Source organism: Pteronotus mesoamericanus, unplaced genomic scaffold, assembly GCF_021234165.1.
Source record: "Pteronotus mesoamericanus isolate MK-2021 breed Mesoamerican mustached bat unplaced genomic scaffold, CSHL_Meso_final contig_169, whole genome shotgun sequence".
Classification (NCBI taxonomy): Eukaryota; Metazoa; Chordata; class Mammalia; order Chiroptera; family Mormoopidae; genus Pteronotus; species Pteronotus mesoamericanus.
The window spans coordinates 5,586,852-5,875,209 of NW_026555068.1; the positions used below are offsets into that span (position 1 = coordinate 5,586,852).

The 288,358-nt window shown below is 39.0% G+C and overlaps 2 protein-coding genes across 3 annotated transcripts; one reads left to right on the forward strand and one right to left on the reverse strand.

The window, feature by feature from the left end:
- Positions 1 to 13,368: 13,368 nt before the first annotated feature.
- ZMAT4 (zinc finger matrin-type 4) lies at positions 13,369 to 230,679 on the forward strand. Its single transcript, XM_054565983.1, has 5 exons — positions 13,369 to 13,470; positions 72,289 to 72,378; positions 135,056 to 135,212; positions 161,211 to 161,438; positions 230,579 to 230,679. The coding sequence occupies exons 1-5, from the start codon at positions 13,369 to 13,371 to the stop codon at positions 230,677 to 230,679; spliced, it is 678 nt and encodes a 225-aa protein (XP_054421958.1).
- LOC129064800 (DNA repair protein RAD51 homolog 1-like) lies at positions 222,462 to 223,408 on the reverse strand. 2 transcript variants are annotated; one of them, XM_054565982.1, is made up of 2 exons: positions 222,629 to 223,408; positions 222,462 to 222,512 (listed from the first exon to the last, which is right to left on the reverse strand). In XM_054565982.1, the coding sequence occupies exons 1-2, from the start codon at positions 223,406 to 223,408 to the stop codon at positions 222,462 to 222,464; spliced, it is 831 nt and encodes a 276-aa protein (XP_054421957.1). The 2 variants fall into 2 exon arrangements, with proteins under 2 accessions (XP_054421957.1, XP_054421956.1); XM_054565981.1 differs by having other exon boundaries at positions 222,488 to 223,408.
- Positions 230,680 to 288,358: the final 57,679 nt, after the last annotated feature.

Below are 288,358 nucleotides of genomic sequence, written 5' to 3' on the forward strand. Positions count from 1 at the left end.
TTTTGTTCCTGTTCTAGTTGTTTGCTTAGTTTTTTTTTTTTTTTAGTTTCAGTTGTTGATAGTTGTGATTTGTTGCCTTTTTAATGATCATAGTTTTGATCTTTTCTTAAATAAGTCCCTAACATTTCCTGAAATAATGGCTTGGTGACGATGAATTCCTTTAGCTTTACCTTATCTGGGAAGCACTTTATCTGTCCTTCCATTCTAAATGATGGCTTTGTTGGATCAAGTAATCTAGGTTGTAGGTCCTTGCTTTTCATCACTTTGAATACTTTTTGCCAGCCCCTTCCTGCCTGCAAAGTTTCTTTTGAGAAATCAGCTGATAGTCTTATGGGAACTCCTTTGTAGGTAACTCTCTGCTTTTCTCTTGCTGCTTTTATTTATTCTTTCTTTTTATTTTTCCCCGTTATTCCCCTCCACCCTGCAGTGCCCCACTCCCCAGCATGCCCCCTGCCCTTAGCTTATGTCCATTGGTTATACATATAAGTGCCTTGGCTTCTCCATTTCCTATACTATTCTTAACCTCCCCCTGCCTATTTTGTACCTACTATTTATGCTGTTTATTCTCTGTACCTTTCCCCCCATTCTTCCCCCTCCCTTCTGTTTTACTCTTCATAGTTTTTGATCTTCTTTTTCTTAGGTAAGTCCCTTTGACATTTCATATAATAAGGGCTTGGTGATGATGAACTCCTTTAACTTTACCTTATCTGGGAAGCACTTTATCTGCCCTTCCATTCTAAGTGATAGCTTTGCTGGATAGATAATCTTGGATGTAGGTCCTTGCTTTCCATGACTTTGAAAACTTCTTGCCAGCCCCTTCTTGCCTGCAAGGTCTCTTTTGAGAAATAAGCTGATTGTCTTATGGGAACTCCTTTGTAGGTAATTCTCTCCTTTTCTCTTGCTCTTTTTAAAATTATCTCCTTATCTTTAACCTTGGGTAACTTAATTATGATGTGCCTTGGTGTGTGCTTCCTTGGGTCCAACTTCTTTGGGACTCTCTGAGCTTCCTGGATCTCCTGGAAGTATATTTCCTTGGCCAGGTTGGGGAAGTTCTCCTTCATTATTTTTTCAACTAGGTTTTCAATTTCTTGCTCTTCCTTTTCTCCTTCTGGCACCCCTATGATTTGGATGTTGGATGGTTTAAAGTTGTCCCAGAGGTTCCTAAGCCTCTCCTCATTTTCTGAATTCCTGTTTCTTTATTCTGTTCTGGTTGAATGTTTATCTCTTCCTTCTGCTCTCAATCGTTGATTTGAGTCTTGGTTTCCTTTCCTTCACTGTTGGTCCCCTGTATATTTTTCTTTATTTCACTTTGCATAGCCTTTGCTTTTTTCTCCATTTTGTGACCATACTCAGCCAATTCAGTGAGCATCCTGATTCCCAGTGTTTTGAACTGTGCATCTGATAGGTTGGCTATCTCTTCATTGCTTAGTTTTATTTTTGGAGCTTTGATCTGTTCTTTCATTTGGGCTGTATTTCTTTGTCTCAGCGGCCTGTTACATTGGAAGGGGCAGAGCTTTAGGTATTCGCCAGGGCGGGGCAACCCAGGTCGTGGTGTTGTGATGTTGTGTGTGGGGGAGGGGTCTGAGAGGAAGCAATGCCACTGGCTCAGGTCTCAGCAGGCTTTCTGTCACTTTCCCTGCTACCCACAAGCAAACTGGGCCCTTCTAGTGCTGATTTTCATGTGGGTGGGTTTGTGTACATTCTAGGATCCTGTGGGTCTCTCCAGTGGACTCTCCTGTGAGGCTGGGAGTTTCTTCTGCTGCCACAACCCCCACAGGTTTTTACCTCCAGAAGTTTTGAGGCTTTCTTTCCCCACACTGGAACCATGGGTTGGATGGTCTGTCTCGTTCCTCAGTTGTTCTTCTGGTTTATCCGCACACAAATGTGGGACCATCCAGTTTGCCAGCTGCCGCCTGCCCAGTCCTCTTGCTGTCGTCTTGCTTTGCAGCACCTCCATCCCACCTGCCCATCTATGCCCCTCCTGCCGGTCTGGATGAATGTTTCTTCTTTAACTCTTTGGTTGTTGAACTTTCATACAGTTCAATTTTCTGGCAGTTCTGGTTAGTTTTTGTTAAATTTGTTGTCGTCCTTCTTTTGGTTGTTTGAGGAGGCAAAATCTATCTACCTATACCTCCATCTTGGCCAGAAGTCCTCTCCTGTCCTCATTTTTTTGGGCCAAACATTTTAAGAGTTGTATTGTATCTACATGTATCCCCAAGATGTATCTATTTCTATTTTAGTTGTTTTTGACTTTATAAAAAGGATCTTGTGTATGTGCTCTTTGACTTACCTTTTTCATGTAAATATTAGACTGCTATGATTCAGCCATAGTCTGGTGTGTTGCCATGCTTCATTTATGTTGTAACTACACCTCGATTTATTCATCCACTCTTCGGTAAATGTACATTTGGGCTGATTGCAGGTGTGGCTATTTGAACAATGCTACTCTCATCATCCTTTACACATCTCATGTTGTGCCTGAGCAAGTGTTGCCTGCGAAGTAGAAGTGCAGTTGTTGGGTTGTTTAGCTTGATGAAATAATGCTTCCAACTTACCTTCCTGTCAAAAATGTATGAGAGACCCCATGTGTCCACATAACTTCATCAACACCTGAGATAGCCAGCTTTTTAAATTTTTACTAATCTCTTCATTATTAAAGAGCAAAATACACATACTTTTATATGTTTAGGTGCCCCTTGTAGCTGAATTCCCTAAGCTATCATTATTTTCATTGCTCTTTGATGCATCCCAAAGCAAGGGGGGGCATCAGATCTCAAACCAATTCTCAGATCAGAAAAGAAGTTCTGATGGAACGATTTCATGCAACAGGCATACCTGCACACAGACCTTTGTCAGTTTGTGGATGGGCAACCCCTAACTTTGTAACATTTTAATTCCTGTGCCTTCCCATCTTGGCCACTCCAGATACTTATCATGGAGTTTACACTTGTGCTGAGTTTTGGAAAAAGTAGTGGACAAATGTAGACCAAACGGGGTTCTGCGGAGAAGCCCAGTCTGGTTAGTGTGCTGTGGTGGAGAATGGAGCTGAACATGTCTGCTGGCTGGCTGGCTGACCCACACAGCAGCCTTGGAGTGTGGATTAAAATAAAAGCCACAGCAGCTCTGTCCATCTCCACTGTGCCCTGCTCTGCAGCTGGGCACAGGTGCGGAGCTGTGCCTCTGAGCTCTGGATGTGATAGCTGCATTTAAATCTGCCCTCAATCTGTCTGGTTTAGTGGGGGCAGTTTTGTGAAGATAAATCATGTAAACAAGTTACAGTAATGGAATACTTATTTATAAACTGTGTGTTCGAAGGCTTGTATCCACGGTTAAGAAGAAAGGTCTTATCTTTTAGCTTGTTGAGCGGGCACAGGGAGCTAGTACCCTGGAAAGTGGGGAGGCCACGTTGGCATTCCTCCTTTGAAAGGTGGGGGAGGTCGGGAGCCTGCTCTTAAAATGTGAGTGGCTTTTCCACCTGGCTGCACAGCCCTTTAGTTTGATGGAAGGAGCAACAGAAAAGCATAAGAAGTATGTTTTACTCCGCCATCTTTCCTCCTTCCAACCCCTCCTCTTTGTGGACTAGTGTTCTTTTTTTGTTTGTTTGTTTGTTTCCTCAGCCTATGGCTTTCCGCCTGTGCTGGGCGCTCTGTGTTAGCTTTGACTTAAGGTGAAAAAGTAGGGGGAATTCAAGCTCTCTGCCCAGCACCCGTGTCACCCCTCTGAAAAGAGGAAAGAGCAAGAAAATGCTTCTGACCCACTGTGACTAGCACAGGCGCTGGAGTTTACCCATTCATAGCTTACAAATGCAGACAGTGTTTTCCCCGACAAGAGCGCTCCATCATGCAGCCCCGACCTGCCAGTCAGCCGGGCGCAGTTGAGCTCGATGCTTTATTATTGCCAGGGCTCTCCCCAAAGCAGCTTCCAAAAGGGCCTTTGGGACCCAGGCAGAACCCAGTGGCTTTCACCTTTTGGAATACCTGCTAGCTCCCTCTGCCTCCATCCCTAGTCTCTACCAGTAGGCAAAGGCAAAGGTTCAACATTAAAATCTTAGCAAGGACCATTGGGCCGTGGGGCAAGTGAAGATTCTAGAATGACATGTGGGAGAGCCAGAGCCACTGTCTATTAGCTGGTGTGAATAGCTTATATATGTGTAGAAGGAGACAGAAATCCTGTTCATGTTTACGGAGAATGGTATAGACTGGTTCCCAGTATGTGAACCTTCTTTGTGAGATCAGTGCCATGCACATAGTAAACGCTCAATAAAAATCCATTTAATGACTAAGGCCGGTGGGGGGGGATCTTACTGAGGCTATATAATGTCCTGGACTTTGGCAGAGGCCGTTTGGTGAATTCCATAAAAATTCTGAGAGGCCGGAGAGTTCTGACGCATTGGGCTCCATTCATGTCCCTGGAGTCTAAAACTCAAACGGGTACAATCGAGAAGGGAGGAGTGGCACGGAACTGGCACCCATGCCTCCTCAGAGATGGCAGGGGCATGGGTGTGTGCCCACAGAGGTTGGCCCAAGCTGGGAGCGGGCTTGCAGCTCTCCTTCTCCGATGTCCTGGGGCTGGCCTGCGCCATATATGAGTGAGACTGACAGATATGCCCCCACAGCCCAGGGCCGTGCGGGAGGCTTGTGTGCCCAGTAGTGGCAGATGCCTCTGAGTCAGGAATCACAGAACTTGATTTTACACGTGAAGAAAATGGTGCCATTAAAAGGCAATTATTCAAGTGGTGTGAGTCAGCTATGCAGCTCCTGGTGATGCCAAGCAAGGGAAGAGAGTGGCGTGCAGAGTCTTTCTCTTGCTCGCTCTCTCTGCATGTCTCTTTAAACAAAGCTCAGAGCTCAGGCTAGAAAAACAGAGCTTGCACCTGCATGTGGATGATGTATGGCGAGGCGCCTGGACTGCCAGATCCCTTTACCTGAGCGACACCGGGAATGGGAAAAGCATCATCTAACCAGAAGGTTAGGGCTCATTCCTAGAAACAGGGAATCGAAAAGATTCTTCAAGCCGGTCATGCATTTGACCTTCACTCTGATTCAGCCACTTCACAGGAGGTTCCAGCTTTCCCGGCCCGACCACCTATGAGGTGTACGGTGAATGAAAGGAAAGTGGGTGCTGGAGTCTTCGGGCCCTGAAAGCCAGGTTTCGGGAAGCGACTTCCTCTCTGCGGCTCTGCGCACCTCCCCGCCCCTTTCTCTCTCTGGCATGATTTCATGGAAGACCAATATGCTTTCATTTCTGGAGTACTTTTCGAGGTTGTTTTTTTTCCCCCCTAAGGTTGCTTGGTCTGCTGCCATGGCAACCAACCCTGCATCACCTACCTCCATGTGGAGGGAGATGTGAAAGGAACAGGATAGTCCCTGCTTCCAGCCCATCGTCTGCAGTTTGTGGGTCTGAGGTTGGGGGACAGGGGGGCGGGGTCACTGTGGAGATGTGTGCTGAAGCCACAGGTTTGTCTCTCAAGGGTTTTCCTTTTTGTTGCTGGAGAGGCTGGAGGAGAAGGAGTTTGAACATGACCCAGTAGGGCAAGGAAAGGGGAATGGAGCAAAGGTCAGGCCACCAAAAGGGAATTGTCGTTCAGGGGCCCTTTTGCAAGTGGAATAAAAACTCAAAAGGATCGCAGAGGAGCAGAACAAGGCTTACTGGTTTTGTGCTGATAATGGGCCAGCTCTGATTGTCATACCTTTCCCCCTTCTGAGCAGAGTTTGATCCTTTCTCATATTGATAAAACAAAATAGAAACATGTCAATAGTCTTTGGGAATTTAACAATTTTTAAATGTGGCTGAAATTTTAACAGCAGCTACATGCCTCAAATCTGCTTCGCATTCATAACCGGGGAATGGTTCCCTTTAACTGGTCGTATTTTTAGCCTACAATTCAGCGTGTCAAAACTGAAGGAGAGAGAAGCACAGTGGACACTGGACACAGAGGACCAGAGCTGCTGAGAGTGGTGGCCTCGGTGAGGTGAGGGTAGACAAAGAGTGGAGGGTCCCAAAATGAGTAAAGAGGAGCCAGCCACGCTGGGCAGAAGGGTGCTGTGGTGTTTGAGGGTCTGAGGCCCAGGGGGAGGGCAGAAGTAGGTGCCTTATCTGAGGGTGAGTGAGTCACAGAGACACAGACTCTGTGGAGGTGCAGGCAGAAGCAGGACTAGACTGTCAGGGAGGATGACAGCGCGGTCCAGCTTGGTTGGTGTAAATATGAGGAAGAACATCTGCGCCCTGAGGTCAGTAAGAGCTTCCGAGGCTCCACCTGGACAGCGGGAGCTCTCCAGGCCACAGCGTACTCATTCTGGGCAGGATGTCTGGCCCATCCCTAGACAGGCAGTAGGGGAACAGGCGGAAGGGCTCGTGAGTGGAGCTCAACCACAGGGAGGCAGCCCGGGATGAGGGCTTGCCTGGGGGGCACAGTCATCCTTGGCTTGCACCTTGACTGCCACAGAGGAGCTGTGTGACCCTTAGCAGTTATGCAACTCCTCAACCTTAGTTTCTCATTTAGAAAATGAGGGTGACTCTGCTAGTCTCTGCGAGGGAATTAAATCAGGTGGGTCATTGGGCTCTTAGCACTAAGGCTGGTTCATTCAAGAGCAGCACTTAAGACGTTTATAATAGAAAAATAAAATCTGTATTCCTTCTGGGTCTAGACCCTTTCATGAGGGTCAAGAACGATTGGGAACATTTTTAGAGGAGGCACAATCCCTGACACTGGTCATATGGTTCACAAAGTCACATGGAATGACAGTCTAGAGATTCAGAAATCTGTGCAGCTCTTCGGTTGAAATTGCCGTGGATCTTAAATCCTATTTTTAAAGGGTTAGTAAGAGGAGAGAATGGATGGAAAGTGGGTTGTTCGATCTTATAGGTGAGTTTTATAGTGGAAACACCCGATTTTACCATAATGACAGGGCACCCACTGGTGGGGATCACTCAGCCCAGGGCTTCTCCTGTGAGGGCCCCAGGTTGAGGAGGTGACGCTCTGGGGAGCACGACAGCTGTGACCGTCTCAGAGTGACCGCACGAGCGGCTGTGGGGCCCGACAGTTTTGGAGCGGTGCGCGCGTCCCTTTGTGTCCTCCAGGGAGCGGGTCACAGAAAGAAGAACGCTAGTGGGCGCGAGAGAAGGTGGGACCTAATTCTCATCCAACTGCCCCATCTGCCAGTATCAACACCCACTGACAACAAAAATAGATTTTAGATGCCCAGGAAGCATGGAGCCTTCACAGGCATAAGGCCCGAGTGTCAGCTGGCAGTAGAATGCGGTGGAAATGAAACATTTTTTGTAGATGGTATTGTTAATACAAAAGAGAAGGCCTATGATGGCAATAAAAGCTGTGATTTCAGCACACCAACTGTGTTATCTTCCCCCTTAGTGTGAATGTGGATCTATTTATTTCTCTGCTTAAATATTTACAGCATCCCTCTTGAAAATGAGAATAATAATACAAAATTAATAATATTCATAATAATGGTGGTAATATCTGTTTTTGAGGGTATCTGTATGCCCCAGTCTTTCTCATACATTTTTTTAAATCTACATTGCCTCTAATCCTCACAATAGCACTGTGAGAACGTTTCCCATTTCACAAATGAGGAAGCAAGGGTTCAGGGAGGGTATGTAACTTGCTCAAAAACCTAGTGGGCGAGAGACCAACTTGGATTTGAACTAATGTCTTTTTCCTCTGAGGAGCCCCGCATGGGTTTTGGGATCTTTGAGTCCGAAGCTATTTTAACAGTTATCAGAAATGAAGTGGAATGAAGAATATGACTTTTTGCCATGAAACTTCTGTCTTCTCTGCGTTTTTAACCTGTGTTCCAGAAATCTGCTCTCGAGACCCAGAAAGAAGCAGAAAGGAAGCCTTCATATCTACATCTGAAGGTCCTGCAAAGGCCATCCCTTGCACCTTGAGAAGAGTTTTGGGACCTGGCTCTCCTCCCCCAGTCTCTTCTCCTTCCATCTGGGTCTCGAGCTTTGTGTACTCTTCTTTCCCTTACGTCTGCTGCCGCCTCACTTCATGTTGCATAATCTTAAATTAGCCCTACTATGCCCCTCATATTTATCTTCCCCTACCTACTGGTGGTAAGATTTTTCTCTGTGCCATGAAAAAGAATTAGCTTTTGAGCTGGAACCCATTTCTCTCTGCTCTAATTCTACTTGTCCTTAAATGTTCAACTCTTGTAGAATCTCTTTGAAGAGTTTCTTGTAATCCTGCTTATCTCTTTAAATCCCATAACACTTTATTCTGGCCAAAGTACACTTGCTATCTGTACTTTAGGTATTTGTATGTGTATATCTCTTCTCACTCAATAGTTCATGATGATTTGGAAGACAGGAGTTGTGCCTTTTGCTATTATCCCTGTGCCTCACACGTTGCAGGTGCTAAGAAGCCCTTGTAAAATAAATAAAGCTCGTCTCCTCTATATTTCCTCTATTTATTATACCTAGCTATACCTCAGAGTCTTATACTGTCACGGCTACACCTGTAAATAGATCTCTATATAGAGACCTGGGGCAGCAAATGAAAATCTGATCAGGCTCCTGTTTTAGTACTATCTCCAACTCTACTCTGGGCTTCTTTTCTAGTATACAGGTAGCACTGTTTTCTATACTGATACTGAAGAGTGATGGAGAGGTTATCAAAATCTTCAGTGTTTGCTTTGGAATGTGCCAGGGTGTGGAACACTGAGGAAGCTCTTATTCAGATCTGTATCAGATCCAGAAAACCAAATTTATCAAACTCCTGCCTTCCCCTGCTCTTGTCTCTCTCCTCACAATGTCCCAAGGACTCAGGGTATAACACAGCCAGTATGTGTCTAGGGTATGTTTTTAGGGCAGAGGTCACCACAAACTGACTCTGATGGGATTGTAGGACTGACCAGTAAGTGATCAGTGGCCCTGCTCTGTCTCTGTTCTAGCTGCTGATTTAGAACCATGGACAAGGCTCAAGAAAAGTAATCAGGTTTGCCTTTTCTTGTCCGCTCAATTGTATTGCCTAATGCCAGAGCAGCCACCTATAGTCCTATTCAGAAGGAGCCAGAGGCAGGGATCAACAGGTAGCCCCTCCCCCACCTCGAGAATTTCACTCTTCAAATTATAAATCAATCCCTCTAGCTTTTTAAAGTGACCTGCACAAAAAGCCCTCATACACCAACCATGCTGACGCTTGTCCACTAATTCTCTCCCACTGGATTTTAACTTCTTCATGTATTCCATTTGGACCTTGTAAATTTCAAAGGCATCTGTATTGTCATTTTACTGTATATGGGCTTGTACCAATCAATATTCTTATATGCAGACATATATATATATATATACATATATATATAAAGCAGTGAAAAAAAAAGCCACTATATTCTCTTCTTCCTTTGAATATTTTTTTAGTACACAAATTTTATATTCTGTCTTTAAAGCTATTTCTGCTGCACAGCTGCTTTACCAAGACTCAGACTCCTACGGGCTCCACTTGGTCCGACACGTACCTTGAATATCCTTTCACAGTGTTTGATTTCTGCAGTCGGTTGTATAATGAGGAAGGAGTATGCAGTGAGTTTGTAGATTCCTGTTAACCAGGTCACCCATGAATCTATTTTTGTGCACTTCTTTATTAAAAATAGCAGGGAACACGGTAATATTTAAACACAACTACTTATAGGAGCCTAGCTTCAAAACTACACATAATAAGTCTTCTCCCATTTGGCATTTCAAAATGTTATACTACATTTCCCCATCATCAAAGCACCTCTTCTCCATTTGCATTTTGGGATGTGAATAGAGACCATTACAAATGGCAATGAATATTTTGGGTAGTCATATGAATTTGTGATTCTCTGCCCCATTTAGACCATTTAGACTAGTGTCTCATTTAGTTCGTGGCACTACCTTTGAATATGGCCCATAAAGAGATAGAAACAGACCAAGAAGGTAAGACAGGTCAAGAAGTGGGAATAAATAGAAGAGAGCTATGTTCAAATACTTGAAGGAGGATATTTCATGAAAAAAGAGAGTAAAGTTGTTCTGTGCTATACCCAAAGATGGAATCAATGGGAGAAATCTATATCGGGAATGATTTTGATTCAACCTAAAAAGTACCTAACCATTAGAGTTGCCAGACTTTCTGGAACAGGTTGTCAAGTGAGCTGATGAGTTTCCAGGGTCTTCAAATGTGGGACTCTAGGTTGACCAGGCTGTCTGCCAAGAATGATGCTTCCATGTTTCCAGAAAAACATGTCCACTTCAGCTGCGAGGGTCAGTGGTCTTCACTGTCTGGCGTTACTGTTGGTACTGGGGACATTGAAAAAGCAGTGGTACTGTTGTTTCTTAGAAACTATAAGTCCTTTTAAATTGCATGACACATATACCCCAATGGGCTGTGGCAGCCAAGGCCCAGGCAGAAAATGAGTGTGGAGTTGTTGAGGCAAGCATTCTTTTATTCCAGGAAGATACTTTACTTATGTGGTCCAGCCGTTTAGATGGTTTCAAAAAATCCCTCAGAATGGATCATAATCTTTCATTTTGTTGCTTTAATCAAGACTTAGTCACCCCTGGTTGAAGGCTGAGGCGTCAAGGGTTTTCTTCCAACATGGCTCAAGACAACTCTCCAAACAAGACCAAAGAAATAAATCATAGATGAAGCTGCATTACATTCACCAAAGATCAATGGAAAATCCTCATCAAAACATTCAACCAAAAACCTCACCCAGGTTACACTACGAGACAAAAGCTTGCTTTAGAAGTCGACACTGAGGAGTCTAGAATCTAGATTTGGTTTCAGAATCGAAGAGCTAGCCAGAGAGTCCAGAAAAGACTGAGAAGCAAGCCAAGACAAAGATCACCCTGTAGAGAAGACTCAAAGCAGAGAAGCTAGACAGTGTCATACCAGCTATACTTCTTCCCAATTACACACCCTCATCATGGTTGCAGATAAATTGTATCCTGGGATTGATTCCAGACGGCAACTTGCTAAAGATACTGGGGTTCCAGAGCCAAGAACCCAAATTTGGTTTCAAAATCAAAGATCTAGATTCATGTTCAGAAAAAATGAGCCTAATTAGGTTCAGAACTTAATGAGCCTTTAGAATGGAAACAAACCAGGAACAAGATCTCCGACATGATAGAGTTCAAGGTACAGAAACTATATGCAAATGCAGAAGTCTCATTGCAACTCTCATTTCTCTGAAGCCAGAACAGGATGGATCGAGAGACAAATCAGTGTATTTGATGCCATCAACCTGGACTCCAAATCTCTCTCATTCTTCCTGGGAACATACCCTTCTAAACATGCCTTCAGCTTCCCCAGAAGCTGAGCCTTCTAAAGATGGTAAACAGGGCTTCAGGAGGCAGACAGATGCAAGGAACCACACCACCCTACCTATGGAACCTGGCTACACAGTTCAGCAGACATCAAGAAACATGAAAATAAACTTGTTCATTGCATTAAAAAGAAGAGGCTTGGCCAGTGCCTTACCAACATCAGGATATTATTAAAAGTGTGATAACAATCCCTTTCAAGTGAAGGGAATTTTACAGATTATATAGTACCTTCTCCTATATTTCTCCTTTTGATATTCACCACAATTCTCTGAGGAGGCATGTAAAATGTGTTCTCAATCTTTACAGGAGGGAAAGTGGGACCTACAGGGCTTAGATTCATCCAGCATCATCACATGGCTGGCAGGTAGCATTAGGCCTGGGATGGGTCTGGAATGTGGAAATTGGAATCATGCAAACTATGCAGTATTTATGGCCATGCCAATTATCAACAATGTGACTTTGGACAGTCTCATGTGTAGAATGAGGGTGTTGGAATAAGGTGAACTCCAAGGTGCTCATTCCACATGCTGTCTGGCACAGTCCTTCCTTTTTGCCTGACAGGCAGGAGGTAAAATGAAGCAAAGTCTGTGGATTGGAGGAAAACATTCTGATGCACTGGTGCATGTTTCTATGGTGGTAACCTTACACTTCAGCTGCTATAAGACACCATTCTGTCAGATCACTTTCACAAGCTTGAGACTCTTGGCTGTATTTTGATTTGAGGTTTGGGATTTGAGAATATGTTGATATGTACCTTTGTGGGATCAATTATAGTATGGAGTGGTGAAGGTGGTCTTTATGAATTTCAATAGCCCTAAATATAGAAGAGTCAGCAGGAATGGTGAGGACTCCATATTTTACAAGGTGTAAGCTTACAAGGAAAATTATAGCTTGGTCTGATTTTATTTTTTAATTTTTAAAGTGTAGCTGTTAAACTCCAAATTAGATTTCATGTTGATTATAAGGCTCTTTACAAAGCTAATTTGTATTACATGTTCATTGTAGGAAATTTAAATATAAAGAAAATTACATAGGCAATTGCCTATAATATCCCAAAGATAACTGCTATTAAAATTTTGTTAAAACTTTCTGGAATGGTTTTTATGTACCTATACATATTTTAAATATTTATTTAAGAGATGGGAAGGGAGGGGGAAAGAGAGGGAGAGAAACATCACTGTGAGAGAAAAACATGATCGCTTGCCTCTCACACTCGCCCTGACCAGGGACCAGGCCTACAACCCAGGGCATGTACCCTGACCAGGAATTGAACTGGTGACTTTTTCCTTGCTGGGTGATGACCAACCAACTGAACCACGCCAGTCAGGACCCTATACAAATTTTAAAACAAATTTAATATAATCCTGTGCATATTGATTTATGAACCTTTTTTGTTGATAATGGTAAAAATTTATTTTATTTTTATTTTTTATTATTGTTCAAGTACAGTTGTCTCCATTTTCCCACCACTACTCTCTCCCACACCACTCACCCTCACCTTCCACCTCCCACCCTCAATCCTTACCCCCTTTGGCTTTGCCCATGAGTCCTTTATACATGTTCCTTGGTAAATTTTTATGACACTAAATATTCTTTTTCAAAATGTATTTGATTTGAATTTAGATTTGGGAGTCACTCAGTGTTCTAGTGTATGGATGCATCAAAATTCATTTAACCTCTTTCCTATTGTTGTGTATATGAAATGCTTACAATATTTTGTTAACATAAAACCTAACATAATGTGAAAATATCCTCTTCTATAATTCCTTGACAGTGAGCGTATTAGATGTAAGCCTGATTTATCTAACAGAGAAAACTAAAGCTGGATTTCCTTTTCTACAGTACCAGCAATGCTATTGGACATTTATGAGAAAATTATAAACTGTACACTTATTATGGTTAATTGAAATGACGACACCAAAGGTTTTGGGAGAGCTTCCCCACTGTTACCATCAAGGGATCTGCTACTGTGCTTTTGGCTTTTTCACAGTTAATGTCTTGCATAAACATCAACACAGTGGACTCATTTTTCTTTTCTGTTGACTCTCCTTTAGCCTGATGAAGTCCTCCGATATCGATCAGGATTTATTTACAGACAGTTACTGCAAGGTGTGCAGTGCACAACTGATATCCGAATCTCAACGCGTGGCCCATTACGAGGTAAGGACTGATTTTCCCACTCAGAGTTTTCAAATGGAAGAAAGAGTAGCATTCGTCTTGGTTGTGGGACTTGAGGCTACCCCCTTCTGGAGTTGGGGCAGATTTTAAGCACCACAGGGCCTGAACCTTTGTAGTCTGAGCTCAGACCAGGAGCTATGTGGATGTGCGGGGTTGTGAGTGAGGGCTGCGGATGTCATTCACAGGCCCTGGCTGCTTCCCAGGTTCTGGCTTTTTCCTTTGCATCTCGGCCCCTCGAGACTCAGTGGGCTTTCTGTGCTTGTTAAATCTGTCATTGCTCATCCCTGAAGCTCTTTTCAGGGACACAAGGCAGGATGCATTAGTGCCAGCTTCTCTTTCCTTCAGTGACCCTGAAGATGAGCTCAGAGGCCCTTTGTTCCTCACTGCAGGGAATCATGGCAGCATCAGTGATTCAGTACCAAATTCCTTCTCCCTGGTGGCCGTTGCTCTAAATGTGTTCCCCCACAGAGTTCTAACAAGTTGTATAGCCTAAACACTCTTGAAGGACGTAATTCAGTGGCTTTGGCTCTTTAGGGTAGAAGACCAAATGGCTGCCTTTAGACCCTTCGCTGGGAAGAAAGGATGCTCTCAGTATCTGAGGAGGGAATGAGGTGCCAGGTATGAAGAAAAGGGGCCCCAGATGCCTAGTGCTGCCCAGGGCATTTGGTGTTCCAGAGATCATATACCAGTGGGAACATGAGGGTTTTTTTCTTTGTTTTTAATTAAATTTATTGGGGTGACATTGGTTAATAAGGTTATTTTTATTTCAAGTGTACATTTCTATGATACATGATCTGTATGTTGCATCGTGTGCCCACCCCCCAAAGTTAAATCACCTTCCATCACCATATGTTTGACCCCCTTCACCCTTTACTATTCCCCACCTCCCTTCCTTCTGGTAACCACCATACTGTTGTCCGTTTCTATGAGTTTTGCTTTATATCCCACAAATGAATGAAATCATACGGTGTTTAGCTGTTTCTGGCTGTCTTATTTCACTTAGCACGATATTCTCAAGGTCAATCCATGTTGTCTCAAATGGCAGTATTTCATTTTTTCTTATGTCTGAATAGTTTTTCATTGTATATATGTACCACATCTTCTTTATTCAATCCTCCATTGAAGGACACTTTGGTTGTTTCCATGTCTTGGCCACTGTGAAAAATGCTGCAATGAACATAAGTGTGCATATGTCTTTGCAAATGAATGTTTTTGAGTTTTTCAGGTAGTTACCCAGAAGAGGGATTGCTGGGTAGCTCTGTTTTTAATTTTTTGAGAAACTTCCATACTTTTTCTATAGTGGTTGTACCAGTTTACATTCCCAGCAGCAGTGAATAAAGGTTTCTTTTTCTCCACAACCTCTCCAACACTTGTTATTACTTATCTTGTTGATAAGTAGCCATTCTAACAGGTGTGAAGTGGTATCTCATTGTAGCTTTGATTTCTATTTCCCTAATAGCTAGTGAAGGTAAGCGTCTTCTCATATATCTCTTGGCCATTTGTATGTCCTCTTGGAAAAAGTGTCTGTTTGGGTCCCCTGTTCATTTTTTAATTGGATTGTCTGTCTGTCATTGAGTTGTATGAGTTCTTTATATATTTTGGATATTAACACCTTTGTCAGAGATGTTGTTTGCAAATATCTTCTCCCATTCAGTTGGTTGCCTTTTTGTTTTGTTGGTGGTTTCTTTTGCTGTGTATAAGCTTTTTAGTTTGATATAGTCCCATTCATTTATTTTTGCCTTTACTTCCCTTGCCTTTGGGGTCAAATTCATGAAGTGTTCTCCACAACCAAAGTCCATAAATTTAATACCTATGTTTTCTTCTCTGTAATTTATTGTTTCAGATATTACATTTAGGTCTTTAATCCATTTTGAATGAATTTTTGTACATGGGGATTAACTGTAATTTATTTTTATTCTTTTGCAAGTGGCTTTCCAAATTTCCCAGCACCATTTAGTTTTCAACTGTAATAATTTGTAAGTAATTTTAGATTGGAGAGCTTAGCCAGCAATTTTCTTTTTGTCTGACGAGGCTGACAAATGACAGTTATCACTGTCACTCAAAAAACTCCTCTGAGCCTCAGAGTCCTGTATGCACAATGAAAAAAGTAATAATAATATGTACACACCCAGAAGCCCAATCAACTGACCCTGTGTACCCCTCAGGATTTTGTGATAGCCCAATGAGACCTATTGAAATAGTATTTGTGCAAATGCTTTGGAAGCTGTAAAGTGTGCCATACATGCAAAATTATATTGTTTTTCATTATTAACTCTGTTTTAGCAATATTTTGTTGAAGGCAAATGAAACTTGCTCTTCAGAGAAAACTAAAAAATCAGTATCTATGAAAAAAGCATATTCTTTTGTCAAGAGGCAACTGAATGTGAGAAGTAAATGTGAATTCTAAAGAATTACCTAATATGGAAGATATCCATCTTTTGAAATTAGAAATTCTCTAATTTCTGTGAATATTGCTTTATAAACACATATGGTTTTATTCACTTGATTTCCCTAATTAAGGAATATCAGGGAATTTGTCTTTGCTTTGAAATTCCATAGCTTCCTATTCCTATTAGTCCTTTATGTTCTCCCTTTACGTGACTTTTTGTGTTCGTTTTCAATCCTTTTACTAGATTCTTGGGGACAGAGAGAGAATTTAATTCATTGATCTCTCCTAATTCCTAGAACAGAGCCTGCATATCATAGGTGCTCAGTTCGTGTTTGTTTAGTGAAGTGTCCTGGTGGCAGCGCCCAGCCCTGCTTTGTTGTTACCTGAGCTAAAAAAGGAATGTCCGAAAACTGAAAACAACAAAATCATTCTTTTAAGAGAAACAAATCTTGGCTGCTCAATGAAGGGTTTAGTTATTTGAACTCAAAGCTCTCTTGTCTTCACACTGTACTCTTGCTGTAGTGCAATTTAATTGTTTGGAGGATTTGTTGCATGTAGCATAGATGAGATAAAGAAAAGAAAGCAATTACAATAGATCTGCAATTAACAATGCTACACATCATTAAAGCAACATCAGATGCATCTCCATTAACCATGGATGGGAGCTCTGAATGATGCTTCACTCTCTGCCTTCAGGCAGAGGTGAGGCACTTCCTTCAGTGAGAAGTGACCCGGGTGGGCAAAGGGCACATTCAGGACCGAAGCCACCTTATGCAATGAAGCTGGTCTTCCAGCTTCAGTCAGGAGACTCCCTCCATACTTCTTCATCTCTAAAAAGATGGCTTCCATTAGATGATTTTGAAGGCCATTTGAGAATTGACACCCTGATTCTATTAATCTCTCCTCTCCCTCCACCACATCTTCTCTGCTGAAATTGGTCTCTATGAGTCCAAAGTCCCACTCAAATCATTGAATGTGTTGTCATACTTATTCTCAACGCTCTGTCACTGATTTATTGCTTTAGTATAATTTTACTCTTCAATTCAACCAGATAATATTCTTAGCTTCCCTATGGAGCAAATCACTGACAAGCTACTGTGTACTTTCTGCGTGTCCAGAAGTATTAATGCTAGTTATTACAGGGGGTTCTGAAGCTATGTGCGAAATAGTCTTTGCCCCCAAAAAGCTTGTAAACTTCATTGGAAGGGAAAGCCATGAATAGTTCAGTGTGGTGTAAATGTGTGTATGATACTGAGAACATAACCTGTAAAATTCTCCTGCCTGCTCCTGAGGAGCTGCTGATCTACTTTGATGTAAACAGAATGTTAGTTCTCCTGCCCATGTGGCTTTCTGATATATTCTACATTGTGCTGTTAACTTTTTAGATATTTGTATATTCCAAATAAAAAAAAATGAGTCATTACCAAGAGCCTTTATGGTCAAGAAAGACTTGTGGGGAATGTCATGAGTTATTTCAGCCTCATCAGATGCGTTAAGTGTAGGGGTTGCTGGAATGAGAAGTCTTGGTATCTCCAGGAAGCACTGAGGAGGCCTGGCTGGCTGGACTGGAGGATTTGTGTGTATAGTGAAGGGAGGGAGCAGGGGCACATTACAGGTAGCGTGGGGTTGGGGTATAGAGAAGGGGTGTTTGGGTTCTTGTGAATTTCTTAGGCATTTGGGAGAGTAACAGTATAATTGAGCATTTCTGAATGACGGTCCATTGGTTGTGGTTTATGTATATTGTGAAAAAAAAAACACCTTTTGATAAGACTTGTGCCATGAAACTAGTGTGCTGGTTCTCTGAAGCAGGAGAGAAAAAAACCTAGCAGATGGGTTACTGCCTAATAGCTGCATGCCCCATTTAAAAGCCTGAACCTTTGTATAGGAGGACAGAAAAACCTAATATATATCTAATGGACCAAACCCTTTCATGCTACGCTTGTAAAATCTCCTTTTGTATGTGAAGTCCTGAGATTGAAAAAAAAGGGAAATGTCAGGACATTATTATTTTTCTTACTTGCTAAGCATTAATAACATGTTAATATTTTGGTGGAAACTATAATTAGATGTTATCTCTGCTCACTGGATGAATAGTCTGAATTAAAAACAAGTAGACACAGACATAGAAGGGAAGAACAAGCTTGCAAATGAGAATGCCTGATTGTTACAGAGGTTAGAAAGAGTTTCCCTGTGAGGCCACTTGAGTAGTTTGCTGAAGTTTCAAGTGGCTAAAGGATAATTTCCTGCAATGGGAAAAAGTTGATTGCATGAGTGAAAGAGTAATTTTTTTTTTTTAGCATGTAGGAAGAAGAGGATTTGTATAGGGAGGACAATTGTATGAGAGATGAAACCAAAAGGACAGAGAGATTTTTATTTTTTTGAGTGAAGCTGAAGGCAGAAGATGAATGAACGGATCTGGAAGGAAAGACCTTGTTAGGCAGGCCCAATGAAGCCAGCCATAGATGTGCCAACTCCTATTGCTTACCCCTTCTTATGAACCCTAATATCCCTTGTGTTGCTGTGCCATATGTGTACTTAATTGTTCCTTCTGAGATTATTAGCTCAGGTGTCCTGGCACCCCAAACAAGATTGTAAGCTTCCTGAGGGCAGACAGAAGTCATGCATTGAGTTTATTCATTTATTTCCACAGCACCCATCACAGAGCTTTGCCCATGGTTGTTGCTCATTGGTGGGCTTGAAGAGGCTGGGAGTGGAACCAGAGGAGGAAAACAGTGGGTCAGGTTTAGTGGGAGCACTGAGGGGTATGCTAGGAGAGCCATTGGTTTACATTGGGAGTCTATCTACTCAGGAGCTGACCTTCAATATACAAGTGATGATTTTGTAGTTATCGGAAAGACAATTCTCTAAACTGATGAGAAACCTTTCCAACATCTCTGGATCCTGAAGTACTGTCGATCCCCATTAGCTCTCCAGAGAGTGACAGCATCCAGCTTTGTTCTCTTGTCAGTGTAGCAGCAGGCCTGTTGAGCTTACTGAAATAGGGTTTTCCTCTTTTGCTTGTTTTGATTGCCTTCCAAAAGACCTTTGACCTTGCCTAGCTTTCTTTTTAATCCAAGGACTAGCCATAGGGCACTCTTCTGGTCCCCTTAATAATAGATGGGGTATGAGTACTTTATGGGTAGAGATAAGGTGAAAACTCAGGCCCCTAATATTTGCTGATTAAAGTGTCATGGCTTTCTGGTACTTTAATGTCTTTCATGTCTTCTTTCCCTTAGTTTCTTATGCCTTCCTCTCTACTTTGCCTTTTTCTTTTTTTCTAACTGCCTGAGTTAACATGCAGGCTGGACAACTCCTTTCCCATGTGTGAGAGTTGTAGGTCAATGCCATCTTGTGTTTCTGCAGCCCATTAGTCCTGCCAGGTACTACATTAAATGGACTTGAGTACTGTCAGGGCTCATTGGGTCCACACTTATCCTGGGTATTGCAGGGGTGTGCGCTCCAGGAGATGCACGTGTTACCTGGGTGCAAACAATAAAGGATCTTTATAGCAGGATTCCTGTGAGGATACCTTCCTTGCACTGTACATTAAGAATTATTGTTTCAGTCTCTTTAAATCTCTTGCAGTCATGACATGCTTAATTTCTTCTAGATGCTATTAATATACTTATTGGTGCATTTGTCCAGAATAAAACAATTTTTGTTACCTTCATGATGTCTGAGTACTTGAATCTATTCTGATTGAAAATCTTGGACCTCTGTTTCTTGACCATTTCATTAAAGAATCTTGAACTTCTATAAAATTTGTAATTAAGTTTTGTGTTTTATTTTAGCAGGTCTAGTCATTTTACCTTTTATCTGTTATTGTTAGTAAAAATATTTTATTGCAACACAAAAATGAATGGTTCATAGAGAGGCTTCAGTGAAGTAAACAACAGTAAGCTGAAGAACGCACTCAATTTGGGACAATATGCACATTGGCTAAGAGCTGTTGTCAGATGGTGTGTGAGCTCAATGCTCATTGGTTAAGAGTAAGTAGAGTATGCTCTGCATCATGAATTCTCATTTGAGGAGAGCACATGATGTTTTTCAATGGGTTTTAGGAGCCAGGATAAATTCTTCCATTGGCTAAATTCAATCACATGAACTGCAGGGAAAGTTAGGAAATGTAATTTAGAAAGCGGTGGTGGGAAAGTGGAGACAGCTGTACTTGAACAACAATACAGAAAAGAAGAAAGAAAATAAATATGTGGGAAAATGAAATGGTTTCAACAAACATATAGGATCATCTCTGCCACCATCTATTCCTCTAGTAACCAAATATCCATTACATTCTTTCTTTAACATGTAGAGCATGCACATCTGCTCTGCAAGGACAGCTTCAAGGTCTACGCACTCACTGATGTGGATGTGATTCCTTTTGGTTCAGCAACTTGTGAGCAAAAGAGAAATGTTACCTCTTCTCTCCCTGCACTTTAGAGTAGTAGTGGTAACATTTCCCATTCAGAAAAAGGGAGAGGACAAAGAATAATCACTGGTTCATAGCAAAGTTGGCATCCTGCAGGGCACACATTGTGAGAATTCTCTTTCCCGGACATGGGGGAATTTCCCCAAATAGACACTGATCTTCCTCTCTGGGAGGGACTTCCTTGTTTATTTTTCTCAGCGAGCCCTGGCTCACCCCTCCAGCCCTTCACATTTATCATGCTTTCTGTTCACTGCCCTCCCTGCCACACCTGAAACAGTTCTGGGGTCCAGGATTGCCAGCATTTGTAGCCCATTTCCTGCCTGAGATTAATTTAAGTCTTTCTGCATATTCAAAGCTTTTCTAGTTCAAGATAATAATTGCTTTAGTAATACAATTCTCTCAATAACACAGAAGGCTTCTGATTAATGTTTTTGTCAGAAAGCACCATGTGTCATAACCATACAGTTCTTTCCTAGAAACAATTTCAAGGCTGTTTGTTTATTTTATTGCTTCCTCACTTCTGTGCCTCCTTCTATGTTTCCGTTTAATGGTGGCCACCTACAGGTTATCAAAAAGCAGGTGGAAGGACCACATCCTTAGTCTAATTTTTGCCAAACTCCTGAGCCACAACATGTAACTGAGAAGTCTCACTGGGTCTTCAACTCACAAAGGCTTTTAAAATGAATCTTACTTTTTGGTGACTGCAAGCAGCTGGCAAATTGACTTTTCCAACTCTCTAAGTCCCAAATTTCCAGAATAACTACTTTGTTATATTGTTCTGTGCTAATGTGCCAGTTACACATTATAGTTCTTTGATTCTTTCATTAAAAAAACTGACCAAACATCAATAACAGACAATAAGTAACAAAAAACATTAATCCATGTGCTGTTTTTTTCTATACTCTTCTAGCTTTTTTAGAACTATAACCATCACCTTGCGAAGAACCATCCAGTTCTAGAACTATAAGCTCAGTAGGCAGGTAGTCTGCCTTCCACAGTACTGTAGGCAATAGTTTGGCCAGTATTTTGCCACTGTATAACCGATGTCTGTACTCTCTCTCCTTATTATCTATCTGTTAAGTGAGTATCAAATATTCAGGTTCTTTGTTATGGGAGAACCCCAATTTATTTTTATTTTTTTAAGAAAGATTTTATTTATTTATTTTTAAAGAGAAGGGAAGGGAGGGAGAAAAACATCAATGTGTGGTTGCCTCTCATGTACCCCTGACCTGGGACCTGGCCCACAACCCAGGTGTGTGCCTTGATTGGAAATCGAACCAGCAACCTTTTGGTTTGCAGGCCAGCACTCAATCTACTGAGCCACACCAGCCAGGGCAGAACCCCAATTTCAAAGACAAAGAAGGCTAACAGGTAAAAAACAGTCTCAGCATTTTAGAAATAAAAATAAAAGAAATAAACATTTATTTCTTGCTCATATTAAAGCTCATTGTGGATTAGCAGAGGGGGATTTTGTGCCACATAATTCTTTAACATGCAAGCTGACAGAGGCTTCACCACCTTTGCTCCAGACATTGCTGCGAGTATTAAAATCCAGCTGACCCCTGGGATACTGATGGGCAGTGTGGGTGATTGTGAAGGACATTTTAGGGGCCAGGCCTGAAAGTGGCAACATCTTATCCATCCACATTCTGCTGACCAGAACGCAATCGTATGTTTCCTTCTTACTGTATGAGCGCCTGGGAAGTGTGGCTTAGCTGGGTGCCCAGGAGGAAAGCGGAACCGGTTTGGTGAGCACATAGCATTGTCTCTGTGCACTGGGTGTGTGACACTGTAGGGTACATCGTGATTAGGACCTGCTTTGGGGATGCTGAGGATGGGGAACTGGGGTGGAGAAGAGAGAGAAAGGAAAGGCTGTGATTGCCAGAGGAAGTGGTGTTGGCAAGTGTACAGTAAAACAACTCTGGAAATCAAGTGTCTGGGGCTGCCATCAAGTTGATGTCTATCTCATTACAGTGTCATGGAGGGAAATTAAAAGACAAGGGATAACATGCTCTCAAATTAGGGTTTTCTTTCTCTTCCTTAGACTTATTTGGTCAAGCACAAAGGTTCCCAGTCGGAACTGGGAACGTGCGTACTGAGTGGTGTGTCTGGCTCATGGGGGTCCCTCTCTGTGTTGTCTTTTGGGGTCAAGTCTTCCTGTCTGTCTCTCAGGCCTTGAGCTCTGCTGCCCTTGGGTGGTGAATGGCCTGTCCACTCCTCACTCAGGTGGTCCAAGAGCAACCTCCGGAGTGCCTCTCCAACCACAAACTGTGGTTGAGGTCATGTCCTTGGTATCAGTGTCTTTGAAAGACAGATGTCTGAGAGAAGTTTCTCTTTGCTCTCTTACAAGAAGGGGTTCCTTTCCTGAGAGGTTGGTTCATTACAGGTACTTGATCCTCTGCTTCTGTTTCTTGTTCTCCTTTATCCACCACATTCATGGCCATGTCCATATACTAGACAGGATTCTGTGTACACATTTATCGTGCACACTTTACCTCTGGATATTACCTTCCCCTGTTTCATTTTAAATCCATAATCTCTCAATTATTTATTTTATCCTTTTGCATTAGATATAGAAACATTTTGATATGTCTTTTTAAAATCTTTGAAGGAAATAGTGGAGTATAAATGTATAAATATTTATATAATCTTTTTATTTTAACACTTTTTTAAGAGGTAGTAAATTTACACAATTTCAAATTCAAAAAGTATAAAACAATGTCGAATGTTAAAAGTCTCCCACCTATCCCTGATTCTCAGCTACCCAGTTCTCCTTCTTAGGTGGAACTCACATGAACAATTTCCTTTGAAATATTCTATGCATATATATAAGCAACTTAATTTTTAAATATCTTTTCCACAAATGTTGACATGCTTATGACCTCCATTTTTATTTAATTGTGGCATAGATTCTCATTACATGAATGTATCATATTTTATAAAGACATATTTATTAAATCGACTCATAACTCTTTGGTAGCCTTGCTAAAACTCTGGTAGAAGAAAGACAAAGAAGGCTAACAGGTAAAAAACAGTCTCAGCATTTTAGAAATAAAAATAAAGGAAATAAACATTTATTTCTTGCTCATATTAAAGCTCATATTAAAGCTCACTTCCTCTCTGTGAATACTAGTTTGGTGAAGCACATACCAGCTGCATTTCGGATCTCGGACTGTACTGACTGGTTATTGACAGTGACAATTTTTTTCCAGCTTTCCATTCCCAGCCTTCACTTGAAAACATATGCATTTCTGGCCTTGCAGTCACTGAGCCATCTGGGCTTGTTGATTTTTAAAGAAGATATTAGCACACAGGGGATTCTTAAAGGCTAATGACCTAAGTAGTAGGCTTGCGTGAATCTAAGCCATGTGTCTTTGCCTACATGTCGTCTGATGCTTGGAGAAGGTGTTGAGGACAGCGTGTTCCCCACTTTTGCGATTTGAAAGTATAATTAGTTTATTTAAGCTTTTACTGAGATATTTAATCTTGAGTAGAATTTTTCTACCTTTGAATTCCATCGGTTTCCCTGAGGGCCACATGAAGAAATAATCGCAGTTAATCAGGAAGTACCCATGCCACTTTCCTATTGTCCTTCTTGTGCCTCTGGCTCCCTGCTCCTTGCACAGTCCTTCCACCCTCTTTGGCCTCTGGGATAGTCTTTGGCACCACTATGCTAGTTGCTGGAAAGGCTCTTATATTCAATCTCTACTAATTCAAATATAGAAAGAGTCCTTCTTTTCTTTACCTTGAAAAACCTATATGCAGTTTGAAAGTTTTATATTTTACTAAGTAAATAGGAAAAGTAGAACAATTCTTTTCTATTCTTGCCACAAATAGTCCTCCTCTTCCTCTGGCTTGGTAGTCACAAACTTTGCCTCTGACTTGGGAAGTTTCCATGCCTTCTGGTCCAAGAAATGAATCCTCCCTATTCTTGTTTTCATTATTTTGTAGCTATTGACTTACTGTTAATAAGTTTATCTTCTGAAAACTAAACTCCAGGTTTGGCCCTATGTAATGCCCCCAGTTTTCTGTAGCCCTAAAGCCAGCTCCCATGTTTATTTATTTTTATTTCTTAAAAAAATTTATTATATTGAATCTAGAGAGAGGGGATAGGAGGAAGAAAGAGAGAGAGGGAAAGATCAATGGGAGAGAGAGACATATATCGGTTGCCTCTTGCATTTTCTCTGACCGGGGACCAAACCTGCAACTCAGGCATGTCCCGGGATTGGGAATCTAACCCAAGGCCTTTTTTTGGTTCGCAGGACGATGCCCAACCAACTGAGCCATCCTGGCTAGGGTTGGCCCCCATTTTTAATGTGGGGAGCCCTACAGGGTATTGTCACTTGCTTTAAAGACTCAAAGCAACATCTTTTTCCACTTCATAGAAAAGTTCATTCTTTCTTTTGGTTCACCTGCTAAATTCCTCATTTCCTTTCCATGAAGTGAATTCACGCTCAGCTTATCCTCAGAGCAGGCAGAGCAGACATGAGCTATGAGAAGAGCTTTTGGTGTATTCAAGGTCAGAAGGTGTATGTTATAAGTACAACCTTAGCTAAGTCACTCAGCCCTTTCAGACTTCAGTTCTTCTGTAACATGAGAAGATTGGGGTCTTCCCTTTTATCCCCTCTCCTCATGCCCATACTCTCTGCATCCCCACAGGAACCATTTATTAGGATTGAAATTTTTTTTTATTTGTATACAGTTCTTTAAAATGTGTACTGCTTTGTTGACATGTATATTTTAAAATAATTTTTATTTTAGTCTAGTTTTAGACTTACAGAAAAGTTACCAAATAATATAATGTTTCTAAATACTTTGACCCAGTTTCCCCTACTGCTAACATCTTGTGCTACTATGGTACATTTGTCAGGGCTAATGGACCAATATCGATACGTTATTATATAACATACATTATAGAGTGTGCAGCCTGTACTTTACTCAGATTGCCTTAGTTTTTTACATAATGTCCTTTTTTTGTTCTAGGATCCCATCCAGGATTCCACGTAACATTTAGCCATTAGATCTCCTTAGGCTCCTCTATCTAGACTGTGACAGTTTCTCAGACTTCCCTTGTTTTTGATGACGTTGGTAGTCTATTTTGAGTATTCCTGGTCAGGCATTTAGTAGAATAACCCCTAAAGGAGAGTTTTTTTTTTATTTTTAAAATCATTAGGCTGGGATTATGCATTCTTAGTGGGGAAGATAAAGTGCCATTTTCATTAGATTGTATCAAGGGTACTGTTATCAACATGACTTACCACTCTTGATGTTGACCTTGATCTTGTAGCTCTAGGTAGTGTTTGCCAGGTTTCTCCACTGCAAATGTGCATTTCCTGCATTTCCATATTGTACTCTTTGGAAGGCAGTCTTTATGCACAGGATAGGCATGTATTTTTAATGTATACAATTGGCATTGTGACGTGACACTTATTCTTATCTTGCTATTTCATACAGCAGTATGTTTCTAAGAACAATTCGATACCTTTATTTATTCTCCTGCTTCTAACTGCTGCAGGGATGGGTACTTAAATTGCTTTCAGTGCCAGATAAACCTAAGCAGTGCTGAGACAAATATCTTTAAATATGTTTCCTAAAGAACCTGCTTGAGGATTTGTATGATATTCGTATACAAACAACAATGGAACTTGTGCATCATAAGCCAAATTAATTTGACTAAGCCTCATTCAGAAGAGGGTTGGCACATGAGTGTTCCCATATCCACGGCTCTACATATAAATGGCTTAGTTCAGTTTTATCAGTTTATAAAATCTAGCTGATATTGATATCTTGCTATTTCTCTAATTATTTTAAAGTTTGAACAACTTTTTGTATACCGATTAACCCTTTTTTTCCCCTTTACCTTTTGGTAACTTGTGTTCATGTCCTTTGTCTCCTTTTCTATTCTCCTATTTTTCTTTTTGATTGCCTTGTATAGTCTTTGTTGGATTTAGACATGGAAATATTTTCTCCCATTCAGTCATCTTCTTATAATCTGTTCATGATGGCCTTTAATAATTTTATTTGTTAAATTTGTTAATTTTTATGTAATAAATTTAATAAACATTTTGCCTTATTGTTTAAGAATTCTTTCCCCTTGATAGATCACAAAAATTAAGTGTACTAGATTTTGTTAATTTGATACTTTTAATTGTCTTTAATTCTTTTTGGAGCCTACCTTTATATATTGTGTAAGGTAGGAAACCACTTAAATTTTTGTCTACACAGTGAATGAGTTTTCCTACCACCATCTATAATCCATTCCCCGCCATAATTTGTGGAATTGTGTTTACCATATGTGAAATTTCTACATGTACTTGACTCTGAATTAGACCTTTATATTCAGTTCTGTGATTCTATTTGTTTTCATCTGGGTCATTCCATGCTTTATTCAATTACTATGCTTTGGCGTTATGTCTTACTATATGATAGTGGCAAGTTACATCTCTTGTCTACTGTGGGGTTGACTTAGCTGTTTGTGCAGTGTATACTTTTGTTGTTGATATAGATGCCTGAAAAAATTAATAAATTTAGTTGGAATTTTATTGGAATTCCATCAAATTTAAGAATTAATTTGAAGAGAATTGTTACCTTTATAGTACCAAGTCATCTTATACTAAAGTGGGGATATCTATCCATTTATTCAATGTTAACCTAACTTATACATTAAAATTTCAGGGAAATGCAATTTAATAAACATAAAACACATGAGCACACGTAATTTTTGTGTAATTTAGTTCTAAATGATATATTTCTTTCTTTCTATTCTTTTACAAAATTTTAATCATTGCTCTTTAACTAAATTGTAATCATTTTGAAGACAAGGGCTTTGATTGTAGTTTTCTTCTTCCACGCTGTACTTGAACCTAGAGGGACATAATGAATAGCAGTTTTTTGACTAATTGATATGAAAGATAAATACTCAATTGGAGAGTTTTTTTCTGACCTTCTCATTTATACTTTAGTCTTTTTTCTCTCTCCTTTCTTACTGATTTGCTTGCCTATTCCATCTGTTTTTCTTATTGCCTCCCCTGGGTGAAAATGCCTAATGTGGCCGTGTAACAGTAGCTCATCCCTACCTCCATTTATCCAGTGAGGGTAAGCACTTTTTTTTTTTTATTTTGCCGTGTGTTGCATTTCCTCTGGGGATGAGCAATGGAACTGAAAACTCAGCTGTGTCAATAAGTCAAGGTGAGTCTCCAGCTTTATACAATTGCATTCTCTGCCATTAAGAGAGATGTTAACATTTATTGCCGAGCCGCCTCTTAAATATCCCATAATAAAAAGCCAAAATATGCTGTCTTTTTTTCAATTTCACCCATAAGCTGCATTTTCATTACCACATTTTCTTTGCAAAGTGCCACAACATTCTTTATTGAAACTTTTATTTTTTCAGGTATTCCCATAGTAGTCTCTTTTGATCTAAAAAAAAGTTTTATTTTCTTAGAAGAAAGGAAAGTATCATGGTGGATCTTTATTTCGCTAGTGACACATCTAACCCCTGCCCAATTGGCTGTTAATGCCTTGCTTCTGCTCTCTAGTCTGCATAATTATGATGCTCCAGAGACATGATTTGACCTCTACTTTATCCAATCCATGTAATAGTAAGCTATATGATAATGAGGCTTTCCTAGCTTAAAAGCTGTTTTAATCTGATATTGTCACTGTGCAAAGAATTAATCAAGCCAGTTTGCTTTGGGACTGTGTGTACGGAGAAGGCAAGACCACGTTTGGAAGAAATAATTAAAGTCTGATGCTGAATAAGCTGAGGGCACTAAAAGAGAATGCTACCCCTTGGCTTTAAGTACTTAAAGAATCTGAATGTCTGGAATGGCTTGGTGTGCCTGAGGTAACCTACTGTGGATGGCATTTATGGACTAATCAATATGCTGATTATGGTGAGGAGGAAACAAAGTTTTAAAGTTAATTTGATATCACTGGGTCTTTATGACATTTAGAATTTTTACTTAAGCATTTTCTGAGTAAGGGAATACAAGGTAGTGTTTACTACATTAGCACCTTAAAGACCAAAATGTGCTCAGAAAAGCAGGCTTGTAGCTAAAATATTACACATGGTATACACATGCTCAGTTTAATAAAAATCAAGAACCACTTTGGGATTGGGGCATAAGGTTCAGGGGTAGTTCTCAAATCTTTGGAAGACATGGAACACATAGAGTATAATTGCTTCGCCCCTACCTGGCATGCTCAGACTTTTGGGATTAACTCCAGAATTCTAGAGGGTCTTATCATGCTCTTTGGGAACATTCATCTGGGAAATGGCAAGTCTCTTCAGTTTAGTTTTGTGATGCTGATGTACAGAGGACATACTCGCTAGAGTTCTTATATTTGGGTCAGCCAAATAGCGCAGGATTCTCAGAGGGGGGTGACTTGCAGCTGCTTCTGAGCATTTTCTCCCAAGTTGGAAGCATGGTGATGAACACCCCTGATGTTTGCCTGCATTTATTATCCCAACATATTTTTGGAACCTCTACACTGTGTAAATGCACCATAATAGATGCATTAGTTTCTTCTGCTATAGGGATCCCTAGATGAAAAAGACAAAGATCTTGTACTCATTTAGGACAGAGAGTTAAGACAGCAGCAGGAAGGACAACCATACAAATGAGAAGGATGTAAACAGCATTAGAGAAGCATAGGTAGGTGCTATTCCTCACAGAGATTTAGGATGGCTTGGTTAGAAAGAAAATCAGTTTGACTTACTCGTCTCAAAGAAAATTTTAAAGCTATGAACACAAAGGCATTTACTTTCTGTCACTGATGAATTTATGCAAGTCACAAAATCATATATCAAACAAATGAAATACTTTAGAATAAAGGTGCAAATAAAGTGCTAAATAGGGTTTTTATAATTGTTAAGAACTCATGTGCTTTTGTGTCACGTACTTTTTTTTGTTTTTTTTCCCCCCTGAATCCCTTCACCCTCTTCGCCCAGCCCCACAGCCCCCTTCCCTCTGTCCGCTGTCAGTCTGTTTTCTATCTATGAGTCTGTTTCTGTTTTGTTCATCAGTTTATTTTGTTCACTAGATTCCACATATGAGTGAAATCACATGGTATTTGTCTTTCTCTGACTGGCTTATTTCACTGAGCATAATGCTCTCCAGGGCCATCCACGCTGTCACAAAGGGTAAGATTTCTTTCTTTGTTACAGCTGAGTAGTATTCCATGGTGTGAATGGACCATAGCTATTTTATCCTCTCATCTACTGACGGGGACTTGGGCTGATTCTAAATCTTGGCTGTTGTTAATAACAACACAATAAACTGAAGAATATTAATAAGCTTAATATTCTTTGGAATTAGTGTTTTGGGTTTCTTTGGATATATTTCCAGAAATGGAGTCTTTGGGTCATAAGGCATTTCCATTTTTAATTTTTTGAGGTAACTCCTTACTGCTTTCCACAGTGGCTGCACCAGTTTGCATTGCCACCAACAGTGCCCCAGGGTTCCCTTTTCTCCACATCCTCACTAACACTGGTTGTTTGTGATTTATTGATGATAGCCATTCTGACAGGTGTGAAGTGATATCTCATTGTGGTTTTAATTTGTGTTTCTTTGATGATCAGTGATGTTGAGTACCTTTTCATATGTCTATTGGCCACCTGTATGTCCTCTTTGGAGAAGTGGCTATTCAGTTCCTTTACTCATTTTAGTGGGTTGTCTTTTCATTTTGTTGACAGTTTCCTTTGCTGTGCAGATATAGTCTCATTTGTTTATCTTTTTCTTTTGCTTCTCTTGCTTTAGGTGATATTTCAGAAAAAAAATATTGCTATAAGAAATGTCTGAGATTTACTGTCTATGTTTTCTTCCAGGATTTTTATGGTTTTGAGTTTAACATTTAAGTCTTCAGTTCATTTTGAATTTAATTTTGTGTATGATGTAAGAAGGTGGTCTAGATTCATTTTTTGCATGTATTTATCCAATATTCCTAACACCATTTATTGAATAGACTATCTTTACCCCATTGTTTGTTCTTACCTCTTTTGTCAAATATTAATTGGCCTTAAAGGTGTGGGTTTATTTCTGGACCCTCTATTCTGTTCCATTGATCTATATATATGTCTGTTTTTATGCCAATACCATGCTGTTTTGATTCAACGGTCTTATAGTATAGTTTGCTATCAGGTAGTGTGATTCTTCCAGCTTTGTTTTTCTCAAGATTGCTGTGGCTATTCTGGGTCTTTTGTGGTTCCATGTACATTTTTGGAATATTTGTTATAGTTCTGTGAAATACTGTATTAATATCTTGGTAGGAGTTGTATTGGATCTATAGATTGCATTGAGTAGTGTGGACATTTTAATGTTAATTCTTTCTATCTATGACTAGGGTATGTGCTTCTACTTACTTGTATCTTCTTCAGTTTTTTATAATTTTCTGAGGACAGGTCTTTTACATCCTTTGTTAAATTTATTCCTTATTCTTCTCAACCTAATAAAATGTGAGAACAATGAAAAAAAAACTGCCTTTGTCTTTTCTGGTGACTAGATATATATTATTATTCATTTAATAATTAAAAAGGAGATAGGTGATTACTTAACATATAGAACAAAGCCCTGATTATGACAACACATCTTCCAAAATTTAGGCTGCTCTTCAAAAAATCTTGCCTTTCTGTATTTGGACACTTGTCACATATGTGATTATGAGGAATACTTATTTGTGTCTTCAGGAAATAAAAAGACAATTTCAATGCCCTGTATTTGAAATGAAAAGAAAAGCAACAATGCAAAAGCTCAACAGTGACGTTCTGTGTTTGGTTCCCTAGAGCTTCAGAAGTTTGTGGCTCTGAGAGCCCAGTGAGTGTTCATGGATGGCCTGTTGAACTGTCATATGCAAGAATCAACATGGTTATGCAAGTTTGGAATGGTGTTTCTCAAACTGGGTACAAGAATGCAATCTTGAGATTCTGCCAAATTTTTTAGGCTTTAAATTTTTTAATGATAATTTTTAATGCACATATTTTTGGTCAGGTATGAAGATCAAACGTTTCCCCTTGCCATGATAACAAAAGCCATTTTTTATAGAATAAGACTTTAGATGATTAAGCCATTGTTTCTCAGACAGGGGTCATCAGATCTTTGGGAATTTTGTTCTTGTGGACACTTGAAAATTTCTTCTTTTATTTGCAGTTGAGAAACATTGGTTTAAACTATATTGTGTATCAGAGCACACTATTCCATCACTCCTTTTGAGACTTCATATTTTCAAATTGCTTTTGTGCCAGTGATCTCTAAAATGGGTTAGGCAATGATTGGATTAAGACTATCACTAGATTGATTTATGTGGTGGTTGACTTGTTTTCTAGGTATATTGCAGGTGTTTTAAAAACATTTCTTATGCCTTTAAATTTTGGAATAGCTTCCTTTCTTTTGTGTCTTCAACTAGAAAACCATTTAGGAGAGCCCTCAGAGCCATGGGACCCGTGGGGAAGGGGACAAATCTGCAAAGCTGGTGTAAAGAAGAAAGATTTGTTTTTCTTCTTGTCTGACTCTGTTTCTCTCTGCCATTTACATTAGAGATATAACATATATCTATCTGTCCATATGTTAGAATAATAGAAAGGGTTTTTGATTCTATCTGTCTATTATCTATCTATCTATCTATCTATCTATCTATCTATCTATCTATCTCTAATAACCTCCCTAGTAATAGAAACAGACATGTAGACCGACACAAGAAGAGATAAGCTAGACTTGGTGCTCAAGGTATGGTGACCTGGGAACATGTCTGAGTTGCAATCAGCTGAGGAGACTTTGATCTTTTAAGAAACCCTCTAAATAGAAACAATGCAGAAACCTGAGGTGGAGAAAGGGGGCTGGAGGGAGGACTGCACTAAAACTGCCTATAATTTTTGCCATTATTTTATTAACTGATAAAACACTGTATTGGCTCGGGATGAAACCCTAGGAAGTAAAGTTGAGAAATAGCAGCAACAGCAGTAAAGGTAAGAGAAAATTAATGTCAGCCAAGTGCTGTTTTGGGAAAGCACATACAAATTATCTACTTTGTCTGTGAAGTTTTCCCCCGTCAGAGCCCTCAGGAGTCGGAGTGAGTGGGGCTGTGAGGAGCAGCAGCAGGGACCTCTGTGTCTCTAAAGCAGGGAGGATTTATGCAGCGTGTGGAAACTCAAGGCAGCTCTTCAAGGCAGCTCTTCAAGGTGGAATCAGTCACGGGGTAGAGATGTTTATTAGTTTCTAAGTGTTCCTTTCTGCTTTTTAGCAACATCTTTTTTCATACAGCTTGCAAACAGGGCTTGACAAATAAGATGTCCTGCCCACTGTGGGGTGTCATATATTAGCAGCCTAGTATTAGGACCTTGGGCCAGAGCCATGCAGGTTGGCAGGAACACATCCCATTTGATAATTCTGCCAGGAGAGGAGGATGAGAACACCAGAAGATTCCTCCTGGGAAGTATGTGAGGCATTAAATTGCAGGTTAGCTCTCTGGGCAAAGCTGACCTGGTTCATGCTTACATTTAAAGTTATGTGAAGAGCTCCACAGACTGAAAGGAGGCAGGGGAAATGAGCAAGGAGCCCACCTCTCAGCATAAGTAGAGGTCTTTCCCAGGTTGCTTGGCATATGCTGTGCCTTCTTATTCGTCTGCTGTGAGGCTGGGGGGTAGTCAAGACCCCAGAGAAGGTGAAAGTCTTGGATCACTGACACTGTTACCCTAGGAGCTCACCTCGGTACAACCTGCCAGCACCTTCACCTATTTCCTACCTAGCTCACCCCTTGGAGGGTTTGGCCTGGACTCCAGAGTCATACCCCACGCCCCATCCTAGTGGATTTCCCAACAAACCAATTTCAAAGTGGAAGATGTTACAGGTGAGGAGTGTGGAACTGATCAACTAACTCTGTGCCTAACATGCTTCTCTATCCTGGATCTTATTTATGGCAACAGCTTCCATTTATTGAGGACCAGGCACTGGGCCAATCTTTGTACGCCTCATCTCACATCATTCTTTTAATGAGTCAGGTGGTAGATATAGTCGTCCCCCTTTGTCTGTGGCGGATATGTTTTAAGACCCCCACTGGGTACCTGAAACCGCAGAGAGCACTAAATCCTAATGAACTTCATCAACCATGCCAGAAATGTGGTAGCAGCTTCTTCATTGCAAGACACCCCTTCTCTGTTAATTTTTATATTTTTCAGTCCAAACCTATTCCTGAATCTGTATAACCATCCCTTACTTGAAGTAAAAGCTTGGTGTCACTTGTTTCAAGGGAGCCCCTGCTGAAGTCTTCCCATAGGCTCAATACTTTCTGGCACAACACATCGCTTCCATTGGAACACGTATTCTGTTCATGTCTTCCACCCACAAATTTAATGTCTTTTCTATCTTAACTGAGCACTCATCAGACACTGTGACCATAACTTTTGCAGTTTGAGATGCGACAGCAAAACTAGCATTAATTTTTTGTTCACAGTTTCATGGATAGAAGACTTATTCTTATTGTACATCTTAGCAATCTCAGCATATGATTTTTTTTCCTTTCACCTCTTTACTTAAAGGATGCCCATTATGACTTCTCTTTGGCGTATCTGAATTACCAGCATCATTACTCTTGTGTATTGGGGCCATTATTAAATAAAATAACAGTTACTTTAACATAAATACTTTGATATCAAAAGTCAATCTGATAACAGAGAGGGTTACTAAGTGACTAACATGTAGAGGGTGTATAAAGCATGGATACACTGGACAGAGATGGTTCACATCCCAGGCAGAATGGAGCAGGACAGCATGAGATTTCACCATGTTACTCAGAAAGGCATGCAATTTAAAACATATGAATTGTTTATTTCTGGAATTTTCCATTTAATATTTTTGGACTTCAGTTGGTCATGGGCAGTTGAACCTGTGGAAAGGATTGTGGGGATCTACTGTGCCGTGGTTTTGCACTTTTCCTTTAAGAAAATTGAGGCTCAGAGAAATGATGTAATTTGCCCAGCTGCAATACTTGGATGCTGTTATTTAGGAAATTCCTCAAATTCCACCTTCTTTGATTCTGTCACACTCTGCCTTTACTTTGAGAAGGGGCAGGTGACAAGACAGTTGAGTTCAGTTATGTCCTCTTCAATTCAACCAGTATGTAGTGTTCCCGTAGAAAGTGCCAGGCACTGAGCCTGGGGCCCGAGAATACAAGGGTGAATGGTGTTGTTTTGGTGCCTGCGTAGGGGCTCTTGGAGGGCTGATATGAGTGTGCGCGCAACTGTTATACACATTGGGTTGCCCTGTGTTAGGCCAGAGCCACCCAGATGCCTAGAGAGCTGCCAGTGCTGTGTTTTGGCAGGGTGGGGCGTGGGGGATCACAAGGCTGGCTCCACAGGGCAGAAGTGAGTGGGCTCTGAAGTGTGGGGACACTTTCAGCGGTTGGACATGGGGAAAAGGAGACTCCAGGCTGATGGTGCAAGACCTTGGAAGTGAGAGTGCCTGGGAACGGCGCGCAGCCTGGCTTTGCTGGAGCACATCTGTCTTTAGAGGGTGAGCCTGGAGGTGGGCCAGACCCAAGTACCTGCTTGAGGTCCCTAGAGGTGGAAGGCAGGCAAACCGGCCAACTCAAGAGGAAAGAGGGTGCTGTGTTGGGCAGGAAGGCTTTGCGCCTAGGCATTGGTCAGTTCTCCGAGGATAGAAGGTGGCTATTTGGCCAAGAACTTCATGCAGCTTCCTGGACACCTAAAAGGAAGAAAGAGAACAATGTTACCTTTGGTTGAAATGGGAAAGAATTCCATATTGTACTTGATTAAGAAGCAAAAGGAAATACTGTGAAAAATGCTTCGAGCTTGCAAATCCAAGCACCCTCACCTCCGGGTCTCTGCCGCAGCTGTGTGGGGTAGGGCCAAGGAGGGAAGGAGATACCAGTCTAATTAGTACATTGAAGGCAGAACTGTAGGTCTGCAGTTTTGAAGTCTTTTTTTTTTTTTTTTTTTTTTTAAATACCACTGAGACAGTGATATAGAGTTGGGTGAAATTCAAGGGTTGTGGTTAGCAGACAACTTGGTGAACTGCTGATTTAAGCACTTGCTCTTCACCTTCCCTTTCTCCTTCTGTGCTCAACAATACAAAAAGAAACATCCTCAGATGGAATATCAATGTTCTTGTTTTCATTGTCAGTGCTGATCTGAGTAAACTGTGCAGGAAGGGGAATAGCGAGGGAGGACTGAGCCCCTGTAATGTTTGGGCAGGACAGACAGCAGCAGGGTCCAACGTTGCCTCTCTCCTCTGTGTGTCCTGGAACCCCTGAGGGACCCCTGTGGAGCCTCTGTAGGTGCAAACTCCACTGCAGATGCGCAGACCACTGTCGATGTGCCTTGTCTGCTCAGACTCGGCTTTCGAGGCAGGTTAAATATGGCCTGGAAGCTTCCGCGTGCCACTGCCCCGGACAGCAAGCCAGAGGCGGAGAGAGTGAGGCGGTTCTAGTGCGGTGGGATCACAGCATAAGCCTCTCCATGTCCTCACACAGCGAGCTGCTCTTTAAGACTAAGTGAAAAAGAAAAGGGAAAAACACAAAAACGAGAAAATGCAAAAAACCCCTCAAAAGTTGCAGTTATTTTTAAACATTCCTTTTGCTTTTCAGGTCCATTCTATAATAGAAAGGGACAGAATCCTGTGTAGGCAGTGTCTTGTATAAACCCTAAAATACTTGTGGTGATAGTGAGTGGAATATAAAACATCACTTTGGATGCTCGAGAATGCCATCGGTTTGCAATTTGCAGAACGGATAATGTTTATTATAAAGTGTGGGGAAATTTTTATATGCACCATTAATGCAATGGATTATATAAAATAAATCTGTGGAGAAAGTTTATACCCTGAGTCCCAGAGCCTCAGACTTTAAATCAATACTCTACTCCACTGATGAGAACAGTTTCCCAATTGATGTATCAACGCAGCCAGTCAGAGCAAAAAGGGACCTCCGGGGGAAGCAGGTGTGGCACTAAATTTTCCCCTCAGCCTAGGGACAGCTGAGGCTCTGCATCGAATTTCTGTAACTGTAAATTCTCAAGTTAACGACGTTGGCTAGATAGGCACTAAAAAGCAGCCTTATGGTCTGGAGATCATGGTATTTCATAAGGCACCTTGCACCTTTCGCTTCTTGCCTTGAGATGCCTAATGGGACAGATCCCGTGGAGCTTCTATTTGTGTCTTGAGGAGTCAGGTGCCTAGGGCCTCTTCACAGGAGTGCACTATGTAGGGATGTTCAGACCACTGGCCGTGACTGTTCTTGGGCTCTGCTCCTAGGTCCGATGGTATGATGGGATGCATGGCTGTAAATACGGGCCCAAGGTTAGGGCTTTCAAGGCCAAGGCCAAGGCCAGAGAAGATGTGTGACTGGACAGGAGTCTGGGAAGTGGTGATCATTGTGACAGGATTCTAAAATAGAATTGCTGATGAGACCCTAATGAGCAGGTTAGGAAACAGAGGCCCAGAGAGGACTTCCAGTGGCTTTGTTTTCAGTTTCTAAACTGAGACAATATTTCTGCATCTGTTATTCTTCCTCTTCGGAGCCTCCAGGGCCTCTGCCTCTCCTCTGCTCTCTGGGGGATAAGGTTCCATTTGACACTAACCCCATCTGTAGCTTCTTATCCCTCGTTAACACAACTATTGTCACATAATACCACAACACCTCTGTGATGACATCTGGACATCTGGTACCCAGCTGAGACGCAGACCCAAGGAGAGAACTGAGGCTATGGGGAAGGGACATGCCTGGGGTGGAAACATCTGTGTCCTAAGGCAAGTGAGAGTTGGAAGGGTAAGGGGACAGCGTATAACTGTACCACGCTGTCATGGGCCTGCCTGGTCCAAACGGCGTACCCCGATGAAGGGCCTGTTGCTTCTTCCTCAGCTGTCTTTCTCCAGTCCCTTAGTTTGTTGACAATGAGGTAATAAAAAGGCCCAGTAAACTCCAGAAGAAGCCTGATGATTGAGCCCCCCGAAAATAGTCTTTGGGACCATTTAGCTGATAAAATTCTTTGTGAAATGAAACATAATGTGTATGTATTTCATTCCTAGGTGCCCCAGGTTGAGTTAATAGTCATAGTGGAGACAGGCAGTGCTCCGTAGCATGTTGAGTAAAAACATTTCTGAAGCGCTTGGTGTCTGAGTCAGGTCGGATCCAAAGCTTCTAAATGCCAGTGATGTTTGTTTAGCTTATGGTGCACACAAGCTATTTCTCATCGGTGCTCCTGAGGGCATTTCCCTTCTCAGTGTACCCTGGCCTCCTGATAAAGCTGGCACGTTTCATTATCCCAGTACTGTGCTATGTTATGCACCAACATGAATGGCTCGATGGATTTTATTTAGAGAGATCTATGTTTTAGTTAAAAAAAGTTCTGTGAAAGGTAAAACATAAAAATGGCCTTTTGACCTCTCCTAAATCAGCTGACAGATAACTAATTCCAAGAAAATTTTTCTTTGGTGAAAACGGACATTCTGCTTTAACTGAATGATAATCCAGGAGAATGGGGAGAAATAAACGTGTTTTGTTTTCCATGGATGGCGGCTTGCAGATGTCCTTGAGGAGTGTACAGAATTAGGGCAGAAAATACACAAATATGTTCTTCTACAAAGATAATGAAAGGAGGGGACAAGTCTGTCACACTCCCCCCAAAGAAGGTGGCAAGAGAAATCCAGACAGATTGTAATTATAGATGTCACATCCCAGGGGACCCCTCAACCTTGAGAAACCCCAGGGCCAGAAGAATGACACAGATGAAAATAAGTGGCTTCAGACCTTGTAAACTTGCAGGGTTGAAAACATCGGGGACACTGCTTGTCACAAACTATTCATTTTACTTGGAAATGTTCATGAGCACTGGACTTTTAGGCATGACTTGGAGATAAGATTAGATGTCACCAGAGCTTTCGAAACACTCCAGATGGAAAATTTGTAATGCTTGAAAGGAGGCAGCAAATTCGCCAAAGGACTTCAAGGGTGTTGTTAAGTCATGCTATTAGGAAAGAAAGGTCAGCCTTAGGCAGATTGGAAAATTGATGGAGCGTGTTTTTGGGAGTTGCCTGTGCTCCTTTAGGGCCATTGCTGTGGACGCTGAGAGCCTGCATGCCCCCCCGTCCCCCCAACCCCAGATGCACTCAACCTCTTCTATGCTTTCTCTCCCCTGGACCTCACCTGTCCTTTAGTCTTTCTACCTGGAGATGAAAGGCAAGGTGGCTTTTGTGTGTGTGTGTTTTCAGTTTCATGGCCTTTCTTTTTAGAACAGTTTTGGGGTTACAAAAAATTGAGCACAAAGTACTGGAGAGTTCCCTTATAGTCCCTCAGTCTTTCCTATTATTAACATTTTGCATGAATGTGATACATTTGTTACAGTCAATGAACCTGCATTGACACATCATTATCACCCAAAGTCTGTATTTTGCCAAAGGGTTCACTCTTAGCATTCTATGGGTTTTCAAAAATGTATAAGGACGTGTGTTCACTAGTACAGCATCATGCAGAATAGTTTCACGGCCCTAAACATCCCTTGTACTTTGTCTGCTTACCGCTTCGCCCTAAGCCCTAGGCAGCCACTGGTCTTTATACCATCTTCTTAGTTCTGCCTTTTCCAGAATGCCATGTACTTGGAATCATATATTGTGTAGCCATTCCAGGTAGGCTTCTTTCACTTAGCGATATGCATTTAAGTTTCTGCCATATCTTTCTGTGGCTTGGTAACTCATTTTTTTTCTCCAAATAATATTGCACTGACTGTAGGGATGTACCTAGTGTTTTATCCACTCATGTATTGAAGAATATCTTGGTTGCTAATGGCAAAGTTTTTAATGGTTAGGTTGTATTAGAATTGCAAAAGTTGTTAAAAGGAAGTGACTAATACAAGAAGAACATAAAGGTTTAGAATCTGCTATTTTTTAAAGAAGGGTTTTAGGTTTACAACAAAATTTAGAGGAAAGCGTAGAGATTTCCCACATAATCCCTGCCCCCACACATGCACATACCCTTTCCCTTATCAACATCACTCATCAGAGCACCATAAGCCCCTAACGTCCATGTCTACCTTGGGGTTCACTCTTGGTGTTGTACATTCTACGGGTTTGTACAAGTATATACAGATATATTCATTGTTACAAGCCCAAGCAGGGTATTTTCACTGCCCTACAAATCATCTGTAGTCTGCTTATTCATACCCCTACTCCCAACCTTCTACCCTATAAACCACTGATTTTATTTTATTGTCTTCATAGCTTTGTCTTTTGCACAATGTCATAGTTTGAATCATACAGTATGTAGTCTTTTCACAGTGACTTCTTTCCCTTAGTGATGTGCACTTAAGTTTCCTCTGTGCCTTTTCATGGCTTGACAGCTCATTTCTCTTTAGCTCTGATTATATCCTGTTGTCTGATATACCACAGTTTATCTATTCGTTTACCTACCGAAGGACATCTTGGTTGCTTCCAAATTTTGACAGTTATGAATAAAATTCCTATAAATGTCCACACGTAGATTTTTGTGTGGACATAAGTTTTCAATTTTTCAAATATCAAGATGTGTTTTTTATGAATACAAAGACATATAAAATTGGACCATATGCAATTGCCGATATTTGATCATTTTTCACTTACAAAAGTAGCCATTTCACGTGGTTCAATGTAGTATTTAGCTTAAATATAAAAGTATAGAAAATTGAAAGTATAACAGGACTTTTATTATAGGTAAAGTAATATAAAGTTAATATAAAACTATGTTGTACCTCAGAGCCCGCCCAGACTTGTTTCAGCCCCCTACATTGTCCCAGCTTGGACTTTCTCCCTAATGCCAGAAAAGGTGGGCTCACTGCAGGTCTTGGCTGGGCAGCAACACTAGTGCATTTTGAAGCAACCCACTTTGACCTGGAGACTTCCCTCCCCTGCTGTGCAGTGACCCTCCCAGGTAAGCCAGCTGATGCTCACAGCCACCTGATAGGTGGACTGGCGAACGGGGCACCAAGGCACGGAGCTGTCCTTTTTCTGCTTGCCTAGCCATAGAATACAAAGCAGAATCAGACTTCTCAGGCTAAGACAAAAGGTTGTGGGACATGCTGTGCAGTAGAGTGAAAGAGCCCCTGGCCTCAGAGTCAGTAGTTTGTAAATGTTACTGAAAGCTGCCGAGTGCTAGGTGTGCTGAACTGTGGGGATGCAGTGAGTAGTCGAGACTAGTCTCTGCCTTCAAGGAGCTTACGTCACACAGGTCCGTAGAAGAGGAGGGAGGGGAACAGAAGATATTCCCACTCAGCCTTGAGCCAAGGTGAAGGACCTGTGTGACTTTGGCAGGTTGCTTGGCCTCACTCAGCCTTAGGGTTCTTGGTGGATCGGAGGAGATAGGCTAGTCTATTTGAAATCACTAAGTAAATTTTGCACTATTCTTTCAGTGTAGTTTCTGTGGTTATTTGTTTTCAAACTCTACCCTCTGATTTTGAAAGGCTGGGTTTTGCTCAGCTGAAATACTTAAGAGACTCCTAGTGCCTTTTAGCTGCCACGCTGCCTTTTACTCTGTAATATGGCCTTGGAACCTATCAAGTCTGTGCTTCCCCCTATGCTCTCTGGGTGTTACCTCCCTCTCTTCCTCCTGCACAGCCAGGGTCCTGGCTAGAAACAGGGGCACATAGAAAGGGGGCTAAAGAGAGGTAATGAGAAAACGTTTTGCCCAGGTGAGACAAGAGTTTCAGAAAACCAGCAAGGAGTAGTGAACCTTCTTGGGTTTACAACAGCAATTTACCAGCCCAGGAGACATAGGGGCCATGTGGTCCTTGGGGCCGAGGGGAACTGGAGCGGAAGGAGAGGGACATGTTTCAGGAGCCTCGGCCTTTGATGGGGGAACACAGGAAGGCATGGGAAAAGCATGGCAGAGCAGCAAGGGAGTGGGCAGTCGGGAGAGGATACCCTAAATTATTTGTCTGCTTGCTCTCCCGTGCAGGACCAGCTACATGATGTAGGGCATCTTGTTCAGAAATTATTAAGAATTTCAAGATGTTGACAGCAGAGTATTAAACTGAGTGTAAGGCCTCTCTGAGTGCTGTGGCCTGTGTGACTCTATGGGTTTGCGCACTGTATTAACCATATTTCTAGCTTCATAAACTTGATGCTTTAATATGTGCCCTATATGCATATGCTGCACAAGCTTTGTTCTAGGCAGCCTGAGACTATGCCTGCATCACCTTGCCTTGGCTCCCTGCCCCTGTCCTCCCCTGTTCTCCCCAACCTCCCATCCCCCACCTTGGGAGGAGTCCTCCTCTGGGGGTTGCACTTTTCAAACAGAAACCAACAATCCAGAGTTAACCCACCACACCATCCCCGTCAGGCATTCACCCACGGGGCCAGTGTATGCCTGTCCTGATCATTCCAGACAACGAGGGACAATCCCTGTGCCCCAGCCAGTCTTAAGCCTGCTTACCCTGCCTCGGACATGCCTATTGTGGAAACCACAGTGAAGGGTCCTATGCACACAACACGCCTTCCGCCTCAGGCCCAGCCCAGGGGATACCCTGTGCTGCTGCCATGATGCAGTGTACCCTCTCCTCTTTCTTGGGAACTGTGGGTAATAAACTCTCTTTTCAAAAACAATTGTCCCTTGATCTGTTGGTCTTACCATACCTCTTTTCTTCTATTCATACGCTCTATTTTAGAACACATACCCATGAAACTGGCCTTGCCTGAGTCTCTCGTGTAGGCTGACCGTCACTGAAGGCCAGAAGGCAAAGAGCCTGGTGGAAAAGTTTATACAGCTCAGTATCTTGGGGTCCATAGAAGAGTGGGGGAGGCGGGAAAGGGAATTTGATTGTGTAAAGAATATGCAGCATGAAGCTCATCTTTCCTGATAAGATGGCATGCACTGATACTTGTGTAATAAATGAATGAAGGGACTGAACATTTCTCACGCTATTTTTACTAGTAAACACTTGAGGACAGTTCTGGGAAAGGTGTGTCACTTCTTGCCTGACATGGGACTCCTTTTTTCCAGCAGTTTTATTGAAGTATAATTGACATACATTAAACTGCCTGTTTTTGAAATGTGTACTTTGATAAGGTTTGACATAGGTATACACCAGTAAAATCATCAGCACACTTAAGCTAGAGAATGTATCTATCTGTCCCAAAGGTTTTCTGTGTCCCTTTATAAGTCTTCCTTCTTTTTTTGTTTTTATTAAATTCATTAGGGTGTCATTCGTTAATACATTTATATGGGTTTCAAATGTACATTTCTGTGATACATGACCTGCATATTGCATGGTGTGCCCACCCCCCAAAGTCGAATCAGCTTCTGTCACCATATATTGGACCCCATTTACCCTTTAGTACCTCCCAACCCCCTTTCCTCTGGTAACCACCATACTGTTGTCTGTGTCTATGAGTTTTTATTTTTCTTGTTTGTTCATTTGTTGCTTTCAGTTCTTTATCCCACACATGAGTGAAATCACATGATCCGTATCTTTCTCTGTCTGACTTATTTTGCTTAGCATGATATTCTCAAGGTATATCCATGTTGTTGCAAATGGCAGTATTTTGTCTTTTCTTTTGGCTGAGGAATATTCCATTGTGTGTATATGTACTGCATCTCCTTTATCCAATCATCTATCAAAGGACTTTTTTGTTATTTTTTATGTCTTGGACATAAAGTTCCATCATTGCCGTGAGTAATGATGGAATGAACATAGGGGTGCATATATCTTTGCAGATAAATGTTCTCAAATTTTTTGGCTATATATTCAGAAGTGGGGTTGCTGCGTCATATGGTAGCTCTATTCTTAATTTTTTGAGGAACCCCATCCTGTTTTCCATAGTTGGCTGTACCAGTTTACATTCCTACCAACAGCAAATGAGTGTTCTTTTTTCTACACAACCTCTCCGACACTTGTGTTTTTACTTGTGCTGTTACTAACAACCATTCTAATACGTGCAAAGTGGCATCTCATTGTAGTTTTGATCTGCATTTCCACAAGAGCTAGTGAAAGTGAGCATCTTTTCATGTATCTGTTGGCAATTTGTATGTCAGAATTGAGAGCCCAGAAATAAACCCACATGTATAAGGGCAAATGATTTTTGACAAAGGAGCCAAAAACATACAATGGGGAAAAGAAAACCTTTTTAGTAACTGTTGCTGGTAAATTTGGAAAACCACATGCAAAAGAATGAAGCTAGACTAGTTTTTCCACATATAAAAAAAATTATCTCAAAATGGACCAAACGCCTAAATGCAAGATCTGAAACAATAAATTACATAGAAGAAAACATAGATACTAAACTTATGGACTTTGGTCTTAGAGAAGATTTTATGAATTTGACCCTAAAGGCAAAGGAAGTAAGGGCAAAAATAAACTAAAAAGCTTCTGCACAGCAGAAGAAACTGCCAACAAAAACAAAAAGGAAACCAACCAAATGGGAGAAGATATTTGCAAACAACAGTTCTGACAAGAAGTTAATATCCAAAATACGTAGGAAGTCATACCACTCAACACCAAAGCAACCAACCATCCAATTAGAGAATGTAAAGAGGACCTGAACAGACATTTCTCCCGAGAAGACAATTCCTGCTTCTGGACTCTCCCTGCCCCTGACTCCTTTAGGAAATAACTCATCTGCTCTGTTACTATCCTTTAGTTTATGTTTTTTTGAAATTTTATATAAATATAAAATGGAATCATATAGTATGTAATCTATTTTGTTTGGCTTTTTTTCCTTTTTTTCTTTTTTTAAATTTAACTTAATTTTTTTAAATTCAAAAATGTTGTTGCAAGTATCAACAGTTTAGTTTTTTTGTTACAAATACTATCTTATTATATGAATATATTGCAATTTGTTTATCCATTCACCTGTGAATAGACATGTAGGTTGTTTCCACTTTCTAGCTTTTACAAATAAAGCTGCTATAAACTTAATGTACAAGTCTTTGTATGGACCCATGCTTCATTTCTATTGGGTAGGTGGATAAAAGTGGAATGGTTGAATCATATGGCAGGCGTTATGGGCTGAATTGGGTCTTCCTAAAATTTATATGTTGAAGTGCTAACCCCCAGTACCTCAGAATGTGACTGTGTTTGGAGATAGGACCTTTAAAATTAAAATGAGGTCATTAAAGTGTGCTCTAATATGACTGGTGTCCTTATAAGAAGAGAATGACATTAGGACACAGACAATACAGAGAGGGATAACAATGCAAGGACACAGGGAGAAGGCAGCGCCCCTACAAGCCAAGGAGAGAGGTCTCAGAAGAGACCAAACTTTCCCACATGTTGGCCTTGGACTTCAACAGCACTGTGAGAACCTAAGCGTTTAAGCCACTTAGCCTGTGATATTGGTTGTGGCAGCCCTACACAACTGATACAGTAGGTGCACATTTAACTTTTTAAGAAATTTCTAAACTGTTTTTCAAAGTCATTGTGCCATTTTACATTCCCACCAGCGATGTCTGAAAGTTCCAGCTGCCCCAAATCCTTGTCAACACTTGGTATGATCAGTCACCGTTCTGTCACTATTATTTTAGCATTCTAACACACCTTCAGTGCTATCTGATTGTGGTTTTAATTGGCATTTTCCTAATGATTTTGAACACCTTTTCATTTGCTTATTTGACATTGGAGACATACCTATTCAAATCTTTTGCTTATTTTAAAAAATCAGTTTCTTATTATTGTTCTGAAAATTCTTTATATATTTGCACACACATCTTTTATCAGATATGTGATTTGCAAATATTTCCTCTTAAGTGATAGTTTTTCTTTTATTTTTTAAAGGTTTTATTTATTTATATTTTTTAGAGAGAGAGGAAGGGAGGGAGAGAAACATCAGTAGGGGAGAGAGACATCAGTTGCCTCTCACACGCCCCCTCAACTGGGGATCTGGCCTGCAACTCAGGCACGTGCCCTGACTGCGAACTGAACTCGTGACTTTTCAGTTGGCAGGCCGGCACTCAGTCCACCAAGCCACACCATCTAGGGCATGTTTTTTTTATTTCTTTTAACTGTCTTTTGGAAAGCAAAACTTCTTAATTTTGGTTAAGTACAAATGGCTCTTTTGTACTTAACTGTGGGTTGTGCTTGTTGTGTCATATCTATAAAATCTTTGCCTAATCTTTGGTTTCAAAATTCCTATATTTTTTTTCCAGAAACTCTATTGTTTTAGGTTTCACAGTTAGGTCTAAAATCCATTTTGAGTTATTACTTAAAAAAAAGTTGATGTTAGGTATGGATCAGTTTTCTTTTTTATATAGTCTATGGTATCTAAATTTTCTAGCATCTTTTGTTGAAAAGATTATTCTTTCTCCACTGAGTTGCTTTTGCATCTTTGTCAAAAATCAGTTGACCATGTACATGTGAGTCTATTTCTGCCCACTACATTCTGTCCTGTTGATCTATTTTTCTATGTAGATGCCCATACCAGACTTTCTTGATTATTGTGGCTTTATGATGTCTTGATCAGATAGTGTAAGTACTCTAACTCTGTTCTATGTTTTCAAAGCTGTTTTGACTATTCTAAGTATATACATATTAATATGCATTTTATAATCAGTTCATCAATATCTACAAATAAAAAGGATACCCAGATTTGATTGGAATTCCATCAAATATATGGATAACTTACAGGAGAATTGACACCTTAAAAATTTTGAGTCTTGTAATACACGAATGCAATACATTTCTTCATTTATTTACCTTGTTTAATTTCTCTGAGCAATATATTGTAGTTTTTGTTGTATAGGTCTAGTACATATTTTGTTAGATTTATCCCAAAGTATTTCATACTTTTGATCTATGATAATGAAGAAAAAAATCAATTTTTGATTGTTTATTGCTAGTAGGTATACAATTGATTTTTAAATATCAAATCTTATATCCTGAAACATTACTAATTCTGTGATTAGTTCTAGGAGTATTTAAAAATGATATTATGGTATTTTCTACACATACAATGATGTTGTTTGTGAATTAAAACAGTATTATTTCTTTGTCTTGTGGAGTGAAATGAACACCACTAAGTGAGAATAAACAAAAGCTATTTATTCAGAGCTTGATTCCCTTAGTATGGGAGTCAGACACCATCACATACATTTGGCAGAGACTCAGAGGCAGACAGAGGAGTGGGAAGGCTTTATAGTTGGAAAAACTGTAGGGATTCAGGTGTACCTTGATTGGAAGCTTTTGGCAATTGGGGGAGCTATAGGTGGGCTCACTAAAAGTGGGCATTCTATGTGATTGATTTAAGATAGGTATTTGACTTTCTGCAGTTGTTTGCAAGTTGAAAGCAGGAAAAAAATTAGGGAAGCTCCAGTTATTAATCATGTTCTGTCACATTGGGGCTATTGCTATGACATTACTATTCGGCTTCTTGGACTGGTTGCTACAAATAGTAGTTTGACTTTATGGACTGGTTACTGCAAATAGTAGGTTGACTTCCAGGGCTGGTTGTTGTAGCTGTTGGCCAGAGTCCTGTATTTATATATGGTCTGGCCATTGTCTATTTGTATATTTAGCCTTTCACTTTATAATCTGTATACATTCTATTTTTTTTTTTTTTTTGCTTTATTGCACTGGCTGTAGTATAATTTTGCACTGAACATGTGAGATTGGATATCCTTGCCTAATATATTTTGGGGAAAACATTGAGATTGTTACCATTAAGTGCAATGTTATCTTTTGTTTTTTTAAATAAATGCCTTTCATCAAGCTGAGGAAGTTCCTTTCTATTCTTTAGTAATTAATGTCAAATGAATTTTCTTTTTTTTTATTCTTTTTGGCCTGTAGGTATGGTGAATTGCATTGATTGGCTTTCAAATAATAAACCTATCTTGCATTCCTGTAAAACTTACTTGGTTTTGATGTATTTTTTTAATATATTTTAGGATTTGATTTGCTAAAAATATGTTAAAGAATTTTTATATCTATACTCATCAGGAATACTAGTATTTTAGTTTTTTTTCCTTGAAATGTCTTTGTTTTTGATATCAGAATAATGTTGCCCTTACAGAATGAGTTGGTTAATATTCCCTCCTCTTCAATTTTCCAGAAGAGTTTGTATAAAATTGGTGTTTTTTCTTCCTTAAATGTCTGTCAGAATTTCTCAGTAAAACCATCAGACTATGATGTCTCCTTTGTGGGAATGTTTTTAGCTACGAATTCAGTTTCTTTAATAGATATGCTATTGGGGTTATCTCTTCTTGAGTGAACTTTGGCAGCTTGCATTTCTCAAAGACTTTTTTCCATTTCATTAAAGTTGTAGAGTTAATGTATATAATAACATTGCACCTACTATTTTCTTATTATTTTAATATCTGTAATGCTGTTACTTCCCCTCTTTTGATATTGATGATTTGTGTCTGTTTCCTCTCTCCCCATTTTTTTTTGACTGATTAGTCTGACTAGAGGCTTACCAATATAACTAATTTTCTTAGTCAGTTTTCGCTTTCATTGATTTTTCTTTATTTTCCCTGTTTCCAATATTCATGATTTCCACTTTGATATTTATTTTTCCCTTTCTCCTATTTTCATTAGGATTAATTTATTCTTTTTTTCCTAGTTTGTTTTTAAGGTAGCAGTTGAAGTCATTGGTTTGAGAACTTCTTTTTTTTCTAATATATACATTTAATGTTCTAAATTTGTGATGGCATTTTCAAAGTCTGTATCATGAATCACTGAGTGTTAACATTTATTGAGACATTAAAAATTGTCATGTCCCATCTTTTCATTTTATAGTTAAGGAACCACAAATTAGTCAGCATATCAAAGTTAATGTTTGTATTGGTTCAACAAAGTGGCCCCTACACATACAGGGCAAAGAAGGACAAAAGAAAGAAGTAGACTACTCCAGATTGGTAGTGGCAGGTTAAATAAAATAGGGAACTTACTTATGAGCCTTGTCTTGGGTGTCTGCAAGAGGAGTAGATCTCTGCACTATCCCCACCAGCATCTTAAAAGTTTATATAGGGGCCTTAACTGTGCTTAGTCAAGTATTCAGTACAGATGGTCTCAATAACACCTTACTCTCTCAAGACTATGTCTTTGGAACAGCTCCCACTTTGGGAACAGTAGGCAGAGTATATATTCAAAGGACAGGGGAGGGGGCGAGGAGCCTCTGAATGCCTGGGTTCAGCTGGAGGGTCAACTTGAAGTCATGTTCTCTTGATTACTATCTCCAACAGTATGTTCCCTCATTAATGTTTAAACAATATCTCTTGTGAAACTAATTTTGAAATGTTGACCTATCTTTATACTTAAGGCAGACTCTAACTTTCTGCTCTGTTTTAATCTTTGCAACAGATTGCAAAATTACATTCTACCTACTCATTCTTGGGCCTAGAATAGCCTTTGGTGGAATGTAACTCCAATTTTATTCTGTTAGCACAACTGTGCTTGTGTACATCTACATTAGGGCCCAGATCCTTGGGGAAGGGGTGTGCTATTAGACATACTAAAGCCAAAAGAAGGGCAAGAAATGTCAGGCTGAAGAAGAACAGTAAAGTGCATTCTCGCACAAGGACTGAATGAGAAGAATAAATGAATGGAAGGTGAGGTTGAGACTTTAAAACAGAATAGCTGGGAAATACATGCTGGCTAGTCTTTATTTGGTAGCATCTGTTTTTGTTGCAATAACTCAACCAAAATAATCAATATGCCAGATGACTTCTGCTGGTCATTTTTGACTTGTCCATATGTAATATGCATCAAAGTTGTAGAGAATAAATGAATGAGTGAATGATTGTTATGTAGTTTTACATACTATTTGCCTGCCAGAATCTATGACCATTTAAATCCTCTCATAGCTGAAATATCACAGGTTTTTTTTTTTTTTTGCATTGGTTTAATGTAGTAAAAGAAAACTAGAGAATTAACAGGATGCCAACATTAGTTAGGTTCCTCCCTCATCTTGGCCCAGTTTCATAAATTTACTCTCAGCTGAGAGGAATAAGATTTGAAATACCAGGAACTGGATTTAAATTTGACTTAGAATCAACATATCACCCCTTGTTGAAGTCCAGAAGAAAGGACTGCACGGAGGAGAACAGATGGTTGTGTTTAAGGCACTAATTTTCTGCTGGATTCCTAATTCAGCAAAGAAGAAAAGAACCAGCAGCCGCAGCCTCCCCTTGGCTGCTGTGTTTTGTCATGTAAGCCAGAAACAACTGCCGTGGGCTGGTGAAGAGCTGAAGACAGCTAAACCCTCCATCCCTTAAAAAAAATAATAGTCATAATTTTTCCACCCTTATTCATCAGTTTTCAATTTTAGTGCATTTATATGAAACAGCAAATCAGTAAGCAGGTGAAAAGAAGTGGGGAAGGCTGACTGGAAATCTAGCTAAGAGCAGGTGGCAGGAGGGAGAGGGCTGTGCCTGGTGCTACACAAACATGTGGCATCCAATGATGTTAAGATGAAGACTGTGTTATATCCTCGGATGAGAAAATGTCCAGTCTGAATGCACGATTACACTGGGTGAATGCTTCTCAGTGGTTTTGGGCTAACTTCACGTATGCATATTTATCTGTGGGCTGACTTCTGAGACAAGATTTTGAATCAAAATTAGATTGTCTAGAATGATGAGGGTAAAGAAGAAATTGTAGAATACTGACTATGTTTGAGAAAGACAGGCAGAACTGACTTGGATAGAAAGTTCTGTTTCTTCCTCTGCTTTAACTTCAGTCTTGAGATAATGAGACTCATTTATACATAAATATATAAAACTTTAAATCAACAGGCATTTTTTGACACTTCCTGTATATCCTGCCTTGTGAGAATATAGAAAATTCATACGTTGCTCTTTTCCAGAGTTGCTGTGGTTTGGGGCTACATGAGATAAGCCGGGAAGTTATTAGATATGCATGAGATAGGCTAGTGAGTATTTTATGAATTGCTTAAATAAAAGTAATAAGGAGGCTAAAATATATAATAAAGACAATGAGAGATGTGAGAGGTTAAAATAGGATGATATTAGTGTCTGGAGCAACTGGAGAAGAGTTCATAAAGGGGTCATTCTTGGACTAGACATAGAAGAGTTATTATATTCAAGTACATAATGGAAGGCATTTGTGTATCCCAGGAATTGGGAAGAGAATGAACAGACATACAGAAGCAGGAATACAGTATGTATTTTGTGATCTTGTGATGTTAAGGGGAAATTATCCTGTAGCATTGCAGTTACCACATTAGCCTCTGGTGTCAGAAAACTTGGGTTCAAATCCTGGCTCTGTTCAACCTACTAGTTGTATAACCTTGTACAAGTTAAATTTGATTTAACTTCTGGTCAGTGGAATAAGTTAATCACACTCAAAGTTCATAACACATTCTCAGAATTGGTCTGTGCCAGGTGCCTCTCCTATTATATATTTACTTATGTACCTCTCTCCCCATTCCTTGAGAAGAAGGACTTGACTTTGGGCAAGGCAGCTCTCTCTAGCTGAGGGGACTCTCCAAACGGTTGCCAGCTAAAGGCTACCTGCTGACCGTACTCCCGATAGCAAGGGCAACAACTTCTCTGCTGAAGGGGATCTGGGCAGTATGTCTTCATGTCTCTCGAAGTGACAAAACTCTCGTATCAGTTCTAATAGCTTGTGTATTGATTCTATGGACTTCTCTGGATAAATGTTTCCATTATTTGCAAACAATGAGTTTTAGCTCTTCTATTCTTATTCTTGGATCTCCTTTTCTTTTTCTTTCTTTATGGTGTTAGTGAGAAGCTCCAGTGCTGCATTCAGCAACAAAAGTGACAGCGCTCATATTGTTCTTGTTTCTAGTCTTTAAAGGAATACAACCAAAATTTCTTCCTTAAGTGTAATTATTGTTGCTAAGTTTTCATATAATCCATGTAGAGATAAGAATATTCCTATCTTTCCCTAGTTTACTAAGTTTTTAAAAAAGTATAAAAGGTGCTGGATTTTATCATACGATTTTTCTGCATTGACTGAGATTTTTTTTCTTCCTTTAGTCTATTAATGTGATAAATAACATTGATTTTTTTGATGCTGTGTCATGTTGCCCTTCTTAGATAATCCATTATTGATCACAATATATTACTTTGAAAAAAACACAATGTTGTATTCAGTTTGTTAATTTTACCTATAGGTTTTGGGATCTACATTAAAATTTTTTCACTTAAAAGCCTTTTAGTTTTTTTAGAGTAGTTTTAGGTTCACAGCAAGATTGAGAGGGATATACAGAGATATTCCATATACACCTTGCCCTGACTCATACGTTCCTCTCCTTGTTATCAGCATCCCCCACCAGAATGGCACATTTGTTCCAATGGATGAGCCTATATTAATACATCATAATTACATTAGGGTGATGGGTTTGGACAAATGTATAATGACATATTCATCATCTTAATATCATATAGAGTAGTTTCATTGCCCTAAAGAACTCCTGTGCTCTGCCTATTCATCCTTGCCTCTTCTTAACCCCTGGCAACCAATGATCTTTTTACTGTCTCCATAGTTTTACCTTTCCAGACTGTCATATAGTTGGAATCATACAGTCTGCAGCCTTTTCAGATTGGCTTCCTTCACTAAGTAATATGCATTTAATGTTTCTTCATGTATTTTCATGGCTTGATAGCTCCTTTCTTTTTAGCATTGAGTAATATTCCATGGTCTGGATGTATCACAGTATATTTATCTATTTACATACTGAAGGATATCTCAGTTGCCTTCCAAATTTTGACAATTGTGAACAAATATCCATGTGCATGTTTTTGTGTGGACATAAATTTTTATAAAAAACAAGGGGTATCTTTTTCTGATTATCAAAGAAAAATGAAGTTGAACCATGTCTCAACGTTGATGGATTTTCATCTGTTAAACCAATAAATCTTACAGGATCATGGTATATAATTCTACTATGTAATGGTCTTTTTATTTTTTATGATTCCATGTTTTTGTTTCATACGTAATATCTTCTCAGCTTCTTAAATATATTTATCATCCTTAATTAGAATTTTTGGTTGTGGTATTTTGGTATCTTTGCTTCACTTGGTTTTGTGCATGGTTGTCTGCAAGAATTCTGGTATTCTAGACAAAGACAGAAACATCAAAAAGGGGGCTAGGCCAACGAGGGAAGATAATGGCTTCTCTTTGAAAGCATTGGGTTTGAGGAGGCTGGTAGGGCATCTAAGGGGAATGTTCTGAAGGCAGTTAGGAAGAAGAAGATGGAAGTTGAGAGGGGGATGGAAATAAAAAATTGTGAGTAATGACAAGAGGCTGTCTTAGAAGCTGAGAGCTGGGAGGTGGTGGAGCAATGCCTCTGCCCCAAACAGGCCCCTTTTAAGCTCTGCCCGCCTCAGCCCGGTCTTTGCAGTTCCCTGGGAGATTGGCCTGGAGGCTGGTTCTTCCTGATTGTGCTTCCCGCTGAAGTGCAGTGCAGCTGAAGCTGGAGATAGCTCTCTCAGTCTATTTTCTTTTTCTCTTAACCTGAGCGTGGCAGCCATAGAAGGGGAGGGGAGAGGAGCAGTTGAGAAAGGTGAGAAAGAAAAGCCCCGGTTTTCAAAAGTGTGCTTGCCTTCTGAGCATTCGGGGAGCTGGTGGGAAACCTAATTCACAGCCTCCCACCCCTAGCAATTTTTATTATTAGGCCTGAAAGCTTCCTTTTAAAAAACTTCCTATGATTTTGATGAGGTGGTCCAGGGACCAAACTTTGAGAAAGATGGAAAGGAAAAGAACTACTCGGGGTCTGGTCTCTGTGCACAGGGGCAGACAATGGGATGCGACCCAGGGGTTCCTGCACTCTCTTCTCTCCTCTCCCCAAGAGGGGGCGCTCTGCATTCCACAGCATCGGGAAATGTAACCTTCTGGCTCCTTTCAGCTAGGTTTCCACCTGGTTCTTCCAGCTCAGGGAAAGGAGTGATATAGGGACTCTGGGAACATCTGGTGAGTATTTATTGAATAAAACTATCTTCTACCCAACATGTGTATGTTTCTGAACCACCCAGCTAAAGTGGAGGATTATTTCAGAAATTCCCAACTTTCCTTGAATCATGCTGTCAGTTCAAAGCAGTTTGTAAACAGGCTAAAATCTGGGGACTTTGAGTAGGTGGACAGATAAACTAAAACGCAGGTGGCAGTGGAGCTGCAGGTGACAACAAAGTTGCAGCTGGCAGCCTGTGCATGTTTCCCCTTAAGGTTTGCAGGGCAGTATTATAGCAAACAAAATAGCGCTGGGAAAATAAAATATATTTCTGGGTACTTGACCCTAGGAATAAAGGGTAAAATATTTTTGTTTTCTTGTCATTAAGTGAAGCAAAGTTACTAACCTATTTCTCTACTGGCATAGAGGCTGGACCCTCCAATTTCACGAGCAGTGAGGATTTCCAGCCCTGCCCTAAGTCCGCGGGACAATTGTGCATGTGCAAATCTAGTTCAGAGATGGAGGAAACACCGGGGTATGGAGAGGTGGACATGTGTTCCTGTGTATGGTATTTTACACCGGGAAATGTTCCTAATCAGTTTGCTGATTACTTTTTTCAGATTATGAAAATTATATGTACCTAGCAGTGTTCTTGAAAATAGAGTGGATATAAAATCTTTAAAAATAAAGTCACATTTTGAGTGACTTTAAAAATGTAATTTTTTTGTAAGTTGGAGAGTCTTTGTTAGGCAGATATTCTACTGTTTTTGTTTGTTTTGTTAGTCCATTTTTTACAGACTATTTCTGTGTTTAAAGTGAGGTGTAGTGGAGCTATATTCTATAGTTTGAGTCACCTGGCCATTCACTCATTCATTCATTCATTCATTTCAGCTCTATCGAGGTATAATTGACAAGCGATTTGTAAGATATTTAAAGCATACATTGTAATAATTCAACATACTTACACAATGTGAAAGGATTTCCCCCATCAAGCTAATTAACACCTCCAACTCATGTTTATCATATTTATCTTTTTGTGTGAGAGAACATTTAAGTTCTACTCTCTCACCAAATTTTAGGTATACGATGCAGTTACCAGCTGTAGTCACCATGTTTTACATTAGATCCTCAGATCTTATTCAGCCTATAGCTGAAAGTTTACCAGGTTTTTACCAATCTCTCCCTACTACCCTCTCCCCCTAGCCACCAGCAGCTGCTTATCTATTCCCTGTTTCTGTGAGTTCTACTTTTTATTTATTTTAGGTTCCACATGTAAGTGATACCACACAGTATTTGTCTTTCTCTGTCTGGCGTACCTCTTAGTATAATGCCCTCAAGGCCTATCAATATGTCTCAACTTGCAGGACTGCCTTTATTCTCATGGCTGAATAGTATTTCATTCTATACATAACATATCTTCTTTATCCATTCATCCACGGAGGGACACTGATGTTGTTTTATATCTTGGCTGTTGCGCACAATGCTGCAATGACCGTGGGAGTGCAAATATCTCTTTGAGATCCTGTTTTTATTTCCTTGGGATATATGTCCAGAAGTGGGACAGCTGGATCATTTGCTAGTTCTATTTTTCTTTTCTTTTCTTTCTTTTTTTGGGGGAGGGGATCACCATCTTCCTAGTGGCTGTGCCAATTACAAGGGTTCCCTTTATTCCACATCCTGGCCAGCACTTGCTATTTCTTCACTCTTTGATAATGGCCATTCTAGCAGATATGAGGTGATATTTCATTGTGATTTTGATTTACATTTGCCTGCTTATTAGTGATGTTGAGCACTTTCTGTATACCCGTTGGCCATTTGTATGTCTTCTCTGGAAATAGGTCTATGTTGTTCCTCTGCCCATTTTTAACCAGAAGTTTAAAAAGATTTTATTTATTTATTTTTAGAGAGAGGGGAAGGGAGGGAGAAAGAGAGGGATAGAAACACTGAAGTGTGAGAGCTACATCAATCAGTTGCCTCTTGCACGCCCCCAACTGGGGACCTGGCCTGGAATGCAGGCATGTGTCCTGACTGGGAATTGAACCAGTGACCTTTGGGTTCACAGGCTGACACTAAATCCACTGAGACACACCAGCCAGGGCTAATCAGATTTTTTTTTTGTTTTGCTTTGTTTTTGAACTGCATGAGTTCTTATATTTTCAATCTTAACCCCTTATCAGATATAATTTGTAATTTTTCTCCCATTTTGTAGTTGTCTTTTATTTTGTTGATAGTCCCCTTTTCTGTGCAGAGCTTTTAATAGAAGGAAGAAAATATCTACTTAGTAGAAGTAGAAATAAATGAAACAGACTGAAAGGACAATAGAAAAAGATCAATAAAAGAAAAAGCTGGAATTTTGAAAAGATTAAAAAAATAGACAAATCTTTATTTAGATTTACCAAGAAGAAAAGTGAAAGAGGACACAGAAATGAAATTATAAATAAAAGAAAACACATTATAACAAATACCACACAAATACTAAGGATCAAAAGACACCGCTATGAACAATTAGATGTTCCCAAATTGGACAATCTAGAAAAAATGGATAAATTCATAGAAGCATATAATTTATCAAAACTGAATCATAATGAAATAGAAAATCTAAATATACTACTAGCAAGTGAAGAGATTGAATCAGTAATCAAAAACTTCCCAAGAAATTCAGGTCCAGAACCAGATGGCTTTGCTGGTGAATTCTATGAAACATTCAAGAAAGAATTAATACCAATTCTCCTCATACTCTTCCAAAAAGTGGAAGAGGAGGAAATACTTTAAAACTGACTTACAAGACCAACATTGATCCAACACCAAAACCAGACAAGGGCACTACAAGAAAAGAAAATTATAGCCTAATATCCCTCATGAACATAGATGCAAAAATCCTCAACAATACATTATCAAGCCAAATTCAACAACACATGAAAGGAATCATACACCATGATCAAGTGGGATTTATTCCAAGGATAGAAGGATGGCTCAACATCTGCAAATCAATCAATGGGATACACTACATTAACAAAATGAATGATAAAAATCATATGAAAATCTCAATAGATACAGAAAAATATTAGGCAAAATTCAACATCCATTCATGATAAAAAATACTCTCAACAAAATGGTTATAGAGGGAATGTACCTCAACATAATAAAAGTCATATAAGAACCCACAGCTAATATTACACTCAATGATGAAACACTAAAGACTTTTCCTTTAGGATCAGGAATGAGACAAACTGGGAAGGAAGAAGTAAAACTGCCTCCATTTGCGAATGATAGAATATTATATGTAGAAAATCCTAAAGGCCCCACCAAATAAAACCTGTTAGGACTAATAGACAAATTCAGTAAAGTTGCAGGACATAAATCAATATATAAAAATCAATTGCATTTCTATACATTAATAATGAAATATCAGAAAGAGAAATTAGAAAACAATTCCATTTTTAATTGCATCCAAAAATATCTAGGACTAAATTTAACCAAGGAGGTGAAAGATCTATACACTGAAAACTACAAGGTACAGATAAAAGAAATTGATGAAGACTTAAAAAAGTGGAAAGATATTCCATACTTATGGATTGGGAGTATTGATATTATTAAAGTGTCCCTACTACCCAAAGTGATCTACAAGCTCAATACAATCCAAATCAAAATTCCAAAGGCATTTTTCACAGAAATAGAACAAACAATTCTAAAACTTGTATGTAACCACAAAAGACCCTGAATAACCAAAGCCATCTTGAGAAAAAAGAGCAGAGCTGAAGTCATCGCTCCTCCTGGTATTAAATTACAAAGCCATAGTAATCAAAACAGTGTGGACAAACTAGAGAGCCCGAAATAAGCCCACCCATACACCCATGTACGGTCATTAATTTATGACAAAGGAGCCGATAATATAGAATGGGAAAAGGACATTCTCTTCATCTTATGGCATATGCAAAAATCAACTCAAAATGGATTAAAGACTTGAATGTAAGGTCTGAAACCATAAGACTCCTAGGAGAAAACATAGAGGGTGAGGTCCTTGACATTGGTATTGGCAATGACTTTTTGGATTTGACACCAAAATCAAAAGCAATAAAAGCAAAAACAAGTAAGCAGACTGAACAAAAACAGACTAGAGAACAAAAAGTCTTCTGCTTGTAGAGGAGCAGCTCTGTGCAGAACTCTTACAAGTACAGATGAGGATGGGTTAAAACTATAAAAATAACAAGAAATTGAGATTTCACTCATGAAAACAGAGTTCAGCTTAAGAATAATTACAAGGTACATGTCAAAGATATAAAATAATGCAGTAAAAAGAGACTCTAATGTGAACATATATACAGAGTGAAGAGACCATGTGTGAGGCTTGCTGCTGCTGTTGTCCTTACTGTGGTCTGGGTGACTGTCCTGCCTTTCTCAGCTAGTCATTCCTCTCACAAGGGCAGGGTCTCCATTTAACCTTGTTTCTGCCACAGACTAAACCCCCCTCCAAACAAAGAGGTGGAGCCTGCACTAGTGTTTGCCCGTGGCAGTGGCGGGGTTAATCTTGGAAGACTTCACACTGTGATGTGTTTACAATTAAAAAAAAAAATCCACACCTGAATTTTATAAGGGAAACCAAGAGATCTTGGGAAACAATAGCCGAGCATTGGCTTGGGGTGTTTTTACTTTCACATTTCAGGAGATTTGATAGCTTTGTTGCTTCAAATCACCCAGTGTTCTCTGACTTTAGTTACTGATCACACTGGCTTTATTTTTTTCCCTCATCTCTAACTTTAACTTCTTTATAAGAGGCTTCTGGGGAAATATCATTTTCGTTGTTTTTCCCCAAACAGCAAAAGAGAAGCCTAGATGAGGTGTATAACATTATTTAGCCTCCAGTGTTCTTTTATTTCTCATGTGATTCTGCTTAAAATACTCAGACATCATAAAGACATAATTAGCAGGAAAATGTTTCCTCCACGCTTTTGGTGGTAAAATAACTTTTTGAATTGCAAGACACTGATTTAGAATTGCAATGCATTGATATAGTCACTTGTGTAGGCAGAAAGAAGTACAAGTTCAGTGCAAACATATTTACACAATCATGAATACTGCACATTCCCATCATACACGTTTTCTCCAAAGAAAAAGTATTCTCCCTAGTACTTGTTTAAGATAAGCGTTCTTCATTTCAAAGGCTCTTTTATACATGTTTTTTGAAAAAAATTTTTCAAGCACATTTGTCTCCATTTTCCCACCACCACTTTCCCCTGCCCCACCCACCCATCCCCACCTCCCATCCTCGATCCTTCCCCACTTTGGCTTTGTCCGTGGGTCCTTCATACATGTTCTTTGATCCTTCTCCTTCTTTTCCCTATTCCCCCACCTTCTTCCTTCCCTCTCGTTACTGTCAGTTTGTTTTTTATTTCAATGTTGCTGGTTATATTTTTCTTGCTTGTTTGTCTTGTCAATTAGGTTCCACTTATAGGTGAGACCATATGGTATTTGTCTTTCACCCCCTGTCTTACTTCACTTAGCATAATGCTCTCCGGTTCCATTCATGCTGTCACAAAGGGTAGGAGCTCTTTCTTTCTCCTGTGTAGTGTTCCATTATGTAAATACACCATAGTTTTTTGATCCATTCATTTATTGATGGGCATTTAGGTTGCTTCTAGCACTTGGCTATTGTAAATTGTGCTGCTATGAACATTGAGGTGCATAGGTTCTTTTGAATTGGTGTTTCAGGAGTCTTAGGGTATAATCGCAGCAGTGGAATCTCTGGGTCAAGAGGCAGTTAGTTCTATTTTTAGCTTTTTGAGGAAATTCCAAACTGTTTTCCACAGTGGCTGCACCAGTCTGTGTTCCCATCAACAGTGTACTAAGGTTCCTTTTTCTACACAACCTTGCCAGCACTTGTTGTTTGTTGATTTGTTTATGATGGCTATTCTGACAGGTGTGAAGTGGTATTTCACTGTGGTTTTAATTTCCATCTTTCTGATGGCTAGTGATGCTGAACATCCTTTCATGTCTCTGGGCCCTGTGCATGTCCTCCTTGGAGAAGTGTTTGTTCAGATCCTTTGCCATTTTTTAATTGGATTGTTTGTCTTCCTGGAGTGGAGTTGTGTGACTTCTTTATATGTTTTGGATATCAAACCCTTGCTGAACATAGAACTTGAGCCATGGAAACAAGGAATAGACTGATAGTGACCAAAGGGGAATGGGACAAGGGGATAAGAGGAGAAACAAGGGGAAGGGTCTAGCCAAGGAAAAAGTATAAATGACTCATGGATAAGAACAACACAGTAGGGAGTGACTGTGGGAGCAGGGTTGGGGTGGGCAGGGCAGGGGAGAGCAACAAAGGAAAATTGAAGCAACTGTAATAGAAAAACAAAAACAAAATAAAATGAAATAAAATAATAAATAAAATAAAATAAAATAGAAAAAAAAAACAAAAAAAAAACCCTTGCTGAGCTATCAATCGCAAATATATTTTCCATACGGTTGTTTCCCTTTTCATTTTGCTATGTTTTCTTTAGCCATGCAGAAGCTTCTTATTTTGATGCAGTCCCATTTGTTTATTCTTTCCTTTATGTCCCTTGCTCTAGGGAACATATTGGTAAAAGTATTGCCGTGTGGAATTTCAGAGAGTTTCCTGCCTATGTTGTCCTCTAGAACTTTTATAGTGTCGCAACTTATATTTAAGTCTTTTATCGATCTGGAGTTTATTTTTTTGTATGGTGTAAGTTGGTGGTCAAATTTCATTTTTTTACATGTAGCTGTCCAGATCTCCCAACACCATTTGTTGAAAAGGCTATTTTTACTCCCATTTTATGCTTCTATCCCCTTTCATGAACATTAATTGACCGTAGAGACATGAGTTTATTTTTGGGCTCTCTATTCCGATCCATTGATCTATGTTTCTGTTCTTGTGCCAGTACCAGACTGTTTGATTACAGTGGCCTTGTAACATAGTTTGAGGTCAGCTATTATGATCCCTCCTACTTCGTACTTCTTTCTCAAAATTGCTGAAGCTATTCAGGGGTCATTTATGGTTCCATATAAATTTCTTAAATGTTCTATATCTGTGAAATACATCTTGGTATTTTAATAAGGATTTCATTAAATCTATAAATTGCTTTGGGTAGTATGGACATTCTGATGATGTTAATTCTTCCAATCCATGAACACGGTATATGCTTCCATTTATTTGTGTCTTCCTTAATTTTTTCTTCAGTGTTGTGCAGTTTTCTGCATACAGGTCTTTTACCTCCTTGGTTGTTTATTCCCAGGTACTTTATTTTTCTTGTTGCTACAGAAAATGGGATTTTTTTTCCCCCTGATTTCTGATTCTGATATTTAATTGTTGGTGTATAAAAATGCCTTTGATTTTTGACTATTGACTTTGTATCCCGCTGTTTCGCCAAATTTACTTATTAGGCTGAGTAGTTTTTTGGTGGAGTCTAGAGTGTTTTCTCTGTACACTATCATGTCATCTGCAAACTATGATAGTTTTACTTCCTCCTTTTCTATTTGGATACCTTTTATTTCTTTTTATTGTCTGATTGCTGTGGCTAGAACTTCCAATACTATGTTGAATAGAAGTAGTGAAAGCTGAGGACCTCATCTTTTTCCTGATCTTTGTGGGAAAGCTTTTAGATTTTGCCCATTGAGTATTATGTTGGCTGTAGGTTTTTCATATATGGTCTGTATTATGTTGAGGATATGCCCCCTTTATTCCCACTTTGTTGACTGTTTTTATCATAAATGGATGCTGTACCCTATCAAATGCTTTTTCTGCGTCTATTGATATGATCATGTGATGTTTTATGATCATGTGATTTTTGTTACTCCTTTTCTTTATGTGATGTATTACATTTACATCACTTAAACATAATACATCACAATACAAATGCTTTATTGTTTTGATTTGTGAATATTGAACCATTCTTGTTTCCCTAGGATGAATCCTACTTGATCATGGTTGATGATTTTTTTAATGTATTGCTGGATGCAGTTTGCCAATATTTTGTTGAGGATTTTTGCATCTATGTTTATCAGCAATATTGGCCTGTGGTTTTCTTTCTTTGTTGTGTCTTTATCTGGTTTTGGGATTACGGTGAGGCTGGCTCTCCGTGCTTCCTGGATTTATGTGATTTTTTTTTTCTCCTCAGATTAGGGAAATTTTCCGTCATTATTTTTTCAAACAGGTTCTCTATGTCTTGCTTCTCTTCTTCTCTTTCTGGTATCCCTATTATATGGATATTATTACGTTTCAGGTTGTCCTGAATTTCCCTGAATGCCTTTTCATTCTTTTTGAGTCTTTTTTCATTTCCTTGCTTTTTCTGGGAGCTTTTTTCTACCTTGTCCTCCAGCTCGCTAATTCAATCCTCTGCTTCATCTAGCCTGCTTTTGATTCCTTCTACTGTGTTCCTCAATTCAGAAATTGTGTTCATTTCCTCTTGCATCTTGTTGATAGTTCCTATGTCCTTTTTCATGCTGATATAGTTTGTAGTAAGTTCCTTATAGTTTTTGGTAATTCTCTCTGAGCTCACTGAGCTCATTGAGTTTCCTTATAACCATTGTTTTTAACTCAATGTCTGATAGTTGACTTGCCTCTATTTCATGTAGTTCTCTTTCTGGGGATTCCTCCTTTCCCTTTGATTGAAGGGGCATTTCTTTGTCTTCCCATTATTTATGAGACTCTTCTTTTTTGCTTCTGCTTCTTAAATTGTTCTCTCTTGACTTCCTGACTTTGTGGTGTAAACTTCTATGGTAGGAGACCTGTGAGATTCAGTGGTGCAGTCTCTTTAATCTCCTGAACTTGCTGCTCTTTGAATGCCTTTTATGCCATTTATGTTGACTCTCTGGAAGTAACTGGGTTTTGATTGTTGTTTGGTCATTCTTTGGTGGATCCTACCCTCCAGCTGGTTGACAGAGGTCACTCTGCCCATCACGTCTTGTGAGTTTTTGTGCATGTGCTGCAAGAACAAAACCAAAAGCCCAGGAAACAAACCTACATCTGCAAAAATAACTCCCTCCTACCCCCTGCAATCCCACTATCAACAGCAAATGAACCAGTATTAATAAGGCTGTAAAGAGATTAATACTACTATAAGAAAGGAGAGAAATAAACCATTAGTATAAAATCCAATGACTTAATATGCACAAACTTGATGGACCTGAAATGAACGTTAAAGAGCTATGTAGTAAAGAAAATATCACAAATAATGGAGAAGACCACAGTGGATATTGCCTCGGTAGCCTCTAGTATTCACCGCTGTTTATTTCTTTCTGGATCTGCCTCTGGTTATGTCAGATGTTGATCCTGTCTGACCTTAGATAGTCTGTTCGAGACTTTCAGGAATATACTGTCTGTGGCTGTCTCCTTCAGTTGTTAATCTAGTCACTCTGCACTCAGCAGTTAGGCTTAGGCACCACAGGGTGAGGCAGAGTCCCTCCTGGGGTCAGGGTTATTGTGTTCTCTCATGCTGGTGCCGCTCAGGAGCGTGGTCTGCCTGAGCAAGATGGATGCTGACATATGGGGGAGGAGTCAGCGCTGGGATCCCGCTGGCTAATCTCTCAATTTTCTCCCCAAAGACTCCATATCCAGTCTCCCCTCAAGTGCCTCTAGACCACCCTATGTCCTCTTTAGCCAGGGATCTACAATGTATGGCTGCCATTCTGCACTCAGCCATCAGGCTTAGTCACTGCAGGGCCAGGGCAGAGTCCCTCCTGGAGGGGGACTATTGTTTCTTCTCACTCTGCTGCCACTCAGGGGCATGGTCTGTCTGAGCAAGATGGCTGCTGCTTTATGGGGGATGACTCAGCACTGGGATCCCACTGGCTATTCCCTCAGTTCTCTCCCAAAAGCCTCCTTCCCCAGTCTTCCCTCAGGCATCTCTAGCCTACTCTGCCCCCACATATGCTGGAGCCCAAGATAAGTGGCTGCAAATAAAAATTATGTGTTGGCCCTTTAAATGGTTCTTTGCATTTCCTGCCACCTGTCTCTGGCAGAGAGCAACCCTGCCGCTTTTCACAGCTGGCTGTTATCTGTGTACTTTTTGGGCTCTGGTGCTGTAGGCTGGAAATCCCTGTTTATGGTTTAGACCTCACTCTTCTCAGGGGGATCCAGCTGGCCATTTAAATATCTCTCTGACGCTTCTGCCCTTTGGCACTTAGCCTGACTTCTTGAGTCTCCACTGCATTCCTTACCAGTCAGGTTGTGCTAAAGCTGATTCTTCTGTCTGTCCGAGGTTATAAGGCCCCTCTGTGGCTATTGTTCAGTTGTTTGTTCCAGGTGATTTTTCCACAATTTAGTTGTAATTCCAGATTGGTTCAGGGAGGAGGTTAGTGTGACTTCCATTCATTCCTCCAACTTGCTCCTCTCTTCTTTTTACATGTTTTAGAAAAAAAAAATGAAATGATTCAGTTCTAGAAACTTTGAGGCTATGCTTTTTTCTTTCAATAAATTGACTTAATACTGTGTATAAGAAGAAAGAACCCAAGAGAGTATCTAGTTCAGATGATGGCACATGTCTTGGATTAGGCTGCCACAATAAAATACCATAGAATTGTGTCTTTGACGACAGATATTAAGTTCTCAGGTTTGGAGAGTAGATGTCTAAGATCAAGGTGCCAGCAGGGTTGGTTTCTGGTGAAGCCTCTCTTCCTGGCTTATAGAATGGCTCCCTTCTTGCTATCTTCTCCCATGGCCTTTACCCTGTTCATGTGAAAAGAGGAAGAGATGGCTGGTGTCTCATCCTTGTCTTAAAAGGTCACCAGTCCTATTGGATTAGAGACATACCATTCTGACTCCATTCAACCTTAATTATCTTCAAAAAGACCTTATCCCTAAGTTTAGTAAAATTTGGGATTGGGCTTCAACATCTGAAATTGCGGGAACACAGTTCAGTCTCCAACAGAGCAAATGCCCCAGATCCTACAATTAAAAAGTAAGAGACATAATACGCTAGACCAACAGACTACATGTCTAACCACAGGTTAAAAGAGACTCTATTGAGCTAGCATCTGGGGAGTTAGCTTCTTAGAAGTGGTGGGGGAACTGACTCTGGCTTCTTTTAAACCTCTCCCTTAACAAGCTGGACCTGCTTGTGCCACAGGATCAGCAGCAATATGGTTTACTCTGAATCTTGACTTTTGAACCAGTTGCAGCAATTTCTCAGTTTCTTCAGAGTTTATGCTTCAAGCTCAGTCTTCATCACTTCTCCTGCTGAGAGTTTTTCTTCCAATGTGCACACTCCGCAAAATGCCTGCAGTTGTTTCTTAGAACTCTCTCTGGTCTGCAGGCTCCCTGCTTCTCTCTGACTTGTACTGCAGCAACTGGGTGTTGGGTTGAATTGTATTTTTAGAATGGAAGGGAATCTGTAACAATTATGTGCACAATACTTGCACACGATTGGTTTAACTAACCAAAGGTCTTGGGCTCTTGTTCTGGGGTTGCCTCATTCTTTCATTCATGCACTCAGTTACTTAATCAACAAATCTTCAAATCTTTGTCAAGCACCTACTATGTATCAGACATGGTAATAGGTAATGGGGACATGACAATGAACAAACAACTATAATTCCTGTTCTCTGAGAATTTATAAGTTATGGGAGAAAGTCCTTTAGTTTTCCTGAGACATTTCCCTCATCTTAGAGACGGACAAGTAGAATGGTAAATAATCAATGTTGAAGTGAGTCTTTAAAATTTTGATTTTTTCCCCTTTAATTATTGGAATAATTAGTTCTCTTAAGGAACTGGAAAATCCAAAGAAAAAATTCATACATTAGAAAAATTAAAATCACCTGTGATCTGTGATAAATAATGGTAAACTTTTGGTGTGTTTCCTCCTAGACAGTTGCTACATCTATGCACATACACATGTGTACACAGGTATATTTTTGTTTTAAAAATTTGGCATCATTTATAGTCTGGTTTGAAATGGAGAACTTTTTTTTAGTATTATTTTAGATACTTTTCATATCATTAAATGTCATTATTATGCTTGTTAATGGCAGTTTGGTAATCCATCATATAGATATATAATAATATATGTTTCTCTCATTTAAGATATTTAGCTTATTTTCTCATTTTCACTAATATAAATATATGACTATATATCTCTGATTGCTTTCTTAATATAAATTCATAGAAGTCAGATTGTCAGCTCAAACAAGTTTTGCATGTTGAATATGTATTGCAAAATTTCCATTCAGGAAGTTTGTATCAATTTATATGCCCATTAGCTTCATTCAAGAATTTCAGTTTTCCTGAATCTTTTCCAATATACATATGTCTATTTTGACAATCTTTTTGCCATTTTAATAAGTGAAAATATATGTATATATTTTACTTTAAAAATTATAAGGTAGAATTTGGATGAACTTCATGTATCTTTCATGTATTTTTTAGCTATTTGTCATGTATCTTTCATGTATCTTTCAGCTATTTGCATTTCTACAATTCCTATTTATATCCTTTGTCTTTTTAAATATTTTTCTTATAAATTTGTTAGCACATTCTTTATCTTAATTGTATTAAACCATTTTTTTAAATACATTGCAAATATTTTTCCTACTTGTGATTTGCCTCTTCTGAAATACATATACAGGGAGGGGCAAAAGTAGGTTTACAGTTGTGAATACATGTAACAAAGTTTATTCTTGTATTATTATTTATTAATTACTGCATTATTTTCTGAAAGAACAACTGTAAACCTACTTTTGCCCCTACTGTATATGTGTATATACATACTGTATATGTGTTTTAGATTAAAAATATATATATTTTTTGTAACCACATCTAGCTGTTCTGCTTCTTTTGCTTTGTTGTTTTTTGTTTTTAATCATACAGTTAGATTTTTTTTTATTTTTATTTTTTAGTTTCTTTTTGGTTTTAAAATGTTGGGTCCATTTTGGGAATTTCTGTGTCTTTCTATTCTGCCACCTAAACCACACTGTATTTGTTCTGGCCTTTTGTATGACAGATTTCCAGGATCAGTATCATTCCCCTCTCCAAACCGCCCCCCCACCCTTATCCTATTCTACATTGTAGGAAGTTTCTCTATCTTGCTTTCACACTGATCTACTGTGTTGATTCTGTTCTTGAACTTCTGTGAAAGACCTTCCGAATGAAGCTATGCTTAATATACTTATTTTATTAAATCAGACAGTACATCTTCATCTTAATTAGTTGTCTCATCTCATCTTTTAGTTTTTATCCTCAGTTTGGGTAAAATGAAATGACATGAAACATGTACCTTTTGAAATTTACTTCTATTTATTATAGCAACTATTTTGCATTAAAAAAAAAAACCTTGATGTCTCTTCCTTGAGGGTTTTTCCAAAATCTTGTTTTTTATTACACAATATTTTCACAGATGCCACTTATCCTGGGCAGAAGAGAAGGTTATTAAGGTCTGCCACATGTCCCCAGTGTGAGTGGATCGGCCTTGGATCTTCTCTAGAATCTTCTGAGCATCTTCTGATCCAGTTTTATCTGTGGGACTGGATTATAGACCATTTCAGTGACTTAGTAACCTGGGCCAGAGATCCGGAATTTGGGGCCCTGGGCAGTTCCAAGAGAGAAGTTTTATTTCTTCCTCCTCTGTGTTGGTAAAGCCTTCCTCTAGGGGCCAGTTCTCTCTTCCTAGGTTTTTAGTTGGACTATCTTCCACTCTAGGTGTCTGTATCCAACCTCCTTCCTATGGGACTAAGGAAAGGTGCATCGCTTGGGGAAAGAGCCCCGCTCATCAGAGGAAGCTGCACTCCTTGCGGTTCTCTTTTTTGCTATCTGCTTTTAACCTTGACTTTCTAGTGACGTTGTGCCCAGGTGCCGCTCAACCTTGGAGTGTTAAGCCGAGTTCTTCCAGGGCACATTCTTATTCTTCCTGAGAGATGGAAACCCAATCTCTCATCAACCAGTCGTTCTCAGGCAGCCTGGGAAGTCAGACCCTTGGTATTTGTGATCCTCGCCCTAGAACGAGTGGAAATACCTCAAAACTGGTGGCATGTGAGAATCACTGTTCTGTAATTATCTCTGTTCCAGGTTTTCCCTTTTCCTTATAGTCTTTGACTTATTTTAGCTGGTTTCTAGAAGAGGTATAATTAGATATCTATGATGAAATAAGATGGTGAAGATTTAACTAGGAAATCAGGCATGGATCTTAAAGCTTATTTGAAATCACACCTCTCCTGCCAGCCTCAAAACTGTGATTTGAGGATAAAATGAGATGATAAACGTGAAAAATTTGAAAGGCTGTTTGGAGCATTATGCAAACACAAAGTCACTTTATCTCCACATTTTATGAGACCAGAAATCAGGAGTCTTGTTGGAAGCAAATTTGAGTTGTGAATTTTTTAAAGTAATATGTGATAATGGAAGATGGCTCTTTAGGTGAAACACAAAGCCATTCTATTTCTATGTGTTTCTCCCCCTTCTTTCTCAGCAGTGCAACTGAAATAGAAGTTAGGCTTCTTTATCCCCCCAAAGAGAAGGCTGGCCTGAATTTCCACTTTAGACTATTTCTTTGAGTGCCAAGAGATTGTTTCAGCAGAAGGAACTAATCTGCAGATAGGTCTGCCCCCGCACAATGCCTGGCATTGGGGGCACGGACTTTAATTAAAATGGAAGAGTTGGTCATTTCTGGCCTATGTGGGAAGATGTGGTTTGAATGAAAGTAATGACTTTTGCTTGAAATGCAAATATTAATGCAAGAAAGAGCTGGGAATGACTCTTGGTGCAATTGAAAGAGATTATAAATTTTTGTTCATGCCTTCTCTTAAAGTAATTGTCCTTTTCCCTCCTGAAACTCTGTAATCTATACATTTAACATGTACGGTACTTTTTCTCCTTACATTTTCCTTCAGCTGGCAGTGTGTCTTTTAAATTCTTAGAAGCAGTGCAGATTTTAGGTATTCATAACTCTTTGAGAAAGTCATGGGGATTTGTTGTGTATGTTTATTTGTATGGCATAAGCTAGTTTCAGAAAGAGCTTTCTTCCAGGCCTTCTCAGTTTGGTTGTGTGGACATTTGTCCCTGGCCCCATCGTCTCAATTCATACACAGAAAACAAAGTGACCATGTTGTGAAAAGTACATATTTTTACCCTGCCACATTTGTATCTACCAAAATAAAGTTTTAAAATTTGAAGTAACATATATTGCACCGGGTCAAGTGCACTTACCTAATTACCAAGTATTGCAATATAAAAAATGTGTTTTGAATGTTGATAAGACATTTATAAGGAGAGATGGAAATGTGGTCAATTATATGGGTACATGCCAAAAGCATTTCAGATCAGTGATATTTTTTACTAATTAAAATCATTGTGAGTGAGAGGTATACTTAATGAGGAGTTACAATAGCTTAAGCATTGTGAAGTTATTATTTTTATATTAAAGCCCATTTTTAGAAATAAAAAATGAGAACTACCCATATTTCCTCTACCCTAATAAATCATGCTTCCCCCCGCCCACCTCTTGTTGATATCTTAATGGATTTTTATGTAATTGCAATTCCAGTGTAAGAGCAATTTTGAGTTCAGAATTTTTCATTCAACATTCATTATGTAGAAAGAGTTTCTTTTTTTTCCATATTCAACTGGATGTTAGGGCATTCCATAGCCACTTGTCAAACATGTAGCTGTTTCCTGATTTTTTTGTTTGCTTGTTTCCTTTTAGATACAACTGCAATGGACATCTTTGCTCAAATTTAATGTTAACTTTCTGTGGGGAAGGTTTTATTTTTAGAATAAATCAAAAGAAGTGAGATTACTATGTCACATGCCAAGCAGAGCAGGTAGTAAGTGGTCTAGAGGAGCCAGATGAAGGTAGGCACTGCAGGTGACTCAGAGTGTGACAGGAAGAAAGGAGAGGGCTCACTAGCAGAACCGTGCCCTGCTGTTGAATTGTGTGGAACACACCCAGCGCTGAGGCTGGGCAAGGGGTTGAGAGCCTCAACACATTCCACTGGGAACCTCTCTCCCTTTGCCAATCAGCATCCTAGGAAATGGCTTTGGGTGTGAATCAGACTAACTGAGAGGGTGACTCCACGCTCCTCTCATTGCTTTGCAGTTTTGACTGCCAGCCCAAAGTCAAGGATGGCTCATCGGTGCGAAGGCATTGGATCTGGCCCAGGCAGCCTGGAAAAAGCAGTGGGAGGGAAGAGAGATGACCAGACAAAAAGGACAGAATAAGCGATGAGCGAGACCTCTTCCACTGCCGTTCTGAAATCAGGTGCTGTTGGCCAAGGCTCTGTTTCTCTTTACCCACACGCAAGGGCAAAGGCGGGGCCTGCAGGGCAGTCGGTCCTCCTTCTATCTGACCTGGAGCTGGGGAAGCTGCAGGAGCAAAGGCAGCCTTTAATGAACAAAACTTGGTAATACTCCTTAAACCCCAACATCTCTCCTCACAGCATGGCTTCACAGCAGTTTATCGTTTATTTCTATTTCTTTTCAGTTAAAAAGTTCTTGCTAGTTTTATCAACCTGCAGTTAAATGACCCAGTGAACACCGCCTTTGCTGGAGTCTTTATAAAAGAAGAGTAATATTTTAGGAAAGAGAAAAAAAAAAAACAACCACAAAACAGGCCACATCACATTATGAGATTTCCAATTTTGCTACGATTTTGTCCTCTGGGAATCCAGGGCTTTGAGTGGACTGATGATGTAGGAACTGTGATAAGAAGTTTTTCTATGGTAACAAATGAAAAATTGAAAACCCGCTTCAGCCATATTTGAGTTCACGCCGTTATCACTTTGTGTTTTCACCAGTTACTTGTCTGTTGTGCTTTTCGCCAATGCTGGCTCTGTGGCCACATTCAGAGCCTGAAGGGTTTTTAAAAGTTCCTTTTTATTTTTTGACTGTGCCAGTATATTCCTAATGTTACCACTACCCCTTACCTACAAAGAGCAAACATCTCATATTTAACTAGTAGAAAATATGTACAGATTTTAGTAGTCAACATATTTATCTGCAAAAAGAACAAATACTAGTTTGCGCTGAATCATTCTCAAAAAACATGTAGAAGCTGATCAGTGGCGCTGAAATCAAATGACACAGGTCCACACAGGTCTCTCTTTCTCTGACCTTGCAGACAAATGGGACTCCAGATAAACCCTGATTTAAAGTTTCTGTGCATCCTAGAAATGGATACAAATGTGTTACAAAATCACACTCCAGTACTTTTACAGGAGGTTTGTAATATTTTTCATGTTCCAACAGCATTTTTAAACCCATTTAAAGGCCTAAAATGTATTCAAGGACTGTTTAGAAGCACAGTCTACTTGCTCTTGGCACAAAAAAGGAATTAAAAAAATGATAAATGAGGAAACACAGACAGAAAGAATTTACAATGTATCCTGTAAACATGATACAATTTGCTGTGTGGCTTATCAATGAAGACAAACCAGCACCCAGGAGATTGGCTAGAGCCCAAATGTTAATAAGGGCAAAGTGGACCCAAGGCCTGGGCGAGAAGTATTTTCTGAGTGAAAGAAGTGGGGAGAGGATTGGAATTAGGTAGAATTGGATTCAAGGCAAATTTGCATATAGAGACTATGGTAGAACCAGAGGTAGAGATTGCTGCAGTCAATACTGAGAAATGTGTATTTACCATTAGGTGAATTGCAATTTTTCATATGCATTGTCTTAGTTGATTCTCATGGCAACCCTAATAAATATATTATTATGTTCATTTTGTACATGGAGACAAGGAGACTCATTTTGGCTATAACCAAATCAGGGTAAGTTCAATATCACACAGTTAGAGAGTGCTAGAGACAAAAGTGGGGTTTGGAACTTCTGACAACAGTCAAGTGCAGCTTAACAATGAGGCTACATTCTGAGAAATGTGCCATAGATAGTTCCATTGTTGTGCAAACATCATGGAGTGCGCTTACACAAACCTAGATGTTATAGCCTACACACCTAGAGTACATGGTATATATAGCCCATCGCTCCTAGGCTATGAGCCTGTACAGCTTGTTACTGTACAAAACCACACTAGAGAAAATGATGCAACCAAGAGACTAGTTAAATACGAGCCTTATACATAAGGCTGCTGCTGGCATAACACAGCATATTCTTTTACAGCAAACTTCTTTTTTGTATGTAGAAAGAATATAACATAACAGTAAGAAGTATAGTAAGTAAATACATGAGCAAGTAACGCAGTCATTTATAATCATTATCAGTATTATGTACTTTACATAACTCTATGTGCTGTACTTTTATACACCTGGCCATGCGGTAGGTCTGTTTACACCGGCATCAGCACAACGACGTGAGTAAGGCACTGTGCTACGACTTGACAACAGCTACGACGTCACTAGGCAACAGGGATTTTTCAGCTCCATTATAATCTTATGGGATCACCATTGTATATGCAGTCTGTCTTAACTGTATTTTATTACTGCTCTTTTCACTCCACCCTTCTGCCTCAGGTGGCAGTTTGGAAGTCAGAACTGCGGTATCTTTAAAGGTGACGGGAGTCTGGGTGGAGTGTCAGTGGAGCGAAGGAGTAGAGGAAAGATGGAACTACTCCTGGGCATGGACTAGTCAGTGCAGGCAGAAGTTGAGAGCTCTGCTAACCCTGCGGGAGGGCAGGCTTTACTGAGTCCCTGGCTGTGCCTACATACATGGAGCTTGGCCCCTGACCAGTCCTTGTCGTACAGACAGTGTTTGGTCATGACATCTGACATTGGAAATCTTTTCGGCAGTGTGTTACTGAGGCTAAAGTATGAGAACCGGAGGGAAGGCTTCTGTTGGAGAGTCGGTGCTTGCCTGACTCCCGGGGGCGTGGCTCCCTGCTCCCTAGGGCAGGGCAGCAGGAGCAAGAAAGGGGAGAACCTAGCTTTTCATCACCGTCGGTCCTGGTATTATTCCCTGTGCTGGTCTGTTTGACTTTTGAGGACAATTAGATATATTATTCACTCCAAGCTAAAAGACCCTGATGCTCTCACCTTTCTTAATTAAGCATGTTTTCTAATCCTGAAATTACATTGGCTTTATGACCCTGGGCAGGTCACTTAACATCGGAGCCTTTATCCCACGTAACTCACAGGAGCATGTGGAAGTGTTTTCTAATAAAAGTACTTCTTGGCAGCTGCAGGCACTGGCTGTGTTTCCAAAGACTTAAAATGCCTTCCCTTTCACAGTATCTGCTTCTGCTTTTTCTTTCCAGAGTCGAAAACATGCAAGCAAAGTCCGGCTGTATTACATGCTCCACCCCAGGGACGGTGGGTGTCCTGCCAAGAGGCTCCGGTCAGAAAATGTGAGTATCTGGCTCCGTGTGATGTCCTTAGACAGTTGGTTGTGTTTGCTAAGACCTTTGCAGATCTAGCAATTGTAACCATGTAGAAACAGTTCTCATTAAATATTATAGAAAATATTACCTATAAGCAAGTTGTTTTTCTTATTTCTGCCAGAACTTGCGGGTATGGTATTAAAGGACTTTTTGATGATACTGTGCCAGGGGTGCACAGAGAAAGAATTGAGAGAGGCACCAGGACAGAAGGAGGCGGGGTGAGGAGAGACAGGAGCCATGAGAAGACAGACAGCAAGGAAGACATGACCTAAGGGGCAAACCTGTTAGATACAGCAGGTGCTTTGCTTTTTACATATTTTATTTTTCCTTTGGTGTATAAAACAGACTGTGACTTTGTTCATTTATAATGAGGACTGTACATATCTTGCAAATAAAAATACTCAGGGTTTTTGAGTAGCACCCCCTCTCTCTGAGGGAACATTTACTTGGGAAGACAAATGACAATTACAAAGTTCCTCTGAGGGTCTCAAGTCAGAGCAAAGGGTTTACTTCAGCCAGGTCAAGGTGAAGACCGATGAAGTAAATATCCTTAACAGGGTTTACTTTTCCTAATAAGTGGAAGATTATTCTTTATTTGAGTTGCTTTTTTAAAACTGAAGTATAGTTAGCATACCATATTGTAGGAGTTCCAGGTATACAACATAGTGATTCAACATCTATGTATATTGTGATATATGAACACCACACTAAGTCTAGTAACCATCTGTCACTATGCAAAGTTATCCCACTATTATTGACTATATTTCCTTCATCTTTTTTACCCATCCTATACCCCACCCCTCTGGAAACTATCAGTTTGTTCTTTGTTTCTATGAGTCTGTTTTTGTTTTGTTTTGTTTGTTAATTTGTTTTTATTTTTTAAGAAAAATTCCACATATGAGTGAAATCATGTGGTATTTGCCTTTCTCTATATGACTTATTTCAATTAATATCCATCCAAGTTGTCACAAATGGCAGGATTTCATTATTTTTATCGCTGAGTGAAATTCGTGTGTGTGTGTGTGTGTGTGTGTACCACATCCTCTTTAGCCATTTACCTATTGATGCACACCTAGATCGCTCTCGTATTTTGGCTATTACTAGTAATGTTGCAATGAATATAGGTGCGTACATATCTTTTCCAACTAGTATTTTCATTTTTGGATAAATACCCAGAAGTGGATTTGCTGGGTCATACGGTGGTTCTGTTTGCAGCTTTCTGAGGCCTCTCCATCCTGGTTTCCATAGTGGCTGCACCGATTTGTAGTCCCACGAGCAATGAGTGGAATATTCATAGCTATGAAAAACATTGAGACTCAACCCGGAATTTCCTTTCTCTTTGAGTTCTGAGGAGGCTACAGGCGTAGATTTATACCCTACACTGTCACTTATGCTTTGTGATCTTGTTTTCCTTTACTGCCGTATAGTTGCCAATCTTTTTTTCTTCATTTAAAATTAATGCATAATCATTGAAGAATCTTGACAAAAGCTGTACTTGTACATTCTTCAGAGGGAAGAAAAGGGAGAGCAAGAGAACAGCACATGATCAAAGGTAGTGAGCATCAGGGCTGGTGCTGCTGATGAATTCCAAACCTGCCTGTTAGCATCGCAAAATGAACTGCTCATACGCAGACTAACCTGGAATATGGGAATTTCCTGCCTCTGTGAAGCAGCATGCAGAGCTTATTGGAGACAAAGTGTGCCATGAAAACTTTGCAAGTGCTAAGGAGTGAGACCGAATCTAGTTTTGTCAGTGCTCAGCTTTACGTCCTCGGACAAAATCTCTGTGAGCCTCAGTTTCCTCAGTACAGCTACAATTATCATACTTTCCTCACTGGGCTTTTGTGAAGATGAAATGAACGAGTAGGTAATGAGGAGCATTGCTACATGTCAGGCAATGAGGAAAAGAGAGATAAGACACAGACTTGTCTAAAAGAAACTCATAGTATAGTGAGGAAAACTAACTGAATAAAAAATAGCTATAATGCCACAGTATAGGTGTTTATTAACATTCTTCACAAAGTCCCATGGGAACAATGGGCAAGTGAGTTATGCCAGGGCAAGCCAATCGGGGAAGGTGTTACTCAAGAGTTGCATTCGAGTTGGGGCCTTTGGGTCCGAATGGATTGTATCCAATGTAGGGGGTGGGAGTGAGAAAGGAAGACTGCTGTATTTTGTCAAAAGAACTTATGTTATCTCAGAGTTCTTTCGTTACATGGAATCATGCTTTCTATTAGGTATCTATTAGAAGAGAGACAGAATTAGCTTTTTTGATCCCCTCCCCGCAAAAACATTTTTTCCAGCAATGGTGCCTCTATTGCTTCATTCAATAGTCATTTAGTGTCTTATCCTACTAGTCAGAAACATTGGGTTCAGGGACACTTAAGTTAGCTCTTGGACACAGATCACTTTCTATCCACTTATATTCTACACATGAATGTTGCACTTATATCTGAGCTCCTGAGGAGGGCTTGGTCAGGCAGACAGGAAAATTAAGGGGGTGCTGGGACTCAAGCTGATGGTCCTCCAAGATGTGGTCTTGTCGCTCTGGTCTGACCCGTGATTCACCCCATTCAGGCTCTGGTTCTGCCAGTAACCTTGAGGTCGTTTATGGAGTGGAAGATCTTGGGGTTTTAGAGCAAGAAATATTTGCAAGGGTTTGAGGACTTTTTCCTTTGGTGTATCTGGGTTTTGAAAACTTTGATCTACCATTGATTTATTTATTAAATCATTTTTCTATTACTAATTAATCATAGTGTCAAAGCAAATCAGTAAACAGGGAAAGCAACTTAATGATCTTACCTTCGAAAGAGATGACTGGTGCTTTTATTAGGCTATGTCTGCTTTCCATGGGTGAGTATATCTTGGCCACTAGGCATTTGGATATAGTGGATAAAGTGTGGAGGCCACCCCTCCAGGGCTATGAGAGTCAATATTGGTAATTATTTGGACCAACTTTATTTTGTACAGACTCATGCCTTAGGGCTGAGAGACTGAATATACAAATGGATAATGGCCAGACCGCATATAAAAATAGAATTTTGTCCAAGAAAACCAAGCCATTAATGAATAGTGACCAGCCCAGGAAGCCTGCCTAAACCAGACTCAGAAAGTCTTCAGTATCCACTCAGAACATCAAACAATAATCCCTCTAACAATAAACCCCCAAAATAACAGGGCTTGATTGCTCCCTGTCAGCTTCTCTAATTTTGTCCCCAGTTCCAACTTAGGACCAACCAGAAGAAGCCACATATGCATCCTAAGCAATCACATATGGTGTCCTCTTCTAGTTAACCTACCTACAGCTTCCCCACCCAGCAGCCTCCACTCAGGGCATACCTGCAGCCTCCTGGTTTTTTCATTATAAAGTTTCCCACTTCTCCGCTTGCCTTTGAGTCTCCCCCAAATACAAGTGAGGGTGGCTGAGTCTTTGCTATAGCAAACTTTGAATAAATAACTTTTCTTGTGCTCTTTTGGTTGGCCTTTGTTTATTTCCACAGGGTTATAAAATGGGATAACAATGATAGCTAATATACAGGTTTGTTATAAGGCCCAACTGAGGTAATTCATTTATTTAGTACTTTGTTTTTAAGGAGCTTTCTGCATGCGTCATTATTATTATTGCTCCTCTTTCCACCAGCAGCCTGTGTTTTCGGGAGGATGTAACGCTTCCCTCCTCTTGCTTCTCTCCTCCTGCCCCTGCCCCCACCTGCCCTGCCTCCAGGGGTTGTGGCAGGTTTGCATCCCAGTGTTAGCTGACCGAGAGCAGTTTCATGATGCCCTGAATACCCAGCAACGTGAGTGGCTTCTAAAAAGAGAGAAAACTCAAGGCTGACTTTCCAAACCCTGCCTGCAGATGAACCTTGGGCCCTCGGTGGCTCCTCCAGTTGATGGGGCTGGTGATAATGGCACATCCTTCCCTCACCCTTCCTAGCCCTGGAATGTACAGTAACTCCAAGTTTACATACAGATGCACGGAAGTGGGTATGGTTATTGCTAAGTCCTATCGCCATTTCCACTCCAGGCATTTGACTTTTTGTTGTTGTTGTTCGAAAACTTAAACTTATTTTCATTTCCTGTCATTGCATTTCTAACTTTTAAAATTCCCCCTTCACCTGCTTTTACTTTTTAGAAGTCTCCTTTGGAGCTTCTGTGGTTTTTCCCCTTGAAATTTTAGAGCAAGATGTTTTCCCCTTGATGGCCACAGAGTAAAATTACATGTAAAATAAATTGTCATAGTTGATTGCCTTAGAGAAACTTTCAGTAATCCCCCAAGCGTTCTAGCTGAAAAGGGACTTTAGAAATTCTCTAGTGCATTGAGAATCTCAGTTTTTCACCAGTGGCCTTTTTTATTATCTTCTTATCCATGGGTCACATGCTTTGAAAAAAAATCGTCAATATGGGAAATAGCCCCTTTAAGTAAAAAGGTGATTGAGTTTACTTTTATTTTTGTTTTGTAAAGATAACTAACTGCTGACCCAAATCTCCAGTCAGTATTAAGTAAATAGTGTTTTTACATGGAGTTAATATAATTCCTTCTAAGTGGAGAAACTGACATTTCGTTAGCCTGATCAGGCTTATTGAGCCTAAATATTTACCTGGTTTCCCTGAGGTCTGAAGTATCCAGCAGAGCTTGAGAACCTCCAATATCACTTTCCCAGGTACCTAGACAGCCCGGGTTTCAGGTTGAGAGGACTCAATCTAATTCACCCTCCCCGCCCTTAGTACAAAGGTGAAAATAAGGTTCAATGAAGTACCATGCCTTGTCCAAGCTGGCCAGGGCACTGAGGTTATGACTCTTCCTGCTTCCCTACTTCCGAGTCCTAGGCTTCTGCCACCTATCTTGAAATCGTATCTTATTTTTAGGTATCAAAGCCATTGCTGGGTCCAGAGCCTGAGAACATTGTTCTGGGGCAAAGTAGTAACAGTAGCTGTTACTTATCAGGCACTTCCCACTTGAGTTCTAAATGCTTATGTACATTAACACATTTAATCCTCCCAACTTTTGTACAAGGTAGCCCTCAGAGAAGCTATCTGAAATAGAGAGGTTAAATAAATTGACTCTGTTCACACAGCTGCTAAGTGACACAAACAAGGCTGGGAAAATATAAAACAAAAGAGCATTTCCTCTGGGACTGCAAACTAGCTCACCGTGTCACTTCATGAAACAAGTAGTTAGCACCTACCAAGTGCCGGGGTACAAGGATGAAAAGTCATGGAGCCTTCTTCAACAGAAATCAGGATCTAGTGGTGGGGGTAGGGCGGGGTTGACTTTGAATGCAGTGTGTTAAGTGCTACTGTAGACACGGGCCTGGCCTACCATCTGGGAATCAGCAGGGGGCCCCAGTCTCTCCTGGGAGGATGGGACAGGAGACAGGCTTCACAGAGAAAGCGATGCCAAGCTGACTCTCGAAGGATAGATGTAGGTGAGCCAGAGGAAGGACAGTGCGAAAGGGCTCTTCTGAGGGAGGAGTCAACATGAGTAATGACTTTGGGGAAGTAAAATTCAAAGGTGTTTCTAGAGGACGAAGTGCGAGAGGGTGGCTGTGTTGGTTTCCTAGGGCTGCAGTAACAAATTACTACAAAGTTAAAACAACAGAAATTTATCCTCCCACAGTTCTGGAGGCTCAAGTCTGAAATTAAGGTGTCGGCAGGGCCTCCCTCTGGAGGCTCTGATTGGAAATCGGGTCTCCATTTCTCTCCTCGCTGCTGGGGGTCACTGGCACCCCTTGGGGAACCTTGGCTTGCTGCTGCAGCACACCAGTCTGCCTTCACATGGCTTCTGTGTGTTCCCTCTTTGTCTAAGAAGGCCAGCCATTGGATTAAAGGCCCCCTGCAATCCAGGATGACCCCCTCGTTAGGAGTTAATCTGCAAAGACCTTATTTCCAAATGAGGTCCCGTGTCTGAAGTGGACATAAATTTTAGGGGGAGTAGTATTCACCCAGAACAGCAGTGACGACACAGATTGAGGCTGGGATGTGCTCAAGGGTACAGACCTATACTGGGCATCATCTTGACATTGACTTCGTCCGGATTTGTTGAGTTCCTGGGGACTTCTCAAAGATAGGTGCACTTATCCACAAAGCCTGTGTGTTTTGGCTTCCAGCTATGCACTTAGAGCTGGAAGTGGGGATTCTGGCCCTGGCTCTGCCACAAAGTTGTTTTTACAACTTTCTCTTGGACTTTCTCAACCTTGATTGCCAAGGTTTTAATCAGGGCCCGTAACCTCTGCCCTGCCTACCTCTCTGAGTGAGGAAGAGGCTCAAGAAAAGCTTTCTGTGTGTGAAGCTACATTAAAAACTGTGAAGTGTGTGTGTCATGTTATTTTGTGGAATGTTTTTCTTCTTTGTGTGTTGGTTCCATTCTTTGCTCTCTACGCTGCAATATGCAACTCCTGTAGTTCAGTGAGGCGCAGGCTTGCGGGTCTCACCCTGGAGACCTGAAAAGCAATTAGGAAATAGGCCTGAGTATTTACTTATGTGTCTTAAGTCAGAAGTCAGAAAATAGCTGCTGGCCAAATGCCACCACTGCCAGCCTTTAAGGTCTGAAAGCTTAGGAATGGATTTTACATTTTTAAATGTTTAGGGGAAAAAAAATCAAAGGAAGAATAATACCATATTTTGCTGTGTATAATGCACATCCATGTTGGCCCAAACTTTTAGGAAAAAAATCTTTCGTTTTAATTTTTTAGTTCCATTTTTTACTTATTTATATTTAGATACTTGTTTTTTTGTATTATAAATGAATTTTAGCATTTATTTTTGAACATATTATGGTACAAGAAATTTTATGTAACAAATAATTACAAAACACAAGAACAGATACAGGTGTTTTAGGTACTACTCATGTATAATGTGCGTCTTTCTTTTTCTCTCAAAAATTGGGCAAAAATAAGTGCACATTACACAGCAAAATTCAGTATGTTGTGGTGCGTAAATCACATGACATCCAAATTGAAATTCCAACTTTAATGTCCGTAAATGAAGTCCTGTTGGAACATAGCCACACTCAGTCCTTTACGTGTTGTCTGTGGCTCCTTTCACTCCATAGCAACAGCGTGAGCATCACAATAGAGACTGTACGTCTCACAAAGCCTGAAATACGGTGGTGGGCAAAAGCAGCTTTACAGTCGTCAGCACGCAAACCCTGAGTTTATTCTTGTACTATTATTTATTAATTATTGTATTATTTCCATATGAGCAACTGTAAACCTACTTTTGCCCACCCCTGTATTTACTTTCTGAATAAGATATTGACAGGAAACGTTTGCTGACTCCTGTGTGAAGTGGATGGTTTTGGTGAAGGGAGAGGAAGTGTTTTCACTGCCCGGCGGGTGTCTCCGTGCTCACAGGAATGACCCCTTCAGGATGTTCCAGCTCTACAGTGCCTTGTCCTCTGCTCCTTGGAAGTTTTAGTTTATGAGTGTCCAGCAGGGTGAAGGTTTTGCTCAATAGGAAGTGTCCTTCCAAACCCCTGAGCTGAAATCAGCATTACTGGTTCTGCTTTTTTTCTTTTAATGCAGATGGTTTGAAATTTATGAACTCAGGTTATGTTGTAAGAATTTGCTCGAGGCCTGCAAAACTGTGGAAATAATGAGGTTGTTTTGTTTCTTCTGCCGCCTAAACATCAAACTCAATTTATGGTAACCAAAACTCCTGAATTTTCTGGAGCAACAATGATTTAGAATATTCCTTCTTGTGACTACACATCAATAATATCTCCTGGAAAGGCTAATATTTCCTCTCCAAACTGTACCCAAAAGTGGAATAGACACTTTTGTTAAACAGGTACACCAATAATAATCTAAATGAAGAAAACAGAGCTCCTCATTCAAATGTGCAGTCTGGCACCTCATCTATACATGGCCTTCTAAGCCTGAGACTAGGTCTCTACCTTGGAATTTTGGTTCTTAAGCTCATTCATACTGAAGTACATATCATAGTTGTTACCTCTATGCAGGATATAGGGGAGAGAAAAGAAGGATTCCCCAAAATGACAGCTATGAAAGTAATTTTTTCTTTTTAACAGTAGAGTTAGTATCATGGGTCATTGATTACTGAAAGTCTTATCACCTCCATCCTGTCCTTTGTAACTCCATTATTATTCTGTTGTTGACATATCACTGGATACATTCTCTTGTTAACAGGCCACTTATTAAGCCCTTTTTATGTGTCAGGCCACATATTAAATACTTGCTAGATATTGTATTTGAACTTTACAACTTTATTGCTTCCATTTAAAAAGATGAAAGACTGAAGCTTGGGTCAAGTATTTTAGCCAAAATCGCACACCTTGTAAGTGAGACAGCCAAGATTCAAACACAATAGAGTTTGGCTCCAGAACCTGAGCTCTGTATTATTATACATTCTTCATTTGTTTATTCTTTTATTTAAGAAATATTAATTGATTACTTACTAAAAGTCAGGTGCTGTGGTGACTTCTGAGAATTTAACGGTGAATGAAAGAGATACAGTTTCTGTTTACAGTGTTTACAGGATAGTGAGAGATACGGATATTAATTTTTTAAGGATCATACAAGTATACAAATAATGGAAATGAATGGAAAATCCTACAATGGGGAATTGTAAGGTCTTTGGGGTCAGAGAAGGCCTCTCTGAGCAAGTGATGCTTAAATTGTGTCTGAAAGATGAGTGCAGATGAACTCCTAAAAGAGGTGAGGGGAGACAGGGGATCCCAGGCACAGGGAAGACCATGTGCAAAGCCTCTGCGCTCAGAGAAATCGTGGCACATCAAGGAATGAAGAAAGAGGCAGCGTGGCTAGTGTTCAGAGGCCAAAGCAGACAGTGATATGGGGGCAGAGTGTGGGCTCACGGAAAGGAGAGGTGAAGTGTTAAAATCCACACCTTCGTTAGTTCACTGAGGGAATGTGGCCTCTGACGAGGGCCATGGTAGTGGTGAAAAATGGAAAATCAATAAATCTGAGAGATAATTAAGTAGGTAAAAATGGATGAACTGGATAATAGGTGTGAAAGAGAAGAAGGTTTTGGAATGACTTCCAGGCTTAGAACTTGCACAGGTGGTTGGTTGCTGCCTCTTCCTGCGGCCATGCTGACCTTCATTTTTAAGGCCCTGACGCAGAGGGCAGAAAGATGGGAGAAGCAGGGAAGGCAGTGAGGAAAACCCTTTCTCCAGATTGTTCCATGTTGATCCAGACTGAGCAGGACTAAAGTTGGGTAAAAGTAAATTTGCTGCCAGCCAAAGAGTAGGAGGCAGCAAGGGAGAAGGGGCTGGTAGACTTTCGTTCTCAGAGCTTCTATTCAGTCAGGTGTGTCTACTTCTCTGATGGAGGGAGAGGCCAAGCCAGGACCGGCCCAGGAAGTGGATTCCACAGAGGCACAGGCTAGAGATACCCAACAGGTGCACTGATGTCCAAAGCCAGGACAGTGTGTTAAATGAGCTCAAGACAGTCACCAAGGAGGGGGCACTGGGCTGCAGATAGTACCAGAACCCTGACCTCCTGAACTAAGCCAGCAGGAAGTTGTCTGGAGGGTGTCCAGAGAGGGGTGCAGGTGTCGGCAATGGTCAGATATGTGCTTCCAGCAGGAGAACTGGGGTTATTTAAAGGGTTAAAATGGCCCCAATGTGCTCATATGGCCTCAGTCCAAAGAGCCCCGGAGGGTTCATCCTGTCTTTCCTTAGTTTAAAAGGCAGAGCTGAAAGGACCCAGAGAGCCCAGTTGCAGGCTGCACGAGGGCAGGGTCCCTACCTCATTTATCTTTGTGCCCTTAACACGTCACACAGGGGGCTTCCAGAATGATTGTTCATGTTTTCACAGTAAGATATTACCATTATTTTTTCTTTTAAAATTATGATGAAAAATAATTTTAATAAAAAATTATTATTTGTATGGAAAATCTTACAGAGCATCTCCATGAACTCTTACTTTAGATATATAACTATCAAAGTCCCTTTGTTAAAAAGACATTTTGTAAAATTGGTTTTGTTCTAGAGAATATGAGGGTTATGAACAGTTTCTGTAAGACTCTTCCCCAGGCTCTTGGTCTTTTGTGGGACATCCTGTAGCAGGAAAAGCCGGAGCGTCAGGAGAGGCGGGTTCTTGGAGGGTGTATTCTCCTGGCACAAGCTGGTCTCTCCAGCAATTGCTTCTCCTCAGGACCTGCATGTTCCAACTCCACCTTCCCCCTTAAAGATCCTGCTCACTTATTTGCTGTCTCTGCCACTAATCACTTCCTGCTTTCTCCTGCCTGTCCTTGAGGCTTGACACGGTTTTACCACTAGTCAAGGCTGTTAGCACAGGCGTTGATGTGGAGCTAACAGTGGTTGATGTCCTCAGACCCAACTGTCTTTTACCCATTAGAAAAAAGGAATGTGTCACTCGGGAAGTTCCCTGGAGGACATTTTAGCGCAGGCTCAGGGGTGAAGAGACTGAGCAGATCTATTGGATGATCTTAAGACATGGAAGAGTATATAGGTCAGATTCCATAGCACATGTCCCACTTTGCACAACAAAGGAGCCCTTGAACATGAATCATAATATATGTTTGTTCAGGTTAGTTTAAATACAAGATTTCTGGTGCCTATAGACGGCAGAGGAGCTGTTTTTCTGTGGTAACCATGTTCTCATTCCGGCTCTGAAAACGTTAGTTTAGCTGCTGGGTTGTCTTTTCAGGGCCTGGCAGGGGTGCCCAGTAACCTCGAAGGGCAGTTTGATGGCTCACAGGCATGTGGCCTCTGGGTTCTCTGGCTTTCACGTGCCTTGCTGCTGTGTTTTCTCTCTTCGGGCATCTGGATCTCAAGCACATTTTTCCTGTTTTGAAGAAAACAATTTTTTCCTGGTAGATTTCCTTGGATAACATGCCAGAATCTCACAACACATGTTTATTTCTCTCTTAAGACTCAACTGTTTCCTAAAAAATTTTATCCCTCACTTTTAATCAAATTTCTTTCCTTATTTGTCTGGGTTCATTTATCTTTATCTCTTCCCTGGCTGCAGGGAGGGGTGTGAGAGAATCTTGCCTCCCTTCCTTCCTTTGTCCTACATAGCACAGTGAGTCTTTACTCTCATACAGCTATGTCATAAATCATGCCTGCTGTCTTCCCATTAAGTGACCCCGCGTGCCCGTTTTGTTTCTTTTTAGTAACCTCTGGGTGTTCCTCATGCCCAGAGTGTTATTCTTGTAGAACAAAGAAGTCTGTTTCCTTCACTACATTCTGCCTTGTGACTGTTTGGCTTTGTTTAGCTTGATGTGTTCTTTTAGAAATTATATAATATATGTATATTATTTTCTTTCTTTTTGCCTTTGAACCAGCCAATGGTTGTGACATTAGCATACAAGATACATTTATAACTTTATGTGACCTGGATTTGGTGCAGGTAATGCTGAGACAAAGATGGATGTCTCCTGGTAAACACCAGAAAGCCTTGCAGAAATACATTTGAAAAATAGGGATGACGCGCTGACTTCTACTCATTTGAAGTAAAATGTCTCTTTAAAGTTGGATCCGGCAAACCTGGCTTGTGCACCTGTCCTACACCGCAGATGGCGCTGGGAGCTTTGCATATGTAATTTTATGGACTTTTCTCAGAAAATGTGATCATGCGAGCACTGCTGTGCCCACTGACGAATGAGAGAAAGAAGGTTCAGAGGGCAGTGGAAACACACACAGGATCAAAGCTGAGGTCATCTAATTCTAGTCCCTTTTTCATCCTGCCACCTCCCTGTGGCAGCCTTTGATGAACTGCTTTGCTTTATTTTTATAAGAAATGCAGTTCTGGCTTTTACCCCTGGCTCAGCCATTTCAACGTGTCGGTGACATTAGTAGTGCTGCGTTCCTGTAAAACATCCTTTACAGGAATGACTCCAAGAATTCTCCTGTTCAGAGCCTGCGGGGGGCTGGGGCAATCTTCATTGGCTCATCCTCGTCAGGCCCTTTCCTTCCCACATCCCTACTGCGTTTGATGGCCTTCCACTCCTATTGAAAGTCTGAGGGGTCAGATGCTGTGGCGCCACTCCGTTCAGTGTAATGTAAGGAAAAGGCATGCATCTTGGGAACTGCCCTGTGATCGCCGCTGGCCTCCCACTCCCACGAGCTGGGTGGCCGTGGTCAAGTTCCTTGATTTTTCCAAGACTTAGTTTCCTCATGTGAAAAGTGCTGGCAACCACTTGTATGTTCCAGGACTGCAGTGAAGAATAAATGTGATAATGTAAACATCAAGCAGGGAGCACGGGGCCTGGTGAGGGATAGATAGGTGCTCAGCAACTGTTACTTCATTCTCTTTTCTAATGGACCAGATGATGATGAGTCTTTACTTGATAGGAGGAAATACACACCAGACTGATTAGAATGAGCTAGTGGGGAAATTCAATGCTCTGTATTCCAGGATTAAATGCTGCTGACAGATACATTTTCTGCAGAGGCCCTAAGTAATTGACAAGGAATGAGAACAACTGAGAAAAAATATTACGGTGTTCAATAACATTCTTGTTTTAAAGAGCCTAACCTAATACAAAGAGTGAAAAATATGGTGTTGGCATTTGCACATTGGAGCTTCGCTTGGAGGAACACGTAGGTCTTGTCATTACCTGGCCCTTACCCAGCCCCAATATTTAAGTCTAGTCAGAAGAGAGTTAGATATTTGGGAGAGCTCTGGGTAATAGCACACACAACTTCAGCCACGTGCTCGGTGCAGTTGCTTATACCCCCTCCTTTTACTCACGGAGGGTATTATTCAGTCATGGCACAGTGACTTCAACAGATATTAAAAATGTGGCTGTTTAAGCATGTCATTCTTGAAGCCCCATAGAAACCCTTTATGGAAGCGTATGTGAGTGAACATGGCACAGGGCTATTACTTGCTTGCAACAGGGACGTTTCCTCTTGATCTGTGACACTGTATAGCCAAACCATCTTGTAATTATAATATAATTCATCTATTATATTTTTAAAAATTGTGTAAAAACAAAATTATTTTTATTGTGAATTTTTGATGAAAAAAGCATTTTTCTTCAGAGTCATTAACTTGGTTTTACAGTTGACCTTTAAAGAAATGTCTATTATTTCAGGTACTCAAGAGTTCAGCAAATATTACCCTCTATATAATTTAAATAATCATTATAGTTTGGGTGATAAGCATTGAAAATGTATCATAAGACACAGTGCTTTTTTTTTTTTTTTTTTTTAGTTTTTGATATTTTATTGAAAAGGAAAAAAATCTTCTTTCATTGGTGCATTGAGTGATGGTTGACCTTTTCTTATTAAATTTTCTCTTCACATTTCAGTTGTTCATAATCCTAGAAGGTCACTATTTGGCATTAGCAACCCCCAAAATGAATGGTTATTGTGTCACATCCTAGAATTGACAAATTAATTTGTTTGATCTCTTGTTATCCATTATATCCATTGTTGTAATGGGGGATGGAAAAATACGAGATAAAACTATGACCTAAAATTTCCTGAACACCAAGAAATAAGGGTCTTTAGTGTATCTTTCCTACCCATTCCTCTCTTCATACAGATTTTGCATTTTTGTTTTTGAGCCTGCACTGTGACTTATGTCCTAGGCAGGAATTCTCTGCTTTCACAACTAATGAGGCAAAAAGGAGGTAAAGTGAAGAAAGGAAGGGAAAAGGAGGAAAATAGAGTGCTTCCAAAGCAAAAGTAAAGTTAAATCACGATTAAAGAATATCTGAGTCTGGAAGGAATTTTGCAAGTCTTGTCACCTACAATGCAAGTCTTGTCATTTAGAAATCAAACAGAAAAGCTATAGTCTTTGTCTGCACTTCTCTTGGACTTTAAGAAAGGCTGAGTGATCTTGGATGAGTTACCCTCCTGGATTGTCTCCTTCCTGGACTAACTGATCACTTGCTGCTTTGCAATTTTAATAGCCTGTGATTTAAATATTCTCTGTAAACCAACATTATGATTCATAAATAAACTGAATCTATGGATTGTTTATATTTTCAAATACCTCTTTTATTTTCTACACAATAATTATTCACATATATAATCCATGGATCAATGTTTTGTGCCTATTCCAGATATAGAGTAAGTGGTGAGCAAAGCCCCATGAAGACAAGGTTTCTTCTGTCAGTTGAAAACGGTAACTCTGCGACGTGCCATGGATGAGTGGGCATGGTGCTGAGAAATATCATTCAAGACAGGTGACCTGGCGGGGAATTGAAGGAAAGTTTTTCTGAGCAGTGATTCCTAAGTGGCATCTAAGTTATTTCTAAGGTGCATAGGCATTAACTGGGTAAAGAAATAAGGACAGCCCTGGTCAGGTAGCTCAGCTGGTTAGAGGGTTGTCTGAATATGCCCAGGTTGTGGGTTTGATCCCCAGTCAGGGCACATATAAGAATCAACCAATGAATGTATAAATACGTGGAATGACTAGCTGATGTTTCTCTCTCTCTCCCTCTTTCAAATCAATAAATAAAAATTAAGAATTAAGAAGTAAGAAAGATCATTCAAGGGAGAGAGAAGAGTATTTATGAATGTTTTGGGAGGGATAGAAGGCAGGTGAGCATGGCGAAACAGAACAAAGCAGAGGTGGTAGTAGAAGAGGTGAAAAGGAGCATGAGGTAGGTGCCAGACCACTGAGGTTTTAGGGGAAGGGTGAGGATGTATTTTATCATCCAAACTAGGACACTTCTGAGAGTGAAAGAGCACTATCAGTAATGAAATTGGAACACCAGGTGTAACCCGATAGGTATTATCAAGGACTCTAAAAAAACAGCTATTGAAAGAAGTTTTTGTGTTTAAGTTCAGTGAAACAACATCGAAGAATTTAAACTAGGAGACAGAAATGATCAGATTTGGCATTTAAAAATTGCTTTGTTGCAGTATGGGGAAAAGACTGAAGGAGGTTCTAGAGGGGAGTGAGTGGACCTGTTAGGGTCCTATTGTAGAGGTCTAGGGGAGTAGGAACTAGGGTAAAAGAAATGGAGATTAGGAGAGCAGGTTTGAGAGCATTTCAGCTTGACATTTTCAGTGATGGAGAACGGATTTATGGCTCTAACTTGTTTCCATCTCCTTATATCCATACCTTTTGGAATTATCCTCCCAACCTGACTCAGACCTTGACCAGGCAGTTTGATTTGGCCAGTGGAATAGCAGCAAGTAGAGCCATGAACACATGTGTGCATTGCTCTTAGGCTCTTGATGCTCTTCATGTTCTTGGACTCTGGTGACCAATCTGGGTCAGCTGACTGGAAAATGAGAGAGCATGTAGATAGAGGTAGATGCCATAATGAACCAAAGAGCTGCCTGCAAACTTGAAGAGCATGTGACCCCAGCTCAGACCAGGAGGACCACTTAGCTGAGCCCTGCCTGAACTGGTGCCTTGCCTAATTATATACTAGATAAACAGTTATGTACTAGATAAATAGTTGTTGTTTTAAACCATTAAGTTTAGTGTTGGTTTGTTACATAGCAGTGGATACAGGAGCTTTTACTGAGAGAAAACTCTGAAAGAAGACTAGGTTTGGAGAAGACAGTTTACTTTAGACAATATTGACTTTGCGGAGTGAATAAGACATTTAAGAGGTAATGCCAGATAGAGGGGGATATATATATATAGAGAGAGAGAGAGAGAGAGAGAGCGAGAGAGCGAGAGAGCGCTCATAGAAGAGATTTGAGTGGGAGATAGAAATTTGTGTTGATCTATGTGGTTAAGAACATCTAGGGAGAGAGTGTGAGGGAAGAGCAGGAGGAAAGAGGAGAGGAAGGCAGAGAAGGGGAAGGGAGGTAAGGAGAGTGTAGAAACCTACTGCTGGGAAGACAATGAGGCCACAAAGGGGAGATGGGAGGAACAAGGCAGACAGTAGGAGGAAAACCAGGCATGTGTAGAGTATGGGCAGATTAACTGATTACTCTTAAAGCAGTCACAGAGATTAACTCAGCTATGAAACAAAAATTGGACATTTAACTACCGAATATTCAATAAAACACTGAATGGTCTATTTTTGTTTTCCTAAGAGGGGAGCTGAGTGCTAAGCAATATGAGATAGCAGATGTCCCTTTGCTTTTTTACCTTTTAGCTCATGAGTTTGAGGGACACTGATCTTGATGACCTCAGAGATAGGTATGGGATAAATCCATTCCAGCCAGAGCTGGAAACGGTGTGATGTTGCCTGGAAGCTCTGACTCTGGGCACAAGGTAAGGAACATGCTGCCTGTGTCCTCTTGCTGACCTTCATTCCCTCTCATGGCTATTGTGCTTGACTCTCAGACATTCTTGTCACCTCTCCTCCAAAGCCTTGCTTTGGGAAAAGACATTATAAGCTCATTCATACCAAGGTGCAAATGACTGATTAGCTTAAGTCTTCTGTTTTGTTCAGAACACTAAGTCTTAAACATGAAGACATTTCTCTCTCTTGTGGAAAGTGCAGTTATTTGAGTGAGGGGAAGGTGTTTTAATATGTCACTGATTTGGGTTACTCCCCTGAATTTTGCTTTTATGTACAGAAAATAGAGACCTACAGTCATAGAATTGTAAAATTTTAGAAGTTTTCAGTGTAGAATAATCATGCCAAAGAGGCCTTATTTTTTCTCTCCATGAAAACTTACTTCCCCTCCTATATGTCCTTTCATGATTTAATAATACCAAACTTTTTCCATTTTCTCAGGCTAAAAATTTTTGAATTACATTTGGCCCCACTCACCAGTCACATCCAGATCCTGCATTTCTGCCCTGTCTGACCCTGATCACCTCATCTTTGCCCCTTCCTGTCGTTTCAGAAGAAGACCAAGCCTTCGTCAGCCCCTACTTGGCTTGATGCCTCTGCCTCCTGACCCTTGTTCTAAGTCTGTCTTTTTTTCTATCCAGCCTAGAAATTTTGTCACCAGAATTGCCTTTCTCATTTTATCTTGTCCCCATCCTCTTTATATACCTTTGATGATGTATTTTCTTGTAGAATAAACCTAAACTTCTTGGCAGGGCACCACTCCTTTATAAAGGCTGCCAAACTAGGGCCTGCCTCACTCTTTATTTTTGTCTGACATTACATAGGAGTTGCAAGATAATAATAGCAGAGACCAGCCAAAGGATTTCATTTCTCCCTTCCCTCTCTTCCTGGAGTATGTCTGTAGTTTCATGTCCTTGTGTAAAGAAACAATTCTTGAGCTGAACAAGGGGTCCTATATCCAACGTGGGTGTTTCTCAGTTGGTTAATTGGAAGACACTTACGAGCCATAGGTGAGCAGGCCCATGCGATGACACCAAGGAGGGGTGTTGGAAGTGGGGAGAGGGATCTGACCCATGTATTCTTCTACTTAGGACAGAAATGGTGGGTTCTTGGGTATATATTATTATACTTCTTTTACCTCAGTTAGGACAGTGATGAGCAAGTGTCCCTGATATTTTATAGAAACATAAAAGGCATTGAGCATGCTAACTAAACCAACTAAATGCCCCTTGGTCTCGCCTCAACCTCCTCATTCCACCTCCCAGCTCTCAACCTTGAGCAGGGTTGCCTCCAGCATCTGCTGTTCAGGCACCCACAGTCCTTTGAGCAGCTGGATGGAGAACTCAAGACAGCAGGCACAATCTGTGAATTGATCCTTCCTGCTTCATCAAGAAAGAAACATCTAACGCAGTGCCAGGGCACCGCATGGCCCTGGTAGGGAATTTTCTCTAAGGGGTCCCTAAACAAGCCTTCGTTTTCCCATCTGACTCAACCATCTGGACTCAGCTACTGGCATTTACCCAGGTGAACCCCTAAGTTATGTCAAATCACGTACTGCTCATTCCTGGAAGTATTTGCCTCTAGCCAGACTCCCTCCTTCTCCCCCGACTTCCCCTCCCTCCCCCTTCCCTCCTCCCTCCTTCCTTTCTACCCTCCCTCCCTCCCTCCCCCTCCCTCCCTCCCCCTCCCTCCCTCCCTTCCTTCCTTCCTTCCTTCCTTCCTTCCTTCCTTCCTTCCTTCCTTCCTTCCTTCCTTCCTTCTTCCCTGTTGTTCACTCACTCAGAAAAGACTGCCTGTTCTCCCCCTTTGCCTTGAGAAGCCCATTCCTCATTCATGGTCATGCTCAAACAGCATCTACACCACGAAGACCTCTGTGACCTGTGACCCCCTCAGCATTCTGTTTTATAGTATATCCATGTATGTTTCCTGTATTCTAAGGGCTCCCTTCTCTCCATAATGTTCAGAAGAGCATTATGGACATTAGTTTTTCCCATAATAGGTACTTAGTACATGTGGGATGAATAAGTGAGAAAGTAATGTTTGGGTTTTAGCCAGACCTCTGTCATTGCGGAACATCATTGCTTTTAAAGCAGACTTCCTGGCCTTCAGGAAATGCTTAGTGGGCAGCCTCAGCTGGGACAACCTTAGATCAGCCATCTGAGGCTTCTACCTGACATCTTGGGACCTTTTGAAAATAATCAGGAAGGAAGCCCCCTGTTCAGCTATCACCTCAGGTTACTGCTTTCAAGTATTAACTGAAATGACCCAGTTAAGCAAGTGTTTTAAAGTCCTGAATTCTTGGTAAAAGCTCAATTATTCAAAGGCTCCTTTCAAAGACGTCTACTTTTGGCAGACACTGAAGCCAGATGACTTTATTTTCAAACAAATATTATTTTCCTTTCTAATTATAAAAGAATATACAATTATTATTTTCTATATTTATTTAAGTTGAAAATAAAAATTTTACTCCTGAGAGATACTATTGTTAGCAGTATGGTATAGATTATTTCATATTTCTTTACTTTGATCTATCTGCAAATATATACAGATGCAGATATGTTGATAGTTACATTTCTGTATATATACATAAATAATATTTATATGTAAACTATAAATAATAGATAATATTTATATGTGAACTCTACATAGAGTATACACACACATATATTTTTGGCAGACATGGGGTCATACAATAGCTATATCTGTGTCCTGTTTTTTTTTTATTGTAATGAAATAATTTAGCTAAATTCCTTATTTCAACACTTACCAGAGATACCTTTTCATTTTTAATGATTTTTCTTTTTCTATTATATTGAATGAATATCCTGCAATTTATTTAATCGATCTCACGTTAATGGATATTTATATTATCTCAGATTTGTAACTATACTTTTGCTTAGTTGTATAGGTATTTACTTAAAGTCCTACTAGTGGCATTGTTGTGTTAAAGTGTTTGTATACTTTATAGTCTTTTGACGTATATAACCATATTGCCTTTCAGAAAGTTTGTACTGATTTATATTTCCACTATCATTGTATGAAAATGTCCATTTTTACCTCATCCTCATAAATACCAGATATTATTAATCTTTTAAACCTCTGTTAATTTGATAGGTCAAAATGAAATTTTATTTAGTTCATATAGTGTAATTGCTAGTGAGGTTGATTATCATATTTTGTGGCTATGTCTATCTTTTCTAAATTTTCATAACCTTTTCTGAAGTTTATATAATATATTTTAAATTATTGGCTGTTATATTTTATTCTTTGCTTTTTTCTCCCCAGTTTGTAAAATTGTCTTCTAACTTTGAGGGATGTGTGTGTATGAGTTCATGTATTTCTCAAAGGCCAGTGCTGTTCAAATGAGGTTTTGATAAAGAAGATAAAACCGGAAACGGACTGAAATAGATTCTTCCAGAGTGTGTGAAGTAGATGAGAGAGAGGAAATGAATCTTTGGGGGAGCACCTTTGAATCTGACAGTCCTATAAGTCGGCTAGTGTGTTTCTGCTCCCGCTCCTCGCTCCTTTAACATCTGCCCCCAGCCGCTCCTTGTATTTACACAGGGGCTACAACACAATTTTCTCACAGGGGCCCATGAACTTCCAAGAGATTGGTGAGTAGAATTCTAGAGATTTGTGAATTTGTATGGGAGAAAATTACTTCTTTATCTGCACTAACAGCTTGAAATTTAGTATTTCTTTCAATTATAAATGTGAGCTACAAACCATAGTAATGTTAGCATTTCCTGATATCTGACACTGGAAAAACCACCAATATTTTAAAATCACATTACTGTTGTTGAAGACACATAATATCATTAATGCTCATTACTATGAAATGAAACTGGATCTTGTTGTTTTCTAAAGAGGTATATATGTTAATCTATAATTTTATCACAGAAACATTAAATATTTTAATAGTTCCATTTCATTCCATTTTATTTCTTTCATAATCCCGTGTGTTTTGCTTTATGCATTTAAAGACATTATTTTGAGAATGGTCTGTAGGCTTCATCCAACTACCAAAGGCATCCAAAGCACATATCAGTTAAGAATTCCCGAGCTGGGGAGAATGTGAAAGTCACTAGAAGATTCTACCTTGCTGCTCGGTGAGAAGTAGGGCTCCTTCCTTTGCACTGGCTCTTTTCCCTGCGTCCTTACTTGCTCTCTGAGATACCTGTCATCTTAGGTGCCCTGGAAGCTTTACAAATGTTGTATCAAATACAGTAAAACCTACCCACATTCTTCATTAAGTACATTTTAATTATAAAAATTTGAAATAGTTACAATAATTTTAGTTTTAAATTTACTTGGTAATGAGAAAAGATATCTTAAGAAACTAATTTAATTTTCAATGGACTGCAATTTTTGGACGACCATTGTGCTTACTCAGGAGTTCTTGCAAAGTGGGAAAATCTAACAAATTGTTTTCTAAATGTAATGAAATTTTTACAACCACTAAATTTAACAATTAATGAAGTTGACATAATGATACATTTTGTGTACATTTAATTAAACATTTAGTGATAGCAATTTTGCCGTTTTCTTATGTTGGAACCATTTTTTTAAGTTTGTTTGGTGGTCCTGAGACGCACCTGGGAGGCCCTGAGGCCGTGCCTGCACCTTCCGGTGGGGGTGCCCTGCCCAGGGCAAACGAATGGCCTTCCCACTCAGAACACGTCGTCCGCCTCTTTCACTTAAATGAAGACTCTCTCCATGTGGAGGGCACTTTCCTGCCACCATCTAAATGAGCAGACACTGTTGGCTCCCCCTTGCCATGGGGCCTCGAAGTATTATTAGCATATGCCCAGTTCCGGCTTGCTTTTTCCACTTTTCTACCCTCATGCAAAATCCCCTCCTAATACCAGGCCCACTGCATCCACACATAGTGGCCTCTGGCTGTCCTTTCGCCGTAATCTATGGTGTTGTCCTGGCTGCTCCGGATCGCTGAGTCTACAGTCTCCCTGCTGCTGTCTAGCCACCACCTTGAACAACTTTTCCATTTTTGGTGACAAGCCTCCTAACCTCAGAGCTTTGCAGCAGGGTTTCGATTTTTTTTTCCCAAGGTATGTCTCTAGCTTTCCAAATAACACATAGTCATTTCTCAAAAAATATTAGTTTGAGAGTGAATGAATGATCTTTGTCTCTTAACTTTCAATTCAGCCCCTTATTACCTTCGTCAGAGTCGGTTGTTACTACCTAGCACTCAACCTCTTCTGAAGTATTGCAATGCCGTATACACATTTCTAATCACAACTTCCTATTCCTTTAGCTCTCCTTTATTGCTTCCTCCTGATGAAAATGAGATTCCTCCATTTTACCTCTTCATATTTCCAGCCTCTCACTTTTTCCTTCTCAACCCATCCAACACTTACCTTTTGCTTTGCTTTTCTTAGTACTCTCGTGGACCAGTCTTTTGCCAGCACCTTCAGTGTCCTAGCTCCGGTAGCAACTATGAGATTAATATTAATGACTAGCATTAATAATGCTAATATTAATAGTATTAATGACAAAGTGCATCCAGTGCATCAGACTCTAAGCTAAATGTTTTACATGCACTGTTGCTTGTAACTCGTTGAAGTCAGTACTATTATTCTCCATTTAAAAAATTAAGCTGAGGACAAGATAGATTAAATAATTTGCTTAATATCTTACAGTTTAAAACTTATAGAGCTGAAACTTCATGTCATTCTTCATAAAATATATATATACTCATATATATGTATATCTAGGTCCACTTATAATCTGTGTGTATATTTATAGATATAGGTATATAATCAGACCTTCCCTCAGCTTCACTTCCTTTCCTTGAACAAGTTTACCCTGGCTTCTTATTTACCCCCCCACCCACATGGCCAATGGGCGCTGCTGAAATGTGGCCGATGTTACTAATGACCTGCTAAAAACCAGTGTCAACAGGACTTTTTAGTCCTTGTCTCACTTGGTCTTCGCATATGACATCAATGACTACTCCTGTATTATTCTTTAAAAAAACCTTAACCTCTTGGATTCTGTGACTTCTCCTATTTTTCCGATTTCATTCTTCTTTCTGTGGCTTGTCCTCCATTCAGTCCTGATACCCTTAAAGACCCCATCCTTGGCTCTCTTCTCTCTCTAAATCTTCTCTGTGCATTTTTTCCCCTTGCTGCTGTGGCCTCAGCCACCACCCTGTGTGCCCACATTCAGACCTCCATCCTCCTTCTAGACCTGTGTGTGCAATGACTTAAGGATTTCTCTACCTGGAAGACCCAGAGGCACTATTTAAGTCCAGCCAGAACTAAACCCATTCCCTGTATTTCTAGTTTTGGTAAATGAGGCCCAAAGCCAGACACCCTGGAGTCATTCTTGTTTTCTTCCCCTGCTTTCAGCTCCTAAGCATGTCCCAGCTGTTGTAGCTGCTCAGCCTCTCCGACCTGTTTCCTGCTTGGTTTCCATGTCCTCTCTCCCATCACTCCCCTCCCCCCACACACAGCTGGCGCAGAAGCTTTCGAAAGCGCAAAACCCATTTCTTCGTGACTGGTCCCGTGTTTTCACTACTGCCTCCCATCTCTCCCAGTCTCCTTCTCGTGGGCTGTCCCTGCTTCTCCTCTACACTTCTTATGCTCTTGTAAAATACTTCAAGCAATTTTTTACAACTTTTGTTTTTACCGTTTTTCTCTAACTTGACTGGACATTTCTCCTGAACAAGAATTGTGCCTTTCATTCTGTGTCCCCTGGGCTTGCGCTATGCTTTTCTCACAGGTGGTGCACAATTAAAATTTACTGAATGAATGAGAATGACATGATGTCACTTTGATATTGTTAGCTAAAACTTACTGCTGAAAGATAAAAATAGTGTCAGGAAAGCAGAGGCTTCTGGCTGTTATCCAAATTTGAGGGAAAGTGCCTGCCATTTTCTCACTGAAGTTTGTTCCTTGTTATTGGTGCACCATGGTCAACAGGGTCCCTTCCTCTGTGTCTCATGCATTGTCATGTGGGCTCATTGCTGCAGGCCAGCGAAGGTTAGAGGAGCTGTCATCATTTTAACCAGCAGGCCTTACACATTTTCTTGCACTCAGGCCCTTGGTTAGCAAATATACTCTTACAGTGGCTCTTTTCCCATGTTTCTGAGGCCACTGGTAGCTCAGGTGAGGCAAGTCAGACTCTTCATATTTCATCTAAAGGACTCTCAGTCTGGACAGTAAGAAGGCTGATGTTTCATTGTGTATCTGCTCGTCTGTATTGTACTGTGACCATATACACTGACATTCTTCTCATTCTTTCTATAATTTCTGTAATTCGTCTAGGATTGTTAGCTTTTTAGAAGACCTGATTTCCAGTTTCATCTCAGCTACAAACTTACTGTGTGACCTAAGGAAAGTCCCTCAGACTCTCTGTGCCCATTTCTTTTTCTGCAAAAGAAAGAAGCTTTCCAAGTTCCTGCTCTGGCACGTTGTTCTGAGACTCAGAGAATCATGGTAGTGCTTGTACTTAAGTGCCCCTATGCCTTTGTTTGGAGTGTTTTACCAGAGAGACACTGAACTCACTGCTCTAAGAGGATTATTCTATTTACTGAGTATCACTCTTCTCAAATTATGATGAGTGGCTGGAAAAGTGGCTGCAACACCAAATATATTTCCTGAGGCTTTAAATTGGGTTAAATTCTTGAAATCGGCTCTCAAACATTTTTATCAAGTTTCTAGTATACTAGAACTACTAATATTCATATCCTGTGTTTTAGTAATGTTTTAGCTTAAAAACATCTGGCACTGTCTAAAATGGATTATTCCAGATGAGAGTCTTTTCCAAATAATTGGCTATTACTCTTGTGGGCACCAAAAATGAATTATTTAACTATTTTGATGAAAATCCTTATAAAATGTATGGAACATTACTTTGTCTTTTATAAGCATAAAATATTGAATGTAACCTAAAATTTCTGTGTGACTAAAGTTATCTCTTTTATTCCTTTATTTGATAAATACATATTAAACTCCCAATATGCACCAAGCTCTGCGCTAAGCATTGGCTGTTTAGTGTCTTCATTTACAGATTCATCACCCACAAAAACTCCTTATGATGTCTCCACTTAGACATCATGACCGTTTTTCTGTTATATATTAAATCTGGAGTTTTGAGCAATGATAAGCTAGAGTTTCTGCCTAGAACATCAGATTCGGTGAGCAATTCAGATTGTCGCAAGCTCGATCAGTTAAAAGCTGAGTCAGCTGTGCCTCAGACCAGCCTTTTCAGTCATCTAGTCATGAGCCTTCTCCCAAGGAAGAGTTGGAAACAGTTTTTGTTTTTCATAATTCAAGCTCAGCAGGCTCTGGAACTTTGGGGTCATAGCAGAAACTGATTTTATCATATTACAGTCAATGAAAATTGACATAGAGGCCGTATGATGTGTTTAGGGTATTTTTAAAACCCTTACACATTAACTGAATCCCAAAGCCAAAATTACTTCTTGCAAAATTAAAAGAAGAGCATTATTGCAAAAAATGTAATTTCTATGTCAATGTTTTAAGGATTTCTTAAATTTTGGACAATGCACATTTCTTTTGGCAGAGGATGTTCAAGGCTAGCTTCTGGAATAGCTATGTGTAGTCTTAAGGAATAGTTGTCTTCTGGAGAAGTTGACGTTCACTAGAAACTTGGACATGCTTTTTGATATGGGGTGAGGAGAGTAGACTGATGGGTTTTCCCCAATGGAGATGGCTGATTAGCTTAGTCCTCCTGAATGTTAGAGCATGCTGGCAGGCTACTCCTACTCTTTTGTGTTCACTTGGTAGCACCTTTCAAACTCAAAACCTTTCCACTGGGACTGTGGGCATTTTAACAGCAATTAGTAATTCTTCTTTATGGGAAAATAATCAAAATCTACACTCAAATATTCCAGACTTGTTTTCTTTTATTTTGCAGAGTCTCAGGAAATTGGTTGTGATTCACAGGTAGATCCCAATAATAAACTGCATATTTCACATACTGGATCTTGAAATGGGCCAGTACCTCTTAGGGGCCATTAAAAATGGGTGAGAGTGTTTTGGTCATTGTAATGGGATCTACTGGCATTGAGCAGGAGATGACCAGTAATCCTAAGTGACTTATACTGTGCAGGGCAATATTTAACAGGTAAGGACAGCCCCATCTAAAATGCTAAAAGTATGTCCATTGAGAAATAAAATTTTTACCTCTATGTTTATTGACATCTGCCAAGACACTGTTCTAGGCATTGAGGATGCAGTGAACAAAAAAAATCTTTGTCCTTATGAAGTAGAATATTTCAGTGATATAATGGACTGGGGTTTTCTTGGTTTCAAAAGTTTAAGTGTGTGTTGCTTTTATTTTGTTTTGTTTTGAATGTGGATTTGGAAAACAATTGCACAAATGGCTTATGTACAAGGGAGATGGTAGACGTATCAGAACTTTATAATTCTGTAAAAAGAGTATTGTGCCCTGGCTGGTGTGGCTGAGTGGATTGAGTACTTGCCTGCAAACCAAGAGGTCACCAGTTTGATTCCGGTGAGGGCACATATCTGGGTTGCTGGCCAGATCCCCAGTTGGGGGCACTAGAGAAGCAACCGATTGGTATAGCTCTTGTGCATCAATGTTTCTCTCCCTCTCTTTCTCCCTCTCTTCCCCTCTCTCTAAATATAAATAAAGTCTGTAAAAAAAGAGTATTTTTTTACTTATTACTCTAAAAATGTGTAAAATGACCTTTGATTTAATAGTAAATATAATAGTAAGATAATAAAAGGTATATCCCATTTAAAATTTTTGAAATAGTTCTAGAAAGTTGTATGTAAACTGATAACTGCTTTAAGAGCATCTTTCTATTGGTTTGTGGTTTATTTTGAGAAATGGCTGTTCTTGTGCTCTGACTTCCTGGTGACCTCTCATCATGTTTTTTCGATGCCTGCGTCTTGCTCTGGATTTCCCACCCAGCTCAACTGTTCTCAACTGAGATCATCATCTTATCAAAATAATTTCTCCTCCACTACTGCTATCATCTGACAGGGCATATCACTGTACTTTTAGTTCCACAAACTCAAACACTCAGTTGTACTCAGCTCTTCTTCCTGTATCTAGGCTGAAAACCATAACTTACTGTTCTTGAAGTTACTGCAAAGTACAGCTTGTCTTGCCACGTCTAAGCCTTGTAACATGGAACTCTACCACAGTATAACATTTTACTTGCCTTGCCTCCAAATACATACTCTCTGGATACAGGAATCCTGACTTTAAATTTCAGAAGGGCACTGTAAGTCCAGGTGATTGATTGATATATCCCAATATCCAGAGAGGTTATTCCTCTTGGTATTTATAGCACTGATGAGAGGATGCATCGTGAATGATCACATCTACACTCTTATGGGAACAATATTTGGCTTCCCATGCAGCCTTATGTGCAATTAAACATAAGACTAGACTGCAGGCTTTCTCAGTAGTGTCTAGTCCGTCCTTACTGAAGAATTGAGGGGTAGCCTTCACTGGCAATGCCAAAGAAATTGTTTCTGAACTGATCTTGTCTCGAGCTGCTTCTCTGAGGCTCCCGCTCTTGCCTCAAGGAGCCTGGTCTGCTCTGGCATGTCCAGTACTTCCTTACTGCAGACCCTCATCAAATAACTTGGACTTGGTTCGGTTCTATGTCAAAGGTGTATCTGACAACTGCATTTTCTTAGCTTTTGCAGTGGCATTACAATGCTACAGTTCTATCTCGCTTGCCTGTTGTGCGTGTCTGCATCTTCTTTAATGCCAGTAATGATGGGGACACTGAAAAACTCTTTTGGGAGGAAGAGCCACCTCCTGTTTGAAGCCCCAACTGACCATGTGTACTCGATTTAGACAACACCATGATTTGTCTTGTGAGTCTCCTCCAGGCAACTGCACATGTGACATTACTGCTAAGTGTACTCCATGCAGAACTCTACATAGCTTGAGGCCCCTGTTACCTTTCCACCAAACTATGGTGACATATTTTTATCTGATATTGCTTTTCTCAATCTGCTTGCTCAGTACTTGATGTGCAGTATTCCAGAAGCACATGTTGCTGTCATTAAATACAAATTAATCCTATTATTTTCTTTGCAGAAAGCATGGCTCTTGATTGCCTAACAAATCCATCACACATTCCTTACCCTGGCATTTATGGCTCTTCTTGGTTCACCTCCAACTTACCTTTACAACTCTATTTCCAACTCCCATTATCTTGTTCAAATTCCACACCTAGACAAATGGATTCCTTTGCTATGCCATGAACCTGCCTGATAGTTTCCTCTCCTCATTCTTTGCATGTCTAGTTTGTTCATCTTTTCTACTTGCTATCACTAGCTGTTAAAATCTTGTTATAGCTGAGCATCAGCGAGGCTACCGTCTTCTTTGTGAAGCTTTCCTTGGATTTCCTACTGGAAATGTCATCTCCATCATTTTAATGTTCATAGCATCTTGTTTTTAAACTGTCACCTACTGGATGTAGCTAATTATTAATATGTGCCTTCAGGGGTGTTAGCTCCCTCAGGGCAAGGATCACATTGTGCTCACCATGTAGTTCCTTGCTCATGGGAAGGCTCAGGCACATTTGTTGACTGAATAAATAAATGACTAATAGTTGAATAAATAGAAAATCCTTTATTGAGACAAATAACATCCTGCTAATTTAGACATGCTCTAAGTTTGCCTTTCATAACTATTATTTCTCAAGATGGAGCCCACCTGTGACAGTTATCTGGAATGCATGTATATGTCATTCTTAATGAAATCTGAAAGTAGCGCCTAAGGCTCCACAGAGAGTAGCAGCTCTCTTTTGCCTGCCCCGGAAATTGCCTTGACACAACTTGTAATAGACTATGACTGCCCAACCAATCTGAAAGCTTCTGCATTTCAGCAACTTGTTAACGGTCCCCTGAACAACTCCAGTTAATTCTGTAGAATATACAACATTCCCTTTGAAGTGTATTATATTATTAACACAGGCCTGGGAATTATCCATATGACTAGGCCGGCATTGCAAATTAGTCACAGTTACTCTCTTTCTGGCCACACCTTTTAAAAGAATGTAAGAGTTTCAAGGCATTTTAGGCTGGAAGTGATATATATATACCAGAGTTTTTATTGTCCACAAAGACAATAGCAAACCTAGGAAAAGCCCAAGGATGGGGCCGATTCTGCCCACTGAAACCCCTGTAATAACTTTTTCTCTGCAAAGATGGATTCAAGTTCTTATCAAAGGATATTCATTTACTTCAACTGGCTTAAGAATTTTTTTTAAGTTAAAGACAGGAGGTCATGTACCCGCCAGGTGCCCCTGCTTCCCGCCTCAGCGTTCCTCTTCCCCCTCCTGAGGCAGCTGGGGCCTGCTGGCCTCAGGCCCTTTTGGGGAAGGGATGGAGAAGGGCTGTCTTGTGTCTCTTGAAACCAGCTTCAGCCTCGCTTGCTTCAAGACTTATAAGGACCTCACGGACCTTTGGCTACTTTCGATAACTATTAAACTGCCCTTCTGCCCTGGTCCTATCTCAGTGACTTAGCAGCTACTCTGCTATGGGGTCTGGATCCCATACCTTCCAGTCCTCAGGCCTCCTGGGCATCAAAGTCCTGGACCCAAGTCCAGCCCCATGGCTTGGACCCTGTTCCCCATGGTCTGACTGTCCTAATTCAGACACCGTTTTTCTGCTCGGACTTCTGAGGCCTGCCGCCAGGGGACCCTCACCAGCCGCTGTCCGGCACTGTGCAATACCAGCTGTCTGCCTTAGCCTGTCCTCTCTTGCTTTCTGGGCCTGCTTGCTTCCCAGTACCCGCGTTGCATCTGACCTTCCTGTTGCCTCTTTATCAAGGCCCTTTGTCTTTGAGCCAGATTTGTTTGCCTTTTCTTTGGCCAGAGGTGTGGGGAGAGGCTATTTCCTCAGGGCTTTCCTAGATCCTTATGAGACACTTGCTCGACCTACACCAGTCACACTCCGTGTACTCACTTAGGTCTGACCCCTTTGGGGGAACACACATTGGAAACACTCTTAAAAATTTACATATACAGAAATATAGAATGAATATAAGCAAAGTGTTTTAAAGACAATAAAGAATTAAAATGTTGGAAATATGTGAGGTTAGGCAAATCAAAAAGACCATCACGTGATGACATATTAATGCACACTCTAAAAACTTTCTATTTTTATATGAGGCAAACCTAATATATATATATGCCTATCTTTAAAAATGAGGGATATATTTATAACAATGTATCTTCAATTAGTTTTTTTTAAAATGTATTTTTATTGAGTTTGTACATGTTAAATCATTAGCTAAAATAAAGCAGAGAATGCTGGTCTGTTTTACCCTTCTGCATTCCTCAAACAGAGAAGACTGCTGTGTTTACTCAATATTCAGGTTTTTAGGATTCTAGTCCTTTAGGTCTGGGAAATATTTTATTCTGAAAATATTTATGAATTCATGAATATGGGCTTCCATTTATGGATGCTGGTTATAAATATTTAATTTATACTTCGATGATTATGGATTATATATTTTTTAACTTTAAGGTGAAGCAAGTATACTCATGTCATATGAAATTCAAGTTGAGCCCTTTGTGAATCATGTCTGCAGATTTTAAATACAATATGGTAATTCAAACATGTTACTGTTTACACCTGATCAATAATGTTCTAATCAATCCTGAAGAATTTATTTTTAAGATATTGAGCCTTCAAGAAAAACATGTACAATAAAAGCACTAATACAAGTTAGCTGAAAGTTCTTTATTGCTTTGAATATTGATTGGTTACTTAATATTTAGTCAGAACACGTGGAGAGCTAGCTGCAATATGAGTTGTATTTTGTTATTTAACATGATGGACTAGTAAAAATATTTAAATAGCTGATAGTTTTTCAGACTACATTTCCAAACTTATTATACTTGTATATGTAATGCAAGTACTTCCAGGTAATATAAGAGTTTTTACCTCTTCTAGCCTAAAGGTCGGAAGCGATACAAAGATCTCCCATTAAGATGCTAGATACGACAGAGATAATTAATTGTCCTCCAAAAGATTGATGCTTTACTTTTCAGAGTACAGAATTGTCACAAGTGTCTGCCCAGCTAACGATGTCACTTCTAACCCTTCTTATATTTATATGGGTCCTCATACTAGTTCTTACCAACAGAATGTGTGCAACATTTAACAGATAAAGAAATTTGTGGTATACTCATATAATTCAATAGTGTTCAGTGACATGAGGAAAAGAACTACTACTGACTTATGCAACAAAAGGATATGTATTGTATGATTCCATTTACAGCAAATCCAAGAATAGACAAAACTAAGCCATGGTGATATAAATTAGCAAGCAACTGCCAGGCAGGGGATGATGAATTGACTAGAGAAGAACATGAGGGAATTTTCTGGATGAGGGACATGGTTGACATCTTGTTTTGGATGGTAATTATTACACATATGTAACAATTATCAGAACTCATTGAACTGAACACTTAAGATCTGACCATTTGTGTGTGCGAATTATCCAAGAGTAAAAAAGAGGTGCTTTCTCTACTCTTTCTTTCCCCATCCTCTGACTCAGCAGTTCTCATCCAGAAGCAATTTTATCCCCAGGAGATATTTGGCAGTTTTGGAAGGCATTTCTGATTGTCATGTTTCTGGCTGCTAGTAGGTAGTGACCCATGATGCTTCTAAACATCCTACAGTGCACAGGCCAGCCCTCCACAACAAAATATGATTGTTCTGAAATGTCAGCCGTGCCAAGCGGAAAAATCCTGCTTTACCTGAAACCTGAGTCCCGAGAAAATGATGAAGCCACAAGATGGAAAGATCGTGGCCACCCTCTGGCCTTAAATGCCAGCACTGGATGTTATGCGAGCAAGAAGTAAATGTTTACTGTCTTAAAGCATTAACATGTTAGGGTTTATTTGTTTTAGTGGTTAGCATCACTTTGACTAATATAACAGAGTTTAAAATGTTTATACTAACAATGATATTTATTACAATGTCCTCTTAATTAGGAGGAATGAGGGAAATTTATCTTAAGTGTAAATATCAAGCCAAACTATGTTTCTTCTAAACCAGTATTGTGATTTTATCTTATGGATATTATCAGTTTTATATCTTACTGTGTTTCTCTTCTTGTTTCAAATGATAGAGAACTTAGAACTCAGTTTTTAGGTGGTTTTTACAAGCAACTCTCCAGGAATACGTGGCTTGCCTTTTTCTGTGCTCCTTTACTTCTGCCTTTCACATTTTCCTTCCCTTAATTTCCGCTAGCACCAATTCCTGTGAGTACTTATTTTGCCTTTTTGGTATTTAGTTTTTAAAAAAATGTTAGTTCATATTCTTTGTATAAAAATGCAGCTTATAAATATAAGACATATAAATAAAATATTTATTCAAATACCCCCTGTTCCTTTATCGAAAGTTTTGAATTAGTAATGGTTTTGTATTTTAGACCTTAAAGGGATTTTCATCTTGTCTTAACCTTGTAAGGTCCCGAGAGATAAATTTACGTACCCAAATTCATAGTCTTAGTTCATAGAACTATTTTTATTTTTAAAATAGAAAGCATTCTCTTCTATACTTTGTACATAGAGTACAATTTGTTGGTCACTAATTGGACATACCCTGTGAGTTATTTTTCTAATGGTGGAAGGGAATTCATGCCAATCAATAACAAACATTGTTGGTTGCCTACTCAATATCCATGCTTCTCTCCTCTTTCCTTTGGGAGAGTCCCCAGTTTTTCCCTGTATTCATCCTTCTCAGCTAAGCCATAAGCTCCAGGGGAGGAGACATCCATCCCAATGACAAGGGCTGCATCATGATCCGAGCAAGCGGTGGTTCTCGTGTCCTCGTCAGGCAGGACACAAGATCTGGCAGTCACAGTGCAGATACAGGGCAAGATGGCCGACGGTGGGCTGAGGGCAGTTATGGGACTAGTTTCACTCAGTCTTAAAAACAGACATAAGGAAAGATTGTTCTACTGCTCCTGGACATTGTTGTATCAGCATGAAGTGACTAGCATTCCCAGAGCCTTCTTAGGGCCTTCAGGAGAGTTAGCCTGAAGCACAAATGAGACAGACTAAGCACGGGCAGATCCAAAGAACCTGAGCATTTGCTGAACTGCCAACCTACTAACAAAACGAATCCTGGAGTTAAATTATATCTCAACTTATGATATGAAAGAACAAAGTCTTTAGGCCAGTTGTTGTGGTGTTTTCTTTTACTTGCAGTTAAAAATATCCTTCCAAAACATGTTTTTTTGCCAATCACTTAGGGTGGCCTTGGCATTTACAATGTTCCTAATGAGGGCCAGTGTAACATCTGGGCTCATGAGCTAGAGAATGTAAGGCCTTCACCTTAATCAGAACATGCTCTATGAAGCTGAACTCACTAGCCCAAGCATCTAAGATGGGTTAGGAAGTTGCTTCTGCAATGAGTCCTAGTTTCTGTTGCAACTAGTCAGCTCTGCTGTTATGGTATGAAAGCAGCCATTGGTGACACATAGCAAATGAGCACTGTGATCCAATAAACTTGGTTTACAAAAGCAGGCAGAGGGCCAGTTTTGGGCTGTGAGCCATCCTTTGTTGACCTCTGGCCTAAAATACATTCTCAGCCAACCGAGGATAATCAAGGCTGACTGGGCACAGAGCAGCAAACCATGAGACCACTTGCCTGATTCCTGTTTTCACTTCTGGCATTGTCTGTGCTCTGGTTCAAGAGTCCTCTGCAGTAAGATGATAGAAAGGCCAAAAGTCAAGAGAGAGAAAATTGAGGAACAAGAGACTTATATAATTGACTGTCTACTTAATCCTTTACTGGATAATTGATGGTTGGCTGCATTTTTTGAAACCCTTAGTCCAGTGAGCTTGGTTCTACTGAATGAATTAAAATATGCTTCTGGAGTAGTTTTCCTCCAGTCTTTCTGCTTCAGCACAAAGCTCTTTGACCAAATAAAGCCGACATGGTTAGCCTTCAGAGTTTGCATAAAGGTGCATCGGGTAGGCTGTGCAAGAATGTTCTAATTAGGAATATAGGAAAGACTTTATTTCTGAAAGTGTCAGAGTGTCACACTTAGCCAGTGTACTATTTGAGGTTATAATGAACGCTGTCAAACAACATGGGGTAATGGAAATCAGGTAAAAGGCTGATCTAGGAAAGTACCAATGATGAGTATCTGTGGAGAAAAGAAAAGAAGCAAAGCAGAACGAAAATTACAGTGTCCTGGCTTAGATGGCATAATGATGAAAACTATAAAAGTTATATAATTCAACAATTTTCACAAAGTCCTGATCTCTTACTTTTCCTGTTTCTCTAAAGGCAACACTATCATTGACAATAGGTGGATGGTTTCATGGGTCCTCCCCTGTGACTGTGTCTCAGGGTCAGCAAAGGCTAGACATTGTGCTTTGAAGCACAATGTTCCCCACACCCCATTTAGAAGTGTATGTTGTGTTACGCTAAGACATGCTACCATGAGCCATTTATACTCAGCGCCTTAGTGAATTCTGGTTAATGCAAACACATACAAAAAGAAAATAGAACAAAAGAACCCTCCCTGCCCCTCAAGAAGCAGTTCAGGAAAAATGTTACCCTAGTTTTGTTTCTAATGAGGTCTTCCCTGCCTCTTTGGGGAATGTGTGAACACAGCCACTTCGAGACATGAATTCCTCTAACTCTTCCATATGGCTCTCCCCACAGCCTGATTGCCACTTTACAATTAATTGAAAAACCTATGCTTTTAAGTTGCTGCCAGGTGACTTAGCAGGCATAAACACACAGGTGCCTCGGGAAGTGCAGCTCCCATGTCTGGTAATCCTGAAATGACTTCCCTCCTGAGTGTGCTCCCCACGGCGTGGCTCCTAACGAGGCAGCTTCTCTGCTGCAAATGGTCCACTTGCAAGTCCTGAAGAGATGGAAAAGGAAAAGGAAAAGGAAGTCATCCTCCCAGCTTTATTGGTGGAAAATATAGGCAGTTTAACAAGAAATACCTCCTTGACCTCTGATCCTTCGGTTACTAAACTATTTTGAAGATGAACATAGGGAGCTAAGAGTGTCAGACCACCCCTTCCTCTTAGAGCTTGAGCCTCTTTGGTCCTGGTTCCTACGACCTGTCCACACCATTGCCTCCCTCAAGGACCCTACGCTGCATGTCTTCCCTTTTCCAGACTGTGCTGTCTCCTTTCTCATCTCCTTATTTCTCACATGCTTGGCAAAGCCTTACTCATCCTTCAGAACCCACGTAAAATATTTTTCCTCTCTGAAGGTCCCAGCTCTCTCAGGAAGTGAGTCTCTGCTGTGTCTCCCCCTGTTTACTTAGAACATAGCAAGTGTATTGAAACTAACTGACCCAGTTACGTGTCATTCTGTCTCGTTTCACTGTGAGCTCCTGAAGGTAAGAGCCTGTGTCTTTATCTTGGATGTCTGGCATACATTAGATATTAATAAATGCCTGAATATGAGTCTGACAATTGAAAAGCTAGATGTCATCTTAAAACATTGTTAGTGATGTCCTGATCTACAAAAACAGGTTAGAATAATTTGAACTTCCTTTTATTTTATTTTATTTTTTTGGAGGTTGACAGAGCGCAATACCTATATGCAAGCTAATAAGCTTCAAATCTTATTAAAAGACAAGAAAATAATTTTACACCCTGACTTCCTGTGAGACTGGGTCCCAGCACAGACAGCACATCTGGCTCCTTGAATGGTTTTGTCATCCCTCTCCTTCCCCGTCCTATTTGGATTATGTTACCAAGTGAAGTACCAGACTGTGGCCAGCCTACCTGTTTTCGTGTGGTTGTTTACCTCAGGGCAGCTTGGCTGGGCAGAGGCGAGAGGGAGAGCACTGGGGAGTGGCCTCTGTAGGGAGAAATCGAAATGGAGAGGAAACAACTACCTAGAGGACAGAAAAACACTGAGATACAAACTAAGCAGGGTAGTTTTTGGGGAATCATTTTATCTGGGCGTAAGGTGCAGGAGGTGCTTACCATGGGGACTTGAGGAGGCAGGTTGCACACAGGAGGGTGATAGCAGTCATTCATCAATGTGCATTTTCAGATGTGACATTTTCAGGACATTTCAGTATAGCCCTCTTCTCTCCCATCCGCATCTGTCCTCAAGACGAAAGGCAAAAATCTATTTCCTGCCTCTCGTCTCAGCAGTTACCAAAGTACAAATGTATTGTGTTCCAACAATTCATTTGTAAATCTATTTCCTGGAGTTTGGAGCTTTTTCTCTATAGAAATAATATTATAAAAGCTGATTAAATTTCTACCAGGTCAACTAATCTTTATTAGTCCATGATGTACCTAAGGTAGAGAATCAATAGAACATTTTCAACTATACCTAATCAATCTTTACACTATGATTCCTACAGAAAGGTCTGTTTGGTAACTCAAATATGGACGCTCATTCTCCCTTCCCTTCTTTTGCTGGCTGAAAAGGCTTCTAGGCCCTTAGTATTCACAGGCAGAGCTTTGAGGGCTACTATCCTGTGTATCAGTTGGTTTCTCACTTTTTAAACAACTTAGACTTCTGTGGTGAGCGTGTATGTGTTGGGGATTGGGGAGACTAGCTTATGGTAGGCAGAGACACATATAAACAGTGTCTGTTCTCTTTGTCAGTTTCTTTCTGCATGTAGATTCTTGTCATTTCGTTGGTACTTAATTCAGTCTGCCACGTTTCCCCATAGTTGTCACCTGCTCATGGGCAGGGAGGGTTGCTTTTTGGCGTTCAAAGCTGGCTTTTCCCCTTGGGGTTTCATCACACAATTTTAATTTTTTTTTGGATCGAAGAAAAAATGATTATTAAATTTTTTTTGAGAATAATATGAATATGGTTTTATCATATTTAGGGCTCTTTATAAAGAAAGCACATAGTTCTACAAAAAAGCATTCCAAATATAAGAACAGAAGCTTTAAGATATTTGTGAGCTACCTGTGTACAGGGTCCAGCAGAAGTAAGACTTGCTTGAGTATGGTTGTAAGGGAATAATATGGGTGTAATAATTTGTAGTTTTAATTTGAATACTTCACCTAAAATGTCATATGGTGTGTTTGAGTGTGATATTCTTATATTACAGAATTACATGCTTGTGATTTTGTAATAACAAATGTGTTATTTGTACCTGTGCTTGCCTGGTAATAGATATGCATTTCTACCCAGTAAGATGCTTCTAGCCAATAGCTCTAAAATGCAGACACATGGTTCAGCTTTAAGATGATGTCTTATCATTCAGGAAACCTCTACCTCTCAGCGTCAACTTTAAGCTTAAAACTAGCTTTTTCATGACATTTGTTATTCTGCCTCTGAGCCCCTCTCTCCACCCCCCTTTCCGTCATTCAGAGCGTGCAATCAGGAGACAGAGGCGCCTCAAAGAGTCTGCCTGATGATTCTGAAATTAATGTGGCCCATGACCTAGCTTAGCCATTGATGTCACACTCCCTGTCATCCTTTTCCTGTAACTCAAATGGATGATGACAGTGGAGGAGGGGGATGGCGTAAGTGCTTCTGACCCCGGACCAACACTTGCATTAACCCAAAGCGGTCGTAACGCCTTCTAGAAATTAAAAATAAGTTTATTAAGAAAAGTTTGGGGACACTTGCCCTGAAATGTGCTGATTGATACAATCACTGGTGACAACAGTCACCTGAATGAGATTGCTTTTATGTGGGTCACTAATGGTGCTGTTGTTTCCAAACAAATTCTGAGGCTAAATAACATGGCCAAGAAGTTATTGGAATGTTTAGATGCAGACATTCATTATTTGGAGTTAGGGAAAGGCAAGTCCATTGTTGACCTAAACTCTGGGGAGGCAGAAGGTCACAGAGACGGTTGCATCGCCCTGTTGCAGAGAACACCCAGGACTGTCTCCAGGTCGTAATGCCAGGCCAGAAGTATCCTTGGGGAAAGGCAGGGACTGCTGAGAAGTGTGGGCATTTGTGCTCTTTGCACATAAAAAAGCTTTGAGAACTTCTCCATGGGATTTGCTGTCTTCAGTTGCATATTTCCCACTGCTTTTTCTAATGTATTTTCAGTAAAATCTCAACAACTCTCATGTAAACTTATGAATTTAAAAAAAAGAAAAAATGTCACTTTGGTATAATGTAGTTAAGAAAAGCCCCAATTTTATTCTGGCTCTGGCCCTTTCTTTTCTCATCTGGGTGGTCAGTGTTTTTAAATATCTCCAAGAATCAGACTTGACTATTTGTTTCTTCCACTTCTAAGGGTCCTTCAAATTCCAGGTCAATGCCGCAGTTAAACCCTAGGATGTGTATATGTGTCAGAGATTTAGATGGAGAAATCATTAGGAATTGGAACCTGAATTCACAAAAATGTGACAAACAATTGCTTCCATGTAGGAAGTCATTTCCTTGTACCCCCAGAAATACTATCTATAGGGCAGGCTTGAGAGCCATGGTCCAGACAGGCTGTTTGCAAATTTTACTTTGGTCAAGTGTTTCCATTTGCTTTCCCCTGTATCTCTCTCTCTCTCTTTCTCTCTCTCTCTCTCTAATCAAGTGAGGTAAAAGGTAGGAAACTGGTGAGTAGGTAATTACAAAGTAGTTGTTGTCAAGAGGAATCTATCCAAGAACTCATGGACAGTTCCTATTTTTCCTGTCTTCACCTAGCCTTCCTTCCTACTATGGCCTTTGAATAAAATAGTAATTTTTTTTTCAAAAATAAATAATTCTCATTTCCTAAACCATTTGTTGTTCTAGCCATCTGGAGATTTTTATTACAAAGAATTGCCCTACAACAAACTGGTTTACTTCTATCTTCAGGAATAGGTATTAATAAGGCTTGTTTAGATTGTCCAGTTCATTCGGGCCCCAAATTGATTTCTTGCCCCAACCCGAGGCCTTCCTAAGAGGGTGCCAACGTCTGGGTAAGACCAGCCCAACCTCTGAGGCAGGCTGGTAGCACTGCATAATAAGTTGCTTTATGTTCAGGGCAGAATTGCTACCAATTATGAAACATAAGATATTGAATTGGTTAATTAACATCTATTTATAAATCTCTATTCTATATGAACTTCTAATCCAGAAGCTGGCAGGAAAGAGTGAAAAAGAACTGGAAAACAAAATGCTAAATGCAGTGTGTATCCTGAATTGGATCCTGGCATGGAAAGAGAACATGAGTGGAAAAACCAGTGAAAGCTGAATAAAGCCTGGGGTTTAAGTGATAGTAATGTTAATTTCTTGTTTTGAAGAATGTGTGGTGCTTATATAAGATGTTAACATTAGGGGAAGCTGTGTGAATGGGACAGGAGCACTCTCTGTACTATCTTCACAACTTTTCTGCATATTTAAAATTATTCCACAATAAATAGTTAGTTTATTTAAAAATAAAATAAAAAGGAGCATATTCACAGTAACCTTACTTTTCTAAATTCAGTTCCTGTTTGATGTTGAAAGAGTATCTGGAGTTATATAACTATACGCAATTTTTTATTTAATGTTGTATTTTGCATATTTCCTCCTAGAAGGTTTTTTTTGTTTGTTTGTTTTTGGTTTTTGATATGGCTTGCTTAGTTGAACTGATGCAGAAAGGCTAGTGAATATGTGATTTGTTCTGACCTTTTTAAATACTGTCTGCATTGAAGACAAAGTACATATTAAATGGTAAATGAGAATCTCAGAATACCCTCTGTCTGGCCTCTTCAAATTGGAACTTAAGGGCCTTCAGCAAGACTTAATAGCAAGAGGATGATTCCACCCTGCTGGGAAAAGGTGGTATTACTGAGCAATCAAAGATAAGATTACAGGATTATAAGAGAGATCCAGAATATTTCAGCCAGTCTCCTCATTAAAAGAAGGTTCTCAGAACTTGTCATGGAAGGACAGTATTTTATACCTACAGGGATTAATTTACCAGTGAAACTTCTTCCCCATGACAGGAATGCTGTCAGTTGAGAGAACAGGAGGCAAAAGTGGATCTGCATGTGGTCTCGGCATCCTGTACTAGAGAAATTATAACTGACCCAACTCCAGCCCAGTCTAACTGGCTGGCAAAGTAAATGAACCTGGGTAGGGTGTTGATATCTAGCAAAGACCCTTTCTTTAGAAACCTCCATAGAACACAAAGCAGTAATGTAGATCTGATAGAAGGCTAGATAGTTTAACCCCCAAACTGACTTTCCCTGTAAAGGGAGGAAGAATCCAAGGAAACAACTCCTGCAGTAGATTGAGCGCATCCTTTAGATAGGGCAGAATCACCTAGAGTGCCTGATCCTACGGGAGGAGTTGTCTGATGCAGCAGCTCTCAGGTGGGGCCCCAGGAATTTGCATTCCCAGCAAGTTCTCCAGTGAAGCTAATCCTACAGACCTGGGATGAAAATCTAGATTTTTTTTTCATTTCTTACTACTTATGGTGAACCCAGTTGGAGCTTTTTTTCTTTTTAAAACTATCCAGTATTTTTTTATCCTTTCTTTAGTTCTGATTCTTTATTTTTTTCCCCCCAGTGCTGGGGTGACAAAGACAGCCATGTGAATTGGAGTAAAAAGTGTCTGTTTCTGCTTGTTTTCTCCATAGACAGTTGAGGTCTGGAAGTGGCATTTGGATGGTAAAAACATAAAACCACAGCCACATGAAGCATGCCACATCCCGTGGCCTGGGCAGCTTGCCTTTATGACTTGTCAGGTCAGGGCGTTGCTGGACTTGCAGCTTGTTTGGGAGTCAGCATAGGTATGGAAATTGACCACAGGGGAACCTGTTCGACAGGGAACCCAGGTCGTTGAGGTGGGTCATGCTGGTGGCTCTGCTTCAGGGACACATCCCTGTAGGTCTGCTTCATCTTTTGCTGGGTTTCTTTCCACAAAGCTGAAAGGGAATCTCATCTTAAAATGCATGATCTCTCTAACTGTCAGCCTCTGAAATGGTGGGAATAGAGATTTGCTCACTCTTTCTTTTTAAAATATTTTAATACAATTTTCAAAAAAATTTTTTTAATAAAAAGAAACACATAATAAATATGGAGTGTTTAGACAATTTGTATAGGACAAAGTTAATTTTATGTACATGTACACATAATCTTTTAACTTTTAGAGTCGTGCCTTTCTAGTTTTTGTTTTTACTCTTCTTTCCTCCCTTCCCACATGTGTATATGAATAAGTAAAATATCACGCAAACATATGCAAACATCCCCCCCCCCGCCCCCCCAGTCCCCGCTGCATGTGGACCATGCCGGCTGTTGCCTGTAGGTGTTTTGCATCTCATTCAGCATAAAAGCCACTGTCTTTACTATGACCTACCAGGTCCTGCACGATTTTTACCACGCCCCCCGGCGCCTCCGGGACCTAGTGCTCAGGTCCTCTTGCTAATCTGTGAACACATTGGTTACCCTCATGCCCAGGGTCTTTCTAAGCACTGTTTCCTATAGTTATAGTGCTTTCCTCCAGATAGCTGCATCAGCAGTTGTTCTTCAAGCCTTTATTCCTACGAGGAGGGATTTTGGACCACTTTAAAATTTCACACACTTTCCCCCACAAAGCTTCATATTTCCCTTTTATCTTTTTCTCCTTCTTAGCAATGATGACAAATACATATATATTTTACTTACTTATCTTAATTATTAGCAGCTTCTTCAACTATAAGTTCTATGACAGGGGTTGTCACCTGAGCTGTTCCTTGCACTGTCCCCAACGCTCAGTTAACACTCTATAAATACTGGTTTAAAAGCATCAAATGAATGAGCTTAGCATCAGGAATCATATCCCATGTCCATTAATATTGTCTATCATGATTTTAATAGCTCCATTTTCATTTAATAATTGTGTTTTTATTACACCAATATATAACTATACAATATTTTATTAAACATTATTTTAATAGCCAGTATGCCACAGGTTGTTGAAGTATTATCCTGTTATTTTCAGTATGCATGTATTTTGCTGTTGTACTCAACACCTGAGCAAATAACCTTGTATGTATTTACTCACATCTCTGATACTTTCTATAGGATAAATTTTCAGAAATGAAATTTCTGGGCCGATAAGGATGTGTCTTTAAGGTTTCTGATACATGTTTTCAAATCACTCTCCAGAAGGACTATGTCATTTCTCAGCAATGATTTTGAATGTTCATTTCTTTTCACCTTTGATCATACTAGATATTTTTTCAAAAGGTTTCAATTTAATGAGTAAAAACTCATTGAAATTTTATTTTTTATAGATTACTATAAGAGATATTTTCATATTTTTATTAAACATGTCTATTTTTTCTATACATTTTTAGTTCATGTTCTCTACTTAATTTGGGGGAGGGTGATTAGTTCTCTTTTAGCATTTTTCAAGTGCTCTCTATATAGGTAAGCATTTAAAAATATGTATGGTTAATACTCTTTGCCATTTGCTTTTAAATGTTGTCATGGTATTTCTTGATACAGAATATAGTGTCTATGGAATGAGATAAACATATTGTTTCTGTATTGAATTGCTTTTTAATCTTATGCTTAGAAAGTTTAACCCATCCTAAGATTATATAAGTATTTTTATATATCCCAGTTATTTTATGGCTTTATTATTTTCCCCAAATTGTTATTCAGACTTCCAATTCCATTTATTAAATAATGTCATTTTCCTCACTGACTGGAAAGTTTCCTTTATTACATACTAATTTGAAGGTATTATTTGACTGCCTCTGCTCTTATTTTGTTTTATTAAGTTGCACCTTTCTGTAGCAGAAACCCACTTTAAAAATTAGAGTTTTATAATATTTTCTCAAATCAGGTCAAATCCCTTCTCATTTTTTATTTTCCAAATTATTTCATCTATTTACTGTGTGTTTTTTTCTTGCAGAAAAGATTTATAAAATCTCCCCACCCACCAACTTCCAGTGATTAAACTTGTATCAATTTTGTAAATAAATTTGAGAAGGAATGACTTGTGTTGGTGTTTGGCTAATTCTCTAATCCCTTTATTACCATTTATTAGATGTGGCTTGATGTGCACAGCTCCTGACCAGTTCCCAGTTTCTGCAAGTTCGTCAGCTTTATAGTAAAGCTCTATTTCTCTGGTGGCCTCTTTTCCTACCCTTGCTACCTGCTTTTCCAGTGTTAGGAGTCAATGCCATGCATTAAAGCTGGGATCCCCAGGATGCTGAGCCACGGCAGCTTTCCCTGTCTCTGCCCCTCTAGTCCTTTGTTTTTGCTGATGAGATGGGAAGCTACATTCACCAGTGTATAGTGTATCAATTGCATTCGCCTGCCCAGATGACGAGTAGGAATGACAGAATGGATGCAGAAGAATGGCAAGCAATCGGTATTTTATCAGTTCATAAACCATACGATGATAAAGGGTAGCCGTTCAGGTATTTTTTCTTTTTCTTTTTTTGTATATATCTGGTCTGGGGGAAGGACAGGGGTGACATAGACAGTGTCTTTTTATTTATATTTTTGTTTCAAAGGCCTCTCTTTTATGAGAAGCAGTCCTAGGTAAGTATATAATAAAAACAGTAGCTTATTCTCAGTAATGTTCTTGCTCTAGGTAAGGCACCATTCTAAGTACTTTCCACGTATAAATTTATTTAATTGTCACTACTATACTATAAGGGAAATTCTATTATTATTCTACTTTAGGGACTCACCTCAATTGAATTCTTTCCCCTTTACAGCAGGCAGAAATTCACTTTAACTTTCCTGCATCAGGTGGTCTATCAAATTAATTTTTAGTGTGCTTTTCATCTTTTTCAGTCTTCATTAATATTTCAGAGTTATACTTAGGGAGACACTTAGGGCTGCTAGCTAGGTGCATTTTAAATAGGAATTCATCTTTTTTTTAAAACCTTTTATTAGAAAATAAAACACAGATACAAATTCTAAAAAAGAAAAAAGCAGGTGTGTCACTTAGTGAATCCCAAGGCAAATACTCTTGGAACCATGACCCAGGTCAGGAAGCAGGTAGATCTTTGCCGGTCATCTCAGGAGTCCCATCATTTACTCCATCCCTGTCTTGACCTTCTTTGTTTCACCAGAAGTAACCACTATCCTGCCTTTTTCAGAACCATTTTCTTTGGGTTTTGTATAATTTTTTGACAAAGTGTGCCTCTGCAATCACCGTAGTTTAGTCTTGCTGAGTTTTAAAAAAACTTGATGTGTTTTTTTATAATCTATTTGAGTTTGCAGATTTCTTCTTTTCTTTATAATATACCTATATAAGAACTTGGGGCCATTTGACCTGTAGAGTTTTATAAAGTGTAGGTTTTGCTGGTTGTGTATTTCTGGTCTCATTTGGTACTTTTCTCGATTCTTTCTATTCCTTGCCTATTGGCAGATGGATCCAGACATTTGATAGGATTTGGGATTGACGCATTTGGCCAGACAGTAAATGGTGTTCAGTTGTTTTATCCCAAGGCACATAATATCTGAGTATCTCTCTTTTTGCAATATTAACAGCCATTGATGCTCAGTGCCTAAAACCAGTAGTTCATTGGATGTTGAAGAACAGTTTCATTCTATTATTTATTTTTCATTGATCAATTGAAATAATTTTGAACAAGCTTTTTTCTTGTTTACTATTCAGTATTCTCTGCTGCACTTCTTTCAGAAAAGGCAGAAAAATTAGTTCATTCTTTCCTTTTACTTACCAATTTTTCAATTAAGGAATTGGTTCACTATTACTCTGCAAATGTGACCAAATAGGCTTTTAAGAAATGTTCTTGTGAATGAATGAATTTAATGTATTTGATGGGTTTTGATCAATCACAATTCCCATCTTTTTTGAAGTTCAACATGTCCTATCTTTTGTCCAGTGGAAGCCTCTTTAAGTTTGTCTCTGAGTCCTCGTGTCATCGCGATAGTAACCTTTGATAGCTTTCTTGTTTTCTAGTGTGGCAGGGTATTCTTGACTTATATACTTCCTAGAATCAGACTTTCTCCCCAGGAGATTAGTAGAAACTAAAAGTTTCTTTTAGTGGGAATGCTATTTCAAGATTGTTAGGGTTTCTGAGTCCTGGGAATGTTTTGTTGAATTTATAATTGTTCTTAATTCTTTTCAGTGGATAGAACTAAGAAATACATGTTTATGTATCATCTCACAAGTGAATACTGAAATAAAAAGTGGGGCTCACATTTCTTTTTTCTATGAGAATGTAAAATATGGTACTCCATTTGTGTTTGGAGTAAGACATTGGAGTTGAAAAGTCTGAGGATGATTTAATTTTGTTTCCCTTATAAATAAGTCATTTTCTTAAAGGTTCAGATACTGTTTAAAAATGTTACTCTAAAGTGTAGTATTTTACTAAAATATATTTTAGTGTAATTTGTTTTCCATCATCATTCAGAGTTTTCTCTTTCAATGTATACTTTTTTAAATTCTAATTTCAGGAAGTACTAGTGTATTTGCTCTTTTCCCACTCTTTGACTTTGCTCTTTCAGGCCCTTTGTTGTTCATAGATTGCATCATCTTTGCCTTCCTTCTATTTGTCACTTACTATTGAATCTTTGTACCTCTTTACTTCTTTAAGAATTTTAAATGTTTTTCTTCCTTTCACTTCCTATTTCTCTTAGAGAATTATTCATTATGTGCATTTATCTTCTCTTTCTTCGAGCTTAATCTTCATTTCTGAAGTGATTTATTCCTTATTTCCAATTATTTTTGCAGTTCTTCCAACTAATTTGTGAATTTTTCATTTTTATGTTGTTTTTTCATGTCTTGTATCATTTTCTTAAAGTTTCTTAATTTTCTTTGAAATAGAAGCTTACTGTTTTGATCTATTTTGAAAGCATTTATTTCTAATATATGTTCATTGTCTCTAAGCATATTATTTTGCTTCTTTTAAACAACTTTTTGCAGGATTTGGCATTGATATTTTTCTTTTGCTTATTATAATGTAATTGTCTCAAAGTTTTAGAAGGAGGTATATTCAAGGTGGCTTTTCTAACTTAGTAGATCTCCTTGCTTTTTACATTTTTGTCATGCATGTGTGCAAGTGTACTGTTTAAAAATATTTATAATGGCTTGTTGACTGAAGTTTATTGGCTCTTTCTCCCTTCCTGAGGTTTGCCTGAACCTTCTCCTTTCTTTGTCTCCATTATCCTTGTTCTGATCAATTTTGATTCTACCCTCAGCACTTTCTCTTTAGTATGGAGCTGTTTTCTGGAAGGACGTTGTGGTAGGTCTTACTGAAAGTTCATAGGGGATAAGCTGTAATTGCCCCTTCAGGCCTTCTGTAGGTCTCCTGTACTCTTCTGCTGTTGGGATGGGACAAGCCCCCCTATTGTGATACGACAAGCCTTCTTAGTTTCGATTGCTGTTCTTACCAAGCCCTCCTATTGGGATAAGACAAGTCTTCTTAATTTCAATTGCTGTTCTTACAAAGATCTGCCACACTTTTTCACGAGTACTTCTTGGCAATTGGGGGTCCTGCTGTTCTGAGGTCCAGGAGATGCTCTGTTGCTTTCCTTTATTTCCTTGAACAGATGCTGATACCATGAAGGACTTATCACTCTCATTGGTTTATTTTCATCCACTTTTTTTCAAGGTTCATGGAAATACCTTGTCACCTAATTTTGTTATAAATGTTGCATGTGGGCTTTTTGTTTGGCTATCTAGTTCTGCTTTTATTTAGGGATTTGCAGAAATTTACAAACTATCACTGCTACCAACATATTCTCAGAATTGTCATTTTATTTTGGGTGTTTATATTTTTTAATCAATCAGCACTAATATTTATTAAATGGCCTATGGCAGGTCCTCCTATAAATGCTGAAGATATAGCTATAAATAAAGCAGAGTTCTTGCCAGCAAGAAGTATATATTATAATGGTAGAAGATAGGTATTAAACATGTACAATTGTAAATAAGAGAGAAAATGTCAGGTATTAGGTCCATGAAGAAGATAAAATAAGATAATAGCCACCCATTCTTTAGTTAATTTCAATATATATAAATAAACTTTGCATAGTACTTTCCAGATTACAAAGCATGTTTTAATTTACTGTATTCTATTATCCTGACTTTTATCTTATAAATAGATGGCTAGTACAGATTTTATTTCTCACATAACAGGGAAGAAATTTCAGATTGAATAAAGGTAAGTGATATCCAGTACATTTAAAGCCCAGGCTTTAAATCTGCTTCTCTTTAATTTAATACTCTGTATTTTTTAATACCACATCACACTAAACACTCTGCTGGGGATTGAGGATGATACATTTTTAGCCCAAGAAGCTAACATTTCATTAACTATAATAAGATATATGCTAAATGGTGTTAAGTGTGAAGGAAGAGGCCTAAGTGAAATTCTGTGGGCATGAAGGATTAAGAATGAGATCTCTTTGTGGTGGGGAGTGTTGGGGAAGACTTAATGGAGGAGATGGCATTTGAGTGGCCCCTGCAAATACAGAGACTGAGGAAATTCTAGTTGGAAGGAGCCACGTGAACAAAGACATATATAGGAATATACTCCATATAGTTGGAGAATAGGGAAAGTTCCTTCTTCAAATCATTTTTTCCTTTACATACTCATTCAAGACTCTCTTAAACTGCTATGTGACTTGAGCACTGTGCTAGGGCAGAGATAGAAAAATGGATAAGAAAGGAGCCTAGTCTAGTCAGGGAGGCTACTGCTTTCCAACCCGATACAAAAATGAGACCTAGAGACCAAATCTTCATTCGCCTGCAGCTTCGGACAAGGGCAAGCAGCCAGGAGATGGGGAGCAGAGAAATTTAGAGCAGAGAACTCTCTTGGCAGGCTCCTTGGTGTTCCTGACTTTGAAAAAATCACTTTTCTTGGAGCATGTTATGTATGAAAAGCAATGATGGAGGGAAAGGCCAGAAAAATGTGTGGAGAGATTTTAGCAGACTTTAACTGCCATGATAAAGTATTTATTTTTAGGTAGTAAAGAACCCTTGAAGGTTTTTTGATGAGAAGGCTGACCTAAGATGCCACTGCTATGTAATAGAAATAGAAGCACCTTGAATTTAGCTAGGCAAGGATTCAAAAATCAGCTCCACCACATCCTAAACATATGACACATTGGACAATTTACTTAAATACTCTGGGCTTCATTTGTCCTCATCTGTAAAAATGGGGATTTATTTCATGTACTTATTCATTGACTTCTTTCTTAATTCATTTTTAATTCAACTGCTATTTAATAATTATTAGAACTGCACTGTCCAACCCAGTAGCCACTAGTTACATGGAGTCAGTGAGCACTTGAAACAGATAATCTGAATTGATATGTGCTATCAGTATAAAATATCTACCAGATTTCAAAGTCTTAGTCCGAGAAAAGGAATATAAAATACCCCCATTAATAAGTTTTAGGTTGAATACATGTTTAAAGGAAAATAGTTTGGATATATTGGGCTAATAAAATATGTTTTTAAAAATTAATTTCACAGGTCCTTTTTACTTTTTTAAACATGGCTATTAGAAAATGTAAATGTGGCCATATTTGTGGCTTGTACTATACACTATAGAACAGTGCTCTTCTGGATGCTGGGAATACAATACTGAATAATTTAGCAGTCAGAGGCTAATAAATAAGTACATTTAAATATATAAACCATAAAATTTCAGAATGTGAAATAGGTAGTAGGAAGAATGTAGAAGAGGGACAGGCAATGGAGAGGAGTCCAAGCTTGAGTGCAAGTGATGGGAAAAAGAATATAAAAGGGGATTGAGAAGTAAAGGGGAGTAGACAGTTTGGGGATATAATTAGAGGACAAGGTGACAGAATTTGGTGATATTGAATTCATGGGATGGGGACAAGGAAAGGAATAAATACTGTTTTAGGATTATTGTGAAAACTAAGTGTGGTGAAGTCCATAAAGCGCCTAATGCGATGCTCCCCACACAGGCACTCAGACAATGGCAGCCGTGCTGAGGCCGTGGAGTTGAGATTGTGGGTAATGAGAGCAAACAGAGCTGCTCTGAAGAAAAATCTGTCTGGCATTGACATCCTTCCCGTATTAAGACTTCCTCATCCCAATCCAATCTTACAGTGATGTTTCAAACAGGAAATAAAATGTCATTTTGTAGTTTTTGAGATTTTCTGAGCTTTTTGACATTTTTCTTCCTCTCTTCCTCTCTGCTTCCTGTACCACCTTTGTTCTTTCTGGCACATCTATTTATTTGTGACATTTTGACATTTTTGTTTGCTACTTCTTTTTCTTAATGGGGCTTATCTAATTTATGTATTTGTCTTCTCTGAGGAGCTCTGGCTAATTTCCGCTTTTGCGGGGGGTCTTATGAGTACTGTTACCATCTGTTTAAATATTTTTTTAGTGATGGAAACACAAACCAAGCCTTCCAAATACCAAAGGCGCAGTGAGAATTCTACATCCCTCCTGAATAGGGACTTTCCTTCTCTCTTGTCTTTACCGTCCAAATACCCGTTTTCCTCAATATCATGGAAATGGAAGGTTTTCAACCACTGAGTGGGTGGTATCTATCCAAGGGTCAGGTTGTATATCTCTCTAGTTAACAGTGGAGTACAAGGCTCATGCCAGGTCAAATGTAGACTCTGCAGATGCAGACACTGCAGCTTCTTCGTGGATATCCCAACCAGCAGAATACATCCTTCTTACGTGGGTACACTCACACAATAACGTGACATTGTCACTATCCTCACTTCAGTGTTGGGTATGGACCTGATGCCAATTGACCACTTCTGAGACAAAGCAATAATGTTAATAAGAGAGCAAGGGAGAGATTATTTTATGTGGAAAAAGACTTATGTGACTGAGTTAATATTGGTGGGTGGATGTCTACTTCAAGTCATTCAGCAACTATTTATTTCATGTTTATGAAGTCTCTTCTGTGTATCCAGATCTATGGCAGGCACTGGAGATGGGGGATGAGGGGTAGGGAGAGTGATTATTTAAAGTTGTTGCCTCCGTAATGTTTTTAGAGAAACAATCCTGAAAAATGCTAATAAAACAATTAAAGGACAAGTTCTAATTTGAACTATGGCACAAAAGTTAAAGACTGGGAGAGGTAAGCCTCAAAGATGTTGATGAAGTTTGCAAAAGTCCTTAAAAGATTCCTGGATGAAATGAACTTGAATAGGCTGGGAGGAGAGAGAACAACATGACCTAGATGGAGCGGAACAGGATGCATGAAAGAGGATGGTGGGAGGCAAGATTGCTTAGGACCCTGCAGTCAGGAAGCACATCTTCTAGGTCTTTTGGTCCCACTGAAGTGGGAGAGGAGAATGTTTTCCTGCTTGCTGTGTCTTTTCAAAATTAAATACCAGACTGTAAGCAACAACATGCATAACACTAGAAATAGTTGCATTGATTGAACATTTAATCTTACTATAGGGTATGTGCTAAGAGATACAGTTATTTCTGTCTCTAGCAGGCATTGAGAGATGGCTCTTACCTTTAGGTGTAGCTTACCTTTAGTAGTAGCTGCAGTTAGAGTTCCAGTAGAACCATGAAATGTTTTTAGCCAGTGATCAGAATTCCAAGGATGTTCACCCAGGGCTCAGAGAAATTCCGTATACTAGAAGGGAGCACACACAAAATAGTTCTCTCTGTTTTTCCCTTTCTGAATGAGTTTCACTTCCAAGTAGAAGATAACCAGAAAAGATAAGAAAAGTTATGCTTCAAATTTCAGTATTTTTGGGGGGTTTTGAAATCAACTAAACTCATCTCTTAGGCTTTTTCTGTAACAGCTTTATTGAGATATACTCTATATACCATACTATCTACATATTTAAAATGTACAATTCAAGGGTTTTAGTTTATTCAGGGTTGTGTAAAGTAACCATCACCATAATAAACTTGATTATCACCAAAAAGAAACCCTGTACCCATTCCATTAACAGTTGCTCCTTATTTTCCCTGACTTCTCCCTTCCCGTTCCCCTACTCCTAGACAATCACTAATCTACTTCTGTTTTTATAGGTTTTTCTATTTTAAGAATTTCATATAAATGGAATCATATAATATATGGTCTTTTATAATTGACTCCTTTCACTTAGTATAACACTTTCAAGGTTCATTTGTGTTGTTGCATTTATCAGTACTTTATTTTCTTATTGCTGATAATAGGTCATTGTGTGTATATAGCACGTTTTGTTTACCTGAAGAATAGGTAAATAGAACCTATTTATGTAGGGTTGTTTTTACCTCTAGGCTATTAAGAAGTACGCTGCTATGAATATTTAAGTACAAGTTTTTATGTGAACATGTATTTTTATTTATCTTGAATGAAAAGTACACTTGATTCTCATTTTTCATTATAGTTATATTCTATAAAGTCACCAATTAGCAAACACTGAGCCATTGCTCCTAGGGGAAATACAGGGTTAATTTCCTATAAGCCTCTGCTTATAAGACTTTTGTCAACCCATCAATACACAACCTTGTTTCATGTGTGTTTCCATTGAAAGATGTCTTGTTTAATATATATTTCTTACACATAATTGATTATATGTAGTATTTCTTTATAATAAAATGCTAGCTGAAAAAGTTTTAACATTTTGCTGACCCTGGGTAATATGGTAAATTTCACTGGCTTTTAGCCTCATAACAATGCCGTCTATCATGCATTTTCTATTAGTAATTATGTCATGAATCCACAAATTTCACCACTTTTCAATAAGTTCATTATGTTCTATAGATGTCTTTAGCACTATCTGGCATGGTCTCATAGACACATCAGGAATTCCCTCTTCTTTATTCTAGATGTACAGTATTGCCAGTTGATTAACATTAAACTCACAGCCAACATTATTATTTCTCATGCCTGAATAAAGCTTACTTAACCCATGTACTTTCTTTATAAAGCACATTACAGTCTTCTTGTGCTTCAGAACACTACATAGCAGCTTAGCATTACATTTGGGAGTCATTTTCAGCAGCCAAATCACCAACAAAAAGCAAAAAAAGGCAAAACCCCCCAAAAAACGTGGCACTAAGTAGACCATGAAAAGAGTGTTATTTATATTCTGAGAGGTGAAACTAGAAGGCATACCATAGCCTTGTTCAACCTCAGATGGGACTGGGAGTGTCAGGTGACTCACATTTTTTGGCCACTTTGCACGTATCATCAATGACTAAAAATATGCTGCGAGTATTGATTTGGGGTTTTAAATAAATACTTGCAAATAGGTAAATTCACGTGTGTGAATAATGAAGATTGACTCTACCTGGAAGTGGAATTGCTGGGTCATATGGTAACTGCACGTTTAAAACTTTGAGGAAGTTCCAATGTGGCTGTGCCATTTTAACTTACCACCAGCAGTATATGTGGGTTCCCTATTCTCCACATCTTTGCTAATATGTTTATTACTGATTTTTTTTATTCTAGCTATCCTAGTGGTTATGAAGTGGTAGCTTGTTGTGATTTGATTTGCATTTTCCTGATTCTTAGTGACAGCTAGCATTTTTTTCATATTCTTATTGGCCATTTGTATATCTTCTTTGCAGAAATTCAGATCCTTTGCCCATTTTTTAAAAATTTGGGTAATTTTTGATAATAATAGTTTGAAACTTTGATACTGCACTTTCAATAATGAATAGAATAATCATCTGAAAGGTTAATGAGAAAATTGAAGAAAAGACATGACTTAACTAGATCCATAGACATTTATAGAATTATCCCTTTAATTCTGCCTCCCTTTAATTCTGTCAGTTTTTGCTTCATATATTTTGTAACTATGTAATTATGTGCATATGTGTATATAATTGTTATAATTATTATATTTCCCTGAGGGGTTGGCACTTTAATCATTATAAAATGCTCCTCTTTATCTTTAGCAATAATTTTAGTTTTAATGTTATACTTTGTTTGATATTAACATAACTGGTACAGCTTTCCTATGGATGCTGTTTGCCTGATGCATGTGTTCATCCTTTTACTTTCACCCACATGCATAATTGAATCTAAAGTGTGTCTCCTCACGCAACCTATAGATTGGTCATTTTTAAAGTCCAGTCTTACCATCTCTATTTTGATTACATTGTATAATACTTCCACATTTAGTGTTATTATTCCTATAGTTATAATTATGCTTACCATTTTACTTTTATTTTCTAAATGAATTATGTCCTTTTTGGCTCCCTTATTTTCTTTTACAACTTTCTCTTGAATTAAGATAATATGTTGAATTGCAATATTTTAATTTCCTTAGTGGTATTTTACTATATTACTTTATTTCTTTAGTGGTTGTTCTGAAGCTTACCATATACTTCTCAACCATGAAAATCTGCATATGGTTTAAATTAGCTTAATTTAAGGCATATATAGAAATGTTATTCCTCTACAGCTATCTTTTCTCCTACTGTTTTTGTGCTAATATTGTTATGTATTTTACATCTCTGCATTACAATTCATCAATATATTGTTATAATTCTTGTTGTATAATTATGTCTTTTAAAGAAGCTGAGAAAAGACATGATATCAGTATATATTTTAGTGTAGTAACCTTCTTATTTACCCCTTATTGTTCTCATTCTTTTTTTTTACTGTGAATTTGAATTCGAATTCAGTGTCATTTTCTTTCTTTCTTTTCCTATTTCTCTCTCTTTCTCTTTCTTTCTATTTTTTAAGTGTCAAAATCCATTATAAAATATTAAAAAATTTAAATCCATTATAAAGCCTTATCAATTAAAACAGCATGACACCAGCACAGAAATAATCAAGTAGATCAATGAAATAAAATTAGCATCCTGTAAACAAACATATATATCTGTCTAACAATGTAATATATGATTAAATTGATACTTCAAATCAATGGGGAAAATAAGGCTTACTCAACAAATAAAGTGCATAGACCGCTTTTACTTGAAATCAAATATAGAGCCCTATTTCGCACATTATACTAAAAACATTCAGGTGAGTGAAAAATCAATATGTGAAATCTAAGGAGTTTTAAGAGGAAATACAAAATAATATATTTTTTACCCTGAAGTAATATATTCAAACCCAGAAGCTATAAAGTAAAATATTGACAATATGATTATATTAAACATTTAAGACTATACAGTGATATACATATTAAAAAAAAGTTAAAGGGCAAGTAATAGAATAGGAAAGTATTTGCAACACATCTAAAGAAGGGTTAATAGATTTTCTTTAGGGAAAAAACTTCTACAAACATTTAATCAAAAAATAGATAAAGAATACTAAAAAGGCATTTAAAGGTTTTTAAAAATAATAGAAACAGGCAAGAAATATACAAAAACAGGTTTATTTTCAACAAATAATAAAGTAACAATTAAAATAACATCATTGTCACAATCAGATTAATACATATTAAAAATATTGGTAATGTCAAGTATTGGTGACTGTGAAAGGAGCTGGCTATTCATAGACCCTTTTCTTCATCTTCCTAAAACAAACCTTTAGCATATCTTGCAATGCTGGTTTGGTGGAGATGTATTCTTTTAGCATTTTTTTTTGTCTGGGAAACTCCTTATTTCGCCTTCCATTTTCATTGAGAGCCTTGCTAGGTAGAGCAGTCTCAGTTGCAGGCCTTTGCTTTTCATGACTTGGAATATTTCTTGCCATTCCTTTATGGCTTGTAGTGTTTCTGTTGAGAAGTCAGCTGCTAGCTGTACTGGGGCTCCCTTCTATGTTACTACCTGTTTCTCCTGTGCTACTTTTAGGATTCTCTGTTTGTCTTTGATATTTGCCATTTTAATGATGATGTGTCTTGGAGTGGGCCTCATTGGGTTCCTCTTGAATGGGATCATCTGTGCTTTCTGGACTTGTATGACTTTTTCTCTCCTCCAATTAGGGAAGTTTTCCATCATTACTTTTTGTTTTCTTTTTTCCCCCATCATTACTTTTTCAAACAGGTTCTCTATCCCTTGCTCCTACTCTTATTCTTCTGGTATCCCTATTATACAGATATTATTATGTTTCAGGTTGCCCTGCATTTCCCTAAATGCCTCTTCATTCCTTTTGAGTCTTTTTTCATTTTCTTGCTCTTTCTGGGAGCTTTTATCTACCTTATCCTCCAGCTTGCCGATTCGATCCTCTGCTTCATCTAGCCTGCTTTTGATCCCTTCTACGGTGCTTTTCAATTCATAAATTGTATTATTCATTTCCTCTTGTCTCTTATTGATAGTTTCCATGTCCTTTTTCATGCTGATATAGTTTGCAGTAAGTTCCTCATAGTTTCCCTGTAGTTTTTTTGTAATTCTCTGTGCTCACTGAAATCATTGAGCTTCTTTAGAACCATTGTTTTGAAGTCAATACCTGATAGTAATACCTGATAGCTATTTTTTATTTCTGGATCTGCCTCTGATAGTGTCAGATGTTCACCCCATCTGACCTTAGTCAATCTGTTTGAGACTTTCAGGAATCTACTGTCTGTGGCTGTCTCCTTCAGTTGTTAATCTAGTCACTGTGCACTCAACAATCAGGCTTAGTTAGGCACCACAGGGCAGGGCAGAGCCCCTCCTGGGGTCAGGGTTATTACATCCTCTTATGTTGCTGCCACTCAGGGGAGTAGTCTGCCTGAGGCAGATGGCTGCTGCCATATGGGGGATAGGTCAGCACCGGGATCCCACCTGCTACTCCCTCAGTTCTCTCCCCAAGTCCTCTGTCTCCAGTCTCCCCTCAAGTGTCTCCAGATCACTCTGCATCCCCTTCAGCCAGGGATCCACCATCTGTGGCTGCCACTCTCTGCTCAGCAGTCAGGCTTCAGCACCACCAGTCCAGGACAGAGTCCCTCCAGGGGGCGGGGCTATTGTGTCCTCTCACACTGTTGCCGCTCAGGGGCATGGTCTGCCTGAAAAAAATGGCTGCTGCCATATGGGGGATGAGTCAGCACCAGGATCCCGCCAGCTACTTTCTCAATTCTCCCTATAAAGCCTCCTTTCCCAGTCTCTCCTCAGGCATCTCTAGCCCACTCTGCCCCCGCCTTTGCTGGAGACAAGGGTAAGTGGCTGCAAATAAAAATTTATGTGTTGGCCATTTAAACAGCTCTTTTCATCTCCAGCTGCCTGTCTCTGGCAGAGAGTAACTCTGCCGCTTTTTGCAGCTGGTTGTTATTTGTGTACTTTTTGGGCTCTGGTGCTGTAGGCTGGAGATCCTCGCTTAAGGTTTAGACCCCCTTCTTCTCAAGGGGATCCAGCTGGCCATTTCAACATCTCTCTGGCGCTGCCACCCATGGGCGCCCCACCTGCCTTCTTGAGTCTCTACCGCACCATTTACAGTTAGATTTTGCTAAAGCTGATGCTTCTTTCTGTCCGAGGTTATAAGGCTCCTCTCTTGCTATTGTTCAGTTGTTTCTTCCAGGTAATTTCTCCACAGTTTAGTTGTAATTCCAGATTGGTCCTGAGAGGAGGTCAGTGTGACTTCCATTCACTCCTCCACCCTCTTGATTCTCCTCCGTGTCATTTTCTTATTCAAATACAGCTTTGCTCCAGTTCACCTACTTTGTGCTGTTATTGTCAAATACATTATAGTTTTATATTTTTCTATATGTTATTGTCCCAAAATACAAATATATACATGTGACTTTATACCTATACTTTGTAAGTTAGTTAAAGGAAGAAAGAAGATATATGCAAATATTCTATTTTTTATAATTATATAATTATTTTTATGGTGCTTTTTTGTTTATTGTTTATTTTTTCATGAGATTCAGATTATTTTCTGATGTCACTTGCTTTTAGTCTGTACAACTTTTGTTAGTAGTTCTGGTAAAGTGGATCTGCTAGCAACAGTTTCTGTCAGTTTAAAAAAAATCTTTATTTCAATTATGTCTGAGAGATAGGATTGCTGGTTAAAAGATTTTTGGTTGACAGGTTTTTTCCGCTGACACTTTGAACATCCCACTAACTTTGGCCTCCATTGTTTCTAATGAGAAGTCAGCTGTTAATCTCATTGTGGTTTCCTTGTATGTGATTAGTTGTTTCTCTTTACTGCTTCAAAATTTTCCCTTTATTTTTGGCTGTCAGTATTTTAACCATGATATATCTGAGTGTGGATTACTTTGCACTTATCCTACTTGAATTTTGTTAAAATTCTTCAGTGGGTAGATGAATGTGTTCTTAAAATTTGGAAGGTTATCAGTCATTGTCTCTTTGAATATTGTTTTTTGATCCTTTCTCTTCCTGTTCACCTTGGTACTCTCATTTTATGCATATTTTGGTGTTCTTAATGGCGTCCCACATGTCTTTGAGACCTTTTCTTCATTGTTTTTTCCCCTTTCTTCTTTGAATTACATAATCTGAATTGATCTATCTTCAACTTACTCATTCTTTTTTCTGCAAGTGCTCAATTCTACTGTTGAGCACTCTCTAGTGAATTTTTATTTCAATTACTATATTTTTAACTCCTGAACTTTCATTTGCTTCTTTTCTTTATTGATATTCTCTATTTGATAATGCATTGGCATCGTACATTCCATTACTTTTTTAAACATGATTTCCTTTAATTCTTTGAATACATTTATTATTGTTTGAAGTCTTTGATGTTACTTCAAATATACATACAAAGACTGATGTTGCTTCAGTCTTTGCCAGTTAAATCTAATGTTATCCTGTGTATGGATTATACTTTTCATTTTTTATTTTATTTTTTGCATATTTTGTGAGTTTGTTGCTATTGTTGAAACTAGATATTTAGGTAATATATTGTATCAATACTGCATCCTGATTCTCTCATCCTACAGGGCTTGTTTTTGTTATTGTTTGCTGATTTCTTTGTTCAGTGAATTGTCTAGACTATTTCAATAATGTCTCTTTCCTTCACAATGTGCAGCCACCAATATCATTGCTCAGAGAGCAGCCTTAGGAATGTGCATAGTCACTGTGGGATGACAGTGGTTTTGGAAGACTCTCTTTGACTGTCTGTTTTTCTAATCTCCCCCTATTAAATTGTCTGCCTCTGCTGGAATCATACCTAGCATTCAGGGTCTACTAATTGCTAGATGATTGCTCTATTGTTTTTGTCAGTGCTCTAGGATATAAATGCTCCATAGTCTGATCCAATTAAATTCACTCCTTTTTGTAATGTTAGTTCTTGAGGCAAATCTTTGAACTTTGTTCTGACTCTAAAAAGGCTGTTCTTAGCTTTCCCCCTGGTCATCTCTGGTAAACTAGTTATCCTATTGTTTAGCTTATTGCTTTAATGGAGGTATCAGCTTTGTCTTAGTTGATTACCAACAAAATATCCATTGTTTTTTAGAGTGCCCTTGGACTTAATATTTCCCACAGTTTATTTCAAATAAAGTCAGTTCTTTGGGGGGAAGTTTACAAGCTCTCTGCTCTTACAGACTTCCTCTTCTCTATCTGTTCTTATTGAAAAAAGTTCTGAGTTGATGCTCCAGAACTGGGGACAACAACAGTGTCATGCTTCCCTCAGAGTGAAAGTCCTGCTTCATTAGCTGAGCAGAAGTGAGGGCTTCTGGTCTTCTTAGCTTATCCGTTCAGCATGGACAGATAAGCATGTGTGATAGGGCAAGGGAAATCAGAGTTCCAATATTCTTGGCCTTCTGTCTTGGAATAGAGCCTCTGTCCTATAAATGAGAGTGGGTAGAAGTAGAGTGTACCTGATCTCATGACTATATTACCAGGAACCTAGCTTTTGCATCTTGTAAATGAAGGGAATATGATTAATTTAGGTGGCCTTATGTTTCTGGTATCCTGTGTTACTGGGAGCTGATGGGTGAGGAGGCCCTGTTTTTTGACCCCACCAAACCAGGATGGAGCTTCCATCATGCTGAGCTAAGGGGGTTGATATGGAGGCAGAGAGTTGTAACTAAAGTTCTTACTTAAATTTAGTATATTTTCTTAAATAAACATTTTTAAACTTGCTGTTTGCTCTTAAGATGATTCCCAGAGACTGTAAAGAATTGTTTGTTCTTTAAGAAGTAATCTTTAATAGTTGTGGTTGTTTGCTGGGGAGCAGTTTCAAAGAACTCCTCACTCGGAAATTCAGGAAGTGATAGTATTTCTCTTAGGCTTTTTGTATTTACCTAAAGCAGCAATTTTTAACCTTTTTAATCTCATGGTACACATAAACTAATTACTAAAATTTTTTCACACACACAAAAGTTTTTTTGCTTGTCTGACAAAAAATAAGTTTAATTGTGGATTTACCAAAAAAATGATAATAGTAATTATCTATCCTTTTTGATCTAAAGTGACTTTTTAAAAAATCATGCACTTATACTTATATATAAGGATTTTTAGATTCAAGAATTTAACCAATCAGATGTAACCTTATTATAGGACATGACCAATAAGATGCAACTCTGTTATGTGACCTATATGTTTATGGTTCAGAACAGGGTAGTCACATCAGATGGCTATTGTTGTGTTAGCTGTTTTCATTTTTTTTTAAATCTAAGGGAAAAAAGGTCAGTGCTCCTGACTAAATAGTCAGATATTAATGCTTTAAAAATTCCTGTGGCATGCCAGTGTGTCGCGGCACCCTAGTTGAAAAATCACTGACTTACACAGTATAAGAAAATGAAGATATTTATCTGAATTAAATTTTTTTAAAAATCTTAAAGAGAAAGAGAAAGGCCTTTTGGGATTAGATTTCTGCCCAGAATCATCTAGGGTTTTTCACTGAGATTAAATTCTGAAAAACTTCTTACCTTTGCAAAATGCTTTGACTAAGCAGACTTTGGATACTCCACATTTTTTTTTTCTTTCAGCAATGTGGACATGGCACTGAAAAAGTCTTACTTAATTATTACCTCCATTTCTAAGTCCATATTTTAAGACAATCTTAGTATTCCTCTTCATTTACTTGATAGCTTGGGGCCATTCTTAATTCTCTAAGCCAGAAACTTCAAATGTATTCATTGAAGTCAGTTCATCAAACTTTATGGAGTTCTACCCTGGACAATCTATCAACATGGCTCAGGATACAGGGGGAGACTTCAATATAGATTATATGATCTGTAGTTGTAAGGAGCCATTAATTGGGAATTTACATAGCCAAGAATATGTAAATAAATTCTAGCTCTTTGCAGGTACTTGGTTAATATTGAGTTTTTTCCTAGGTAGTTGTTTTTCCACCAAGGTCAATAAAGTAGTCAGAGGTGGTGGTATTTACAATTGTCTCAATGTGAGTTACACTGGTTCTTTTAATAAAATATCCTGTAAGAATGTCCTACTGACCTCAGTGGCTGCCTAACTTCCCAGGACATCATAGGTCTTCTGTTGCCAGGCACCAAAACTTTCCTTGTTCCTTGTCTGTAACGGTGGAATAACTACATTCCATGTTATTCACTTCCATAACAATTGACTCTCCTCTTCTGTTGTTCTTTTGATCCTTATATATGATGATGTGAATGAAATTGCCTAGGAAAGCAGAAATCTAGAAATAGATATTAAAACTATGGTGGAATTAACAAAAATTATGGGAAAACTTTTCCTACTTAAACTCTCAAGTTATTTTATAAATTGTTGATACCTCTGGTTCTTTTCTGGCCACCTTCCTGTCAGTGTGAAAGATTATGAGTAACAACTAGACCTTCATGCTTGAGCTGTTTTCATTTTTTATTTTACATCATTCAAATCATTAATCTCACAAAACAACCCAAAGCTCCATTCATTCAGTAAGAAACTAAAGGTCCCCTGTGTGGCAAGCCTTATGCTAGATGCTGGTGCTTCAGAATCAATGAGATGATTTCCTTGATCTTAAAAGAATTTTATAGGCTCATGAGGGAAACAAATAAGAAACAAATAAATGTAATAATTAGTGTTCTGTGATAAAGAAGTACATACAGAATAGAAAAGACCCTAACTAAGGTTAATGCTCACTTCTGCAGGTCGATATAGGGGTCAGAAAAATCTTCACCTCAGGGAAGTGATGATTAAACTGACCCATGAAGAGAGATTCTTAAAAGACTGGATTGGGCAAGAAGTGATGAGAAAAGGCATTCCAGGCATGAGAAAGGCTTGAAGATAAAAATCCACACAAATAGACTTGTGTTAATTATCTTTTATCTTACAATTGAAAGGATGTAAACCCAAGAGAAAACTCTGTTTCCTTGATTATAATATTTTTTTATTTTTTGTATGAATTCTCCAGTTTTACAGGTCTCAACATTCTTAATAATAAGGAGCAGTGCCGTATTTATCTGACACAGAATCTGACATTCAGTAATTTCTTTAAAATGTGTTGAATGAATGAATGACAGAAATCCACTGATCATTATCCACATTAAGGGCAGTTCTTTTCCCTGTCAACCAGTTCTGAATGAACTTCATGTAATGACACCAGCCCCTGTTTCTGAGTTTCTAGCCTTTCTGCAGAAATGTCTACTACACGTTAGAGCTCCAGTGAGGGAAGGGCTGCTTCCTGAGGGTGCATGTGGCTGGCACTTTTGCTGGAAGTAGCAGAAGGGATATGCAAATTCTATATAAGTACAGATCTCTGGTAAAACTTTGGCTTATGATCTGGTGCCTAATTTTAAGAAAAATTACATACCTGATGCATACTATACAGAAGTAGGTGAAAAAATTGTAATTAAAGCAACTCTTTTCATCTTAACAAATTTTCCTCATTTCCTCCTTATTCCTTTTTTTTTTTTTAATGTGACACCTATATCTTCTAATATAGTAGGAAAGTACCAGTTTGGGTTTTTTATACTTCTTGGACTATCAACTCCTCATTTACTGGTCTTGGACCCTTAGTAATCCCCCAGTTGGCCATTTTTTTTGTTATTCCTGGGCTCTGCCCACTCTGTGGGGTATGTGGCATCTTCTAGGCTTTGGTTGAACAAGTAGGTGAAGAGAGGCTATCTTTCCCCTTTCCTGCCTGATCCAGTCAATCTCTAATGTAGACACACAAGGGTTTAAAAGTGTTTGTGGCTTTTTTCCTTCCTTCCTTCCTTCCTTCCTTCCTTCCTTCCTTCCTTCCTTCCTTCCTTCCTTCCTTCCTTCCTTCCTTCCTTCCTTCCCTGCTTCCTTTCTTTTTCTTTCTTTCTCTCTCTCTTTTGAGAAAATTCAAAGCATCTTGGCTTTAAAGCCTCAGCTATGGCACACTCAGTGGGCACAGCCTCAGTGACTACCCAGGTGTTCTGCCCTAAGGTTGGTCCCTCTCCAGGAGAAGGCCTTTGGAGGAGGCCCTTCTCTCTCCACAGGATCCATTTTCTCTCACTGACCAGCCCCCGTCCCTGGCAACCCCTACCAGTACATTTGCTCACATCTCACTCATTAACTATAATAAAGAGGGGAAACTCTAAAGTTTTAACATCCTAAGGTCAAGGGAATAAATTGCATTAGGTTGGGGTTTGTAATTCCAAATTATACAGATTCCCTTGTGAGGTCTCTTTCTTCCTCCCCTCCCCTGAACTACAGGCCAGCCCATAGAACACATGCAACTCATCTCATCTCATCTCTCTCTCTCTCTCTCTCTCTCTCTCACACACACACACACACACACACACACACACACCCCCCACTCCCCCCAAGGACTAATTGTCAGAGAAGTTACAGAATAATGCCCTAAAGAAGAAAGAGTTCGCTCCCTAACTGCCACGTAATTTGCAAGACAACACTCTCTCCAGCAGTCTGGGCATATTATTATTATGCAGAAGAATACACAGAATAATTCCCTTTCACCATTTATTCCCACCCTAGTTCTTCTCCCCATGCTATTTTAAATTGTACTCCCTGGGCTTGCTAGAAATAAGAGAAGGTCCTATTGTGGGGCAAGACACTCATCCAGGGCTTGCTCTAACAAAGAGATGCTTTGCTATTCCATTCCATTAAGAAATAGATTAACTCCTCATCTGAAAGTCCACTTTATCCTCAATTTCCAACTAGGCAGGAGGGGAGCCAATGGATTAATCTTCCCCTTGCATAATATAGGTAATTGATGATCTTTGTGCACAATAGCCAGATCACATGGTCTGACAAAGGACTTATTTTTTCTGAATCATGATTCATTTTCATCAGGTCTTACAAAAGAATAAAAATCAAGCTGGACTTAAGTTTTCTGTGGGGCATTTAACTAATCACCTTCCTGAAGAAAAGAATAATTATACAAATTCACGTAGAAAATTCAGCCAGCATGGCCATCAGAGCTTTATGAGAAATACACGAGTTAATCATGAAAAATGTTCAAGTTCTTAAGTAAACCTTTAAAAATTTTTTTTGAACATGTGGCCATGTTTCCTGGTGAGGCTGAAATTCGTCAAAGGCAGAACTGAATGTCAAATGATAATATCTGCTGAATAATTCAGGCCATCTGAACTCTGATATTTTACCTGCTTTAATGAGTATAACGAGTGCAATTAGAGAGTGTTTTCCTCACAATGCCAGACACAATGTGTTTTCACCTAATTGTGGGCCCTGTTTTCCTTCTGGTAACTTATATCTGCATGTTTGTCTGTATTCCCAGTGCCTGGCATGGCAGCCACTAGATAAATGTGGGTTGCAGTCAGTCACTGAGTAAGTTTTGATGATTATCATGGAGAAAAAAGAGATTGCAGAATAAAAATTAGACATTCCATTAAGAAAATCTGTGGTCAATCTCATTTGCAACAGATTGGAATGGGAATAAAGAAATTGTAGAACTTGGGGTTCTCTCTAATGTTATCTTTTTCTTTCTCCCCTGGCAGGGAAATGATGCTGATATGGTCGATAAGAACAAGTGCTGCACACTCTGTAACATGTCTTTTACCTCAGCGGTGGTGGCTGACTCACATTATCAAGGCAAAATCCATGCCAAAAGGTTAAAACTGTTGCTAGGAGAGAAAACTCCACTGAAGGCCACAGGTATGTGTGTGAACAGCAACCGCAGGGAGACACTGAATTAAAGCAGCGGGCCTGTTTCGTTAGTTCTGCTCCCTCTGCAGAGTGGCTGCCGGAATTGGAGCCTAATGGTAGATGTCCTTCCAAAGCAAAAGGGAGGGGCAGGGAGCCCAGCAGACCTCACTGTCATATACCATTAAATCTAATACCAGGTGCTTGTTCTCAGCCTGGCTCCTTCAAATTAGTAATTTGGCAGCTTGCAACTTCTGAAAGGTGTTTACCTTCTGCAAGATGTCTGTCATATTTATTGTATATCATGTAAGATATTATATCTATGATGCAAAGAACACTGCTCTTTCCCAGCTTCAGTCTGCATTCAGTATGGCTGATGGAGAGTGTACAGTACCTAATGGCTGCGTTCCCTGCCCAGGCCTGTAGGGTGCACCGTATCATCTGGGGGATTGGGGGAAGAGCAAGACTGGAGTTATTAAAAACACTTTTGTTTGCAGACAACGGAGTTGGTTTTTTAAAAGAAATTTTCTGTTTAGAAAAAGAAAATGTGGATATAGTGTTTTAAATATTAATCTTAAGCTCTTCTCTTTAGATGTTCAGTATTATTTGTGATAAAGTTAATAATCCATTAGGATTTATTTATTTATTGAGGTAACATTGGTTATAACATTACATAAGTTTCAGGTACTCACCACCAAAAGTCTAGTTTCCATCTATCACCACATGTTTGACTTCTTTTACCCATGTAGCCCTCCCTCTATCCCTTTCTCTGGTGGCCACTAATCTCTTGAATACATTTATGAGTTTGTTTTTTGTTTGTTTCTTTTTTTGTTTCATATTCCACATATGGGTAAAATTATATGGTTTTTGTCCTTGTTTTAATCTGACTTATTCAATTAGCATACAAGGTCAATCATGTCACAAATGACAATATTTCATCTTTTTTATGAGATGAATTCCTATCATTTTCATAGGGGATCCTATAAGTCAACCTAACTTTCACAATAAAAACTTATGTATTGACAACATTTGGCCTTCAATTAGTTGCTTAATTGAAAAAATTCTTCTGAAGTCTATCGAATCACAAAACTAAAAAAATATATACTGTTCTAATTTAATCAGGCTGGGCTATTTGGACAAGGTTTACATTATGGTACAGATGTGAAGTAGACTAGGTTATAATCCCAAGAAGTTGGGGGTGTATATCATGATGTCTACTCTTTCAAAGCAATTAAAATTTAACAGTTCATTTTATCTTGCTGTCTAATGAGTCGTGAATAAATCGTGGGTGTAATTCTTTTTTAAATGGTATTTTGGAAACTGGAGAATGTCTAAAACAATACTTGGCTTTTATCCTCAGCAGTGTTTTTCTTAAGAGAAAGATCTTCTTTTACTTAGAGAATAGCAAGGAATCTTTTCACTATATTTTTCTACTTAGCCCCACTAAAGACTATTGTTTTTGCACAGGTGGCTTTGACATTCAGACATAGGATAGGATTGTGAAACACATGAAATCTGGTGACAAGCTCAGCTTATTTGGAGGCACACTCTGTATGAGTATTTGATAGGCAGCCACATGGTTGAAACTCCTGATTCTTGCTCTTTAAAAGGTTGGATACTCACCTTGTAACCTACTCCCCTTCAAATCTCTTAAAATAGACACCGCAAAGAAATAGGCACTGGAAAATTTGTACTTGTTTTCCATGAATGAGCAACTACCCTGTTTGTTCTCTCTTCCTAAGCAGAGGATCGCTGTTAAATTAAACTTTAGAGGCAGCAATGGAAGAGGATCTAGACCTTTGTTTATCATGTTAATTAGCAAATGGAGAGTTATTATTTCTGTAAAAAAAATTACCTGGCAAAAATAGTTCTGTGAATTTAAATATATCCTCAAGATCACCAAGTACCAGTTTGTTTTCCTGAATTCGAATATCCTCAGAGCTGTAAATATAACTTGGGTGTAATTTATTAGTTGCCATCCATAGTCCAAAGGAAAAATCAAAAGCATTTAAGCTGAAATCTTTATGTAGTGACTTCTCCTTTGTGTCCACAGATCTGGCCCAGTCCTCACTGTGACAGAAGTCAGGTTGATGGGTAGGCAAGAAGGGAATGGGGATGGGGTGGGGGAAGTAGCACCAATTGTGTTAGGGGCTGGGAGAAACAGATTCTAGTTTCCTCATACCAGCATCCCTCTTTCTCAACTAGCGCAGGTTCCCAGGCTGCACATCAGTGCTCTGTAGTTCATCCTCTCATCCATTCTCCTCTAAAGCTGCTTTGAGCAGGAAAAAATCTTGAGAAGTGGCAAATCATACAGAATTGAAGGGCCTGGGAAGTGAAATTGGTCCCTGGGCTTGGCTTAGTGTCAACTGGACTGCTGGCAGGGAGCAAAGGAAGCAATATATCCTGCTAATATATCGTTAGATAAAAGTATAAGCAGAGGGTAGGAATAGGGAGGTGTGGCATAGGATAAAGGTTTGAGGGCTTGATAGTGAGGTGGAACCTAGCAATGGAGAGTCTGGGTGCAGAGACTTAAGCAGGGTACTGGCATCAGGAAAGTCTGGCAGGTGGTAGGAGGTCCCAGCTGCAGCCCTGGGGTTCTAGGAATAGGAAGGTCTGGTAAAAGCGTGGCAGGGCATCATCATTAAGACAAGAGTACTGGACTGGTCATGAAGTATAATGAACAAATCAGGAGCCTGGTTCCCAGGCCTAGGATATAAGTGGAGGCTTGGTCTCAAGCACAAATTCAGTTACTACAGGTACAGGATAGGGACCAAGAGGCATCAGAAAAGGATGCCCAGGCCACGGGCCTCCTGAGTTATCAGGTGCAGCCCCTTCAGCTCCTTGACTAGAGTCAGTACTGCCTGCCATTATTCTTGCTGCCTACGGCCAAGCCCATCAGCAGTTCCTAAAGGACTTCACCCTCCATGCTGCGGCTGTCCTGTGCACATCCAGGAATGGCTCTGCCTGATCAACCAGGTTGGCTTCAAATTACTTCTGTAATGAAAACAAAGGGGAAAAAAAGGAACATATAAAACCCAAGAAAGTGAATCAAGATGCCAGAGAGAAGTAATTCTCCTGCTCCAGTGTGCTGCTTAAGCTGCCCCTCCATGAATAATAGGCTCTTGAACTGTAGTGATTTCTGGGTAGGAATAATTGAAGCATGACTCATTGCTTCTCCTAGCTATTCCATCTGATGAAGGTGAGCAATTGGTACCTGTGAATCATTACCTTTCCTCCTACGCAGGATGCACTGGGCTCAAGCATCCTCTGGGCATCCTGCAGAATTCATTGTCATTTGAGTTGCCTTCTCCAGATGGGTGCATGTTTACTAGCATTTCTGAAATGCTTGGCAGAGCCACTGGAACAAAAACTAGTTTCAATTCTTGGCTAGTGTTTTTCAGAGTCTCTCTTCTAGTTCATGCCATTCTAGATCTTTCTGCAAAATGAGAGCATGAGGAGTACTTTACACCCACCGTGTTCTTTCAGGGTCAGCAGACCTCAGCATGGAGCTGGTGCCCAGACCAGATGTGGAAGTGAGGTTGCTGTAGTCATGTCATTTGCGACTCTGTGAGGAGCATTTAGGGGAGGCTCAGAGGACAGAAGGGCATGCAAATCCTCTCATTGGTGGAAGAGTAGAAGAAGTAGGGGTTATTAAGCATGGAAAAATGATTACTCAAGGGTAAGTTTTTTGGAAGGCTGTCCTAAGAAAGAAAGATTCATGTTGTGTGTGTGTATATGTGTGTGCATTTGGGAGGTTGGATGCATCAGATTTAGACAGTGAGTGAGTAGAAAATTAGGGAGTTAAGTCTGAGCTCAAGATAAGGGAGAGTTTATTAATATTCAGAGATACTTAAAGGTAAAATGTTTGGCTGTGGGAGCTGTTGAAGCAGACACTGGCTAATCACTTGGCAGGGCATTTTCTCAGGGTGTTCCAACTTAATGACATTAGCCTGGATGACATAAGTCCTTCTTTCCCTGAGAGTCCCAGCCAGAATCTACAGGCTTGACCCACTGACATAAAATAGCAGAAAGAACAGTGGCCTGGATGTCAGGAGACAGGAACCCAGGCTCTGGCTCTGCCTCATTATGTATTCTTTAGTTGCTCCATTATCTTTTTCAACCTCAGATTTCTCATCTGTCATTTAATTCTAATGGTGGATGAGTTTATCTCACTGACCCTTACACAGAGCAAATAACAGATTTAAGAGTTCATTGAGAAGTAGAAGATGCTGTGAGCATTTAATAAGTGAGTGATACGGGATATGATTCCTTTCCTCTATCGGAGCCTCTGACTCTCTGATTAACATGGGACTGTTGAAACACCATCTTGGGACTATCACACAGAGACATTATGTTGTGTCTCCTTGAAGATGAACTTCCCTGGGCTAAGTCCTATGAACTGAGGCAGGGCCTGGCACTGGAGCTGCCCATGAGAGAGATGCAGTGCTGGCGGGCATGGGGAGCATGGGCCGGTGGTGGCACGGAGTTGAGGAGACAAACAGGCTCTGACATTAAGGAAACCTTTCAGGAAGGAGAGGCTCAGCCACCACCATGGGGGCAGGACCATGGACCCGGGCCCAGGGCCTGGCACGTAGAGTCAATAGTAAGTCATTTCCAAGAAAAACTCAAGTTCTCTAGAGGACAAAACAAGGAACCAGACATGAGAATGAGGGCCCAGGAAAGATTATCAATCTCAGGAATTTGGAAGAGGCTCTGTTATCAAAGCAGAAACACAAAGTGATAAAAGAGCTAGAAGCTTGATGCTAAACCGTAGAGATCAGGCTGCTGCAGCCTTGCTCACTCAAGGCTTGGGTTGGTCTGAGAGGCCCCTCCCAGGGAGCTGGCTCTGGGTAAAGGGGAGTGCTCCCAGCGGAGTGGATTGGAGGAGCAATCAGACAGACACTGGAGGTTGGGCACTCTATGGTGTTTTTTCTGGGCTCCTGTGCACTAAGCTGTGGGTTTTTCCCAAGTGGCTGCCTGGCTGGTCTATAAGGAGATACATTAGGTCTGCCTTTGAAGGAGCACCAAAGACAAGAGCGCTGACAGTAGGGAACCAAATAGTGATATCCACAAATCTCCACATCCCAGAACCTGTGAATATATGTTTCATGGCAAGAAGGAATTAAGGTCATACATGGAATTAAGGTTCCTGATCTCTAAAATAGTAATATACTAAAACTGTGCTATGTTAAACCACCAAACTGGTAGTAATTTGTTACAGCAGCCATGGGAAACTAATACACACCTTGGGGAACCTCAAATTCAACTTAGGGAACACTGACATAACTTGTCAGGGACTTGCCTTAGAGGCAGGAAGTATCTTTGTATCAGGATCTTATTCCTCAAATATAACTTATTATTATACTGCACAAAATGTCTGGTGTCTGTTTTCTATGATATCAAGACATGTTATTCTTCCTAGCATACAAGGAACTGCACAAGTTAGCTCCTGTATGTGGTGAACCTTATTTCCTCTGTCTTCTTAACACACGCTCTCAAGTGCTCTGTACCATTAGCCCCTGTACCTTTCCAGCTGCTGTCCTACATCCAAGATGCCCTTTCTTCCTCCTGTCATGAATCTAAACACCTTCCATCCTCCAAGGTTTGGTTCAAGTGTCCATCAATCTCTGGAGTCTCTCCTGGCTACTAGAAATTACAGTTAATAAAATCCCTACAAGCATATCTGGGCCCCAGTTTTTGTTATCTGAGGATTTCATTTGCCTGAACCTCCTTTTCCTAATCAACACAATGAGCATAGTGCTGTTACTCATATCAAAGGATTTCCATGATGGTTTTACTGGCTGATTAATACATGCAAAGTCTTTATCATAGTGCCCCATAGTGAGAGTTCAGTAAATGTTAGCTTGGTCCACTCAAGAAATGAAGCTACTTTATTTACTCTGCTCTATATAATTTTTCTCTTAAAATACTGTATTGCCTATTGTACGAGGCTCCTTCCACTGGGTGGGTCTACTTTACCACTTGGTCTGTAAGTGCTCCTCAGAGAGGAGCCACACCTCCATACTTACTCTGTCTTCTGCCACATTCCTGTACACAAGCCTGACTGCCATGTTCTTCCTCACAGATAGTGACAGAAAAATGTAACCTGCTGTTCAGTTCCTGCTTAGGACAAGAATGAGTGTAGAAATATAGCACAGGGTACAAGGTCACAGAAACCTTGGGAAGAAGAAGAATCAAACAGCCATGGAAAGCCGCCAAATGAGATGTTAATCCAGTGTGACTGAGCAGAGAGGGGAGCCAGGTAGCAGCTAATAAGAGTGAGCAGGAGACCAGGTTTGTGCAGAGATTAAGGTGGAGGATGGGAGGAATGGTCTGAGGGCCTGAGAGGCTTCGCGCTGTGTGCTGGGGGCTGTGGATGTGTGGTAGTGGGGAGCCATCAAGGTGTTGGCCTGGACATTAGGGTGTGGATGAGCTGATACCAGAAAACATAGGAGGAAGAAACATGGTCAATGCAGAGGCTTAGGGTGAGGGCAGAGACAATCACCCTAAGAGCAAAGTAGGATAAGAGTGAGAGAAAATCAGAAGTTGGGGAGGGAAGCTGAGTCAGGAATCCAAGAGGCATTGGGTTTGTTAGATGGGAGCAGGGCAGAGCAAACTCTGAGCTGGGTATTCTGCCTAATTCATTATTATCTTTGTGGCCTCAACTGCCCCCTCCTCATGTGATGCTGTACAGCTTCTCATTTCTCACCCCAAGCTCAACAGATGCTTGCCCCTGCCTCACTGGTGCCTCCAGCAGTGGTGCAGGAAGTCTGGTCTGGCTCTAAGCAGAGCTCCTCATTGAGTGGACACTCAACCAGCTCGTCCCACCAGACTCTCTGGCCACAGCTTGTTCACACTGCCCACAGCATGGCACCCCATTGACAGCTGACCTACTAGCAAAGCTGGAATTCTAGGGCAGAAAGTATCCCCTGTCAGGGATAGATGTAGCTTTTAAATTCCCTCATCTTGTACCTGCCTTAAGAGAGTTCATAACCTGGAGATTTTATTTCATTATTTTCTTAGCTCAGTTTCTCTCAACAAACATTCTATGTCCTGGGAATATAAAGGTAGATAAGAAACCCTTGCCCTTGTCAGGTTTACCATGTAGAAGGAGGGAACATATGCACCTGACTACGATATGCAGCACCATGAAGATCTACCAAATGCAAGAGAGTATTGAAGACTGTTAAAATAATTGCACCTGGAAAGTTCAGAGATGAATTTATGAAGATAGTCAATTAAGTAAGGCCTTAATAACTATATAACCTATGGGGATTTGTTAGGGAGAGTTCTCAATTTGTCATAGGAATCCTATACTAGAGCAAGGTTTCTAATGTCAATAGTATTGACATCTTTGACTGGATAATTCTTGGTTAGGAGTGGGGGCTGTCTTGTGCATCTCGTGATGGTTAGCAGTAACTCTGGCCTCTACTCATTAGATGTCAAAAGAAGCCCTCTAGGTGTAATGATAAAAAAAGTTTCCAGACATTATCAAATATTTCCTGGAGGGCAAAGTTGACCCCACTTGAGAACAAGTGATCTGGAACAAGACTTAACAAAATGGGGCCTGCTGCTGTCTGTTTGGTAAGTCTGTGGGCCAAAATTGTTTTAATGTTTTTAAATGGTTAAAAAATTAAAAGAGGAATATTTTGTGGCACGTGGCAAATGTACAAAATTCATACTTCAGCATCCATAAATAAAGTTTTACGGGAACGCTGCTGTGCTGATTCGTTTGTGTTCCATTTAGGCTGGTTTTGTGTTACGATGGCAGAGTTGAGTAGTCATGGCAGGGACCGTCAAGTCCACAAAGCCTAATATGTTTGCCGCATGGTCCTTTATATAAAAGGTTGGCTGACCCCTGATCTCGATAATGAACGATGTCGAGGGAGAGGCAGCAAGGGGAGGATGGTGGTGGTATGGGTGTGCGTATAAAATGAAAGCATTTTCCTGGGCCATGCACCTTTGAGAAGCTGGGGAGGCACTGAGGTAGGGTTGGTGTACAGATGAGACTGAGAGCAGAGGGAAGTTAGAAAGATGTACCTTGAGGAGGTACCTCAAGAGAAGAGAATGTGGAAAACCCGGTGGCTCTACTTTGTTAAGAATGCAGAAGCCCTCCAGAGAAGATGTAAGGCTTGAGTGATAGCAAATGCCTCCAGTAGGCCTAAAATTCAAAACATTTATGAAAACTAAATAGAGAAAACTATAACTGGATTTTGCCATAATCTTAATATGCTTTTATCTCCTGATTTTTAAATCTTATTTGAAATCTGAACTCCAATCTGTATTAGTTTCCTGGGGCTGTGGCAATAAATTCTCATAAACTGTGTTGCTAAAAGCAATAGAAATCTCCTCTTTCTCAGTTCTGGAGGCTGGAAGTCTGAGATCAAGGTGTGGGAAGGGCCAGGCTCCTTCTCAAGGCTCTAGGGAAGAACTCTTCCTGGGTCTTCCTACCTTCTGGGGGCTCCCACCTTGGCATCCTATTCTGCCACTTCAGTCTCTGCTTCTGTCAGCATTGTCCTTCTTTCCTGTGTATCAGTGTGTCCTCTTCCTCTACTTAGAAAGGCACCAGTTACTCGCTTCAGGGCCTAACTTAATCCACTGTGACTCATCTTCACTTAAGTAATTACATCCGCAGAGACCCTATTTCCAAGTAAGTTCATATTGTGAAATTTAGATTGGACATATATTTTGGGGGGATATTTTTCAACACAGGATACAAACCACCTTTGTTTAACAGATTGCAACTGACAAAGATCACGGACCTCAATATAATACTGGCTAGTGATTTTTCCCCTTTACTTTTTTCGATAAACCCACATGAACTAGATAGCTGGAATAAGAATGAGACTGAACTCTTACTCAAAATCCTGAAGAACATCCTAAAAGAAAACTTCATATAACTGTCCTTAAATTTTTTTCTTGAAGAAAATATAGATTACTTAAAAGAAATTTGAGGTGTAGAAAAGGAAAGCTTTAAACTATGGATAGTCCCCATTGTGTGTCATTAATCAAAAGGAAATGTAAGATTACCCATAATCTAAATGGTTGGCTATTATATTTATGATTAACAAGAAAATTTGTTTGTGGCAGAGACATTGCTCATCTGAAACCCATTTGCTGTCTACACTTCCCAGACTTTCAATTTATTGTGATTCGATGTAATTTGCATTATTTTAAGACTAGACTAAAAGATAGAGGAGGGCCATTTAACCTACGTTAGATTTTGCAAGAAAAGAAACATGGCTTTATTGTGATATTTTGGTGGTGTTTCTTATTGCAGTATAGTATAATCTATCCTAGTTGAAACATTGTCCCTTAAAATTACTGCTTTGCATGTAAACTTTTATGAATACATCTATTATTCTCAGCAAAACTGCATATTGAGCACTCTCTTTTATGTAATTCCCTTTTCTTTCAGTTTTGACCCTTAAGAGTTTGAACTTGCCATAGTGGTGTGCATATCTTAGCAGCACTAGAAGATGGATAGAGAGCAGCTCTGAGGTGTGCTGCTAAGATATCACAGCATCACTTCTCTGTTGGGGACTGCGCATAGAACACTTCATGGTGCATAGTAGGCATTTAATAAATATTTCTTGGATGAGTGAAAATTGGAAGTGTGCCTTAGAATAATGACAGACATTTACATATCTATAGCTTTATTTTCAAATTAAATTACGTTGGTTATTTAAATTTCATTTAAATATGATGATCAAAGATAGTTGTTTTTGATTTTTATAAGACATGTCACGCCTGTCCACTTGCTTGACTTAAAAAAACACTCCTTTTCTCCTGATAAAATAAGTGGGTTTAAAACATAGGCTCTAAAACCAGACTCAATTTGAAATTCTGGATATATCTGTGTGAATGAACCTTGACAAGTAATTTTAACTCCTCCCCCCTCAATTTCATATTTTAAAATTATGGTATATTTACAATGCATACTTATTATAATAAAGGAGACAATATAAGTATAATACTTAATAGAGTACCTTCCACATGATTAAGGGTTGAATGAATATATTATTATATGTAAATATATGCAGATATACACATACATACACACCGTTGATCCTCGTTATTGGCAGATTCTGTATTTGTGAATTTACCTACTCCCTACAATTTATTTGTAACCACAAAAGTAATACTCATGGCACTGTAGTGGTCATTTGCAGCCATGTGCAAAGTGGTAAAAACTTTGAGTGGCTCCATATGCATGTTCTCACCCGAGGCTGACAAGGCCACACTCTGTCCTTTCATTTCAGCTCTCATATTGCAAAGTGCCCTTTTTGCAATCTAGTTAATGTCAGGTTTTATGCATTTTGGTGCTATTTGTTGGTGATTTTGCCATTTAACATGGCTCCCGAGGATAGGGCTGAAGTGCTATCTAGTGCTCCTAAGTTCCAAGAAGGCTGTGATGTGCGTTATGATGAAAATAAGCTTCATCCAGACAGGAGTTGGAGCGTTGCTGGCTTTCATTCAAATATATGCACGGTCCGGCAGAAGTAAGGTCTTCTTGAGTGTGGCTGCTGGGGTAATAATATGGGTATGATAATTTATAGCTTTAATTTTAACATCTCATCTAAAATGTCATACGGTGTGCTTAACTGTCATATTGCTATGTTACAGAATTACATGTACAAAGGGTGTTATCTTTGTTGGATCCTATATATTGAATGTTAATGAATCAAACATACATGTACATTACATAAAGTGTCTTTAAACAGAAGCACATATAAAACATGGTTTAATGTTGATCAGTTGATTAAAATGTGGTGACCACAGGCTCACAGGAACCTAAACCTTGAATTTCTCCAAGAGCAATTAGGTTCAGTATTTGCTATTTGTGTTCTTGGAGACTTAATAGAACATAACTACCATGAATAAGAACAATTAACTGTCTACACAGCAAAAGTAACTTTATATTTATTACATTTATAAAAAAAAATAAGTTTTGCCCTGTCTGGCATGGCTCAGTGGATTGAGTGACGGCCTGCAAACCAAAGGGTCACTGGTTTGATTCCCAGTCAGGGCACATGCCTGGGTTGCAGGCCAGGTCCCCAGTAGGGGTGCATGAGAGGCAACCACACATTAATGTTCCTCTCCCTCTCTTTCTCCCTTCCTTCCCCTCTGTCTAAAAATAAATAAATAAAATCCTAAAAAATAAAATAAAAATAAAAAATAAGTTTCAAAAAGTCTGTCTTTCAACAATGAAATAAAAATACATAATGTTTTAAAGATCCTGCAATGTGGTAAAACTGTAGTTGGTATACTGAATGTAACTTAATAATAAAATCAATGATCATAACTGATAATTATAATATGGTATCAGAAGCATCACACTTATTGTTTCATTTAATCATCGTAACAAACACAAAGTATAAAGTGTTATCTATTTTACTGAAGAGAAACTGAGAACCTACAGGGTAAAGTAACTTGCTTGGTATTACATAGTCAAATATATAATTGGAGCTTAAATCCAGGACTTTGGATTGCACGTCCCAGGACCTTGCCAGATCTCTAGATGATGATAAATAACGTTTCATAAAATGACCTACAGCTTTTTGCTTGCCTAATTAACAGCACAGTTCAAAGCCCAAGGTTCTCACAAATATCACTGTAAGTAATAAAACAACAAAGACAGATATTTATAAAAATTCAGTGAAGCATTTATCATTGTAGGAATAGTGAACAATGTGGAAAAAAGGACAGATAAGCAATGATCTTGTCAATTCCACCTGTCTTGTGTGTAAGTGTGTTTATTGTATATTTCTCTTTCAAAATCTTGTTGGTTTTCCTCTTTCCCTCCTTCAGAAGATGAAAGAGACAGAGCTTCAGAATTTATTTTCTATAAATTTCTACGCCAGACAGAATGGCTTATGTGAATTTTCTGTTGAATGAATAGAGATCAGGATGTTCTAGAGCTATTTGAATGTTACATAAATTCAAATTTTGAATAACACATGCACTTCTGGTTCAATCAGCACCTTGTATTGGCATATAAGATTTTATATACCATCACAGTTCTAGCATCTGAATCAGGTTATTTGGTTTGCCTGGCATAACCTGTCTAGAAACTTGTTTTAATAGATGCAGACAATAGTTTATCAAACAGGTAGCTTTTCATAGCAGTGCATTTTCTTTTACATCAGGAAAGTTGGCCTGTTCCAGGGTGCCATCTCTAAATCAATGCATTTGTTCTGGCGATGCCTTTGGCTTTAACATGCTTACAAACACAACAAGCGATAGATTCATAGAATTACAAAGCTGGAAGGTGCTTACCAATCATTATTTCGATCATCTCATTTTCCCAGTGAGGAAACTGCAGCCTAGAGAGGTGAAATCATTGGCCCATAGTGATACAACTGGCTGGTGGCAATGAGGCCTCTCTTGCAGTAATCCTTCCATGGGGTCATGCTGTCTAAAGAAACCACATCAGTCAGGCCATTGACTACTCTGCAGTGAACATAACTAAATGAATTAGCAATGTGAGGTGAACTTAAATTCTTTTGGTCACTACTTTTGTACAGTAGATCATAAGAGGCTCGGAACCATGATCAGATCAAGGCTACTGTCTTATTTTATATTTGCTGATCAATAAAACAAAAGATTGATGACTGGATAGAATTAAGTATTTTTTAACAATAAGAATACTACCTAGGTGATTTTCACAAATCCTTTTAAATACCATAAACTCACTTTTCTTTTTTGGATGATCAAAGAATTGTATGAGACAGTTGATGTTTTCAGCAGGCTTTATGATGTGCTTATACCTTTATTCCAGAAAGTATACATTTTTATGAAGGAATATAGTAGAACAATAAAATAATCAATTTCCTGCACTTACTCTGAAGCTGTCAATAGGAGCTGTACTTAGGACTTGGAATCCATACACAGAATGTATTGCTATTCTGAAAAAACTCAGTGAGAGATTTTCTGGCAATAATTCTTGTCATCTAGTAAATATAAGAACCTTAAAACTGTCTAGTCTATAAAATTGAGAAGGCACTTGTAAAGTAAACATTCTACCTAAAATAATTGGTAGTAAATTTCCTAAAGTATAGTTTCATCTTTTGAAATATCCATACAAACAACAGCCTCAAAAACTTGCTTAATGCTCAGCTGGGTTTCTTTAATAATCAGTTGCAATAAGTAGTTATTACTGGTTAGCTCTTAAGTTCAATAAATATCATATTTCTATATATTTTTGAAATCAACTTAAATTACTTCTGTCCTCCAGCCCTGAAGATTGGTTAGAAGGCCAGTTTCAGTCATTCTTTGGGTACCCTCTCCATATTTTGGGTCACACAGGGGCCTAGAGGCATTAGGTATCCTTAAAGAAACCTCTCAGCCCATAGACTCTGAATACTTTATAGCCACCCAGATGGTCTTGTGGGCTGGGCCTCCACAGGCTGGAGGTGAAGCCAGGGCTTCCTCAGAATGATCTCACTCACCTTCTCCCTCTGCAGGCAGCCATATTCCTCCAGGTCGGTGACTTCCACTGACGGTCCCATCCCCTCTGTGCCAAGTTAGGCTGTGGAGGAGAAGGCTGAGGGCGCATGGTAGACTTTCAAGACCTCACCTTGGACACACTGGTTTTAAGATGCCCAGGTCTCTATCCATACTTGCAACTCTCTTTTTTTCTAGGCCCGAAGAAGCAATTATTTTCTTAACATCAGATGCATCCCTCTTTAAACATTCAGATCACTTTGTCTCTCAAATAGCCTGGAATAAATACATTATTCATTCTCTCTAAAGAGTAGGGAAAGCCAGACTTCAAGAATTAGCTCTCAGTTTGGAGTACAATGAAAACACCTCTCATTTTATGAAGTGGATCTATAGGAAACCAAAACCATTAATTCACTTCTCCATAGCCTCTTCTGCTATAGAAATTGTCACATGACACAGACACCAAGGACATTTACCTGTCTGCAAACAAAAAGTTGAAATTTCTTGTTTTCTTACTCTACTTTCAACCTTCAGAGAAGCTGCTTCTCTTGTGTAGGATTTCTGCAATGTGATCTTCTTCAGTTATCTGTTGAGCACACACTGATTTATGGCTTTGATTGTAAATCCATCCAAGGTTTCTAAGAGAATTTTGGCCATTTTGATTCATTATAAATTGCCAAGGTGAGATCAAAGGGCCCCAACTAAGCTTGGGCAATTCCTTTTGGAGGCAGCCATTCTCATTGTCAGTGATACTAACTAAAGACATGATCTGGAGCTCTGAGTGCTGTCCTCAAAACAAAGACATGGAGGCCTTTGGAAGCTAAGGGTCCTCAGTCATTTGAGGGCATGATTGCTGCTCTATGATACCTGTTGTGATCATGTAACTGAGAAGCAGGAGACTGGAGTTAATGGCCTAGTCATGAATTCTCTCTGTAATTATATCTTGATTAGTGCAAAGTGCTAATTATTGACATCTTTATTTTGCTTTCCAGTTAACAGAGCAGCTGAAACCTTAGTACCTGGACGTTTCATTTTAAGTTAGTAAATCTGATATCAAGAAGGCTGATGGGAAGAAAAGGAAAGAACTAGCTCTGGCCTAAACATGGACATTTTAGTTGATCTTTCTTAACACAAAGAGAAGGTTATTTTTAGTCAGAATAAGTCATAAAGAAAGATGTCCATATATTTGATTAATCCTGATGATTTAACTTTTAAGAATTTTACTTTAAAAAAAATATGTTATGTTTCATCCTGAGACTAGGATGTGGAATGAGTTATACCTAGAAGTTTACAGAATCTTGGCTTATCAACCCTATTCCCAGCAAGATTCCGTTTAACTCTAAGTCCCAGCTTCTGGTGTGGTTGAGATGCATCCCCTTCCACCTTTGGGTATTAATAATGCTCACATTCTAAACCTCCCTTAGGGGCAGGAAGTGTGTCTTACCATCATGCATCAGCTCCCTTAAGCTACTTGTCTATTGTTCCAAACTCAGTCTATTTCCTGGTTTTAGCAGCTTTGAAAAACAGCTGGCCATCAGTCCAAATTTCATAATCCTCTGTGTATCTCAAGTGTTGTTATTAAGTCATAGTTCTGTCTCCTTTCTTCTGGCTAAGTAATCCAAATCCTTTAACCATACTCATGCATCTTTCTTTCTTAAGCCATTTCTCTGGTTCTTCTATGACCAGCTCCTTGAACATTTCACTACCAGTAGATGAACTCTTCCCACTTTCTCTAATCAAATGCTTCCCTTGCCCTATGCTCTCTACATTCCCAGGCTTTGCTAGGTCAGCCTGTGCACCTACCAGAGGCAGAACTAATATCAGTGGGGGACAGTGGAAAAATAAGGGGGAAGAGTTAAGAGGTCGGGGCTCCAGTCTCGGTTTTCTCCATGACCATAGAGCTTGGGATATAACTTTTATCAGGCAAGAACTTTAATCCTCACAGCAAGGATATGAGGGTGAACTATTAGCCCCATTTTATTTTAGGAACCATCAGTATAGTTAAAAACCCCACCCTGTGCTTTGCTTTGATTTTATTTTAAAACCTGTGTTATTTTCTCTATGCCTATTGTCTTTTATGGTTTTTTTTTTTTAGAAGACACATAGACATCTGTAGAATTAATGCAACATAATAAAGTAGTTACATGAAACTAGTTAAAATATTTCCATTCCAGATTTCAAGCTCCGTGAGGACTGGGGTGGTGCTACATGCCTAATGTGGCAGCACATCAAGTTGAATGATTAAAACATGAAAACACAGATGCTTGGTAAGATTGAGATGAAAGTGAGGCCCATCACAGATGGTATCCCTTCAGTCCTATGGTCTCCAACATTGGCAGCTTACTAGAAGCACCTGCAAAACCTTAAAACTCACCATTACTCAGCTCCATGCCAAGGGATCCTGATTTAATTGGCCTGGGGTTGGGCCTAGTGTCCATGAGTATTTAGCCTCTCCCAGCTCAATCTAACCCTCAGCCAGAGATGAGAACCACTGAATCCTAATTTCAGTGCTTTTCAAATTTAATTTGCATATGAGCCAACTGAAGCCCTCACAAATGTAGATTCTCATCCAGGGGTCCAGGATTGGACCTGAGATTTTTCATCTTTAATCAACTGCCAGATGTTGTTGAAGCTCTGGGAAAGCTTTACCCGTCATCCTCGTTGGCTGTTAATGGCACCCCTGTTCTAAAAATTCTTCAATAGATATAATTTATATTCTCTCTCATGCACTTCCTTTTGCCGGTATCTGCATGGCAATGAAGTGTGCAAACGGTGGTCGAACCATAGTTAAGTTAATGATTATGGATGAAACATCTAAATGATTCAGGCTCTGGGTAGAGTTCTGTTCCCCCAGGGTCTGAATTAATCTAATGATTTTTTTACACTTACCTGCAAAGTCTTATCGAGCCTAAAGCCCTTCCACATTTGTAGTCGTCCTCTGCCCAGCAACCTCATTGCTCGAGATGAGAGGCAGTGGTATAAGGCAATACTCTTTAAACACTTAGGGACTAGAGAACCTTCTACTCTGGATTCTCTTGATTCATGTTGGGAAGCAGTTCACATGATGGAGCAAAGCAGCTCCATCTGTTTCACAAACTGACCTCAAGAAGTTCTGGAGGTGCTTTGAAGTTTTATAGAGCTGACTTACAATAGCATCAAACCTTCAGGTTTGGCAGTTTCTAAGTGGCAGTTGATATAAGGTACTTCATTCTAGATTAAATCCAAACAGACCCATATAAAATATATGCATAGCTAATATTCATAGTTTTAAATACAACATAGAGTTATTTAAACTGGGTTATTAAAGGCAATGTTACTTTCAGGGATATATGTTTATGGTAACTCACAACTGAGATTAATGGAGAAGTCAGGAGATCCCTTTTGAGGGGAGGCTGGCCGAGGGTGAAGAGGAGAAGTATATATGCACATGTTCTACTCAGGGACTGATATCAGTAGTAACATCCCTAAACTTACTTCTAAAGTTTCAGCTTCCTTCCAGACCAGGCCAAAATCCACCCGTTCCCTGTGTCCTCCTAAACCCAGCCTGCACTTCATCTTCTGCTGAGCTTATGACACTGATCACTCTTCTCATCTTTGAGTCCTCTATAAATATTCATAGGCTATAAGAAACGGTCCAGGGAGTTGGCTCTCTAGCCGATGCTGCTGGATAATTTCATCATCCCCCTCCCCTCCCCACCAAGCATGGAGTATGGATGAGGTGAAGTCAGGGAACAATGGCAGAATGAAAAGAACTGAAGTCGGTATCACAGCTTAGGTTTCAATTTGCCACCGCCTCCTCGCAATACTGCCTCTGATCTGGGTGATGCCCTCCAGCTCCCAGTCTGAGGATGACACCTGCTGGGGCGGGCACAGGGGTGGCAGTGAGTCAGTGAGAACCTGTCAGGGAAACCCACTCTGCCCTTCTGAAGCTGTGCCTCTCATCTGAGGTTCATGAGAAAAGGCATTTCTAAGAGTGCCCAATTAGCAGGTCATCGATTCTTGCTCCAGCATCTTATAGTAGGATGACATACTAACGCTTAGTGTCCAGACAACTTAGTAAGTATTTATGTCCTAGTTATTGAGCAGCCATCTGAAAAAAATAGTACCCATGCATTGAAAGAAAATGTAATGTTTGTGTATCCTCCTTAAGTAACCACATTGGGCTCTGCATAATTTCTGAAGTCTTAGAATTAGGTGGGACATTGTCACCTTTATTTCCTGTTCCTCATTGATTGGCTGGATGAATTGGAGGAACACAGCAGCCTCCAAAAATCCAGCTTCGCAGGAATATGAATTCATTGAAGGGTTTGTAGCTCCTGACATTGAAACTGAGCTACCTGGAGACAGTGGTTCCTATGGTATCGGACAGCTGTAGCTATGATTTCTTCAACTTTAAAATATCTTCTGTATATTCATTGCATCATCCCAGTGCACTTCTGTGCAGAGTTTGGGAACTGTGGCCATAGCCAAACATTTTGACAGTAAACTCAGAAGGAGTCATGTGACCTAACTGAATATCATTTGAAGACTGAATGCTGTGAATGCAGACAAAGCTCAGAGATATTGCGCTTCAGTTCCAGGCCATTGCAATAAAGTGAGTATTGCCATAAAATGAGTCATGACATTTTGCTGGTGAAGGGCCTCGCCTTTCATTTGTTAAAAACACTACTTGTGTGAAGTGAAGTAAAGCAAAGTGCAATAAAATGAGGTATGTCTGTATACCCACAATACAACAACTGTTTTTAAGAAACAGGAAGGATGCTATCACATTATATTAATGTAATGTCCAAAAGTGAAATCATGATTCCTTCTCTTACATAGAGCACTATCTGGAGAATTAGCTGCTCCCTTCATTCAACGGGAGTTTATTTAACACATGCTGTGTGCCAGGCTCAGTCCTGACCACCTAGAAAGTATCAGTGAACAAAACAGATAAAGATCATTGTCCTTGTGGAACTTACATTCTATTTCCTTGTTTTAATGAAAAGAAGAATGTAGAGCAGCATAGCCTTTGAGTTCTTTTGTCAAATGACATGAGAAAGTTAGACAAGGACTTGGATCTCTAAAGTTCTATTTAATGGCTTATTTTCAAAGATTAGGATTCTGCAGAAAACAGGCATACTTAAGATATTTAGAATCTAATCAGTGACTGAAAATAGAGGGAATTATACTATATTAATGAAAATCAATGATCTATGAATACTATATTAATGAAGACTGATGATATATCAATTTAGTATGAGTGAGGAAGCAATTTTTATTAATGGATCGATTATACTTAGAGTGTTGATACAAAATTGAGTGGAAATGATGTTTCTGTTAGGTCATCCTCATTCTTTACTCTCTGGAAGTGTTTAATGCCACGTATTTTGGAACATGGGGTATTTTAGTTTCCTTCATGATATAGAAAAAATAGCACATGTTCCCCCCGCATCTTGCAGAATTCACTTCCAAACATATCATGTGAGAAGGAAGAGAGATTCTTCATTTTATCTGAATAATTAGAGCCATTTTTGGATTTGCTCTACAGAGGAGAAATGGCTTTCCCTGTGTCTCTTGGAGAAATGGGAGGTGTAATAGGACCATTTACATCATAGTCTGACTAAGCCAGCGTTCTCTCAACCCATTTCTCCCCAGAGCAACAATAAATTAATAAATAAATCACTGCAAATAAAATCCTCTGAAATTTAACTTAAGACCTAGCCATGGCACTACAAGTCCCCTAAGCAGTGTTTTCCAAACTTTGTATTAAAATGAGTCAACATGAAGTGTGGCCTGTATGTAAGTGATAAAATAAAAATGCTTTCTCTCTGCATCAAAGAATATATAGGCACGAGTATAAAGCAAGTTACCCAGAATCCACAATTTAGAAATAATCATTGCTAAGATTTTCATTTATAGCCTCCTGGTCTTTATGTGTAGTTTGATGTGTGTGTATAATTTAATAGTAAGTAATTGGTTTATAACGTATATATGAACCATATATTTAGTTAACATTATATCCTGAACATTTTTTCTAAAAGATGTTTTTGATTACTGCCTAGTATTTCAAAGTATAGATGTCCATAAATTATTTAACTATACCCATTTATCAACAACTAATTTGTTTTTAATCCTTAAAGTAAGTTTACTGAAACCATTAAAGATTTAAAATTTAGCCTTCATAATTTATTAAAACATGAAAATCCCCTGAGTTGATATTAACTGAAATTCACCAGTATTTTTTTCATTTATCCATTACATGATTGTTGACTACCATCTGCACAGGCAGCACCGTGCTTTGTGAGAGATACAGAGAAAAATCTATGTTTTGAGCCTCGACTTTGCACAGTTTGCATTGAGCGGAGCATTTATCTGCAGGAACGGCTGGAGACTGAGCTGTCAATCTACACTGACAGCTGTCTCTGCAGGCCAGCACTGAATGGCCCAGCCAAATTTAACTCTAAACAGGATTTTCAAAAAAACAGTGATACTTGCTGAAGAATTCCTATTGTCATTAATCTGATTTAGAATGGGGAAAAAAGGCAGTTTATCATAGGGACTAGAAATCAGAAAAATTTGTTTCAGAGACAGTTTTCCCACTGAGAACAGGTGTTGAAGCCTGGGAAATGTGTTCTGACTCTATAGTTTATCAGTATGTTTATTTAGCTTATTGCTCCCTCAGCATCATAAGAAACTAGTTCACATTGAAGTAAGGTGCTGGTTTTAGAGTCCCAAATTCTGGTCTTTGCCATTCCTTTGCTGCTTATTATTAGGAGGCCTAATGTGATTGATGTGTCTCCCTGAACTTCAAGCTGCCCCACTGGTCAAACGGGATTTGGGGCAACTTAAGAAAATGCTTGGAATAGACATAATATACGAGGGAGGACCTCCCAAAATGGAATTTATTTATTAGAAATTGTGTATTTATTCTTCCTGTTTAAACTTCAGCCACCTTCAAAGCACTCTCCATTTGATGCAATATGCCTATTGAGATGTTTATTCCACTGCTCATAACAGTTTTTGAACTTGTCAATTTTGATGCCTTTTAGTGCTTCTGCTGTGTTTTGTTTCATCTCATCCACATTGGCAAAACATTTCCTTTTGAGGACTTCTTTTCATTCGGGGAAACAAAAAAAAAGTCACTTGGCAAAATTGGGTGAATAGGGAGGGTGGGGCACGGGGCTCATGCTGTTTTTGGTCAAAAACTGCTGGACAGGTGGGCCGGTGCACTATAAATCACCCATTGTGAAATGGGCAAAACGTGTTGAAAGAGTTTTCAAAAAAATTTCACTGAAGCCTAAGACAGCCTCTCACAACGAAGCCAGCTGGCACACTGATGCAGACGTGCCAATAGGGGGAAGAAGCCTTTACTACAAGGGGCCCACAATCCGGAAGATAGTTCTGGTTTTTGGGGGTCCCCTTTCATATTAATTGCGAAATATCACGCATCTCAGAAGAATTTGTATTATGGATAAGAATGCCTTCGGTGAGAAAGCTACATCTTAAAATGGGTAAATTCCTCAAACTATTTCAAAAACTCCCAAATCCTTTTTGAGAATGGGCTAATTTTTGTTATCCTAAAGCTTTAGCATAAGAGAGAGAGAAAGAGATGTTAGTGGAAGCCCTATGTTGGGAGGGGGCAGTTGAAGGGCACCCTGTGTCCCTGGCTCAAAAGTTAGACAGGCACGTGGGAATCCCACTGGTTGCTGAATGTATTACCTCCTAATCTGGCTAAAATTTGACAAATCAAATTTTGAGATTTATTTATTGGTGGATCCATCCTCTTTGGTTGAAAGTGTATCTGCTCTAGGCTCTTGAACAATTATTTACAAACATTTTACTAATCCCTGTTTCTCCACTGTGAAAATTTATGTAAACCAGATCTGACCCCAGAACCTGACCCCAGAAGCAACTCATTCCAGTTCGCCTAGGACTTTCCACTTTAGCACTTGCAAGACCCATGTCCTGGGAACCGTCTCAATCCTAGGCAAGATTGGATGGTTAGTATCAGGCCAGGAGCTTGGATGAGGGTTTGGATGCTATGATCAACAAACTGGAGTAGATGGCTTTCTGTTTGAAAGTAAATTTCTAGAACAATGTGCATATTTGCACTCTCTGAAATGTATGGACATAGGCCACTCCGGCAAATGAACAAGAGTTTGAAAGAAATATATTCAAAATGTATAGTTGAATCCAAAATAAGGAGGGAGACTGGGATGTATGCTTACACTTTGACATGTTGCCCTGCCACCATTTAGCCTTCACTTACCCATAATCTTGCCACTTATTTGCTAGTATTTACATTGACTCAAGTGCTAAATGATACAATTTAGAAGAAAAAAGAAAACTCTGGTTACCAATGTACTTTACTCACTTTGCATGTAAAGAACATTCATTCATTCGTTCGTTCGTTCGTTCGTTCAACAGAAGGCATGAGATAGACACTATGTGTCTCTGCCACCATGCAAGGTGCTGGCTTCATGGAGAGTCTGGTTGTCTACAGTGTTACATTAGAGTGAGGAAGTGTTCTGTGAGAGGCACACAGAGGGTGCTCTGGAAATATTCTTGGTATTAGATCCACTGCAGTTATTCTTCCAGAGAGAAACAAACATAGGACAGAGATACATATTATTTTAGACCATTACTCAAGACAGCTACATGTGGCTATTGAGAACCGGCTTATTGACAAACATGAAAAGCACCAAAAGTGCTATTGATATTATTTCAGTCTCAGGTGATTCTTAGAAATCAAGTTTTGGACATTGACTTATTTCAACTGTCTCAAGCATTAAAATAACTTGAGTTTATTTTAGTTACTCTGAACTGGCTACAGGTCTGTGATCTTTTTTTCAAAGTATTAGGGGCTGAATGAATTTTGAAAATCAGAAATTTTAAGATTTTTGATATATAATAAAATACATGTACCACATACTATGTTTCTATGGGTCTGAAATAGCACTTCAGAGATATAAATAATTCTATTGCATTATGTATGTTTAAACTAAGTGATACACACACACACTATATATAGATATACATATCTATATATAGATATATACACACTATAAATAGACTTGTGTGAATTCAGATCCAGCTTTGATGACAAATAAATCACAAAGGTAGTTTTACATATCAGAAATTTAAATTTTTTTTTTCTGAATTAAAATAAAGGATTGTGGGCATGCACTAGAGAAGACAGCAAACACAAAAGTATTAACTATCAAAGTATTAGTATTATGATCTATTGAAATTCTCTTACATACGCACACAAAATTACAAGGTGGTTGTTATCAGGGCCTCACAGAATAGATGGGATCAAGAAGCATCCAGTGGGACAGGCATTTCGCTACTATATAGAGAGGGTTGGTCTACAGCAGCAGACCAGGCTGATGATGGGGCCTCTCAGAGGTAGAAGGTACAACAGCTCAATGTGAATTTGAGTTTCGACACGTGGAAAGAAATTAGAATTGTTTTTTAACTTTTATCATATTAACGCATAATATCAGCTACTATTTTGAAGAACGTTTTATAGCTTGGTGAAATTGGAAAACTGATTGGCATTTTAAGAAAATACCAAGTAATTATTATTCCTTTCTGTCTCATGGATAAAGATGTGACATTTTGGTTATTGCCTACAAATAATTTTGCTCCATTGCCATTAGATGTTATATGAGACTTTCTTTTATGTGAAGATCCAAGAGGACTTTATTTTACGGTCATTTTAAACTAAAATCTGGCAATATTTAGATCAATGGTTCACAGCCTTGGTTGTGCATTAGAAACATGGAGGAAAGTGGTGGGGGATGAAGGTGCTAAAAGCACCCCGATGCCTGCCTCCTACGCTGAGGCGCTAATGTAATTAGTCTGGGGAACAGCCTGGCTGTAGAGATCTTTAAAGCTCTCGGTGAGTCTAATGTCCATCCAACCTTGGAAACTACTCGTTTTGAAGAATTCACTTTTGTTTTTAAGTTCTACATAGGGGAAGTGAAATCAATATTTAGCTAAATGTATTTGCAATTAAAATGAAAACATAAAGCATCAAATTAAAATAAAAGTGAACGCTACATCAACTAATGAGTTTTGTTAAAACATGTTTTAAACCAAAGGATAATATTTACCCTACTTTGTATTCATTTTATTAAAATAATACACTTTTCCAAAGAAATATGGGTGTTGTGGTCCAAATACACATGCAGATTTAGTGACATAACCTGGAAAAGAGTCTTCTTATACACAATTCTGTTATTTGGCACCCAGTCAAAGCCATGAGAGAGAGAGAGAGAGAGAGAGCGCGCGAGGGAGAGCTTCTACAACTTGTTCTATCCCCCACTGTGGGCTTTAAAGAGATGGTGACCATGAATATGAAACTTGAGGCAACCAGAGACTTCAGAGATGTTGCCGAAGTTTACACAGGTTAGTGCTGGAGGACTCCAACCCAACCTTGACAGCGGACTTTGATTTAAAGCTGTTTCCACTCCACTCACACTACTTAATTTGCCTTTATGTGAAATATAAGCTGGGTTGAGATTGGTGAAGACAGTTGGAAACAAAGCATTAAATTTTGGGGCTATACAGAGGATAGAATTATTAAGAGGAGAAGCTACAATGCAGACACAGCCTCAAAGTATTTTCTTAAAAGCAAGATAAGATTACTATCTTATTTGACAAATATTCTAATATGCATTGCTCCTGCTAGAACGTGGTACATAAAGTATCAATTGACAAAGTTGACTATGGAATGTTTTTTCAGGGCCCAGTTTAGAGAAAAGTAAATTATGCTTTAAGAATGAACATTCATTCAGATTTCAAAGATTTGATATGTTTTCTGTTGTCATCAAAGACAATAGGCAGCTATAAAGCCTCAGAAATTGATAAGGATACCGGAAACTTCAGAAGCAAAATCCAATTTCCTTCAGAAAAGTGGATGGTAGTCCTTCTACATGCAGGTCAACTGCATATGTTTGCAGTTTTCTATTAGGATTTCTAAGTCACAGCAGAATGACATTGGGTGGCTGCTAGGATGGTATAGCTTACATCTGAGCTTTGTTTTCACATAGCAACTTATAACTGAACCTAACAATGAAGCTTTAAAGAAATTTATTATCTAAGTCCTTATAGAAATAATACAATTGTTTCATCCAAGCTAGTTAAAAACATCCTTATCTGATAAAATCTCTGGGTAGAGAGGAAAAGGCTTTCTCGAGATGTTGTTATGCTACAGGCATTCCTTAAATTAAAATGTCATTTAGAAGTATTTATTTCTATATCAGTTATTTAATCTAAAAAACATAACATAACATAAAAGTTATTTGAAAGCTTGGAGGGTTAATTAAGTGGTTGCTTAACTTGTTATTGAGGTTCCGTATCTCAGCTTTTTCTCGGAATGGTCCTAATTTTCGTGGCTTTGCCAGCTGCCCTCCATACCACAGAGGAAAGAACAAACAGAAGGTCCTGCTCTATGGCCTTATGGCTGATGGGCGATGTGAGAATTTACATTTCTTTTTCTTCACCAAAATATTTGGATCAGAAATTTCCCCCTAATTAAATTAAATCCTATATAAAATACAAAGATTACTAAGGTCTAGAAAAAAAATCCCTTTGCTTATTAAGAAGTATGAAAAAGAGTCCTTAGGGGTACAGGAAGAAACATTGGTCTTGGAAATTAAGGATTTGGGTTGGAATCCTACCTTTACCTTAACTAGATATCATTCAGTAAATCACTTGGCATCTCTGAGGTCCATCACCTGGGAAATGGGACAGTAATCGGAGTCATAGTTATTGTGATGATGAAAGCAACTTTTCTGTTGTGATGTATGAAAAAGGTATTTTTTTGCTTCCTGTTAGTAAATTTCAAGTTGTGGGGTTTCTTTTTGGAGGGGGCTGGTCCAAAAATAACTCTAAGCTTACAGTGGAGTATGTTAAATTAATAGCTGGGACTATGCAATCTCAAAATGGTGATATACACTTTTCAATTTAGAGAGGTAACATCAGCTCTATAGTATTTGTGTGTTTTTTTTAAATGTTACTTTCAACATCAACTTTAACAGGTATAGGTTGAAAATAACTTGTCACAATAAACAGAAGTAATTGACAATGAAATTAGCATGATTTTGTCAATTGGTGCAATCCATGTCACTGAAAGATCTGCTATCACTTGGGCAAATCATTTATTTATTGGTCATTTCTATTTACAGCACACGAATGTCCCATCATTCTTTCATTCAGAATATTTCAAGTCATGATTGTTCAATGTTTATTTCATGGTTTGCTTCGGTTTGATTAACATACCACCCCTTATCTCCAATAATTGATTTTTTAAAATCTTTTTTTCTTTATAAGGAATGGTCTCCTAAACTATCAGAGGTAAGCATAACAAAGTGAGGACTCTGATCTCAATAAATTAGGAATTTTTATTGTATCCCAACGTCAAAGAGCAAAGGCTGGCAAAGACTGTTTTTCTGCTCTCAATAAACTCTTGCGTTGTTGAGCTCTACAATGAACCTGAGATGTTCCCACCTTCAGAGATTGAGGCCGAGTGTACTAACCTGGCTTGTACTTCTTTCTGGTTGTTTGCCTTCACAGCAACCCCCCTGAGCTCACTTAAGCCTCCAAGGGTGGACACTGCTCCGGTGGTCGCATCTCCCTATCAAAGAAGAGATTCAGACAGATATTGTGGGCTCTGTGCAGCCTGGTTTAATAACCCTCTGATGGCCCAGCAACATTATGATGGCAAGAAACACAAAAAGAATGCGGCAAGAGTTGCTTTATTAGAACAACTTGGGACAACTCTGGATATGGGGGAACTAAGAGGTAAGAGAAACTCCGCTAATTTCTGCCTCAGAACTGGGCTTTCAGAGAAAGGCTAGTGTTTTCACAAATTGGCATGATTATTATTATTAATTAGGCTCATCCAAGGGGAGTGGAAGAAAAAGGGAATGAGCAGAAAACTAGCTCAATCTTTATAATCTCCTTTGTTTCGAAGAGTTTGTTATTTCCATATTTTTATTGACTATTTTTCAGATCAAAGCCACCCACCCAAAAATCAGATTTTATTTCTTTTGCTTCATCTGTAAACACCTTCTCTAATGAATGCTTTTGTACAGGAACAGTATGGCAGAAAATGCTAAAAAGGCCAAATAGCATTTTCTTTAAACTTTTGTGCTGTTAAGAATTCAGCCCAAACAGGGCAATGTACTGATTCAACTTGATGGCTTCACGCAAGACCAAGCTCCTTTAACAGAAATAGCCTGGAAATTGAGGCAAGATGGTGCTGTGTGCCACAATACCCAGCTATCCCACCCCATTTGACAGATGTTTTCTTGATTTGATGGAAACCATGAAGCATTCAAAGTTTGTGTGAGGTTTCACAGAAGCTGCTGACAAGAAACCTGGAAACTGTAGGGTGAGGCTCAGGCTTGTAGATTTCTCAGGAAGCCAGCTACCAGTTTTTGATGGGATTTATAGAATATTTCATTGTTCATAACCATTGAAACACTTTTTGATCACCTAAACATTTTCGATCAATTTGATGTTGGCAGTGTAGAACAAACTGACATATATTTCTGAGAAAATGCATTTTCTCAGAAAAATAATTCTGTGAAGGGTACTGTTGACATCAGACGTTGTATGAGCGAGATAAGCTTTGATGGGCTGGCCAGGGAATCATCATTCAAAATAGCTGTAATAACAAAATTTACAAATCAATTTTGCAAATGCAGCCTAGATTTAAAATGAGTTCTGTGTGTAGAGTCTACAATTTTTATTATCCCAAGCAGGCTATGAGCCTCCAAGAGGGATAATTGTAGTCAGGAATAACCTGTTACAATTCTAGACCAAATAAGTGGAATAGAAGATCATGCTGTGTGAGCCGAAAGGGGGGACATGTCGCTTCTGGTGATATTGATGAGGAAGACTTCATCAAGGAAAGGGACTTGAGTTGGAACTAGAAAGGTGGGTAGCATTTCAGCAGGTACAAAGGCATTCCATGTGAGCAGAATTAGATGTGCAGGCAAAGAGGCAGGAAAATAGAAGCTGTTAGCTACCTGGCAAATAAACACGTTATTGTGAAAGAATCCTCTGATACAGCATATGTTAAAGACTGGAAGGCAACTAGTACATCTATAGAGCTTGATTAGAAACTGATTATTCCAAGATATGTGATTGAAAATGATAAATAAGAGCAAATATTAAAAACACTTTACTTTTGTGTATGTTTTCTAGCTATAGAAAAACAACATGAGCTTAATATTTTCCTTTGTTGAATAATTTCATTCCAGAAACTTTGGAATCATTGTTATTATTGCTATTTTTGGGGGGAGTTCTTATGTTCTCAGTCTACGTGGTGTGAAAGCAGTCCAGGATGAATCTGCCCGCAGCTGAAGGCCTACCCACCGCTCACTGCTACTGGCAGATAACAAGCTGGCTTAGTGGCTCCTTTCTGGCAGGGCACTGAAGGGGAAAAACAGGACTTTATTTATGTTTTGCGCCAGATATTATAACTTATGGAAAAATTATTCCTAGAGTACATTCTTCTTGTCAAGTTTGAATTATCAGTGCTGCATCTTTTATGTGCAACCACATCTTAATGACGTGGGCGTCTGAATTCTGTTACATTTGAGTAGCTTGTCTTTTATACAGAGACAAAAAGGGCTCTTCTTTGACTTGATAACAATGTGGCTATGCCTTGGTAACATGGAAAATGCAATTAGCATTGAACACAGTGTCCTTGAAATCAACCTTTTCACCTACCCCTGGTGACATCTTGATATATATTTATTCCAGCATTAAATATTGCAGAAGCTTGAGGAATAAAGCAATGATGATAATTCACATTTTAAAACACATGCACACACACACTCACCTGTTTCTGGAATGCTTCTAATGCATGATTGATCAATTAATAAGGGCAAAAATGCTGATAGATTAATAAAGACATAACCATAACTTTTTAAAAAATGGTATCAAGTAGTTGGAGAATAATATGGCAGTGCCACAGGCTTTCTTTCTCAGCACGTCTCAGTTTTTTAGGCAGTACATTTACTTACTTATTACGGTTCACCTGATTATCTGTTTTTCTCTCTACCCCTCCGCCATAAATTGTTAGCAACTTGAAAGCATCTCTGTCTGTTATGCTCACTGATGTGTTCAAAACATCTAGAATAGTGACATCCACGTAGTAGTACTCAATAATTGCTGAATGAATAAATGAACAGCAAAAGCAAAATTAAAAAATCACCTAAAATCCTACATTTTAATATGGCAATCATTTTCAATTCTAAAATGATCCCAATTAATTTTTACAGGAAGTCATTTATAACTTTTTACTTCTAAATTTTAAAAAGATGTTATATATTTTACATATTGTCAAATAAGAAGATACCAAGTGTTATTGTTCTATGAGTTTTAACAATTCAAACACCTTGTAACCCACACTCCTATCAAGAAAATTCCCGTGTGCTCCTTCCCAGTCAAACCTAATCTCCCATTCCAGGAATCACTTTTCTTATTTTTTCACTATAGATTAGTTTTGCTCATTCTAAAACCCCACATAAATGGAAGCAGACAGTATCTATTTTTTTATGTGTATGTATCTAGCTTCTCTTGCATAGCATATTATTTTTGAAATGTGTCCACCTGTTGTCTATAAAGCAGACTAGCCTTTCTTAAAGAATAGGATTCTGCCCCAAATCCCACAATTTATATATCCATTTTCCTCTTAATTTTTTGAGTACTATTTAGAATAAAACGTATATAAACATTGCGTTGTTGTTATTAACATATGTTTTAATTCTCTTGGTAGATTCCTAAGAGTAGAATAGGTGGTTCTTAAACTGGGTGCATGTTTAACTCTGTAAGAAACCGCCAAAATTGTTTGCAAAGTAGTTTCTTTATTTTGAATTCTCAAAAGAACAGAGAGTGGTCCTCCCTTGTCCACAGTTTCACTTTCCCTGGTTTCGGTTATGGTCAACCATGGTCTGAAAATATTCAACGGGAAATTCCAGATATAAACAATTCAGAAGTTCTAAATTGTGCACGGACCCGGGTAGCGTGATGAAATTGTGCACCATCGCGCTCAGTCCTGCCTGCGATGTGACGCATCTCTCTGTCTAACATGCCCACCGTGTATGTGCTTCCAGCCCCCAGCCCTCTTAGTCACTTAGCAGCCATCTCACCTACCAGACCCACTGCTGTGGCATTGCATACTTGTGTTCAAGGCATCCTTATTTTACTTAATAATGGCCCCAAAGCCATTCACATAACTTTTATTACAGTATATTGTTACAATTGTTTGATTTTATTATTATTGTTGTTAATCTCGTACTGTGCCTAATTGGTAATTAAACTTCATCATAGTTATGCATGCATAGCAAAAACACATAGCATGTAGGGGTTTGGTGCTACCCGAGGCTGCAGGCATCCACTGGAAGTTCTTGAGACATATTTCCCATAGATAAAAGGCCAACTACTGTACGTGAATTCTATAATCTCACCAACATTTGTTTTTGTCAGTCTTTAAATTTTAGCCTCTCTGGTGAGCGTAGGAGAGTATTTCATTATGGCTTTAATTGGTGTTTCCATATTGGTGAAGATGTCAACGGCTTTTTTAAATGTGCTTATTGGTCATTTGCATATCTTCTGTGGAGAAGCGACTGTTCGTGTCTTCTGTCTGTATTTTTCAAAATTTGGTCGTGTGCCTTTTTTATTATTGAGCAGTAGATAGAAGGTTTTCCCATACTATTAACACAAATCCTTTATCAGATATATGCATTGTTAATGTTTTTCTCCTAATCTGTGACTTGAGTCTTCATTTTCTTGAAGAATATCTGGTGGGCAGACATTTACATTGTGGAAGTCTAATTTATCTTCTTTTTCTTTTTGTAATTACTGTTTTTTATGCCCCATCTAAAAAAAATCTTTGCTACACCCAAAGGCATTCTGTAAGTTCTTTTCTATAAATTTTATTATTTTAGCTTTTAGATCTATGATTATGGTGTATCTCAAATAATTTTTATATATGATATAAGGTAGGGGTTGAAATTCACTTTGTTTTCATACATTACCAGGTTGTCACAGCAAATTTGTTGGAAATATTTTCTTTTTCTCATTGAATTGCCTTGGCACCTTTATTAAAAGCCTATTGATTATATGTAAATCTATTTCTATATAATCTATTGTGTTTCATTGATTTCTTTGACTATCTTTATGCCAGTACTACAATTATTGATTTTTCTTAGCATTACAGAACACTTGATATTAGGTAGTACAATTTTTCCAGACTTGTTTTTCTTTCTAAAGATTGTTGACTGTTCTAAATCCTTTGCATTTCTATATAAATTTTATAATTATCTTTCTACTCTCTACACAGAAAACTTATTAGAATATTGAATGGGTTTGAATTCAATCTGTAGGTCAATTTGGAGAGAATTTATTTAAATTCTTCACAATAATGAGTCTTCCAATCTGTGAACATCCTCTCTATATATTTGTTTTTTTAAAAATTCTATCAATAATGTTCTGCAGTTGTCAGTATAAAAGTTTTAAGCCTATTTGTTAAGTTTTTCCTCAAGTATGTTATGTTCTTTAACTCCAGTATATTTTTTGAAATTTCATTTCTATGTTTTTTACTGATATATAAATGTAGTTGATTTGTGTATATTGACCTTGAATCATGTAACCTCCACAAGACTTTCTACTTATTATTTGAAAATATTTTAATAGCACAAAATTTTTATACCTTCTGTATTTTTTGTATTTACACTATTTAGCCATTGGAAACTATAGAATGGTGTTAGTATTCTTGCCTTCCTTTGCTAAGTAGAAGATCAAATTTTTAAAAAGAAATTATTCTTATAGGATAACAAAGAATTTTAAATGGAGTTGATCTAGTTATTAATATTTTATAACCTGATTACTGACTCAACTTTAGTGTTATTCTTTCCAGAAAACAGATGGTATTTATCTCTACTTCCAAGTTTTAATTTGTTAGTGAAATCAGTCACCTCTTTCTGAATATAGAATTGAATGTAGAAAACAAAGGAAGTTATTGAATTATGGAATTATAAAATTTAATGGTCAGAAAGTACTTTAGAGATTTGTTTTATAGTTTAAATTCTTCTTGTCAGCATAGAACACAAATATAAGGCCGTTTGTTATGTAACAGTATAAGTTATGAAATTATAGCTTGGTAGAAACAAAAGGTCCATTTTGCAGACTTTTATTTTATATTCTTTTACAAGTTTTAGGATTGAAAAATGCAGTTATTTCATTCTTTCAGAAGAAACTAGACCAGCAATTTTCAAGTGGTGTGCCACAAGAATTTTTAAAACATACTATACCTGACTATTTAGTCAGGGGCACTGACCTCTTTTCCCTTAGACTGTCAAATTAAAAAATGACAACAGCCAATACAATAATAGCTATCTGGTGTGAATGCCCTGTCTCAAACCGTAGATATATAATGCATGTAATAGAGTTGCATCTTATTAGTTATATCACATAATGAGGCTGCATCTGATTGGTTAATTCTTGGTACTAAAAATCCTTGTATACAAATATAGGCACTGATTTTTTTAAAAAGTCACTTTGGAGCAAAAAACATAGGTAATTACTATTACTATTTTTTGGTAAATCAATCAAAATTATACCTAGTTTTTTGTCAGATTGACAAAAGATATAACATATTTTTTGGTGTTCCACCAAATTTTAGTAAATAGTTTATCTGTACCATGAGATGAAAAAAGACTGAAAATCGCTGAACTAGACTATTCTGGTATAATTCTCATTTAAAGACACAGGCAAAAGAACTCATTTGAAAATGTCATGTTTTTGAGCATCATAAACTGATTGTGCTAGAAGGAACATTAAAAAAATCATTCAGTTATGCCCTTTACTTTTACAGAGCAGGATTCTGAGGCCCAGAGAAATGAAGTGACTGTCCCTTTCTAAGTCATGGTGAGATCCAGGATTCCTGATTGTAGGTGCACCAATTTCCAGTGACTCATTATTGACTAATTAAAAGTTTGGTAGTTAACTCTTTTGTTTTAAAACAGGTGAATTTGGGAGCTTATATATTTTGTATAAAACTTGCTTTGAACTCAAGTGTATAACGGGCACAGTCAACTCTCAGTTTTCTGGGAATGAGTTCTTTGCAAAGTACATTATGTACATTTAATAAAGGAATGTTTCCCATGCTCAACAATTCCATTTTAGCTGGAGTGAATATAAAAATGCTAAGAAATCATTTTCACTATTCGTAGGACCTGGGATTGAGAAGCCAAGTGCTATGAAAACATACTTCTAGAGAAGCCACTGGAATTTATTACTCCCTCTATAATACAACTTCTGCCCTTATTAGCAGGAATGGGGGTTAATTTCCAGGAGACATAAGAAGCTTATCTAGGACTTCAAATCATTATAAGTAGTGTTCGAGTTAGAATGACCAGCCTTCCTTCAAAATAAGCATAATACTGGAGTGAGATATTTTTACTTTTAAATTATTTCTGCTGTGAACTTTCATGTAACAGTGGATTGGCTGCCTCAATTTGTTTCACTTAATTTTAGCTTGGCCTTTGTGTACATCTCAGGCAGAGAATAGCTTAGTCATGCCGTTCAGTGACACTCCTATACCTCCAGGTAACCCCAGTTACCTGTGCAGGGGGACTTGGGTTCTGGATCTGTTTCTGGCCCAGTGGAACTACTAGGTTAAAAATGAAGAGTTTTTAAAGGCAACCAGTGCAACTCTTGCTATGTAACACCTCAAAACTTAGTGGCTGAAAACAACACTAGACGTTTATGAGGTCTTGCAGGTTCTGTGGGGGAATTTGGGACTCGCTTGGCCAGGCGATTCTGGGTGGAGGCTTCTCACAACACTGGGGCTGAGATATGGGCCTAGGGTGCAGTTCTGTTTTAAAGGTGGTTCCTTCCATTCTGGAAAACAGATTAGTGGTTGTCAGGCACCGGCGACAGGGGGTGGGGAAAGAGGTTGACTCTAAAGGGGCAACAACAGGGAACTGGAGGGGTAACGCAACTTTTCTGTACCTTGATATGGTGGTGGCTATGTGTTTGTCAAAATCTGTATAACTCAATACAAAGAAAAGGGCAATATGGACATTTTAAAAGCCAAATAAAAGAAAGGAGAAAGTGTGGCTCACATGTTTCCCTGTAGGCAAGAGACCTCAGCTTCTCCCCTCATAGGCCTCTCCCAGGGGTTCTGAATGTCTGATGAGGTGGTGGCTGGCTTCCTACAGAGCAGGCCATCCAAGAAAGCATCAGGTAGGAGCTGTCTTTTTTAATGGCTTGAAGGCCACCTGACATAACTTCTATATTCTATTAACTAAAAGTCAATATCCATTTGTACTAAAGGAGTGGAAAGGAATTAAACTCCACCTTTGAAGAGAGACTTATGAGAGAATACGGGGACATTTGAAAACCACCACAATCAGACAGAACACAGGTGGGCGAGTCATACCTGTGGCAAGCACTATGCTGTCACACCCTTGTTGCCTTTGTGGTGAAAGGCATCTCATCCACGGGTAAAATTAATGTATGCAGTAAACACATCAAGTCAAGGATTTCATTTTTTTAAAGTAGAATCTAACAGGGATTTCTGCCCATTCTCACGGGAACCAAGCCAAAAGAAAATAGTCTCTTCGAGGTCCCCTGCCCTAGACCTGAGCCCGTCCTCACGGACGCTGCGGCCAGGGGCTGCAGAGAAAGGGAGCACTTTCCCATCTGAAGGTGGCTTGAGACTCTCCACATCAGTTTTAAGCAATCCTTTCTTCATCCAACAACCATACCCCCTTCATACTTGGCCACCCCAATATGCTCGACAGATTCCAAAGATTTGAGGACCAAATTTATTCGAGTAATAGCTTGATTGCAGCCTCCTGGTCTCCATGTGAGATGATAGAAGCAGCAGTTCTGATCACCTGACTTAAGGTCAGTTTTTGAGAAACAGAAAGCTTGTTATATGTCACTTCCTTGTTTCCTCTATGACTCATTTGTTTGTTTATTCATGCACTTTTCTATTCACTCTATTAATATTGACCTGCTGCAGGATACCAGACACAACATGCTGGACATACTGCAGTGAATTAGAAGTGAAGGTTCTTGTCTTGAGAAGACAGGAAATAAACAAGCAAAATATTTTTAGCCTGTGACAAGGGCTAAGGGGAAAGAAGTAGCATTATATGATGGATAATGAGATGTGAGATAGGTCCCTTGAAGTGGGATGGTTTGTGACAGCCTTTTAGAGAAGCTGACCTTTTGTACTGTGACCCGAAGGGAGAGAAAGATCCAGACACGAAGCACCTGTTTATTCCAAGCAGAGGTACTAGCCAGTGCAAAGGGCCCTGGGTGGGGAAAAAACTTGATACGTTTGAGGACTAATGGCTGGCAGAGTGCCCGAAGCTAATAAGAGGGGTAAAAATTGATCCTGGGGCTACATAGGGTCACCTTGTATAGACCCTAATAGGTCACTGTAAGAAGTTTTGATTTACTCTACGTATGCACAGGTGTTTGCATCTCATCTTGTGAATCCGAATCCTCCACATTTTCTCTGCTGCAGGGCCAGCTTCATTTCTAACCTAGATCACCTGCTCTTCTCTCTCTCCAAGAGCAGGTCCTATTTTTGACATTCCTTTGTTCAAGGTCACATTTCTCAAGCCACTAGCAGATTTTTGGGGGTAGTAAAACTTTCTTGTAATAAGTCCATCATTCATTTACAGTTTTCAGGGTTAAAAATATCCTGGAGTTTCTTAGTAGTTAAGGGCAAGAACAACTGACACAGGCTTTCTTAATACTGTCAGCAGTGGGCGGGTGGGTGGTTAGGTAGATTGGAGAACAGAAATTTCTTAACTGTCTTTGAGCTGAGGATGAAATCACGGTCAGGAACATCATGTTGGCTCCTGCGGAATAGCAGGGGGTATCAAAAGGGCATGCGATAGGTGTATTCAGGCATGTTAGAGAGAGTTTCTTTACAGGATTCTGCCCACTGAGTAAGCCTTGTAACTCCGCAAGCAAAAGAGCCAGACTGCTCAGGTCCAGAGATGCCAACCTGACAGTGGGAATGGAGTGGAATTCCTAGACTTTGAGGTCAGAGGAGTGGGGGGACCCTGGAAGGACCACTGGACTATACCCAGGTCCGGCAGCTGAGTGGGACAAGGCTGCAGGCTGAGGACAGAGCGCATCCTATGCAAAGGTGGGGGGCAGAGGAGAGGAGGGCCCTGCGAGGGGCTGTGTGATGGGACTGGGGCTTAATGACAGGTGTGACGAAATGGGAGCAGTAGCTGGAGAAATAGAGTCAGACCATGGTGGGAGCTGAATATTTTCACTTGAGCTTAAAGGCTATAGGGGAGTGATTTACAGATTTTTAGCAGGAAAATTACATGTCAATATTTCTATTTCTGAAAGGGGTTTCTACGGACAACATTGTGGGAGCTTGGTTAGTAGGGAACTAGATAGGAAATTTACTGTAAGGCTGTTAATTAATCCAGTGAGAAAGTGTGCCAACTTGAACTAAAGGAAGTAGTAGCAGTGAAGATATAAGTAAATGGAACAAAAATGAGAAAAAAATTCAATGTAAATTCAACAGAATTTGGTGGAGAGGGGGGTCCTCCAGAGCCCATTCATGCTGCCCCTTCCACGTAGATGCAGAGCCTGTCCATGATTTACTGTTACTGCCATGAGAGATACCCAGACACTGTCGCAGCCTTCTTCTGAAGTGTGAATCCTATTAGAATTAGGCAGTGGGTGTTATCAGCATTGGTCTTTTCATAGTATCTTGAAGGCAGGGTCCATGTTTTCTTTTATCACCCACAGCATACAAAAAACTATATATTGTTGACAAGGTCTTGAATGAATGCCCAGTGATTTGAATGATTTCTCTTTTGTTAGCCAACTTAAAAACCACACTCCGGGTTCTCCAGTTTCTCCAGTTTCTCTGCTGCAGTTAGAATTATCAGTCTCAGAGAGATAACTGAACATTTCCCAGTGTTGGACAGTTGATAAAAAAGATTACTATGTCAAGTAAGGTGTTTTTTTTAAAATTACATTAAATAAGTTAAATAAAAGAATTAGTCCATTCCTTATCCTAGTATTTTCCGTCTCTGAAAGTTGTATGTGTTTTATCTAGTTAAGAATCAGCAGAAAATAGGGCCTTTAAGCCGATATGATAATTATAGAACACAATTCTAAATTGAATGGTAGAGGAAGAGGTGACAGAAGAAAATATTCAGCTTAGATTACACCTGGTTATTTTTGCATTATTATTTTTAATGTGTTTTGACACTTCAGCAGTTGCATATAGACTCAGTCTGATCTTCAGAGCCCACATTTTGGGTTACATGATTAAACTGTTTAAATGGCTCATGTTCCTGTCATATCATTGGATTGGAAAAATAGTGTGTATAGAAGAAATAATTCTCATTCACTCATTCATGCACACTTACTAAACACCTACTATGTGCTGAGCTCTGTTATTTGAAGTCAAGCAAAACATTAAAATGTCTGTGACTCATCCTGTAATCTCAAAGGGTTTAAAGTCCAAAGCAGGGAAGGAGACCAAGATAAAACCTTTAATGAAATAAATATAACACAAAATATGAAAAAAAAAATTGGAGCTTAGGAGATATCCCAATACAAATGGGAATTTAAAAATAGAGAAACAGTATTTCCAACTTGGAGCTAGCTTTAGGTCATGTGGAAATTGGCAACCAGATGTTTTAGAGCAGAGAGATGAGCATGACTAAGGGCATGAAGAAATGGGGGAAAAGTGTGAATGTGATTAGCAATTGCATTCACTGAGGTTAGATGTGTAAGTGAGATTAAGTTGGGGAAACAAAATAGAAGCAAATTATAAATAGTCTTGCATGTCAGGCAAAGCTGAACTATGCATTTGACAGCCACTGACATTTTTTTTTAAAGTGGGGAGATGACCTGTCCCATCTGTGCTTTAGGGGGATGACTGTGTGTTGGGTTGGAGGGGGCAGATTCAGATTCAGGAGGCCGGGAAACCAGGTAGAGCCGGGGCAGAGGCGTGCGTGAAGGCCGGGAGGGCACTACGGCAGAGCAGGGGGAAGAGTACAAGAGAAAGATGTATTTCTCCCTGCACTGTTCCTCATACTCTCCCCCACAGTGAAGTGAGAAGGAGCCAGAGTATTAGAATTCTCAAAGACTCCTTGGCAAGGCCTTGGGAACACTAATAGCAAAATATAAATTTAATGTGTAATATGAGTAATAACAAATTTTTGTTCAATCTCAAATCCAACAAGGAATGTGGTTGATGAACATGCACAGCAGTTTATTTACATCCTGTGGGCAATTTTTTCTTCAGCTGAGACAGACTCTTGCCCATTACTATTATTAATGAACCTAATAAATGGAACACTAGTCTAAAGAAGCCTGGTTAACTCTTCATCATCACTGACGAGGTTTCAAAACAGATGAGCGTGGCTTTTAAAATAGAACAATTCTGCCTCCATTTATGTATTGTGGGTGCACTCATTAAATAGAGAACTGGAAAACCAGCTTGGATTTCTAATTTCAGAGTGGGCTAATACATTGGAAACTGCCCTAAACTGGAAACTGGAACCAGTGTCCTTGGTTGTGAAACGCTGACCAAGAAAAGGGCAAAAGCAACATCAAAACATACCCACCCAAATCCGAGTCACTTTTTTAGCTGCCACTTTTGGCTACATTGAAGAAGTGGACTATATCATGTGAAGCTGCCAAAAAATTCATCTTTCTTCCTCAGGGCTCTGAGGCCCTTCGTTGCTATTGATTGAAGATCTCTATTGTTTAGTTTAAGCTCAAGAACTAAAATGGTATTTTGTAAGAGCTCAGCACAGTGTTTTCCTAAGATTCTAAGAGCATGTATCTGTTATGTTGGCTTTTAAATAGCTGTGGACTTCATTAGTGGCATGTGTTCATTTGACAAAATAGGGGATGTTTGCAAAAAGATGCAAAATCAAAACAAACCTTCTTTTAACAAATGGGAAACTATTTTGTTTGTTTTTAAAGTTACAGCTTTAACTCCATGCAGAAAAAGTAGTCATAATGTCTTTTATTTTTTAAACTGCTACAGTTAGAACTAATTTTCTGCAATAGGTGGGATTCTGTAAAGTTGACTGTGAACTGAGATTAGGGTATACAAAACAAGTGTCTAGTTTACCCAAAGGAGGACATACCTACTGATGTTTTTGTTCGCTATCTTATTTTGAATAATATTTAATGAGCATTTCCCATGTAATAGGCATTGTGATAAATCCTGGAATATAAAGCTGTCAATGTCCTGGAATATAAAAGAAGACACTCTTTTATCTTCAAGAAGTCCACAGGCCTTGTGTTGCTGTGGCAAATGAGATACTGTGAGAAGCTTTTTACTTGAAAATCTCTGGTACGTCTTGTGTATAGAGATAATGGGAAAGAATGAAACAAAAGTGTAGTCCATTCTGTATCTTTGATCCATTTTTCAAATAGATTCTGTTGCTGGCAACTATCATCTCTTGTGAACATTAACCCAGGGAAACAAGATTTTGTAATTGAAGTTGAGGCAAGGGAGGAAGCAACAGGCATCCTGACAAATTCTGTCTCAAATCTTTGTTTGGCTTAGCGCCCATTTCCAGAACTGCTACATGCAAATAGAGAAATTCAATCCTGTAGATATCACCTGAGAGAAAGATCTCTGCATTTATTCATCCATCAGTCAAAATTTATTAGGTCCTTGCCTTCAGGAAACTTCTATGCTAGTAGGGAATGCAGGCACTTTAACAGTACTTAAAGAGTGTGTTTAAAATTCCCAAATGATTTACATGTTTTTACTGTAAGAAATGGGAAAATTTCTTGGAAAAACCATTTTAATTAAAAAAAATACTTAGCAATAAAACTAAAGGTTTCTTTGGAAATACAGGAGCTGGTGGTGTGCTGCCAATAAAAATATTATTTACCAAAACAGATCTTTTATTTGGAAGGTATGCATGATGTCTGCATTAGCTAAGTGGATTCTTAGACCTGAATAATGAACAAAAATACGCAGTAACTTAAATTTAGAGTCTATTTTTACAATGTATGACAAATAATGATACATTTACTGAAATAGCTAATGGACCAGTGAAGTAAGTGGTAGCATAGCTTTTCACAAACACCAGCTGGCAAACTGTTAAATGATTTGAAATGAGTTATCAAGCACTGCTGTTTTGTAAATATGAGCCTTGATTTCTTTTGCTGTAACATGTGAAAGCAAGGCATCTACTGCTCAGTATAAACCCTTTTGGGGGAAATTACAGTTTCCTGGTGAATCATTAAAGTTCAGTAAAATGGATTCAGAATCAAACCTTAGAGTTTGGTCCTGTCTCTGTTACGAAGTAGCTGAGGGACCCTGGTGACGTGCTTCCCCTCCCTGGGCTTCAGCTTCTGCCCTACATAATGAAGGTCTTCGGCTGAGTCATCCATGATGTCTCTTCTAGCATTTCTTCTTCTTCTTTTGCATCTAGTTTTCCTCAAGATCAGTCTAGCCACAGAGGAACACTTTACTGCGAGTCTGTGTATTTGGGGTGTAGATAGTTTCACCTCCAGAATAGAATTTGCCATATCAGATCATCCAGGTCCAGTTTTAATGAGGAATGGGCCTACCTTGGATCCATAAGAAAGAGTTTTATTTTGTCCCTTCTGTTTTTGATAACCTGTGGACTTCTGCAGTCCATGGGGAATGTAAAGACTTGATTCGGGTATGTGGTCATAACAAAAAAAATCTTTTGATTGCTATTTGGCTTGAGTCTGGAAAAACTATACCTGAACTTGCAGCCGTAAGCAAGCCAACACAGAAGGAATTCCGGAGCCACCTCAACTTATTCCCCTCATACCTGAGACTTGTTGTCAATTCCCAAGGGTCAGTCCCAGCTTTATTCTTTTACTGATCTTCTTGTAATCCATAGACCTCCCTCAATTTCAAGTGCACATCTTTAAGTTTCCTGTTTTTATAGCCCTCAGACATAAAAGTTCTTCAATGAAGTCAGTGATCATTGGCCTCTGCAACATGTTCCCACACATACGTACATGATTACCAACCATATATATTGTTCCTAGTTGTCCCTCTTTTCTCCAAGTGTGGTTACTATGTGAATGGATTTAACCATTGTTGCAACCCAGTCATGGGAACCCACTCCTGTAGTAGCGGAGTAACTGCTATCAAATCAACCTTCCTACTGGTAATAATGATGAACTCTGGACAAAGTATAGAAAACCATCTACCTGAAGGCAATGAAGAACATTAAAAAAGGGAGAGGAACTTGAGAGAAGTGAATACTTGGAAGAAGAAAACAACATTGAGTATTTTCCCTCATTTTTATGGCTTTTTCTCTTAGGGTTAACACCAGACAATACCAAAATGGTTGGCTAAAACTCAAAAATTCACAGAGAAAAGTGTTCCGGGGGACCATCACACCAAACTGAAGGGAAAATTCAAGAAAGGAGAAGGCCATAAATGAGAAGCCTCAAATTCTCTGCATATACTCTGCCTAAGCTTGCACCTGACAGCTATACTACACATCCATGAAGCACTCCAAATAGCCATGCTAAGCCTGGAAGTACTGAGCAGAAATGTTAGCTGCTGCCTCTTTCCAACACACACTGTTGGGGAGACGGAGTTTGGAGTTTTGAGGTTAGCTAAGTTCACTGCTTGCTTTAAAAATTAGTATTCTTTGGAGAACTATAACAGAATCTATAGTTTCAACAGTGTATCATTTCATAATGTGCAGATACAGTACTAAATTAATATTCATGCATATAAAGAAGTAGGAAAATGTGATCTCTACTGATGAAAAAAACTAATCAATGGAGACTAATACTGAGATGATCCAGCTAATGTATCTCTGGGACATAAAGGAAATATATTCATAATGGTTAAGAAATAGAAAATCTCATTAGTGATAGAAACAAGAAGAAACACTGGAAGCTTTAGATCTGGAAAATAAAATGCTCAAAATAAAAATTCACTGGATGTGTTTATAAAACCAAAAAGATATGACAGAAGAGTCAGTGAACTTGAGGTTAGATCAATAGAAATTACTTAATCTAAAGAATACAGAGAAAAATATATTTAAAAGAATAATTTAAAAACACCACAGTAGTATGTGACAATGTCAAAAAGACTAACACATGTGAAAGAAATTCACATTGTTTAGGAAGCTCATAACCTGAAGTAGTATAAATTAAAGAAAACCACAACTAGACTCATCGTGTACATCATGGTCAGACTGCTGAAAACAAAAGATAAAGAGAAAATTTTGAAAGCAACTAAAGAAAAAGTACATATTACATGCAGGGCAACAACAATACCAATTATAGCTGATGTCTTCTCATTAACACAAAAAGTTAAATTGAGAAGTCAGTAAAGCTTTTTAAGGTGCTGAAAGAAAAACAACAATGAACAACAAACAAACCTGGCAATGAATGAAGATATTGTTCAAGAGTAAAGGTATAGTAAAGACATTTTCAAAAGAGTTTGTTTCCAGCAGATCTGTATTATAAGAGGTGCTAAAGTTCTTCAGGCTACAACAGAAGTGCCAGATGAAAAATCAGGTCCTCATGAAGGACTGGGAATCACCCGTCATGATAGCTATGCAGGTTAACAGAACAGGCTTTTTTCCCTTTTAAAGTTTATATATGGTTATTTTTATAACCCCCTTTTTAAAATACTGATATAATTTATACATGATGAAAATCACCTTTTTAGAGTGTACAATTTAGTGAGTTTTATGTTCATAAAATTCTGTCAACATGAACACAATCCATTGTAGAATGTTTCATCACCCCAATAAACTCTGTACTATTGGTAATTATTCCCCATTCTCACCGTATTATAGCCCCTATCGCTAATATACATTGAGTCTCTGAATTTGATTATTCTAAACATTTAATATAAGTGGAATTATACAATATGTGCCTTTTGTGTCAGTCTTTTCCACTTAGTGTAATGTTTTCAAGGTTTATTCATGTCGTAGCATGTATCAATATGCAATCTTTATTTCTAAATATTGTTCCGTTATATGGATCATTTTGTGTATGCCTTCTTTAATTGATGGACAGTTGGGTTGTTTCCACATTTTGACTTATAAAAAATACTGCTTTCAATACTCATGTAAAAGTTTTGTATAGACATATGTTTTTAGTCCTCTTGGATATTTACTGAGTAGAAATACTAGGGAAATCAAAACTCTGTGTTTAACTTTTTAAGAACTAGAGATCTGTTTTCAAAAGTGGCTATGCTGTTTTACATTTCTGCCAGCAATATATGAGATTTCCATTTTTTTCATATCTTTGCTTATACTATTGTCTATCTTGTTGATTCTAGTGGATGTAAAGTGGTATTTCATTGTGGTTTTTATTTGCTTTTTTTTCTGATAGTTACACTGAACATTATTTTGGGTTTTTATTGGCATTTGTATATATTCTTGGAGAAATATCTATGCATATCCTCTGACAAGTTTTTAATTGGGTTATCTGTCTTTTTGTTTTTAGGTTGTGAGAATTCTTATATAATTGGGATACTAGACTTGTATTAGATCTATGATTTGCAGATTTTTCTCCCATATGTGTATTATTTTTTTCAGTTGCTTAATAATATCCTTTGAAACATAAACATTTTTAAAAATTTAATCAAGTTTAAGTTATCTGTATTTTTCTGTTGGTACTTGTATTTTGGGTACCTTATTTAAGGAACCATTGACTAATCCAATTGTCACAAAGATTTACACCAAAATTTTCTTCTAACAGTTTTATAGTTTTTGTCTTTTATTCTATTAATTCATGTGGTTTTCATATTATTCTATTCATATGATGAATTTTGTATGAAAAAATCATTGATTTTTATGTATGAAACCACTTTGCATTTCTGGTATAAGCTCCACTTGGTCATAGTACATAAACTTTTTTGTTTTCTGGATTCAGTAGTTAGTATTTTGTTGACGATTTTTATGTCTATATTTATAAAGGATAGTGATTGTAGGTTTTCTGTTTTTGTTTTTGTTATGACTGTGTTTTTTATGTCAAGGTCATATAGGCCTACAGTGACACTGAGAAATTTGGGCACTGATTCAGGAAAAGGATATGAACACAAGGTGGCAGTAGCACACATGAACTTTGGTTGAGTGATGCTTTGACAGGTTTGCATGCTGGGAAAATCATAGAATGAGACCATCCAGATGCTGTAGCACCCAGACCACTACCGAGAAAAGGAAGAGGTCGAGGAAGCTCCTGAGGGAGAGAAGGAATGGAGAAGGGGCTTAGTGCATAGGTGATATTTCTAAGCAACAAGGCAAGGAGTCTAGGTCAGAGAGCTCTGAAAGCTGTAGTGGCTTTTTGTTGTTTGTGTGTTTGTTTGTGTTATAGCTACGGGATTTATTTTATCTATGGCTAACATATATTGAGTATAGTTTCCTTGGGTATACAAAACAAACAGGCTCAAAGTGGTAAAATTTGATTATTTGGGGCTCTGTTTAAAATAATTGTATGAATAAAATTTGAGTTTGGTGTTGGTGGGCTTCGAGTTAATAGGTAGTAGCCTGTTGCGATGAAGAAAACAACCTAGGGTCAGCGTTGAACGGGGCCATCTTTGGCTCATTTTTATAATATGGCCTCATAGAGAGTGAGTTGGAAAATGTTTCCTCCTCTTCTGTCTTAGAGGTTTTGTGAAGAATTGGTGTTAATTCTTAAATCGGTTTGTAGAATTTACCAAAAAGCCACTGGTCCTGGACTCTGTGTGTGGAATTTTTTGTTTGTTTACTAATTCAATTATTTTACTTGTTATAATTCTGCTCATATAGTTCTATTCTCTTTTTTTCATGAGTCAGTTTTGATGGTTTGTTTCCATAGATCTGTTTTCTTTAACTGGGTTGCCTTATTTGTTGGCATAGAATTGTCCATGGTGTTCACTTATAATCCTTTTCATTTCTGTAAGATCTTTAGTGATGTCCTTACTTTCATTCCTGATTTTAGTAATTTATGAGTTCTTTTTTTCTTGGTCAAGCTAGCTAAAAGTTATCGATTTTGTTGATATTTTCAAAGAACCAACTTTTGGTTTTGTTTATTTTCTACAATGTTTTCTATACTCTATGTCATTATTTCCCTCTCTAATGTTAATTATTTATTTCCTTCTGCTTTTTTCAGGTCTGTTTTTCTCTTTTTCTATTTCCTTATGATAGAAAGTTAGGCTGTTGATTTGAGATGTTTGTTTTTAATGCATGTATTTATAACTATAAATTTCCATTTGAGTATTGTTTTTGTGGCATCCCATAAGTTTTGATATGTTGTTTTCATTTTCATTCATCTGAATGTATTTTCTGTTGTTTCTTTTGATTTCTTCTTTAACCCATTAGTTATTTAAGAATATGTGATATAATTTCCACATATTTATGGATCTCTCAAATATCTTTCTGCCATTGATTGCTAATTTTATTCCATGATAGTTAAAAGAATATACTTAGTATGACTTCAGTCCTTTTAAATGTATGGAAGCACATTTTATGGCCTAACATATGGTCTGTTTTAGAGAATTGCCATGTGTCCTTGAGAAGAACGTATATATTCTGCTGTCGATGAGTGAAGTGTTCTGTAAATGTTTCTTAGGTCTACCTGGTTTACAGTGTTGTGCAAGTCTTCAATTTCTTTGTTGATCTTTTGTCTAGTTATTCTATACATATTGGAAGTGGGATTTTGAAGACTCTGATTATTGCAGTTGAATCGTCTATTTTTTCCTTCAATTCTGTCAGTTTTTGCTTTGTGCTCTTTGGTGGCTCTGTTGTTAGGTGCACATATAATTGTTCCATGTTAGGAACAATTGATAGATTGACTATTTCATCATTATAATACGTCCTTCTTTGTCTCTAAATCATAAGTAGATTAAATAAAATGGCAACTATAGCATAAAGAATGAAAATCTAAATTTCATAGTTTATGTGAAGTGAGACAACATTACTTATAAATAGAATAAAAGTTGATGTCATGGCTGGTGTGGCTCAGTGGATTGTGTGATGGCTTGCAAACCAAAAAGTCCCTGGTTTGATTCCCAGTCTAGGGCACATGCCTGGATTGCAAGCCAGGTCCCCAGTAGGGGGCACGAGGGGCAACCACAGATTGATGTTTCTCTCCCTTTCTCCCTTCCTTCCCCTCTCAAAAATAATAAAATCTTTTTTAAAAAAAGTTGAAATATATATACAATAATTCTTAGAGAAACCACAAAAAAATACAAGGAAGTACAGTTAAAAAGATAATAGGCAAATTAATCTATTCTAAAAACATTCAATTAAATCAAAACAACCATGAAAGGAGGAACAGAGAAACAGTAAATAGATGGAAGAAAAGAAAATAAGTAGTAAAGATGGAAGCCCCAAGTCTGACCATCTTAATAGTTACTTTAAATGTAAATTGGTTAAACACTTCAATTAAAAGGCAGGCTTTTTCAGAATGGATAAAATTTAAGACCAACTAAACACTGAGAACATAAACATTATTAGTTTACAGTACAGATACCTCTTTATGTAAACTTATTACAGGTTGACAGCTGAAGGGGGGGGAGTTTGGAGGTGGAGGGATTGAACAATGAGGAAAAAGGACTCATGGACATGGACAAAAGTGTGGTGATTGCTGGGGGGAGGGGGATATAAAGGGACTAAATAGTAATGGAAAAGATACAATAAAGATTAAATTTAAGAAAAACCCTTATGACCGAGGAAATGCGTATTGTTCATGGTGTGAAGACCTCTATGTAAGAAGATTATAATTCTATTGGTAAGTGATGTGTCTTATCTCTGCAAAATTACACTGTTGTGTTATTGTTACATTACTATAACATTATTCCACATGGCTGTATATGTGCTACTGTATACACTATAGTTTATGGATGATTTAAGGGTGTTCAAAAGTGATTTTGCTTCTGATGTATTATCATATGGAAACTGTGCCTTTTATGAGTTAACTGTACTTAGTTCATCTCCCTTGTGTGAACATCTTCCTAGAGTTGGAAACCTTCCTGCCACACCTGAAGCATTCCAATCATTTCTCAGTCAAGCATTTTCTTAAGCCTCTTCATACCTCATCCATTGGGCTAAAGGGAATTATTTTCCCTAAACAAAAATATGACCGGACATAAAGTTTTTATTCCATTGATTTTTTTTTTTTACTTTGTGCATATATTTATCCAGATAAAGTCCCTCTCTGCAATGAACCTAAATTTCCTATGGGTTTTATTTGGCTTTATACATTCTAATCTTAATCCATGAAACTAAATTTAGACACAATATTCATTATGTCATGGATCTCCCTAAAACCTTATGTGTCTCTTCAAATACTGCCTGCTGAGAAAAGTTAGGTTCCTTCTTATCTTGGTAATTCATGCTTTTCATTCTTATCTTCATTTATTGTTTATTTTTAAGTAAACATTTTTATTTTAGAATATTTTAGTTTTACAGAAAAATTGTGGATAGTGCGGAAAGCTTTTATATATACCACATCCAGTTTCTCCTATTATTAATATCTTAAATTTATGTAGTACATTTGTCACAGCTAATGAGACAATTTTTAACAAAAGTCCATAATTTATTCATGTTTCTTTAGTTTTTTTTCCTATTTCAGAATCTCATACTTCAGAATCTATTTCATGCTACACTATGATTACTAATCAGGACTTCTTAGGCTTCTCTTAGCTGTGACTTCTCTTCTTTTCAATTATCTTGACAGTTGAGGGCTCTTGTCAGACTATTGTCTCTCCCTTCCCTCCTCCTCCCTCCTCCCTCCCTCCCTCCCTCCCTCCCTCCCTCCCTCCCTCCCTCCCTCCCTTCCTTCCTTCCTTCCTTCCTTCCTTCCTTCCTTCCTTCCTTCCTTCGTTTTGAATGGTATTAGAAATCAAGATCTGGGCACTAGATTTCTTGCTTACTTTGTGAATGATTTTTCCCCTTTTATTCCATCTAGCAATTTTTTTCTCTTTAAGGATCTTTTTCTTCCAAATTCTACCTATGCCCTGTTGCTCATCATTCCTCTGTTATACGAGTCTTCTAAATAGTCTCTCACTTCAATTTTTTTCCCATTTAGCAACCAGAGAAATTTTTATAAAATACAAATATTATTGTACCATTACCCTGGTTAAAAACCTCCATAAACTCAATGTTGCCCTCCGAAGAAAGGTTAAATAAATATTGGTAGAAAGGATTTGGGGATCTCATTCCTATTTTCTTCCCCAAATTCACCTCTAAAGTCTCTCAACTTTGGTTTACGGTCATAGTTTAATTCCCGGAACCCTGCCCTTACTCCTGTCTTTTATACAACACACACGTACACACACACACACACACACACACACGCACGCACGCACGCACGCACGCACTTCACTGACTAGGTTCCTATGAAATTTCCAAACCTCTCCTTAAGCGAGCATCTTCTAGGAAACTCTCTAGAATGCATCCAGACTGGGGAGTTGTCCTCTGTGTACTGCAGTTTCTGTTCGCAGTGCTCATCACAATGGCTGGCAACCAACTTCTCACACGTTTCTCCCCTCTAGACTGAATACACTGTGACAGCAGGGACTCTGTACATTTGTTTCATCACTGTCTTGCTGACAGTAGCCCAAAGCCTGGCACTTGATATGTACTGAAGAAGTATTTGTTTAGTGAATCAATAAATGTTCTATGGACTATTCCCCATCTGATTAGTCTCAAAACAGTGACCACTGACGTATTTCCAAAGAAATATATTTTCCAAACGTTAAATACACATTAGTTTTTGCAGACAGAGTGTCCCTCAGTATTTAAACAGTTAATGCAACTCATCTATTGTTACTCATAATAAGGCAAAGTTCCTGGCCTCCTTTGTTTTTCATTTCCCAATGAAAACAGAGTGCAAGGCATAGCCACTGGACTGCTTGAGATGAGCCTTAATTGAGAGTGTGGGCATGTTCTTGGTTAAACAGACTGGGAAAGCAGCCATGAAGAAGTGGACAGGAATTCTAAAGCTGCCAAGGAATTTACACCTGCACTTTATGGCTCAGAATAGAGCATGATCTCAAAGGCAAATGTCCCAAAACTTCTACACTTCCACCCTGACAGTTACACACTCATAGTGACTCCAACACAAGAAAGAGCAGGTAGGAAAGATTTGGCATTGTTGAACCACACCCTTTTTTATCCAGAGAAAACTTTCGTGTGTTTTAAATATCTTTCCTTAAGGAACTAGGACAGTCATTTTGCTCTAATAAAATATGGCTTGGATGTGAGGTTTCCAGAGCAATCAGAATGGAAATCATTTCTCCTCCTACCAAACATATGCACAGCAATGTTCTTCCTCTGAATCTGATAGTATGTTACAGACACTGCCTCCAATCCTCTTATTTTAGCTCAGATCTTCTTTAGTTGGGGAAATGCAGAGAATATGAATAGCCCTCCTCTAACAATTGTCTGAGAGAGGCTAAAATTGCCACAGCTTTGCCAGGTTTTACTCATGAAGGAAGAACATGCTTTCATAACAGGTTTAGAAGGAAAGTCTTTAACATTGGTACTAAATGAAGTTAATTGGATATATTTGTTTTAAAAGAATGATTTTTTTTGGTCAAATGACGAAATTAAGATAACTGAATACACTACAAAGCATTTGGTTTCTTTAGTCTCCTGGAAGCCATGTTGATTGTACATACAGGGTCTGGCACAAATAATGCCCCTTTTATTACAGAATCATAAATATGTAATTCTCTTACATAACAATATCACACTCAAGCACACCATATGACATTTTAAGTGAAATGTTCAAATTAAAGCTATAAATTATTACATCCATATTAGTACCCTACCAACTACACTGAAGCAGGCGTTTTTTTTCTGCCAGACCCTGTATGTAACGGTCTCTCTCAGCTACATTAATAAGGAACAAAGGTTTAATTTTTTCCTACTTTTTGTCTATGATAGCCCAGGGTAGTTATTTTTTAATGCCTTACATTATTTTCTGCTTACCTACTCACACAGCGGGTCACATGATGCAGGTACGGTCCCTGGGATTGTCAGATAAAATATAGGATGCTCAGTGAAGTCTGAAGTTCAGATAACAACACACATTTCTTTATATAGGTATACAAGTATTCCATATTTGGGACATACATACTAAAAATTATTTGTTGTTTATCCAAAATTGAAATTTAACCAGGTACTTGTATTTTTGTTTACTAAATTTGGCAACCTTAATATTGTGCCTAATTTTTTCAGGCCAAAATATCTTTAAAAAGCCTTATATTTCAATCAAATAAACATCAAAAGACTATCTTAGGAGCAGAAAATCGGTTCACTTCACTGCTGCAACATTAGCTTTGGCTATCTGGGATCCCAAAATTTGCAAGTCACTTTAAAAAAGAATAAAATCACCAACACTGTCTTTATAAAATTTTTTCTGTGCAAATTATTGAGACATTTAAAGTATGTAAAAATTTCTGAGCTCTTACTCCATTCCTACTCCTTAACAAGATTTGAAAAGTCACCTAAGCAAAATAAATGTTTTTCCACATAAAGTTTGATTTTGGTTAAAAACAAAACTCAACTGAGCAAATTTTAAAGATCACGTTGGCTTTATTCAATATTCATGAACCAGGAAGCTTCTGATCTAGCAGCTAAAAAAGAGCTCCAAAGAGCTATACAAGGCAAGAGATTTTACAGGCAGAAGATAGTGGGAACAAGAAGGCTATCCCAGGCAAAACTGGGGATGAATTACTGCAAGGTCACCTTCCTTTAGAGGATGGCAGAGTTCTCTCAGGCAGATGACCTAGCGAGTGCTGATCAGGCGATTCCTGATGGTCTGGTCTCAGATTCCATTTCTGTGGCAACCGAAACTCTATTTAAATCAGGGTTTGGTGACATGGGGCTCAGTATAAGACAGCTGGTTTGGGGCTTGTTGTCTTGTTTTAAACACTTTCCACTATACTGGATCATCAAAGCCTCAACCTTCTCCTCTTTTGCAGGGATTTTAATGCCAATTTTGTCCATTACTAACCTTTGCTCTATTTTCCTCTTCAGGTAGATGCTTTTATCTGCCACCTACACACAGATCTTTAGAGATATTGGAAATATTTAACACATTTACAGAATCATTCTTATTGGGATTGAGCTAACATTAGTCACTTAAAAATATTTTAAAAGTTTGACCTGAAAAGTTTATCAGTTTTCAATCAATTCATGTGTACTCTACTTTTGTGTTGCTGCTGCAAATACATGCTGTCTTTTTTAAAAAATATATAAACTAAGTTGACAAAAAAACCTTTATTTTTTTTTCCCAAAGGAGAATTTCCCCAAACTCAGAACTAGCAAGGCTAGCCTCTGATATGCTTTAAAAGTACTACACAATAAACCATATAGAGAGGGTTTGGCACAGATAAAGCCCCTTTACTGTTACAAAATATTTTATTGCAAAATCATAAGGATGTAGTTCTGTAACATAACAATATCACACTCAAACACACCATATGACATTTTAGGCACAATGTTCAAATTAAAACTATAAATTATTATACCCATATTATTACCCTACCAACCACACTGAAGCAGGTGTTACTTCTGCTGGACCCCGTATATAGGTTTTGTGTTAGTGGCTCAATGACAAGAATTGAGTGTTCCATCTCTGTGATGAGAACCATGCAAAGAGAGGCAACTCATGGAATAATGACGCTGCCTCTGTGCAATTGAGGTGGAGTCTTCGTTAGTGCATTTCATAGCTGTGTGTCTCATGTATCAGTTACCATGTGCACTTATTGGATTCTGCTGGGCCAGCCCCCTAGCCTTCACATTCTCTGTCAACATTAAAATGGGTATAAGGGGAAGACGGGGGACAGGGGAAGGGAGTGACTTGTGTTAGCCTGTTGTTTTTGTCCCTTATAAAAACCTCCCTTCTTATTTGAGTCCTCTCCTGGATCTTTCTATTGTGTATTAATATATTTACATTATATTGTACTAAAGGATAATATAATATCATAAGGTATAATGTATTTCATTTATTATGTTAAGGTCTTTTTGTTACTTTGAAACAAGGACCCACCTCAGAGCTTTGAGTATTAGACCCAGTCAAGCAGGGACTCATACCGTTTTTTTGTAGTTTAATCAATGTGTGTGCTTGTGTGCAAGTATGTGTATTCTTGCCTTCTCTCACTCTTCCTCTCCCCATCTGTATTTTTTCTACGGAAAGTTATTTGGGAAAAATTCAACCTTACCGTGACTGAACCTCAGAGAAGCAGGGTTCTGTCTTTTCATTCCATCTCTGTGGAGAGTAATTAGAAAAACCTCCATGACCTAGCATGGTAAAAATCCTGAAGCTCAAGAATTGCTGCCCAGTCTGGACCCGTATGTAGGCATGGGATCAGCTTAAGAAGCAGCAGGCCAGGCACCTGTCAAAGACCCAGGAGTTAAATGGCAGGAGGGGACACCCTGCAGTCTGTCAGCATAGAGTGACAGACGGGAGTAGGCTGAGCTTAGTGTGACTAAGGATAATTATTCTATTATTTTGTAATCACTTAACAGTTATGTGTTAAAGTGGTCACAGCTATGTAATAGACTAAAGTCATCAAAGCTTTTCTGTTGCACTTTAATGTGCCTTCTAGTCATTATCATTTTTTATTCCTCCAATACAACCTTATATATTTATTCAATGTTTCCTATTTAATAGAAATCCAAACAGTGTATATATTCATTGCTGACCTTGTTTATGCTCTACTGCCTCCAAAGCACAGAAGTCTTACCTGAGGTCTTCGTGTCCAAGCATAGCCTGAAAATGCAAAATTGAGAAGTGGGTGGGATTTGATTTTAATGTCCCCTACTTGTTTCTTCTGATGGCTTTTCTACCCTCACAGAGCCAACAGTACCTTTCCTCCCCCCTCTAACTCTCTACCCTTCATTCCCTATAACACATGGTTTTGCACGTCTGACAAGCAGTTACTTATAATGTAGAAGGGACTCCCATTGGATTTCTTTTCCTTTCCTAACAGTGGGGCTTTTTAACCCTTCTTTCAGCTGTGCAATCTATCTTCCATTAAATAAGTATAAAGACCAATAGAATATTTGTTGTTCTTGGCATGAATGTCTTCCCAATGCCCCCTAAATTACAGCACCATAGTGCATGTGCACTATTCCACTCACTGGCTTCCCAGGGGCTGGCACATAACATTCTGGTGAGTCAAGAAAGAGAAGATCCCTCCATCCAACAGTCACATGAGTGGTTCCTGAAAGTAGTTATTTGCCCAAATTGTTATTGTGGCCTGAATTGCCTCAGTGGTTATTTCAGGACATAGTTTCTATTGCAGCAAACTACCCACATAATAATTATTTTAATATGACATTGGGGGGTTATGTTTCTGAAATTTAATTTTAATAATTCTGTGACTGAGTCCCATTAATCTTTTTCTTTGGAAGAGGACAGGGAGTGGTCAGTGCTTGATCTTAAGAAACTGCATGTTAATACCTTGTTTGAGGTCACTTTATCCAAACCTTGTTATTTCAGAGACTTGAATGCAGAAATCACATCTTTATTGGGATGTCAGCCTCTTTGAGTCTGAGTCAGCCTCGCCATCATTAATTCTGATTTGGTGCTCAGCAATTCTCATGATAACTGTTGACTTTTATTGTCTCTCTACAATTGGTTTCATTCTGAAAATAATTTCATGTTATATTGTTTGGTCATATTACTGCAGTGTTTTTTCTGATCCCTTCTCCAACACTTGTAATCTGGCTGAGAAATGTAGTTTCAACACAAAGGAGACATTTCATGAGTTCTGTGTATCCTCATGGGAATTGCAGAGTTATTTTTTTAAGCTATTTTATTATTTTTTATATTTAAGACTCAGAATGCCTTCCTTTTTTTGCAACTTTTGAAGGTGATTATTTTTTCAAGAACTGCACATTCAAGCCTTAGCTAAAGAAGCAATTACTTTTTAAGGATAGCTAGTTCTGCATTTGGCAGCTCTCAGATCAGAAAAAGTACTGTGACTCTCTCTAGAGGGAGGTGTTTGTTAAAAAGATGAAAGGTTTTCATTAAAAAATCTTGGCAATTGTGTCTTATGAATTCAGTAAAATTAAAATTGATCCTAGGGCTCCAGTCCCTCATAAAAGATTCCTCAATGCCCCAAATGTATGTGTTAGACCATTACTTGATTGTCTGAGGCACAAACTCTTCCTCACCCATGGATCCATTGTCAGTGGTTTCCAGTTGGTACTCAGAGCTCCACTATTCAATTATGAGCTCCTCTGGGCTCTGCCTCTTGTGACTGCCCCCCCCCCCGCCTTTTCTCCTCTTACAGCTCCAGAAGCTTTAAAAGGCAGAGCAAATTCTCCTTTTTTAAGTTGTTTATTTTTCTGAAAGAATAATAAAAGATAACTGAAGAAATGCGAAGACATCCAAAGCTGACCTTCTGAACACTGAGGAAACCCCCCTCCCCACCAACAGCAGCAGAAAAAAAAAGAAAAAAACCCCAAAACCAAACAAACAGAAAACATTTTAAGGCAATTTTGATTGTGTTTGTCAGAATAAATTGAACACTGGCTTTTAAAAAATGATGGATATGTGAAGGATTTGAGACAATTGTTTGGCTTTATATCAGAGATGCTGTTTTCTCCTGAACTGAAAGATTTGTGTATCATGCTTCAGCCCCTACTTAGGTGAGTCAGTTTTTCAACTGCAATCAATCCTGTGATTGCAAGCCTGTTTCTCAAGAAGAAAAAGCATATATAAGTTTGTGCGTGTGTATGTGTGTTGGTGTGTGTTTGCACACTCAAATTTCTTCAAAGGGATGTTCTCATGATTATTAAATGAGAAAGCAATGACATATTGAGAAGAGCATTTGAATAATCACAGGCTCCTTTGGACATTTTCTCAGTTTTTATTGCTGGAAAACTTTCTCACTGTTCTGCACAATGCATCTTAATGGCAGTCGGCTAAGAAGCTTATTCAAAAAAAAAAAAAAAAAAAAAAAAAAGAAGAAGAAGAAGAAGAAAGAAAAGCTTGCAAGTCTGTAACCCTTAGAAAAGATTTTGAGCTGCTGACCCTTTTGTTCTGGTGTTTCAGGACTCAATCTTTCCTCCTCTCAAACTTTTACTATCTGGTTACAGTTTATTTGATATAAGCTCTCCCTTTAAAATGTTGCTCTTCAGAACACGTGCATGAAGGTTATGCCTGTTAGTCACTTACCCTACAATAGTAAATATTTTCAAGAGCCTTTTCACATGATGCCAATGTTAATAAGGAGGTCTCTGCAATGTGCGGAATGAGTTTTCAAGAGCACAGAATTAGTGAATGGTAGAGCCAGGATGTAAACCCAGGACTTCTAAACTGAAGTCTGGTGCTCTCTCTGTAACATTGCAGCCACTCTCTTAGTGGGAACAATTGTACTTTAAATAAATATTTGGTGTACTTCTACTACCAGGGAATGGGGTTTTGGTTGTTGAAGCCAGAGGGCAGGATATTATGGAACCAAGCCACTGACTCACATGGCTGGGTGCTGGGTGGAAGTGTGTGAATATGTCTGTGTGTGGTGGGGCGGGGTGTTTATTAAAGGGAAAGGGGTCACAGAGAGCACAGGAGACAGCAGAGGATTGCAGGGGGAAAGGAAAGGATGCAGAGAATAAGATATAAGGAAGCAGTGAGGAAATTTGCCCTAGTCCCCTTCACCACTTGGGTTTATAATTGTTTCACACTGTCGTGCAAGCGATGATCCAAACTCATTGATTTCCCAAGCCACCTTTTACTTGTTGGTGCCCTGGCTACATGGAACTCTCAGAAATCATATGAATGGAAATTTTTTTATACAGGTTTGAGAGAGAGAACCTAGTATACTCTCTCTGGTTCATTGGCTTTTCAGAATTTAGTTATCCGTATTAATAGCTGAGCAGTTTACATAGGGACTGCTGGGAAATTGCTGCCTTTGCCTCTGAGAAGATTATCTACCACCTAAATGGGGAGATAGAATAGAGACATATGACTGGACTCTCAAACTATCACTGGGAAACCCCTATAAATGTGTTCAAATTAATATACTGAAAATGGTGTGCAAGGTGCTGAAGGGAACTGGGTAATGGACTCATTAGACTCTGCAAGAAACTAGATTGCAAAATACATCATGCGTCAGTATCTTTTCTATAACTATGTGGATAGCTCTATTCCTTAGAAGCTTTTACACACACGTAAATTGTGTGCATTCATTGATATTTGAGTTGTTTCTTGTAAAGTGATCAGAAGGTATTATGAATGCAAAGAAGGTAATTGAGTTTAAGATTACCATGCTGAATGATTCCCCTAGACAGGCAACCTTTACCTGCGAGCAAAGCATTTCCTGCCCCACTTCCCACGTGCAGAATTAGAACTTCTAGAGCCCTTAATTACCTGTAAAATGATGGCTTGATGCATGAGGTTATTGCCTTGGCTTACTTTTAAATTTCTCAGTGAAATTACAGATGTGTTAATAATCTTTCTGCAGTATTAGTGTTGTTAAGAGTGTTTCTGGTCTGTGAAAGATAATCTTTTAGAGGTGACAGAAAATAGAAAATATTTCTTCCCAGCTATTTAAGGGGACAGACCTAGGGTAAACACTAATTCTTTTGTATTGTGCTTACATGCTCAATCAATAAGGTTTTTTTTCATGCATCTTTAACTGCTAGTGGGCCAAAAAGAAATTAACTTTATTCATTCTAATGGCATTTAAATCTTAATTTTATCAGATATTTAAACAAACCCCTTTGGATAATGCTCCATCTATAGGGTTCTTAAATCATCCTAGTCAAACGGTTTTATAGATTTTTTTTAAAGCCATGTTATTTTCTCTCCTGCTTATTACAAAATGATTATGTAAAAGCAATACTATCACAGAAATAGGAAATAAAACAATACATTACTATAATGGATTGAATAGAAGATTTGATCACCCAGAGCCTCAGACCTGCAACCTTATTTGAAGTAAGGGTATTTGCAGAGGTAGTTAAGGTAAGATTTTGAAAGGGAATTATCCTGGATGAGGATGGGCCCTAAATTCAGCGATGAATTTCTTTATAAGAGACAGAGGGAAAAAAACACAAACACAGAGAAGGAGTCCATATGAAGACAAGGTTGTGCTTAGAGTTATGTAAAACACAGCCAAGGTAGGCTAGGGGCCACAGGGAGCTAGAAGAGGTAAAGAAGAATTCTCCCTAGAGCCTTCAGATGGAATGGGACTCTGCTGACATTTGATATCTGACTTACAACCTCCAAACTGTAAGGCGATAAAAATTGAGGTGTATGAAACTTATATTCAAGACATCAGGACCCAAAACTTCCACCCAAGGAAATAGCAGTCCAGTCTGTTAAACCATTAGACAACACTAAAAATAAAACCACAGAAACTCTTGGTTCTACTTAGCTAGTCAGATGAGTCAAGAAAGGTTTCCCTGTGGTCATTTAACTTGTAAAAAACTGGATGTGAGCAGAAATCTAGTTCCAGATGAAGGAAGAGTTTAGCTCTTATGTGTAGAAACAAGATGTCTGCAGGGAAATATCTACTGCAGAGGTTTAGTTTGTCTATTTGAAGATGGAGGATTCACATTGAACTGAGAAATTAATTGCTATAAACTTGGGATTGGGATGCTATTGAAAGGTTACATATAGGTGCGGTATTAAGGAAATGAAACAATAAAATAAATATAAAAAAAGAAAAATCAAACTCTTAAAGATATGAAAAAGATTTCCTGAACATATCCACAGATGCATTCACACAAAATGTATGGCGCTAACAGAGAGGTGGGAGGTTAAGAATGCTATCGTAGCGCCGGGATGTATGGCTCATGTCTCCTTAACATTTATGATACACATGCCCCTCATACCCCCTTTTTCCCTCCACAATGCCACTGCCTGTTATTCCTCATTTTCTAAGGCTATTTTCTTCTGATAATTTATCTTCTCCCACAATTATTTAGATGCTTGGAAACAATGTTTTCTCTTGTTAAATCTTATAAGCCAAATTTACTTATCCCTCCATTCAGTATCTTTGCACAGCCTGCTATGGGAAAAGCCAAAGCACTGCCATAGACACTCAAGGAAATACGGAGATGAACTAGACTCAGATTTTAACCTGTAGTATTCACTCTTTAAGTAGCGCATAAGATTAATGGAATATAAATCTGTAAATGTAGTATTAGTGCAGTGGCTAAGCACAAGATTGGTACACTGTTGGTGTTTGAATATTGGGTCTGCTACTATCTGGTTGTGGAGTTTGGCTAAGTAATTTAACCTCTGTGAACTTCAGTTTCTTCATCTACAAAATGGAACTCACACTAATTATCTGCTACATAGGCTATGTGTGAAATCCAGCTAAATGGATCAGTACTAAGACTGGCAGGAATATGTTCTCAATGAATGTGAACTGTTGTTTTCTAAATATGGATGTAACTATGAAAGGCAGGACAAGCATTTGAAATACAAATAAAACCAGTGGGGATATTTTAGAACAATCAACATATACTTCTGTCTGAAAAAGGAAGAAAAACTTTGTGTAGAATGTAGAATTTGGTCCAGTCAAGAGAGAATTTGCATAAATGCAGTTGAGAATTGGACATTCCAAGGGGAGGAGCCAACGTGAGTGATAATGAATCTTTTCACATGGAGCAGCAAATCCTTAAGGAGATGTCAAAAATAAGATTTCTGAGGGACAATAGAATTAAGATTGAAAAAGAAGCTTGAGAGTAAGACTCTCTCAAGTAAACATTATAGTATCTACACATGATCTTCCATAGAAATACAGTCTTTATTTCCATTGTGTGATATATCTTTATAACTATATATTTAGATTCAAAAAGTAATGATTCTTTAGGGTATAGATTAGTATATGGTATAGTATAGCATGTATAGTATTGTATAGCATAGTATAGTATATATAGGATAGTATAATGTTGACATTTTCCCTTGTGGCTATTCCTTATTTATATTCTGTCTAAATTTTGAAGCACCCAAAAGCAGTGTTGATATCCTCCAAGTTTATTAATGCCATTTCCAAATTTTCTACTCTCTGCTCCAAATTAATAATCATGTTCCTTTCAGTCTGATACCATTCAGCTACCAACTTCTAGACCGTCTTATCACCCCTCCAGCAATTAGTCCTTTCCATTCAAAATTTTATGCCTAGGCCACAGCTTTCTAATCTTAAAATAGTTTCTTAATTCCACTAACTATTCTTTGTGCCCAGTCCTCCAAGGTTCACCACTTATTCACAGTATGACATTAGATAATTTACTTCTCTAAGTTTACAATAGAGAAGGTCATAGTGCAACCTTCATAAAGTTACTGTGAAATAAAATAATGTATTTGAAATGCTTAGCACAATAGTTGGTATATAATGAGCCTTCTAAAAATGCCACTTTCAGTGCTATGACCTCTAGTCCTTTGATCCGTGTGTTACCACCTTAATACCTCTTCCCTGCCTTCATTTCATTCTTTATCTATCTTAGGCATCACCATGTCCCCCTGTCTCCAGGACATCCCTAATTTGTACCCTCAGGTCCCTTGCCCCCTTATGTTTACACCCCCTCAGACAGGTTGTAACCTGGAGCCATCCAGCAGGTGGTCTCCAGTCCTTTGCTGTGATCATGATGCCGAGACCCTAATGGGGAAAATGACAAAAATCTTGGGCTATGATAAGTTAACAGAATCCTTAGCTTTTAACTCAGGCCTTAGTCCTCCTGTACGTCCCCATATAACACTATTTTATATTCTCTAAAAGCAGACAATTCAAAGCTGACACTTGTCTGAAGTCTCTTTCTAACCTCCGCCACATTTTCTGTGAGTGGCTTCCCCTCCTATTCCAAGGACAAAATCAAGCCCTTTAAGCAGTGAATTCCTAGGCCTCCTGTTTCTGTACCAAAGGGTGTACCTTACCTCCTTCCTCATTCTCTGCAAGGGTTCTCTAAGAAGTATTGGTTGAACACAGAGAGTGCTTATTGCTATATAAGAAAAAAAGGTGCTTCTCTCATTGGATTTAAAGTTTGAATGAACAAGTTAAAATAATTTAAAAATGAAAAATCATCTTTGAAAAGATTTAAATCTCCCAGTTATAAGATATTTCAGTCATATTCCCTGCTTATACATAGTTGCAATGCTTTAAATGGTAGAAAATTATAATTCAAATGAAAAATTAAAATATAATATTGTTAATAAAATTTATTGAATATTAATTTTAGGAGTGTATATTTTCTGTCTTTCATAAAGACCAAAACAATGAATATTTTCTTTCTCTCTCTCTCTCTGTATGTGTATTTTACATATGTATTCTATCTCACAGACACATATGTATATGAAGTCTGTCCAGAGAGTATCCAGCCATGTAATGTTAAAACTAGAAATATTTATTGAAGAAGATACAAGATACAAGAAACATTGTACATAGCACAATGATGCTTCAGTCCCCTTCAAAGTCCCCCCTTGGGATCTCACACAGTTCTCCCAGTTGCTATCAGCTGCCCCGTTGTATTTTCCTGAATCTCATCAATGGTCTGAAATCTCTTCCCTTTCAAAGGTGATTTTAGTTTTAAGAAAAGGCAGAAATCACAGGGCACCAAGTCTGGAATGTAGTGGGGCTGAGGCACCTGGATGATTTGATGTTTCACCAAAAAACTCTGCACGAGAGGCGATGCATGATCAGGTGTGTTGTGATGATGGAGCTTCCAAGCGCCAGATGCCCACAGCTGCAGCCTTCCCAATCATCTGAATAGTTTCTGTGGAGGAATGTTCAAGCTTAACATGAAATTCGATGCAGATTCATTGCTTTACTCATTAATTTTGAATGCAACGGCCACATAGTACACATGCTCACTCAATGGCATTTACTGCCCTCACTGACTAGTACTTGTCATTATTCATGCACACGCACTCCAGTCCACTCTCCTTGGTTGTCAGGTTGCATTGATGTCCCCCAAACCATTCTCTTATATCAACAATGGCTGGACTTTTTCCAACAGACCTCATGTGTATATACACAGACACGTGTATATAAGCACAATGTAAACACACATATACTGCTTCTATAAATACACATATACACATATGTATGTATATATATACTTGTGTATGTGTGTATGTATGTATATATATTCTTATTTTTCTTCTGTTTATCTAAATATTAGATTCTAATGATTGACTATGCTACAGATATATCTGGTTTCAAAATATTCATTATATAACGTGGTGATACATTCTCAGTGTGCTTAATGCCCTTGAAAATCTCAGCTTCTCTGACGGAATATTTCATAGAAATATTTTGAAGGGGGATACATGTTTCAGATTTTCAAGGGCAACCCAAATTTCAAATCTCTTGACTCATTAGTTTTTTGATTATTGATTGGTTCAATAATCACTTATTGAATGTCTGCTAGACCAAGCATGGTTCACTGGGGAATTTAGGTCCAAAGGTAGATAAGAACAATGTAATTTTAGAAAAATTATTTGGGAAAACGGCAGAGGGAACAACTAATTCAGAGTGAATTTACCTGGAAAAGCTTCACAGGGTCATGTGTTAATCAAATAGATTATTTCATAGCTCCTCATTCTATCTTCCTTTTCCCCAAATTGCAATTTTGGCTTCTCTGGGGAGAGCTGCAGTTGTAAATGGTTCTGTCGAGCCTACCCCACATCCTCCCAGTGCTTCCCTTTATCTCTACAGTTAAATCCTAATTGGTTCCTGTCCATCTTCATTCATCTTCTATTAGCTATGGGCAGCTTTGCTCTTTTAACTCTAAAGACACAGGGATATTTTCCTTTAGTCACAGAGGCTTAACCTCACACCAGCAGGATAAAGATCTGGTCTGTTCTCTCAGACAATGTGCTGTACAAAGGTCAATCACAGTAAATCCTTAAACAACCATCTCTGCCGTTGCCCCAAATGTCCCGCCCGATTACTGCTCATGGCATGGTGGCAGGGAGGGTGACCTGATGGGACAACAGGTCCAGAATGCAGGACTGACAACAGACGAGTTTGGTCTTGGAGACGAGTCTTGGTCCTTTACACAGATGAGCTGTATATCTTTAGGAATTTTTTTCCCCATCAGTTTACTCATTGGAGGTCTAAAAGCTCATTGAAGAGATGCTGTTACTTCTAAAAAGCAGCTAAACAAATCCCTGTTTTGTCAGAATCTGCATTTTACTCACTGGAAACATTGCTGTTCCCTATTGGTTTCTGAGACACCACACATATCTGGTTCTCCTCCTTACTATCACACCTTTTGAGGCTCCTGACTAGCTGCTTCTTGTTTGTCTGCACCAAGAAATTGAAGTGCCCCATGGCCTGGCCCTTCTCATCTGCTGTTTTCCCACCTGTATACATATTCTCCCTCACTGCTTTCACCCAGGCCCATGGCTCCAAACATTATCTTCATGCTGAGCACAGACAGGTTTATTTATCTAGCCCTGGCTCATTCCCTAAATTCTAGATGCATGCATCTAGCTGCCTGTTCTACATCTGCACATAGTGTCCAGTAGGCATTACAACCTCAGATGTCTCAAATGAATCAATCACTCCCCCCGCCCCAACTTGGCCTTTGCCAGCTCCACTTCCCCACCTTGTTACTGTAGATGACACCGCATCCATGCAGTTAGTTGCACCAAAAACCTAGGGAAGGGTCATGGATTTTTTTCTTTCCCTCCAATTCCACATTTAATCCATTCATAAATCCAGTTTCTTTACTCCAAATTCCCAAATACATACCCATAATCCGGCCATTTTTAACCACCTCTACCATGACCAGTCTTGCCTAAGCCACACCATTCTCCCACAGGCCTCCTCAGTGTCCCTCCTCTTCTGCACAACTCGCAGTCACACTTCTAACATGTGAATTGGATTAATATATGCCCCCCGCTAAAATACCTCCAGTGACTTCCCACTGTAGCCAAGTAAAACCCAAACTTGTTATCAGAGGCTGCAAGGCCCCTGTGACCTGGCTCCTGCCTTCCCCTCCCTCCTTCTCCCAACTCTTCCTCTTGTTCACTGTGCTCCAGCTGCTGATTGTCTTTTCACTGGACATACCGTGTTCCCTCTGCAGAGACTTGGAATTTGCTCTTCCTACTGCTTGGAATTCTGTTCCCCAGATCTTCACAGGGCTGCCACCTTCTCATTATTCAGGTTGCAACTCCAATGTAACCTTTTCAGAGAGATGTTTCTTGACATCTAGGTAGCCCTGACTTGTCATGCTCTACCACATTACCTTATATCAACTTCAGCAGAGCACTGGGCAGAGTCTGAAATGATCTGATCCCTTCTTCCCTCCACACACATGTTTACTATCTGTTTCTGTCCACCTGAGTAGAAGGTTTTTAGGGCAAGTATTCTGTCTATTGTCTTCACAGATATATCCTTAGTGGTTGAGTCAGTACTGGGTCCATGGGAGATGCAGTCAGTATTTGCTGTTTGACTCACTGACCACTAGGTTCAGCCAGCTCTTGCTGCTTTTCCTCTTTAGCAACTGAGTGAAAAAATAAAAGTTTTCCCTTCTGAGAAAGGCAGGAATGGAATGTGTATTGAGATCTAAGAAGAATCTATGAGTACTTTGAAATATATTCACAGCTAATAATTTAATCAAATATTCCCTTATTTATCATATATTCCTTAAGTATTAAAGGCATGTTGGACACCAGGGGTGGGGCACAAAAGCAAATAAGTCAAGGTCTCTACCCTTAAGGAGTTCATAATTTGGTAAGGAAGGTGGACACTGTCTTAGTCATCTTGGGCTACCATAACAAAATATTACAGATTGGGTAGCTTAAACAGCAAAAATTATTATTATTATTTTTTTACAGCCCTGGAAACTAGAAGTCCAATGTCAGGGGCCAGCCTGGTTGGGCTCTCTTTCTGGCCTGCAGATAGTCGCCTTTTTGCTGTTTCCTCATGCAGCCTTTCCCCAGTATGAACTCAGATGAACCGAGTTTTCCCTCTCTTCCTCTAATAAGACCACCAACCCCACTCTTATGACTTCATTTAATCTTAGTTATCTCTGAAAGACCCCCATCTCCAAATATAGTCATACTGGGGATTAGAGTTTCAACATATGAATTTTTGGGGAACACAACTCAGCCTATATCAGACACATATGCAGGTCCTTGTAATGCACCAACAGGAAAAGACAGGATTCGGGGAGAACAAGCAGGAGAAGGCAGTGTGAGCAGGGGTCAGCAGGCCTGGCCCTTTCCAAAAGGAATCAGCATTTGGGTCAGTGATGCAAACCTGGCAAATTGGTGTTTCTCATAAACCTTGATTGTCTATAAAATACAGGGGAGAAAGGGCCACCCCACCAATCACAGAAGGTCTCCCCCCTGGAGTCAGTATTGTACTTGCTTGGATGGATCAAGTAGAGACTTAGCTATTTCTGTGGTTTATTACTGCGGGGCTGAAACTTAGAGCAAGAAGTGGTCCTTTATTTCATCTTAGGATCAATATGATCTGTCAGGGGTCCCTACGGTTTTTAGAACTCCACTTGTCTCATGCCTCTGTGATGGATCTCCAACAACCAAGATAGCTGTTGCCTTTTGGTTGTTGCTGGAATGTTTGATGTGGCCTTTGCACTCACGGTATTCAGTGACAGTCAGAGGAAAGGTAGATCTAGGATCTACAGGCTAGTGATGACCACTCCTTCCAGCCAGGCTACACAAGGCCAAGTTTGTCTTCTTGGCTTCTCTTTTGAATAACTTGCATATTAGTAAAATGAAAATAGCTGACATAATTATGCCAGGCATTTGCCAGTATTGTCTTGTGCATTATCTCACTTTAACCCTCACACCCACCCTGCAAAGAGAGTAATAATTACTCTTGTGTTTCAGAGTCACAGAGGAATGCAGTAGTAATGGCATTAGCCTACAGTAGTCTCTCAGTCTGGACTCTGGCTAATATGGCATATTGTCCTAGTGCCACATGCTGCCCCACTGTGCCGTATCTGAAGCTATGCCCTCACTGAAAGCCACTAACCTCTGACTAGCTTCCTCTGTTATATCAAGTGACCCTTCCTCTATCTTTGTAGCATCGGTTCTGCCTTCTCCAGTTTTCAATCTGCTCAGGGGTTAGCAGTGTCTTTGTTAGTCCCCCAGCTAAAGAGAAGGCTCCCTGAAGCCTCAGATGCTATTTTATTTGTCTTGGTGTTCGACATGTAAGAGGGAGGCAATAAATGTTTGTTAAATGAAGTGCTAATGCTGTGTAGCCTCTTAGAAAATCATAACCTTTGAGATGGCCTTAAACATCCTCTAAAGCAAATGATGCACAAAATTCAGAGAAGTGAAGGGATTAGTGCAGTTGGTACCGCTGTTTAGAATAGAACTGATTCTCAGCCCAGTGTTCCTTCCGCTCCATAACCTGACATCAGCCACACCTGGTTCTTCAGAGCATACAACCTTGCCCTCAGAAGTCTCTTCTTAGTGTTTGAGAAGACAGGTATTTGGGTGCAAGGATTCTTCCAAATATCTTTCAATCATGTGCCATGCACACATATTGTTTTCACTGGTTTTTTGGGGGAGGCAGATACAAGTGTAAACTCTGAATATCTTAAATAAATTATTTTTTCCTTTATATTTCATATGTTTTAAATTATAAGCTATGGTAATTTGATAGTGGAAAGAATTACTGGGTCATTTATCAACTTAACTTTCTGTTGTGTTTTCATGTCTTGCTGATGTACAATTTAGACATGTTAAATGCTTTGAACTGAGCCTTACTCCTAAGCTTATGAGAACTGCTATTCTGCTGAATGGGAATAGAGTTCCTATTTCTGCTGATATTAAGTGAAAGAGTCAATATTTAGAGTGCCTTTTTAATAAATTATATGACACCATGGTCTGTTAGAGCTGATATTACTGAGCCATGGGTAAAGTTTTTCAAAATGATTTGACCTACCTTGAACAATTCATAGATGACATCAAAGAATCATTGTAATATTTAAATTTTAGGCCCTAAGTGATGCTTTAGAGGCTTGGTCCAAGTCTCTAAAGCATCACTTTTATAAAGGGGGAAATCCCAAGAGGAGACATATGATGCTTTCCTGATTCCCTACCCATTTCCCAGTCAAATTGAAGTTGAGACCTGTGAACCACTTAGAAATGTGGTACAAAGGGCCCAAGGAGTTGACGCCATTCGTTTAATGATGCCATTATTATTGATGATTCCTTTGACTCTAACAGTGGAGCTTAAATTCCCAGCCCTGCCTGATACCACCAGGGTGAAGTGAATCTCTCTGGTTTCCCCTGTCTTTATTATGTTCTTTAACTACTGAACCCGTGAATTTTTGCAGATTACCAGCTGCTCAAATCTGGACTTACTTCAGATCACCAGCTAGTGGAATGATATCCTGCTTCTGGCCATTTTCCTCCAGATTTATGTTCTGGTTTGGACTACTCAGTCCTTTGTGTCTGCATTTGCCCTGCAGTGCAGCAAATTCTAGTTTTGCTTAAATATTCTGACATCTTCCCATGCCTCTGCTCTGTGGGGTTTTTTTTTTTCCTTCAGATAGGTGGTCCTGGTGTGTGCTGACCTTTCTCACAAATGCAAGCTCTGTGTCAGGCCTTGAGTAACTTTCCCAAGGTTCCCCCAGCCCCTCTCTGGTAGATCTGAGACTAGAATCACTGTCTCTCCTCCTACCCAGATCACTGTTCTTTGCAGCACATCACCCACCCTCATTAGGTGGGAATTACTAAGACCAGAAAGGGTGGCTATCACTTCTCCAGTAAAAATGGTTTGGGTCTCAGTTTTGTGGAACAGCACACATTGCTAATATGTATTAGACTAAAATAATTCTTTCAAGACTTTGCTGGTATTCCAAAAGGTCTACGATGCATTGGAAATGAATAAACAGCAGGGGATATATAATCAAATGCCTCTGCTGAAAAATGCACAGTGCAGACTTAAAAGGAGCTTGAGCAACAAAAAGGCTTGTCTGAGAATGCCACTAAAATATAAACAGATCTGTCTTAACATCTTCGTGCCTGTTTGCATACAGATTGTATTAGGTACTATAGTTGCAGAGTTATAACCTATCAGGGACATTTGTAATGAGATGACTCAAATAGAAGCAATAGAAAACCAAGTGGCTAAATCATAAACTTAATAAAATCTGTAAACAAGTGGTTGGGAGTGAGGAATTGTTGGTTGGATAATTTATGTTATAATAATGTGCGATAGATTTCATATTGGGAGCATCTCAAAATCTGAAATTGGTCTGTCTCCCTTTGAACAAAATTCTGGCTTTGCTGTTAAATGGGACTTCTAGGTGTTACAGGAAGACTCCTGAGCTACAAAAAATGTTCTTTAACAGAGGAGGAAAAATCATGTTCATCAGGTAGCAGATTGCCTACCTCTGGGCAATCTGGGCAGATTGTCCTTGTTCTGTGCTCTGGTTTTGTGCCCCGAGGCCACTGGCCTTGCCTTGCTCTGGGGTTTCCAAGATGTTGCCCACATCAAAGGCTCCAATGCCAACTCTCTTGTTGCTCTAAACACACAAACTTTTATTTTTCACTTTAAAGTTTGCTTCTGCCATGACCCTTCAAGATCAATAGTGGCAGAGGTGAAATTATCACAAGGCGGGTACCAGCACTCCTGCCCGGTAGCATTTTGTAGCCTCTGCATCCCTAAATGAGCTGAGATTCTTTCATATCTTAGAAATTCTCAGACCTCTACGTGGCTAGTGAGAAAGACCTGGATTTATATTTTGTGTCCAATACCCTCCAAACAGTGGAGTTTTGTTTAGTTGACAGTGTACTACATTTATGGAGCCAGATGTTTCTACTGTGCACTTCCCTGTGAGTAAGAGATTCACTCCGAGAAATGAATGGAAGTGTCCTGAGCCACTGCTGGTAGATGGTGCTTCAATTTTCAGAAAGACATGCTTCACCCACAATTAAAGGACATGCACTTGCATTCTTTGTGGTGGACGTGGCCTCCGTTGATCCCACCCCACTCTTCCCAGGATGTGTTTCTTTGTCTCCATGCCTGTGATTTAGATGTCAGCAATGATGAGTTGATGCTCAGAAATGAATGAGGTAAAATTGTTGCTGGAAAGTGCTCTTCATTAGACGATGCTGTCTCCAGATCCTTGCTTCTCTCTGGTACCTGCCTACTTGGACCTTGCTCCTATTGGCTATCTGAGCTTCTCCTTCTCTTGCCCCAGTGATGGAGAAAAAGTTTCTATTGCTGCTTCTCTCCTTTGCTTGCCCATTCTTGCTGACCCCATCTGGACTTATAGCTTCCCCATCAGTATCTGCCTTACAGGCTACTCTGTTAGCTCTGCTTAATTCCAGCCCGAATCTCACCCAGCACAGCATAAGCACTAAAGGTGTTAAGTATGTTCCACCCATGTAGGGAAGTCCAAATTATTTATGCTTTTTATTATTATTATTACTACTATTGTTATTATTTTACCTTTCCTCTTTTACCCCCAGGCATCTTCCTGAACTAGGAAGACTGCAGAGAGTTTGAATGTCACACAAGACCAAGTCAACGTGGGATGCACCCCTGTGGGGGTGGTTTGTCCATATTACCCCCACCCACACTGTTGCCACCAGCATTTCTTTGTCTGAGGGTTTTCCCTGGTCACCAGAGCCCACTTTGCTGTCCCTGTGGGAGGATGGAAGCATCAGAGAATTAATACTCTGCTCCATCACCCTCCAGAAACCTACCCTGAGTAACTAACCTGGAGTGGGATTTCTCTGCAACGCTCTACACTCACTCCTGGAGTCCCCAGTGGGGTTCAGCCTTATTCATAAGCTCACTTACTGGAACACAAACCTTTCCACAATTGCTTTCCTTACCTAATTTCCCCACCCCCTCATTAGTTTCCTGAAACTGCCTCCAGAATAAACCTCTTGCACTCAATTTCTTGAATCAGTCAAACCTAGAAGAAGCCAAACTCAGAAGCTAATCAAGCAATAATAGTGAGTAAGGACATGAGGCAGGAAGCTGTGGTGTTCAAACTAATACCTGGTTGGGCTGAGTGAGCCAGACCCTTGCTTCTCCTCCTCTTTCCATCTTTAATGACCTCTAAACCATGTTATTTCTTTTCTAGTTGTAAGAGAAGTGTAATATACTTGGTAACAATGATCACACAATTTTGATTTTTACATTAAGCAAATGAGTTAGTAGCTTTGATTTAAAAGTATTAGTACAATTAAAAACCTTGTGCTAAGTAGTATCTGATTTTCTGTCAACACAAACTGCATCCTCTTAAAAGATATTTAAACCATGGTTTCATTTTTAAAATCTGGAGCATCAGTTAGACACTATGAAAAATATTTGGTGTCAGGAAGCATTATTTATACCTGCTTTTTCCCCAGACCCTCTGACAGATTGTTTGTGAGCGTTTAGCCTCTGAGAGCAAAGATATAGAAGATAAATGCCAGTGGCTCCCGCGGGACTCTTTGTTACAAAGGAAAACCGTGCCTCGTATGCCTTTGTCCTGGAAACCCTGGGTCAAAGAATTTATTTCTTTTTGTTTTAATTAGACTTATATTTAAAAATATCTCTAAATAGGGAATCTGAAAAGTCATGCGAAGATAGATGCAGCTCTTCCTAAAAGTTGTTAGGCTTGTCAAAACATGCAGAGATCGTGGAAACCTAGTGCCTGTGGGTCGATGTGAGAAAGCAATGGAGATTCAGCTCTGAACAGCCAGCCTGTCTCAGTCATACCTGCTAATGGTGGAGAGTGGGTAGAATTTGAGAGAATATTCCAGTGGCTTTATTTGTGTTATGTGCCTCATTTGTTTTATATTCAGTCCCACAAGAATTATCTGCAACAAAAATGTCTATGGGAGGACAACTACCTTTTTTTTTTTTTAAATCCTCACCTGAGGACATGTTTATTGATTTTAGGAGGTGTGGGGGAAGGAAAGAGAAAGAGAGGAAGAGAAACATCTTTGTGAGAGAGAAACATTGGTCGGTTGCCTCTCTTACATGTCCCAGCTGGACCAGGGACAAAACCTGCAACATAGGCAGGTGCCCTGAAGGGAAATCGAACCCACGACCTTCAGCTTTATGGGCTATCACCTCAACCAACTAAGCCATACTGGCCAGGGTGACTAGTTCCTTTTAGAAAAGACAAATGTTTGGCTGACCTTGGGCTTCCTCAGTGAATTACATGTTCAGGAAGCAGTTTGTTTCTGTGGGTATAGAGTTGGTTCAGGGTATAGCATCTTGCCCTTAGTGATACAATCTTTTGTTGCTTGGCTTTTCTTCTGAATTATACTGTAAGCTTATTGATGGTGTTTGGGAACATTGCTTCTACTTAAAGCATCCCACGTTCTGTATCCTATGCTGTTTACTTAACTAAGGCTTTGTAACAGTCAAGGGTGTTTCACAGATACTTGCTCCAACTGCATTCAACAGATCCATAATTTTCCATTTCATTTTAGTTTTATATACATGTTATAATTCCTAAAATCCAAATGATGGTGTTTATTGGGGTAGTGATTCAGCATTCTGTGATAACACTTAGAATGTATTCTTACTTAGAAGCTGCCTCTGCCGCTAAAATTGTAGCAATTTCCTAGATCACATTTAGGTTAAACTGTCGGAAATTGCCAGTATTCAAACTCTGGTATGCATTTGATTCTTCCTGTCCAAAATACACATGTCTAGACCCTAGCCCTGTGAATTCTGATTCATGAGTCTAGAATGGGACTCTGAAATGTGTGTTTTTAAGAAAGCTTTTGTGTACATCAAAGTTTTACAACTGCTGCCTGAAAATCTAGCTGCTGCCTTTCTCTAAATTCTAGTATAAGAAAAATCCATGTGGGACAACTCTATGTATTTTTTAAGTTTTTGTAAAAGTACATATGACATAAAGGAAATAATCCATTACGTTACTTTATGACCCTTGTGTAAATTTCTTCATGACACCATGACAAGTTCCTCCCAAGCTCAGGGCCTAGTAACAGCCAAATATTTTTTTCTTGATAAATTTACTTCCAATTATTACTAACTTGTGAGATCTATTATGTTTCCTTCTTCATTCTGGCTCCTAAAATAGGTAAAGCAGACTTTTGTAAAATTACTCTAGCTTTCTCCCAATAGTCTTTTAAACTCTAAATATTTATTTTACTTTAATAGTGATACACAAAAAGGAAAATAAGCCAAAGATTCTTACCTTTTGTAAAGAGACTTTCATATAAAGTTCCCTAAAGTCATTTTTAGATGTTTTCTTAGTCCTGAATTTCCTTAAAAAGTAGAACTTGAGGCAAGGATTAAATGTCGATTCTGTAATTGCATAAAAAATAAAATATTTTAAAAAATAAATAAAATCTTGAAAAATACAAAATAAATAAATGATTAAAAAACGTTGATTCTTTGTTTGCTAGGTACAGATGGAGGGTGGTAGCTTAAGTGAGGAAAAATGGGGGGAGTGCAAAGAAAAATATGAAGTAATAAAAAGTGATACATTATTGTGTGCTCTGCTGCTTCATTACGTGCTGTGAAGCGACACAGCAGGTCACTCAGCAGGGTTTGTCACGCAGCATGTAGAAAGCTTCTGGGCTGTCTGTATCAAGGAGACTTACCTTAAATGAGCCCATTAGAGGGGGGAACGAAGAAAAATTCCCTTGTCCCGATTCATCTCATCTGTGATTTTCGCTGGGCCAACATTGGCCCTGTGGAAGAGCTCACTCTCCCATTCTTCCAGGTTGTAGCATCCAAGGCCTTTGGAGGTTGCTTGGGATGTCAGAGCTCATGCCCTGCGGAGTGCTCTTGCATTCAAGCCTAGACATGGCTGAAGAAGCAGTACCTCTGCCTATGCCTGGCCTGGCACCCTCAGCAAAGCCAGATGACTTACTGGCTCCTGGTGGTGACACCCAGTCCAGGAAACTGGCTAGCTGAGGAAATCCAAGATGGCAGATAAGATTTGCAATTAATACCTGGGTAGATAAGAAAGTAGGGAGCAGGCTCAAGGTGTGGGGCAGGAAGAAGGAAGGGGGGAATGAAAATCCATAGCTGAGTGGAGTAGTAAATATAGGGTCACTGGGAAGAGGGCAAAACTAACTTAACCAATTTAAATGGGCAGGTAAGTAATTTCTAGCTCAGAGAACATTTGGGTAAAAACATTAATGGGAACATAGGAGATAAGAGAAACACATTTATGGGGAGGCAAGAGGATCGGCTAGGTTGAGGTAGTGAAGACACTTTTGGACATGTGACATTTGAGGTAGTTGCAGGTCACTTGGGTGAGCAGGCCAGTCAGCCACTAGATGTGTGAGTGTGGAACTTAGGGCTGAAGCCAGGACTGGGCGTGTGGACTTCACCCCAATAGCCTGAAGGTGCGAGCCAAAGTCCTTGAGAGTATAAGATTGGCAATAAGATAAAAGTGAGGGGAAGGTGGGCCAAGCATGAAAACTGGAGGAATATCAATTTATAAGGAACGCATATTGTGTGTGCATGGGACGAGGTGGCAATAACGGAAACAGAGTTGCCAGAAATGTGGAATTAGAAATTTTCTATGGGTGTTACTAGTAACTAATTTGGCACAGAACTTGCATTTCCTGCTCACTATTTGTCTTGGCATCCAAATGAGTCTTTAGGTGTGTAATATTGCCCAGAGCAGTAGGTACTATTCTTCAGCATGCACATACTCATGAGCAAAAGAAAAAGAGAGATTATGAATGAGAATTTATTGAGTGTCCATAATATGTCAGGAACTGTGCTGAGTAATTTGCATGTATTTCAGACTTCATTCCTTCACAATGACCCTGTTAAGTGAATAGGCCTCACTCAGTGCCTTTTGACTCTAAGTAATGGTGCTGGGAGTGGAGCCTCCGGTTTGTGTGGACCGAGAACCCAAGTACATCCGCTTTGCTGGGTGCCTCTGCTTTTCAACCATGGCAATGGGGTCTGACCATAAAAATTCCTGCTGAAAAGTCAGCTCGCTATACAGCAGGGAGAGTTCCGGACTCTACTTCTAGTTTAGTGCTGCACTTAAGCAGCTTGTCTGCAAAACTAAATTACGATAGTAAAATTTTATTTTTAACTCTTTTGAGAAACAACTTAAACATTTGAAACTTTTACTTTTTATCTTTATCCATCTTCCTTGCTAGTGCCCAGAATAATGAACCACATACAAATGTTTTCTGCAGAAGGAAATCCTATGTTGATATGGTGTAGTATAGAATAATGTTTTCCTAAATGTGATTACATGCCCCAGACAATAAGTTAAAGTGTGAATTTCAGAGATCAGATAAACTCCATGAATAATATGTAAAAATTCTAGGCAAACACAATTAATGATGACACATTGATGTAGTTTTAAATGGACCACAACCCAAATAATGCTGTAGCTGACACGCTGGGCTTGTATTTTTGCCTTGAATAGTTTTTCAACATTTGAATGGAATATTTATGCTTTTATGCTAAAATAAAAGAGCACAGTCAAATAAGCTATTACACGGTCCATTAAAACTACTTTTAAGTGACTCTCTGTAACAAAAGATTGCACAACTTTTGCATTTGCAAAAGGAACTTCTCAATTAAGCACAGAACACTGTTCTCAGAACTCAAAGGAAGGGCAGGTGTCACCTTGGGTCATTTTGTAAATGATAATTGTATATTTTTCTATGAAGTGATAAAGAGAAACCTCTGTAACTGCCATCACATACATGAGCTATGACTAGCCAAAAATAATGAAAAAGGGAAATCTGGTTATTCAGTTTGAGAAATGGAGAAAGTGTAGTTTGGATTTCACACACACCCTGCTCTCTCTGTTGTACACTTCTTATCACTCCTTTCTGCTGTTCATAGAGCCTGCAAATTTGAATCAAAGACATACCCAAAGATTCAAAAGTGCATATAGCATCATCTCTTTCTTATTTACAGTCTCAAGGAAAACATGACAAATGTACAAACATCAAATTCTTATTTCTTTGTGAAATCTAAGCACTTTTCTCAAGCAGAAAAGATAACAGAATTAAATTATATTCATGCCATTTATGAAAGAAATTGTTTCTGCTTTCATCCAAATGAGGCAGACGACTCATTTTGCCTTAAGTGCTTCAACTGGCAATCAAGCTTTCAGACAGAGGCAATGAAAAAATGTATATGATTTGATGGATCTTCCACTTGATTAGGATACTTCTGTGTGATTTTCTTTGGATATCCCCTCATGGGATGAATTTTGGCCCTGAAAAGCTGCTTTGCACAACCAATTTTTGTATTTTAATAGTGTCTACCTAAGATGTGATGTGCTTACCAAGGTTTGCCTGTTTGATGTAAAATAAAATATTAGTATATACCCAGACATTCCTTGTGCATGTGAAAAATAGCTTTGGTATTCTTTAAATTTATTCTTGTGGGTTTCTGTGGATAATTTTCAGTTTCTTAGATCTATTGGAGCTTTCTAAGCTCTGGATTCAAGAATCAGTGGGGATTTATTGGAAGGTTCTTTGTAGTTTTGTTTGTTTTCAAGGATTGGCATTATTGTAAAATGCTTTTATTTGTTGTTTTCCTCTAAACAAACTACATAGTTCACCAGTTGGAGTCTGTTAAATTTGCAGTGCATTAACTACCCTTCTAACAACTCTAAAGGTTAGAGATGCTGCCTTACCTTGGAACTTGCTGTGTCAGGATAGAATGAAGGGACAAAGACCTAGATCTGGACACAGACACAGCTAATTCTGTGACCTGCGACCCCTCTGATTTGGGACTCAGTGGGCTCAGCTGGAACATAGAGTGCCTCCTCAAAGACAGCTGACTGAACTGAAGGGGCTTGAAACTTGAGGAAAGCCAAGTTCCAAAGCTGTAAGAAAAATCTTGCGGGGTGGCAGACCATTGGGTCTTGAATCAATTATCTATCAAGGAATCCAGAGAGTCAGAGTTGGTAAGAAGAATCCAGAGAAAAAATCTGGCTTTGCTGTTTTGTCAATGTGCGTGGTTTGATCAAGTTCAAAGGACTGATAGTAGGTCATATTGGCCAATATTAAGATCCTAATATGCATCCTTCCACACTTACACACACATGTTTAATTATACAGCTGTTTAATGAGCAGCCCCGCGAGCAGGAATCTTTGCAGGTGCTGGGGTAAATAAAAGGACAACTGTCCTAAGATGGCATTGTTTCTTCAAAGTAACTTTTGCTTTAGATGAGGAGATGCAAACTTAGGAAGAATTAAATTATACTAGTTTCAATAGTTTCGGACACGAGAAGAACTCTGCAGGACTAGTAGAGATAATCACTGTCCAAGGACTCCAGAGGATGACTTGGACACTAATGCATTGCGAGGAAGGTTGGACAGAAGAAGGGATTGGTGGTGGGAATTAAAGACTCAGTTGGACTGAGTGATAGGGACCCCATCTCCCACCACAGATTCTCCTTATGCAGCACATGCTTAAATAGTCACCATCCTCATACGTCTTCCTTCCAAATGTCTTCAACGCACGCTCCCACCTGCCTCTAGGCACAGCCCTGGGAGAGGAAGCCACACTTAGGGCACCACACAGCCACATACTTACACAGCTCTTTGCATATACCAACCCTTAGGTTCAGAGCAAGCTGACATTTCCCTAAGATGATATATCATCATGTAAGGTGTTTCTCTCTCTCTCTCTCTCTCTCTCCTTTTTTTAACCAAAGGGAAGACAATCTTAGCTCTTTTAATAAAGAAGGTCCCTTATACTACGAAAGCCCTTATTTGATGAAGTTTTTCAATTTCATCTTGGAAATTTATTTCTTCACCTTCCTGAAAGTCAGTGTAGAAAACATTTAAATCTATACATGTAGGTGTATATGTGCATGTATGTGTATGCTTATATATATGCAAATGTGTGCACATATTGTGGGTGTGTATTAGACATAATCCTACTAATTATGCTAAAGTGAATGTCTACTATATGCCAGGCCCTATGTTGGAAATACATAAATGAATAAGACATTCCATGTTCTGCGGGGCTATATAACCAAATAGTACAGGAAGCCAGAATGTTAGAAAATCAAAGTACAGTGGGAATGAAGGAGGGGAAAGATGAAAGAAATTGCAATGGATGAATCTGGGACCCTAAGAGTTCATTTAAAAATATTTCAGAATAGAGGTCAATGTCAGACATTTGGAAGAGTGCAGAAAATCCCAAATTTAAGAAAACTTTTGATTTGGCTGTGTCTACTTATATTATTGAATTCACTAATTTTCAGTCAAATATTCCCACCAAATTGTAACTGTTGACTAAAGATCAGTCCTTTGTATTGGCTGATCGGGAAAAATCCTGTATAATTCACATGCCTAGTGATAGGTATATCTAGAAACCATCAGCTGGAACATCAAAGATGTATTTTGTGGTTGTTGGGATTTTATCTGACTGGATTATAGGCTTAATATTTTATTTATTTTCCTATATATAGTCACATAGAATTTCAAAATAAATTCACTATTCATTTGAAAATATACATTGTGCATTACTTTCATGTTCAAAATAAGCATATAAAAATCTCAAAATTAGCATATTAGAAACTGAATTGCGTACATTCTTTTTTTCAGTCTATGTTTTAATTCTATATCATAATCCTCAGGGAATTTTGAAAATACACATACTCTTTGTCTCTTCAAATACTTCGTTTTGGAGAAGCACATTGGAACCTTCGAGGGGGAAGACACGCACTATACTTTCTTGTGGAACCCTCCCTCCCCCATCTACAGACATTGGTTTTAAATAACCATGAAATTCAAATAGTAGTTCAATGAAATTTCCCATTCAGGTAACCAAAGAGATAAGCCATTTGGATATTTCTCTAAAGATTAAACATTTCTTTAGAGTTCAGCTTACTTGTATTACATTTTAATAATTATTAATTCAATTTGTTTATTCATTTATCCATTCAAATATTCATTGAGTACCTCTATGTGTCAGGCACTTCTCTGATCTTAATTAACAGAAAGATAAAAATATGTACTTTTCTGAATGTTAGATTTTAATGCAGCATCTTAGAAAATTGTTTTGAAAAGTAAAATCTATACTATGTTAGATGCTAAGTGCTATGAGGAAAAATGAGAGAAAACAGATAGAGAGTGGGGTAAGTAGGTTTGCATCTAACTAGAGCAGTCAAGAAAGGCCTCACAGAGAAGGTGACATTTGAATGAAGATCTAAAAGAGCTGAGGACAAGCCATGCACAGAGCTGAGCTTGAGCAAACAGAGGGGACAGCAGGGTAAGCCCTTAGGCAGGAATGTGCAAGGGGAGAGTGGAGGGAGGTGAGGCCATGGGAGAGGTCCAGCCAGTGTGACAGTTCGAGGCCACTGTGATGACTCTGCCTTTTAATCAGAGTGTGATGGGAAGCTATTGGACTGCAGTGTTAACAGGATCACTGACTGCTGTGTTGAGAATTGTCTAAAGATGAGGAAGAGGAACAGAAGCAAGGAGACAAGTGTGGAGACCAATTGCAGTCATTCAGATGGCAAATTATGAGGGTTGAGACTAGGGTGGCAGCAACAGAGGTGCTTAGTAATTATTAGGACCCTGAAGAGCCAATGGTATTGTTAACAGAGGGTGTTAAGGAAGAAAAAACACCGAGTCTTCAAATGCATACTTGAGTGTGCATCTTAAGAATAAAATGATACAATTACATGACTTCCAATATACCCTTCTGCATTTTCCTTTTTATCTAATTTACTCAGGTAATTAACTTAGCTAATTACCTATTCAATAGCTTCAATCACCCAATTTAAAAACAAAGTAGGAAATATATATTGAAATTTACTTATCAACAGTTTCCTAAGAAGCAGTTCATGAAATGTCGTATCTCCAGTGTTTTCAAAAATTAAAAAAAAATAAAGAATAGAGATAATTTTCAATTCAACTCTACACCAAGCAAATATATAGCATGATTAGTTTATAAGGAAACATTTGACCTGTCAAAAAAGATGTGTATAAATAGCATCTGTGGAGAAGGCATCTTGCCAGAAATATTTGAATATGCCTCAGGATGCTAAAAAAAAGAACTTCTTCTAGAATATTAAATTATTGTGAAATCTCCCACTTATGAGTTAGGTCTTTATTTTTGTCCAAGCAGAGAAAAATCACGATTAAAAATAAGAATCGTAGTTTGTATTTATTGAGCTGTTTTTGTTTTTTTCCCTAAGTTGTTCACCTACATCAGCAGTTTTCAACCACTTCATCTCATGACACACAAAAGCTAATTACTAAAATTCTGCAGCATACCAAAAAATGTATTTTTTGACAATCTGACCAAAAAAATAGGTATTATTTTGATTCATTCACATGAGGCAGCTATTGTTGTGTTGGCTGTTGTCGTTTTTTTTTTTTTTTAACTTGACAATCTAAGGGAAAAGAGGTGAGTGGCCCTGACTAAATTGTCAGGTAGTGCATGTTTTAAAAATTCTTGCAGCACACCAGTTGAAAATTGCTGACCTATATTGACTCTTTTAATTTTCATATAAAATCTCTGAGGTAGGTACAACTATTATCTCCATTTTATAGATGAGGATATGGAGACACCTAAGGATTAATAACAAGGGTAGATTGAAAGAGGACAAGATAGGGAGTTCTTCCTCCTGAAAATGATCAGTACTTCATTCCTTCATGTCCTTTGTTTTCCATATTCTCAGGTCCCAATATATTTGAGAATAATTGAATCACAGTGATTTTCTAGATTTTGTATAACTTTTTTTTTCCTAAAATCAACAGTTTCTCTTATTTGTAACTTGTGAATTCTGCTATTCTCCCTCACATTGTAAATCACACAAGATCAGGCAAATTTCCATAAACAGGGAAGACTGCTATGATAATAGCAAATAGGGAAGTCTTCTGTGTCCCAGAGAAAAGTCACTTATGCAAGTCACAGCGGGGCCCTGTGTGTCAGGGTGTTTGTGTCGGGCTGGCCAGGGGAAGGCAGAGTGGGAAGCTGTGTGTGCTGGTGATGATAGGAAGGCTGCTGTCTTCATAAAGCTCTCTCCAACCTATCTGGTCAAACTGAAATTCCGCCTTCGGAGTTTTTTCCTTCCAGCCTTGAAAGCTTTTTAACTACAAACATCCCTATTAAAAGGCCACTGCTTACAGGAAAGCAGCAGACCACCATGACTTAATACAGAGTTTGGCAGGCTGTCTGCTGAAAGCAAGATAAAGACGTGCCATATGAGATAGATGTCTACCAGCCAGAAAGAGAGATTAACAAGAGAGCCACAAAGGACACCAAAGATCATAGTTATGTACCTAATGACCTCCTTGTGTGTGAATGACAGAGAGAAAAAGAAGAGGGAAAGGCTACAATCTCATTTATAAAATGATTCAAAGGAGATACTGACAATTACAACTTTATTGCCATTCATATTTCACCTTTGAATCCTTCTTGGATAAGGCCTCTTGAAAATTATCACCAATGCTTCTTCTCCTTCCTGGGGCCTTTTGATTGACCAGGCAGCTAGTGCAGCTCCAAAGCAAGGGTTGCTTTGGGCTTCTAGCAGGTGGCTAAGAGGGTTGACAATCACTGTGTCCTCACCTAATGTAGCTAAAAAGCCAATACCACAATTTTTTCACAGCCGTGCATCTATCATGATTACTGACACTTCTGTAGGTAAATCACAACAGCCTGTGATCCCAAGCCCTTGAGAAAAAAAAAAAAAAGAAAGAAAAAGAAAAAGAAAAATGAGGGACTCCACTGCAGAGCAGAGAAAGGGGAAGAGACATGCCACTATCCTATTCTGTACTCTGTTCTCTACTAACTCTAGGGGGTAACAAGCAATTATATGAGCTTTAATTTAACCCACTGTTTAACTTGATGACATAATCCACAAAATCATGGTCAGACTGAGACAGGATAGTGAGGAGCTAGGAAAAATCCTTGGCAAGTGGAAAAGGGAAACTGAGACAGGTAGCTGAACACAATGGCTGAGCAATTTACAGCCAGGTGCAGACAGTTACCAGGGCAGAAGGCCCCCAGTGCCTGGCAGGGGGCAAAACTGAGAACACAAGGACCTCACCCCCAGGGTAATGTCTCCTCCCTTGGCCTCTTTTCCATGGAGATAACATCTAGGCCTCAGTTTTGTTTCAGCTTCAGGCCTGGAAAAGTAGAAAAACCAGGTGGGCAATTCCAGAACCAACTGCAACGATTAGAGACCTGCTGACCTGCCGCTGACCGATCAGTGGGTACCACGACCCTGAAAGGGCACACCTGGGAACTGGTGAATATTCTACTAAAACCCTCCTCTGAGACATCCTCTGGGATTCTGAGCCTGCAGGATGGAGAGATTGAGAGAGAAAGAGGAAGAGAGAGAAAAGCCTCAAGGCAAAGGACTCAGCTCGCACACTCTCCCTCTGGGAAGCAGCCCCTGCTATTTCCTTTTCCTTCTTTTTCCCCCATCCCCACCCCCACCCCACACTTCTTTCTCCACAAACATGTGTTTCCTAAATTCTCAGGCAATGGGTAGCTGACAGCTTGTCCCGGGCTAATCTCCTGGACCTGCCCCCGGAGCCCCTTTTTCTCTGGCTTCCCTGTGAGCCAAGGCAGCCCAGCCTAGGCTCTCTTGTTGCTTCTTTTATGCTAAGCTTTCCCTTGTTTCATTGTCCCCAGCTTTAACAAATGGATCCGCATAGTTACCTGGACTCGTGTTGTGAAATCTTTCCTACACAAAGTCAAGAGCCCACGCACTACAGCTGGCCCTCGGCAGACCCCTGTCCAGTGGCAATAGTACAGTAAACAATCTGTAATCAAAAGTTGTATTTTAGAAAAACAAATTTTATTAAAACACATTAAAATAAAACAAACACACTCCCTGCTATGCTGTCAGGTGCCTAAATCCACTGAGATAGATCTATGGCATATGGCACTCCCATGGGGCCCAAAGGAAAGAGTACATTTTATGTTCTGGAATTTTCATTTGTATCACATCAGCATCCAGACCAGGCAAAAGCTATTTTCCTCATATGTTATTATTTAATATATGGTTAAAAACCACTTGAGTACAATTTAAATAATGAATTGCTTCAGAGTATATTTATTTATTTGTTTTCTTAACATTCAGTTTGAATCACAAAAGCAAAAACAAAAAGCAGTTCAATTTTTGGGGTTGTTTGCAGTCTGCTAATAACAACCACATTAATAGTGATAACTTCCAAGGCTAAGCTCAAGGTTGCTTGGGGCTGATTTTGCTCAAAGAAGGACATCTATTCTCTGCCACATAAAACACATCTAACCTTTGGCCAATAAAGCAGCTCTTTAAATATTTAGCATGAGCTACCCTGTCCCTTCTGAATCTTCACAGTAGGGTAACAATTTTCCAGTCCTTTCTTGGGTCAGGCATCCAACATGGCTAAAATTGTCTTTTAATTACCGAGAATAAATTTATTTTATAGCTTTAGGTTTTGTTTGGAAATAGCTTTTGAAGATGCAAAGCCATTTACTCCCTGATTCCATTTTCAAGGCTTTGCATTTATACTATTTAAATAGAGACAGGATTGTCTTAGAAAAATGTGTGTACTTTAATTGACTGTTTGGTATCCTGTGGTCTGTGCCTGCAAGCCGTGGGATGAATTCAGAAGGTTTAGCATTCAAACATCCTGTATATTGTAATGGCTGCAGTATGGAGTAGTACAAGCTCTTCTTTAACTGGGACTGCAGCAAACCCTGACCTTAAGTGAAGTTTCCGTAGATTAAACTTATAGGGGAGAGACATTCCATAGTGCAAGTCTAAGACTGAGCATGCCAACATGCCTCATGTTATCCTTATGATGGGTAGCATGACAAAAAGCCGTGGTTTCCAAACTCCGCCCCACAGAACCCAAGGTCCCTTATTTGGGGTGTCCTAAGTGCTATGCTTGGAGTTTGATGTGAAACTACTCATGTTTGAGACCTCTAACTAACTACCATTCTAACTAGAGCAGCTATGTTTTATGTTTTATATATTAGATTCAAGTTAAGGTTTTTTGAAAACATAATTTTTTTACTTTTTTTTCTTTACTCCTTTTTTTTTTTTTTTTCAGTTTTAAAAGCCCTAGGGTGATTATTAAGGTCACTAGCTTTTCTACATACTAGTTCTATGACTTTCATGTTTTTGAACCATAGTTTTCTCATCCATAAAAAGGGATGATAATGTTCATAAGGTGGTTTTGAGGGTTAAATGTGATAGTAATGATTTCTCTATACTTCTAGAAAAGCTTTCTTCTCTTTTCTTCTTCATCAGTTAGGGTTTCATCAGAGGAGTACAACCACCGTAATTAACATCGTAGAGAGTAAGAGAAGAGCGAACTTTTTGAACCTTTGACACTTCAATTTGAAGTCACTGTTGGCCATGACAGTTATGTCAAGTACTCTAGCAAGACTGAGGTAATGGGGCATAATAGGAACACCCTTAGGAAGGGTCCCGAAAGCCCCAAACCACATGTCGGGACACTGGATAAGGACTCCATTAGGACACTGTTATGAGTGGGAACTCTGCCTCTAGTGGGCTATAAGAACTCAGAGCTCTGACCACCCAATGCTCCAGCTAGGCTGTACCGCAGGTCAATTCAGGCGGTACCACAGGTCAACTCAGAGCCCTGCCAGGTTTTCATGCCTCTGGTGCATTCCGCCACTGGAGCATTTGGCTTGAGACCGATGCCTGCCTCCCTGGCTGTGGGTGCTGCCAGCCAGTGACCAGGACTTTGTGCGGAAGGCTAGCTCAGCTCGCTTCTATGGTGTAAGCTCTCCCTCTCTGTGTATACCCTGTACGTGACTCCATTGGCTTGTTGGGGAGGTCTCCCCTAAAAAACCTGGCATTGTGGAAAGACACAAATGTGTGTGAGTGACTCCTTTCGGAAATGCTCCCTTGCTCACAGCAAATATAAAATAAGGAAATTAAAAGGATTAGCCCTTATGTAATAGTGGGAATTAGTGAGGTAGCATATGTAGTGCTCATTCTTCTGTATCTAGTGTCAGGCCTGAAGTCAACAGATTCAGCTGTCAGGAAGGATGGGCATGAGGAAGGAAAGAACAAAGACCGCTCACGGGGGAAAAGGGAAATCCATGAGGACACACTGGAGGCTGTGTCTGAGTCTCAGGGCTCCAGCCTCAGCAATGTGGGTAACCTGCAGGGAAGGCTGGGGCCTTGCACCAGGTTCCCACACCCACGTCTGCCCCTGGCTTCAGCAGCACTGAAGGTGAAGATCCAGTAGAAGCTGGAGATGCCTGTGGGCCTGGCTCCTACCGGAGGCATCAAGGTGACAGAGCAGATCAGCAATGCCCTGATGTCAAGGCGTACTAACTGCTCTCCGCTCTCCTCCACACTCTGTTCTCTGTACCTACCACCCTCCCTGTAGATGACATAACCAGTCCTGTGGCTTTAACTACCACTTGCATGTTGATGACTCCCTGGTTTACCAGAAACTTCCTCCTCTGACTTTTCTATGATTTGTGTTGACATGCTGGAGCTGGAATAACAGGGCCATGAAAAGCATGCTACTGGCACTCTACCCCTCACCAATGACAGACTTGGCTAATGGATAATGGCAGTCTTTATCCTCTGGAGTGAGGGCTCAGATCAGTTTTCTTTGCACTCTGGCAGCCACTGCCAACCAATCACAATTAATAAATGAAGCTTTGGCTTAGCAGAAACTTATGTAGAAAAGACTTAGAATTGAATGAGAGCAGGTTCAGTGTGAGTATAGATTATATGGGTCAGGGTTACTGGGTACACACGCTCACATACACACAGACATTTACACTCAGAGATTTAAAAGTATTGATAGAATTAATGGTGTGCAAAGGGGTGTAACAGTTCTGCTTTACTTTGTGCTCATGCAACCACTGTAGTGACTTGGCCTTCAGTTTGAGGGTGGTAGTTTAAGACTGTGATCAAGAAATGGGAAATGCCATCCAGAATGTATTAATAGAGATGATGCAGGGAACTTGAACTTATAATAAACAACACTGTCAAAGTGCCAGTGGACTTTCAGCCTGATAAACAGAGCCTTAGGGGACTGGATAACTTTCTTCGAGTATTTGATGTATTTGAAGAGATGGGCATAAACTTGTAGAAAAAGCCGAACTCAGGCTAGTGCGTAGAGTTCAATCATGGTTATAAAAGGACAGCCCCCAAAGGCAAACAGATACAAACAACTCTGATTGAAAAAAAATATTTGTATCCCTCGTGGGGTTTTGGACTAGACCAATGGTTTTTCCAAAACTTGTACTTGGGGGAGCTTTAGAAAATGCATCTTTTTAGATTCTACTCTAGATTTACTGAATCACAATCATCTGGGGTGAGGTCTGGAATTTAGATGAGCTCTAAAGAGCCTCTTATTTCTGCGACTTTGTTCCTAGTCATCTGTCATAGAATGCAGTATGCGTAGTGGTTGGGAGCATAGACTCCTGAGCAGAATGTGTGGGTTGAAAACCCAACTGTGTCTCCAAATAGCTCTGTGATGTTGAATAAGCCTCTGTACCTCAATTTCTTCATCTGTTAAATCAAGATAACAATAGTGTCCACTCATAGGGTGTTGCAAAGAAGTAAATAAGTAAATGGGTAAAATAAGTACAACAGTACTTATACATGGCATGTATAAGTATTAGCTTATTTTTTTATACTGGAAGATAATCAATTCATTCACAAGTCATGTTGATTAATGAATGTCTAAGAAGTGGAAAAGAAAGAAATCATTCAAAACCAAATTCCTATTGTTTTTACTTTTATATTGTTAATCATCTTTCAAAATGATTTCAGCTTTAGTAAGCATTTTAATACAGACCATGTGTATTTCTTTGAGTGTTGCAAGATTGCCAAAGCATAAATATGAGTATGAAGTTGACATTTTAGTAATTTACAACAATAGAATGTGTAGGGAGTAAATGAGGATAAAACAGAAACTCAGGTCTCTATTTTGCTGAGGTTTCTGGGTAGAATCACATCCATTTAACTTTTATTTTAAAGGAATGTGAAATATACAGATCTTGAGTAAATAATCTGATAAATTTTGATAAATGAATGTACTCTGTAACTACCATCTCACTCAAAATGTAAAACAGTCACATTATTCTGGAAAATTCTCTTGTGTTCCCATCAAGTGACTCTCTACCCCAAGAATGCGACTGTTCTGAGTGTTATTACAGAATAGCTTTGCTGTTCTTGAGCTTTTTATGAATGAAGGCATACAACATTGCTCTTTTATGTCTGACTTTTTTTGCCTACACATTATGTTTCTGAGACTCATTTATGTAGTAGCATAAATCAGTAGATTTTTAAATTTCCATGAATTATTCCATTGTATAAATACATAATAATTTGCTTGCCTATTGTTGTGTTGATGAACGTTTAGATTGTTTCAAGTTTTTGTTCTTCAGGTAAATGTCTGGGAGTAGAATTTCTGAGTCATAGGGTAAAATGTGTTTAACTTGATAAGAAATTGACAGTTCTCCCAAGCAGTTTTACTATTTTACAATCTTCTTAGGAATGTTTGAGAATTCCAGATTTCCCACATAATCATTTGCATTTGGTAAGATAGCAGTTGTACATAGTGAGACAGTATTTAATTGTTCTTTTAATTTTTATTTCCCTAGCAGGCGACAAATGATGTTGAACACATTTTCACGTGCTTATTGATCATTTTTTGTATCTTCTTTTATGACATATCTAATCAAGTATTTTGTCCTTTGGAATAATTGTGTTGTTTGTCTTTTTTTTTTATTGATTTGTAGGAGTTAATTGTGTATTCTGGAAACAAGTCCTATCAGATATATGTATTGCAAATACTTTTTTCCTAGGATGTGGCTTAACTTTTCTCTTTTTGTTAATCCCTTCATCTTTTAAATTTTTTGTTTTCTTAATGACTTTTTTTTTAATAAGGAGAGGCTTTTGGTTGTTATAAAATTCAAGTTTTCATTTTTTTTCCTAATCCAGTCTTTTTTTACTGATTAATATTCAACACCAAAGTACATAATCCTAAAATCATATCCTACCTATCAAGGTAAAAGGAAGGGTCAAAGCAGTCCATGGATACTGCCTTCTTTTCACCTATCATGTGGATTCTAATTATATTCCTGGGCTGAGGGACTGGGCATCTTGGCTGCTTTTGGAATGACAGTTGTGCATATGGCTTATGAGACATTGAATTGATGATCTGAGGAGTTGCCTGGAATATATTTTGGTACAAACTTAAAATAAACCAAATTTGATCAGAACGGATTATATTCCCCCATGTTTATTTATCAACTCCTTATTCTTGACACTTCCATAACTGTTACCTGCTACAGGGGCTATTGCAGACAAGTAGAAAATAGCAAAAAAGGGTTTAGAATAGGCTCTCTGGTTAATGCTATTTCGGTGAAAATTTTAGTTACATGTAAAATACCGGCAAAGAGCTGATTTTTAGCCTAACAAGGCCTATTCCAAGTAAGCAGGTATTCCCTGACCCACTCATGTTCACGTACAGGCAGCAGCACGAAGCCTAATCTCACCTACAAGAAAAATTAAGACAAATTTCTAAGTCAAAGACATTTACATACTTTATAGTTCCTAAACGACTGAGATGCTTTTATACAAGAACCAAGATTTCATTCCAGAATCCGTCACTGTGGCTTTATTCTATCACCCTAGGTATGTTTTGTGGTAAGAAAAGACCTGAGAGATACTCCATTCTTAAAAGCCAGGGAACAGAACTGCTTTTAAACAAAGCTGCATCAAATTGTATCTCCCTGCATATACCAGGATAGATATAGGCACCAGCAGGGATTTTCACTTCCTTTCCTTCCAGTACTAGCTGACAGTCCCTTTGAAATTAGAAGAACTTGTTAAAACTATCCTGAATATAAGTTTGAAGGGTTAGAAGAGTATGTCAAACTCCTGAAGTTGAATAACCCAGCGTAGCATCGGAGTTCTACAACATGAGACTTACAGAATAAAAACGAAGGCCACAGGAAAGCCATGGTACGTCCACCTTGTAAGGGTATATTAGGTTGAAGGACAATAAGCTGAATCATCTGAATATAGGACTTCCCTTTTAAATTTTCAATTTTAAAGCAATAGTAGCTGATCACTCCTACCCCATGCCAAAAAGATATAAAGGCCCTATCTAGTTTGTTCCAGAATAACTCCTATAAACAACAGTCACTACAAATAACCACTTTACAGCAGTTCCACACTGAATCTACTTACTTAAGCCTCTGAAATGCTTATGATTCCAGAATCATCTTGAGTCGCTCTTAGTAAAAACAAAAACGAAACAACAAAAAACCCCAAGCAAGTAGGTGGTTAAAGGACTGGTGGCTCAGCAGGTCTGCTCAGTATTCCTTAACTAAAAACAAATTCTTACATATGATAATTCAGGCATACAAACTTAAAAAACCCTGTCTGATTGACAGATTCACTCACAGAGAAAAAGAACCTGCGAAGAGACCCATTCCCTTTGGCACATAATATAATGTAAAATATGTAAAATAATGTAAATATAAAATAATGTTTTTCAACATTATTCAGACAGTGAGAGAAGAGTCAGGTTTCCCCAGCTTGAGTTCTCTTGGAGACACAAGGTTGTCCAGCTGTTGGTCATCAGTCAACCTCAAGGCACTATGTCAAAGGTATTCCATACACTAACACCTGAAACCAAAGAATTCACATAGAGATTAATACACTCTCTAGAGAAGGAATAAACAGATCAATTTGTGACTACTGACCTGTCTCCTGTTTACACCACTAGAAAGGCTGATATAATAGTTATTTTCCTGGAAGCCTTTTTTTGACAGTCACAACAGGAAGAGGCCCATGAGGAAGCCCAGGGAACAGTCTTCACTAGGCTGCAGCAATTAGGTTTATCACAGGAAACAACTCAATGATTCAGTCTTTGGCATCTCCCACTCCATCCACATTGATGGCAAACATAGCTTTAGCCTCAGGAAGACAGGGGGAGTCATAGATTTTGCAGATTCTGGTTTCTCATCTTCCTTTTCTCAGGTAAAGTCTGGTTGTTGAAGCATGAGCAATGATATTTCCTCCAATAGGTTTTTTAGGATCTGCAGCAAACATGGCTGCTCCATCCACTTGGGCTACCACCTGGTTGGTGATTACCACTGCTACACCAGACTCATCAGCAAGTTGCAGAAGCATCTGCAGAAACCTGGCCAAGTGCATCTGCCGGGCTGAAAGTTCACCTCGACCAAAATAGTCTGTTCTGTAGAGGGCAGTGGCACTGTCTACAACTAGCAGCGCATGCCTGGACTCTACCATCATAGCTGATGCCTGATAAAGTAGCTGGGTCTGGTGGTCTGTGTTGAACCCACGAGTGTATGCTATGTTATCTAGGACATCACTGCCAGAGAGGCCATATCTCTCAGCCACTGCTAGCAGCTGTTCTGGCCTAAAGGTACCCTTGGTGTCAATGTACATGGCCTTTCCTTCACCTGCACCTCGGTCAATGGGAAGCTGGCATGTTACAGCCAATATATGACAGATCTGGGTCTTCCCAGTTCGGAATTCTCCAAACATCTCTGTGATGGATCCAGTCTCAATTCCTCCTCGAAGTAGTTTGTTGAGCTCTTTGGAGCCAGTTGTAATCTGTATGATCTCTGATCGCCTTTGGTGGAACTCAGTTGCAGTGGTGAAACCCATTGGAACTAATTTAGCTTCCTCAGTCAGAATTTTATCAGCTTTGGCTTCACTAATCCCCTTAATGTTTATAAGCTCTTTCTTTGGTGCATAGGCAACAGCCTCCACAGTATGGAATCCAGCTTCTTCCAATTTCTTTACGTCATTGGCATTTATGCCACATTGCTCTAACCATGAAATAGGTTGTGGTCCAAAGCTCTCTTCTTCCACTGAAGTATCTGCATTTGCTTCGAGCTGCATCTGCATTGCCATCACTCAGTGTTCAATACTGGGCCTGCAGCGCCACTCGCTCCGGTGCGCTGTGCGCTCCGACCTCAGTCTGCTGGCCGGGCACACACCAGACCCTGGACGGACTCGAGACGCCCTCATTTACGCCCCACTTCTCTACTCCCTTTCTCCCACCTTCTACACACAACCCGAGCGAGCTTCAGCTCTCAACTACGTGCCTCAGAGAACGCCTCAGCTACCCTCAGGCCTGTCTCTGGTTGCAGCGCGCTCTCTGCCCGGCGAGTTTCAAGTTTTCATTTTTTATGTTCAATACATTTTGTTTCCTAAGAAATCTCTGCCTACCACAAATTCATAAAATATTCACCTATTTTTTCTAGAAGCTTTATAATTTTAGCTTTTACATTTAAATCTATAATAAATTTGAACTTTAACGTGTGTAATTTGGTAGAACTTGATATACATCTTTTTGTTTCACACATTTATCCAGTTGTTCCAGCACCATTTGTTGAAAAAGATTTTTTCACCTTTGAATTACCTTAACACTTTTATCGCAAATCAATGAGATGATCAAAGGTTCTTGTAACTTTCAGCTATAAGATAAATAAGGATTGGGGATGTAACATACAACACGAAAAGTATAGTTAACACTCTTGTAAATTGCTAAGAGAGTAGATCCTATAAGTTCTCATAACAAGAAAAAACATTTTTTTCTTTTTGTATCTATATGAGAAAATAGGTATTAACTAAACTTTTTGTAATGATCATTTCATAACATATGTACGTCAAGTCACTATGGGGTATATTTAAACATATACAGAGTTGTATTGTCAATTAGCTCTTAAGTGTCCCTTTGTGTGTCAACCTAGTTGTGGGCTCTCAATTCTGTTCCATTGATACAATCCTTATGCTAATGCAAGACTTTTGTGATAACATCACATTTTATAGCAAATCTTAAAATCTTCAAGTGTGAGTCCTCAAAACTTTTTTCCAAAATTGTTTTGGCCATTCTGGTTACTTTTATTTCCATGTTAATTAAGCAACCCGTTTGTCTGTTTCTACGAAGCGCCGGTTGGAATCTTGATTGAGTTTGCATTGAATATAAAAGGAAACTGATATCTTAACAATATTGATTATTTTAACTCATAAATATGGTATATATCTCTATATCTATTTAGGTTTTTCTTAATTTCTCTCAGAATGTTTTATAGTTTTCAGTCTTGTACATCTTTTATTAAATTTATTGTTAAGTGTTTAAAAATATTTTTGCTACTATTATGCTGGATCTAAAAAAATTTTATTTTCCAGTGGTTTGTAGCTATTTTAAAAATGCAATTGACTTTTTTCCTATTGACCTTGTGTATAGTGACTTTACTAAATTCAATTATATTAGTAGTTATTTTATAGCTCCCGTAGGATCTCCTATGTAAACAAGCATATCTTCTACAAATACAGACAATTTTACTTCTTTATTTCTAATCTGCAAGCATACTTTTTCTTTTTCTTTTCTTGTTGCACTGCCAAGAATTTCTGGTGCAATGATGAATAGAAACAATAAGAGTGGCATTCTTAGCTTTACACTTATCTTAGGAAACTGCTCAGTATTTTACCATTTAATATAATATTAGCTGTAGCTGTTTGATGGGTGCTCTTTATTAAATTAAGAAAGTTCTTTTCCAGTATGCTAAGAATTTTGATCATGAATAGATTTTGAAATTTGTTAAATGTTATTTTCTGCATCTATATGATTATATTATGTTCTCACTTTGTTAATATTGTGAATTACTATATTATTTGACTTTTAAATGTTAAACCACTCTTGCTTCTTGGAATAAACAAACATTGTTGTAATATGATTTATCTTTGTATGTATGTATAGATATATAGGCATGCATATCTATATCTGTATTGTTTCTGATTTGCTAATTTTTAAAGGATTTTCTTGTCATGCTCATGACCAATATTGGTTTGCAATTTTATTTTCTTTTTGAGTCTGTCAAATTTTTTGTTAGTGTTATGCTGGCTCAAAAACAAGTGTAAATGTGTTTCTTCCTTTATTCACTGAAAGAATTTGTATAAGTAGATGTTATGCAACTCTTTAATGTTTGATAGAATTCTCCAGTGACACCCTCTGGGTCTAGAGCTCTTTTCCTGCCTTATTCTGGGTTACTCAAATATTTTTTATTATCTTATTTTATTTTCTCTATAAACTCTTTAGCTTTATATCTTTGTATTTGTTTCTAGGGGATTATAGTATGCAGTCTTAAATGACCACTGTCTCTTCAGAGCTAATATTTGCCATTTCATGTAAAACATAATGATGTTTCAACAGTTGTATTCTACTCCTATTCATTGCTGTGCTATTCTTGTCATATATACATGTTTTACATGTCTATATATGTACATATATATTAAAAATACCACAATCCACAATTCAATATTACAGTATTACATTAAATTGTTCACTGTCTAAAAATAAATTTAGAGGAATAAAAATATAGTTATCCACAGCTGGTGTCATTTGTCTCCTACCTAAAGGACTTTATAAGCATTTTTGTGATATAGGTCTGCTGGAAAACTGTTAGTTTTTATTGAAATTTTTCCTCTAGTTTCAATTTTGAAGGATACTTTTGCTGTATATAGAATTCTGAGTGGACAGTTTTAATTTAGTTTGTTTCTTTCACCACTTTTTGTTCCTTGAACAGACTGAGCATTTCCACTCCTGACTCTTGGTGTTTGCTGTTTACTCTCCCTGGACAACTCTTGAATGGGGTCTTCACGTCACAGCTTAATTCTCATCCCTTTGGTTTCATATGACACTTTTCAGAGAACTCTGTTGACCATGCAATCAAAAATCAACCTTCTTCCTTATTTCTCTCTCATTATCCTGTTTATATCCTGTGTGACACTTTCACAATCTTTAATTATGTCTTTATCTGTTTCCTAGTTTCTTGTGTTCCTACCTGACTAGCTCCATAAAGAATTTTATTCTGTCTGTTTTATACTCTCCTACATTTTTGGCACTCAGCAAAATAACTGGCATCATGATAAAGGCACAATGATGTTTCTCTAATATAGAATGGGTGCCACTAAAGTTGCAGGGACATCTAAAGTCTAGCTTTGCTCGACTTGAAAAGGCATGCAGAGTAGTCACATGCTGCTCAACTCTCCAGGACCATCTGTTCTACACCCTGTGCTCAGAGATATAAGTACAAAGCAGTGCGTCTTTAAGAAACTTTTTCAGACTCTCTGAGTTAGAAACAATCTCCTCCTCTAGTTCCCATAACACTCTACTCATCCTGACTGTGGTACCTTTTTATGATCTACCTTAACACCGTTGCTATTTGTATCCACGTATTCTCTCTCCATCTAACTGCCAGCTCTTTGCAGGCAGGGACTGCCACTTCCTAACACATATTGGCAATCCTGTGGAAATAACCTTTAGGTCTGCTAGGGTTTTAGGGTACTCTTAATATGGTATTGCACTGAAAATGAATTAAATAGGAAAGTTAGCTTTTTTGTTTAATAAGACTCTATTTCTTTGAGGAAAAGGGAGCTATAAAATTCAAAGCAATTAGGATTTCAACTGAGCATTAATAAAGCCCTAAATTCCCACCAAGGACACTGTGTCATGTGTGGGGGAGGACTTCTCTGCCCCTTTGCTGCTTTTGTTCTTGTTTATATGCACTGCCTTTCTAGTTTATACTCCCCGTAGTCTGCATCGCAATAAAGTGCCAAATATTTCCTGCCCACGCCTCTGTTTGGCTGCAGAGCATGAGAACTGTAATGAAAAGCAACAGATCAGAATATTTTTTTAGATTTGTTGCTGATGTGAAAAGTGCCCATTTTTAAACATAAATATTTATGCCTGTTGCCAAGCCCAACCTCCATTTGTTATGAGGAGACCTTTGATTGGTCTGAAGTCTGAAGAGGACCCATATAAAAGGTAGTTATCATTTATTATGACAAGATTGATGGAGAACTGCAGAGGGAGAAAGGCCTGAAGCTGGTTTTCATATTCTGATTCAATGCATAAAAGAGGAGATAAGGATTCAAACAACTCATAAGCATGGTCGTTGTGATAACGTACAGCCTCTGGGTTTGGGGTCTATGGTAATCTTTCTGAATCACACACACCTGTGAAATGCAAAAGCGATGTAAGCACAGCTCTTTTTTATGGAATAATGTTTTTTTAAAGACCCACTATTGTTCTGACAAATTCAAGTTATCAAAAGGCATATGAGTCTATGGGGCAGGACTTTATAAAGTGTGTGTGTATGTTGGGGGTTGGGGTTACAAGTTGGAAACTTCTTGTGTATTCCCAGGCCCCATTCCAAAGCTTATAGAATCAGAATCTCCAGAAGTTGTGCCTAGGAATCTACATTTTTGCATCATCACTAGAGTCTGTATCCACCCTCAGAAGTTTGGGAGAGTCATTACTTGAGGGAATGGAGAGTCAACAGTTGCCTATTTCATCTCAGAATCACTAGTCTTTCTGGAAATTTTGAGTCCCTTGGATTGCTTCCTAAGAGGGTCCTAGAGATCTGTGGTTTCATTTTTTTTTTTTTTTACTATAACTGAATATAACTGAATTCACTCTTAATTGAACAGCTAGGGATATCAGTGTCCAATTACATGATTGAAACTAAAACAACAAGCCAGTCTTTATGCTGGTCAGTCCAACTTATCATATAACACATCAAACAGATTTTTCTGAAACATGCGTTGGGCCATAAAAATTTGACAGTCTCCTCGAAATTCTGTTCTTTGTCACATTATGGACATAAGAGCAATTCTACAACAATCAGTGAAACACATTAGATATAATCAGAACGTAACCTTACTCTTACCCTCCACTGCCCTTTCAAATTGTCTGTGAGGTTAATTTTTTTCCTAACTCTTGGATAAAAATTGGAGAATGAATTTTCACTCACTTTTCAGCAGTAAAGATGTTTTTACTCTTATTTCTAGATACAGAAGAGTTCTCTGACATTAATTAATATATCCAGGACAGAAAAATATTTTTAATTATCTTCTAACTTTATTAAAAGTTACTTGTTCCCTTCCTTAGCTCAGTTCTGCTTGGGCTGCTTGTTTGCTGTGGGAATTGAGTGTGGTAGGTAGGCTCTCTTTTTCTCTGCCTGGAGCTTTTGCTTTTCTTCTTTCTTTACCTTGGCGGTTAGCCTCAGGTTTCTTCAGGGCTGAGGGATTCAGTGTGTCAAATGAGAAAGGCAAATGGGATTAAGGTTTACTTGATAGATACATGTACTAAGCTGGCATCGATCTTGCCTGGCTTGGCAGGGGTTGCCAACTGACTTCTCATGGAAGGATTTCATCGCTTATTCAGGAACTCAGGATTACTTGATCTGAGCTAAGTATTTCCTTTGGGGTTATGTCAACTCTCTAGATTTCCAGCTGAACACTTCTAGCATCTTTCTTTTGAGATCTTATTGCCCCCAACTCTAACCTAAGACAGCACTAACCAGCTCCTCTCATGCATGGTACACACATGGTCGATGGGAGCTCTCATATAGCTTATGCTCTGACAAGCTCTGTGAATACAGGCTGTGCCCAATCCTGCTACCTTTCTTACTTTACCATCAGAGTAGCTAATAGCCACAGTCTCTAGAGCTTTGGATCTTACAGGTGGTTTAAAGTGTCCAACAAGCTGTTTCCCAAGTACAAGCAGGTATGCCTCAAGCTTTCTGGGTAGTTCATTGAACCCTTCTCCCATAGGTTACAGGTGAGAGAGAACTACCCCCCATCTCACATTGAGGGGGGTAGTAAAATTGACAGTACTGCATAGCTCCCTTTAAGAATTTCTCAACCTCTTTCTTTTTTCTATCTCTTTTTTAGACTGGAGGTGAATGATCAACTCGTGGTTGGAAATTGGTTCTTGATCACTTCCTTTGGATGCCCTGAATTGGGTCTCTCATATTCCCTTTAGTAGTGTGGGTATAGTTACATCTATGTTAACATCTATGTCTTAGGGCTCCAGCTTAAGGCTTCATCTGGGACATTAGGACAGAAAGCCTTCCATTTTAATATCTCTTTGAAATTGTAATAATAGCTTATTTATGTTGGTTTCTTGTTACGTGTCAGACATGCTCTCATACATGATTTATCTCACTCTGTTTCCCCCACAATTGTATAAGAAATCAGAAGTAAGACATTGCATTTTGGAGCAAAATTAATAAAAACAACTCTCTCTTGCTAGGAATTTTAATATATCTTATTGACTTAATTCTTACAACAGCCTTGTGGTGCGGATGGTCTTGTTTTCATCTTGCAGATGAAGGGAGAAATTATGTGACTTCCCCTAGATCACACAACCAGAAATAGTTGAAGTCAGAATTTTAATCTGAAGTTTCAGCTCTTGACTCTGAGTTTACTTTTGTCTCTTCTCCAATGGGACACACCAGCAGAAGGAGTGTGTTCATTTGCAGGTCCCCAAGCTGTGGGAAATGTTTAAAGTTATTTGGTTAAAGCTGCTTTCTAACATGTTTGACTCTAGAGAGTCAATATTATAAAGGAGTCAGGTTTTTACTAAATTCCTTGAAATAAAGAGCAACTTACTCATATTGGACCCAGTGCCTGGTCCAAAGTTGATACTCTATTAATGAACAAATTAAATGAATAAACAAATGAATAGATAACTTAAAAAATTCTTTGGTAGAAAGTAAGCTTTCATGTGAATTAGATTAATATAGGACCCTTCTGAGTGTTTACATTTTATAAGATGGTCTTGGAAGAAGAGCCCAAATGAATGATATGTATGCCGTTTTCTGATTCTGCCATCAGAGTAGTGGTGGAAGAGGAATTGAGACAGGCTTTCTCTGGAGTCTCAAGTTTCATGTGGATATGACAGCTTTCCATGTCTAGCTGCCTTGAGAAAAAGTAGGCTGCTTTTTCGCTTGGGTTATAGAATTTCCAGAAACATTTTACATCAATAACATATGTTCTAATAATGTCAGGCATACATAAGTGAAGCAGGCAGCCTCTAGCATATTCCCAGTTATAATACTTCTTCTATGAGACCTGTTGACTGGGCTCTGGAAGGAGGGAAGGAAGTGTTGTTGGTGGGGTGGACCAGATAACCTGTAAGATACTCTGAGCCTGAACTTCTGGAGATTCTAGGATTCATGCAGGGGCTTGAAGACAAGCATGCGGCTAATTGGGTCTGTCTGTTGTCCACAGGTCTGAGGCGCACTTACAGGTGTACCATCTGCAGTGTCTCTCTAAACTCAATAGAACAGTATCATGCCCACCTGAAAGGATCTAAACATCAAACCAAGTAGGTACTTTCAAACTTTCACTCTTCAGTTATTTCATATGTGATTTTTAGATGATAATTAAAGGCTAAACATTTTAATTATTTCCAAATAAATAGATGGAAACTACATCTCTTTATCTCCAAAGTTCCCTTGATATTTTTGCTGCAGAAGCCTCTAGCAGCAAAAATATCCTCCTTTTGTGGCACGAGTAATGACAAGCTTTCTTTTTTCATTTTTCAAGGACAGTTCAGCACATTTTTGTAAACTTCAGGAACTTCTTATATCTATGCCAGGTGTTTTTAAATAAACAATGTCATCTCTACTTGGAGGATGTGCCAGACTTTGGCATTGTTATGTCAAATTCTAGGAACATCTTCTGCCATTTCTAGATGAAAATTGTTAACTAGCATGAAAACCTAAAAAATTTTATGATGTATTAAATCATTCATGTATGTAACTATTTCCAAGTAAATGGAAGCTTATTTCATTATATAAAAAAAATTCTCATGATTTTAAACCTGAAAAGGCCAATCAGGCATATTTACCTACACTTATAGTTCTTATCTCTTTAAAAGTAAATGACATTAGCTTTGTAGGAATTTTAAAAGTAGCTGCTAAGACTGCTAATAAAATCTAACAAAATAGGAAAAGAAACCAAGGAATGTCTTAAAAATATGTAATTTTCCTGAGTGCAATTGTTTTCATTTCTCCCATATTTATTAGCAGAATCATTTAACAGATTTGATGGTACCAAGGCTTCATAAATAATGAATGATTTCTTCAACACACATTTACTGAGCTCTACTACGTGTCAGCTCCGAGGTGTATACTAGCAAATGAAAGATGAGTTGGCCCAGGCCTGGCCTTCGAGGAGCTGCCTGCCAGGCTGCCTTGTGAAGATGTAGGTTATTCTCTAATACCATGTGGACACCCAGAGCTTTGAGTTCTAGGGAAGGGGCCAACGGGGCAAGCTGCACGGGGACAATGGCGTAGTGGCTGAGCCCATAAGGATGAGATCACATTCTGATTCTGCTCACCATCAGAACCCCAGTGCCTAGCATAGTGCTTCATGTGTAGTAAGAGATTCATAAGCATTTTTGATTAAATGAATGTCTAATTTTAAACTATGAGTGACAATTTTCCATGCAGGAGTATGAGGAATGTGAATTCCAGGAAAGGAAGTGTCTTTGCATAGATATTTTAAAGATGTAAGTCCCAGGGGGTCTTGCATAGGTGAGGAAATGTAAGTCCAGTGTTGGTTACTGATTCTCAGTCTTTTCATCCATATTATACTGTCTCATGAGTCAAAACCACTTTCATGACTTGCTTTACTCTGATCCACCCCAGAGCACTTTTATCATGGTAATTCAGCAAAAAGAAGATTTCCTCTGATTTGTTATGGTACCTAGAATGCCCCCATGGATTATTGGACACTGCTGCACCCCTCCCTCTCCAAGTAATCTGATCATCGTCTCTCTAAACAGTATATCCTAAGAGGCACCCTATGCATTCTAATAATCTGCATGTGATGTACACACAGATACAAGTAGCTACAACAATAAATGGTAATCTTTTAGAGGAATGTATTTATTGCTCAATATAGATAATATTAATGTATTATAATATATATTTGAAACATAAAAAGGTAGACAATAGTGACCTTAAGTGGAGAGTCATGTAAATAACTAGTACAGACAGTATCTTCAGCTTCAGGAAAATCTGTCTCTCTATGCGTGCACATAAAGCTTCATGTGCCAGAGTCTGTGCTAGGCATTCTCACACCTGCTATCTCATTTAATGCACTTACCTACCTTGAGAGAAATACTATTAACCCATATTTTATATAAAAACACTAAGGCTCAGGTTGACAAAGAAGCTTACCCAACGTCACCTTGTCAACAAATGGCAGAGCCGGGACAGACTCACAGTGTCTGGCCTGTGCTTCTGCTCCTTCCATTTCACTCAGTTATGACACACAGGCTTGGGTCAGAGGACTGCCAATACAGAGCGCACTGATGGGTTTTGAAGAAGGGCATCCTTCCCTGGTGGGATTTAATAAATAACATGACTTCAGAAGGGAACCTTTCCTACGGGACTGCCTTCTTTCCAATAAACACAGCTCTTTTCTACCTTAAAAGCACAAGGTCGCTCTCCTCCTGAGGAGTAAAATGAGGGAAATGTGAAGAAAACAACCGTAATAGCCTTGACCCACATGCCTGTTTCATCTGCCCTATACCAAATTTAGATTTTTGTGTGTGTGACATTGTTCCATAATTTTTCGTAGTATCTTTGTCAGATTCAGTATCAAAACTTATGCTGGCTTCATTAAATAAATTGAGAGATCTTCCCTCTATTTCTAATCCCTGATGGAGTTTTTGGTAAATTGATGTTATTTCTTAAATATTAGGAAGAACCCATTGATGTAGCCACCTGGACCTTTACTAAAATTTTAATTTCTTTACTAGAGCACTATTCATATTTTCTATTTTTTCTTGGATCAGTTTTAATAAGTTGTTTTTCAATGAATTTGCTCATTTGTTCAATGAATTTACATTTTAAAATATATTGGTAAATAGTTGTTCATTATATCCCCTAATTTTATTTTTAATGTCTGTAGGATATTTTTCACTCCTGATTTTGTTTATTTATGTCTCTCTCTTTCCTTATTTATTGATCATTTTTGTTAGAAACTTATCAATATTTATTACATTTTTGATTAATTAATTTTGGGGTTTGTTGATTTCTCTGTGTGTAGTTATTTTTTACCATTTAAAAATTATTTCCTTCTTTCTACTTTCATTCAATTTAATGCATTTCCTCCCCTAGTTTGTTAACATCAAAAAAATAGGTTATTTATTTTTAAGTGTTTTTGTTTTTCTAATACATGCACTTCAGGCTCTCAATGTGCCACCACACATTGTTTTAGCTATATTCTGCAAGTCATATTTTTTGTATCTCATGACTTTTAATATGTAATATTTTAATCATTATTTAGTTAAACATATTTTCTAATTTTTACTGTGGTTTCTTATTTTACTCATGGTTAACTTAGAATATTTGGGAGATTTTTCTATTTATGTCTTTTGTGATTCATTTTTGCCTGATTCTACTGCAGTCAGAAGACATACTCTAAAAAAATTCAATCCCTTGAAGTTTGTGTTGACTTTCCCTGTGATGCAGGCATATGGTCAAGTTTGGTAATATCCTACATTCACTAGTTTTTGAAGTACCTTTTTCAGTAATTGGGTAAATGATTCTGTATATCGATTATGCTGGGTTTCTCAACCTTGTTCAAATTTTCTGTGCCCTTACTGACTTTTTATCCGCTTATGATAGTTATGAGAAACAGAAGTAGTTAAAAACTTCCAACTCTAAGTATGCATTTGCCTAAGTGACCTCTTAATTTTATTTATTTTAAAGCATATAATAAAGGTATGTTAGTAGATACCTACCAATTTAGGTTGTTTTTAGGTATTCCTACTAAATTGACATTCTTATCACTTTTTGTCATCATGAAATGTCCTTTTTGACCAGTAATACTTTCCATAATGTGTACCAACATAGGCTGTACCAACTCTTGAAAGATTCCAAACTGTTTTCTTTAAACGTTACCCAGCTTTTATTTTGTTTTCAGGTAAAAGGTTAGTGTTATACCAATGACCCCATCAGAGCTGAAAATGCAAGTCAGCCAAATGGTCTTAACTACTCTAATCTGACCAATTAAAACAACACAAGTATTAAGGTGTCAGCAATTTTCAAGTTCCTTTATTTATATTTTTACAAATAATTTCTAGAAAAAGTGTTGAGATGAGTGAAGATTGTTAAATCATGTAGTAGAACAAGCACTGAATTTTAAATCAGCAGATTTTATTCTAATATAAGTTTGCCACTGAGTCATCTTGGGCACTGACAAGTCTCCTTTGAGTCTCAGTTCCCTTACAGATAAGTGAATAGTGATGACAAGAACATGATAGATGTGCATTCACTTTTCATGCCTTTCTCATGAGCCTGGATGCTTTCCTTCTAATTCTGAATTTAGCCTTAAAATTCATCTTAAAATAGGTCCCCAATTAGGTTTTTTTTTCATTTTATTGGAGCTAGCAATGCGCCCCCAGTATTATGTCCACCCAGAACCTCAGAATGTGATGTTATTCGTGTAGGGTCTTCACAGATATAAACAGTAAAGAATCTCAAGATGGAATTATTCCAGATTTAGTGTGGCCCTAAATCCAATGCCTAGTGTTGTTATGAGGAAGAGGGAAGGGAGATTTGGATACACAAAGAAGGCCGTGGGAAGACACAGACAGAGATTGTGGTTATTTTTCCACAAACCAAGGACACCATAAACCAGCAGGGTTGGAAAAGGCAAGGAATGATTCTCTTCCAGAACTTTTTGAGGGTAGGCCCTGCTGAAACCTTGATTTTAGACTTCTGTTCTCTAGAACTATAAGGGGATAAACTTCTGTTGTTTTAAGCTATGCAGTTTGTAGTTCTGTTTTTGTTTGTTTTTTTAATTTTTTTGTTTTTAGGGCAGCCCTAGGAAATTAATACAGTGTAAAACCTACTTGACTTATTCCATAAGTATCTCTTCAGCCATATATTCCTGGACCACTTATTGTGCCTATCCCAATAACGATGACAGTGGTGATGACGCTGATGAAGGAGACAATGATGATGGTGATGATGCCACCACTGATATGTGTTGTGGAACACCTGTTCAAGTGGAGTCCAGCAACACGTTAAAATGCTTCGAAAGTATTAGGTTGGCCAAAGAAGTCTGTTTAGTTTTTTCTGTAAAGTAAAAGACACATTTTTTAATTTTCATTAATAACTTTATTGACTTGGATATATTGAGTATGTTCGCTATCTCCCATGTGGTATAATGTTGATTGTTCTCAACTAATGTCTCGATTTGATAGCTATCAACTTCAACTGGTCTACCCAACCATGGAACATCATCCAGTGAGAAATCTCTGGCATGAAACTTCACAAACCACTTTTGAAATGTTTGATCAGTCTCAGCACCTTCTCCATACACTGCACAACTCTGCATTTGTGTTGCATTTTTACCTTTCTTGAAATAATAAAGCATAATATGCCAAAAATGTTGCATATGTTCTCCCATCTTCAATATTAAAAGGGCTACACAAAAATTCACCAATTTTGCTGAGTTTTTTTGAAAAATGCACACTGATAATGACAGCTGTCACAATACAATCTAACAAAATTGTTTTGAATGAAGTTACTACTGAATTTATTACTAGTAGCAATACGGGTTTTTTTTTTCTTTTTTGCAAATGTCATAAATAGCAAATGGCAGTCAGATTTTCCTCCATTGTTAAATAACAAGAGAAATATTAAGCAGCTAATGAGATTAAAGTTTTAGAAATGCAAGTGATCACACTGACATCTAAAGCAATTGCCTATTAGTAGATTTTTCAGTGTTTCCAGGGGAGCTAGTCTGTCAATTAGTACAAATGATTAAAATGAAATTTTAACTCAGATGAGTATATACCATAGACTAATGAACAATTCCCATGTAATGTACTTAAATTTGAGATTGGGGAATACTTCAAGCTTTAGGACAGTCAGTATACTACCTAGAATAAAGGATATAAAAGCTGTCATTACTTACGTTAATATTTTAGTTGGTTGAGAATGAGACACAAGTGTCTAAGGGAATAAATCAGATTGACCAGAACTTAACAGCAACTTCTAAATTTGCTTTTTCCTTTGATGGTAAGCCTTAAATAGTAATCTCTATTGGTTTTTCTGCAGTTTTTATTTCAACTAGATGAATTCTCCAGACAAAGCGTTTACATTGTTCAGTTTTCCAATATCTTAATTTACTTGTGAAGTGATTGAGTGGATGTTTAGACTAGTTTTCAGAGGTGGAATATATTTGCTTTAAATATTCCTGCATTCAGGACAGTGGTTAGTTATCTGAGGGGTACACAATAATAAGTAAGATAGTTGCAAGATAGGCCAACTATTAAGAACTTTTTTTATTATAATAAATAAAAGTTGCTTAAACCCCAAGAAGATATTATCTTTGGAAACAAGCAAACAACAAATTAATGCACAGAATTTTTCAAAGGCTAAAAATGTAGATATCACTTGTGGAATTTTCAATGTGCTTTACTTGCATTAATCAAGAATTTCAATCACCAGAGGAGTTGGGATTTTGACATCGTGGTATATTTTTTCATGAGAAAATTTTCTTTTCTGAAAAGTATAAAAGTTCAGTAAATTTCCGAGATGAGCAGGAAATAAGACAATGTTGAAAGTAGAGCTGTCCTTTCCCAAAGAGTGTCAGGTTATTTCCCTTTAGTTGATAATTGTTTGTAAGCTGCTAGTAAAGACCCAGAATAAAGAATAATATTGAGAGCCCAATACAACTGTTCTGCTTGTCCTATCCTATGATTCTGGCAGTGCAAAATAGCTCTTCTAGGGAACAGAGATTATGGAGTATCACCAAATCTTTCTAGTTGTAGGGTAGTCCTATATCCTGTGAATATGGCACCTGCTGCAGCACAGAGGTGAGGGTGTGACAAGGCTCGTGGGTCAAAGGGCGTTCTCTTTTTAGCCCTGTTTTTAATAGAACATTCTGGTCCACTGTTGTCAAGAGCCCTCCCTTTTATGAGGAAGGTCTCTGATGAAACAGAATCAAACTTCTCAAATGAGAGAGACAGTAGCCTGCAGAGAGAAGAATACCAGAGAAGACAGAAAAACAAAATAAAACTATATAACTCTCTATATATAGTACTAATGCACAAGAAATTCTAACAGCTCTATTTTTCACACAGTCTCACTTGCATGCTTTTTCTATATATACCGTACCTAGGAATACATTATAATTATAGTATGTGAATAGATTAGGTCTTTTGCGGGCTTGGAATGAACTAAATGGGGAGCACCTTCATTTTTTCATATCACTTTTAGAATTACTGCTGACACCTAATATTTCTCAGCTCGCTCATTTCCTACCCACGTCCTTCTTGGGGGACTTGTAATCATTATTTTGTCTTGCTTGAAATTTGCATGAGTCATGGCTGTCTCCAGAGTAGTTCTGAGCTGTTGATTTAATGTCCCAGATTTAACTGTAGACCCCATTGAAACCTCTCATATTCTTTGTCATGGTGCTTCAGATAGTCATCCAGGACCAATCACCAACCTGACGTGGCTCTGAAAAGTGCATCAAGAGAGAAAAGATGGGAAGAAGGGTAATGGGGCCCCATAGGCTTGCCCGGTAGGGGGACAGCCAGGGCCCCAGCGTAAGGCCCTGTTTCTCACAAAAACATTATTTGAAAATCCACCTATTGAGGTGCAATTTACCTACAATAAAATGCATAGATTACAGGTATACAGTCTAATGGGTTTTAACACTTTTTACATCATGTAATTACCAGCCCAATTAAGACATAGAATTCACAACCATCAAAAGTTCTCTTGTGCCCCTTTTCAGCCAAAACCACACCCTAGGCAAACACTTTTTGATTTTTGTCACCATAGCTTAATTTTGCCTGTACTTACTAAAATAATATAGTATGTATTCTTCTCTTTCTGACTTCTTTTGCCCAACATAGTGTTTTGGGGATTCATTAATATTATGGCAGGTATCAGTAGTTCTTTCTTTCCTTGTGGGGCTTGAACAAATCATGCCCCCTCACTGAGCTTCCGTGTCTTCATTTGAAACCTGAGGGAGCTGTAATATGGGGTAGTCAAGGTCTCTATCAATTCTAACTTTCTCTTATTTTATGACTTTGATATTTAGCTTCTTTAACTGTTTTATATTTTTCAGCTGGCAGAAGATTGGCTATAAAATAATTCTTCTTTAGTGTTTACTTCTCTACTGCTGGGTGGCCCAGAGTTGATCAACCCTTTAATTGAGTTGTGTGAGAGAAGAAGTGTCAGGAGGCCTTTATTCTGCCTTAAATGAAAGGCTAGGAACTTCCCAAATGCTATCACTTGGAAGAAAAAGGATGAAGCTATTTGTATAAGGAAAAAGTAGAGAAAGAAGCTTATTTTAACTTTATTCCATTCTATTAATACCAGATCACAAACTCTGGTGACTTCTCAGGCCAACAGGGGTAGGTAAGAGAGAGTCAGGAAGGTTCTAAAGGAGACCTGAACAGTGCAGGCATCCCGACTTGCACTCATTCTGGATCTTCTCTAAGTTGCTGTGACCCCTTCCCACACATTTCACCAAAATTCATTAGAAATTAGAGTATGTTTATTTGTAAACTATATTTAGCTGCCATTGACTTCTACTCCAACCAAACCAGTAGAATATTGACTTTGGCCAGAATTTGTCTATTCTCTTAAAAATGATCATGGAGCACATAATGCCAAGGAATTGAATTAAATAAGTAAAAAATTTCTCTTCATGTAGGTTGATTTTGTTGGGAAAGTTGAGGGGAGGAGATAAGATGGGAAGGAAAACATGCCCTTGGTTGTGTTACTGAGTTCAGCTCTCTATCATCTCTTTTTCAGGCTGAGGAGAGGAGTGAGTGGGTCCATTGGGGCTGAGATTTTCATAGTGTTGGTGAGGTGGTGGTGTGAGTGACTGGACAAGTTAGCCCTTCACACCATTCAGTGCTACAACCAAAATCTATTGAGCACCTAATATGAGGCATTAAAAATAGGCTGTGGGGACAACAGAAGGAAATACAGAGGTAATTACACCCCTCAAGAAGTCTATATCTAGTTGAGGGGATGCAGCAAGTAGTTGAGTAATAATTGTTAAAATCAACATAGAATATAGTAAGTATAAGAGGTACAAAATGCTGCTAGAATTCAGAAGAAGAAGAAATTATGTCTGGTCAGGGGCCATCATGGAAAGGTTATTGAGGAGTCAGTGCAGGAAAGTGGTTTTGGAATGAGACCATCGGAGTTCAATCACAGCTCTATTTTCTACTAAATGTGTGACCTTGAGTATGTTATTTAAAGACAGCCCTGCGGCTTAGTCCTCACATTAGTAAAGTATAACAGATTATAAAAATGCTTACCAAGACTGGCTGATGAGGATTGAGTTTTGAGAACAAAAAAAAAATCACTGAAGTGCTTAGACAGTACTTGAAATTTTCCCACCATAAGTGTTACCATTCTGTATTATGAAAATTAAACCTGAAATAGGCCCCGAGGGATGGGTAGAAGAATGTTGAGGTAACAGTGCTTCTGCTGTCCCAGTAATTCTTCTATAAGATTGTCCCAGACTTCTTCATAGCAAACTTTAGTTTCTTGCCCAAATGTGGGGCTTCTATACTCTCATTAAAAAAGTTCAGTTCTTCTCAGTCTTTAGAACACAAAATGACATTAACCAGACAGTGGAATATAAAGAGTGATCTAAGACAGGCCTCCAGGGACTATCCTCATTCTGAGTTTCTTGTGGTCTTATACCTTCTACCTGCTCAAAGTCCTCATATTTGACAATAGGTTCAAGCTTGATATTCAGTTTTGCAATACCAGAAAGAACATTTTTCTGAATGGTTCCAATTACGTAAGTTCTTTATGCCCTGATTCCTTCCCAGGCTTCTCACTTTATTCAGCTCTCTGATTATCAGTTGCCTTTTGTCAGTCATTTGAGGTTAGCGCATTGCTCTCTAAAGATCAGAGATTATAAACCTCGAAAATAAATTGAACTACACTCCTGGTTGAATTTTCTAAAATCATTTTCCCAATATTCTTTGAGATGCCATGGATAGAGTTCCTTAACCATTTTGATTATACAGAGCTCATTTTTCTTCCTCATTTTTATCCTTTCTACTCAGGCATCTATACGCTTCTGTTCACACCAGAGTCTGGCTAATCTCAATTTAACTAATTAAATCCAACTTTGAGTCATAACATTTGATATATGCTCTATTTTTAATCAGAAGGGTTTTCTCAAAAAGCAAGTACTCTTTATGTACAAGAGTAATACTTTTTAAATGTTAATAAACATTTTTAAGTGTTAACCATTGTATTTCAGTTATAAGTTAATGACACACATTTTGAAGATTTGGGGTTTTTTCTTCTTTGAGTTCATGTTATCTAGACCATTCTATTTTTTATATATTTTATTGTTTTTATTATTATAAAATCACAGCCAAACACAATGCCTGATGAACAATAGGTGCTAACGTACATGGACTGATTTAGTTTTTATTTTTTTATTTTATTTTTTAGGCTTTTAAAAAAACTGTTGTTTAAGTACAGTTGTCTCCATTTTCCCTCCACTACTTCCCCACCCATCCACCCACCTCCACCTCCCACCCTCACTCCTACCCCTCTTTGTGTTAAGACTAGCCAGATGGAACCAGAATCTGGACCTCAGTCAGAATATAAATTTATAAACATCATTATAGTCATATACATCTAGCACTCTTAATAGTCCTTAACAGCAAATAGGAAATGTGTGTTTCTTCTATAGCTTTTAGGGTCACAGAAAAATCTCAGTCTATTTCATGCTGAGTAGTCAAATACAAATCAAAATCTATAAAAGCAAGCTTTCAGAAATATGGGTGATATTTCAGGCTTGGGACACAATGAATTCAAAGTTCTATCCACAGCCTCTGGTGCTATTATACTCTTTAGAGCTATATCTGTTCTCCCCCTCATTTAAGTGCCCTTTCTTCTAAAGACACCTAACAGGATAACATGTGCACTGTACTCTTTTTGATTTCTAAAACCACCACCACCAAACTCATTTCTGTTCTAACAAAAAGATCTTTTAATAACCTTGAGTGGATGAGTTTCAGACCTCTGATTTTATTTCCTTGATAATAGATAAAGTTCAAATAATACATTCTGTTTTATAACATCTTTCCAGTGCTAAATAAGATAAACTTACTTATAGGTAAAATTTTCATGAGCATGCAACTTACTAAATTAGAATCTATTGTCCTTGAATGTCTATATGAGAAAGGACACTTTAGGTCTCTGTTGTAGATGGGTTTTACTGGGTGTTCTAAAGTTTTTCTCATTTTAAATCCAGCCTTAGGTTAGGAAAAATCCTACTCAGTACAACTGAGTAGAAGGGACTTCAGAATTTTCAGCAGCCTCCAAACTTCGAAGGTTTCGAAACCAACTAAGAGGTTTCTATTTCTTAGTCCTAGAACCAGATGTCATAAGTTTGGTATTCCATATTGTGTAAGAGTCCTGCAGGTAAAATTGTGCCTCCCATGATGAAGAGAGACCAGGTCAAAATAAAATCTGAGAGGTTCATTGCAGCCAGGAAACTTATTGGCCAGCATCTGTTGTTCCCCCTTCTAAACATAAAGGGAAAAGGGTCAGGTTCTCTGACATCAATATGGCAGCAAATCATCAGTACAGGTAAAGTATTTATCAATGTTTTTCAATATATGTGTATATTGGAGAGATATTTTTCATTTCAAATTGAACTCTCAAGAAACCCAGTAGCAAGTAACTGATTAGTTAACCTTCTAGAATATACAAGTGATATTTCTATAGTGAATCTAGAGAGTTTACTTCTATGAGTGGAATTTGGTCCACTCATGATCTAGAGGTTTTCAGTGAGGCGACATGTCATGGTGAAGGAAAACCAGAACTTTCACTGACAGTAAATAGTTTAGTAAATAATTATTAAGTGACCCACTATGTGCTAGGTTCTAAATCACTTAGTAGAGAATAACAAATTAATGTTTCATTCTTATCTTTAAAGCATTTATGTAACTTTTAAGTGCAGAAACACTAAAACTTTGTGATTTCAGAGAGTGATCTCTCAATTCTTTGGTCTATTCAAATTGCAAGAGTGATTACTGGTTTTACTCAGTGATGAAGAGCAGTGAGCACTGAGCAGCTGTCAATGGTGTGGAGCTGGGGGATGGCACAACAAGGACCGGCTGTGCCTTTGATCTTAATGTTGTAACTAGGAATATAGGCTCTTGGTACAGATCTTGGTGCCCAAAATAGCCTGGAACCTGACTTAAGAAAGAAGGAAAGAAAACAGGTTCAGGATCCAGCAGGAAGTCAGGTGTGAACAGGATGAGGCATCTACTTATAAACAGGAAGTTTTGTTGTATGGGCAGCCCTAAGCCCTTATCCAAAGGAAACTACTTTCTTCACGCAGAAGTTTATTTATTCTGGGTTCTCCTCGTACAGCCCTTTTATTTTTATATGATTATTTAAATCTGGTAACACCTGATAAGGTATTTTATTGTTATTAAGTGAGGGAAGACTCCAGGAATGAAAATTATGTTAATAATAAGTGACATTTGTGATCAAAGAATGAAGATTAGAGACATTTATCTGTCCAATCTCTGTTGAAAATTTCTCTAATTATTCTTTCTCTCTTCGTGCTTATAACACTTTCTCTAGTGTATGGGGTTCTAGGAATTGACAGCAGAATATTTGCTCCAATTATGACTCAGATATTCATAACAAGAATGATTTCATTGCTCCAAACGAGATATATTTTTTACTACCCATGCAGGTAACTTCTCTTTTAACCTTGAAGTAGGATTATTCCTAGATCTCTTGAATAAAATATCTCATCTTGTGCCCACAATGGATGCTCAACAATTAATAGTCTTTCCTTTCCCTACTGTTTAATTAGAGTTGTGGCCAACACAGAATTAGAATAACTAAAATCAATGAAAATCGTGAATGTCATTCTAAAATGTTCTCTGCTAATTGTAATTGTAATTGTAACTTCTTCATTTCCTCAGGAGGATGTGACAGGCTGTAACACCTGGCCTGCCTTATGATGTGATTTCAGGGGATTGATTTCCCCTCTCATAGTGATACCCTTCTTCCCACGCATACCGGCCAGCTAATCGTCAAAATTTTCTTTCACAGAGAAAACATTTAACTTCTCAACTTTCCCGTAGAAGTCACAGAGATACTTGCACAATGGGATGTATGAGTGAAAAATATCAGAATCTTACTTGTGAGAGGTTTACATGGGAGGCCCTAAGAAAGAAATGTAAAGGATGTCATTAAATGGTGTTAAGAAGGCAGAAAAAGGAGGCTGGGAATAGCGAGGTCGAGCTTGGCCTCTTTAGGTCTAGAGCCAGATGAGTTTATGAAACAACACCTACTTTCATATACACTGGGCTTATAAAAGGACAAGGAAAAAATATAAAATGTGGTAAGTTAAATATTTCCTTATACAAAAATATTTCTAGACCCCTGTACCATCATAGTTTTGTCCACTATGATTTCTTTGGCTTCTTTAGCTTAGTGCTCATAAAACAATGACTGCAAATGTTTTGTAACAACTGTAGATGTACTGACAGCGTGAGTCACTCATTTTTATCCTTTTAGAGGACAGACAGGGAATAAGTAGCTTCACTGTGATTTTTAGTCAGAGAAAGGTTATTAGATAGCTGGTGTATGGCCTCTGGGAGTCTGGGTAGCTTAGGATGAGAATGTGGAGAGGGTTCCTTCTCTTTCTACTGGCCACTCGGTAGAAGGCCAATGGCAGCCCCTATGGGGGGGCCTGACAATGGGGGGCAAAAGTAGGACCTGCAAGTGCCACTTCTGGTTTCTACTTCCCACCCTCTGCCACCACCCCAGTTTCTGACTGGTTTTCAAAGTCAAGGGACAGCTGTCTTTACAGACAGAGCCACTAGTTTAATAAGTCATGTCTTTGTCCTCTGGCCTCAGAGAATTGGAGGTGGAGGTCCAATTGATCCAATTAAGGACTTGGAGGTAGAGAGAGATACATGATCATGTTATGCAGAACCAAACAGGTAAAGAAATTTCTTAAGACATAGTTCTAAGTATATTTTAAAAATTTAGTTCAGCACATTGCTTTTTCTTATAGATTTTTTACTTTAAAATTATTTTTTACTAGTAGTGTTTAAAGAAATAGATGAATTATATCTGTTACCACTGGATTTAGACACAGATAGAATTATGATTCCTGGCCTGTTCCTCCTTTTGTAGAGCTCCAATTCTTAAGATTGGTTCAATTCCATCCTGTGTCTAGCTAAAATCTAGATAGTTCAAGGATATAGGCCTAGCCAGTAGTGTGATCCCTGCCTTCAAGAAGCCTAGCATTTAAATTAGGAGACTAAATTAAGAGATGAGCATAATAGAACACTTAAATGTTAACATATGCATGCGATTTTACATAACATCATGCAAAAAACTGAGAGAAGGGAGAGATTAGTGCAGACATGAATAATGAGAGAAATGTGTTTGGATGAGATAAAGCTGGGCTGAGGAACGAGGATGAATTCTATTTGGGGAAGGCGCTGCAGGAGTGTCCAACCTGCACCACGTGCAGCCCAGGATGGCCGTGAATGCGGCCCAACACAAAATTATAAATTTACTTAACACATTATGAGATTTTTTGTAATTATGTGCCACAATGTATGTAATGTGTGGCCCAAGACAACTCTTCTTCTTCCAGTGTGGCTCAGAGACACCAAAAGGTCAGACACCCCTGAGGAGTCTGAGAACCTTTCAGGAGGAGGTTCCAGTTGTCATTTAGGTCTATGGATCTGGGGTTCACAAAATAGATAATGGCTGGAGATGCAGACTCTGGAGTCATCAGCTCACAGGAAATTATTGAAGTGAATGAGATGAAAATAAATGAGATCATTCAAGGAGAGCATACAGAGAAGAGCAAGAACATACATTCGTGCACACCTGTGCACGTGTGCAGACATGCACACACACAGTGACAAAGGAAAAGAAGTAAGAACGTTTTCTCATAACGGCATATTTTATACTTCTTTTCTAAGTAAGAGGTGAACAAGACAGATTAGTGTTTCAGAAGCAAAGGAAGGAAAACATTTCAAGAAGGAAGCCACAGAACAGAGTAACTGAGTACCAGAAAGAATTAAGTAGGAAGATGACCAAAAAACCCAGAGGGTTTGTCAGTTAGGGGGTGGTGGTTGATTTTGGCCAGGAGAGTCTTGCTGAAGTTTCGAGACCACAGTGACGACAAAGCCTGGGTTAAGGATGAAGTGAGGGAGTTTCCTACCAGTGTTCTCCTCGGAGGAGACAGAGTGCCCAGCAGCCCAAAGATGATAGATAGCAATGAGAAGGGCAGAGGGTGACGTATGGCATGCACAGAGGGAAAGGTTTCACAAAAGAGCTCAAAATTAAACAGCATAACCCTCTTTTATAAAATAAATAGTATGTGGAATTTGAGGAAAACAGAACTCTAATCAAAGTTGCCTTCCACTGTACTTCCTCCCTGGCCCCTGTTTTTCTCTAGAGCTTGGAGGAACCATTTGATAGTCATTACCGACAGGACAGCAAAGAAGGAGCAAAAGGTTCCTGCCTTTCTCCTGCCTGGGAGGTGGAAGGAATATTGAGATTGGCAGGGACTTTCGTAAATTGACTTTAGATACATTGCTTTTGAAGTAGGTTAGTTGGAAAACAGGCCTGGGATGCATATAAAAGCCACGGCTTAAAATGAAAATTTTTGTTTTGGCTAGATAAGTGAAGTTAAGACTTGGAGACTAGATTCATCCTTTGAAGTAAAGAAGGGGGGCAGAGAGAAAGAGAAGCTCCACATTTGACCATAGGAAGCTGTGGGCACTGGTTAAATACTCTCTAATGCCGTTGGCTTTGTGCCTGACACTGGAGCTTGAGGCATGCAGGGCAGGATGTTGGAAAGGGCAGTGGAGACAAAGCAGGGAGGAGCAAGAAGCAGCTCAAATTCCAGAGTGTGAGCTAGAATCTGTGAGGGTGACAGAAAACTACCCTCAACCTGCGTGGAGTGAGTATTCTGAGAGGACATCTGGTGTGTAAGGCACAAATGCACTGATCTTGCGAGTGTGAAAGGACAAAACCAGAAACAGGCAGGGAAGAGAATTCTAGGAATTGTGGCTCAGCCTAGCCATGGTAGGACGCTATAAAACCATCACAGTACACTAATAAGGCTGCTAAATAACAGTGTAAGACAGAATGCTTAAATGCCAAATGAAAGACTAAAGCATTAAGTACTCAGTTATTTTTTGTCTCTCTTTGAAAAAAATTAAAGAAGCCAAAGATAGAGTGACTTCTGAGGTTTGCAGTTTTCTCAGGAAGAGTAACTTGTTTTATTAATGAATGGCATTCCGAATCTCTTTGCTTTAGGAACATGTAAAAAATATAAATGCAAGACCATTTCTTTTTTTTAATTGAACCATATGCCTTTAATAAAAATATTCTAGACTCACATGTGTAGGATAATTAATATCCACCTGTGAACAAATTATACCCAGAATATTAGAGAACTGAAATATGACCTGAAAAATACATGACTTTATTTGCATACTGAGATTAATTTGAAGTGAAAGATAAAACTTGTTTTCTCATTGATGAGCATAAGAAAAAGGAAAAATTCTGCTAGTGTGATGGCTTAGGGATTTATTGCAGAGCTGTCTTGGAAAATGGGCCATCTGTGATTGGAAGTATTATTATTTATATAATTTGTTCAGGACAACAAGCTATAATAAAATGTCCAATTTCTCTTGGCAAAACTGTCTGTTTTACTTTCAATATATATATTTAAAGTGTGACAGAATTATGGAAGAGCATTCCAAAGAAAATAGCTTTGCCGCTTTGTGAATGGGTGGAGCTGGAAACTTATTAGGTGGCACAAATGTTGGCAGTGGCAGGAAGCCATCCACTGAAGCTGGCACCAAGACAAGAGTTAGTTGGAGAGCAAGACCAACCTCAGGGAAAAAAATGTATAAAACTTACAACAGACATCAAGTCTTTACCCAAGTCCAACCGCTCCTGTACAATTTCTACCTGGGAAAGATCTTCATAAAAGCTTGGTCACAAAGGGGCTTATAAAGATCATTCCAAAGTGCTCTCTTCTGTCAGCACTCTTTCTTCTTTTTTCTCTCTTTCTCCCTTTCTCTCTCTCTCTCTCTCTCTTTCTTTCTTTCTTTCTTTCTATCATCTATATATCTATCATCTATCTATTTATTTATACATACCCTTTCTTATCTATGGATATATATAATCAAATCAACACTGACCTTTCCCCTGGAACTCCAGACTCCCTACTCAGATGTCCAACAGGCATCTCTAATTTAACATAATTAAAAAGAGAACACCTGATTTCCCTCCAAGATCTACCTCCTTCTCCCTGCTCATCTCCCATATCTTTAACCATATCATTTATCCAGTTGCTCAAGGCAGAAGTCTAGAAGTCAAAATGCGATTCCTTCCCTGCCCTTCATTTCCACATGAAATCTATCAGCAAGTCCTGTGACTACCTCTACCTACCTCAAATCCATCCTCATCTCTCTTATCTCCTCAGTTTCTATCTTTTCTGCACTCCCTGCAAGAGCCTCCTAGCTTGCTCCCTGTGGGCACATCTGCTTTTCTATACACCGTCCCTCACACAGCAGCCAGAATAAGCTTTTAAAAATGTACCTCATGTTTTAGTCTTCTTCACTCAAAATCCTCTGAAAGTTTCCCATTGTGCTCAGAAGAGAATCCAAACTTCTTGTGCTGCTCACAGAGCCCATGAGATCTGACCTCCACACAGCTTTCTGCGTAGGCTCAGACCAATCTCTCCCCACCCACCGTGGTCCAGGAATACTCACTGGCCTTCACAATGATTTTCAAACAGCCAAACATTTTGCTGCCATAACTTGTATTTCCTATATTACCTGGAATCTCTTCCTCATGTGTCTTTCCACCAGTCATCAACATGACTAACTCCTCTTTGCAATCGATATTCAGCTTAAATGTCTCCTAGGTATTACTTGTCACATCATTGTATTTTAATTCTCTACCTTATTTATTTTCCTTTGACATTTCTATCTATCTATCCATTCATTCATCTGTTCTATAATTTCGCAAATAAAATAAAAGTTTCAGAGAGGCAGAGATTATCTGGGTCTTGTTCACTGCTATGTGTCTAGTGCCTCAAGGGGCCAAAACACAGAAGGCATGCACTGCTTTCTAATATTAGAGACAATGAGAAACAGATACTTTAAATATAAAATGGGAAATACTATGTCAGGGGAAGGAGGGCATGCTATAGGAGCACAAAGAGGGGCAGCCAACTTGGCCTGGGAGAAGACTTCCTGGAAGAGGTGGTGCTTGGCTTGAGTTGTTGATGAATGGACATACAGGAAAAGGAAAGAGGTTGGTCTAGGAAGTGACACCGCCATTAGTAAAGGCTGATTTATATTTTTAGAAAAGAGCCTGGAGCGTAGAGAGAGAGAAATAAATCAACAGGAGTTAGGAGCTAGAGTAAGCAGTCCAAGAAAGAGAGAGAGAACAAGAACTTATCCTATCGGTAAGAGAGAACTTATCCTATAGGAAATGGAGTCACACTGAAATGATTTTAAAAATAACACTCTGGCAGCAGATTGGAAAAGACTAGAAACAGAAAATTATTACGGTAAGCCAAGCAAGACTTAGGAATGATCCCTCCTTATATCATGTCAAGTTACAGATGCAGGAATTTCAAGGAAAGAAATACTAAGACTGAATGATAGTAACTTTGATATTTTCTTGTTATTTTTATAGTTGTTTGTTATTTTTTTCCTCACTCTCAAGAGCCTTCATCTGAAAACTCGTATTAACAAAAGTTATATCAGTGGATATGATACTTAAATGAAATAAACTATGTAAAATGTTTTGTGAACTTCTTGGCACAGAATAATAATCAGTAAATTTTTTTTTTAATTTCCCCTGTTAACTAACACAGTCATTGGCTTGGGAATAGATTCATGTGGAGAGTATAATATAAAGAAATTATGTTAAACTGAGGTTTAGAGGTCCTAAAATCATACCATCCATATCATTATCTATGAAACCTTAAGCAATTCACTTTATATCATATCATTTATAAAATATAGAATAATAATTTCCCAGGATCAAGTGACAGGCATAAAATGTTATATGAATTTAAGGTGACATTATTTTAGTCCTTGAAGCTAGCTGTAGCCAAGGCACGCATCTTATTCTGGGATGAGAGTCAATCATGGCTTTGGATTTTTTTTCTCTGTCATTTTTCGATTCCAAAGCTGATGGCACAACAAACTCAGCAGCTACGTTTAAAGACAATATATCACCTATTACTTCTAAGAAACTCCAAAACATCACAATGTCTGTTTCGTGTCTATTAACTATCCATTGCTGTGTAACAAATTATCTCAAAAGTAAATAGCTCAAAACAACAGATATTTGCTGTCTCCCAGTTTCTGTGAATCAGGAATGGTGCCAGGACATAGTCATCCACAAGCTTGACTGAGGCTGAAGGACATGCTTTCAAGATGGTGCTCTTTCATGGCTATTGGCAGAGGGCCTCTGTTCCTCACCACCTGGCTCTCTCCTCATGAGATGGCAGCTAACTTCTTCTGGAGTGATACATCGAGGAAAAAAAGAAGGAAGACATAGCTCCTGTGTGACCAAGCCTCCAAAGGCACATGCTATTAATTCTAGTTTTTTTTTTATTTGTTACAAGGGAGTCAAGTGTAGCCACGCTAAAGAGGCATTAGGGTAAAGTCTAAGCTCCTCTTCTTAAAGGGAAAGTCTTGAAAGAATTTGTGGACGTATTTTAAAGCCACCACATTTCTCTATAGTCAAAGTCAAGGAGCAATCTCCTGGGGTTCCTTTGAACATCAGCAGAGCATGTGGCTGCCTATGCTGGTGGTGTACTTAGCACACAGAAGACCCATCTTCCTTCCACAGGACCAGGTCAACCTGCTTGCTCAACTTTTCTGAATACAGTTTTGTTTATGTTTATGTATATATCCTAATACACTATCTTTTAAAAATCACAACATCTTTGGCAAGACCAAACACAGTGCCTGGCAAAAGTAGGAGTTCCATAAATATTCGTTCAGTTTATTGAAAGTTTCTGAATGCAAATAGTTTATGGGATCCTTTCCAGGAAACTGGCTTTTGTAAGCTGTAGAGGGAGAGGCGGTGAGGGTTTGAAGAATAGGAACATGGATGGGGAAGAAGGCAAAGTGTCAAAAGGACAGAGAACTAGGCACTCCACATAGCTTTACAAGTGCACATGTCTATGGAAGGCTAGACTGCAAAGCCTGAAGGTAGACTAAACTCTGCAATAGTAGCAGCAGCTTTATTGGTGGCAAGATGACTTACAGAGCGGGAACTACATTGGGGAAATTTCTCAGAGCCTGCAAAATGATAGCCATTCTCAAATATGGAGTAGGAAATGCAGCCTGAAAGAATGAGTGGGTTCAGCAAGAGCAAGAGAGGGTTATTATAAGAAACCTTTACAAGTAGATTTTAATTTTGGAGAAATACCAAGTTGTAAATTCATCTCAGACATTTAAAATGCATTAGATGCTACTACAGCCCTGGCTGTCGATTCAGCCAGCATTTATTGAGCAGCAATTGTGTGTCAGCCGCTGTTCTCATGGCGTGCACATTTATTATCTCATTCAGTCCTCACAAACACGGTATGCGAAGTTTTATTATTCTTTTTTTATGGGAGATCACTGTTCTGGCAGCTTGTTCCTTGTTCAAAGTCAGATAGTTAGCAAAGGGGAACACTGGGATTGGAATCCAAGTTTTTAAACTTTATTATATCACAACTTCCATTTCTTAAAATGAGAAATTGCAAATGAAGATTCATCATGGGTTAAATAACATTTCTTAAAATATAACATCTCCTTAAATAAAAGACTTGTATGGCAAGCTATAGGTCTAACTCATTCCATGAAAAGTACCTTGCTCTTGACAACACAGTTTTACTGCAATAATAGTTAAAATGTGAGTGACGACTTTTTTTAGGGTCTCTTCTGCAAATTCATGTCTTTCCCATTCAGAGATAAGGTTGTATGTTTCCCACAGCAAATTCACCTTTCTTAAACATCCAATGCATCTTCTACTGCATAACATCTAATAACAATGTAATCACTAAAACAGTCCAACATAGCAAAACTAAAAATTTGTCAAATACTTGATTTAAAATTATACTTCTAATTGAAATGTCTACAGGAAAATTTACTCTTATTTTTTTTTACAATCTTTATATCTAAGAATTTCCTCATTCTCCATTATTTCTTCAAGGAAAGAAAATGTTTTCTCTTTCTCCCTGGTGTTTCTCTATGACCTTTGATATCTACTGCTGCTCTCCACACATGCGTGCCATCCATTCATGCATGCATTCACTTAGTAAACATCATTCATTCACTCTTTCCATATATATTTATTGAGCATCTCCTATGAGCTAAGCTCTTTTGTAGTCACTGATGAACTATTTTGATTGTGGGCCAACCACTGTACTCAGCCCTATTGGTACAGAGATGTTATGTAAGACACTATCACTATAATAAGCAAATGCAATATAATAGAAGGTATGATAATGTTTTATATAGAATACAGTGAACACATGTGGATATTAACATCTCTAATATCAACAGTGCTATTATTAGTTATAATATGTAGTATACCCATTACATATGATGTGTTGCTCTACCTAGGGGTCCTAAGGTACTTCGTAGAGGAGTGGCATGTCAGATAAAAAGAAGGCTTTCACAGATGGTCATTGTGTTAGTCTGGGACCAAGTCCTCTGAGATGCAGGTGCTAAGGGAGCACTCAATGTACAAGAACAGTATCGGGGAAAATTGAGAGAGAAAATATAGAGTGACCAAGAGAAACTGGAAAAGCTGTCAGACCTCACATCTGACCTGAGTGAAGGAGAGCAGGAAGGAAAATTGAGTGGAAGTCTCCTGATTACTGTGTAGTCTAAGGAAAGAAAGCAGGGCCACTGGGAGATAAAGCCATTGTCTGCCTCAGAAGAACTCCCCGCCTTCCAGAAAAGATGTGCCTTCACATGTTGGCTGCCCAAAGTCATGGTCTGGAAGGAGCTCTGGAGGAGCAGTCAGGGTTAGGCAGGTGGGATCCTTGGCCAACTACGCTCCGTGTAGGTGCAGGCCTGTGAGGCACATTCTCAGGGCTACCACAGCTGCAGTGAGGCCAACCCCCCAGACTGAGAGGGCAGATTAAACAAAGGCTTAGCCTAAGGCAGTTTGGGACCTTTTAGGGGAACCACCAGCTCAATATGGATGCAGTAGGAGGTGCATTTTTGTTGGGGTAATGAAGAAGTAAAAAGGCAGGTATTGAGAAATAATTCCAGAGATGTACAGTAGCCACATTGCCCAGTCTATTGTGTAAATCTAAGGGATATAGGCAATAAGAAGACATTGGGGAGTTTACATAGAGAAGAGAACTAATCAGGTTTTTTTTCCCCCCTCATAAATCAGTGGATGGATTAGACTGTGATTTTTAAAAAAGGGAGAAAAGTTGGAACAACTCCTCTTCTGACCTATTGCAGTAACACCGGAAATGCAGAAACTCAGAAATGTGTTTGAAAGTAGAATTAATATCATTTGATCACCAATTTTATGTGAGGAATCTTTGATTCCCATGTTTCTGGTTTGCACACTAGACCGTGGAGATATTCTGTAAACTAAGGACTACATGAAGAAACATTGGTTTAGGAGAAAAGAAGTTTTTGCAAACTGCACCAGCCATATTGAGCTATCAGTCCCATCTCCATCTTTGTCTTCCTCTGTTCATTTTGGAAAAATACCTCCTGGCTCTCTCCATGCAGATGTGTGGAATAATTTTGCAGATCTTGATCAAGAGCCCTTATCTCTGGACAACTCATGATGGATGGGTAGTGAAACATTATCTGACTTCCTTAACCTGCAAGGCAGGAATCACCTGCAGAAACCCTCAGAATCTCTAGTAAAACATCGTACTTTGATGCCAAGCTTCATCTCTATTATTTAAGTTTCATGACATTAATTCAGGCAACCTAAAAATTCTAACCAAAATGGTAACACAAATCACACAGTCTTGGGGCAAATGGGAAAAGAAAGAAAGATTGTTTTGTGATTCTCTGTGGAGTGTGAAGAAGGCTTCAAAACAGCATTTTAAAAGCACCTATCTGTCCCAGGAGATGAGCTGAGTACTTTATATTATTTCTACTGCCTCTTCCTTTTCCTCTTTCTCCCCTATCCCCTCTTCCCTCTCCCCTCCTTCTTCATCTTTGTCTTCATCTTCTTTTAATTCACTAAATCCTTAATGATCAGGTCACTGCTTGATTCAAAACACACTAATCATTTTCCATCTTGTCCACCATAAAAGCCTAAGTCTGTACAAGGCCATGTAGGGCCCTACCCACACCTAAATCTTCCCACTCCAGTTACCTCTTGGCCCACCTTTCACGCGTCACACTCCTTACCTCAGCTCTAGCCACGCTGACTCTGCTGCTCCTTGGCGACCTCAAGAAGGGTCTTGCCTCAGAGCTTTCACACATACCGATCCCCCTGCCTGTTCTTTCCCCAACAACCATGTGTTGATTGGCAATTTTTTACACATGCAGATGGCAAGTTCTCTGACCACTCCTGTTTCCACATTCTCCATATTCCCTGCCCTGATTTTTTTCCTTCATACTCCTTATCACCTTCTAATACACCATGTAATTTACTTATTTTTATTAATTGCTGGTCTCTTTATATTAAAATTATAAGGCTTGAATTTTGCCACTTTGATTTTCTGCTGTGTCCTCAGAACATTATAGTAATACTTGGCTCTAAAGGGGCAAATGTTAACATCCCAATCATAGATGAGGTGACTGGCTTGAGGGAAGCTGAAACAATTTCCCAAGTCACATAATTAGTCAATGTCAAGGCTTAAGTTCAAATCCAGATCTTTCTGGCCCAAAAGATCCATACATGTTCTTTTCACTACACTGTGCTTTCTTTTCTTTCTCAACAGCCAGTTAAATACTTGCATGTAATCAGAGGCGGCTTCCATACAGGAAGTTTCTGCTTTCTAAACTCTGGATTTCGGTCAGAGTGACTAGCTATGAGGGACCTGTGCAAAAAGCCAGGAAAGGAAAGAACTAAGATCAACAACAAAACTGTGGGGTTTTGTATACGCACAAGCATTAAATGCCAAGTTCTCCTTGAGATCACTGGAAACCATCTTCCCGACACCTAGGCTGGATCCAACCTATACGCTGTGGGAAAACCAGTGATACACAGGAGCCAGCGATGGGTTCCATTTAAATGGCAGGCACAGATCTCTAACTAGAGTTGCTGTTTATTAATATAAGTTGCTTGGCTGTTCACAAATGGGAGTTCATCAAAATATTGCAAATGATGCACCTTGAGGAATGTCACTCCTTATCATGATTGCATTTCCATATTTTTTCCATGTTAGTTTGGTGCGTTTGTGAAATACTTTCAAAATGTAGACTCTACTCAGACCAGCCCCTGGGGGCAGGGTATGTCTGAGTCTGCTCAGAGGTCAGGCAGGAGCAGTACTGAGACATGCTTTGGTGAGACTTTCTGCACACAATCTACATTTCTGTAGCAATCAGTTTGGAGCAGAGCACTTCCTGTCACTTGCAGCTCACTGGGAACCTTGGGGATCCCTGGCTCCCTTCTCACTTCCCTCTGCCAGTCATCAAGGAGTGAAGGTCAGGGGCTGGAAGCAGGTAATTGTGTGGCCTCAGGAATCAGTGCTTCCCTCTGAGGACCATTGGAATGCAATTCATTTCTTCAATATTTCTTCTCAAGTGTTAAAAAAGTCAACAACAAATTTTTTTTTTTGTTCCCCAGCAGGACTTGCCAGCACTGGATGGGAGCAGTCAGCATGAATTTTAATCAGAGTGTCTGTTTTTCAGCCCTGGATTTCCCATAATCAATTTCTTTCTGTCTATTAATTAAGAATGAATATGTATAGAGTTTGAGAATTGATCGATCTTGACACCTAGGAGACCACTCAGTCACATCTGGAGCTGAGCGGGGGTGTGTTTATCCATAGAATGTAACCTTATGTAAGAGGTACATTAGAAGATGATTTTTTTCTTGCTAAAATGATTCACCCTGTGGTTCTTTAAATGGGTCAGCTAGTGCTGTAAATTAATTTACACAAAAGGGAGTCTTTTTTTTTTTTTAAGGAACCCATCTATTTGGGAGGTGAGATGCACACATATTCTCCTTCCTTGACCTTTCTTTTACTGTACTTCAGGTTTGCTCTGCTCTGTTTTTCTCTAGCTACTGTACCCCACTTACCTTTCTGAGGTATATGAAGGAGGTCATGACGCAAGGGGATGCCCACCTGGATGACTCATTGTTTTGGCCAGTAACTTCTATTCCGAAGAGCCCTGTGGTGATGGAATTTGAATAGGGACACATAGGGTTTCTTTGTTTCCCTGCTAGGCTTTCGTGAGGGGTTTTTAGCATTTCAGGGTACTACTGGGATCAGAGTATGTCATTCTTTGGTTGTTTTTCCCTGCTCGATACTCTATAATAGCACCTTTTCCCCTCATTTAAAGGCTATCAGTTTCCTAGGGCTGCCATAACAAACTACCACACACCCGAGTGGCTTCAACCACAGAAATTTGTTCTAGAGCCTGGAAGTCCAAGATCAACGTGTCGGCAGGACTGTGCTCCCTGTGAGGGTGCTGGGGAAGGATCTGTGCCAGGCCTCTCTCCTGGCATCTGATACATATCTCCTCATATACACATCTCTGTGTCCAAATTCTCTCTTTTATAAGGACACTGGCCATATTGGATCCGAGGCCCAGCCTACTGCAGTATGACCTCATCTTAACTAATTACATCTGCAATGACTCTAAGTCCAAGTAAGATCACTTTCTGAGGTTCTGGAGGTTAGAATTTCAACGTACAAATTGTGGGGATGGGTTAGGGTTGGGTGAGACATAATTCAATGTATAATACTAATCACTAGTTTCCTATTGTTGCTTAACAAATTACACTTCAATTTAGTGGTTCAAAACACCAACATTTATTATCTCATAGTTACCATGGGTTGAGAATCCAGGCATGACTTAACTGTGTTCTCTGGCTCTGGGTTTCTCCTAAGGCTTCAATCAAGGCTACCCTAGGGGTGAATCTGCTTCCAATTTCACACTCAGATCATTGTTGGCAGCATCTGGTTCCTTGTGAACTGTTGAATTAAGGGCCTCTGTTCCTCGCAGACTACTGGCTAGAGGCATTCCTGGGCATGGGCCGCTCACAATAACTTGAGCGAGCACGCCATGGGTAAGGGACAGTGTGGGAACAAGACGGATATCACAGCTTTTCCTTAATCTTGAAATAATACCATCTATATTGTATTTGTTAGAAACAAGTTGCCAGATTCAGCCCACATTGAAGTGGGGGGGGGGGGGGCGCATACCAGGGCACGGATACCAGGATGCAGGGCTCTTTGGTCACTTTGGAAGCTGCTCACCTTGGTCTGTCCTCTGAGTCATCCTTCCTTTTTCATGAAAGCTAGCCCAGTTTTACACCCTAATACTTTGCTTGGCCTGCTTCCTGCCAATAGAATTTCTGGGTCTACTGGTCTCTTCATTTTGTGCTATCTCTCCTCCTTTCCATCTAAAATGACACTGTTTCTGCTAATGTCATTTTCTCAAAAACTTGAGTATTTCTGTGAATTTTACTGGGATTCACTGCACTAGAAAGAAGCCACACCCACAAATCTCTTATTCTAGCTTTGGGTCCTATGGAGAAGGCTGAGAGGCAATGCCCTTGAACCTCCTCAAAGCCCTATTGTTCCATTGAGAGACACCCCTAATCTCTTCAAAGGCCCCTGTATGGGACCCAGTAACAATCTGATCCTTTCACCTTTTTAAAGTCTATGCCAAGGGTGATGCAGTCTTAGTTTTATCTCTAGACCATATTTTCCTGATAGTACTTGGAAGCCTTGTCTTAATTTTAGCATCTTTTGCTGTCCAGAGAAACTGAGAAATTTTAAAGTCATCAAGCTTCTTGGTTTCTTTTTCTTTAACAATTCTTCCTTCCTACAATTTATTACTATTGTGGTTTACTCTAAATGGCAAGAAAAACAAAGATGGCACCTTAAATGCAGCTTGAAAATCTCCTCAGCTGGATCACCAAGTTCATTAGTGCTGGTCAAGACCAAGTTGTGAGATGCAAATAGCCCTTCCCATACATCAGTGCAAATCCTTCCTGTGGCCTCTCCCTGCTCCTTTCTTCCCCTCCACGTCTGGCTTCATTGCCCTTGACAGTTCCTGAGTACTTAGGCCAAGGTCTTCAGCACCCCCAGCCTGACAAATATCTTATTTCCAATAGCATTAAGTACATTAGAGTCAAGTCCTTAAATGCTTTGAAAGTCTGTGGTAATAGAGATTTATCATATAAGCAAACCAATGATAATGTAGTCAGCTAATGTATTATTCCCAGTACACTTTGTCAATTAAAATGTATAAAGTAGTCTTTAAGAATGAATAAAGTCACATTATTATATAAAGTTATCATTGTAATGATTTACATTTGAATAGATTTGCCGCTAGTTTTACCATTTACAAAAGGTTTCATCAACCCATTTATTTCTCACAGAAGTCCTATGCAGCAGATATCTTATCCTCAAATTAGAGACTAGGGAACTGGGGCTCAGAGAGGTAAAGCCATTTGTTGTTAATCACATGACTCAGTTGTGTCGACTGGCACCAGGACCCCAGACTCCAGAGCAGCATACTTCCCTCTGCATCACTGATGTCCTACTGGGGCAACGTGGAGAGCATAGTTCTTTAGAGTGAGACATCACAGTCGATTTTTACTAGGAGGATTCCTGGATGTGACTGAATGGTCTCCACATCATTGAGTTTGCCTACCACAGGCATTGCAGACACCGTTGCCCTTTGCAGTATGCACCTTGTTTTGTTTTGCTTCAGACCTGGATATCCTGAAGGGTGCTGCATTCGACCACCACCTCCCAGAAATTCTCCTTGAGGACATGCTGACTTTCCCGATCTTTCGTTGATGGATCATATTTATAAGATAGAGTTTGGCTCTGCTTGAAAAATGCACTGATAGCTTTCAGTGGTGGATTCAGACATCTGCGGAAAGGTTTGGCTGTGTTTGCAGTTGCTGCTGATTAACAAACGAACTCTGAACCTGGAGTAGAAAAGAAAAACAAAAGAAAATTTGTAAAGAATCTTCTCTATCAGTGGATTCGTAAATTTGGAGTTTGTAATAATTTAGATGGGACTGACAGAAAAATGCTGAACTTGGAATCGAATGACTTAAAGGATAGAGTCTATCTCTGCTTCGGTGACCTTCGCCCAGCCACAGGGTTTCAGCATGTCAGAGGCAAAGGGGACTGGAGAGTAACTTGGTCTATTTCTTCATAGAATGAGGAAATTGAGGCTTGGGGAAATGAAATGACACTTGCAATGTAGCCAGTTAGTGGTAAATCCAGGCCCAGATCATAATTCAATGTTCTTTCTGAGTTCACTTGTTCCATCACATAATGTTTTGTGGTTTTGATAATAACATAAAAATTGTCAAATAATTTGTTATAAAAATTGCATTATCATGTTACTTCTATTTTTACCACCAGCAGGCCAACCAGGGTACCAGCCATAATTGACTTTGCCTAAATCAGGGGCAAAGTAGCAGAGAAAATAATCCTAATAATGATAAAAGACAACATTTATCTGTTGTTTCATATGTATGAGGTATGTAATACTTCCATGTATTAACTGATTTAATTTTATAACAGCCTTTTGGAATCTGTGCTGTTGTTGTATCATCCCATCTTATGGATCAGGAAACTGAGGCAGTGAGTTCCAAATCTGGGACCTGAGGTCCAGCATCTGATGGTAGAACCTGCTCTCTGACACTACTGAACTGCTTCTGCCAGATGCTCCACTGCAGAGAAGTTGCTGGTCCAGCCCCTTGAGCCTGATCAGTGCCTGCCCCACGCAGGAGTAGGGTTGGGCTCCATCCACTAAAACACAGGAGCAGAATAGGATAGGTTTGCTACTACAGTAACGCAATGTCATTTTGCACTAACCACCTGGAGTTAGCAAAGACTATAAAAGATAAGGGCACAGTCCTCCACAAAACCGCCCTCCTTCAGACACCAGCTGCAAGCTTTTGGGATTCCAGGCTATCTAACCAAGAGGCTACAGATTCCAGGTTTCTCCTTGCCTCCTCAAGTTCAACAGTTTACTGTAAGGAATCACAAAACTCAGGATGGTGCTACATTTAGGATTATAGTTTTATTGTAAAAGATAGAAATCAGGACCAGACAAAATGCATCGGGTTAGGCCTGGGAGGGTCCCAAATGCAGTTTCTGTGCCCTCTTCTTGTGGAATCAAGAAGCACCCCGCATCCTCCAGGCACATCGATGTGTTCACCAGGCAGGAAACTCCACTGAGCTTCAGTGTCCAGACATTTGTTGGGGTTTTGTTATCTAGGCCTGATCAACTGACTCACTGGTGAAGTGGCTGAACTCGATCCCCAGCCTCCCTCCCCTCAAAGGGGTTGAGCTAATATCATTTGGCTAAAATCTCAACCTTCTGATTACATGGTCGGTGTTTCCAGCATGGCCAGTCCTATCCTGACATTATCTAAGGACTCACTGTGAGGACTAACATAATCTGTCAGGGCCCACCATGAATAACAGAGATGCTCCAATCAATTGGGAAATTCCAAAGGTTTAAGACAGGTACCCGAAGGACGTGGGACAAACACCAGATAAAGTCTTTATTATATAACAGCTCCATCAGAACTTTTTCTCTCAAGTGATGAAGAACAAGGTTAAGGTCACAAGGATCTTGAAATTTTTAGTGGTTACATTCATGCACAGTATCTCATTTAATCCTCATGACACTCCTTTGTAGGAGATATTCGATGCCTTTGTTTTACAGATGAATAAACTGAACTAAATAAAATTAGAAATTTGTACATGAGTATCTAACTAGTAACAATTGGTGTTAGAGTTTAAAGCCAAGTTTTATAACTTTATATCATGAGCCCTTTGGATCTACTAGAAGAATAGTAGAAGATAATAATAGAGATAGAGATATTTTAAATACGTAATTGTTTTTCTTCTCTGAAAATGCAGGATAAGAATGGACTTGCCCAGGATAGGACAGGGAATGAGGACTGAGGATCTGGGAGTTAGGCTTCTTCCTAATGTGGCAATAGATTTCCTCTCTAGTTTTCTTTACGTGTTTATGTGTATTTTGGGGAAGGTTATGCATAGATTCTGTGTAAAGCTTTATCCAAGAATTGAACGCACAGACAAAGACACCATCCCAGGCCTTTTTGAAGGGGAGACAGATGGTAAACAAAAGATTGGAATAGGATGTGGTTAGAAAAACAATAGAGGGAAGCACTTAGGAGGGGGACTTAACTAGGATGGGGTAAGAAGGGGAGAGAGTCAGGAAAAATTTCCTGCAGGAAATAAAATGAGAGCTGAGGCTCTGAGACAAACAGGCCTCCAATTCCATAAGTGAATGGAACAGGGGTGCTAGACTCTTTTATCTGTCTAGGAGACTAATGTCCCTTGCTGTTTGCATCTGCCTCAGCTCTGGCTAGAGCCCCAAGGTAGGAGGAATGGAGTCCCCCAGATAAGGGGGCTCAGGTGTGAGGGTGCAGACCTTGGTAATACTGAGGGATATGGATGTGCCAGGGGCTTCATCAAGGTTAAATGAGGACTTTGTACTTCCTTATGGTTCCTGGTGTCCCTCTGCTTCTAACATTTCATTATTTTGTAATTTTATGAAAGATGTTTTGCAAAGAAAATGAATAGCGTAAGCAAGGTTATAAAGAGAATGTTTGCCTTCTTAAGGGAATAAATTGTTTTCAACCACATCAGGAGCATTAATTTGCATATAAACAATGCAAGTTCTATATGGAGCAGAGAAGGTTTGTTTTCTTAGGTATTTTGGTAAGTTAATTGCAAATCGTTTTTGCAAATTTCTCTACTCTGTGTATATTAGGAAGTAATAGAGCTGCATTCATTTTAAATATTCTATATTTTGAATATTCACAATTTCTTGAAAGTTCACAATATTTGACTGTTCTCTGAATTTTCTTAAAGTATTTCTTCCTTCAGTGGCTATAACAGACAGAATTTGTTTCTCTAGAACAATTTGGATAAATTTATTTTGTGTTACCCAGATGTCAGAACTGTTGGCTGAATATCCCACTTCCAGTCATCTTGGGTTGGTGTAGGACTACCCAACAAAATGTGTAATAGTCTATTTAAATCCGAAGCCCTGCCTATGCTTGTAACTCCCAATCCTTGTGGTCTTTCTTCATCCTTCTCCCCTATAACTTTGAGTGCTTTCTCTTCCCCTTATCAAGCAGACTACATTGACTTCCACTAATAATTAACCTTTTTCAAGTATTTTATTTGTTTAGACAACTACTGGAGATTTGGGCACCATACAGAGACTGCACCATGCGAGTCCAAAGCCATCTTTCTTGTTCCATACTCTCCGCCTCTCATCCCCAGCTCCCACATTCTCTTTATCTGTTGTTTCTTCTCCACCACCCCTGAATTCCCCTGCCGTTCATCCTTCTCAGAAGCAAAAAACATATTCACCCCTTGTCTTAAGCATAACTATTTACTGGCCATTTCCTGTAGCTTGGACATATTCTTGAGGCTTTGTTTTCTACTTCCAAGTGGCTGCTGAAAACATTCCAAATACATTTTGTTGGACCAGGCTAGGTTCAGGAAAGGATATCGTAAGGAAGCATGCTTCAGCTAAGAGAGATGTACAAAGCTGGGCAAGCAGAGGCTTGGGCAGTAAGTTCCTGGGCAGAAGAAAGAGCCTGTGCAAACCACAGAAGCACGTGGAAGTGTTATAGAACCCTGCTTATGCAGTTATGGAAAAGCTGTGGGGTTCAATTGCCCACTGCCAACACACGTGACTCTCAATGCAAGAGTTTGGTGAACAAGGAAAGCGGTTGTTTATTTACAGGTTATACAGATTCAGAATAATGGTGGATTTCTGCCATTAAGTCCCACTCTGTTTAAAACACCCAAAACACATAATCCTGCCCACCTTTGCCAACCCAGGCCAGTTTCAGAATGCTCCACTCAGAGATACCATCTTTCAGAAAAGCAGAAATCTGCAGCCCAGCAATTCCCGGTCACAGTTCAGCATTCTAGACATCCCCAACTAATCTGTGCTTGGTTAGACAGGCCCCCACGCAGCTCCATCCACCCTGCCACCGTATTCTACAGGCAGGTTTCCCAGTGGGTCTCCTCTTTCTTATTCCAGCTCTTAATCCAAAACCTCATGGCATCTCCTTATTCCAGACCATATGGCACCTCCTTACACACCAGACCTCATGGCCAAACCCCCCTACTTCATGGCTCCTTCCTTCTCTCTCAGACCTCATGGCTGCTACTAGCTACTGACCTCATGGCTGACGGGGTGGCCCTTCTACACCCTTTCAAACTACACAGCTGCTACTTCCTCCTCTCTCTCAGCCTGCCCATATTTTAAACGCTGACATGGAGTTTACTATGTGACCTCATATCTGGCCCCTCCTACAATGTGCTACTTTTTGCCAGTTCCTCTCTATCTTTTACCTTCTTTTGCCTGCCATCCTCAGTCAGGGCAAGAGTTTCCTGTGACACAGGAACCCCTGGCTACTACTCTGTCTTGCGCAAGTGCTGTATAAGCTTCCCTAGCCATGTCAGGAGTCACTATACAGTCTGAAAGTCACGTAGAAGTCCGTAGACCATTCACCCTGGGCAGCAACACAGCCATCAACTTACCATTGTTATGAAAATTATCTTAACTGCCGTAATTCCTTTTTCCCCATCCCCCAACCACCAACCATAGGCTGTGGGGAATATTTTTGAAGACCCCTGCTTTACACTCCATTTCAAGAGCATAGCAAAACCTCAAGTAATTCACTGTGACGGGAGTTTAGAATGATTATGGGGGAGGGGGGTATGTGACTGACAAAAGGATGCAGTTGGAGGAGAAGGCAGTGGTCACATTACAAATGACTTTGGTACATTATATTTTCTGCAGTAGGTGACAGGAACCTAGAAAAGCACTATAACACCAATGGGATAAAGCAGCAGAGCTGGTCACAAAGATACTAAATAGACTAGTGCAGTGACAAGGGCCTGGAATAAAGCAGGGATGTCGGGGGTGGGGCAGAGGAAATGACATATTTAAGAGTGAAATAGGAAGCCAATAAATGTTTGGTTGATGAAGGAGAAACAAAACAAGCCTAGGAAAACATTGAATTTCTCCTTAAATTCTTATTTGCCAAGTTAGGGAATGCAGGAAAAGAAAGAATAAAAACTGGGAAATGTTTAATTTTGGAAATTTAATTTAATTTAATTTGATATTTGGATGTCATTCATGGCACATCTCAGGCAGCAGGTTGGACAAGTTGAAAGTTATTACTGTTCAGCAACATGTTTGATGAAAATGTCTAACATAACTCTTCTTAATCTAACAAGTCTTGGCCATATCATTGCATATAAGCCATGGTCCATGATTTCATTTTTTATGCCACTGTAAACTTGCTCCCTGGCTATCAGAACCTAGGCTTGGTAATGGCTGAGAATGTTCTGTTTTGTTTTCTAATTGGTCTATCACACAGTTTAAATATAGCATGGGACAAATGATTCAGTAAACTTCTCTCCAGTTACAGCCTTCAAAAATACTTGGTCAGAATGCTTTTCCCACACCTTGATAATATTTCAAGAAGACTGCATACATTTCTGGTCATTTTAATTTAATTTAATTTAATTTAATTTAATTTAATTTAATATATACTACAGGTGTTTTAGGAACTCAGTTTACCATTGGATTTACTCAGATTCTCAGATTTTTTTCTTTTTTAAAATAATTTTTTCAATTAAAGTTGACATTTAATATTATTTTATATTAGTGTCATGTGCACAGCACAGTGATCAGACATTTGTATAATTTATGAAGTGTTCCCCCAATAAGTTTAGTACTCATTGACACTATACATAGTTATTACAATACTATTGACTATATTTTCTATGCTGTACTTTACACCCCTTCAACTATTTTGTAATTACCAATTTGTGCTTTTTAATGCCTTAACCATTTTTTCATTTCCAGACATTTTTAATGATGAGAACAGTTTAATTTTAGTATTTAAAGCTCCTCTTCAGGTATTAAGAATTTCTACCAGTCTACATAAGCCAGTTTAGAGCATCACCCCTCCCCCCGCCCAGACTTTTCTGGTCAGAATGGGGAATGAAGTGACTAAGAAAAAGAGAAGCTTTTTTATTTAACTGATTCTGCAAATGTGATTCCCATTTGACTTGGGGTCTTGAAATGCAAGACCTGCCCTGCAAAGCCATCCCATCCCTGACCCTGTGTGTGGCAGGAGCACCTACCGGCTGGTGATCACCACAGCCATGGAAGCTCACAGTTGCTGACATGAACACTTCCTCTGGAAGGTGGAGGTACCCATTCCTAATTGTTCTAAGATTTTTCTCACCTCATTCCAAGACCCCCAGAAAAGTTCCTCATGATCTTTCATTGTGTTTTTTTGAAGTGAAACAGAGGCTATGCTGTCCACATTTTTATGGTGACATGTCTCGAAATAAAGTGAACTCTGTGGGTATAAGTGGTATGTGTACAATGAGGTGGAAATTGTCTCTTCAACCCAAATCAAATTTAAGACTCCCTGAGAACAAAGACCATTCTTCACCACACATGGAAACTATATAATGAATTCTTTTTCCCCTATGCCTTTCTTTAATTTTCTGTTCAAAGATATTTCTGAAAATACATGAATTATCCAGCTTATCTCTCAAATGAAAAATAATTTTCTCCTGGGATTGGGTGAATGTGTATTTATTAATAGCAATAAAATTTGCCATGTTCATTTGTATCAAATAGGATGCAAACTACAATATAAAGGAGGCTTTCTAGCAATAATAGCAACAGATGAATAATTATAAAAACTATATGGAATTTAAAGGCATTTTAATTTGTCATTACTTCCATGTGTTCAGAAAGGATCTGAGTAATTATTTTGACTATGAAAAGGAATAGTGTGATATTCTTTCTCATTATGAGATTAAGTTCTTAATATACCACTTTTACTATAAGTTAAAAAAAAAACCCACCATCTTCGGGTTTCCTATAATGATGTAATCATGACTGAGGACCGATCCACCATGAATATGTTTGTTCTTCTTACTGTTACACAGGGATGCTACAATTCAAACTTACTTTAATTTGAAAATTGTCCATTTTTGCAGCTTAGAAAAATGAAATCATACTTGTTTGTTTAGTGAGAACTTTCGACCTTTATGTCAGATGAATTCACAGAGATGGCAATGACTATAGAATTTTCTTCGGTCATGACTTGATGGTAGCAGAAATTGAATATGAGATTCTAAAATAGGATTTTTCTTTTTATAACTGTTCAAAAGTAGCTGTTGTTATTATGGTCATCCTAAGGCAAAATTTCAAAGCTATTTTTACACACACACACAAAAAGAAAGCATGTGGTCTCTATTTACTTTTGGTCTGCATTAGACCAATAATATCCAAATTCTTATTTGAATTTTAAGAATATTTTATCTTTAAGATCTATTTTTAAGCATTTTTTGGGGGGAAGGAAATAAAATTTCAAGATATGCTGTGTGCTTATAGATGAGTGATAGAATTTCCTTTTGTAGCTTGTGAATTTTCATTATCAAATTTTCCACTAAGATATTTAGCTCTTAGTGAGGAGGGACAAGAAAATCTATACAAGCATTCTAACTTGCTCCAACATTTTTGCCACACTTCCTCCTAGATGATAACTTTAGGGTTTATAGTCAACTATTAGAAAATACTATTTTAGTAGTCTTTGTTTTGTTTTTTTATCCTCACCTGAGGACTTTTTTTCCATTGCCTCTATTTATTTTTATGGAGAGAGAGGAAGGGAGTGAAGGAAGGAGGAAGAGAGAGAGAGAGAGAGAGATACATCAGTCCGTTGCCTACTTGTCCACACCCTGACCAGGGATCGAACCCGCAACCTGGGTATGTGCCCTGACTGGAAATTGAACCTGTGACCATTTGGTCTATGGGACGATGCTTCAACTAACTAAGCCACCCTGGCCAGGGCTGTTTTGACAGTCTTGATGCAGCCAGAGGACATCTTCAATAGCATAAGAATCAACACATAGAGCACATAGTGTCTACAAGCTCTTTAGTCTTTTGATTCTGATCTTTCCCAGAGTTTAACCCTCACATCTTAATAGACATATGACCTTGTGCCATTAACATAGCCAGTTTAAGCCTCAGTATTCTCACTTGTGAAATGGGGAGAAATAACATTCACATTAAAGGTGGTTGGGGGGGATTAAATTATCATGTACAATAAAATGTGAAATTCTTGACATATAGTAGGCATGCAATAAATGGTAGTATCTGGTTACCATAGAGAAAAACAAAACTAAAAAACCTTTAAAAAATTAGTTAACTATTTGATTTAAATCAATGCTTTTCTGAGAGTAAAACCAGAAACAATTTTATCTATTTAACAGAAAATTCTGAATGGAGAATGAGGTTTACAATAATTTGAAATCTAAATGCTACAATGTTCTCCTCTCCCAACAAGAGGTTTCTATAACCTGAAATTTAAATATGGGTATATGCAATGTACCACAAATAAAAATTAATTTATTATTTTCATTTTAAGAAATTTCAGAATGAATTTAATGTCTGGACAGACTGTAAAGATATATATTTTCTTCTTTTCTTCTATATACATACATGTAGGTGACATTGGTAATAATTGAGTTACTATATACATAAATTATTTAGAACTTAAAAGATTTATCATATAAGTTTAGCTTTATTTTAATTTGAGGGATAAAGTGATGTGGCATTGGGGAAGTAGGGCCGTAAGGCAGGGGGAGACAGAGAGAGAGAGAGAGAGAGAGAGAGAGAGAGAGAGAGAGAGATTGGAATATGTAATTATGAAAGAAGGTAAAACTGTGTTCCTTTCTGTCTTATAGCCTGAAGAATAAGTAGTGAAAACATCAATCAAGAAATGAGAAAAATATCAGGATTTCTCTGCCGTGGAGAATTGCTTATCAACCACCAGAGGATTCTTTCTTGAACAATGAACATTTCTTATGAGGATTCACAAATTAACATATGACTAATCTTAGTTTTGGAGAGCAAATGAGCTTTCTTTTTTTTTAATTTTGTGGTAAGTTGTGATGTGTGGATGGATTTTTAAATTCTTTCCTGATAATATATTCAGCTCATGTTAAATTATAACTCTATAGCAAACAGTGGGAGCATCATTTAAACTTAAAGACAGTGGACAAATCTTTATCTCCAGTTTCTTCTAGACTTCTTTAACATATAAAATTATTCTATTAAACCCTTGATGATTGAGATGTAAACCACCTCTATCAAGAAACAAACATTATTTTTTCATCATGTTGAACATGACTGTGGCAACACGCACTGAACCAGAAAGAGTCACTATTAGCAGAAGATAAATAATGAATGCAAATCCTGGCCCTTCTTGTTTCACCTTCAAAAATGTGAGCCAGGTTTGCCATCTGAACAATGAGAATGAAGCCGGTAAATAAAAGAAGAATCCTCTGTTTTCTGATCATTCAAAGAACAGTTTCTCAAGGTTAAGCCAAGTTCTCTTTGCAAGCTGCCAAAATAATAGCTTAGGAAAAGAATTAGTTTGCCTGCATGATGATCCTCTTAGGCAAAACAAGTCTTCACAGCAGTTGACCTTGATGAAATGTTTTCCCAGAGGCATCCAAAAGAATTATAAATCCCAGAATGAGAGAGAAGTAAATGAGTATTTCTTATGAAGTTGGCCTGACTTGCAGGCTTTAATGTGGGGTACTGATGATATGGAAAAAAGTAAATTCTGAAGAATGACAGCCTTGGAAATGATGGGGTCCCCTGTCCCTCTGTTCCTCACTGAAGTCCTCTTGGACTGAGCCAAGATTCAATCACTTTGGAAAAAGCACCAGTGGCCAACATGGCCAACTGGATCACTTACTCTCTGATGGGGAATGTCTCTGAACATAAATCATAAAGCTCTTTCTCTAGGTTTAATTCTTCTCCACCAGGGCTGATGTTGTGTCCTGCAGGCTGGCTGCAAAGCAGGACATTTAGCTTCTATTCTTAATGCTTCTCAGTGCCCTGGCTGGCGTTACCCTCTGTTCATTGTGACCACAGGCAACTGATCTCCTGATGTCAGCATTTGTGGTCGCCTATTGCTTTTCTACAGAGAGCTGAGGTGGTTACAACTCAGTGAGCAATAAATGAAATGACTTAGAAATGCACAGTGTTGTTACTAAGGTACTTGAAATTTGGCACGATCCCTGGAGGAGGCCCCATTCAGGAGGGACCAGGGTGGCCAGTTTCCATGTCTACAGAAAGATGCAGCCACACCAGCGACAGCTGTCCTGTTGGAAGGAAGAAGGGAAGATGGGGAGTAACCTATTTTGCTATTTTGGAAAGCACACAACAGAGCTACAAACCTCCAATGATGACTTTAGTTCAACTGTGTAAAATATGGCTTTATTTGTCAATTCTGCTGTAAAATAAGCACTGTCCAAGTTAAAAAAAAAAGTCTTTGTTTTCCTTTGTGTTTAGTGAGTGAGCTCATGCCCTCAGGTGTTTTTGTTTCTGTGTTTTCAATGACCTAATATAGTGTAGACGAGCCTATGAACATAGATCTCTTTTCCTTTACAGAGAGGCTCTGCCAACATTTATAGATAAGCTTCCAGATATAGTAATCTGATTATTTCAGAATTCTTCATCGAAGCGCCATTGCTTGTTGGCAGGCTGTCAAGTGAAAGTGAATACCCTGCCAGAGACTTTGTTTGTTTTCAAATCTCTTTATATATTTTGCCCATGCAGATAAGGGAAATTACCATTCCAGTGAACCATGGAGGTGACATGTTCAGCTTTAAACAAAAAGAGCCTATGAATATTACTTATATTTTGGGAAGTCTTAAATGGAAACATTCTTGCTTGGGAAACTAGTTGTTTGTTGTCTTTTTTGGGGGGGGCGGAGGTGGGGTTGGGGTATGGTTATATTTGTTTAATTAGGTCACATCTCACATTCTAGTTTCATGATGAATGAATGGGAGATGTAAGGTAAATATTTTCAAGGAAGCAAATTAATTCTGGTGGAGAGAAGAGACCCTTGCAGATCAGCTTTGTGGAGCTGCTCTGGCAGGGCCACCTGATCCCAGCAGCAATTCTGGGAGAGATGTGGGCAAGCCCAGGGATTTCCTGTAAATCCTCAACTCAGGCGAACTAGGGGAGAACACTGGCTGTTTGAAAGAGGCTATCCAAACGATCTATACTGAGAGTACTTTCACAGTTCCAGAGTGCTTCTAGGAATGTGAACTAAACTACCCAACTACTGCCCCCTGGAAGTTTTGCTTCAATGAGGGAGAAATGTATCAAAATTAACATATAGCACGCAAGCCTAATGGCATCCCTCTATTAGAGTAAAATTTTTGTATTTAGAGGGATATTTACTAAATGGTTGAGATAGTCTATGTCCTCATTCAGAGATAAAATGCTTCTACAGTCCTGGTCATGCAATTCACTTATTTTCCAAAGAGTTTTTCTTCTCTAAATACAGAAGTGAGCTTCAGGCTAGCACTTGTGCCAGTGGCCACAAATGCCATGGTTGTGAAACCCAAATTAATGAGCTTTCATTATATATAGTCTTCACAGCCAAGTGCACTAATAAATATGATCATAAAGCAATCTGCTAAGTGGAGAGGACTACAGTGATCCCTCTTGCTGATAAAAGTGGTAATAAAACTCTCATCTGCAATTGCTTGCCTGCAAAGACCAACAGGATTTGTTTTTCATCTGCCTCTCAGATGACATATAAATATAAATTGGAACTGCAAGAGTCTTTATACCTTTCTATTGAAGTGAGTTTATTAGACCAATCAGACCAAGAAAAGAAAAATATGAAATAGATGGAAAATGCTAAGATTCCCGTGGGGAAATCTGAGCCCTGGGGATGGGGCGGGGCGGGGTGGGGTGGGGGCACACCGTTTCTGAAGCTGATCTTTAACTGAGGTATTTCTGACAGGCCATTGTGAGCACAACATATTAGAACTCCAATAAGAAAATAACCTTTCTAAACTGTCAGGTAATAAAATTACCACCCTCTCTACATTCCATCCAAGATAAATATGCATTGCTTGTTTGACCAGCTTGTACAAGGAATTGATTGTTGTTCTTTTGTGACCAGATGAGAAGGGTCTGAAGAACACATTTTTGTGGGAACAGATCTTTTCTTTTTCCACTTCTTACATAATTTATTCATGCTAAAGTCATGCTAAACTACCTCATAGGTCTGTGGTGTGGATGAGCTAATTAATAAATGTCAAGTGCTTAAAAATTTAAATCTCCATATAAATGCTGCCTTTGTTTTTTAGTTGAAGATCTGCATGATGTCCATACTGATAATTTGGCTTTAAGTTTAATATGCAAATATCTTAATGTGAAATGAAATCCTCAACATGCAGGCATTGATTGAGAGCATCAAACTCAAGTCTGGCAAGTGTAGCACCTAAGGAAAGAAAAAAGCACCTAGAAGCAAAACCAAAATGTTTTCTCAAGCAGATGTTAAAGCAGGCGTCCTCAAAGGTGTGTCTGTGGAGGAGTCAGCAATGGTTTGAAAGAATGTATTTAGTAATTTTGATTTATAATAATTAGAATGCCAAAAGTTGGCAGTGATTTATATTTAAAAATCAATTTATGTTTGAAAATCTTGTAACCCTTAATTCCTTCATATGTTGAGTAAAAGACAGAAGCATCATAGCTAGTACATATATATTTGAAAACCTTCCAAAGAAGTCATGCAGATAGATGACCATCTGCCTTGATTTTTGTCTTTCTAGAACAATGCTGAATACTGCTTTTTCTTTTTTTAAGATATAGTCTAAAGAGAAAGGAAAGAATCCCTAACAGTTCTTAGTAATGGCATATGAAGGCTCTATGGCAACTAGCTAAAAAAGAATTTTACTGCTGGCTCTACTTCTCTAACATTTGTCCCCATATGATTAATTACTCCTTAGTCACTATTCTGAGCTGCAGTTTTATTTGCTAATTTCAAATGCCTCAAGTTAATTAGCAATTTATTCTGACCTTTAAAATCCACATTCTATAATCTTCAAATTATATGCGTGAAAGAAAAAAATCTCATTTTACCTGTCCCCTCACCTCCAACTACCATTAGGAGGTTACAGCCATGGCCGATCTTTGACCTTGGCTGTGGCTGTTGGAAGTCTAGGCTCAGGTTCCCTCATTCCACAGGCAGCCACTAGGATCAGCAAAGGCTGATTTAACTCCAGAAAGTTTGAGTAAAGTACAATGTAGTATATTTCGCTTCTAAACTTAAGCATTTTTAAAGAAGAAAAGTGAAATTGCTATATACAATATTGAATCCTTCTCTTTCATTCTTGCTATTTTGAGAACTCTCAGCACATTTTCTACTTGAATTGTTGCTCTTCAAATGATTAAAAGTTCTGACTGTAAGGCCACAAATGATGAGCAAGATCAGGTTTTCCCATGGTGGCTAACTCGGTGACCATATGTTCTACTTTGAAATCAATTTCTTCTTGTATATGCTCATGTTTCTTGAAATTGTCTTCATAGCTGATGGGGTGTTAATCAGTGTGCATACCAACATCCTTGCTAATGATTTTGTTGCTGAGCCCAAAGAGTTGCCATGTTGGGTCAACCCCATGTCCCATCAGTCTGCTACCCTCAGCAGTAAATAGCCTTCAAGAAGCTCAGAATGAGAGGATGTGATCAGCCTCCCTAATATTGGCTCCAAGGAAATTGTTAATGCTGCATTTGTGGAAGTAGGGATGTTTTTCTCCTTTGTCAAAAATAAAATCTAGTTGGCCGAGGTTGAGAATGATACTATAAAGCGAGGTCATCTTATGAAGAAGGCAATCCACAGCAGGTGTGCTCCTAGACAGAACTGTCAGAGCGCTGGGAGATGCACCCTGCAGAGAGGGGACAAGCCCTGCCCGTGGGATGGCCACGGCGGGCTTTAGAAGCATTAATATTACAACTGGTTGATGTTTTCCCTCATCTCTTCTTCTGAACTAATTCTTCTTGCCACTTGTTAGATTTACTTTGAGAACTATATACCCAGGACTTTAAAGTGGCTTGTCCTTTTTCTCCATCACTCTTTCTGCTTCGCTGGAGAATGCTGCTATTATAAAAGTGATTAGTAACCAAAAAATACAGTCAGTATATAGAAATATTTGCCATTTTGGAGACATGTTTTAAAAAAGCCAACAAGTTTCTACTTTTGACTAAATATGTTTTTTAAAGTCTCTATGTTCATTATCCTCTTTTTACCACTTAATTTAAGACCAATTACAAGCCCATCTCCTACCTTGTTATATGAGCTACAATCTCTCAGTGTCCTTTAGGTGTAGGGCGTTTAATTGTAATGAAAGCTAATCAAGGACCCTTTGCAAGTTACCCATGGGGGTATGTAATAAAGCGAATGTTCCACCTGGACTACTGCATCACCATTGATATCTTTGATAGTGTGGAAGTATAAATAAACTAAATACTGAGTTTCTTTTTTTTCTTTTTTTTTTTTAGTCATTCACTGGTTCTGAAATCACCCATCTTCTCAGATTATTGGTGAGCCTCTCTCTGGGTGGACTTGGACTCAGTCCTTATACATTTTTGTATAATAACACATCTTAGGGTTACTGTAGAGTCTTATCTCTATAGCTGTTGAGTGCAAGATAGAGTTCACACTTTCATGAAATGTCTGATATTATCTGACTTATTACTGGTATTTGCAGAGAACAAACCATTTTCCTTTGCAATGATCTTTGTTAGCCAATTTTTTTTTCCCCTGAGAATAGAGATGGGTAGCCCTCAGAGGGAAAAACGCAAACCCAAACCCAAACCTATTTATCATTTTTTGCCAATTCTGGTAATCCAGCTTATAACAAACACTATAAAAAGGTTGTGTGTGTTATGTTTAGCACCTATGCATATATTAATTTAGTAATTATTGATTGACTACAAAGTTCCAGACAAAAAAACATGCTATAGAGGAGAAAGTAAAGGAGTTAAAAGAAACTCTCTATCTCAAATATGGTCCTGTCATTTATTCGCTTTATGATCTTAGGCAAGTTATGTATGTTTTTTGAACCTCAGTTTCTTGATGTTTAAAGTGGGCTAATGATTCATTTCTCATAGAGTTGTAAAAATTAAACAAATGAACTTTATGCATTTCTTATTCTCCCCTCTTTTCTCTGATCCAACTAGCTGATAATCATTCAAAGTGAAATAGAGCCATTCAATCTGAGACCTGGAGGAAACTTTAAGACTATCATGCCCTTCTCTCACATTTTAATCATTCTCATTTTTAAAACTATGTGATGAAATAGAAACTTACCTGGAGGAGGGTCACTGCTAGTAGAGCTTCCCAGAAAAGCAGAGCCCAGAGCGTGCCAGCAGCTGCCAATGTGCATTCCCAAGCAGCCCCTTTATCAGTCTCAGTCTCAATTCTGCTGCATTCCCCCGCCTCGACTCCAGGCTCAAGCATGTCTGCTGGTTCCCCCTCCCCCAGGCATCTCTGCCCCATACCTCAGACAGCCTGCTGGGCTTTTACTCAGTACAAGGACCCACACTTACGGCTAGTGAAGAGAGCTCGAGATCGATTTTGCTTTAACATGGCAGGATATGACATGGGGCTCCTCAACATATTTCAAACAAACAGAGCGGAGTTCAGCATATGTTTTTATGTAGTATTTGTACATAGTGTCCATGCGTGTATGCATATAAATATGAAGCTATTACAACATGACCTATTCATTCCTACTCTTTTTTTTTTTGACAAGATGCGGAATGAATAGCACAGCTGTGGATTATTCCCCTTTGTTCCTTTGTTTCATGATAGGAACCATTTAACTATAAAAATGAAGCTGGATTTATGGCTGCCAATCTGTTTGAGTGGTAATAAATGTCAGACTGACACTGCTGAGTCATAAACATTGTGAGTTGGAGCCGAACTCACTACATAAATCAGCTTACAACACATGAGCCCCCCACTCCAAAAAGTTAGCTGACTGCAAATGGGCATGAAGATCAAAGAACCCAAATCTCTAAATGTGTCTGCCTCTTGACCCCTAGAGATTTCTTCATCATTAGCTGATTAGAATTCCCTATATGTTTGCTCAGAAGTCTGCCCCAGGATTCCTGTTCTCTACAAGACGGGTGCTAGAGAAGCAGGCCCTGCATCGGTGCATAATCAGAAGCCTCATCCCTGACAGTAGGGTTCTGGCCAGCCCTGTTAGGGGCACGATGGATTTAGGAGTCCCACCTGACCCAGCCCCTGAGGCGATGAGAGCCCTGCCTGGCAATGAGCGACTCTGGCGGACCTGAGCTATTCAGACTAGTTATTCAAACAGCATTAGGCTACAGCCACTCTGTACAGCCCTCAGTGGGTATCCAGTTGCTGGCTGCTCTACCCAGAACCCAGCTCCTTGATCCCCATTCCCGGAGCCCAGTCCCTAGATAGAAGACATGTTTACTTCATTAGCATCCTCAGCGTTGGGGATCAGCACTACTGACTCCTCCCTCGAAGAGATGGGTCCTGTACTCCTGGTTAGCAACCTTGTCAGCCACTCAGCTCACAGCCCTCTTCCTGCTAGTCTTCTCTTCATCAGTGATTGAGACCTTGATAGTACGGAGATATGGGAGATAAAGGGAGACATGTGTTTACATGATCTGTACACATTTTATTTATAAATATATATATATATAGTTTCATTGGTTCAGTTATCTGAAGAAGCTAAAGAAACAATCATGAATTTCATTTAAAACTATGAATTAGGAGGCGTCAAGTTGCAGCTGCAAGAAAGGAGTTGAAATTTAGCAAGATGGAATTTTAGCTGGTTCGTTTAGGAGAGAGATCTGGGCTTTTATAGAGCAAGCTGCGGTGCACTCTCTGGATTCAGCTTTCTTGGGTAACACTGAAGGGTGGCTATGGCCTGGGTGGTTCCAGTTACTGTACAAAGAGAGAAGTCAATGGAATATGAAAGAAAGCGGCAATGCATTTTTATTCCTGTGCAATATAATGAAGTAATACCTCCTACCTTAACATTATTTCAGTTTTCAGGAATGCGAATTAAAAGCAACTCAGAGAAATTAATACAACCAGGTTGCATGAGGATAACACCAATGCCACCTGCATCATTAAATGGAGTTTGCAATTACTTTGTCTAGATTATTAAACTATCATAAACTCCCAAAGATGTCCAGAGGGTTTCTGGCATTTTACTCGGCGCCCTTAGCAGTACTGCCTCCATTTACCTCTCCTAGGACACGGCTCTGACTCACTATTCTTCATTTTCACGAATGCGCAATCGTCCGATATGTCCCCGGTTTCAGCTTACAGTGAGAAAACCACTTTCATTTTATAACCAAATATGTCAAGGAATTTTAACAATGAAAACAACTGGAGAAAGAGCATTGAATCCAAGATCAAATCAACGTGCAGCTCAAGGGCAGCAGGACAAACATCTCATTCCAGCCAGTGACAGTCACCTGTTCTGCGGCCCGCGTCCAGTCCAAACTGCAGATGTGTAGCCACCATCCGTCACTGCCAAGAGTCACCCTGTGACTGCCTGCCGCAGCTCCAGCAGAGCGTCCTGTTACTGTTCCTGGGCTGGGGCCGGGGAGGAGCTGTACACACTGAGGAGCCCTTTGAGAAGACATGAAACGGCATTCATCAGCCTGGTTTTAGGCATGCTAGGAAATGTCCCTATGAGAAACAGAAGAGGCAGGGATGGTCTCTTGTCACATCAAAAGCTGCAGGGCAGGGGAGACGGAGCCTTTCACACCCGTGGGCTTTCAGGCTCTGGCTCCCTCCAATCAATCCCATTCAAATCAGTCTGACTTTTGAGAGATGCGAAATCGCTCTCTGCCGTGGTGGAGAATGCCCACTTGGCGCTTTGGGGGGGCTGGGGGGAAACAAAGGGAACAAATCTCCATTTGTTCCGTAAGGCTTTGGAACACAGCAGACAGGAGACAAGAATTGCTCTGGTAATAACACCAGCACCATGTCGCGTGAATGCTGTCAGCAGGGAGAAAAACTCTCTTGTGTAATAATGGTTGTTAGGATCTGAATGTAAATAACAGGGAGAGTTTAAATCGAATATTTGACAACACTGAAATCCTGTACGCGTGCATTGAATTTTCATTTCTTAAAGACAAACGTTATTTAAATGGAAGGCCTGCAAAGGCTTCAAACAAATAAATCTCTTGTATCACTTAGTAGAGGAAATATTTTCTGTGTCTCCCAGTGGAAATAATAGGTGCCATCTTCTATGTGGGAAAAAAGTTCCTAGAAAGATGTTTTAGGTGATTATTTAGGCCAATTTGCTTCTAAAATGACAAGGTTGGCGAAGAGCCCATTATCACATTGGCGTATCAAATGATAATAATGTTGCCTAGGAATATCGAGGCACTGTATTAGTTCCTACTTCCTGGGCAGGAGGGAGGAGGGAAGGATTGGCTTTTGCAAAATTGCTGTGGTTACACAAAGGTTCTATTGTTGGGGGACAACAAGGAAAGAAGGGGGACACGAAAGAATACAGGCAAAATTATCTTTAGGAAAGAGGAAAGTATCAGTTTGCAGAAATTTCTTTAGCAATTTTACACTAGTCCAAAGAGGACAAGTTGAAAACTGAACTTTATCAGTGTCACCTAAACTAAGGACAGGCCAACAGATGGCACAGCACCTGCGGGTCATCCTCTATGGCACTTCCTGCCCCCAAGGTCTATAAAAGCCTCAGGGTTCTGTTTTCAGGTCTGCTACTAACTCTGAGACTCTAGGAGAGGACTTCTCTGGGCCTCGCTGTTCCCGCCTATACAACGTGTGATTGGTATGGGCTGATCCATAAGGTCTCTGCTCTGGTCAGTTCATTCCAATCATGCTGCCTTCTATTCCCTGGATGTGTCAAAGGGATGTAAAATGGAAGAGATCTACCTTCTCTGCAGAACAAACTGAGATCACCCTGCCCGAGCCTAATTCTACTCCAAATGCACACAGTTTCTCAGTACAAACTCTTTCAGAAAAGAAGATGCCAAGGTAAACTCTGGTCACTGTTGCTGGCTTGTGGTGGAAGCCTGAAGACAACTTTGACATGGCACGATGAGAATCATCCCCTGTCAGGTGCCCTTCCAAATGAGGCACCCAGGGACCTCAGTGTCATGTCTCAGAAGCAGAATCTGGGCAGAGATGGGAGAGATTGACCAGATGACAAGGGTTCACTACAGTAAGAATTGCTTGCCGGGTTATTGTGCAATTTCCAGAAGACCTTGCATACTCAAGCGTCACTAGGAAAAATGTTTCTGTTCAGGGGTAAGGCACAATGTGAACAAGGATATGTGAAAAAGACCATGCAACAGGTCAGAAGTTTCCAGGAAGAGGCTGGAGAGAAAGAGACTGGGATCCAGCCACCTAGGTTAAGACACAACAATGGGCTCCAGGAGGGGAACCAGCTTCCCAAAATAGCCACAGAATTCTACCAGAGGGTTGGGTGCTGCTACACCTTGACTTCAGATTTCTGTGTGTTTCTGAGGAGTTCTGGCCCTGGGACTTAGCGGGTCTCCGCCCACAATAGCTTGTGACAGGGTAAATGGCAGGTGTCTTGCTCTGGTCCATATTGGCAGGATGGTCAGCTCAGCCAAACTGCTCAGAAGCCAAGACACCTGGATGATGCAAATACTGCAGGGTCTGCCTCAGTGAACACAAAGCTGCTCACAAACAACGTCCTAACAACGGACTGCCCTGGGACAGGTGGACGATGGCTGCCGATAGGTGCTATCTTAGAATCTTTTGACAACTGTCAAGTTAACACACAAAAGATAGGTCTACATTGTGGGCAACATTCTGTGCTATGGTAGGTCTTATTTCAATGTATTTCAGAGGCTAAAAATACAGTATAGAGAAATTCTCACAGGTTAAGAGGAAAGCTGTGTTTGACTGTCACAAACTTAAAGTTCTAAATAGAATGTATTTGCTAATTACATAATTGGTATTTGAATTCATATACATAGAAAAAGGTAACTGCTTATTGTATTGAGGGGCCCAGAGAATGGTGCCAGAGTAATGTGAAGCTCTCAAATACACAAATGAAAGGCTTTCTATTTGATTGAAGACCAGTGTGTTCTGCTCTTCACAAAAAATAACTTGTCATGTTTGTTTACTCTGGTAGTTTGTAAAGTACTCCAAGCCAGTTCAAGCCATCAATATGAGTCAGCAACACTTTAAGTAACTTAAGGCTTTAATCATTTTTTGGAATATCTGGAAAAACGAGTTGATTCTTCACACATTTGCAGAAAGCTACAGATCATCCCCACCCTCTTCCAATGAGGAAAGTCTGTTAAATATAGTAGCTTTGGCAAAAGAAATTAGATAGACCTCATTAATCCTCCTCTAAAAGCAGCTAATGTGACTTCTATGAGAGGCTGAAGGCAGAAAACTGATTATTTCCATCTATTTGTTGTTGGAATGATTGTCGTCTTGGAAACACGAAGGCCATCAGATGTGGAGTACAGAGGATAGATGGTGAGAAGTAATTAGCAAAACTATAACTAGCATGTGCCCACTGAAATTGGTCAGAGTCTCTTAAAAATGAACCAGAGAGAAAAGGAGGCTTGTTGGCAGACATATCCTCACCTACAAAGTCCAGGATCCTTCTCCAAGCCCAAGTCCTTGTGACAACCCTACGCCTGTCCAGCTGTAGAACTCTTGGCAAGTACCACTCACAGCTGAGTAACATGTGGCAAAGAAACGTAAAACGTAAAAAGGAAACATTGCCAAATCAGGCCCTGAGAATGGTGTATGCACCCCAGAGAGAAACCCAGAGGAATACAAGAGGCTCCAAAATGTTTGTAATCCTTAACCAATGATGAGAGGGTTTAACCTGCAACCAATGATGAGAGGGATTAACCTGCACACAAAGGAGAGAGAAGCCACCCCCCCTACAGATTCGACATCAATGGAGACCTCTCCCCCTTGCTCATAGTACACATTGTATCAGATCTGGTCCTAGAATAGGGTAGTTTTGTGCACATTAAATATGTTGATGATCCTAAAAGTGCGGCAGGTGAGCTATTCAGCTCACATTGGCTTTAAACCAGTGGGCTACTGTGGGCTTACATGAGCATCTTTCCTGTATTTACACTGAATTCTCCAACGACCCCTACCGATCTCCTGAGCTGACCAAACGGAGGCGAGCACCAGAGGTTTCCTTTATATTCTCTAGCTTAGATGTACTGTTTGCTTTCTTTTCCTCTAGTAATTTTTGTAACTTAAATAAGATTTCATAAGTTTTATAATGGTTACCTTTAAGTTTTTCTAAGAATATACCCGAAGCAATATTTTCTTAATTTTTGATGTAAAACAAGTAGTATTTATTTCCCCTTAATATGAATTTATGAACTTGGCATGATTTATATAAAAACTGTTTCATCCTCTTAGCTCCCTCCAAGAAAAGCCTACAGTGAACATAGTTCAGTTGTATTCCGAGATCTGATTTAGAGGAAGATAGTCTAGTCTGATGTTTTATTGACAATATTTTGAAACACTTAGGGATTTTTTTTTCTTATGTAACAAGAAGTTGAGAGGTGAGCAGTCCAAGGTTAGCGCAGCTATTCACAGATGTTGTTAACAAGCCAGATTCTGACTGTCAGCTAGCTCTCCTACTTATGTCTCTGGCCTGGTTTTGCTGATTTAGGGATGTGTAGATCAATAAGGCACATTTCAAGCACTCAAGCTGCTCAATTAGGTACAGAGGATCAAAGAGGCCACCAATTCTTTGACACGGTTCCTCCTCTTGAATCTGAGCTGGCTCGACCACTAGAATACGGTAGACATCACAATGCCAGTTTTGGGTCCAGGTCTTACAGACTGGCGGTTTCCAGTTCCTTTCTCTCACAGAGCCCTGGGCTCCCAGGTAAGAAGTCTGACTACTCTTCCGGGGAGTGCTCTGCAAACAGGAGTACTCTGCACGGAGAGACTGTGAAGCCATATGGGGAGACAGAGGTCCTCTGAGTCCAGCCTCCAGTCATTTCCATGAAGTTCAGACGTGTGAGTGAAACTGTCTGGGCTTGCCAGACCAGTTCAGCCGCCTGTGGAATACTGCCAAGTTACTCCATGGATGCTGCATGGAACAGAGGATTTGCTCAGCAAGCCCTGTCTGAATTTCTGACCCATTATATTGTGAGATAAAATAAAGTGGTTATTTTAAGCCACAAAGCATTAGGATAATTTGCCGCACAGAAACAGGTTACCAAGAGAGATACCTACATAAACAGACAATTATAAAATAATATGAAAATGCTAGGGACCTAGGAGAATAGATAGTTACCTAGGTACATAGGAGAATAGATAGTTAATTAAACAATGATAATAATAGGCACCTCTTTCTAACCAACTAAGACAAAGCTTAAAAATATAAATTTATGTATACTTTTTTTTCAATTTCACTTATTTGGGTAATTATTAGTCAGGTCTCTTTCAGTGGCAGAAATCTAATTCAAATCAGCATAATCAAAAAGAGAGCTTCTTGGGCTTCAGGACTGAGAAGGAGAAATTCTAAAGTAGCAGCTAGAGGCCCAGGAAAAGCCAGATCTGGGCCCGCAGGAGCTGCCCTGGAACACCTCCCCAGCTTCTGCATCTGTATCCCTCTCTGCTTGTTTCACACCACAGACGAGGTCTCTTCATGGGACGAGAGGGAAGCTGGCTCTTGAGAGCACCAGCAGAACCCCTCCCCACATCATATTTTTATAAACAGCCCAGGGGCGGACTGGCCAGGCCTGGCTGTGCTCACTCCTGAGGTCTGAGGGTCAGGAGGGGGGCGACTGTGCAAATCATGGACACAGCTTAAAACGGTGCTTCAAGATTGCCACTGAGGTCAAGGAGTTGATGTACCAGAACTTAAAATTCAGACAAATTTTCAGAAAAAGTGGTATTTGAATATAAACAAAATTCAATGTACTACGGCGCATCTTTGAAAATGCGTGTTATTAAGGTGTATTAAGGTATATTAAAATTGTTATTAAGTTCCTACTAAGTGCAAAGCATAGGGTGGACTCTAAGCAAGATTGAAACAAAATGTTTAACCTTAAGAATCTCCTGATTTAGTTTTATCATGATACATAAAAGTTTTCAGTCATAAAAGTTATAACTATGAAATATTACAGCCTATTTCAAACCAATTTCTGAATATTGTTAAAAATGTAGTTTTATGGAGGGTTCAAAATATAATTATCTTGAATAATCTGTGAAAGAAATGTTGGAGAGGTAATGTCATTCATATTTTAACATAGAAAAAACTGATATTGATGAAATACTGCATACTGAGAAAAAATTGACATCCTTTCAAACATATTAATATTTTAATTGCTGTATTATATTATTAATTTTAAACAGTGTTATTATTTTAAGAATAATTCTGTTCTGTACGCCCAGTAAAAGCCTGAGGATGAGCTAGAGCTCTGTAGCTGGAGTGTGCATGCGCACGGTTGGCCATCAAATGATATTAAGGTGCTTTACAGAAATATTGACCTTTGCTACTCCTTCGTAGGTCATCCACTTTATTCTTGGGTTTGAAGAAAGAGAGACAGGTTTGTCTGAAAACTCTTGGAGGTACTGAACAACTCTTGATTTGCAAACTATTTTTAAGATAGAAGAATCTGGCTCTTGGTTCTTTGCACTTTTTCACTAGCTTTCAATGACCTCTTACAATCTGTGTCATGGATCTGTCTTTATATTCATGACTGTTTTTCTCTGATTATTGCTTCTGTTTCATTGATTCATCTTCAGTTTAGTTGTTTGCATTTCTGTATTTTTAAAAGAATCTGTAGTCTGTAGTAGAGTGGAGCTTTTAAAACATCCCCAGGTTGCTCCTTTGAATATATTTTTTTACAGTATTGATTCTATCTTTTGGGACTTCTAATGCAGATTGCAGTTCTATGATTGCATTTCAATGGTCTATAATCTTTTCTTGTTTCACTTAACAACTTTTTTTAATCTCTTCCTGATTTTCGGCTACCTATTTTTCCATTTCAATCTGTTGTCTTGACAGATCATCTTTCAACTTCCCTTTATAGAGTGTTTCTATTCTTGAGTCTTATTAAGAATTTAATCAACATGAAACAATAGATTTCAAAATATATTTTCGTTTCCTGCACTAGATGATAAAAAAATATATTTGCTCTTTTATGTTTCAAAATATATTCTTGGGTCCAATGTTTATTTTCTTTTTATTGCTACTCATCCTTAACTGAAGCAAGAGCTATTAGGGACTGTTGTTTGCCTTCAAAAAGAGTAAAATTTCTCACCTCCCCTGCTTTTATCTATTTGAATTTGCATGTTATATCTCAAGCGGAAGGATATGTTGAAGTTTAGAAACCCTAGTCAAATTTTTGATGCTTGGTATGTGTTTGTCTAATATGTACCTTCTGGACCTTTACAGATCAAAACAGTAACCACTAACCACATGCAGCTATAGATTAATTAAAATTAAATAAACTTAAAAATGTGTTTCTCTTTTGGACTAGTTACATTTCGAGTGTTTAATGCCTACTAAGTACAGACATGAAACATTTTCATCATTGCAGAAAGTTCTATTTTACAATGGCATTTAGAGTGAGATTCATGTGTGCATACGCTACAGCTATCTGTCTATGGGCAGTTGAGTTCATTTCTGTAAAATTAAAACATTCAATAATTTTTTTCTTGCAAGATACAGAAAATGAAAAACTACAGTGTCAAAAGTGTGCCTCGCCATTCTTGCTATCTGCACCAATTTCTACAACATTCTTAGTATTCCAAGCTATAAGGCATTCCCATTTATCCACTTTCCCTGTTGGCCATTTCTGCAAATTTGACTTCCAGAAAGGACGTACTCAGTAAGAGTGACCAATTTCTAGGAAGAGAGACAGGTGGAGATGTGCAGGTATGGCTGGGAGAGAGTGAAAGAGTGAAAAGGCCCTGGACAGCACAGGAGCAGCAGCTTCCTATTAGAGGGGTGTCTCTTAGGAAGGCACACACAGTAGGGGAAACGAAAGTCTCCCCTTGTATCTACATGGCCAAGTTGCTGTACCTTCAATCTTTATTGTATTTTGCTTAGTACAAGAGTATTTACCAATTTTACTATCTCCCGAGAGATTGTAACTTAACTTGTCTTTTTCAAGATTGTTTGAGTGGAAAGGTAGAGAAGTGTAAAACAAGTATTAGGATCAAGAAATTGTCTCTGCATTTGGAGTTTATAGTTTATTAGACACAGTAACCATTCAACCATTCAAATGTGTGTTGGAAGTTAAAATAAATATACAACCCTCCCTCTCCACAATAAATATAATAATGCCTGAAGCCTACCCAGTTTCTAGGCATGTATCTGACACCTAATAGATGCTTAATTGTTTATTGAATGCACATAAAAATGAATTATACTTTAAAAAATAAGAGATTGTTTTCATCTAAATGTGCCCAATTAGGATTGGATCTCCAAGGCCACCTCTTTCCTGGGGCCCTACTGGCTTTGCTCTTCTTCTCATTTCCATTTTGGACCCTCTCTTTTTGGTCTCCAGGTCTACATGTTTCCAACAAGATACGAGTCCTGTCTGGCATGATACCCAACTGGAAGCTCAGAAAATATGCAATGTTGAACATACTCTTTTAGGGAGGAAAAGAAATCGAATTTTAGAATAATTTCCCTTCATAAATGTTTTCACTTCCTTTCAAGTAAGCATGTTCTTTCTATTGCATTTATTCCAGAAAAATTATCTGAAATCCTAATCCAACATATAGGGTGAAAACCAGCTTAGACTAGCCTGAAAGTTCCATAAAAGCAGCAACAGCGTCTGTCTGAGTCACTGCTCCTTCCCCAGACCTATGTGGATTTTTTTCCAGCCAGAGGAAAATACATATCTGATGCTTTACTAAATGACCAAATCAAATTTTAAGGATTTGGGGATCAACAGAATTTATTTTGCTGACAGAGTCTGAAGTAAATTTAATATAATCTCATTTTATAGATAAGGAAACTGAGGAGCACAGAGCAAGCAAGTTTTTGATCAGAAAAAGAGTGTAGTGCTCAAAATTGAATAAATTTGGATTCTATCATTTATTAGGGAGGTGACTTTGGGCAGTGGAGTCACTGACTCAGTCGCAATTTTCTTATCTTCGAGAGGAGATTAATGATACTTATTTTACAGCGTTCCTATGAGATAATGAGCCTAGTGGTCATTCAACAAAGAATAACAATTGTAATTGCAGTTATTGTTTTTCAAGGACACAGAGTGAGTTAGTATCAAAGTGGACCTTCTTTCTCCCAGTCCCAACCCCATCCTATTTCACTTGATGTAGCCTAAATCTTGCGCTATGGGGGAATCCTAATCTAGACATTTGTGGTTGACTTGAGGATTGGCAAGGAGGTCAGAACAGGAGGGAAAGTGGAGTTAATTAGTCAGTTGGCCTTCCTCATGCTTATCCTTCTATTTTATGGAGGACATCAAAAAATATTCAAAATACCGAAATTCTTTGGCCCACTCGGAATTTATCATGTGAAGGTTAAGTTGCTTCCTGATGCTGAGACGGAGGGCCCACTCTTTCTGTAGTTGTAAATATTAGGACAGCCCCCCTTTCTCCTTTGTTCCAGTAGTCAAAACTGATGCCACCACCTCCTGCCAGGTGAAAGGAGCATGAAGAACAAAGGATGATACTGGTGACAGGAAAGAAGACACACAGACTTGGATGTGAGGGTTCTGCTAGGGAGACCCCAGTCTCAGAAAGATGGAGACAAATTCTCCTCCCTTTATGACATTCCTCTTCATTGCAATACCTATGTCAGAGGCCAGAAAACTTTTTTCCTGTAAAGAGCCAAATGGTAAACACATTACAAGGGTCATTTGGTCTCTTGGGCAACTCCTCAGTTCTGCTGTTATAGCACAAAAACAGCCATATTCAATACATAAATAAGTGTGGCTACTTCAATAAAGCTTTATTTATGAAGACTGAAATGTGAACTCCATGTAATTTTCACATATCATGATACATTATTCTTCTATGGATATTTTTTAGCCTTTAAATATCTAAAAACCTTTCTTAGCTTGCAGCCTGTACAAAAAAGTTGGGGAGCCAGGTCTGAGCTGTGGGCTATAATTTGTTGACTTCCTCCTTTAAATCACTGACTAGAGTAGGAATTTTGAGATCATTTAGAGACTGTAGGAGCCTCAGGGAAACTGTGCAAAAGTTCCATATCCATGAATTCAACCAACCATGAATCAAAAGTATTTTAAAAAAATGTTATGTTGTTGCTGACGTGTACTGTATTGTTAGGCCTATGATGGTTGTATCTGTGCTGAATGTGGATAGACTTTTCTCTGTCATTATTCCCTAAACAATATGTTATAACACCATTTATACAGTATTCACATTAGTTTAGGTATTAGAAGTAATCTAGAGATGACTTGAAGTACATTGGTATATGTGCATGGGTTATATGCACAAGCTATGCTATTTCATATACAGGACTTAAGAATCTGTGGATTTTGGTACTCACGGGAGTCCTGGAATTGATATTTGTTTCCAGCCCTGATGCCTACCTTCCTGTGTTCACATCTTCCTCTCTTCTCAGGCTTTCCTCCTTCGTTTAGGTTTTGGGAAGATTCTTAGGTTACCAAGATCCTCCACAGTGATGCACCCACAAACACACCTTTCCTGCCCCAACTGGACTCCATTATTTCCCCAGTGCAGAGGGTGGGCTGGATGAGGTGGTAGTAGCTATGCATTAGCACTACATAGCTGTTTTGAATAATTCACACTGACAGATTTAACTCTTCCTCTTGACTTGGGAAATATCTTCTCCTTTAAATGCACATCATTTTTGAATTGGTGTACTGAGCTGAAAACAATGAAGAGTGATACCAGATTCCCCTTGCCTATTCTTCGCCCTTCTGTAGTCTCTGCTGTTTCCTCATAATACAGGTCAAAAGAAGGGGGGTCTTTCACTGACATCCTGTTTCAGAAAAGTGACCAACCTTGTCACTGGTGGCTCCAGTTCCCGCTCCAATGTCCTTCCCGAAAGGCCTAGAGGTTGCCTCTCTGCCTTGTTCACACAACCAGACTAGCAGGACTCAGTGGCCCAAGGCTTTGTCCCTTGTGGGTTCCTGGCCCCAAGGGATGCTTACGGCAGAGACAGCGACTCATCCTCTGCTCCAGCTGTAAAGACCCATGGCTTTGGCAGCATTAAGGAAGGTCAGGATTTGAGAGGCATTTTCTTCCTGTAGTTGGGTCCAGACCCCTCCAGAGAACCAAGACACGTACCCGTTATGTTGGCTGCTGTGACTATAAACACCAACTGGCCATTAATCCTGGCAGGGGCAGGAGATGGTAGCCTTCAAAGCTGGTCCTGCGTTAAGACCCCAAAGCATGGAAAAACAATAAAATATTATGAGATTGTATTTCAGTGCCTGCTTTACAACTAAATAAAGTTCAGCACAGTCACTTAACCTCTCTGCTCTTAGACTAGGTAAAATGAGGCCCCGGATTAGATCGGTGGTTCTCTATGTGGTGCAAGGGAGCAAGGGTGGAAGGAACTAACAGAAATATGCTGGAACCTACTGAGGATCATGTTCTACATAAAATGCTATCCTCCTTCCTCGTACCAACCGAAATGTCGCAGAACTAGGGTGGGGCATAGGCCGGATGTCAACCTCTAAAGAGCTTTGACCGGCATTCGCAAGAAGGGCCCACCCCAGGTGAGAACCACAGTACTAAATCCTGCCTAAAGACCCCTTGGGCTCTGACATCCTATGATTCTATGAAAGGGATAGAATTGACAGTAATTTCCTTCTATTCTTCCTTAATCATCTGCTGTGGATTAATGGAACACTTAGTTCGAAAAAAACTTAATACTGCAAACTTAGCTTATATTGATTTTTTTTTTTTTAAATTACCTTGTAGGCAGCTGGTTCCCTGCAGCCTCTACCCTTGAGGTGATCTTGTGAGAGTTGGCACTACTCTGGGTTGAATTAGATGAAGGTGCCTCTTGTAAATGAGAACATATAGGTGTCGGCAGAGGTACTATGGAAGTAGCACCCTAAATCTGAACAAGGCCAGTCCCGATGGGCCAGCTGTTGGTCAGGGCAATCCTGGCCTCTGGTAGCAGTAGGGTGTGAGCATTGCTGGTGCTCCCATCCCTTTGTTGCTCTACCCCATGCTTTCACTTGAGGGACACTCTTTTTCCTGATTTTCTAACAAAGTCAAGATGGTCCTCCAACATTACATGCTCCAAAAGACTTGTACCTTCTGTTTTGTAATGCGTGTCCCACGTATAGTTCATAGCTTGTTGAACTGTCTTCTGCACTAGAGTGTAAGCTCCATGTGAGTAGGGACCTTGTCTATCATGTTCAGCACTCTTCTTAGCATGGTGCCTGACACATTGCAGCAGGTCAATAAAAACATGTTAAATACAGATGATACGTTGTTTAAAGATTCTTTGCCTATAAAGATTTTGCCCCAAAGAACTGCTTGTTCTTTCAAAGCACAGCAGCATGGAGATCTTAATAATTCTTTTGCTCCATAAGTTCTTTCTCAGCCAAAGTCCATGGGTATTCCTGGTACTCCAAGCCCCCATGCTAGGTCAGGATTCTTTCTTAAGAGGAGAGAGAACGCTATCTTCTGAGTTTTTCCCGAATCTTCTTTCCTCCTTTATCTTTCATTCCCCTCTCATCCTCCGCCCATCAGGCCCCTCGTGATTCCTGGTACCACAGCCCCAGCAATGCTTTTTAACTTCTTCAAATATGTTACTAGTTGTTCCGAGGTCTCTGCCCATAGGTGTCTCAGAGATTTGAAAGTCTGGTATGACTTTCAGACAGTGAGTGTCTAAAGGGATGGTAACCTCAGGGCTGAGCAAAAATGT

Excerpts from the sequence above, each read along its gene's own strand:
- ZMAT4 (XM_054565983.1), top strand. The coding sequence starts at position 13,369 with ATGAAGTCCTCCGATATCGATCAGGATTTATTTACAGACAGTTACTGC. Across the intron at positions 72,379-135,055 it reads AGAGGCTCCGGTCAGAAAAT|GGAAATGATGCTGATATGGT; the intron begins GTGAGTATCTGG and ends CTCCCCTGGCAG. Across the intron at positions 135,213-161,210 it reads AACTCCACTGAAGGCCACAG|CAACCCCCCTGAGCTCACTT; the intron begins GTATGTGTGTGA and ends TTGCCTTCACAG.
- LOC129064800 (XM_054565981.1), bottom strand. The coding sequence starts at position 223,408 with ATGGCAATGCAGATGCAGCTCGAAGCAAATGCAGATACTTCAGTGGAA.